Source organism: Aphelocoma coerulescens, chromosome 3 (genome assembly GCF_041296385.1).
Source record: "Aphelocoma coerulescens isolate FSJ_1873_10779 chromosome 3, UR_Acoe_1.0, whole genome shotgun sequence".
Taxonomy (NCBI): domain Eukaryota; kingdom Metazoa; phylum Chordata; class Aves; order Passeriformes; family Corvidae; genus Aphelocoma; species Aphelocoma coerulescens.
The window spans coordinates 23,228,516-23,490,354 of record NC_091016.1 but is presented as its reverse complement, the minus strand read 5'-3'; the positions used below and the strand labels follow the sequence as shown (position 1 = coordinate 23,490,354).

The window sequence follows — 261,839 nt, the reverse complement described above, 5'->3', positions numbered from 1 at the left end:
CCCAAAGACCCCCTTCCCGAGGCACAGGACGGTGCTCACTGTCCACACTCACTCACTGTCACGGGTGAGTAAGCCAACAGCCTGTAAGCTACACTGTGACTACCCTTGCTGATCAGCCAGCCTCTGCACACTGGCTGTCTTCTTCTGGAAGAAGACTGTCGTCTTCTTTACTGGAAATAAAGATGATTCTGACCCCACTTTGCAGCTGTGCTGACTCAGGGGTCCGGCAACATTCTCACATGTACTGAAACCTCTGTATGTCTACTGTGGCCATGAGGCTCTTGGAGCTGTACCTTTGTGCCACAAACATGACTCATTTCATATCTTTGGGGGTCTGGTGGCTTTTACAAAGCAGACACATTGAACAGAGTGTCAGCTAGAGCTGTGGGAGGCAAATGTCAGCATTTCCCCTGGTCCCATACGTGACTCTCAGCCATGCAGCTCAGAGTTCCTGCTGGCATGATTACCTGATCGATTGCTTAGGTGTCTCCTGGTGCCCGAACTCCAGGTCTGGCAGCCAGGGCTCACTGGCTTTTCACCCTGCTGCTTTACCAACAAATCTTTCCTGACCCTTCTCTCTTTAAGTCTCACGTCTTTCAACTACAGCAATATATTCCATTCCCAAAAAACACTGGGAAATATATTTGTCCGCTTTGCAGAAACAGCTGAGTTTGTTTATACAGCTGAGCCCATGTGTGAAGATGAGGAATTGAATTATTCACTGCATGTCTCAGACCGTGATGACTAAATTGGGATTTGTTTCTTTATCTTCCAGGCAGGAGGGGAAGTGGAGGCTGAGGAGGGGGAAAAGTCTAACAGAAAGAGGCCACACTGTGTCCCTCTGCTCCACTGCTGGGAGCCCTGTGGATGCTATAATTAACCACCAATAGCAGGCAGAAGCTGGGTGGTACCATGGGAATTACAACCTCACAAACCCTATTATTAAATAGTCATGCATGGTGCTTCCTCACTTACATCTCTCAGGGTTTGTTTACCTTTTTTAATAAAAAGGAACAATAACTCCCAGGCAATTTCCCCAAGATTTTAACACGTCTGTGTTAAACATCAGACTGGAACCTCTGGATTAAAAAACAAAAACACCCAAGGTTTTTATGCTGTTGGAAAGGTGTTGTGAAGAGAAAGGCCTGGTTGAGCACAGGCTGTGGAATGTGCTATGGCAGTCTGTGCTCCCCACAGTGACTTTGGGGTGCACATAGAGACATCTTTGTGGAGACCATCTGTCAGAATGGAAAAGATAGGGGACCTTTAAAAATCTGGCTTCTGTAGGACATCTCAAGCCGAATATGCACATACAGAAGTGTCTACATCATCCTAATGCCCTCTGGATGGTTTTGCATCTTAAATGAATCCTGGAAGGGGTTCCACTGGGTACCGTTAAACTAAGCAGTTTCTCACTCCTTCCCCAGTTTGCCCCACTACTCAGACTGAAATGGCCAGGGTACTGTGAGAGGAGAGGAGAAAACCCTGACACCATGTAGCTCCTTGCCTACTGTGCAAAGAACCTATTTCTGGAAGCTTGCTGTGCATCCTTCCAATTCTCCATCCTTATATAAGCAACTAGTCATTGGACAAAATGGATTAAAGTTTATTCTTTAGCAGAAAGACAAAGAGCCTGGAGACACATGCACTTAATTGTCTTACCTAGAGGTGAAGCAATCCTTCAGGGTTTGAATGAGGTGATTACCCGAGACAATGTTAAAAAAATTCCAAGACAATAGGAATCATTCAGAACAGGAATCAATCAATCAGCCAGATATTAATTTTCAACATATTCCCCTTCCCCCAATATTCCCTGCAAGTGGGATTCAAAAAAACTATGCAAGGAAAAGAAAGTTAAGAAGAGATCAGAAAGAGAAGAGAGAAGCTGAGGAACACCTTAGGAGAGCCAGAAAAGGACTGAGGCAGTTGACGCCATGGCTGATGATTGACAGGTGAAGGTTTTACAGAGCTCCTCTCCTTTCCTCAGAGCTTTGCTTCTGCCACCAGGCAACCACTCACTGTAGGACCCCTTGGAAAAGCTTGCCATGGTCAGCGCCAGTGTCTGGGTTGTCCCCAAGTTCTGCTCTCCAGCAGTAGAAGGTCCCCAATGGTCCAGAAGCTGCATGCCCTGCACCACTTATCCCAAGGCTATCCCACAGGCTTCTTTCAAAGATTACCTGAGGGGGCTATGGGACACCTTCCGTTGGACAAAAACTCATGGTACACACTGCATGTATAGAAATGCACGTGCCCCAGCATGGGAATCAGAGAAAATATGAATAAAGCTGGGTAAGAAAGGAGGAGAGAGGAACAAGAGAAACCAAACAGACCTATTCACATTTTACTAGCTGAAGTACAATAGTCAAGAAAGTATTTGTTTTCTTGCAGCATTAACAGATTAAAAAGTTTCACAAATCCTCACTACACTGGTGCTAATTCTGGAGTGATGGATTGGATCAAACAGGAAAATAGACATATTAAAGAAGCCTATTTGGTTCTGGGTTGCTTCCAGGAAGTCCCCGCAGAACATAATTACAAAATTTTACTCCTTCACTTCTGTAGGACTGAAGATATTTCCTCCTTGCTCTAGTCCGAGCACTAATAATTCCCACCCAAAACCATTTCACTTATTGATACAATAAATAAAGCTATTTTCTCTTCTCTTTTCTTCCCCATATACTGAGTATAAACCAGACTGGATTCTCAAAGCTACAAAATGCAACAAAATTTACAGATTGGCTTAATTACTTTATTAGCACACATCGTTTCTCTGTCCAGGATTCTTGGAGTTTTTTATTTTGTATTTTAATATATCTTGAAACTTTAATGAGTGTGAGGAAAAGACATACTCTGTGTTTCTTGCTTGGACTTACTTAGATTGCAGTAATCCCCATTTAATGTTTACACAAGAGCAGACGGGGAGGGCAACTGCTCTCCTGAGGAACACTGATACTTCCTGTGTCAGCACAAGTCCCATAGTACTGCTAAGATTCCTAGGGTCATTTTGTACTCCATGTTTAATTCATACACAAGGTCAGGAGAGACAGAAGTTAGCTAGACCTTTCCTTTCACTTTCCTTTTCCCTTCCCTCTCATTTGATGCTCCAGTCCAATTGACAAGTTACATCCATGAAACCGTCACCATCTGTTGGGAAACATTTCAGTGTTGCCTCCTGAGACAGGCACATAAAACATTTTTTGTGGGTCCCATCCATCTCACAACATCCTGGCACGACATACCATGGACAGAGGAAGCTTTATAAAACTCAAGGCTCATGCCAACAATGCAGACAGTCAGCAGCTCTGATTTCTCTGGCTTTTATTGCTCCTTTGCTAGATCCTCTCTGTTTCACAGTCTGCAAGGAGATTCCCCCAGGAAAGAAGACCTTGCACTCCCCCTCCTTCTCTTCTCTCTCTTCTCTCTTCTCTCTTCTCTCTTCTCTCTTCTCTCTTCTCTCTTCTCTTTCTCTTCTCTTCTCTTCTCTTCTCTTCTCTTCTCTTCTCTTCTCTTCTCTTCTCTTCTCTTCTCTTCTTTTCTCTTCTCTTCTCTTCTCGGTATGAACTTCACAGCAGTTTTGGGGCTCCATGTGTCACACTAACACACACACTGCTGCAAACAAGCTGCAGTGCCATGAAGAGAAAGCTAGAGGAAGAATGATGATGAGCTGGAAGGGGACACCTGGGAACATCTCATGAGTAGGCTTGTTCATCTGAGGGGAGTTCCATGGCATTACAGGTGCCTGCTGAACTCTCTGCCAAAACCAGGTCCCCTTCAGATGCCCCAGCAGTTCCCGGTGCTGATTCAGTCTGGGATGTACTGACTTGTCCCAGAAATCATATAAAGGAGTTCCAAAGTATTCACAGCAAAAGTACAATCCAGACTGCACCATTAAACTCCACAATTTCCTAGCAAAACCTTTTCTTTCCCCCCCACGTACAGCTGCTAAGCCCTGCTACAATACGTGATACATGTTGTTTGCTAAATGGTGTTTTTTTTCCCCCTCAAGAAAAAGGAATTAAAAGCTCTTTCATGTAAAAGACACAAACAACGCTGCCCAAGTCTGTTCACAGAGCTCAGAGTTTACAACAAGGACATTTCTAAGGAAGGCATTTCCTAAATTACCACTACATTACTGAGAGAGAGCCTTCAGCAGCAGCTACCGTTCCCTCCTATCCCTGAATCACGCTCCAGTTCCCCAGTGTGTGCCGTCCCTGCCCTCTTACAATACTCACTGGCAGTTGTACTACTACAATTGCCGGAGAAATGAGCAGTCTGGAACAATGAGGCATGTTTGTGATTCATTCCTTTGTGCTGTTCATCGACTTTCTCCCCCGTGCATCCATCAGTGGTTACATCACTCTCCTTTCCTCAGGCTCTACCTCCCTCCCAGGCTAATACCTTTGAATATAAAGCACTTCTTGAGTTAAACATTAGCTACAGACTAACTGGGGCTTGCTTTCTGACTGAATAATCAGCTTTAAAGTAAAAAGTTTTCTGCAGTCAGACGAGAAAGCTACAAAGGAGCTGCTTAGCAATCCTCTTGAAAGCAAGCTTTCAGTATTGGAAACCAAATTCTATTTTATCTATTTATACTTGTCACTAGTAGTTACTTGAAAGTTCTATCAGCTTCTGGCTTTAATGATGTATGAACTGCTACAAGCATTTCGGAACAGGGGAGCAGATCATAACAAAAACAAAGTTATTTTAGAGTGGGTACATATTTCCATGAAACCAGTGCAGAACAGGATTTCAAGAAATATTTACATGCGCATCTTGACCAGCTACTGAGATGACATTTGAGGTCACCTCCCATTTGTGCCAGGCTGAGTTAGCTTGAGTACCATGGCTGGGACAGAGCAACTCAGTGTTTCATCAGAAAGGCAGCTTTTACATCAAACATGGTCTTCTGGAGGCAGTCCATTGAGCACAAGCTGACGACAGAGAGAGTTATATGCAAAATCTGGAAGGCAGACATTACGTGTTTGATTACCCTACAGTGAAAGGTGAGGTCTGGCCCCTTGATGCCAGTGACCAAGCTTCAAAATCCTTCTCCAACCCAGCAGCAACAAAAGACAGGCTTTCAAAGCTGTTATTTGCAAGTTTTAGAGTCAAAAAAAGGCCACCCTGCCTTAGGAGTGAAATAAAGGACATCAGTTCTAGAGTGGTCTGTTGTCCACATTTATTCACAATCTATTAAGACTGCCTGGCAAATGCTTGTTTGCACAGCATGATCTTCTTCAAGGATCCAGTTCTAAGAACTGACACTTGGGAAGCAGTTTTGAGGACAGCTGCCTGGTGGGAAGCCAGCAAGGAGAACAAAGCAAATCTTTGGAAACTGAGGATGGTAAACTCTGTCACTGAAAAAAGAAAACACCTATCACTGGAGTAGGCTGTAGCCAGTGTCATAATCTCAGGGCACTGCTGAAGCTGCATTGGTCTCCCTGACCACCTGAGGATCAGAAAATATTAAAAAGAAATACAGTTTATCTTGCAGAGCCTGTCCCTTCCTATGTCACATGGTTGCAACACTAGGAAAAACACCAGCACATAGATTATTTTCCTTTAGTATCAAGGTGAGAAGAAGCGGCCCGCCATTCCCCAAGTATCTTTGAGACATGGGTGTGTGACACAGCCTCTCACCCCGTTTAGCACTGGGTCCATGTTGTATGGTGTGGAAGTTGTCATATTTGGAGGATAGGACTTGACTTGCACATGAAGTTTGTGGGCCTGCAAACAGAGAGGGTTTTCTGTGCCTTACTCCTGAACTGACTGGCTGATAGCATGGTGGTGTTGGATATCACAACTCCGTGACTCTTTCAAGCTCTGGCAATGAGTACCAATGCTTGGGATTACTGCAGCAAACTTATTCCTGTGCCTGAATGGGACCATGATCCACCAGAATCTTCCTGATGAAGTCCATCATGACCTTAGATCATTAGACACATGGGGAATGGATGTGACCCTGCCTTGCTGGCTGGGTGGCTTTGGTCACATTGCATGCTGGTAATTTGACACGAAGCAGGAGCTGTGCAGCACTTCTACCCAAAACCCACTTCTGTGGGCACGATAACAACCACTGCTATAGCAAACAGTGACAAAATCAAAATAGAAGAAAAACAGGGAGAGATTAAAGAACAAGACAGAAAAGAAAAATCATTTCCCATGCTTTTGTTTTTTCCCCCCTTCTGTTCCAAAGCCTTTGAACTTGCCAAGTGCAATACAGAGTTCAGATTTGCTGTTTTTCTGTCTTTGTTTCAGATGTCCTCTCTCAAGACTGATCTCAGCACCCAAAAAGAGAAACATGCATACCTCTGAGGCCCTGTGAGGCTGAGCACAATGAACAAACACTCCCTCACTCCATCTCTTCTCACTCCTGCCACTGTCTCTTTGAGATGGCGGTAGGCAGGTGTGGCACCTGCAGCTGCTCTTGTGCAGTGATGTGCCATAAACACCACCCAAAACCAAAGAGGAGGGAAAAACAGAGTGCTGAGGGGAAAGGTAAAGAAAATCTGCTTCTCCCCTTGCTTGTCCTCAGCAGTGCCACAGCTGGTGAGAACCTCCTAGGAGAATGACCACAGCTTTTAGCAGTACCAACAGGAAAATGCTGACGTGCCCTTTCACATCACAGCAAATCAATGGGAAAAGTATCCAGCTGAAATATTAAAACAAGTTCTGAAAAATTCAGGATGAAAAAGGACACAGGTCAGGCACAGAGTAATTCACAGGCACTGTTGATGAAGGCTGTATCCCCGTATTTCTCAAAGAATGTCCTAGATCCACTCAAACCAAGAGGGCTGCTCAAGTGGCAGCTGCATGCTGAGATCAGAGCATCTGCCCTGTAATAACCAGCAAGAATTTGGTGAAAATCCTCTAGGATGGTTATATAGCTAGAAAGCCTTTTGCTCCATAACCTCTGAATAATTCAACTACATTTGAGATGCTGTGCTCTTCTTCCAGTCTCCTCTCACAAAGCACTTGGGAGGCAAAAAGGTGAGGAGGGAGAGCAGCACGTGGAGAGTGCTGAGGACTTTGTGCTATCCCCAAGCAAACTGATTTTTCAAGGGGCTACACAGTTTGCTGTTTCACATTCCCCTCAGGTGAAGCTCTCCTCAAGGTGGATAGTGACACACGTCACAGAAGCTTTCTGAGATCATTTAGGAGTGAGTGAAAATGTCTCAGGAGACTTTTATACAGTTCATCAACTCGGTGAGCACAGTTTGTGTCTGACTACCTTCCCTCACTGAAACCAAGGCTGCTTGAATGGGCCAACACTGGAGGTTATGTAAAAGCTATTAAAAATGTTTGCAATGAGAAAGGCACAGTGGGATGATTTTTTTATTATTATTTTTTAAAGGTGGCAGTCACTCTGCCTTCTTTCACAGCAAATCAAATGTTAGAAACTCCTGCACAGATGGTCAGTTTTGATGCATTTTTTCTGTCCTAGAAACAGGATTTGTCCATCAAATTCTCATCTGCTCTCCCTGTTTCTGTGACTTTCATTTCTGTTCCCTGCAGTTCCCCTCCAGCACAGGCATTCAGGTGCCATTTCAAGATCTTTTTTCTTATGTGTCTGTCTCCTGAAGAGAAAGAGGTGGCATTGTACTGCTGAGTTCCACATTCCCAAAAAACACAGTCCTAGATGACCCTAAGAAACAAACTACTGGCAATTCTGGTTTTTACAAAAGCTGTGATCCCAAAGCAGAGGAGGGATCACACAACCCCAGTGCTTCAAGGCCATGAGGGCTGAGAGCAGGAATCACTACTGTCATCAAGTAGAGCTGACCAAACCTTTTCTGCTGTTACCAACTTCCTCCTGTCTTGCTCCAGGACACCCTGACCTTGGGAAGGAGAAATTCTGCTTCCTGAGCCTGTTCACCATTCCCATGTACTTTTATGCTGTGTGTCCCCTTGTGTTGAAGCACTTGCTTGTTTCCTTTGCTTTCTCATGCTTTGCAGTAACTAAGTTTCTGCTGCTGAACTTGTAGACAGTGTTTTCTTTGTAAAGCAAACCTGTCCTCTGATTGTGGAAGGTGAGGGTAGGTTGCCCTTTAGCCACAAATACAGTGCTGCTCCTGCCCTTCCAGCCACAACTAGGGCTCTTCAGAGCCTCCTTGCATACTGGGGGCTTCAATGCAGTCTTACATGTTAATTTTCCCCATTTAATCCATCTACGCATCCCACTGGGGACCCAGAGGGGCTCTTCTGAGGTGGGTGTGTCCATCAGGGTGTTGCTCTCCTCAGGCACTGGCCACAGATGGTGGGACAAGGAGCAGGGTGGGCCAGTTAAGTGCTTTGGTTTTGCTATAAGTAAGGCCAGACAAACCACTGATGTTTTTGTGGGTGTCAGGTCTTGTCTTGCAACCTAAGTCAAGTCTAGTGCACCTCTGTTTTCTATCAGAGTAGGTGCTGAAACAGGGAGTGTCCTGCTATGCTCTGCACTAGGGCTGAGGCTCAGCCCAGGGAAAGAGGGGTTAGTCAGGTGTGGCAGAACAACCAAACAAGGCTTGGGAAAAACGTAGACATATGGTGGGAATTGCTACCTGAGCAGTATGGATACTGTACACACTGACCTAAACACTGACCATGAAATAGGTCAGTTTGCCCACAGGGTTTTGTTTAAATTAGGCTTTAGGATGTTTTCCACCTAAAGTGACTAAGCAGGTGCTCACCTCCTCAGCTGGTGCTTTTTAAGCAGGCTGTTGAAATGGTGGCAGCCAGGCAAGGAGAGTAAAGGAAGGACATCACAGCCCCTGCTGATCCTTGCCCAGGCTGTCTTTCTGCACCTTGGCATTGGGTGCCTCCACCAGAGCAGTTTAGTGCCACAACACAGTCCCAGTAAGAGCCAACTCTGGTGTCCAATAGCAGCAAACCCCATTTGTTCCTTGTGCTCAGACACATGATCTCCCTTTCTCTGCTGTGGGTGTGAGTAGTGATTTAAGCAAAGCACTAAAAGAGAGGGGGGAAAAGCAGCATGGAAAAGCCTGAAGCATGCCTATGGAAGCAGTAGAGCATTGAGATAAAATTGATTTGATAGGTTCTGTAGCAGGGGTGAGACAGCACCTGGAATTTATGTGATCATTAAACTTCCACATGCAGTGGCCCTGTGAATCCAGAGCAGTGACACAAAGCCATCAACCCCCAGAAGCATCACTGCTGTTTATCAAACTCACAGTTTTACCCCAAAAGTGAGTAATGGGGCAGGGAAAGAAGTTCACATTGATTCTTGAGTGTAGACCACAGCAACAGCAGCCAATAATTTCATTGTTCACCAAATGTTACGCTTCATAAAAAAAAAAAAAAAGAAAATAAAACTGATCAGGCATGAAGGTGTTATTCAACCACTTTCAGAGTCCTCTGCATCTTCCAGTACAAATCCACTGATTCCCAAGTACAGCCAGATATGGCATGGCACCAGCTGGGCTGAGAGATTAGATGGGACAGGATGGACACCCCGTTATGCTTTGAGATTCCACTTGCAAGACAAACGGTGGTCAAACCCACAGGGAAATGTCTGACTTGGCCAAAGTCTGCCTTTGACAGTAAGGACTCCTTTTTAATCCAAATGTTTTATTTAAATGACATGCCACTGTTGTTTTATTTTACCCTAACTACATTAAAGTGCTCAGGGACTAAAGCCAGTTTTACCAAGTTTCTGAAAACACTGCATAGCTTTTTCTTGAAAGGAGATGGACTGAAACACACACATTTGCATTCCATCTGAGTGTCCCCAGTGTGCCTTTGGAAGTGAGGAGCTGAAGGTAGAAGTCCTTTCTAGATCCTCAAAATAACTCTCACCACCATGTGTAAAATGGCATGAACTATCAAGAAATGAAAGAAAGCTGGTGGAAGGGAACAGCTGAGCAGATAAAATCTGAGCAAAAATCCAAAGGGGATCTAGAGAGGGTTGGTGAGTAATCAGATAGATCCCAAAAGAATAATAGCTTCCAGGGAAGAAGCCTGAGAGGGTAACTAAAAAGCTCTGATTTACAGCTGTCATCTGTATTTTTCCAACATCCAGCAAGTACGAAACACAAAATTGAGAGATCAGGTTTGACAGTAGCTCTGTTTGTTGAGGTCACCCATTTGTCAAGATCAGCTGATGTATGTGTGGGTGAAACAAAACACCTTTGTTAGCAGGTGAGGAGGGAGAACTTCCCATGGGTGCATCCAATGTTAACAACCGTGTCCGCCTGCACTTAAAGTTACATCACTAGAGTACATATTTAGGAATTATCTCCAGGTGATTGCTGGGAAAAGTTGAGGTTATGATTTAGGAACCTGCATTTCTACCTAGTTTTGTTACATACAAATGTGTCTGAGCTTGACTGCCCTGCCTGATGGTGTGAAGACAAAAGGCCAAAATTTTTAGGTTTACCACCTCATGCCTATTTCTCCAGCATAGCCTCAGGCTCAGCTATTCCCAAGTGTTCTCACAGAATTGTGCTCCTGTGGGTGCTTTGACTGAGTTTTACTTTCTGTTCCAGATGCAGCAGTGACAAGGACAGGAAGGCAGGAGATCAGACTGCAACCTGACCATTCCCCTTCAGGAGGGGATACCAGGAACACAGGTTCCCCCCAACAAAGCCTGATGGAATGGCATCCACAGTCAGGCTGCTTCTCTGTCTTGGTATTCAAAGCTGAGGGGCAGGATGGTGTCAGAATGAAGAGACGTAAATTGAATCAGTTGCAAGGGCACAAGTGATCTGGTTTCAGTCATGATTTAAACTAGGAGGTCCTCAAAAAGCAAAAAGTTCAGCATTATGCATTTGCAGTTTAACAGTTCGGCTGTAGCCTGTTAACTTGCCATATAACTGCTGATGATTTGTTCATTATATTAGCTTAATTGCTGTAAGCCTAGTGTGTCTGAATCAATCAAATTTAAAACAATGGAATTATGTTTTTACATAATCACTTTTGACTAGAAAGCAAGCTGTGCAGAAGGAGGTTCCACATGATGTTCTCAGATATCTTTTCAAAGGAATGATAATTAATTCTGCACTACTGCTTCTGAAGGGAGAGAAGAAGATGGGAGAAGATAATGGGAGGCAGTGGTTGCATAATCCTTGCCCATTTGGTTTGCTGCAGCACGCTGATAATGAACAATTTGAAGGATAAAAGCTACTGTGAGCCCGAGCCCAAGAAAAGCTTAACACACACATCAGGACAAAATGCACATCTCCATTTTCTGTGCAGGAGCTGGATCATTTTTATCCTGATTCACAATGACAAGTCAGAGGCATTTACAATGGTTCTGTGAGGCTGAGTGCCAGCAAGCAGATTGCCTTGGAAAACATGTTTGAGTGCAGGGTGAAGACTGTTTGCCATGCACAGCAGACCAGAGCTGAATAATCAACTCAGCATGTCCAAACCCAGGTTTTCAATTCAGACTAGCCACCTTGACAAATTGACTTTTATTCCCAGTTCTGGCAATGGGTTTATCTAAACTAAAGGTCCTGATGAGGGAGTTGCTCTTTTCCTCGCTCATCCTTCCTCTCCCTGTGAAGTTTTCCTTGCAAGGTACAGAGGTCTTATTACCTCTGCTGAGGCCAAAATGCATCTGAGGGTATCTTGCTTTGCATTTAAAGGCACATGCCATGTTTGTTCTCTCTCTCCCTCTGAGCTCAGTCTTAGAAGTGGAAGGCAGTAGCAGCACACATAGAGGAGCACATCACTTGTCACTCACCAAGTGCATGTTAAGTTTCAGTAGAAAATTAAAATGTTTTGGAAATCCTCTGCTTTGCAAGATTTCTGAATTTTGGGGGTTCCTGAGCAAAGCAAGATATGCTCTTATTCAGGCAAAATGATAATTTGACAAGGCAAATGAAAGGCCTTTGATCAGTAGAAAATAAGATGTGACTCTAAGCTTTGTCCCAGCCTGGGAGTGGTTGGATACAAGATGCCAAAGAAGGCTTGGGGGACACTTCTATTCAGAATAACCTAAAACTTGTACTTTCAGATTGACTCCAGGCAGAAAGCAGTGGTTATAACTGCTTTGTTACAACTATGATATTTTTGATTTGATGTCTTTGATACTAATATGAAATAGAAGCTAGATGATGCTCCTAAGCCTTGAAAGAAGCTGAGGCTGAATCAAAGTCCCAGAGTGAGCTGTCTCCTGCTTTATCCAAGTTACTTCACTCCTTTCCAGTGGTGTTGCCATCCTTTCTGTCTTACCAGATGATATTGTACCAACACAGCACCAGCCTGCCTTAGCTACACAATGAGCAAACTCTAGAATGAACACACATGATACTCACCCAAATACCTGCCATTAATTCTAATACAACCCAATCATATTCTTAGATAGCTGGTTCTTGAATCATGGAGAGAAAGTGGTTGTTTCAACATATATGGAAAAATCTTGTGAATCTACATTGTGTAATATTGCAGTACTTGCCTATCTATTATTAGTTATAATTTATCCTTACCACAGAATCTGGACAATGAAATGCCTGTATTTTATCTTGTAGAAGGTTCCTCCACTTTAAAATAATTTTAAACAGAAAAATGAAACTACCTTAATTAAAAAAAAAATAATGAGTTGTAGAGGTGCTGGAAGTACTCTGAGCATGTCTGAAGCCCCTTGATGAAAAGCACTCCCATTCTCTGACCACAGCACCTTCAAAGAAGAATCTGTGTTGTTCTCACAGGACTCCAGAAAGTTGGAGCTAATGCCTTTAGTGACTGGGTAAGGCAACCTAACCAGCAAACTTTGATCTGGGAGCCATCTCAAAACTGTGCATTACTCTATCAGAAGAACAAAACCAGAGCTGCAGCGTGGGACCTTGCTGTGGCCAGCAGCAATGCGTGGAGAAGCTGAGGCAAAACTAACATTGATGCTGCCAGATCCATGTGTTACAAAACCTCACCCAGTGCATCGACAGCGAGCACCAGCACATCTCCAAAGACTCCACAGAAGGACTGTGTTATCTCAGCCTCCATTTTAAGGACAGGAACACAAGGAAATTATTTGCTTGAGCATAGTTAGGTGGCACCAGGAAGAAAAAAATTGTTCTGCATCTGTCCCATGCTGTCCTATAACATCCATAAATTCCTTATAATGCTGAAGGCATATTAGTGCCCCACAGAGGACCAGGATGCTGAGGACCCCACATTAGACCAGACCTAAGCTGGTTCTATCCTCTGGAGGGCTGCAACACTTTCCAGAGGTGCCAGTTCATGTCCTTTCAGGAGGGCTTTACCATTCCAGCAGTGGCACTGTGTAAGCAACATGCCTTGCTTGGGGCACCCACACTGAAAACTGGGGTCTTTAAATACCACAACAATGCAAAAGATACTCGCAGCACAGCAGCTGAAACAAAGAAGAGGTCTTGCAGTAGGAAGGGTGTTGCCAGTTCCTTTGTCAGAAGAAGATATTTTTATTGACCCCAGTAAAGATGACTGAATTTTGGGAAGAAATTACATCATTACAGCCAATTTATACTGTTACACCCGTTCATACCATTAAAATAGTAACAAAAGACAGAATGTCTTTCAACCCAGGCAATTAATTCATTTAACATCTGACACCACTGAAGTGTAGACAGAGCTCTGGTTACCCCAGCACAGATTTCTCCCATTGATTTTGCTACATGTCACTGTCAACCTAATAAGCAGAATAACAGCCACACACAGAGAAAACATTGTTTTTGACTAAGGAGTTCTGCCACTGGCTCCATATGGAAAGCACATGAAAAAATGAACTAGGGAGAAGTATGGTTATGGAAAATGAGCCATATTCCTGTTTTGTTTTCCCATTTCTCTTTCCCAAACTCCTAAGGGGGGTCATCTCTTTTTGGACTTTCCCAGGAACGCAGGAACCGCAAATGTAGAAATATATCATGTCCTTCAGTCAGTGGGGAGAGAATTAAGATGTCTCTGGGAGGAGCCCAGGGAATCCAATGGCAAACCCCAATATCAATCTGAATAAAATCACTCACGTCAGCTTTGAGGTATTTTAAAATGTAAATATTCTTTGTGCCTGCAGAGTCACAAGGATTGAAAGAGGCTGGGGTGAAATGACTCTCAAACACACTGCTGCAGGTCAGGAGAAAGGAATGGTATAGCAGCCCCAAGCATGGCCTGGATTTGGCCTGGGTTACGGCATTGGAAATTTGCTTTGCTAACCTCTTAAAACAGAAAAGCAGCCTTTCAAGTCCTGAGGTGTCACAACACCTTCCAGACAAGAGTCAGCTAAGAATCCAGTCTCGATGATTTGGGAATTTTCCTATCAGATTGAAGGGAAGAAAAATTGATGTCTCAAGTTGGCAAACTATACAGAAAGTCTTAGTTTGCTCTGTCCTTTGACATATTTTCAGCTTTTGGAACATAAAATATTAACAGTGATTAACGTGCAGCTGGCACAGGCCAAGGCAACTTGACATAATTCAGTACATTGCTATTAAGATATTCTCCAGGGACAAGTGGATTGAAGACAGCTGGCTTTGCAAATTTACACCAGATGTTGTCTCGGTACTATGGGGAAAATAAGATATTCATAAGTATTCTAGAATGCCCAGATCTATATAGAGTTGTGCCAAAACCTCATACAAAACAAAATCATTATTCAATACTTATTACTATTCTATTTATAAAGCTTCTGTCACTCCCTGGCAAAGAGAGGTAATGGCATTTGACTTGGAAGACAAATCACAAACCATGGAAAGTGGAAAGTGGATTGCAAATCATCAGCCTGAGCGTGTTGCAAGCTGGAAAGTGTTGGTCCAAACTATTCTGAGAATCCTTATGAATAACAAATACGTTTGAAAAAACCCAGATCATTTCATGCACAGCTCAACCAGAGAAAAACAGGCTAAATTTATGAGTATCACTCACAGTGGCCAAATTAATCAGCTCTGCAATATGCTGCAACGGCGACCAGAGGAAAGTATCAAGCATCAAGCATGAGTGAAATTTCAAGTGGCATTCCCCAGCAACAAACTGCAACTCCTTTAATTCAGTTTCAGGCTCGTTTTCTTTCCCACTGATGGACTGATGGAGATGAGTTGTCCCAGGTTGTTGGTATGAACACACAATACCTCTGGTGTTGGGTGGGCTCTCAAGAGCACATACTTTGCAAACAAATGGCCAACACTTGAAAATGTTGGCAGGATGTGACACAAAGGTCAGACCATTCTCAGAGATGAAAATGGTATTAGGACACCCATGATTTATGGCAGTGACTTTGGAGCTTCCATATCTCTTTTAGGTTGTTCTTGACAGGGGCACACTGACTCAGAGGAGCTGAGAGCTTTGGGTTGGAAAAGACAACGGATGTTTGGGGTTGGGCTTGGCAAACCTTGGCAAAGAGACTCAAGGAGAAGAGGTAAAACTGGTGAACTGGGAGAGGGAAACAGCTTGGGGTCTTCTTTTCACTCCTGTCCCTCATTGTCTTCACATGCACAATCTCTCAGACCTCTGCCCTCTCCCCACATAGCATCTTCCTGACCTGGATTCTTCTTTGCCAAATTTCTGCAAACTCTCTGGCTTTTGCATCACCAATTTCTGTCCTCCTCTGTCTAGATGATCTCAACCTTTTCCTGCTTTATTTGTGTGGGCAATGTCTACTAAGGCTCCTCACAATACTATTTTTTCTGTGACATCATCGCCTGGAAGCTCCAATCAAGGCATTGAATCTGCTAGAGTTCAAGAAGCGTTTGGACATCACTCTCAGGCACTTGGTGTGAGTTTTGGGGTTACCCCGTGCAGGAGCCAACTTTGATCCCTCTGGGTCCCTTTCAACTCAGGTTACTCTACCATTCTGCCCCTAAGGGACAGACACAGGAATTCAAACACCATGAGGAAAATATTTCAGAGCCTGTGGTGTCTTCCCTCAGACAAAGCAAACTGTGGCACACAACCCGACGGAGCCACAGTCAAGGTTAGCCTTGCTGAGACCATCTGGTTAGTTGTCTAAATGAAGATGTAGGTTTGGGCTCTTTTGTTTCAAATTGCATCATTCAAAAATGATCCACCAAGACTCACAAAAATATGCACAGTCAAATAACCCTGGGAAACAGAAAAAGAGACAGATGGAGAATCTGCCTGGGTAATTTTCTCCCCTGTGGCTACTGTGCTGTTTCTGCTAGAAAGGATGTGGAAGGAGGCAAAGTGAATAAATATAAACTGACTTTGTGGGATGCATAGATAACTGTAATATTTCTCTAAGTCCACATGAAAAACACCAGTGAAAAGAAAATGGATTAGCAAAAGACAGAAAAGAGACTTTATAGCTCACACAAACAACAAAGTGGAATTTTTTTTTTTTTTTTTTTTTTTTTTTTTGAATTCTGGTAAAGTTCCTTGTTCGGTTTTGCAAACAAGGAACACTTTCTGTCCTTTATTTACCATCTTTGAAGGGACCTTCCTCTACACTTGAAGGAAAGTTCATGAGAAAACATTTTACCAACAAGAAAGGAGTTCAGATGTAGCTTCAAAGAGGACCAGTGAGATTCTTTATGTTTGCCAAATGCCTGGCTGTGAGTAAACCTGGGGGCTGCTCTGTCTTGCTTTGCAGAGCTGGGAAGGTGCTGCTGAGGGGCTGAAGCACATTAGGATGCACAGCATCCATCAAATGACCTCTGAGCCACAGCATTACCTCCCAGCGCTACCCAGTGATGGACAGCAGCTCCATCAACACACCAGAACCAGAGAACTGAAATGAAACACTAATGGCCAGAACCAAGGTACCTCACAGTCATGGACAAGCCCCTTTCCGCCCTGTCCTCAGAGTCAGGCAGCAGAGGCCGGGGGATGTGGGCCAGGCAGGTGGCACAGGCGGGAGGTGGGCTGGGGAGCAGGCAGGGGCACGGGGCACGAGCGGCGCCCAGGGCGGTCAGTGAGTGCAGATGGCTGTGCCAGTGCCCGGCTGCCCGGTGGGTGCAGCGTGCCCTGCTTTCCTTGCAGTGACTTTCAGCAGGGGAATGTGGCAGCTGCTCACTCGTCTCCCCCAGGGATGTTTAGATCAGTCCTTTCTCCCTGCATCCCCCCTCTCCCCCCTCCTCAGGCACGGCTGCTGCCCACTGTCACCTCCACTGATTCCCAAAGGGGTGGTTCTGCCATCTGAATCATCTACTGCCTTTTCCCCAGTTCCCCCCAGCCAAGCCTGCATGTTCCCTGGTGCTTCTCTGGTCCTTTTGGGCAGCTACAGTGCCTTGACCTGGGTCAGACACAGAGCTGTGAGCACAGGGGCCAGCAGTGAGCTGTGACACAGTGTGTTCACAGCAGTGTGTAGGTTTGGACTTTTTTTTTTTGCTTGTTTGCTGGCTTGCCCCACCACTTGTTCCTCACACACTGCACTATGGAAAGGCTAGCCATAAAATCCTGAACATATTTTTCTTAGCATCTCCGGGTGCTTAGTCAAATGTCAAAAATATAACTATTTCAGAGAACTGGTTTCCTTTTATGTGCAGAAAGTGAAAGGCAGGGAAAGGGAATTCTGCCTATGTTAAGTATTTTCTTTGCCTTTGTTCACAAAGGGAAGGAATTAGGCACTTAACAATAAAACCTGTAAAATTCATTTTGAATGTTGTTTACAGTGGGGGCTTATTTTTAGGGCTTCTGTTCTTCCTCTCGCTGAATAGAAGGGAAATTGCCTAATTTAGTTTGGTTGCTCAGCTGGCCATATTAGTGCATCTCACTCAGAAGAGCATCCCCAAGAAAAATGGCATGTTTTTAATGCTCACTTATGTCAGTCTTTGCATTTCTGCTCAGTGTTGATTAGTGAAGTCACTCTAAAGACACGACTTATAAGCCATTCTCCTGCTCTCCATAAGAATGTTAGATATTTCTCAGCTGGTGAATTGCTGTACTTGTAGCTTGACCTCCAGATGTAAACATCTGCTCTGTCTACCCCTTGTAAGGGTAAAATCAGAACATTTTCTTAGATGCTCATTTTTGCCCTCCAGCTGCATCTGTCCCTAAAAGCCAGATATGCTGGTCTCTGAAATATTAACAAGTTCCTTTATGTGTTAGGTGAATCTGTGCTAAGATGTATTCTGTCTCTTGCTGGTACAGTCACAACTGACGGACCAGTGAGTGGTGGCAGTGGCCATTCCCATATTCTCAGCAATTGTCTTAGAAAAGCAGTAAGAAAAGTGATTTTGCAGAGCTCAGCAGTGTCAAGGAGACACTACAGTTAAACAGAGCACTTGGAAAACAAAAATATTTGTCTTTAAATGATCTCCATCCAGAAACATGATTATTGTCATATAGCAGTGGCTGGGGATGATTTTTCCAAAATGGACTGTTAAAGGCACAAGGTTTTGTCTTGGCAGGACTGAGGAGGATAGCTTGTGGGTCACATAAGAGAGCATGTGGTTACTGGCACAGCTCAAAGTTTTCCTGGTTTCATCATCTAGCAAAGGTCCAGCACAGACAAGCCCTTAGACTCTGTTTCAGTTCTGGGCCCCCAAAGGTACTCTGTGCAGATACTGTGACCTAGAGACGATAATGTGCTGGCAACCAGAACAGACTTGACTATTTTCAGCAGGTCATGTATTCAGCACAAAGCCATCCTTTCACATGTTTCATCTCTCAGCAATTACAACACTTCCCAATTGCCTCTGTTTCTCACCAACCTCAGATGTGCTTTCTCAAAGAATGAGACACTTTTTGAAAGCCTACCAAACCACGCTGGTGGAAAGCCTTGTCTGACAGCTCTTGCAGAGGAAGAAGTGAACAAAGTGAGCAGCACATTAAATATCTCTCTTCAAACAAATTATTTCAAACCCATTTCCTCCCTCCTCTAGCAGAGTTCTCATGCTGGTATGGGCACTGCCAGTCATGTACTGCTGTTGTTGCACAGGGCAAAGTCAGTGTGGAGAGCAGTCTGGCACCTTACTGAACATATAACCCTCCCCATCACTTACCTGACTTACCCTGGGGACAAATTCAGCCCTGACATGCATGACTGTTGTTTTCATTACAGTTGTTCTGCAGATAAGAGGGACGCAGAAATTAAAGGAAGAGGGCTCCAGAGCTGTCTTTCATCCTTCTGTAATCTGTTATTCCTACCACATTTGTCGTATTAGCCAGCAAGGCTCATTCTTCATCAGAAGAGGCTGTGCTAATTTGCCCCTCACACCCACTTTATTACTAAAATGTACCCAATCTGCAATTTACTCCCCCAGTTATAATCACAGCTGGAATTAGCACAAAGCCTTCCTAGGTGTTTCTTCTTCTGTGTTTTTGAAAGCTCCTTCTGAGCCGGGTTTGGCATATCCCAAGCAAGATCCTTCCAGTGAGACAGAGGATGACCCCCATGCTACCCTGGAGACACTGCACCACTTGAACAGCCCCAACCCCTGCTGATGGTGGGGAGGTTCAGTGCCCAACATGTGCTCATTGGGAAACAGGTTCCACTTGCCTAGAGAAAGCGTGTTAGCAGTAAGCAACAACAAGACAGAAACAAAGAGCATTAATTCCTCCATTTCTCTTTTCTAGTATATAGCAGGAAAACACTCTTGAAAAATAAAGATTGCTCAGTCTCTAAAACAATGGATGATACTTGCTAAACACATCTATGTAGCTCTGAAGTTTAATTTTACCATCTGGAGAAGGGAGGGATTCAGGTGTGATCTGGCTAAAATCAAGCCAGCATGTAGATTTGTGTATCAATTGCCCACAGCTGGTACTTACATGACCACTTACTTTGTTGCTCAAAAAGATTCCTTGCAGGTTATCAATAAATACAACGAGTTTGCAGTGTCAGTTTTGCATACCTGCTGCTATACTCCGGATAAACAACCCAGAAGACTTGTTCTGTGCTCAGGTCAGGGTGTCAGGTCAAACTCATTTCTCTCACATCATATATTTCAGTTCAAATTTTCAAGACTGATCTGGTATGACTTTCTGATATTTTTCCTGGGCAGAACTGTTGCAGCAATCAATGCACTTTCACGAAACCAGTTTGTGCATTCCTCTGGCACATCTCTGCTTCTCTAAGCAGCTGTGATCTCGCCCCCTAAGCTGCCTGAGATGGGAAATGCAGGGCTGGGCAGCACTGGGGATGTTCAAGCACTGTGCTGGGGTAGTAAGACACTGCCAGAGCAGGGGCAGGCAAGATCCACCTGCACATAACATGGAAAATCTTGCCTGTCTGGAATCCTCTGTCTATGCTTTTATGAGAAAAAACCCAAAAATTTGTCCAGTGTGGGGCCACAGCACTGAGGCAGACACAGGATCTTTCTAAAAAGATGAAGACATAAGAAAAGGAGAAAATAACTGTGTTTTGTCCCAGAATGAGACTTGCCATGAAAACTTTCAAATAGGAATATTTTCCCTAGCTTTCCTTACTGCCTTTGAAGCTTTCCATCGGGAGTGCTTCATTTTCCCACTCCAGCTACTGCTGCACAACCTCAGCATGCTGGTGCACTCCCATTGGCTCATAAATCTGATCATTTTCCCCTTGATGGGCCCTGACAGCCCTGTGGTGAGTGGTGTGAGGCTGATCTCCCACTGAGACCCGGTGCGTGTGCGATCCGCACTCCGCGTTACCTGCACATCTCCCGGCGCTGTCACACACAATAAGGATCTGCTGTAGGATGGCTGGAATTGTCAGGGAGAGGAGAACTGGGGCTCTCCAAGGCAAGGAAGAGGGGAGATGCCCCCTGGCAGGAGCAAAACACCTTACACCTTGCCTCCAGATGAGTTCGTTCTGTAGCCCTTGTGTTGCTACTCTGCAAATTTCGCTGCTGGGATTGTAGACGACAAGAAAACTTCTCCCCTTACCTACAGAAGTAGGAGTTGTCTGCAAGCATGGCTGCTCGGTGTTGGGTATATGATAAGCTAAAGACCTGGGCCTAACTAATAACAAAAACAATCCTGGAAAATTTCCATCTCCCTACAATTTGTCTTAAGTCAATCTAATAGAATCATAGAATTATTAAGGATGGAAAAGACCTCTAAGATCATCAAATCCAGCTGTCAACCTATTACCACTACTATGTTCACCACTAAACCACATCCTCAAGTCCCATATCCACATTTTTTTTGAGCACTCCCAGGCAGGGTGACTTCACCACTTTGCTGGGCAGCTTGTTCCAATGCTTGATAACTCCATCTGCAAAAAAACCTTCTTAATGTCCAATCTAAACATTCCCTGACACAACTTGTAGCCATTTCCTTTCATCCTGTCACTTGTCACCTGGGAGAGGAGACCGATGCCCACTTTCAAAGGCAAGTGTTTTGATGGTAGAAGATGCTGGCATTAAATGGACCATTCAAACTTTATTTTTCTCCTTTCTTGCATATTGGTTCTTATAAAATTTTCAGATACATCCTAGACTTTGCAAAGAACTTACTTTTTTTTTTCCTTGAACATATTGGCTGTAACAAAGGAGTGACATGGAGTTAAAACACAGATTCTTGTCAGGGAAGAGTTTATGCCAAACTGCTGAAGCCTGGCAGACTGTAAGTAAATGAATGAAGGGTTTCCCACTGCAAAGTATCTGGTAAATTTAACTGCGACAACAGCCCTAACGATAATGGTGCATGACTCCCATGAGAAAAACAACACAATTTGATTTAAATACACTTCACTCCCCTTTAAACACTCTGTTTACATTATAGAGATGTTATAAATGCACATGAAGTGAGGCAAGTAAGGTTTCTGGGGAGAGGGGAGATGGCGAGGCGGGGTGGGAAGACTTTAGATGCTTTCAAATCACCGGGAAACAAACAAAACCTTTAGGAAGTTGACCAGTGGGATTGCCAGATAACACTTCCTATAAGCCTTCTGGAAAAAATATATTTATGCAAAAGAGATACAAACTGTGAAATAGCAAATCTGCTTTAAATTTTCAAAAAGGTCTATTTGCTTGCAAATCTCTCGTCAGCTGCAGAGAAGATACCAGAAAAGGATAGGACTGAAAGTCAATTTGCTTGCAAATCCTACAGATAAAGACAGCACTGGGATACAATTGAAGAAATATGTACATCATTTTCTTCATTTAATCATTTGGAGCTTATGAAATTTTTCTGGACCATATCAGCAAGTTTGAGTTTTAAGAGGTACAGAAAAAATGGACTGTGTTTATTTGAACAAAGTTTAGATAGCGAGCTGTCTACACTTTGCCAAAATCGTGGTTCTGTGGAAGCAAAAATAAACTGTTTAATTTTGCTTCCAAAAAAAGAATGAAAGATAATAAACTCAAACTGCTGGAAACAAAAGTAGTCACAGTTGTTACAGCTTTTGAAACACTAAGCTTTGGCCTAAGTTATGTCCAAATCCCAACAACAACCAGCAACTTAATATTCATAATAGCTATGCAATTTTCCCCAAATTTCTTTTTTTCTGCTCTTCTTCCTGTATTTGTTAATAAAAGCTCACAGAAGCAGAAAACCATTACATTGGCTTTGCAGATCATATGCCAAGCAGACAATTGTGTATAAGAATTGTCTCTTCTCTACATGCAGATGAGTTACTTATTATAGAACACAAAAGATACAAATGTAAATTACGCACAGGCATTTTCATCAAGCATCTTAAAAAAAAAGAAAATGCGCTTCCAACAGCAAGATTAGCAGCTGGTGCAAATGCAGCTCCACATTTCCCTTTTCCTTCTGTCAGACCAAAGTCTGTCTTTGCTCTGGTCACAGTCTGCAGGGCCTCCCCACTCCGAAGCCCAGTAGCAGCTCCCCGATTTCTCACACGCCTCTCTCTCTCTGCCTGGAGATGTGAGGAGACACCAGCACTGCCATCTCCCACTCCCCTTCTCCAAGCCTTGTGTTTACACTCACTGCTGCCATGGCATGAGCAGGGACCTCTGGCAAGCAGCCTGCCCCCACGGGGCACCCATCTCTTGTCCCCTCACACACACCCATCTCACGCAGGTTTTTTCTGCTGCTGGCTCCCAAACACCTTCCCTGCACAGTGAATGATATCAGTTCTTATGATAAGACCAAGAGAGAGTTATCATTTGGCTTAATAATCCATGAGAACAGCTCTTGCCTTAGGGATCAGTGTGCCCACGAGTCAGAGCCTGCTTCAGGGGCCATGGCTGGGAAAGGGGGAAGCATTTCACACAAGGAGCAGCCTCTGAGAGGGGCACAGGTGAATGGAGTCACAGCCTGGCTTGAAGACCCTTTGCAGCACCTTCCTCTTCCCACAAGCTGCTCCCAGTCCAGGAGCCCTGCTGGATTGAACCTCAAAGTCCTTATGCCATTGACTGCAAGACAGAAACTAAATCTAACCATTCTTCCTTCAAGCCACAAAAGAAAAGCAACCAATCCTAAGAGATCCTGGAACAAGAAAAGAAAATGAGGGAACGGCACAAATTCCATGAAAACCCTAAGAGATGTGGCTGTTGCCTTTGTGTAAGAAGTGGGCAGATACTCAAGGGAATGGCTGCCAGCAAAAGGTCAGAGATGAAGAGGCAGAGCCATCCTCTCTGCTTCCCTTCAGCTGGCAGCCCTGTCCCATCCCCGCTGGCTCGGGCAGACCCTGGCCCATGCCTGGCTGCAGCTGTCAGGCTTCAACAGGGACCAGCACAGACCCTTCACTTCACAGTGACTTGTTTGCACCCCTGAGTGTACGTGTATGCTGCCATAATAGTCAGATTATCTGAAATGTTGTGTATGCTGCCATAACAGAGTTAGATTGTCTGAAATTTTGGGACTGCCTGAGCAAAATGAAGCTTTTTCCCCTCAGAAGTCTCCAGGACACTGGCAGCATCAGTTCCTGAGAACACTTGTGTCTGTGCTGCTAAACCAGCAAGGAATTCAACAAACCTAAGCAGTGGAGACTGGCATTTGGACTGATAGTGCTTCATTAAGCCATTCCCATTGGTTGTAAAACTACTCCAGGATGAACTTTAGCAGTCATGGCTCAGTGCGAGGAAGTGTGAAAAATTACTGCAGAATGAAAGCCCAGGAAGGGAAAGGCTGATTTATTCCTTCTGTGTGAAAGCACACACTCCAGTTGGGTATTTTAGAAGCATTCTATTTTTCACAGCTGTTACGGAGGTCAGTGCGGCCTGGAGAGACACCTGACTATTTATATGTCTTTGCTTCCCAACAGGAGAAGAACAAGGGTGTTACTGATGATAAATAGGGCAGCTTGCTTACTTTGCTGAATTTTACATCAGTAAAAACTTTACATTGCAAGTGCTGGATAGTCAGATAACTCCAGAATGGTTTTGTCTTTCCCAGTGGAAATCTCACTCAGGTGTGTGGGAGGGACAGGATTTTTTTCACTGGCTGCACACAGTTTCTTCCATTATCTTTTTCTCAAAGTAAAATAGGCTCTGCCCAACTCACAGGACTTCATGTACATGGCTGGTAAAAACAAGTCGTCCCTGTTCTGACATTCAGCACAGGGGATAGCAGGCCAAAGAGCTTTGCATCCTGAAGAAGCATAATCTACAGGAAAAACGGAACAGATTTGTGGCTTAGGCACTGGGTTAAGATGCAAGAGGGTTGAATTTCATTCCTGACCATTGGCATTGCCTCTGCCTTGCAGCAATTCCTTTACTCTTGGTATGCTCCAGCTGCCTGTCTGTAGGAGGCTGCCCTGACACCAGTCACAGAGATTCACTGTGATTTAGAGCCAGAGAAAAAGAGTGGCATGAAAAACTTCTGCAGCTTCCACTTGTTTTTGTGCTTACTCCCAAATGGAGTGAGCATTACTCATGGTAGAAGGTAGTAGACAGGTAGCAGGTAGGCAGTAGATTGAAAAAATATGTTTTCATCCCTGAAATATAAATCAGATATTGTTTAAGGAGCAGGATCCTAAGTTAACTGAAAATTTGGCCAAATGAGGATTTTTGGAAGAACATTCCCAAAGGCTGGGGTGCCGGCCTCTGGGGTTGCATATCTGGCAGATGTCACGCTTAATCTGTTTTGTCAAACACACAGCTCTAATCAGGCAGTGTTATAGGAAGGCCAAGCACAACCAGATCACAGAGGAATTACTGTCTCCAGAATGCTAATGGAAGATTAGCTCTTCAATTCAGCCTCTGAATTTTGAGGAACCTTTTGTTTTGTTTTTAAGTTAAACTAAGGGCAGAATAACAAGTAAAGCATGCAAATGAGGCACTGTCATGAGAAAATAATAATTTGTTTCACTGCAATAAGAAATCTCATTTACATAAAATGAGAAATAATTAAATTGGAGCTGAACTGTGTGCCCTATCAACTTAATTGAATCTGAGCTACACGTCTATGGCTGATTTACTGGGGCTCGTTCCTGGAAAGCATTTGTTATTAGTCATTTTTGCAGCAAAAAGATGAATCAACACTTCTCAACTGTGCAAGAGAAATAACTCCTGAAATAAACTCCTGCTGAGCACCGCAGATCAATACAAACAACAGTGATGGGCCTGTAGAGCTGTGGAGAGTTCAGTCAACAGGGAATTTAATACACTGGTGAAGAATATTGAGAAATATTGCTACAGCTATCCACTCTGATTCTTTTAGCAGGCCATATGACTTCACCACACTACTATCCTCCTTCCTAACTGCATGAATGAACAACATTAAACCCATTAAGAGCCCTTGGTCTTTCAGGACTCGAGTTTCCACTCCAAGAGTGTCCATCCAGCCGATTTCTCTTCAGAAAGTATTCCAGACCTTTCTGGCATTAAAGGTTGAATTTCTCTTGTTGTTTGCTTTTAGTTTAAATATTCCCTGACTGGATCGCCTCCTTTTCTTCCCCTGTTTAATTATACAAGCTGTTGACTAGGGAAAAAAAAAAAAGACCAGTAGCAACTTGGCTTTCACCCTTTTCTTAGAGAGGTCTAGTAGAGTGAAAACTCTGCTTCCTGGCTGTAAGGAACATCCCTAGAGCTTTACACTATTTTACAGGCCTTTCTGAAATCCCTCCAGTTAAGTGCAGACACCTTGACTACACAGCGTTTCCAGCTGTGACTTGATCTCACCTCTTTTGATACATGTGTCCCTTTCAAAGTGCCTGAGCGTTTAGGGAAGGTTTCCAGCATGTCCTCCTACATGGTAACAAGGTCCCTGGCCCTCCACAGCTGCTTGTGAATAGATATTTTTTCATTTATTGAGCTGAGAAGCTCTACCAATCCTTTCAATATCCCCATTTCCAACCAGCTGCACCTGGAAAACCGCCTTCTCCGTCTCTGCTTTACACGAGAATTCTTCTTTCATTAGTCACAACATTTCATCAACAAATCCTGATGAAAAATACTCAGACTGTGAGCTGTGCATGACCCAGCCCTCCCCACAACATCTGATGTACATCGGTCATCTGCATCACATAGTCTGGTTTCAAAGCTATGATGAGCCTGGGAGTTCAGGACTCACCCGACAGACTGGTTTAGGAGTGCCTGAAGAAAGTTTATCCTAAAAAAGGATGAAATCACTGATCTCATGCTTGCTGAAATACATTGCATGTATTTCAGCAAGCCTCACCAGCTGCAAACACACTGTTTGTTCTGACCTCGTGCTTCCAATGTGCTTCCAATGCATCTTTGGAACTCCGTGCCTCAACCTTCCACTTGCAGACCTCTGCTTCAGGTGTGGGCTCCTCTCCTGGCAGGTCAGGGCAGGAGAGACTGGAAGAGCAGAAGGAGCCACCTGCACAACTCAGTATCTGTTTGCCTAAGGAATTGGGGGAATCACAGATCTATACTTTATACAAATGAAAGCTCTTGTGCTACCGGCTTCTCGGCATATCTCAAACATGTGTTTGGAACTCAACAATAGCATGGAAAAATTGGTGGTGTGCTATCACCACCATGCAATAAATGCTTTATTACTCAAAAGACAATGCAAAGAAGTATATCTGATGTGCCTGGAGTACTTAAAGTTGGAGTACCCTGTAAAAACTAGAGAGGATGCCTGGGCAGACTGGGAAAGGGAGTGTTTCCCCAATCAGTACCAAATCCCAAAATTTCCTGACTGCAAGAACAATATATCCAAAAGTTCACAGGTGTTATTCAAAATCAGTTAAAATCACAGTCTAAGAGCACAAATATCAGTCTCATACCAACCAATGGACATCTTTATCTTGCTGATTAAATCTAGGCAGACCCTCAGGGTTATTGTGAGTGACTTCGTGCAAGTGGCCAACCTTGCTCCCCCAAAAGATTAAGGTCAGAAACAGATTTGTGAACTCTTGGCTGCTAATCTTAGGATTAATTTAATTCACCATCTAGAAAACATGGCACCATTAGGGAAATGAGCAACAGGTTCATATGTGACCAAACACATTTTTTTGTGGCAAGAGCTTTGAGGAAATCTTTCCTTTCATGAATTCCAGAGCAAGTTTAGCAATTCTGCATCAACTTGAATTCATTTTACTGAATTATTTACTGGAAAATATCTTTACATGTTTCCCTTGAAACGTGTAGCTTTCCTTAGTGAAACGTTCAGAATTTTTAATCTGAAATACATTTTTTTCAAAAGTTTCCTTTCCTTTTAGTTAAAACAAGAAAAAATATTTTTTAAAAGAACCTGTAAAGGACATATGACCTTTTCAAAATGAATTTCATGAGGATTCTCCAGTCTTTGCCCTCCTAACACTACCAAGAAACAGTTTAGATCCAAAATTCCAAGAGAAAAGAGTGGACAGCTCAGTCAAGTTCCAGTTGCTCCTTCTGGAGTCATCACCTCCATCACTACTAAACTTTCTGGCAAAATTTCTGGCAAAAAAAGAGCTCAAAGCATGTGAAAACTACATTGTGAAAAAGCAAAGAGAACAAAAGAAAAGGAAGAGGAGCTAGTGCAGAAATACAGTTCCCTATTGTTTGTCCTTTGTCATATAGCTCTCTCTGGAGAAAGAAGGAAAAGGTGTATATTCCTCATTCCTTAGCAAACAGATACTATAGAGGCCATGGCTTCAAAGAATATACATTTGCAGCGTTGTCTGGCCAGCTGTTTTCTGCAAATGAAATGACAAAATGTCCAAGAGCTACTTTCTCTTCATTAGTACTTCCCCAGATTCCATTTCTCATAAAACTTAATTTATTTAGGGAATAACATTTTTGACAGCTCTCTTCTCTGTTAAATGCAGTTGATAATGAGCATAGCTTCAGAAGTGATGGTGAAAAGGCAAGGATGAGAACTGGCAGGCAGCACTCTCAAACCTCATTTCCTATACCAGCATATTAGTTTAAAAGCTCATGAAAGAGTAATGACAAGTAAATTTGAGGTTGAAAGGAGCAAAAGGAAAAACAGAGGAAAAAAGGGTGGTAAGAAACATGGAAGGAAGACTGTGACTTTGCCTCTCCTCAGGGAGAAGAGTTCCTCTGGGAAATGTTAGTTTATTGGTGATGGCTTTACACAGAGGAAGATACTTTTTCTGGATTTTGCAAAGGAAGATGGATAGAAAACAACTTTTCCAGAAGCTGATGTGTACAACAGATGAAACACACTTGCAGTTTCTCTACCTGATCCCAACCCAAGCTGACCACAGCCTTGGGAAAACAAAAGCTTACTTTGGTTTTCCCCTGACTTGCTATTTGTCCTCTCCTGAAACACACCTTTCAGTGAGAGGACCTGTTTGCTCTTTGCATCTGAGAATCATTTCCTGCTCCTGTTGCATATTATGAGGTTCAGATGCTCCTGATCTTAATAATTTTTGGGGTTTCTTTACTTTGCTTTTTATACACTATTATGAAGACCCATTACAAAGGTCAAAGATCCCCTCTTCAAGGGACATCTCCCCTCCACCTGTGCTTGTTTCTGATCAGAGTGCATTGACAGAGAGCTGATTCTCTGCCTTAGTTGTACCTCCATGCAGCCCCTAAGAGAATGCTTTTAGGAGCATCGATGTTGTATGATGTGTAGAAGGGTTTTTTTCCTACCAGCTTTTAGGAAGTATCTGAAGAAGGTGACACCATTTTCTTCATTACTGACAGCAGCAGAGATGCCATTTTAACTTTAAAAGTAAGTCTTGGATGACGTATTGCCCACTTAAAGGGACCTCCTAAGAGAAAAATGCCTTGTAGGGCTGAGCTGTAGGTATTGCCCATCCTCCTCCTGATAGATACTTATTGACTGATTGATTGATTGATTGATTGATGAGAAATCAGGCTTGCTTTTCAGGGCTCAGCATTACCTCCTTCCAACCTTTTCTAGTTAACTACTAGCTTGAGCCAGGTGAGAAGATCTGCCAGACAGGCCATTTGGATTACTATGATGTTTTACAGGACATTTCTTGGTAATGAACAGGGACCTTCGAAAAGAGGCGTTTGGTCTTGGCTAGATCTAGTACAACCACAACTTTTACCTTGATACCTACAAAAGTTTTGGGAGAGGGGAGTAAGCAGGACCACAAGCAAAGACAAGAGATTGGGTACATTCATGGAACAGTTCTGGATACAGAACCACCCCATGACTCCTGCTTCTCATTTCACTGGTGCTATAGACCCTACAAGGCTCCTTATTCAGGTCCTCACCAAAACTGTCTCTTGCTCGTGGCACGGTCTGTCATATCACAACAGCCCTGTTATTGTTATCAGGGTATTTTTATCTTTCTAGGTCACAGGCATGTTGGAGGCTTGCTGACAGCAGATGACGATGGTGCACCGAATGCCAGGCTCCCAGGTGGGAGGTGCAGTGCCAGCAGTTCTGGGAACAGGTAACTCACCAGGGACTAAAGATGGCTCAGAACATATCCCCCCTTTTGTCTTTACCTTCTCCATTATAATACTTGGGAAAAGGGTTGTAGAGGGTCACCTTCATATTTGGAATGGAAACAGGCAGCCAAAAGACAGAGATTTTTGCTATTTCATTCCAAACAGTGAGTGCTTTGGGCATTTTGGCATCGTGGCTTTTTCAAGCAACAATTGGAATTACTTGCTTGGGAAATGTGTTATTCCAACCATGTGTTTCTGAAGGAAAAAATTACAATTAAGCCCAAAGATATAAGTTTTAAAGGGATTTTATTGCTCTGGGAACCTGTCTTTATTTAGAGTACTGGCTATTAGAAAATACTTGTTTTAAATGGGGAAGTAGAAAAACAAATTTGAGCGCATGTCCGTCCAATGAAAATATTGATTCTATAGGAGATGAAAGCCACCATCTTCAAAATATTAGCCTCCATTTTCTGAAGTCAGTGCATTTTTTAACATAATTGTGGCTCCAGATAGGCAGAAAATGTTTGTGCTCTAACCTGGAGGTAATCCTCTGCTTACTCCCACTCCTTAGCTGTATAACCTGCGTGTGGACACAAAAGGATTAACCTCTCAACCCACCCTCATGGACGTGCTGGGGGAAGAGAGCTGCATTCACACTGTAGTCTGCTTTGCAGTGAGGTCACAGTTTTGTAGGAAAGGCAAAACAGGTTGACAGGGCTCTCCCTGTCATCTCTCCTGGTTCACCCAGTTTGGTCAGCCCAGCACCAGCCAAAAACCGTGAACGAGTGCATTAATGCAGCACAGACTGGGCAAGATACATCACCCATCCCTTCAGCCATGCATCATTCACACATTTTTAGAGGTGAGTGAACGGAACAAACTTATGTTCTCCTTCTGCCACTTGGTTAAGCAGAATAAACACCATGTATTGCCTTGATGGAGAGAAAATACAGGCTGCTTTTGAAATCCACCCTGTGAGATGTAAGCAACAGTTAAGCCAAATGCATGGATCACATTGCACTCATTCGAACAAAAATGCAACTCATTTTTCCTCTGCTTATGCTGCTACCACTGGCTTCCTCAAGCCCTGCCATGGTGGTGGTGGGATCCAGGTGTCAGGAAGCCTCCCAGCAGGACACTGGTGGCACCTCTCCAGCTGTAGCAGAGGAACCTGGTTAAGGTTATATGTCCTTGGGGTATTCACACTTCTGGGAAATTGTGGAAGACATGGGTCTGACATACCCTCCACTTGCTGAACAAAACTTGTATGAGTTACCCCATTTGAACTCCCCTTTCCAGTGCAACTGCTCCACTGCAGGGACACACAGCAGCTCAATGACCACCACCACCACTGCCCACAACCTGAGGGAAACCTGGCAGCATCTCTGTTCTTGTTTTGCATCTAAATGATGTGTGTGGCAGCACCTCAACTCTTAAGAGCAGACCAGAATTTACCCTTTGTGTGCTTCTCTCCCAGAGCACTGACATAAACTGAGATTAATTTAAATGGACTCAATGAATTCACAGTGCTGAAGCTACAGTGAGTGAGCAAAGGGGCATAAGCTGCTCTGCCTGGGTACAGAATTTCATCCAGCAGGCTGGAATTACCAGCTTGAGTGTGGTCTGAGCTTCATCCCATGCATTCATGCCTGCTGTGGAAACACAGGCCAGAACCTTAAACCTACAGTGGCAGGTCTTCCTTTGCTCACTCACACCATTTCACTTGCCAGGGGTGTGAGACACCATTCTCCTTGCAACCACAGGTGAATTCAAAGCTCTTTCTGTACACCCTGGAGAGTTTGCACAGGCAGAGAGCACAGAGGCTGCTACAGTGACCAACACCTTGCATGGAGGAGCAAAGCAGTGGATGGCTGTTGTCCCTGCCTCAACCATGCTTTCATTCATTCAGAAAGGCTGAGCTACACTCTGTTCCTACAACTTGCTTCTTGTGTTCAGCCCTGCCTAAAACCTGGTTTTAGGACTAGCAACTTCATTCTTACTTTTCCCTCACTGGATTGTGATGAAAAACTTAAAAGGAAGCAAACCGAATAAAACAATCCCAAAGAGGGAATTATGTATACAGTGCACAAAGGCTCAAGACTAATTTTTATTACAAATGGGGTTTGTCATCTGGTTACACAGCAGATTATTCTGCTAGAGATATTTTCAGAAACAAATTGGTATGAAAGCAAGACTGGATTCTGGCAGTGCACAGTTTTGCAGAGACTTTCAGTGTGGACTTGGTACCTACAATAGAAGATGAATGGGACCTCAGTACCTACGGGCTTTTTTGACCTCTCTAGACCTCAAGTTCCCCATAAAACAGAAACTTCAAAACTCATTTATGTTTTCAAAAGGCTGTAGGAAAAGTGCCCTTGCTTTGTCTGATGGTTTACTTAATTCAGTATGCTCTTTTCAACAGCAAAGTGATCATCTTTCACAGCTAGAGCTGTTAGAACTAATTAATAGTCTTGCTTTCAAACGTGTGAAGAGCTATGTACGTGTCAGGTCCAAGATTAGGGATGATTATTTTAATGTATTGCCAAGAGCACCTGGTGCTTATGTCTGAAATGATCAATTGTTTATAGAACAGCCTAAAGGAGTGCTCAAAGTCTGTGGAAGAAGCTGGGCAGGTAGTTCAGGAGCCCCCACCACTGCCTGGCTCAGCTTTTGTACTCCCCTATCCACATCCACAGCAAAAGCCCCACCAGTGTTTCACTAAAGCTGCACTGGGAAATGGTGAGGATGGAAACAGCAGGGAAGAAGGCAGAGCAGTGGTTACTCCTGAGGAACTGCAGGGGGTCAGGAACAGGACAGGCACACATGGCCAGTGGATGTTTTGCAGCCAGGATTTGAGAGCACTCCCACCCCAGTCAGTACAGGGGCAGTGCTGAAGGGAATATGTTCACATTTGAAGTGCAATGTCACTTTAAAATTCCTTCACAAGAAGGTCAAATTAAATTATAGCTCTGGGGAAATCCCTGCATTTTAATTTACAAGGATACCCAGAGGAATGGAGGAAACAAATAGATAAATAGTAAAGAACTTATACCCAATTAAACACAATATTCTAAGATTTCCTTTTTGTTTGCTTGTAGTAAGGGCCTGGTTTAGATAAGATCTATGGCTCTGAACATCACTTAATCTCTTTTACTCTGAGCAGAAAACTAGAATCTTCCTACTGTAGGCTTTCTCCTGCAGCATAGTCAAGGGTTTCTCCAGGATGGATCTCCAGGATGTATTGCTTTTCTGCCCAAGCCAAAGCTGTGTTCATTCTTTCTCCATCAAAAATCTTTTTGCAAAATACTTCAGTAAAAGGTGGCCACACTCCGTTTGCACACAAGCTCCCTTAATTCCATATATGTTTCTCTTAATTCCACATATGTGAGAGCATTGGCTTGGCTGGGGAAAGCAAAAATAATGAAAAAACTCCTCACTAACCCCGTTCCCCCAGAAAAATGGGATAATTCAGGATAAAAGCCATTTGAATGTAAAGAATCACTGCAAAGGGGGAGAGGAAAGCCATTTCCCCAGACCAGGTCAGGCCAAGAGTTGGCAGTCTAAAACTGAAGGGAGAGAGAAAATGACCTATAAGGCCAAGCCCAATGCAGCATTACAAGGATGGCAGCAGGAGGCTGCATCAGAATTCAAAAGCACATAAGACAATTGATTTTCAAAGATGGTCTTAAAAAGCCAGTTCCAGGTTGTGGCAGTGTGTGACATTTTGGAGTTCCTTCCACATCCTTTCTTACACTTTCTGTAACAGCTGCACTGAAATCAGTCACACAGGCTAAGGATCAGGCCTGGAAAGCTAAAATAGCATTGCCCTAACTTCTCTAGATATACTGTGTAAAACCTCAGCCTAAGGCTTCACTTCAGGCTTTTGTTGTCCCTGTTATATGTTCTCCACCCCACACCAAAACCAAATTCTCACTCTAGCCTGAGGGCAGGTCCCACTTCTCTTTTATGTAAGCGACAGAACAAGCCAGCTGCACCAGTGAGCCAGCAAAACCCACTTAACACTTCCCATCACGATATCCACCTGCTGGCAGTTTCATGCCAGAACTGATAGCCTGCTATGACATTTTCCTAAACTGGAGTTTTCCCGCAGTAAAAATACTCCAGTGATGGCTCAGCATCACTTCCCTGCAGATCAAAGTATCAGCTCCAGCACTACTATACCAGCTGATATTTCAAAACGTTTCAAAGCAATCTCCTGGAAGCTGAGTACTAGAGAAATGTAGGGGTGATTTTTTCCTTTAGACTGGAAAATCCTTCAGGAGAGGCACTCCCAGGGGTGCTTGCACCTTGGTCTCTCTCTAACACCATCCATGGACCGGTTTTTGACCTCAAAAAGGAGATGTAAATGTTGCAGCTCTCCAAAAGCTTGAAAGAGGATTCTTCATCTCAACTTCCTCTCCCAGTCCTCCCTCTTCTATCCCCATAATTTAAAATAGACAAATAAATAAAAGTCTGAAACAGGGATCAGAGCTGAACTGTGCTGTTTTTTGCTGTTCCTCCTCCTTCATCCTAAGAGATGATGGGCATCTATTAATGGTGAGCCTCAGGGGAGTCAATCTCCCGGATGTAGGAATCTGATAGGTTCATGCCACTGCTGTGTGAAGAAGTACTTCCCCTTGCTTCATTACATCTGAATTCTGCAGAAAGGAAAATTTAACTGCAGCTCTGCACCCACACAGAGCAGCCATGTGGCCCAGTGTTCCAACAACTGCTGAAGGGGAAACAAGAGGCCCTGGATGTGGCCAGTGCTGTTCAAACTACGGGATGCTGCCTTCCAGCTCACATGGCCCAACTCTTCTGCCTGCATTTCTCATGCTGGCCACTGAAGAGTCATACAACAGATATCACTTCCTGTTTTGCTAGCTAAACACACAGCTGAGCGAGCTCAAGAAAACCCAGATCTCTTGTTTTACATCTTTGTTGCAAAATCACAACTGAACATTTAGTGCCTGGGATGAAGAATGGTATCTGCAGTATTCCATACCTCTCCAGAAGTTCCAGAGTAGTCCAGCAGCACTATTTAAGTGGGTTTAAAGACCCACCTAGGGAAATGTTGGCCATGCTGTATATGAAAACCACCATTACCCACAGCTGAATTACTAAGCAACACTTCTTCATTTTTTAAAGACTTACTACAGCAGGAGTTGAAGTGACAATGAATGAACTTGATATCTCACAACTGCAAACAGAAAAACCCTTCCACTGGCAGGATCTTCCCTAACAACACTGTTCCAAGCACATTAGTGAAAAACATCACAAAATTTTCTCCCTCAGTTCAGCTGTTACTTACACTTCCTTGTGTTACTTTTTCCCAGTAACCCCAACAGTGCATTGCTGCCAAGGCAGCTGAGTAGTGCCCTGGAACATAATTTAAGCCTGCAGAGGACTGCAAAAGGGTGTTGTAGAGAAGACAACTTGTTTTACAGCAGCCTGGCTGTTCCACAGAGGAACATCAAAATATTCACATTCTACATGAATAATTTATGCAGACAGACAGACATCTACACAATTATACTCAACATAGCTGTATTCCCTCACACACAGAAAGAACCTCAGAGCCAGGCAGGATTTATCATTTGAAGAATGAATACTCCCATGCTCGTCACCTTTGTAGGCACAAGCACAGCAGCTGCAGACTCACTGAGCCTCTACAGAGGGACCCATACATTCTTCCCTGACAGACTGAGATGTGGGGGGACTGGGACCAAACACCTGACAGTCTGTGTGTGATCTGCAGCCAGCACTCAATCACCACGTCAGCTCAGAAATCCTTTGCTACATTGCAATCATTTACTTTGAGTGGATGTGTGGCAGAGGGCACTGAAAGAGTTAATCTGAGTGCTGCTGTGCCCTAAAAAAAGCAACTCAATGTCTATTCTTGCTCAGCCCTCAGTAACTGTAGGGCTGTTGATCACAGTGTTTTAAGACCTGGTGATTACAAAAAATAAAACCTATTTGTCGACTTGCCAAGTAACACTGTTTGATCTAGAAATTCCTAAAAGACCACAAAATAAACCTCCATTCATGCTTTCTTTGCATACCACACCCATATTAGAATAATAGTTTTAGAGCACATTCAGGTCCAAAAAGGTAGCTCCTATTTTCTCCTAACTTTTATGATTTTAAATAACACAGGATATCCTATCTTCATAAATACTTTAGCCCCTTCTAGCTGAGGGAAATGCTGCAGCTCTTGCTCAATGAAACAAGCCATATGAGCAGGCAGAAAATGGTTTGGTTGGAGTTTCTCACAGATTGAAGGTCTCACTGGAGGTGTGAGAGGGAATGGAAGAATCCTTACAATGTCTCAATACAGGTGCAAGGTAAAATGGACATGAAAAATTGTGTAAAAATCTAATTTCTTATGGTTGAAATAACAGGAGACAGCACTGGAATATGCTCACTTGTTCCAGTGGCAGATCTGTGTGTTACACATCTGTTCAGTAAGTACCACAGAGGAGAGCAAGGTGCAGAACATTCATTATGTAAAGATCACCGGGAGCATGAAGGGGTTATTGGGGTATATTTTCAAGGTTGAACTCATACCTCTCATATCTTCTACTGTAAGGTAAAATTACATATCAAGCACTGTCAGGCTCTGTTTAGTTCTTAGTCTGCTTCAGCTTTTATTTTCACTCTGTGCAGCTTTTAACTGAGAGGTTTGCGCAAGCCCAGGTCCTTCAAATCCTCAGGCTGCACCAGGCACACTCATGCAGTCTTTCTTGTGTGCATTTGCCCTCTCAGAACCTCAGCTGCCAGCTCTGCACTCACTGACACAGGGTCCCATCACTCCTGTACTCTGCCAGCACTGCCACCAAAACCCACAGGATTGCCTCGAATGTAGCTGCAAAGAGCAGGATTCAGCTGTAAAGAGGAGGCATATGCCAGTGAGATAAATGGCTTGTCACATCTTCCACCAGACTGATCACTGGGCAAACACATCTACAGCACTATCCAGAGCAGGAACAGTCTGGTAGCAAATGAAGGACTGTCTCAAAAGAGCAGAGTAGAAAAGAAAAAGGAAATATTGGGAAAACTCTGCCTCTTTTATAGGGAATTAAAGGGAGAAAAAACATGTCTCCTCTTCATAAAATGGACAACCGGTGTGCATTTCAGATGTCACCCCAGTTTGACTGTCCATCCCATATCTTGCCTTTGCAGCAAGATCTATCACACACAGGTGCCACTTCACCCCCAGCTGATCCCAAGCGTCCAGGTGCCCTGAAATGTTGGACTCGCACAATGAATGTTGCTGATGTTGCTCTTTTACTCTTTTGGTCATCTATGACCTATTTTTAAGCCTCTCCAATAGCCAGCACTTCCAGCACCTTCTCCATGCAGGCTATTTTTAGAAAGCACACTTCATACTTACACTTACATCTGTCATCAGGAGATCTGTGGCCAACATCTTATTTATGTTACTGTACTTTCACACACTGTCAGACCTGCATTTCAGCTGAAGTTTGATGCTGTGTTGGAGGTCATGTCTTTGGTAGCATTTGGACAGGCAGTCTTCTAATGCAGGCTCTGAACAGCCAGCTCCCAGTGCACTGGCCAGGGAAGAAGTCACTGCTACTTTGCCACTCTCCCAGCACAAGGATGGGTGAAGGAAAAGACCAAGTGCTCTATTGCAACAGTGAAATGTGGTGGGAAGGGCTAGAGCAGCATGGTTAGGAGAACTAGAACTCAGCTTGGATAGCCTTAAAATGGCTAATGAGGAATGACCAGACATAAAGATTTTTATTTGTAATTAAAAGTGTATTTTTAAAAAAAAAATGTATTTTAAAAAAAAAAGTGTATTTAAAAAAAAAAAAAGCCCAGAACAAAAAGAGCAAGCCTAAGGGATGGTTACACAAAATTTGTCTTTAAGTAGAACATTTTCCCTTCTACAGAAAGTGCAGTTCTTCACAGAAGTATCACAAGAGGCAGAGGGGGTCACTCATCACAGCTGAGAAACACAAATCTGACTTTCCTTCAGGTAACGTTGGTGCAATGTGGCTATCCATTGTTATTTGTATAATTCAGAGAGGATCTGGACAACTCCCTTAATATTTTGCCTTGACACTGGTCTATAAGGCTAGAAATAGGCCCAACAGGTCATACAGAAAACCCAGAAGGGACTTGCATTTGCTTCAACCCTGTATGCAAGCAGCTGAGTGCTGGTTTGAGACAAAGAGGTGGCTCTGGGAATGAGTTACGTCCTTGTGAGGGAAAATAAGGGGTGCTGAGAGCAGTGCTGAGAGCAGATCTCTACCCTGAATACAGCCTCTGGCATGTCTGTCACAGCCATCACTTCCTTAGCCAGGAAAAGAAGCAGCAGCCCCAAGTTTCTCCCACAGTGAGACATGTTCCTCACACTGCAACCACCACGGTGACACTGCCTTACAGCCTTCTGAGGGCAGGAAATAATGGAGAGTGAGATCTGTGACTGCTGCCCCAAAAGCCATACACAGAAGCCAGAGGTATGTGAGTTACAGCTCTGATGGGAGCACTTGACACCCTTTGGGGTGAAGAGGAGATCCCGGTTTGAACACAATTACTTGTGTCAGGCTGACTCATCTCTTTGGGAAGGGCTGGCCACCACAAAACATCTCCCTCTACCCTCTGATTGTTAAGTGCATTTTTTCTTACTTGGATATCAGGAGAAGGTTGTTCATCCAGAGGGTGGTTGGGCACTGAACAGGCTCCCTAGGGCAGTGGTCACAGCACCAGCCTGACAGAGTTGAAGAAGAGTTTGGACAATGCTCTCAGGCACCTGGTGTGACTGCTGGGGTGTCCTGTGCAGGGCCCGGAGTTGGACTGTGATGATCCTTGAGGGTCCCTTCTAATTCTGAGGTTTCTATGATTCTTTGGTGAAACCCAAAGCATTTCCTAACAAAACTCTGACCTGGTCCACACCATCAGACAGAGAACAAGCAGGTCCTGGGACAAGCCTGGACCTGGGACAAGGCGTGCAGGCATGGGTTACCCAGTCCCAGAAGCCTCCTGTGACATGTGGGGTGCCTTGAGCTACATCTTCAGCTGCAGAGCAGACACAGCCATTAGCCCCATTTCCCAGGGAAGGAGACAGAGAATGACAGTAAGAACAGCCATTCTGGATCAGACCAAGCATGTATCCAGTTTTATTTGGTACCCCCTACATTTCTGTTTCTGGAAATTATAGGGCAGCAATAAACCCACAGGATTTTTAACCATGCTGATAATTTCAATTCCAATTAGCAGGCTTAGGAATCAGCACGGAAAGGACACCAGGAACTGCCTGTGAAAGACCAGTTTTGTTGCATCACCCAGGCTTTCAGAATAAGGTCTGTAAAAACATGCAGACAATGCCTGTTCATTTTATGCAGTTCTGTAACTTTGCTCTGTCCTGTGAATGGAAACAAGCAGACAGCATAACTCTAACCCACAGCATGTCAGCATACCATGGCCTGGTGCTGCTGCTGCCTGGTGAGTGGTGGATCTGGCTGAAGGAAGGCAGCAAGATTTACCTTTAAGCACTTAGCCCTTTTCCTGGTAGTTGTTGTTGAACCCTTACCTCCCCTCTGGATTATGGTTTATGGAAACTATCATGTGTAGGACCCCATAGCCTGAGACTTAGTGTGGGTTGCTGCACTCTTGGTAGGGAATTTAACAGCTGCAGGGTTCCACGACTATCTTCATGTAAATCATCCTGTGTAAAAATAAGGGTGTTTCAGCCAGTTTTTGGAAACAATGCAGCCCATTTCAGCCATGGCAATTGTTTGGATGGCTGGGAAGATTTCTTGTGCCAGGCTTGTGGGTGGAAATGTGGGCAGAGGTGGGATTACAGGGCATTGTTTCCACTGTTCCTGCCTGCCACAAAACCTCATAATGAACATCCCCCTGTGTGCGAAAGCCTGGCTGAGCAGCATCCCATGGGGATCTTGGTTCAATCTCTCTGTAATGCTGATTAAATACAGCAGGCACATGTGTTGGATCAAACCACCTCTCCTCTGTTCCAGTCAGCCAGTGTTTGTCAAAATCCATTCCCCCAGAACTCACAGGCAGGACTGGTACACAGCAATCCATGTCCTGCCTCCATTCTCATTTCTTGGTGTTCAGCCCCAGGACCAGCTTTTGACCATTTTCTAAAGGACAAAATGTTCAGCTAGCAGACCATGAAAAACAATGAGAATACCAGAGCTGAGCATAAGAACTGTGTTAAAGCTCATCAAAATTTTTGCCTATGCCCCTTTTCCATAGCATCCAGCCTGCAACAACTTCATCATCCCCAGACACATTTTGCAGGCAAGAGGAGTTCACATCATTGTAGCACCAGACAGGGCCCCATGAATTACTGCCCTTTTATGACATTTTATGATACAGTGTGAATGACATCACACCCCCAAGAAGCATCACATTTTCACTGATTCCTTTGTCTAATTTGAAAGGCCGAACTATAAGAATATTCTCCTGGAAAAATGTTATGGGAGAAAGGGGCAAAATCTGCCTGCCTGGTTCAAAGCCGATGTTTCCCTTTTTGAAACGGAATTGCATCATGCTAGAAAAATAGTCACCAGGGGATTCAAAGGCCAAGACACAGGGCTGCCAACTGGACACCATTTTGTGAATCCCATGAACACTTTACAAGGTGGGAAAAAGTTTTTGTCTTCTTTTGTTGTATGGAATTCCACAACTACATTACATCCCCAAATATCCATCAAGAGGCATCGAGGCTAAAAAGTCAAGCACTCAATCTTGTCTATTACAAGAATACTTTAATTACATTATGCCATACTACTTTTTTTCCCCCCAAGCCTCTGTTTTAGTCAATAAGATTTTTGAGGCAAACCTTCCTTTTCTCCTGCACACTGGATGTTCCATGTCCCTGGTCCCAAATGCTGTGACTGTTTGCCTGTGGGGCCCTGCATCAGGTCCCTTCAGTGGGATTTGCCAGGAGGTAGGGACCCAAAAAGGAGATCTCTACCCTTCAGCTGCCGAGGGGCTCAGTGGATCCTCCCAATACATTCAGCAAGCAGAGGATGCTGAGGCCCAGGTCCTCACACCAGGCTCTGCAGCTGCTTTCTGGCAGTGGAGGACAAAGTTTCAGCCCTATTTTAGACCCTGCACAGGACATGCTTTAGTGCTCAGGTCCTTCTGCCCTGTTCTTTCCTAGACCCTTCCTAGAGCAGGTTTCTTTACTCTCTGCCCCTCTTGCTGACTCTTCGCTTATCTTGGCTCTTTTTCCAGTCTCAGTTTTCCCCCAATGCACTTGGCTCCCTCCCAATCTCCTCCATTTTCTCTAAGTTCACCATTCCTGTGCCACTGTCCCCCTTCCCCAACAGCATCCTTGTCTCTGTGCTTTCCCCACCAGGTCCTCACCCCAGACTACCTCAACCATTTTTCTTAGAGGAAGCCTTTGCCTTCTCTTGAATTGACACTTATCCTATAGTTTTGGCTTATGAAAAGATAAACCAAAAAGTGTTGGCGTGGGGTACTTTTTTTTGAGAAGCTTTTCTTAGATAATGTAGCAGGCACAGGCAGCTGCAGCTGTCCCTCAGCCAGCACTGCATGAAATAGCCTTTCCTTCATCCTCAAAGGTTCACATGTGGGATAGCCTGGCTTCCCTTCAAGTCACTTCCAATAATAGGTGCAATGTATTCCCTTTCCCAGCGCTGTACCCACAACAGGAGAGCGGGATCCAAGTTCAGCTGTTCCCAGACCAGAGGGGCTCCCAGAGCACAACCACCATCACCAGAAGCACAAAAACCATTACCCAGAGCATGTGCTCTGCACCCCATACCCCAACCCACACAAGGTATGTGCTGCTGGGTGAATGCTGTGCGTTTGGGGAATCTGTCCCCACACACAAAACCTGAGCACTTTCTAACCTGTCTGTATGGCATATCTCACCCAAGAAACATGTGAGATATTGCCTTTCCAATCTACAACTTTTAAGCATCTCAGGTGCCACAAAGCAGCTGTGAAGGCATCTGGCTGCACCAAGCAAGCCCATACATCAGGTGTTTGTTCAGCTTCAGATCCACGGGCACAACATGAAAGAAGCCGCTGAGGATAAGAAGGATCTTATCGCTGCAGACAGCAGAGGATTTCCCTTTAGTGCCCAGATCACATCCTTTCCTCTCTCCCTCCACTTGGTTTCCCTGTGCAGGCAGAGAAAAAAAGACCTCAATTCTCCAAGCTCCAGTCTCACCTGCTTATGGATAAAACACAAAAGCAAATAAGCAAACTGTCCATGTGGGTTTTTTTCCCCAAGACTGATTTTATTTGGAGGTTTAACTCCCAAAGCCCCTAGTGTACTCTATGTAGGCTACTGTGTCTTGAGAAAAACTTTTTTCCTTTTGAGAAACTCCTGTAAACATCCACAAAGTGTCTCCACTGCAGTGCTCTCTTGTCAGTTTGTCCACAGACAACCTGATGGACTGTAGGTTGTTGATTGCCCTGTGACCTCTGTCTGTGATGCTGACTGTCATCTTGCCATTTCTTTGTGGTCTCCTGCATACCTTGAACCATTTTGTTTCAAACTCTGGAGTTTCTTGGAGATGAGGGTTCATCCACACAGCACCCAGTACTACCGTGCTCTGGGTAGGAAGCAGACAGTGGTGTTGCATCTTCTCCCCAGGTTTTGCAAGGAAAAACCCTCAGGGAACACTGCAACTTTTCACTGCTGCAAAAGTGACGCCTCTCCATCACTATAATTTGTCTTTTGTAGTCTGTTCCAGCTGGGAGCTCACTGGCACAGAGGAGCAGGAAACAAGCCACTGTCTAAACATCAGATGGTGCAGCAGAGACAGGAGAGAGAGCTCCACAGAGCAGCTCCCACCTCACCTGTGCTTTATTACCAGAGCAGTCTGCTGACACTGCACCTGCTGCTTCTAAAAAGTGGTAGAGGAAATCTTATCGTATCCCCAGCTATTACATTACCACCCACGTGGCATGGAGCAAAGAACTGCACAAAGCCCCCAGAGACAGATTGCTAGGTTATAAATAGGTGCAGGACCTACATAGCTGGAGTGACTTGTAGCTGCAGAGCAGGACTCCAAATTAATGACATTTATGAAGTTTCTGGCTGCAGCTGGTTTGATGGCTGGAAATAACTGGCTCTGCAGGGTGGGCAGCAGCAGCTTCCCTTTGAGCGCCGGCAGAGAAAGCAAGACAGCAACAGGCACATCCAGCCAAGGAAGCGTGGTGGGACACGTGCAAACCAAATGGAAGGCGTGAGGATGGGGGAAAGTTACTCTATGTAAAATGGTGCACTTTCAGGGAATGTTACACCCACAGCACACCTGCACCCAATGCCAAAGCCTGAACTGGTCATCCACAGAAAGATGTGCAAGGGAAAGACCCAAGAGCAATGGGGACAGAAAATGAAGGTGTTTGATCTATTTGCTCAATCTAATCCTCATCTCTTCTGCCTGTGCAAATTGTTCTGACGCCTCCTCATAAGTAATTTAATTTAAAAAGGGAGGGAAAAAAGTGATTTCCCCATAGTTTTAACCACGTTTACACCATAAAAACCCATGCCTTGCACTCAGGGTGCATGTTCCCTGAATCACTGCTCTGAGCCACTGCTCAGTACCCCACTTCAGACATTCCTGGGAGAAGCACATTTGTCACCCACTGTGTGATGGCTGGGCTGGGAGAGCCAAGACATCCTCTGTGCCTAGTGGGGTGTGTTGGACAGGAAGCCACCTACTCTCATCCACTGGTTTGTTTTCACATGAGGAGTCATTAGAGACTGGGCAACAATTGTATCCGCCAGATCTAAAAATAATTTTTTAAAATACCAATATTATCACATTTCAGAAGTTATAATCTGCCAAAATAGGGATTATTTTGTACCTGATGAGCAGCTCCCAGCATGCTGTCTGTGGGCACTGCGGCACACTAATTTTCCTTAGGCCTGTTTTTACCTGAAACAGTACACAGTGACTGAACTAGTTAAAAAAATACCCAACCACAACCAAAACCCCACTAAACTAACTTAAACCATCTTGTATTTGCTGTGAGACAGCAGCAAGCCAGCAGATGGCTATGACAGATTAGCCAAGGAGAGGCAATCTGGACTTTTCCAAACCTTATGTAATACAGCTTCATATTTTGGCTGAGGTTTTAACACCTTCCTAGCTCCAACAGTTTGCAGTAGCATTTTCCCTTCATGGGATGCATCCCTTGAAGCCAACTCTGACTGAGGGAAGCAGATTTATACTGACACAGCACTGGGAACTCTCAGATGGGATTCAGTCACATCGTGCTGTGGCCATATATATTTATCCTCCTGGCTGTAGTCCATATCTCTATATTCTTACCCTGAAACACTGGTTGTCTAAATAACATGGCAAGTATACTCTGGTTTCTAAGAAAGTCTTCCTTAGGCATTTAAATTTTACATATTACGTAGGAACTATAGATAGCTGGGCTGCACAGAGATTTCCCATAAGCCATGGATACCAGCACTGGAAATGGAGGATAAGGGTACTTGAGCTTCTCTAAAATTATGGGCTTTAGTGACTCACAAACAACCCATTGCAGGACCTTCATACCCCCTAAATATTTGTACTGCATTTTATGGACTCATAAGTCTTCTATCCTGCACATGGATCCTCATCCCTTTTCTTTACTACCCCAAATTCTTGAGTGAAAGTCCCTCCTTTAGCAGGAAGTGCCCTACATAGGACAGCATCGTAAAATAAAAAGAGTTCTTGGTGTCACATGTAGTCAAATATTAAAGAGGTTAAGAAACAAATCTCTCATCTCCAGGCTAGCAGAGACATTGTGCTTCTTTTCCTTTTCACAGCTCCCTTCCCAAAACCCAGCTTTTCTGGGGGTTTTTGGTTGGTTTGTTGGAGTTTTTTTAGCCTTTTAGCCCTCTTTCAGTATAAAATCCCTTCCTCTCCATAACCTTCCTTGCTCACAGTTAATCCTTTTAACATTCTCTGGATCCTCCCAGCACTACCCTTTCCCATTTCTCTTTCTACTGCAAATTCAGGAGCAAATACACAATCCTCACTCTTTCTCTCTCCTTTCCTTCTCCCTCCTGGCAGTCCCTGAAATGTTTTTCCTCTCAATGGATCTACTGCTTTCAGCTTCCCAAAACCTCTGCCACACATGGAATCATAGAATCCCAACGTGGTCTGGATTGAAACGGACCATAAAGATCATCCAGTTCCAAACAACTGCCATGGACAGGGATACCTTCCACCAGACCAGGCTGCTCAAAGCCCAATCTGGCCTTGAACATTTCCAGGGATGGGACATCCACAGCTTCGCTGGACAACCTGTTCCAGTGCCTCACCACCCTCCCAGTGCAGAATTTCTTCCTAATATCCAATCCAAACCTATTCTCTTTCAGTTTACAGCCATTCCCCCTTGTCCTAGCTCTACTTTTCCTTGTAGAAGGTCCCTCTCCAGCTCTCTTGCAGACCCTTTCAGGTACTGGAAGGTGCTCGAAGGTCTCCCCTGAACCTTCTCTTCCCCTGTCCACTCTGACCCACCTGCCCTTGCTTACTGAAAGCCATGACATTTTTATTGAGCATTTTGAGTTGCCAGCCAACCTGGGCAGTGTCTAGCAGGCTGTGTTAGAGGAGATGGAGCAGAGCTTGGCACTGGATGCAGTGAGGGTGCCTGGAGGAGCCGTGCAGTGGGGATGCTTGGCCAACCAGCCCGGGAGCTGGGCACACCAAGCCAAGAACCTCACTGGGCTCGTGGAGCCAACACGCAACTGGCCTCCAGAAAAGCTTAAATGCCTGGTGGAGAGCTGAAAGGCTAGAGCTTGCAGTGCTAATGGCAGGCCTAAAAATACTTCCCCCTGGGAATCCAGAGTCCACGGCATAATCATTAGGACTTCTAATTTCCAATGGAGTCATAAGGTGTTTTATCTATAAAAAACACCTGACCTCATGAAAGTTTTCAAAGAAATCTTCTGGCAGTTCCAGCTGTTACTAAAGTGCTTCAGATTAGGTTTCATACAGAATGTAAGAATAGAAATACACAAACAAGGCTCAGCCCTTCCCATGGAAATAGCACCTGCAGTGTCCTGTGATAAATGCTGTCCTTCAGCAGCCTGAGCTTCTCACTCAGTTCCTGCACATACAATTCAAACTGGGACTGGGGACTGCAGAAATACAACACAAAGCAGATTTTGGAAAAGTTAAGGTAGGGCAGGTAGAGTTTTGCATCCCAGCTTTCCCCGCAGCTGGTAACATTGGCAGCAACCAGGCACATTCCCCAGTGGACCCTTCCCTCCCTGTAGCTCTGGAGAGCATAATGAGGAGCTGAAGATACTGAAACCATTGAACATGCTATGTTGGAAAAATACATTTTATCCTGCTAAATCAAGCAGTGTTTTACACACTGGAGTTAGAAAACCTGGCCCTGTTTCCAGTTCTGCCACTCATCTGCTGTATAAAGTTGTGACTTGCTTTCCTCACTGGTGACATTTCTCTTCTCCCTGGAAAGCCCTTGAGTTCTGATAAGAGATGTGCAATGAGAGCTAGTGTGGTGCTAACTGGAACAAGTACCAGAAAGAAAGAAAGAAGAAAATATTTCTTCCATTACTATTTTGCTCTGTTGCTTTTAAGGCAACCTCATCTTCCAAGCCTTGAAAAAGATGCAAAAAGGCTGAAGCAAAATTGTTGCTTTAATCTGCAGCTAAAATATTTAGTGGTAAAAACCCACAGCTGTTTCAGGAATGATTGCTGCTAACATCTCAGTGAAATCTAAAGCAGTCCACCTCAAAAATACAAATTTATAATCATTTGGGCCTCAGGCAATGCAGTCTAGAAAATTTGTAGCAGGAGCTGACAGAAAATGTCATGCTGCTCTGTGTAGGGAGAACAACTAAAAATAAAGTAATATCAAAGCTGAGACTACTGCGTCATGCTCTTTGGACATTGTTTTGATCTTCCAGTGCACTGAAAGTAAGGCTCATAAATTATAGATGCTATTGGGAGCAGCATGTAAATACCACAAGACAGAAACAGGTTATTAGAGAGAAAGCAAGGAATAGAGAAAGATGGGAAAAAAATTGAGACAGCACGGGGAGACCAATAAAATCTGTTCTTGGCTACAACTGTGTATACAGAGAGGTTTTAATTGGAAGAAGTAGCTTTTTCTGTCAAATACAGCCCTGTGTTGTCATTGACATCCCACCAACAAATACAAATGCATGAGTCAATGCTCTGAAAAAAATACAGGGCAGATTAATGTGTCATTATCTCCTACAGACCTCCAAAATCATGCAAGTGATCAGAGAAGATCAGCTCTTGAAGCCTCCCTCTCTAACACAGCTTTCTCCTTCAGCATCGTGACCATCATTTCAGCACCAGGATCTTGTCTCAGAGGTGTCAAACTGCCACAACTAAAATACACCCATATTTTTTACATTATCAGCAACAGTTCCAACCATTTCCTGACTCAAAGAGGCTGTATCTTGGCTCAATCTAGCAGACAGCAAGGAGAAAATCAAACCAGAAGCCAAGCGGAGACACTTTGGTACTTGCGAGTGCTTTGACTCTTCATTTTGCACATCACAAATGGACAGCCCAAACTGCTGATCTAAATCTACTTCCTGCCATTTCACACAGCTAAAAATATTTGACAGTGACAGGAAAAAAAGACACATAAAATTATGAGCTATCATTATTTAATAGTATTTTACTAAGTAACCCAGTAATGAAGACTCCCCATTAAAAAAAAAAAAAAAAATCTAAACCCCCTTGGGTTCAAGAGGAGAAGTGAGCAACTGTACACTTGAAACAACATCAAAACCCCAAGCTGTAACACAAGTGCAGAAGTTGTTAGTTAATAATACAAATTTAAATCTGAAATAACAGATGATAAAAAAAAAGAAATTAACACTAAATAAAGGAGATTGGGTTTTTCTGAGGATGCTAAGAAAGGAGCTATCTGTAAAACTAAGAAAATACAGTAGTAGTTGATAGATATTTCTCTGCTACAGAAATAGGTAAGAGAGCACCAGCTCATATCATATGGTGATGAAATCTGGTATCATACGGTGATGAAATACCCTGTGTTATAAAAATAACAGGCGAAGGTTAATGAAAGCTAATGTGGATTCAAGTTTTAAAAATAGTTGTCCAAAGAGTTGTTTAGATCACTGAAGCTGAATCTTTGAACTTTTGAAGCTCCAGGAGAGGGCAAGAACAGGTATATTGTATCAGAAAGGCACAATTTTGACCAAGACGAGAGGATGGCTGTGTGGAACCGGAACAGAGGTCACAGTTTTTACTCTTCTGCTGTAACTTTCCTCCTGGACCAAAGAATGACAGCAACAGTGACCCATGTGGCGCTCACCAAGTGGCTCTGAACCTGGGCAGACACCAGATCTCCAGCAGGCAGTAAAGGATCACTTCCAAACACAAGTGGGTTTCTGTGGGATTCTGAACAAAAGGTCCTCACCCAGTGTTATTTACCACTTTTTGTCAGCTGCAGTACAAACAAAATCACTCTCAATCCAGGGTTACAAATGACAGAGAGATCTGAGGATCAGTAAGGCAGAAGGACAGGCAGTGACAGTTGTTGGCCTGAATTGCTGGTTAGCCAAGAACAAGCTCCTGCTCTGGGAAAGGTGGCTGAGTGGCTCTGTACCCCTGAGGGAGGGACCCAGGCCACGCTCACAAGGAACCAGCAACCACTAAAAAAGGCTTATGTTGATGGCAATTATCAATCCACTGTGGCTTACTGTGATCAGCATCATCAAAGCATGAAAACGGGAATATCAAGAAGCCAAACAACCTTTCATTTGGCTCTGTTGCAGCTACTGCTGTGCTGCATTCTGGTATCCACATGCCTAGAAAGCAGTCAGGAAACTGTGACAGGTTCAGTGGATAATGAAAGCAGTTAAAGATGGAGGGACATACAAAACTCAGTCTGGAGCACTTACGGGAAAAAAAAGTACAAATATTTTCTTCACAGTTTAATCACCAGTTTCCACAACTGCCATAACTAATGGCTCTTAGATTCAGCAAACAAAAATATAGTGGGAATCAGCTGATGAAAGATGAATCTAGGCCAATTGATCTTAGAAATAAAACACATAGCAAGAGTGGAATGACTGATCATTAGGATTATGTATCCCATACCTTGTGATGGATCTTCAATCAAGGAAAAAAACCTCATCATCTGAAAGCTACGCTCTAGATCAGCTTTGAAGTGGACTTTGTGTTATAGTTAAATCTGGGGAATTTTTCTGACTTTTGCAACACCAGAGCTGGTAATTACTTATATCTCTACATATTCTCCAAACAATTCTGTTTGTAAACCTAAAGCCTTAAAATGGAAATTGATATTGTTGCCCCAAATAGATACTTTTCATTCATTTTAAGGCTTCTGAGTTATCCCATGACCTCACAATAGCTCCATATGGATATATGTTTGTACATCTGTTATGCTGATTTCTGAAAGAGTAGTTTCTTGGAAGTAGAAGACATACACCTAAAAGCCAGGCTGTATATTAACCTGTCTCTAACCTGTGATATTCCTCAGCATGATGATGAAAAGAGCAGTTTGGTTTTAGAGCTTGAGAATATGCTGCAGATATTTATCAAACCTTATCCATAATCACAACTGTCCATAAGGGTGGTCATTCTAAGGAATGGCTGGATAAAATACCTTTCAGGAGGAAAAGGGCTCGCCACCAGCCTACTGCAGGTGGGCTGACTCTGAGAAAGGTAAATGGAAAAGGAAATGAGGATCATTTAGCAACTCCAGCCAGGCAGAGCCCAGATTCAGGTTAGAGACAAGAACCAGAAAACACATAAAAAGAAACAAAGTAGGTGAGCATCTATCCCCAAAAGTGCCACAAGGATGTTGACAAGACAGTGTTGTTTCACAGTTATGGATTTGTCCATGGCAAATTTGTCCATACTTCTGTCCTTGGCAGACCAAGTCCCAGCCACAGTCTACCCCTCTTTGGGTCTGGTTCTCTGCTGAAATAACTCAGCTGAGCATTTGTCCTTGGGTTGCTGCAAGAAAATAGGAGGAAATAGCTGCAAAAAAGCTACCATCTAATTGTAATCAGTAAAAAGAATAAAAATTGTCAGGATTATTACTTGCCTCTAAAGGGATAATTGGAGATCTTAAAAATCAAGGCTTGGCTGGCAGGAGGAATAAGCTAGAAAAGAAGACTCTAGCTGCTTTATTTGCATGGAGCAGGGTCTTCAAAGGCTGCCAGTTTAAGAGAGGTGTGTTCACTGATATGTACATGACTCACTGCTACCATGGGGCAGGTATGGACTGTGTGAATGTCAAGGGCAGACGTTTCATGTACACACTCGGCCTACTGCACAAAAGGCTCCTTGGACACTGCAAACAAAGGGGAAGAGTCAGGGGATAAGTAATCACTGATCTCGTCTTGCACTACTAATTCAAGAGCACACATTATGTTGGTTTTTCTTGATGAGGTGCCTCTATCTATTTTCTGTGCCCACATATGTTGTTTCTCCTTTTAGCAGGTTGAATGCCTGCCATTCAGTCACTGGGAGGGATTTGCCTGGATAGACCCAGCAGACATTTCTGTAGTCTGAAGAGGGAGAAGATCAGGATTCCAATCCCCATTTTATAGTTGTGCTTCTGCTATTTTCAGAGATGAGAAAGAGCTATTACTTTCTAAGATCATCACAAACAGAACTCTGTTCCAAATTTCTGTGGAGTCCTTCTCCCTGTTCTTGCTGCAAAATACGCACTGTATATCCTCTGATAGTTCAAGCGAATTAAGTCCCATTTTACAAATGGAAAATACAGCAGTCAGCAAAAAGGATGAAGCATGCATTTTTATATAAAGCTTCATTTAATGTCCTTTGAAACCAATGTAAAGCCCTGCATTGACGTCAGTGAGCTTTCAGTCAGACTCATACCAGTGTAAATGTAAATTCAAGCTTTCCAGTAGTAGAACTCATGCAATAAACCCCATTTTTGATGTACTGAACAGTGCAATCAGGCTCCCCTTTGATCATCCACAGCAATCTCCTTCTGGGGGTTTTAAAGCACGTTATGAAGGGAGGAAAGCATCATCAGCCTCAATTTACAAGTGAGAAAGAAGAGGCAGGAGGAAACAAAATGATTAGCAAGGCTGGCTACTACATCAGTACAGAAATGAGAATATAGCACACACTTCCTGACACCACACTGGGCTCTTATTAGATAAGTCACACTGATAAGAGGATCTAGTTTATTACTGATATATCAAACCATCCTTCCTCTTTATCTTCCTAGGCAGAGCTTTCTGCAGGAATGAGCTCCAAAAGCTTCCGACACAAATTCCAATTGATACGGAGGTTAAAAGCCCCACAACCAAGCAAAATGAACCAAGAAAAAGGGACCCTCCCCGAGTCATAAATAAAAATGAAATGGTGCACAGTCCTTGCAAAATAAAAAGGAATAATTCAGTTTCACAGTTGAAAACTTCCATATTGGTTTGGTCAGATTTAACACTTTGTGCTGGCCTTACACAGCACACAGGTTGATGAGGAGTAAAGTTTGATCTGTTTGTGTTAGGTGAAGCAAACACGTAATTATTCAGGTCTTTAAAAAATCAGATTCATTCAAATAAAGCCCTTATCTAATATTTTATGCACTATTTCCCCTGCTCAAAACCTACAGCACTGATGGTGATTTGCACATAGTTTGCTTTCCCTAGATTTCAATGGACAGCATGAAGATATCAGTATCAGATTGCTTGCCAGAGATCCTCATCACTTATGCAGAGAAAAGCCTGATTAATTAATCAGTCTTTATTTAAGTACAAAAGAGGAAAGGAAAGTGCAGATACACTCCAAAAGAGACTCTGTAAGGAAGTGTTGTTTTTAATATAAAAGATTGGCTCACAGTGCAAAGTCAGAAGGACTTAAACACCGCCTTCTATTTCTGTGAGCAGAGCAGTCGCAGTCAGGCGAGCTGGAGCCCACTGCGGCTCGTGCATCAGCAGCAAGCCTGTTTATGTAAGCTGCCAAGCAGTAGTGTACACAAAATCCCAGAGCACACAGTTTGTAAACAGGCAGGGAATGCTCTGGTGCCAGGGACACACACATCCTCCAGCTCCTCTGTGAGACGAGTGGAAATGCCATGCGCTGAACTACCTGAACTTGGAGTTCAGAGGCGCCTCCGCAAGTCAAATCCAAAGCTGCCAGATAAATGTTCCCTCGGATGTGCCCCTGCACATCGGTGTGACAGCCCCTGGCAGGTTCAGTTAGGCTCAAGTGCTTGGTATTACCTATGTCCTCCCCCTGCAGCACCACAGCTCCTGTCCTTCCCCATCTCCCAGGCCTGGGAGGAGAGCGGCTCCCTCATCACTGCAAGCTGCGCTCGAGGCCAGGATGAGTGAGGGGGTTTTCATGTCCTAATGAAATTAACCTCCTGCTTTAATTAATACCTCTCTTTTCTTATTTGGTGCACAGTGTTGTACCCTTTTTATAATCTCCCTTACTGGGGGATGGAGGGAGTACCCTATGCCCTCCTGTTATTTTCTCCTGCTGCCCCAGTTCTGCCGGAGGATACAGGGCATTGCCATGCTGTTCACTGCTCACCATGGCGTTTTTTAGCATTTGATAGCCAGATCCCAAAACAGCAGTGCATTTTTCCATGTTATAGGACATATAGCACATGGCCAAGCTACTGCTACTGTCCCCCTGTCCCCAGAAATCTGTTTCTCTAGGGTGCTGCTATGTTTAATCCTACAGTCCAGTCCCTTTCCTTAGCTATTTCCTATTCACCTAGATGACCACAAGAAACAGCTTTCCTCTGTGTCACAGGAAAACCTTCCTTTAGAGTTTTGATCTGTGGCCTTGCCCCAGAGGGGGTCTCAGATGGCTCAGAGACCTGGCTGACAGCTTCACTGGCATGAAACACATGAGGATCCTTTATGCAGATGGCCTATGAGATAACACTGTCTCTTTGGACCTAAGGAGGTCAAAATCTTAAACTATTTTAAAAGAGGCTGTTCAGACGCAGCTAGCAGACTAACAAAGCCTGGAGAGCAGGGCTATGTCCCTTTCTTGCTGGGTGCTGGTTGTGGGGCCTGTTCACACCTCACAGATGAACAGTTTTTTCGTGAAGACAAAAAATATGAGAGGCATCTGTATTTATTTGTAGCAGCACTTTCATAAGAACAGCCTGGAGCAATATTAGGATTGTGTCTCCACAGAATTTATTAATCATCCATAAAATACATACATTTCTCCCCTGGGACTCATTAAGAGCCTGGGGGTAGATGGGGCCGAGCGTGCCCTTCTTGGTGGTAGGTGGGAAAGGGAGCTTTGCCTACTGGAACGGCTTGGGAATCACTGCCAGAGCAGGCTGTGATTTAATGCTAGGAAAAACTGTATCCCCTCAGTAAATGTACTTGGACTAGATTTTATGTAAGCAAACTCAGAAAAACCTTACTCATTCTTATGTCACTAATCCAGGCACCTCATAATTTGCAGAGGGTGGGGGGAGGAGAGGAAAATCGACACACTGCTGCTTGCCAGCCAAAACACAGCACTGATTTCCCACTGCTCGGATCTCATTAATTTTCTGCAAGACAACAGCAGAGTATTTACTAATACCCAGGAAGCCACACACATCCCCCTGCAGGCATTTATTGCCTTTGCTCATCAATAAATGCTGTGTCTAACTGGACGTGTGCACGGGCAGATGGAGAGGCACAGCTTTTCATGACATGCCATGTTTTAATGGTCATAATGAAATGAAAGTATGCCAGTGGCTACTATTAGGGATGTCATCCCTCTAATTTCTGTGTTGTTGAAGCTCAAACATTTTACAGATCAGAATGTAGTGTCTTAATGTATCCTAGAGACAAGTCAGTCTTCCTCTGCATCCTTGTGCCTTCCCTGCTCTTGCCAAGTGAGCAGAGTCATTATCTCCTCCGCTTTTCCATCCTTCCCTCTACCCACAAACACTTCAGAGGCATTGAGTAATTCCGTCACTGATTCTCAGAGCTGCCTCTTTACCCGCTGTGAGAGCACCCTTCTGAATAAGAGCAAACAGTTTCAGAGTGTCTTTGAGGACATAAGCCAGTCTGAGTGCATGAAATGCAGGATGTCTTGATCAGCAGGAACACACATGGACTGAGCCCCACATGACCCAACACGCGTCAGACCAACAGAGCCTCACTCAGAGACTTGGAAAGCTTCGGCTTCACGAAGCAATGGATGTGTTTTATCGACCACTGGCAGGACCCAAAAGCCATCTCTGCATAAGCAGAAAATTAATCAGTTGCTGAAACCTTTCCCAGGAACCACATTACCCTCAGACATAATGGTCTCATCACTCTGGTTGCTGGCTTTGTGGTTCTCCTTAACAACTCCTGGTTCTCTCACTCCTCTTTCCCTAAGAATGCTGCTTTTTTCACACACAGGCATATAATTTTCAAGGCCAAATGCTGACATCCACTCTTTCCAAAGTTATTGCTCCACAATCACACCACTGTGTTATGAAAAAGGCCCAGCATCCACAAATCTGTCTCGTTCCTCCTTAGTCAGGCCCTACAAGCCTTTAGGAGCTCAGACAGCAAGAAGGAACTGAACAAACACATCCACCAAGCAAGCCAAAACAGAGATATTCACCAAAAAGTTTCTAAGTGTTCTCACTCTTGGAAACTTTGCTACCAATTGCTGAAATTAAAAGATAATATCCTGACCTTTCTGCCCCATTACTTAGTGTTTGGTCAGAAGGTCTCCCTGCCTCTTCAGCAGGGAGCAGCCATCACCCAAATTTTGCTTTAGTGACTTCCACACGGAGCTCCCTCCAGCCAGCATCTACCTCACCCACCCAGGGGTGGGAAATGCCTGTACCATCAGCCCTGACACATCCTGTTCACAGGAGCACTTTCACCAAGGATATTGGCACATGTGGAGCCAGAGGCACCCTCGGCATTCCAGCTGGAAACAGCACAGCTTGCTCGCCATGAAGAGCAGGATCTCCCCCCCTCAAGGAAAGGGGAAGGAGAAGGTGAGGACTCCTCACTCTCTGGTCATACCCTGTTGTAACCCTCCAGGAAAACCCAGTATAAGCTCAGGGGTGCTTCTCCCTGCATATTTACCTGTTTGGTCTCCACCAAGCAGGGGAAGATGGGGACTCGGGATCACGAGAACCTGAAGGAAGATGACGGATGCTCCCAGCTCTGCCTAGCCACAGCCAGAAACCCATGCTTTGGAAAAGAAAAAGTCAGTTTGGAGACCCTCCCGAGGAAACCAGCTCCCTGTTTTCTGGAATCAGGGAACTGGTGTATAACCAAAACCCCAAACCCAGCCCCATGAAAGTCACCCATCCTTCTCTGTCAGGAGTGTTTCACCACAGCTGCTGCTTTAGCCACTTCCAGCAATGAATGCATGAAAACTGACACCAAGTTTCATGAGCTTTAGCTGTGCTATGATTCACACTTTCCTGCAATTATTGTAATTTACTGATATTGTTATATTCTGATCCTATTACATCTAATTAGATAAGACATGGGCTTATGATGAGACTGTACCTCACACCATTCGATGACTATTTAGTTTTACGTCACCTCCAGTGTTTTAAGCATTTTAATTCCCATTTAATTTCATCTTTACTCCAAGTTCATACCACATTTCTAACAAAAGGCTGGATTGCTGTCTGCCTTTGGGGCTCCTGGTCTGTAGGCCTGGGGAACACAGCCCCCTGAGAGCAGAGGCAGCACAGGAGCCACATCTCACCGTTCTGGTGTTACCGAGGTTCAAGTCAGGAATGTCCTCAAACCTGGCAGGGGACAACAGGCTGAGGACATGGTGACACAGGCTTTGGTAACTCAGCATTGACACTTCATATGTGCATAAAACAGCATCTCATCTTCACTGAGCACCCCCCTTTGCGAGGCAAAGCATGGGGAATGTCAGGATCTCTTGGGAAGACCCAACATTATGTTAGGATGAACTAGAACATGGATCACAGTATCCGGTGCAGACATTTTCGGGCAAGGTACGGATGTCCCAGACTCAAGGCTGTTTCCGAGTCACTTTGTAAGCTCTGCATAACAATTCTATCCACCCATCATTTCCTCTGATGGGAATTTCCATTCACAACTGTCCACTTCCTCTCTTTCCAATCAGTTAGAAAATGTTATTTCTTGAGCAATCTCAGCCATAACCTATGATCCCATAACCAAGTCCCTGCTTTGTTATCAACAAGGGACAGATGAGGAGAGAGGATCATGGTTCTGCTTATTATCCAGAAAGCTACTCACTCTTTAAATGTCTTCAATTTGCTTCTTTTGAGGTATTTAATTCAGCTTTTCTCACCCCAAATTTTATGCCACTGAGAAGCACTATTCAGTCCTGCCTGGCAGCAATTACTATTGCCCCAGTTTGCTTCAGGATTTATGAAAAGGCTTCTGTAGATTCTGGCAGCATATTTGTTTGTTATTTTTATGGAATACTCATAGACTGCAAGTGATCACTGCAAGAGTGTTGCTGCTAAAGAACTTCCTTCAGGCTGGCAGTAGCTCAGTTTCCCTGCCCATGCATACAGACCAAGAACAGCAGTGCCTTTAAATTGAAACTGTGAAGACTGAGCTGCCAATCATTAAATTTCTTACACATTAAAAAAAGGAAAAAGCATATTTGAGTAGAGGACTGCAAGTTCCAGCCTCCAGCTGGGCTTTAGTGGTGCTGAAATCCATTCACTGCTGGCATATTTCTCATATGCCACAGGTATCTCTCAGTTTTGGGAAACTACCTAGCTGAACTGGATCTGAGAAGTGATCTGACAATAGAGATGGACTTACCCTGCCACCCTTCTGCTGGGCCACATGGTCAGCAGGAGATCCAGAGTTAACACCCCAACTCAACACCAAATCAGTTTCTCAAGGAGAAACTTAAAGACCATGCTGTCCATTAGGGAGGGAGGAGAGCACAGGAACAAGGTGCTTCAGAAAATGAATTTGTCAGGTCAGAGTAGCTTAGAAGTCAGGCATAAGGTTTACTTCTTTCTGATTAGAAGTTAATTTATTCTTTGGAATTTCAAAACCCAGCATTGCCATCAGGACTGTAGTGCAGTAAGTATATGAAAACCTCAAAACAGTTAAGGTAAAAAATGCTGCAAAGTATGTTAATAAAATAATTACATTGAATAATTATCCCCTTATTTGCATTCGAAAAGAAATCCTTTAAAGGCTTACTGAATAAGCCTGAAATAAAATTAGTCAATCATCCAGCTAGTCTGTGGTTAGGAGGACAGAAAACAGGCTGGCTAAGTGTTTGTGGAGGATTATTTCTGTGGCATCCAACCTCAGGATCAGGTAAGGAAAAGATGATGGAGGAAGAAAGCCAAGCAAGTGCAAAATCAACAGGATGAACTTCCAGTAGTGGGAAAAATACACTGTCAGTGGATTGAGGTGGGTCAAATTGTGGGCATGACTGAGGGTCACCACCATCCATGGAGTCAGGGACTAAAAGCAAGTGATAAAAAGCTGGTGCTAAACATGGTAAGGCTTAAAACTTGGATTTATAAGTAGCTATTTTCAAACAGACACACAGATTTTGGCTCGAACTGCCAATGTTAGTGAGTAATTTTGAAAGCATGGGTACAGAGAGGCAGATATATTTTGTAATAACTCCAACACTGTGATTTTGATAACTAGATTGGAATCTGAACTTTCACTGATTTATTTTCTGGGTTAAAGTGGGGCTGATAAGGAAGAAAAAAAGGACCACCTTTTCTGAGAAATACTGCATCCTGCCTGGAACAGGATAATCAAGTGGTTAAAACATAATACGGAGGGGAGGAGAAGGGGAAAAGGAAAAAGGGAAAAGGGAAAGATTCTTATCTCAGAGTTTCCATTTAAAGAACAGAGAACCTGGGGAGAGGAGCAAGAGGAACAAGGTGTGTGAAAAGAATCAAAACTTCCAGGTCCTTGATAGCTTCAGCTTCAGGCAGCATCCACAGGACTTTTGAGTTCAGCCATTTGAGAGGGTTTCACTTTGCAGAAGCTCAGAAACTTTGGGGACTTCAGTGCCAAGGCAGTAAAAAGGAAAATATGACATTTCAAAGTGGGTTTATCTTTAAAAATTTGCTCAAACTGCTAATTGCAAGGATGCTTTTGGGTAAATTAGATTGTTTAAATGCTGTGCTCACAGGTCTGTAAAAATTTTGCTAGCAACTTTCAAAAAATGCTACAAACCTCTACAAAATAATTTAGAGGAGTCAACCCTGGTATTGTCCATGAAGAACTGAAACTGTGCATACAAGGCACAAAATTCTGAAGTTTTCATTTTAATAAAGAAAAGTTGCTGAAAAGTTGTTTAAAATTACACCTTTTACCTCATTGGTGGAATTATCTGTATGAAATGTAACCAATGTCCTTGATACCTGTCCTGCAAGAAAGGTGCTGATGCTTTTATAAGAAGTAAGAGGTAAATTACCAACTAAATAATATATATCTCTGAATTACCAAAATATTAAAAGCCCTTTGAGGCATAATTTTCTTGCTTCTAACTCAACCTTTGATGTCAGGTTCTCCACAGGGTAATGGTCTTACCATAATTATGAACCATTTTGCCATTTTGTTCTTTCCGGCGCGTTTTGGGCTGATTTTCTCACAGTGTATTGTGGGTCTTTCTACCAGCTTTTACTGCTTGTTCTCCTTTATCACAGAGAAACCACCTTCCACGTGTTGCTTTCTTCCCTTCTCGACTATGTTAAACACCAAGCCTCCTTTAATTCAGCACCAACCATCCCTAGGGAATAGTTAAACCCCTTTGCTGCATCTCTGAATGTCCCTGCTCTAACAACAAGCATTCCCACCCTGACACCACATGCAGCACATCAAGTGTTTTCAGGGTGCATCCAGAGAAGCACCAAAGCAGGAGTGGAAATAGATGATCTTTAACATCCCTTCCAACCCAAATCTGTGGTTCCATGATTTGCTCCTTAGGCCACAGCTTATCCTGAACGACTTCCAAACTATCTTCTTCCATCCACATTTTCTGCAAGCAGAACTGAGCCCTGAGATGTAATTCCCTTCCCTCATCCTACAGAGGGAATGCTGAGGGTGAGAATTAAGGCCACACTTTAGCACATAAATGCCCTTCTGCCCAGAAAGAGGAGCAGAAACAAGAAACCCTTCCCTGACATAAGTGCAAGTTGAGATTCCCAGGCCAGGGAGACCAGCCCCAGCTGTAACCACTACCCTGCCTGGAGGGCAGCCCCAGCTCAGAACGTGTGTCAGGAGCTCACATCCCTCAGACTGTGAGCACAGCATTGCTACAACCACAGCAGCACCACTGGCTCCGTGCTTTGCTCTTGATATTGGCTTGGAGTGGACAGTGTCCAGGCCCCCCAGCTGGGCTGGACCCTCACAGGGATATCCAACCCTGAATGTCCAGCTCCAAACATGTCTCAGCTCAACAGTAAATGAGCAGTTCACTTGTCAAGACTACAAACACAAAACTCCCATAAGCCCTTCTCTTGCACTTTCAGGGTATCAAGTGAAGGATTTTCCCAGCAAAGACAGCTGAGTGCTTCCAGTCTAAGTGCTCCCCCAGAGGGGATCAGACAAGCGTTAGGAAGGAAGAAGAGCAATACCTGCATAGAGTTTGTTGTTAGAAACCGTCATCTAAAAGGGAAGCTTCACTTCCCTCACAGTCTGGCAGAATAAAGAGACTGAAGTAGTAGTTTGGGAAATCCTGAAACTCTGGGGAGCCTCTGTAAGTCAATATTATTTTTAAGATCTCTCATGAGCATGAAAATACATCGTTATTTTCTGTAAAGAGAGTTTTGCCTACACATTAAGACCCAATTCAGAGATTTGAGTCTTTTGCCACCAGAGAGACCTGGTAGAAAAAATACATTGCCAACATCCTCCAGGCAGGGCATAGCAGTCTTGCAAGTGCTGTCCACCACTTGACACAGGATTTTCCCCTTTTCCTTTCCCACCCACAGCCCCATGAAGTCTGGTTTAGCAGTAGTACGACTGCAGAGTCCATGCTGTGGGACGAATCGCCTGAAGACAATACCAACCCAACACAGGAGCCCCTTGTTGTGTTTTCCCTCCCACCATGGCCAGGCTGGACACTTCTATTGGGTTCCAACCACAAGTGACATCTTGGATTCCGCTGGAAGAGCAGCAGCCACATTTCAGGATGTCAGCACTCGTGACGTGGGCAGTGGAGGCAGGGGCTGTGCTCCGGTGCTCCTGCTGGTGACCCACACAAGCCCCTGGCGAGGCACCTCCACACCCTCAGGGGGCTTCAAAGACTGTGAAACAACCAAGTCAGGCAGACAAAGCTCCCCTCTCTCTCACATTTACTATTTGGGATTATTATCCACCGGGAAATATTGACATTCCTTTTCGGAAGAAACACAATCTTTTCAAAAACTACCTACATCGAGCCATTTAAGAGATGGTTCCTTCACAGATGACCAAAATGTTTTGAGGAAAGTCAAAGCACTTCTTTCGACCAACAATTTCATTTCATTTTTGATGTGCATTCAGAAGATGAAGCCCTTTTTTGGGGCGAGCAATTGAGCAGCTTCATCACTAAAAAGGTCAAAGTGACACACTCTGAACTTATCAAAAGGTTTCCTTTCAATTGTTTTCTAAACAAAAGCCTTAGGAGAATTATGCATTCTATGCAATGTCTTGCTGTTAATGAAATTAATAGTTTTCCTAATGAAATTTAAATTATTTTAATCTTCCTCATGAATAAAATCAAAACATCTTATTCCAAGCATTCTCACCAGTTCAAGTTAAAAGAGAACTACCTACAAGTACAATGGAAATAGATTAAATGAGCTTCAGATGTTCATAAAGGGGTGCTCAGCCTTGGCACCTACCCAGCATGGAAAATTTTAGCCTCAAATAGCTCAGGTTCAGACAAATTATGAGGAGCCGAAAGCTGAGCCTTCTCATGATAAGTGCAAGGAAGGCACAGTGAGACAGAGCCAGTAGGGTGATGACAAAGTGCTCAAGCACCCTCCCTGAGGAAGCAGAATTTAACCTTTATGGCAAAAGGGCTGCAGGGAAGACAAGAAGGACCTCAGGTGGGAAAAGCTGCCGATATCTGGGCATCCAGCCTTGTCTCCCAGCATTAGGATGCCAATTGGACCCAACCAGCTTTCAGGCAGCTGGCCCCAGGCCCACCCTGGGAAGCTAGGGATCCGACAGGTTCTCAGACCCTTGGATGGGCACACAATGACTCCACCGCCTTCTGTGGGTGTCTGATCTCAGCCCAGCTGTCCCCAGAGCCCAGAGCAGGGACTAAGGTGGACTTTTGGCCACACAGAACCTCCCTGTCTATCTGGTCACTCTTTCCATCTTTCTGAATCAGGCCAACATCATAAACAAATGGGTGAAGCAAAAGGAGTGGGGTTTGCTCCAACCCAGCTCCCAGGACCCATTTCTATGCCCGGTCAAGAGGTCCTGCTATGAACTGCAAAATCCCAAATCCCCAGCACTTGGCAGAGACCTGTCATTGTCCCTCAAATCCACGTGAGGGGGGACTCTCACTTCTGTGCCCAATTTTCCCTGTACATGCCATCCTTTGCTTCTCAACATCTCCCTTACTTTTCAGCAAGGTGGTTATATCTTTTTCACCCTTCAATCATTAAAAGCCTGGTTTGTTTTTTTTTTTCACCCTAAGGGTGAAAAAGGAAGCAAAGAGAAACACTGTTTCCAGCTGAAACACAAAGGAGAATTTCAGTAGGCAAACCATCTTTATTCTGTGGGTGTACACCACGTGCCTGGAATGCTGCTGGAGGCACCTGGCAGACAGAAACGTAGAACAGGAGAGGCTGAAGAAGCAAAAATACTAAACTTCCTTGGGATGTTAGGATGATCCAGAAATCCTTTTGCCCAGTTTCCCCATACATGACCTTTACTCTGACAGATTGCACTGAGCCATGGTTCCTCTGCTTCATCATGTTCAATGTGTGGTCATCCCAGCAAAAGGGGGACAAAGGTAGCAAGAGTTTATTTACTCAATTCCCCAATGGTTTTTCCAGCCACATCCAGCCCAGCCACCCCAGGAATTCAGCTGGGAGGGCATGAGGTTGAGCATACCCTGGGCTGGACAGCTTGCAAGATGCTCTTTGCAAGGTGGTGAGTGGAGAAGGGCTCAGCTCTGCAGGTGCCCACCTCGAGATGGGCTGGCACCAACCAAGCGGCTCCAGGCAGCTGCCAGCACTCAGCTGACCCATTCCCACCTCAGCAGTGGGCTGTAGCATGCTGCCCACTCTGCAGCCTTCACAGCCAACACAACAGGCACAGTTAAAATGAAGAAAAAGGATGAGGAAAAAGCTCCTAGCCTTCAACAGGCATAATGAGCCTGTCCCCAGAGCAAACCTCCTGCCTGCATAACACTTGGTGACCTGCACACCACACGGCTGCAGAAGACTAAATCCCCATTTAGCAGCCAAAGCAGTGGTGCCATCACACCTGTGCTTGCCCAGCTCTGCATGACCTTCCTCCCTCCTGCCACGCTGGGTGGGCAGAGCTCTGCATCCTGATGCAGTAACGTTTCCTGAGCCACTGTCACACCCCAGATTTCCCTTTCTGCTGTGTGTAGTTCCTGACTCCAGGCTCCTACCACGAGGATTTCAGGATGATTGCAACAGCAGTGAGCGCTGCTAAAGACTCAGGTGCAGTTTTCAAGAGGAGCTCACACATCTCTCTGGAGAAAATTTCTACAAGAACGGCTTAGACTGAAGTCACTGAGGACAGCAAGAAAACACAAACCTGGCTTGTCAACAGCACTCATTAAAGCCCCTGGGAGAGCTTTGTGCAGTTGTCCAACAGGAAAGGGGGAAAAGAGAAGGGAGAAACACAATAGCATGGGCCCTTTGCCCAAGAGTGCTCTCTGAATTGCATCCCCTGGCTCTAAAGCAGAGGCTGAGACAGTGTAAAGCCATGCCAGATCTGTTCAGTGGGGTGGGGGAGAGCAGCTCCCACCACACAGGTGCTTTTGCTGCACAGGCAGCAGCCCCACCACCCTCTCAGCCATGGGAGATGCCGGTGCAATGGTTCATCCCTCGCCAGCGGTGGTTGATGGTCAGACTCGGTCTTAGAGGACTTTTCCAACCTTAACAATTCCATGATTCTCTGAGTGTCTGCACTGCAGCACCTGCCAAAGCAGCACTCTTGCTCAGCCTAAGGTCAGGGTTGCACAGACATGTGTGTGCACCCTGGCAGCCTCCTGAAACGCCGCAGAACCCCTCACACCCTGGGTCATCTCTGCTGTGGATGGCCAGCCCAGCCAAGTGGAAGTCCCTTTGGGGCTGTGCTGGAAGCTGGTCTTTTCCAAATACGTCGAAAACAGAAGGCCAGGGCTGGATGCAGGTTTGCTGAGATCAGGGCTATTCTGGTGCAGACAGGCTATGTGCTGCTGATAGGGAGGATTAATGAGCCAGGCTGCTCACCCGTTGCAATTAGAAACAACACTACAACTATTTTGGTGCCATTTCTCTGCTGAGCACTTATCAGCCCCTTCTATATCTGCATGTGATCACGGCTTTGTTAAATATAGGAGAACAGCCATATGTACATGTTGCTCTGCCCCTGGAGCTAAGGTGTGGAGGACCACTTGCTAATGCTCATACAGCAGAGAAAGGGGTTTGGGTGATGGCACTAACAAACCTTCCGTGTCACTTTGTGGCAGCTAAAATCGCTCTGGCATTTTCAGTGCTCACAGGAAAGCTGGACACAATGAGCACCTAATTTGCTCCAGCTGCAAGGAGAAGGCCCTCAGTGTCTGAAGCTGTAGCTGATCACCACATTTATCAGCAACCAGATGAAGGTTTAAGAAATGGCGTTGTGACATTAGTCAAGGAAGAGGAATTCCACCTCCTGGGCTCTGTTTCTCACTCTGGCCTGTGACCATAGACATCACTCTCATCCACCCCAGCTGCAGAATGTGAGAGACAACACCTGTCTAAAGGACGATGTCTTGCCTCCTGCTTCCATGTTGTTATTTACAAGTGTGGGTGATACTTTGAGGCAGAGAGGACTTCCAAATAAACCGAATCCTCTCTTAAATGCAACATACTGTGTTTTCATACACATCCCACAGAGCTGTAAACTTTTTATCTGCCTAGATTCCCTGACAAAGGTTACATATTTGTGACTGTCCATCAAATCCTCATACTTCAAAATTCAGAGTAGGAACTGGACTCTTCAAACTTTCTAAGATTGTTACTGTTGCTACACACATGAGAGTTCAGCCAAGTCAGCTGGAAGGAGCAGCTCACCCAGGGCACCAGAGTTTTCCTCCCAGGTGCTGTCACAGACCCCAGCACAGAGGAGTTTCCCCATAGATAGCACTCCAGCAGGTCAACAGCTGGACTCCACACCCTGGCCCCATGGTCACCACAGCCCTCACCACTCAGGGAGCACAGCTGAAAACTGAGGAGGGTTTGGAGAAGAAGCATAAACCATCAGTGTGCCCCTCAGCACCTGCTTGCCTCACACTGGAAACCAGTCCCTACCAGCTGCTGTCAGTAACTGCAAAAGTTCGGTCCCAGGTGTTGAAGGGTTACAAGACAGAGCAAAGCATGGAGGCAGAGGCACAACACTGCATCAAAGCTGGATGCCTTGAAAAGAGCTTCCAAATGGATGCTAGCAGGGCAAAGCTTGGTTCAGAGCTGCCAGACCTTGTTCAGACCTCTGAAAACACAAACAGCTCCTCAGCCAGCTGCCAGTATCTCCGTTTTTCACACCAGCCTCCTTTTCCATCACCCCACTGGATTTTAACAACCAACCTGAATGTGCCCTCATTGAAGCTGCTGCCAACCCTCTGACTAGACATTTTGTACCTTCATGTGTCGTGGACCAGAGAGAGATCCTACAACCCAGCAGCCCTCTATCCAGAGTCCCTGCATCCCAGACAAACCTCTGCCCATCCTTATAGCAACTTACTGTGCTGCTCTACAATGTGATCTTCTTTCACTGCTCCACTGCGGTCTGCCAGAAGCGCAACTTGATATGAAACTCGCAAGTGCCAGACAGCTCCTTCATCTCTCCATGACAAATAAATCTTCAGGATAAACCCATGCTCTCCAATGTCACTTCTTATATATAGACAATCAAAGAAACTAAGGTACAAAAGTGTGAAGACAAGGCATACGAGTCAAATTATATTTAACCTCTGGTTTAGCGATTTATCTAACAGAAATAATTTGTTACATTTTTAATTTTACTCTCTGATTCAAATGAAGGTTTTTTCAAGAGTTTCTGTACTGTGCTGAACTCTTCACCTCCAAGATACAGCCATCCTTATCCTCAGGAATAAACCTTTAGGTCATTTTTCCTTGCCACTGAAATGAACCCAGCCCTGAAGCAGGAGCTCACAGGCTCTCTGCTCAGTCTGACAAATTCCTGGGCACAGCCCAGGAAGACACTGAACAGATGGGCATCTCACGGGGCAGGGTTTAAGCCAGACTGGATCCAGCCAAATTCAACAGGACCTCAGATATCTTCCAAGGCCAGGGAATGCATCTCTACATATCGCAGGATACTGACTCCATAAAGATGCCAAGAGCAGGGCAGTTCAGTCACTGAGTGAGCAGTAGGATTTGTGGCTGCTCCTTGGTAAGTTCTGCTACTTTTCCTCTCTCCAGCTCACAGCTCACCTGACAGGCTTCCCCACCCGGGTAGCACCAACTAGAGATGCTCAGCAGGTGACTGAAATACGCAGTTTTGCCACCCCAACAGTGCCCTTTGTTTATAGCAAGGAACTAGCTGCAAGCTGGAATTGCTGTAGGACATCTTGGGCTCTGGGCTCCCAAGAAGATTTGCTGCCTGATAACAACCAAATCAAACCAGGAGCCCATCAGGGTCATTGGAAACATTCATCCTGCTGCAATATGCCTTAAAAATTACTAACTTTAAGTTGCTTTCCTCCACCCAGAGGAATGACAAGACTGGAAAAGATGCAGAAGACAGCTAAAGCATGACAAGAAAACTCTTCCAGCTCATGCTCCACTGGGACAAGAGCCTAACAGAAGGAGGAGAGACAGCAGAGGAAAGGAACCCTAAGCAAAATGAGCACTGGACTGAGCAGAGAGATTAATACTGCACCCAGCAGTGGGAGGATGATGGGGGCTGGCAGCACCCAGGATCACTCCTGGGAACACAGCAGGACCTGAACTTTGTTTCCAGCAGCTGCACGCTCACTGGGAAAACAAATGGCTCTGATTATCAGCTACTGATCTCAGGCTGCCTCAAACCACTTGGAACCTGCTCATCAGTAACTCCTCTGTGGTACCTACAGGAATGGCAGACAAAGAGGCCACAGGAAAGCAGATACCTGCTAATCAGTCAGCCCTCAACTACTTATTATCATCTCTCTTTGATTCCCTCCTTCGCTCAGCCAAGAGATAGCAGGCTTTATTTTTGTCCTCCCTACTGAATCAGCATCTTCAGTTCCCAGAGGCTTTTTTGTTCTCCCTACTGAATCAGCATCTTCAGTTCCCAGAGGCCTTCCTGCTGCTGGTAGTACACATGCCGGGAGCCAGCTTCACCATGGCTAAACAGGACTGGAGGCCAAAACACTCCCCCCATCTGCCTTTTCCCACACCCCTTGTGGCTCAGTCTCGTCAGCTCCTGCCTGTGCTTTTGAACACACCTCCCGGCAAGGAGTCCCTGGCAGATCTTGTGACCAGAAGGCACCACTGCACTTCCCACATGACTGCTTCGGCTCAAAACACTCCGAGTCTGTATCTGTCAAGAGGGTAGGGGAGGGACCTTCCATCTGTCTTTTCCCAAAGGATGCTGCCACATCTGTGAAAGGTAAAGCCATAGGAAGCCTCAGAAAATCATCTGCCAAAACAAGAAGGGGGATTCAGTTATCCCCAGTGTGACCAAGAAGAAAAAAGTGTATGAGCTGCTTAGCATGGAAAGTTAAACAATCTCTTGGCTCTGGAAGTCCAACCCTAAAGTCAGGATAGCTTGCACGATGGATGAATCAAACAGTTCTAGCTTTAATAGAGCTTTAGAGCAGGTCTCACACACTGCTGCATCACCACTTGTAAAGAGAAAGCAAATTCCCAACCAGAAGCAGCACTTGCTCCCAACATGCTGCCTGCCTTGCTTTGCAAGGTGGACCTCAGGGACCCACTCACAGGACCTGGGTGATATTGTCAGAAACAAGAACTCAGGGGAGAAATGGAAAATGAATTATGAGGCAATCAATTTTACAGGACTGTGCCTATTTTCACACACCTCACACAGAAGCACAATGCTGATGCCAAGCAGGAAAAAGCAGGTCCTGATCTCACTGCCACCCATGTGTGAATAAAAGGCTACTGAGTGATTTTCCCATTTTTTTAACCATGCCTCATCTTGGAGTGGCTGAGGGGGTTTTTACAGCCAGCAGTAAGAGCAGGAGATGGGTGATCAAGCCTCAATTCTGTCCTTAAAGTCATAAAGAACCTTTCTGGTGTTCCTGTGCCACAGGAATAACAACACCTTTTTAAACCCCATCACAATTCTGGCCCCCATCCCTTCAGCCTTGCTCCCACCCAGAAGTGAGGGCAGATTTTTTTTTTTTTTCTGGCTAGGAGGAGGGAGTTCTCAGGCAGGGGCTTTTTACTGCCATGCAGGCACGTACTGTGCATCATACTGGGGAGCAGAAAAGGATGCAAAAGGTGCACACAGGCAGGACTCCTCAAACCCTCACTGAATCTCTCCTGCTCCTAGCATAAAGATGCTAAGTGATCATTTACTAGCTTCAGTAAATTCTGCCTTAATAAAAACCAGCATTTCCCTCCAACCTGCTCCCTGGTGAAGCAATTCCCAGGCTTTCCCAGCATTGCCTTCCATGAGACATAACCCTCCAGAGGTCCCCTCCCAGGGGGTGTCTCCAAGGAATGGTGTGCACAAAGGAGGGGTTTGATCATCTCATCTCCACCATCAACAAACACACAGCAAACTCCACTCACTCACAGCCTTGCACTGCTCTGCCCCATAATTTCCAAGACCATCACACTGGAGAATAAAATCAAGCATTGTTCCTCAGTGACAAGCACAGGCTGACAGGGTTCCTGCAGCAGAAACTCCAGCTCCACATCCATGCATGGAGCAGCAGCAGCCAAATTGCTGAGCCTGACTGAGGCAAACACATCAGATCCTCTGCTGTCAGTAACTCACTCAAGGCTGCAGGAGCGACTCATTGGCTCAAGTAAGAATTAAACACCAGTACTCACGTGGCTGCAAACTTCATCCTAATGCACTCAGCCTGTGGCAGCCAAGGCTGAACCAGAGAGGATGCTGAGTTGTGTTGGTGCAGCACAACCTTCCTCCCTCTCAAGATGCTCGACAGGAACAAGAAAAGCAGTAACATGAAAGACCAACTTTGAATCAAGTCCTCTTTCCCTTCACGCTGGGTTCCAGGTAGGCAGCTTGCATGCTCCCTTTGGTGAATAACCCATTTCCCCAGCAGAGCATCAGCACTATCACACAGTGTTTCTGGCCACAAACAGGCTGCAAGGACCAACTTTTCAGCCAGCCCTCAGCCCTGCTGCTGCTGCTTTTGGCCCTCTGGCAAGAAGGGTTTTCTAATCTCCTCCCTCCTACCAAACAAGGAGCACCTGCAGCTCATGGAGAACAGCTGGAAGAGGCTGGGCCCACACACAAGGAAAGCTGGGAGGGAAGAAGCAGAGCAGCTTTGCTAAGAGACCTCCTTCTTTCCCAAAGCACAAAGGCTCCCAACCAGCAAATGGCACCTTCTCTGTCCAGCCACCTTCTCCTTAGCTCCAGGAGCAGTCACAGTCCAAGAGGTTTTGCTGCCTGGGCAACACTCACTGACAAGGGTGTTTTCAATGAAAGGGCCAATAATAATCATAGAAAAGAAAATAAATTTTAAAAAATCAACTCCAGTAGAAAAATAATTTAATAAAGGGATAAGTTTCAAGAAAATATCTGTATAGTAACAACATTTTAAGTAAAATGTCCACAAAAATATACATGTCTAATGTGATTATACATTAAGTTTTCCAACAGGTCCTGTTTTACACTTGGTTCAGTCCATGTAGGTTTTTGTCTAGGAAAAGCCTTCACTGCTGTCAGACTTCCTGGGACAGATCGGTTTGCACAACAGAATCATATGAGAAATGTTTTCTAACTCATTTTAGGCTCATACAAATAAACTTTAGAGGTGGTAACAGTCCAGAACAGATCAGATTATACCATATAATTTTAAAAAAAGGGAATACAAACAAGGAAAGCAAAAGTCAGCTGCCCAAGGGACACTGTCAGGCAGAAACATCAGCCCTACAATACACACCACACAACACTGACACAGCTGGAAAAGGAGGGGCAAGAGGGAAGGGAAAATCGCAGGAGGATGATTCCCAGGAACTGTGGAACTGCTGAACAAGGGGGCTATAGAAAGACCAGGGAAAAGCACACGTGAGCAACGTATTTCTAAAAACTGGACATTTTTGTAACACAGAAGGTAAGTTAACTACAGGAATATGGAAGGGAATCAGTGGAGATTGTTTATTTCTTATATTTCCAAATGGCTACTGAGCTGTAGAAATAACAGGTCTGTTCCAAAGAGCCCTCACCAATAGTGCTAATTCAATCGTATCAGAGAGAAAAATCTGGTTACAGAGAGATGCAAAAGTACAGCAGAAAGTAAAGAAAACATGTTCCACCAGCAGAGGACAGGAACGCAACACTGAAGGGGAGATGCCAAACAAGAGAGATCAATTTTGTCAATGGCAGAGGTACAATGTCACAAAAAAACAAACTAAAGGGAACAAAACAAAAACCCCAACCCATAGAAAGAAAATGGAAAATGGCTAAAGAAATAAAAGGACACACACTTTCCAAAAGATTTTTTGTTTTATAATCAAATTTCTTTTACATAGACAACTGAAACACACCAATATTTTGTGCGAAAAATATTTTTAAATAAACTTTGCTCGTTCTAGATTTTTGTACATTCTGATATACATATGTAACAAGGTTTACGGCACTGTAACCAGGATCAAAATCATATAAAGGAACGAAATAATTGCTCTCATTTATCCTTTCTGAACCAAGCTGGCTGCTGTTGCACTATTAGACTTTAAAAATTATTATCTTATTATTAGTGGGCAGCCAACCCTTAATTGGTTTGAACACTCAAAACAAACCCCAAATTATTATTGCACAAGAAGCCAGTGAAGGCATATGGCATAGAATGATCGAAGTCCCTTACTGTTAAAACCTTACACCCCAAAATAGAAAAATAGAACTGGAACATGAAACACGCCAAATAAACTTTGTTTTCTTCTTTAGTTTGAGTCAGGAGTGCGAAAAGTGCCTTGCAGACTTTTAAGCTGCTCTGATTTCCTTTGCATTGGTGAGCATTTTGCCAGGTTATCTTTAGCAAAGCCTTTGCAGAACAAAGGCCCTTCTGTTTCAGGGAGGTTTTTTTTCTGCTTTGTTTTGGCTATTTGTGTTTTGTCTTCAACTTAGGTTTCTTCAGTCTATGAACCTGCACAGACTACTTAGCCATAAACTCTACAAGTAGCCAGAGAGGAGGGAAAAATGAAAATTAAAAGAAAAAAAGCCCAACATTTCTTCTTCTTCTTGTTTTTATTCTAAAAAGTACTCCTTTTGCTCTGAAGCCTCCCTGCTCTGCCGGCGTCTGAGAAGGAAATCACAACAGCATCCCAAACGCAGCAAAGTTCTCGGATCTTTTAAAAACCTTTCCTTACAAAAAAAGGTTTTTATTCACAAAAATTTTGCCACAAAACTCCCCTTTGAAAGCTAAAAAGAAAACCCCACAACCCACCCATCACTGCCCCAAATCAGGTGAAGAACAGGTTCTGCCCCCTCACAGCTCGGCTGTCACACGACAGTCTCGACACCGATCAGCTTTGGTGTGAGGATTCGCGGGGTGACTCCATTGTTCAGGTCTTCTTCGAACTCCAGTAACTGCCCCATAAAGTTAAGGTTGGGGGAAATGATTGGTCGTTTGCCTTTGACAAATTTATAGGCATCTGTCATGGTCATGCGTGTGTGCTTCATTAAGTACGCGATAACGATGGTGGCAGATCGGGAGACACCGGCCTGGCAGTGGATGAGGAGACCTTTTCCACACTGATGAGCTTCCTCTGCAAACGAGATAGACAGAAGAAAGTAAGACTTTTGCTAGTTTGTAAATTAGAACAAGCTCAGTGCAATTAAGAGTAACTTAATGTGAAAAGTCCCTTGATTTGATTACAAGCACAGCAGCGTCTCTTCCCCTTCCCCTCCAGCCCATCTTCCCCTGAGGTTTCTGAGCTACTGAATGTGAAATCCCCAGTCCAGTCTGACACTGAAAATCCTCACGTCCACTCTCATCTCTTTATTAGAGGAATCATGCATTGAGAGATGCTGCTGCACTGCCAGGGAGCATTTTGTGAGGAGGGCAAGGCCCATGATGAGGAATCTCGGGCTCCATTTCCACCTCAGTTGCAATACCACCACATCATGTCAGCATCTCAACCTCCCTGTCTTCCAAAGCAGGGCACCACTCTTTTAAAAAACAGGTATTTTCAGATCCAATTCAAAACAATACATCTGTTTCAAAGCCCTGTTCTCTGAAGCTTTACAAAACTGCTCTTGAAATGACCTTCAGTGGGGCTCTCTGCTGTGGTGCCTCTGCAAAAGCAGGAGCTGGATACACACACACCCCCTTCTCCACCAAGATCATCACTTAGAGGGAGGTACCCTGGGCAGCATTTAGGGGGGACAGAGTCCTTCTAACCACATGCTAACAGGACATGAGAGAGGAGAGTCACTACCATACCATCCTCATCTGCCACAGCTTGCTTTTAAACCAGGAGACAGAACTTTTAGGAAGTGACACTTCAAATGACTTCTTTTGTTTCAATCCACAGGAGTGTGAATTTAGTTTGCAGGTTTTGGCACCAATCCAACCCCACCAAGAGTACAATTCAACCCACCCCACATGTTCAACCTGTACTGTGAAAGCATAAATGAAGCCAACTTCCCTCTAGACATTTTTGCCAGTTAGTATTTCAGAAAGCTGAAACTCTCTAATGCATTTTGACACACATTCCCAGAGCATTTCTGATGATTTCACTTCCTATGGCTTTAGTCTTAGCTAAACCTAGGATTGGTTGTGGTTTTTTGAAGACATATTTAAAGAAACATAGGCCAACAATCTGCTGTTTAAACATTTCCAAATCTTCTCAAATGCAATTTAAAGTTTACCCTGAGGAAGGGAAAGCTCTGAGTGGTTACCTCCCCAGCTGGTTAAATTTGATATGGAGAAAAACTCTCAATGGAGAAATATTTGTTTATTAAAAACAAAGACAGACCCTCAAGCTGTAATTATTAAGGAAAGTAAAATGGGTTTTGAAACGCTTTCTAAACCTTTCCAGAGCAGAGCTGCTTTCTCTGCTCGTGCTAAGGTCACAAGCCAAACACTATCTTTCAGTGGTTTTGAGAACTCTAATCCTGCAGTTCATGATGATGAGGGGAACAGAGATCTCTCTCTTCTACGTCAGAAGGACCTCTGTGGAGCTTCCCAGTCTCTTTACCTAAGCTTAGCCTATTGCACCTCCCCATCTTGTTGAACTCAAAGTCTAAGATTTTAATGGATTTCTTGACGCAGCTTTTTTCCCAGAGGATCAAAGCAAGGTTTCCTCTGCCCTGCCCTTCACCTAAACAAGGATGTTCACCTTCCCAGGCACACAGCAAAGGGCAGCTTGGGGAGCTGACAGCACTACTGGTAGAGCTGGGGCTGGGTTAGCAACACAAGGGAAAATTTCAGTTTAAGTAGAGATCCTTTGATCCTTCACACTGTAGAAGACAAGCCCAAGGGCTCCCAGTGGTAAAACTCAAGGTTTAATCCTGCCCTCCAGCTAAACTGCAGCATTAGCAGTGATTTCTCTACTCACTTCACCAAAGCAGTGTGGCTACAGAGCACAGACATCAGCACACCACGACCCCCTGCCAGACACAGCCAGGCGAGGCTGAGGAGCCGTCTGCTCCAGAGCTGCCAGCCCTGCCTGGCACGCAGCAGGGGCAGATGGGCTCAGAACAACATGCTGAGCCTGGCCCTCCTGCCCTGGCACCCAGACCCACAGCTGGGGCCAAGTCCTTGCCGAGCCCGAGTGCACCTGAGTGCAGAGCCAGCACAAAGGAGGGCAGGGAGGAACATGGCTCTGCACCCACTCCAGTACGGGGTCAGCCAAGGACCTGCACTGCGGTGCAGCTCACAAGCACACTTCTTCCTTTGTCTAGCACTCCTCCACCGAGCCTGAAGTACTGGTAACAGGACTGGCTCAGCCTCAGCACAAGAAAAGGGAATATTATGTCAGCAATCCCCCCAGCCTATTTCAGAAAACATCTCAGGACACATACTTGTGCTGGGGAAGCACCTTTACTATGCCACAAAAGCAGTGTACACAAAGACAAGGGGTTTTATCAACAAAGGGGCAAGGGAAGGTCCTCAAAAGCTTTCAGTACCACATGCTGAAGTCCTCTCTGACTGGCCCCGCTTAAAGTGGCCATTTGGCTTTAGCCTAGCTGAGTGTGGCCCTAAACTTGGCTGAGGGCTGTGCTGTGTTGATCATAATGAGGTCCAGAACAATGCTGCTGGGTCACTTCTTCAGCAATCTCCACAACAAGCTGAATGTCTGTGGTGAACTCTCTCACACAGCCTAAAGGGTTTAGAGGCTTATTAATGCAAGTTTTCATCACTATCCACTCAACCACACGTACACTCCAAAGCTATAAATCTAATGGTGAAACAAGCCAAGTGTGAAAGTTTGGCAGTTTTCTCATTAAATTAGCAAAGACTGAGACACCGTTAAGAATAGTCACTATGAGAAACTGGCTGGAAGCCACTGTGTGGAAACTAGGAATGCAAAGGCATCAAAAAGAGAGGATGGCGAAAGTCTCAGTTTTGTGGGGTTTCCTGAATTTAGAAACCTGGAGGTAGGCGTTACAATCACTGGATAAAAATTGTAACCTTGGGCTACTTAACCAGATTTGCCAGAGATGAGAAAGGACAGAAATATGAGGTGCTCAGCATTTCTGACAACCCAAACAAAAAGAAACATGGCCTAAACCAGCCTTCGGAGTTGTTGGCAAAGCGTAAAGTCCACTCTGAATGGTTAGAACTGGTAAAAATAATAACAATAAAAAAAACCAAACTGGAGCATTTCCAGGCAAGGGTAATTACCAATGAACTCAAAAGCCTCTTCAAAATACTGCCTGAGATTCTGCTTGTTGCTGTCAGTGGCCGGGAGCCGCTTGTAGTTGAACATGCCTTTCTCGTAATGGTACAGGGGCAGGTGGGTGGTCACGTTGATGACGTAGCCGATGTTCATCCTCTGCATTTTCTCCAAGTCCTGAGCATCGTGCTCGTTTCCGAGGAAGAGGAAGGGCAGGATGGGGGTGAGCTCAGCATTCTCGATGTCTGGCGTGGTGGGGATGGACTGAGGTAGCACGGGGGGCACAGCGGAGGCGCCGCCCCCTCCTCCCCCCTCGGGGCACTCTTGCAGCTGGAGGGAGTTGTCGCAGAGGTTTTCGTGGTTCTGCTTGAAACCGCTGAGTCCTCCTGGGAAGAGAGACCAAGCAGATGGTTTGGTTAGATACCCCGAGGTTTCTTCAGAGCACACAGTGGGGCCACAAGGGCTGGAGCTGGCTCTACTGTTCCCACCGCCGCTGTAGCAGCGTCACTGGGCTGTCAACAGCAAGGGTGGCATGAATCAGCAGCAGGCATTGTCCTCCCCGTGTGTGGCGGACGGTGCCAAGGAATGGGCTCACAGACAAACAGCCTCTGTGCAACATCAGCCTGCTGGGCTGCCTCACCTATCAGCCTGTGCCACAAGGAAGGTGTTTTTCCAAGAAGGAAAACATCACCAAAGGCAGGGGCCAAGGGGCTATCAGCACACTAAAGCAGAGCAGCGAGCCAGCTAGGACAGTCTTAGCTTTACCTCCTGCTTGAGCATTCCCCACCCAACAGCCTGAGGAGGATGGGAGCAGCTCACCCCGGCATCGCTCCAGGGAACAGCTCGTACCCGTTTGTGCTCCCAAACAAAAGAAAACCACTCCTTGTAACCTCACAGTGACTGAGGTGCTTGCCTAACATGTGGCAAACAGCTCTCCTTTTGCTGCCCCGGCCACCTGAAAATATCTGGCAAGAGTTATTTTTAGGACATTAATATGGATGGGCAAATGGATCTGAGGGGGGAGGGAAAAGTCACTTTTTCAGCTCGTGCCTTCCCTGCTCTATTGCCAGCTTTTTCAAGCACCATTTCCCTTACCCCTCAATTTTTTTTTGTTGAGGAGGGTGGCTTGCAGAGCCGGAGCAAGCAAAGTGGACCTTCTTTCTACACCTCATTCTGCACTGACATCAGCGGCAGGCTCCCCACCTGCCCCGTTTCCATGGCGATCACACAGAGCACACAATGACATCAGCTGGCATGACATCAGCTCTTTGAGTGCAAACAATACACGAACTACTACTTTGTGCGAGGCCTTTGGTAGGAGGCGGCGGCGTTCCTGGGAGCCGCTGATGTAATGCTAACAGGTGGCTCCTCCGAAAGAAAAAGGCAGAAAGAGGAGAAATGCAGGGATGCATTCCCCCCCACCTCATGCACGTTGCTGTTGTACCAGGATACTTGAAGTCATGCTCAGCATCAAGACGAGCCAAGTGCTCAAGCTCAATTGCACTTTGTTAACTGCAAGCCAAAAAAAACCCAGGAGAGGGGAGGGGAGAGCTACCCTGAAGTTACTAGAAAGTGCCACACTAGCCAAAATAAATGCGGAGTGTCACCATCCCAATAATGCTATTTAAAGAGAAAAAAAAAAAAATAAATGAGAGGCTGTTTGTCTTTTCCATGCTCTTTCACAGTGATCTAGTGACGGTTTTAAAGTGAAGCAGAACATGCTGCCACTCAGGCACTGGATCAGACACAGCAAGGGTTTCAGTGCCTCCTGCTGAGTGCTGCAATTCAAATGTCCAATTCGAGTGTCCGTGACGTGCCTGCCCATGGGGTGGGACCTACCCAGGGCCATTTCAGTGCCCTGTGCTATATTCCATGAGCATGAGGCACCCAGACTAGGTTACAATCATCTGAGCCCCTCTAATGCAAGTGCCCTTTTCCACATCCAAACTCGTGTCCTTCACACACTGCTAGTAACAGAATTTCCCAGAAATCCTTGAAATGCCTACAAAGTGCAGAATATTTCCCCTGCCTCAAAAGTGTGCTTGTCTTCAGCTATTTCTGCTGTTTACGGGACACAGAGCAAACAGTTTTGCCTTAAAGATCTCTATTGTCAAAGTTGTTACAACAGGGGATCAGGATAGAAAGAAGAGCAAGGGCAAAAATCTGAGCTCAGCTGCACCACCTGGCCTCAACGGGTCTGAAAAGTTTTCTCAGTCCACCCAAGAAAACAAACAAGATGAAGGTCCCCAAACTGAAGATGTTTGAGGTCTCATCTAAACCAACAACCCCAGCCTATAGCCTAGGCTAAAGGCTAAACCTTAACCCATATTCCCATCTTTCTGAATGGACAAGCAACCCATTCAGCTTGAATATTGCAGTTTAAACAATAACCAGAGCATGCTGGGATTCCCAAGAAAATCCCTGAAAAAGTTGTTTTAGTGACCCCGGAGCCAACACTCATTGTCCACCTGTGCTGCAAACTTCTGGGAACAAGCAGCCCCAGGTGGAGGTAGGATCCCATTGGTTCATCACTCAGGTGGGGACACACTGATGGTGTGGCAGAAACCATCCTGCTTCACCAGCTGCTTTGTAAGACACAGCAGAGCATCAGGGCACAGGATGGGAAGGGACCCCAAACACACCATGTCGATGATGCCCAAACAAGTGGAGTAGCCAAACATAAAATACCTTCAGCCACGATTTTTTTTACAGACATTTGCCAGTGTCACCATTCCTAACGTCAGTTCACATCCCCCATTCTCCTTGTTCACATCCCCATGTGGGAGGAGAGTTAAAAAACCAGTTCAAGCAGTATTTAAAGCAACTCTCAGAGCAAATGCTCCTGGAAGAACACGTTACTGGTGAGAGGATTACTAACCTGAACTGGCTCAGAGATGTCAGCAAGGGAGGACTGGACAAGAACACTGGTACCCAGAAAGGATGCAGCAAGATGCAGTCATGGAGGGAAAGCTGAACCCTAAGCCAACAGCAGGAGCTTAGCTTGGATCTGTACTGCCATATGAGTCATGCAGGTCCCAAAACAGGACCCAGACACCTCCTGAGTGCTGTTCCACTCTCACCACACATGATCCTTGCACAAACTGATTTATGAGGCGCTAGGGTAATTTAAGCGGAGCTCATGCAAGCATAATGTTCAGGCTTTTCTAACGTTTGAGACTATCTCCCAAAACAGGTCCAAGCAAAGTTAATAATGATCAGTCAGAAAGAGAGGGATGGACTTTCCTATTGAAGGTAAATACAATGTAGAAGGTATTCAAATGCATTTGTATTCCCTTGTCAAGCAGCTGCTATTTCAGCATTTAAAGTCTTAATGAAGGAAAGGTAGAAGAGGTGGGAGAGAAGAGGCTGTACCCAGAGGGAAGGCCAACACAAAGCTCCTGCAGGCCTGGTCTAAGAGTTGATTCATTAAACTCAGTAAGGTGCAAGACCTATCACTGCTACTGACCACAACTCCAGATCACAAGGAAGCTTGAGGCATGGATGCAGAGATTCCACTCAGGGTTGTAATAAAAGCTGTTTTGTGGTTGACCCGGCCCAAACCTTTCCAAACCTGAGGAATGAAGGAAGCATTACAGAGGGCAGTAACAGCACTTGTGGCAAAGAAGCACAACTTAGCACTAGCACAGAAGCTGCATTTTAAAAGCAGATTTTCAGATGCCATTTGCAATATGGGAAAAGCCTTCATCAGATAGAGGCAACCTAAGTAGAGAGGCAATATCATCGATCCACCAAGAAAGCCCATGGGAATGCATGGCTGTGCTGTTGGAACCACAGCCACGGAGCCTGGACTCAGGAGTGTGGCCACCTTCAGTGACAAACCAAAATGCCAGCAGGCAGATGAGCCACCCATGTCCACTTCAACAGAATGTCCTCCCAGCACCAACTCTCCTGGCTTTGAACACTCCACAGAGCTGCAATAACCAAAGCACGGGGAAAGTGTGGGGAAGTATGCCCAGCCAGTGCGATGCAGCCCGTGCATGGGCACAGAGAACATCCCAAGTGCTTTTACTCTGTTCCAGAATGGCTGCTGGGCAGGCGTTCAGAGGGCTGAAGCTACCCAAACCAAAACAGAGATGGACATACAAAGACCCTCAGCACTCTGAGGAACCCGAGGTATTTCTTCCATGAGGAAATCAATCCATGAAGCAGAACCCTTGCTGGCAGATGGCCTTGCCTGGTATCCAGCAGAATACAACAGAACACCAAGGGCTCTTGCCCACTACTGATGCAAGACCTAGGTTGCAGAACCATTTTTGCAGTTGTAACTGCATGACATTTTTCAACATCCTGTCCTGCCAGAACAGTTAGTGAGTGACACCAGACTTTGGAGTGTCTGAGACCTCAAAACTCTTGGGAAGTTTAAAGTCAGCACCGTACATGCTCCAGCTATTCCCTCTCATTCATTCAAGTTCTCTGCAGCCATCTGCCCATAAGCATCTCACTTAATGCTCCTCAGACTTCCCCGCCAGGCAGCTCCCGGGCAGCAGCTGCACACAGATTTCCCAGCTCCAAAGCCACCCAGGAGCCCTGGGATCACACCAGCACAGCAAGACCAGGTGAGCAGCTGGACAGCAGCCAGAGCAGCTCCGAACAAATAAAAAAAGACAAGCAGCATGGTGCTGGCATAAAAGTCATGCTTAACACAGTGTCTGTCATTTGCCACCAGAAGAGGGAAAATATGATGCAAAACAGACACAAAAGATACAGCAGGAATGAGGCAGCCAGCTTTTTATGAAGAACTGTGGCCTTGCAATAGCATCATCTTCAAAGAAATCAAGAAGAACAAACCTTACCCTGCACAAATTTATGAAAGTGGGTTGGCTGGTTGGGGATTTGTTTGCTTGTTTTGTTTGGGGGAGGTTGTTTGTTTGTTCCATTGCAGCTTTTTAGTTTGGGGTTTTTGTTGTTTGTTCAAGAATGTTGCAAATTTAAAAGCACAAGGAGTACAGTGACACCTGCCTTCCTCTGTCTCTCCTTTGGCATCTCCTTCAGCCACCACTGCTGCTCTCTGGCTCTGTGACTATATGCAAACTAGGATGTAGGTTTACAATATGCTTTGGCATATTTGCAATATGTTTCCTATCTAGAAACAGGCTCTTACCCCACAGTTAAGGGAGAAAATGACCTTGTTCCCTCTCCAGGGGGAGAGCTTAGAGCGAGGCAGCTACAGTGAAATATCCCCACCACAATGCAACACCTTTGCATTACCTCATCGGTGTGGATATACTTTGTTCTGAGCGTGGCAGGTACTGGGTGTTCCCGCTCCCACTGCAAACAGGAACATACTTTTATACATGACAGACTGCAGATGTGGGAGCCACATTTAGACAGAGCACGTGGTCTCAGGGAGACAACCAGACCTTTTATACAGCTTTCAAAGCTGTCCAGGCGGATTTCTGGATCTGCTCATCCTCGATTACAATACCACACAGCCATCTCAGGAAAAAAAAAAAATAAAAAGAAAGAAAGAAAAAAAATGAAAAGCAACACACACACAAGCACAACAAGAGCAGAAATCCCAGGACACTGGGATGTATCAGCAGAAGAGATGTTTGATCTGTAACTTCCCCTCCTCTCGTGTTGCTGGGCTCTTGTGGGGTGCACAGCAGAGAATTTAGCGATACCACAGTTCTGGCCACCAGAAGCGTTACTCGCTCAGGAATGAAGCCAAGCTTTAAAACACCCACTCAGCATGTGCCCTGTCAGTACCACCACAGCAAACCCTGAGGCTGTGTTTGAGTGAGTTTAGGGCTGAAATGTCACCAAGAGCATTTGGGGCACAGGACGGAGACCCTCAGACAATTGGTGCGTATCTGTTTAAGACAACGCTTTGAATTTGTGCAAGTACAGCCTGTTCCCTTAAACCTGTGACCTCATTTATTTACATTACTGCAGAAAAGCACTGCCAGAAGCAACAGCTGATGACAGTCTCATGTATTTTTCCACTAAGACAACAATTAAACTGCTCCTGTGTTATTAATGAACAGATGACTTTGTGTCAAGTTGATTCAAAAGCACAGGATGCCTCAAGGTTAAGCAAACGTGACTCCAGCATGTAAAAATAGAAGCTAGGTATTGTCCAGATGGGCACCCAGTGCTCTCCCCCTTCCTGAGCCTCCTGGGCAGAAGAGCCCAGGTCCCATGGCCACCCCCCACCACGCTGCCACCAGTGCCTGGAGGTCCTGCTGCAGGGTGGCACAGTGGTGCTGAGCCACCAGCATTGAAATGCCACTGTTTGGGCTGCTCCTGTACCATGGGCCTTCTACCAAGGAAGATGCTGCTGTACAGGCTGAAGCAAAATTCTGACATTATAGGCCAAATCCACTCCCAGGGTATGGACAACCACCTAGACCATCCCTTCATACCACCAACATGGCTACAGCTGCAGGTGTAGGTCTGTTGAGCTCCAAGGGTACTGTCAGGGAGGGCATGGAGGCACTGGGGTTGCACCCATAGGGCACAGGAGCTAAGGCCACCTTGCAGTAGAAGATGCAGCCACCACACTTGCTCACAAATGCTGCTGGCATGACTTTAGCCACGGCAAAGATGGTTCCTGGTACGTCCTGGGGATTATGCTCTGTTCATCCTGAATCACTGAAAGACAGGATGCTCAGATCTCCTGACAAGACACACACTTTCCAAGTCCAAGCCAAGGGCTCTGCTTCCCACACTTCTTCTAGAGCAATGGGGCTAATCCAAGCAGATCATTGTAGGAGTGTTCCTACTCTCCAAGCAGATATCCTTCTCCTCACCACAGCTACAGCAGAGCAGTGCTCAAGGCTGCCCTCACTGCTGCAGAAACCTTGACATGGCTGGAAATACTGTGTTTGCCCACACAGCAGGAAGGGCAACTCCCTTCTATCCAGGGGGGTGTGGACCTGTTGGACCACACTCAGCCAGGTGACATTAGTGAACTTCTCACCTGTCTGTGGGATGTTCCAAGGAAACCCCGCCATGGGGCTTCCCTTTCACTCACACAGCATTCAGCACCAGCTGTGCTGCAGAAGATTAAGCTTTAAACAAACATAAAAAAGTAAAAGTAAACAGCACACACAAAGAACAGATTCCACCTCAATACACTCAATCTAATCTAGTCTCTCCCTCGAACTGAGCTGCCAACGGCACTTCAAAATAAAGGCAAAACTTTGCATTCCGAAGAACTTGCAAGGTCAGGTTTTTTCCATGTGGGAACTATCCCGAGAGGTCAGTTTGTACACGAATTCTGGCTTAAAGGAGTCACAAGCACATCCTTGACACAATGGCTTTGAGGTCCCTTTAGAAGTCAAGAGCATGACGCCGGATGAGGAGGAAAGGTTTCCCCTCAGCATCGAGGGACATGCGCACACATTTGCATGTTATCTCTAATTTTATCTCACTATGGTTCACACCCCTTGCCACAGCACATCCTCTCCCCACTGGCTTTTGAGGTCCTCAGCCTCATCTACTTTTATATTTTTCCTCTGACACCAGGCACAGCAAAGCTGGCTGTCCTAGGGACACATCCTAGGGAGGCAGGAGAGAGGTCATCCAAAGCCTCTTCCCATGCCAGGCTGTGCCAGAGCAGCTGGCTCTGCCCAGCTCCACTCTCAGCTCCTTCCATCCCACCACCACCCATTCTCAACCACACCATCACTCCCAGGAGCCTCTCACACCTCAACACATGACTTGCTTTTTTCCAGCTCTCACCCCTTCACTTTTCCTCTTCTCATGACTACTAGATCATCCAAATTCATTCCAATTAGAAAGAAACAAATCTTTTCTTGACCTGTCACTAAAAAAACCTTTCTTGGATTTCAGTTTAATTATCTTTTTTTCTTTATACCTTTTTGTCTTAAATTTTGGGTTTTTTTCTCAGACCCTGGACACCCATGCAAACCCACACATCACATCCATATCATCCCTTTACTTGCCAGCTTTTCCAAGAGATGCTACTAACCTTTGGACTACTCACCAGCATTCAAGACAGTGGTTCCAGCCTGTAACTGGAAATCTGTCCTATGCTATGAGAGTGCTGAGTCTGATTACTTCAAAATAAAAACTCAAGTATTCACAGAAAAACAAGCCAGCATCCTTCAAAGCACTGCTTTATCCTTGGGGAGCGGTCAGGAAGGTGAAAGAGGAAGGAGAAGGCCTGCTCTGAATTTCGGTACAAGGACTAAACGACACAAGAATGTAAATAGGAACAAGGCAAGAAACCCCACAACCCAAACACACCATGGTGACGACTCTGCAGCCACCGAGGGGGATTGGACTTACCCTCCCTGGAGAGCAAGCATTTATAGCAGAAACTCAAAATTAGTCACATTACAACTTCTCATGGCACAAGTATGTGTTCCCGTGGGGATGCAGGCTAACATGAAGTCCAATTAAATAATCACTGGAAATGTCAGTGTAAACCCTGAAGGAATACATACTTCTACTGTGAAATGCTCCCACTGGAAATCATATTAACAAAAAGGTCATCAAGAAATGCTAAAGCTATGTACAACGGAGGCAGGGGAAGTGAGGGGGGAGGGAACAGAAACTATTTTAATGCAATAAAATACCACAAATGGTTTTATATTGACAAAGAGCTATGGGTCTGTTTTCCCAGACAGAGGTAGAGCTGAGCAGATTTGCCCAGAACACCAAGTTTCATTTGTTTTCTAAACTATTACCAGTTGCCTCCCTGGCCATCACCACATGCCTCTCTCAAGCAAGTGGCCTGGAAAGAGCCAGCACATGAGCAGGATGCGGGGAGCTGTGGTTCAGCACATCTGAGGAGGGAGAAGGGTCCCAGCACTTTGTCAGACATCCATAATCCTGGATGTGTAGGAGTGGACCTTTCTGTTTAATCTGCGTGTTTTAGAGAACACTGACATTTTCATGCTTCAGCCATCCATTTATTCTCTTTCCCCTTTTAAGGGCAACCTCTCCAGGACAGCTTCTTTCTAACAACAGAGCAGGCTGCTTTGTTTCTCCTGAGGATAACACAGGCTCTTTTCCAGTCCAAACCACTGCTCCTCTACATCAGGAACACCAGCACCATGCATATTAATATGAAAGGAAAACAGGGTGCTGATATACCACACCACCATTTGGAAGTACCATCCATTCCTGATGAATTGAAACTCTTTTTAGACTGAAAAGTTTCTACCCTCCTAGCTAGAAATAATACTATCTGGCTCTGATTCCACATTTTCCAGCATGGTATTCCAAAGCACATGAAAGAAAAATGGAGAAAATAAAGGGTGCTGTCTTGACATATCCCAGTGCCACACAGTCCAAAATAAAAGCAGCAAACTACTGGAACTAGCATAGTGCATGCCAGTCCCCACTTTGACACAAGCTTCAGGGCAAGCTCTGATGGCACATAAATCCCAGTCCTAATGGTCAAGGAACCAAGGCTAGCCCCCAAAAACCCCATAGGGAAAGAGAAAGTTGATCCAGATTGCATCCATATTCTCCAGAGTCAAGGCAAGGAGGAAGCAGGGAGAGAGGAAGAAGAAAAAGGCACACTTACAGAATCCAGAGCTAAACAGCAAGGAAACAAGGAATATCTCCAGCCAGATGAAAATCAACCCTTGTGTCCAAATAAAATAACTCCTTGTCTCCACAGGTGAGTTAACACTAATATTGCCCAGGAAACATAAGAACTGTGTTATCCCTCAACAGAGATGTTGCTCTGCCTTGCTGGACTAACACCTATGAATTTAAGATTAATTTCATTTTAAACAACCAGAGTGGTTTTGTACCTAAAATATGCCAGCAAATTCTAAGCAGCAGCAAAAGTCTTATTCTTAGCTCTCATCAACTGGGCAGACAGATTCCCATTACCTTAACAGAGACCAAGAAGAATTAAGAGCCCATCACCAACCCAGTGCCAGTCAACTGCTCCAACAGCAGCTTTTGCTTTAAAACATTAGTGCTCAACTGCCTACATAAGGCTTAATATCACACTTTGGCATAATGAACAAATTCGACTGATATGACAGAAGCTTGCAAGTTATCTTCTATTTTCCAAGTCTCTTTAAGCCATTGTAAAAAAAATAAAATATATGATAATTCATGTGTGGACAAGGAGTAACATTTGTTCTTCTTTTTATTACCTTTAATTAGAAGCAGCTCTTCTCCGTTGCAGTGAATCAAGTGGGAATTAATCCAGGCATGCTGTAGACTTTTTAAAGCTAGGGCATAGTAAAAGAGTTGGAGCCAATGTGTTCACATCTCTATTATTATTCTCGTAATTTATTTTTTCCAACTTACTCCTTCAAAGCCCTGATCTTGGAAGCAGGGTGTTGCATAAACCACTTAACCCTGGCAGGAGCAGCGGCTCCCAAGCCCTCCCACCCAGCAGGAGATGACAGATTTACAGTTCCCTCCCGACCCCACTATCCCCAGACCCTCCAGTGGGGACAGCCCAGCGCAGGAACTCCCACTGAAGGAGCTGTGGGTGTAGTTGAGCTAGACAAGGGTGGCACTGCCCCAGGCAGCAGCAATCAGCAGCTCATTCTTTCAGGTCAGAGGGGCTAGGTGGCACCTAGACCTACAAGGTCCCAGTTGCTCCCTGCAGACTCACCAGTTTGGGTCTCTCTGCACACACTCTCCTGGGTCAGGCTCACTGAAACCATGTTCCAGGAGATCAGAAGCTTGTGCCCCTTCTGGATCTCATTCTTTTTACTGGGAAAAGAGCTGTCCTTCAAAAAGGAGGCAATCCCCTCACCCAAGCAAAGAAACACACAAAGGTGAACCTCGACTTTTTTTAAGCACAAGAAACACCTGGAGGCAAATCAGAGTCTACAATTTAGCAAAAATGCACTGTCAAGGAATGAGGGTGTTCCTCAGTCCATCTCCCACTTTCTGCAGCAGGCACCTGGGTTGCCCCAGGGCACCACTGTGACCGTGGATGAGCCTGGGTCAACCACACAACACCAATGGCAACAAGAGAGGTAAGCTCAATGTTACAAATGGTGCAAAGGACAGCAGAAAAAAGCCCAATCAGATGAAAATAACTTCTCTAAAGCCTCATGGAAAGTCTGTCATGCGGGCTTAGTCAGAGCTCCCCTGGCCATGAGACCGCCCTGCTGTCTAGGCCCAGAGTTATCCCTCTAGTCCAGTTACTCCCTTTTTGCACCACATGGTGGACCGACTTGCTTCTCCCATCTCTCCCCCTTTACTTCCAACCTCAAAACGCTGCTGCACCGTTCCAGAACTAGGTCAGAGACCACCTCCTGCTAGGACACAAGCACCTGAGGAATCAACATCTTTCAAAGCAGCAGAGGACACACCAAAAACAACCTTCAGAGTACTCCCGGATGTGAGGCTGCCTCCATCATAGATGTTAATTGAAGCAGAGAGTTTCCAGTTCTAAAAAATCACAAGGTGTCAAAACAAAACAACAAAACCCCCAAGCTTCACTACTGAACCACAGAGCATTGACCAACACACTGTGCAGAGAGCACGAGCAGTCCTGGACTTTCCAGCTACAGACACAGGTCCCCTGAATCCCTCTGTGCCTCCTGCCCACTGCAGTCCCCATTCTGCCTCCTCACAGGGCATCCTGATGGGCACAGCCAGGACTGGTGGCCAAACCCAAGGGTACTGGTGCACTTTTCAGCTTTCTCACAACCCTCAACATTCAATGGATCAAGAGCGGGTGAAAGGCCTGCCAGAGGAAGTTGAAGCAAACGCAGTGTTCAACACAGCACCTTGATCCAATCTCCTCTCAATGGGACTCTTTGCCAGCTTTAACTTTTAGGTGACGCAGGGAAAGGTGACATCCATGATATAAATACACTGCTCTTCTTTAAGCCACAGCTTACCAAACACCTTTGTGATAACCACTAATTAACTTTTACAGTACAGAGGTGTTTAAAAAACTGCTAAAGACAGATTCAGGTGAGAACTTAGAATCAAAGCTTCAGAAAAACAAGCGCTCACAGTAATTCAGGTCAGCCTTGCGATTTCTGTAGCCAGCACTCTCCCAGGCCCACCAGGGACTTCCCAACAAGGCCAAAGCACCACACATAATCTTATCTCACACACAGAAGAACAATGCATTAGGTTATCTTCAGATTACCACAATCTGTTTCTTTAAACAGCATGACTTCTCCCTGCAAGCTGATGCTGAATATTTGAGAGGCATTTCCCTCCTAGCTGCCGAAATTGCAAAACAGGGAAACGTAGAGATGTGTGCATGCTGCTCGTGTTTATGGCATTTCTTCACTTTTAAGTTGCTTAGCTGCTTGCATAAATAACAACCCCTAACTATAATGGGGCTTTTCACAGAGTACGGAGTTACAGCCTAAAGATAAGGGATGAGTCCCCACTTCAAATGCATCATAAAGCCAAGGCAATCTCATTAAAAACTTCTGTGCTCGTAAGCGTAGTAAAAACTTTGGAAGGCAAACCACCCATGCATACGTCTAAAATGAAAGTTTTAAAAATAGTCCATCTCTATTAGTTAAGAAGCAGACACCACTCAAACCTCAAACAAAGCTACCCTTCCACCCTGAGCTGCTCCAAAAGGTTGTGCTCACCTCAAGAATAAAAATCCAGAAGACAGACCAGCACACTGTCCTAGAAAGATTTCACTAGCAGAATTTCTCACCTCTGGTGGGGCAAGGGTAAGGGCAGCACATGAGGCATTCAGCTAATTATAACCCAACATCTACCTACCAGGAAAAGCACAGGGAATGTTACCCCAGTTTACACAAAACTGGAACCAGATTTTTCTTTACAAGCCTCAGAGAGGTTTACTTAATGTAAGTTTGCCTCTTAATTCCAAGGGTATGAGAAACTGGGGAGCCAAAAATAAGGGAAAAAAAAATTTCCTTCCTGTTCCTCCCTTTCCAAGGCAGTGTCATTGCTCTCTTCCCCACAAGGACAGTTAAAATGTGGTAGGCACCATTCAAGTCAGCATAGCAAACTCTCAGATGCCATAATCTGGGAGAAAATGCCACATTTACCACTACTGTTGAATAGGCAAAGTTTGGAGGTACCTCTCCTCTGCAGAAGTATGCCCTCAAAATATGGTAAAGACCATGGTCTCCAGCCACACCGTGGTCCCAATTTATCTATATACAAAAGCTACAGAAACATACAACCAATTTTCAAGTGCGACGGCCAAGAAGATTATTTATTTATTCCAGTAGAAAGATACTTTAAGCACCAGCAATCAGAGTCTGAACACTGATGGTGAAATCTCAGCCCTGACAGAGCCAGCAGAAGCTTTTCCCCCAGTGACTGATGGGGCCAGCTCTCCTCTGCAGCACACAGGGAACATACTTTATTTTTAAATGTTAAGTAACACATGCGAAACGTCCAGTGTTTTTAAAACTACACACTTCCCTATTACAGCCATGACCTAATACTTATTCAGTGGAGATCTCTGGTGGAAATAAGTGCCAGGCACATGTTTTGTTGGTCAGCTGGACTTGTTGACCATTACATCAAGTTTTACTTTCAAATACACTTGTGCAGTGTAATCCAATTAGGGTTTAAAGCAACACTGACACTGTTAAATTATATAATTAATGACAGTAATAATTAATGTATTTGTACAGATTATGACCAGGTCAGGTATTTCAAAGGCAGCTGATTACAGCATTTATATGAATATAGGAGCACATAAAGCAAGTAATTATTCCTTTTGTAAGCATCTCAGTCCCTCTGTAGTTGTTTCAACTTTCCTGATATGTGACTCTAGTGTGGTAAGAGATCTGAAACTATTCTTAGACCATGGCAGAAAGCATGAAGTGGTTTATTGGCAGGTCTTACACTCCCCACTATAATGAGAGCAAATCACTTCGCTTATTTCCCTGTTAGATGAGCAAAGAGAACACTGAAAGCCAGTGCATAAATAAGCTCCTCAGACTGTGAACAAGAACAGAGAAGGAACCAGTTTTTGTGGAGGAACCAGCCAGTTCCTCCCCATCTCCTCTACCAAAATCCAGCCATGAGTTTATACCACATAGTGGGAATTAAAAAAAAAAAAAAAAAAAAAAAAATTTTGCACCTCTGCTTTTGAATTCCATTGCTTCCTTGAAGTCAAACACAGACACCTTTACAAACTAAACACAAGAATTGAGCAGGTTCACAAGGCTCCTGCTGCTGGGTCTTGAAGGAAGAGGAAGAATGGCAGGATGGAGACAGTACCACCAGACCCTGGTCAGGGAGACAAAGGCAACTCCTCTTGTGTTAAAAGCTGTCAAGATGTGCTGGCACAGATGCTTCAATCTTTCCTTTTTGTTTCCTTTGTAGATTTAATTTAACTTGTGAAAAAAAAAATGCTGAACTCCAAGCCTAAATGTTTCAGTCAGGGAAAAAGAACAGTTTTCATCTGAATGCAAATGAATTTCCCACTTTCCATTTTTAGGTCCCAGTAGCAAACTCAAACACACAAGCCCCCAAGACTCCAGGACACTTTGCTACAAGCAGAGGTGCTCAGGGAAGGCAGAGATGCCTCACTGTTGGGTTTGCAGGAGGGAAAGGGGTACAACCTTACCAAGGAGGGCCAGGGCTGCTGACCCAGCCCAGGGTCACAGCACCACTCTCTCTCCCTCCCCAAATTTAGCTTTGACATTGGCCTCAAGCAGAAGGGACACGGCTCATATCACTGGTTTTCTCCCTCTCCCTTCAAATGCTAAGGAAAAAAAAAAATATAAATTTAAAAAAAAAGCATCCACAAAAAGTGAAAAAAAATCATCCTCTAGGTTTCAGCAAACATGGAATACCATAGTCTAGGGGTGTTGGGGGAAACATGACTTCTTTCTGTTCTGTTTATAAACAGGCTGAGCAGCAGCTTCAGTCCTGACAGCTCAGGCTGCTACAGCCCATGTAGCAGGACTGTGAAATACAGGATTCTTATGGGTTTATTTTTTTGTAAAAATAGAGGATTTATGCCTGTCTCAAGTGTTGCTGTGCCTTGTGGCAAAAGAAATAAGCAAATCTTTCTTTTCAAGAGCTTAAATCAAAATTATGCATGTGTTATGTTTATGACCAAAAAAACATTAAAGGAAGCAGCAAGAAGGATGGATAGAAATTGATAGAAAGGGAGGAACAGAGGTCTTAAAATCCTCCACACCACAGCATACACGAAACCCTCTCTTGTCACAGTGCTAGTTTATACACTGGCCTGCTACATTAAAAATAAACCAGACCACCTCTTTTTAACCCGCGCCTAATAAGGTGCGCCATACATACATTTATCTATAGATCACAGCCCTGTCTCGGAAAACAGCACCGGCTTTCTGTGCCGCTTAAAAAACCTGGGGCACCTCGAACCCGCACGCATGCGGGGCCAGGCGCTGCCAGCCAGAGCTGTAACTCAAGCCCCGGCTTCGGCGATGGGACTGAGCCCCCGACGTGAGCGCGGTGCCACGAAATCGGCAGCGGGGCCGCGGGCTGGCAGGCAGCACCAAACATGGAGAAGGTGGCACCGGATCAGGGGGACGGGAACTTGGACAGCCAGGCTAGCAACCAGTGTTTGCAAACACAACACCGGGGATCAGATGGGCCGGCAATAAATTAGGGCCGGGCAGCGGAGAGCAAGAGAAATCACTCAAAGGAACGAACGCGGGCAAAGAGGGCTCCCCGGCCACCCCCAGTTTCGTTCTAGTGCCTGAACCCAGCGATGGGGATGCGCCAGCTCCGGGGCGGCTGAAGCACGATGGAAAAAACGCTATCTGTCAAGTGAAACTAAATAACGAGTGCTTCCAGCGCCACTCCCCCAGCTCAGAAACTTAGCCACAGCCTTCCTAAATGCTGCTTTATCCCATGCTCAACTCCGTCTGACCCCAGCAGGAGCCCCACTTCAAAGAACGGGAGGAGAGTTACGGTGATGGGGGGAGCTCCTCACTACAGGCTCCCCGAGGTGAGGTCTGCTCCAGCCCAGCTCCTCACTATATCCAAAAAGCAAAGGATTCAGGCTGCCTTCTGGCACACTTCCAGATCTGTTGACAGGCCAGTTTGGGGGGGGGGATTTCCGCTAAGCAGGGCTTTGAGGTAACATTTCTCAGTGTCCGAAAACCAAAAATGGCCCAAGGACTCCCACAAACACTTGGTTAAACTCAGTGCAGCACACAGAGCTGGAAGGTGGGAGAAGGGGCTGCCACAACCTGCCCACGGGGCCCAAGAGCTCAGCGCTGCCCAATTACTGCTCTGCAGCTTCATCTCAGCCACAGTCTTACTCCAGGTACTGAAAAAGTACCAGTGTGAGGTTCAGAGAAGATGCAGCGTTTTCAGACAAACACAGAGAACACCTTCAGCACACCACTCCTCTAAGGATAGGAAGGCTTGCAGACTACAACCACATATCCAGCTGCAAAGGCTGTACAGAAGGATTACCACCAGAAATGCAGGACTCCAGTGGCAACCTCACTCTGTCAAGTGCCTCATCTCCCTCTTCCACAGATGAAGGGCATCACCATGACCCCAGAGACTCAATAAAAGCATACTGGGATCCTGTAGCAAGTATCAAAACAAGCCCAGCATGACCATACTCTTGCCAGGAGCAAAGAGACAGTTCAGTAATTTTAAGCTTCCACAAGATACACACACCGAAGTATCTCACAGGATCCTTAGGTCCTACAAAGCTATGGAAGTCAGCTGAGGAAAAGGGATAAAAGTACCAGCCCACTCCATTCTCCTGCCACACTGTGCAGGTTGGAAGTAGCCAGATGCACAGAAAAATTAAGTGAATTAAACACATACAGTGTGAGCTAAGCAGCAAATCCTTCCATAGCTTCCCAGTGCCACAGCCAGTCTCTGCCAACCATGCCTCCGAATGGCATAAACACACAGGGGAAAGGAAATTTAATCTAGAGGGCAGCATTGTTATAAATAGGATCTCGAGAATAAAGTGAAGAAAGGGAAGTGTCCTTGGATGATGCCTTAATTGGTGGGACTCATCTCCACCAAAGCACTAAGGGATAAACCAAATTCCATATTAAAACAGGAGCCTTTACAGGAAAGCCATATACATACATAAGCACACATACACATAAACACAACACTTTCAGACCACTTTTTAAACAAATAATCTCCCTCTGTCTATTATTCTGACCCCATATTACCAGAACAAGGCTTGACAGCTCCTCAAGTTTTGCTGACTGGTCCATGACACAATGCCTCAGACCAAGTGACCTCCCTCATCTTTCCTCCCCCCTCCTTCTACTCTCCTACTGTTCATCTCTAGGACCTATGAGTCCCATTTTACATGGACTAAAATAAGGCTGCTAAGTAAAGGTCAGTCTGACAAGCTAAAAGAGAAGTATCCCCTCCTGGACCTCTGCTCCTTGGGCTAAAAATACTCAGAATAAGCACTGGGGGAAATTCTTTGTCTGCACAGACGGACACCAGGAAGCACATTTCCTCCTCCTTCCACTTCCCACCCCTCCTGCTACTCAAGGACAACATTCAGAGGAAAGCAAGCATCTCCCTGCTACCAGCCCCATGATTTGTCCACGGAAGGCATTTGCTTTGCCATTGGTGACCTGAGGCACACAGGCCTTCGTAGAGATAAACAGATGTTTTCAAGGTCCAACCATCAGTGAAGCTGACAGCAGAGAGCACACACTGCAAAGCAAACCAACATACTATGTGTGGGACACGAGGAGGATTACCTTTTAGGACTAGGGGCTCCTTGCCTTCTCGCTTGAGTGACTCCAGCACTATGTGGAGTGGCTGGGAAGGCATTACTCTGCTTGGCTCATTGGTATTCTCATCATAAACTATGATTTCTTTGGAAAAGATTCTCTTGAAGGAGTCCTTGCCTTCCCGGCAGGAGATCAAGTCCAAGACCGTGATCTTGCCCTGCTGGAGCCTTCTCCGGCTGATCTTGTCAGAACAGTTAATGTGGACAGCCCCTTGAATGTGGCTCTTATTATACTCCATGAAGGGCCTGCAGTCAATGATGACAGGCCCTTGGTTCTGTTGGTGGCTCTTGCTGCATTTGGTCATCTTCTTGGCCAGATCATTGGGGTAGATGATTTTGATGCTGGCGAGTTGCTTGGCGCTGCCCGAGACGGGGCTCCCCACTCCGCCCAGCGGGCTCAGGCTGCCGGCGTTCTCATTGCTGTTGACCATTTGGTTGGCGGGGCAGGCAGGGGAGGCTCCGGCGTGGGTGCTGCTGGTGCTCGCTTGAGTTTGGGCCTGAGTGTCCTTGTCGTACGTTGCCACAGTGCAGCAACTGGCACTGCTGCATCCACAACTCAGGGAGCGTGCAGAGCCGTTGGATGAGGGCATATACGTGAGATTAGCAGTCTTTAGGGACACGACAGCTGCGCCGAGCAGACTGGAGTGGCTCTCACCAGCAGAAGCGGCAGATTCAAGGAAGCTAGAGTCTAAACACAGGTTGAGATCCTGAGGTCTCACTGGCCTCGAAAGTGCCACTACTACCCTGTCGTCTAAAGGAGATGGAGGCATGAGGAGGCTGAGCACTAGCAAGTTAAGAAGAACTCAAGATCACCCTGAAAAAGAAAAAGCAGAAGGGAAAGAAGGAAAAAGGTGATGAAAACAGATCATGGAATCACATAAACCTACAGATCCAACAACTTATTTTGCCAACACCCATTATCCCCAACCTAACAACCCCTTCTGACAGTCACCAGCTCACAGTAGTTGCTAAAAAGCCTTTCCAATCCTGCAGAGAATACCTGAGCTTTCTGCATGTACGCTCATGGCACACAGAATCCACACAAGCAGCCTGGACTGTGCAGTGGCACCCAGGAGGAGGCATTTAGCTACATGTAGATGGTGCTGAGCTATTCCGAAACCCCAGGCTGCAAGGCTCACCACTGATAATGACAGAAGCACATTCCCTCACCCGTTGCTCACTGAAAAGGAAGCAACTACTGGGCTGACTTTACTACAGGGAGGAACGCGTAAGAGCTGAATAGCTGAATGTGTCAGGGGCGATATGCAACTTTTCCAGCATGCTGGAATAAAATTAGCCTGTGAATAAATTTTCTGAGACAGTTACAAACTTGAACACGTAAGGCTAAACAAAAAATACCCAGAAGAAAATGGAAAAAATAGGTGCTGGAGATTCTTATAAGTGTGCACCTTACACTTCCTTCCCCCCGCTAGAGGTGAATCCAGCCCCAGTTAAGCCCCTAGCTCCAGGCTGGGGAAGGCTGTTGTTCTCCAGCAGTCCGTGAGGCAAGTTCCCCGCTCCCCACCACGTTTCACAGCTTCTACAAAGAGTGGTCCCCTCCCCCCCCAGCCAAGGTCACTGCCTGCCCAATCTTTGCCTTTCCATTCGCTAAGACGCAGGATTAGAACCCCCTAGTTCTACTCGGCAGACGAGGAAGACGACAAGAGCAAAACACCCAAACCTAGCCCTGACAGTGCGTCCCCTTCACCAGCAACTTTGGGAGCAGCCGCAGCTCTCTCTGAAAGACCCATCCCAGCACCAACTTCACCAACTCCAACAAGCCCCCGGAGCGGGGCGAGCGCTCGCAGCTCCCGTTTGCCGCCCCAGCCGACTCCGCACCGGGCCGGCTGGGAAGCGGCACGGAGATGCCCATCCCGAATAGGGGGTGGCCGGGGGGCACTGCCATCCCCAGCAGCCACCGCTTTACGGAGCGAACCCTCGGGCACCTCCGGAGCGCGGAACGGTGCCGCGACCCGCCCGGGGCACGGCGGAGGTGCCGCGGCCGGGCAGAGCGGGGCCAGCGGCGGCTCGCTCGGGAGGCTTTCCCAGCCCGCTCTTTTCCCAACCCTTCCTTCGCCCTACTTTAGGATAAGAACTAGGATAAGGGTGCCCTGAGCGTCTTCGCCTGACGCAGTTAAAAATTTTAAATAAACGAGGGAGACAACCCAGTTCGCCCAGCGAGTGGAAACAACGAAAAAGCCCACGAGAAGCGGGAAGCTGAAGTTTTGCCACCGAACGCAGGGAGCCGGGGCCGCCGCCAACCGCGCGGCGGGCCGGGCCGGCGCTCACCGTCGCGGCAGCCCCTGCGCGGACTCCCGCAGCCGCGGGCCCCCGCTCCGCGCTGTGCCCCGCACGGCTCGGCTCGGCTCGGCTCCCCCGCACTCACCGGCGCGTCGCGCTCCGGCCCGGTGCGCGCAGGTGGCGGCGGCCGCCGCGGGAGGTGCCGCTGGTGCCGGTGCGTGTCGCGCCCGCTGCCCCGCGCGCCGCCCGCCCCGCGCGCCGCGCGCCGCCCGCACCATCCTCGTTACTTTCTCTTTTGCTACCGCGTAAATGTACGGCCCGGCGGGGGCGGGGCCCGCGCCGACGGGCGGCAGCGCCGGCCAATCGGCGCGCGGGGGCCGGACGGGGGCGGGGCGGTGACGTCACCGGCAGCCAATGGGGAGGGCGCGGCGCCAGCCCCGCGCCCCGGGGCAGCGGCTGCTCCCCGCGGACGGGCGGAGGCGGCCCCGCGGCAGCGCCCCCCGCAGGACGGGGAGCGCGCGGGCGGCAGCGGCACCGGCAGCGGCACCGGCACCGACACCGGCAGCGACACCGGCAGCGGCACCGGCACCGACACCGACACCGGCAGCGGCACCCACAGCGACACCGGCAGCGACACCGGCAGCGACACCGGCAGTGTCCCGCGGCCGGCCCTGCGCCCGGAAAAGCCACCGACCGGCCCACGGCAACGGGGCAGCGACACCAGCTACGGGGGCCAGGGAGCGCATCAGCCCCGCTCCCGGAGCGCGGGGGCAGCGGGCAGTGCTGCCCGTCCGCCCCGGCCCCGCCGCAAGCGGCTCGGCAGCGCACGAGCGGCGCCAAACCGAGAGGATGCTGTTTAGGTGCTTCTCCAAGCAGTCCTCCCCTGTCACAAACAAGCCCGCATGAGGTACTTGGGAGGAGAAAAAACCGGCAATCACATCTCACCGTGGGTCAGGCCATCACGTATCAATCCAGCAAGGCAGAGACAGGGAAAGTGGCATCCCCAGCATGATGCATCCTACCACATCCTCCCTGACCATGGGAGCACTGGAGGGTTTCACCTACAACCCGGAATGCAAACCGTTTCAGTTAGAGGAGGAAGGGTGAAGTTGGAGCAGATACGAACAAGCCCACACTAAACACTTGGAAATAGAAAACCAGTAACTTCCCCACACAAAAGCAGTAAATCACCGGGAGGGCAGGAGATGTGCCCCACACTGCCCAGACACAGCCAGGCCTGGAGGTCCCTGCCTGCCTGACCCCCAGGTTAAAGATGGATCTAGTTTCTCCACATTATGGAAACTCAGATCAAATCCAGCTTCTGACACGTTGTCCATTAAAGATCCTGAATGTTCAGATTAGACTGGACTCTCCCAAAATAAAAAGGAAAGCAGCGCAGGCTGGAGGACAACATTTTAGGGATCTGTTACAAGAACAAGCATGAATCCCTTTCATCCTTTCTGTCAGAGGCTGACAGGGGGAAAATAATGAGCTCTCACCCTTGCTACCTGAGCACTACAAGGTGAGAATTGATTTTCAAGCCACATGGATCAGCTCATCACACACTAGGAGGGTACCTGGCAGCAGCATGGGATTTCTGCACCCCTTCCTTCCCCACTGTGCAATCTGTTTTCACATTTCCTGGTTTAGCAACCACATCTCATCATGTACCAGTCCATCACGTATCAATCCAGCAAGTCAGAGACAGGGAAAGTGGCATCTCCAGAACAAAGCATCCTCCCATGTCCTTCCTGACCATGGCAGTGCCAAAGCATTTCACCTACAACTGGGAATGCAAACCCTTTGAGCTACAGGAGGAAAGCTAAAGTTAGAGCTGGTAAGAAGCTGTCAGCATGATAACATTGAATCTAAATTGGCCCCCAAAGATTTTGGTTCTGGGATGTATGCGGATAATTAATTTTTCAACTGGGATTTTCAAGCTGTAACTACCAATCCAACTGGGTCTACTGCAAAAAAAAAAAATCATTTTAAATGCAGTAATATTATCATTCAGCAACTCAGAGCAAAAAAACTCTCATGAAAACAGAGAGCAAGATTTTACAAGCACTGAATACTTGATTTTTTTGATTAATAGTTCTAAGATAAACAGCAAGTGAAATCCTTTTCCTCACAGCCATTCTTTAAACAATCAGTTGCTTTCCCCTAAATGTTCCTTGTAGGACAGCAACTCATCCAGCACAAACTCAGGCTTTTGGTTTCCAGTGTTGTGATACCACACCTGGGCACCAGTTCCCCTGCATGCCAGGAAGGAAGGGGAAGTGGGGGAAGGCTCTCACTTGTAACAGCTTCTCCTCCAGCAATCTGCTCCTACTGAGACCAAAGGCAGGGAAAGACTTTGAGCAATTAAGACACAGAGTGGCTTGTTCCGGTTTGGCCAAATTTAGAAATATATCTTTGCTTCACCGAGCAAAGACCACAGTCTGGAGGCATTACCTCCTGAAGGCTTATAAAATATAAGTCCCCATTCTACCCAGCATAAATGCAACCCAGGCTTTAACACAGTGCTGTGCACTTGCTGCATGAACAGCTGCCCTCCCCCGCGAGAGAGCAAACAGCTTGATGGAGAAATGCACTGCTCTCAGACTCCACAAACACTGGTCAGTTCCCCAGAGGTGCCACTGTGAGACACCACTGTAGCATTTCCATGTTCTCTATTCTCCTTGTCCCTGGCTTGGTGAGGTTGGCACAAGGCTCACTGCAGAGGAGGGGTAGCTTGTGCTTCCCTCAAAACATTCTTTCAGGCCACTCTTGGGCTTGGGGAAGGGGCTCCCCACGGGCTTGTGTTCAATTCACTTTCTGAAATGGTCCTTCTAATGAGGGGAGCTGGAAAGTGTGTTCCTGTTTGTGCATGTCCCGAAGCTAGACAGCCCCTAAGGCAAATATTTGCTAGAAAACACTTGGAATCATGGGTTTAGCAACCTTTTACTTTCTGACCAAACTTGTCAGTACGGTACTATTGATGTGCACCACGGAAGTGTTTTGTGACTTGCTTATGGAGGAGCTCTCCTCACAGGAGAGCTGTGCAGAGCTTACTCACAGCAAGCAGTGCTCCCTTCTGAAGGATACTCAGCCTTTGCCAAGTTTTCTTACAACACAAAGAGAGGCCAAATGTTATCTTGTCTCATATTTTATATAACCTTTTATTTTTCTAAGAATGTCAACTCTAAGTTGCTATTCCACCCCAGTTTCAGAGGATTTCCGACACAACTTTTACTGACTTCATGCGTAATACATTTTATTAGCCTATGACATAAGATTGGTCTTTTTCCTGCTCTCAGAAACCACAGCCCGCTGTGATTTTTTTTTCTGAGCCTATTCAATGAACAGCTTTCTAAATGCTTTTGCTCTCTGTAATTCAACACCCAAAACAGACAAGACTTATCTATTCCCTAAAAACTAAACTCCTATTTTCAGAAAAGCACACAAGAATTCTTACTATGAGAGCTGGCAGATCTTAGTTAAATTCCCACTTCCAGCAGTAGCAGCACATGGGATTTTGACATTTATTTTCCTCAAATGCTTTTGCCACCATGGTGCACTTGCTCAAACATTTGAAGAAAACCACAAGCAGACAAAGAGAAATCATCTCAGAATTGAAGCAAATTCTCACAAACTCTCACAGTATACTAATTGCGTAAAATCCAATCAAACCCGTTCAACCTCGCAAAAAGGGTAAAGATTGCTAAAAACACATGCTGAATATTTAACAGATGTGAAAAAGAAGCCATAAAAATTCTCGCCAACAACACAGACACCCCTTAAGTGCTCTCAAACTAAATAGTTCCTTCTTATTGAAAGATTTCTTCCACATCAACCATTCTTCCACTCTACAATCAGGGACATTTTATCTTGTTTAGGATTAGAAAAACACCCAAAACATAATTACCTTCCTCAACACAGCCATGTACAGCACCTGCCCTGCACCTAAGCAGAGAAGAAGGTCTGCTGTCCTGTCCCCTGAACATTCAAATCTCTGGAGTCATGCATGAGGAAAGGATTTCACCTGTTGTACATAAGACTGCAGAATGGGGCACTCCAATGTTGGCTGCTCTCTGTGGTAGCATTATTCTGATTTTAGGAGCCCAGTAACAACCAAAGCCAGGAGTTCACAGTAACAGGCAGTGTGTAAAGATAACAAAGGACAGATGCCTGTCCCCCCAAGACTGTCATTTGAACAAAGCAATGCAAGTTCCCAGTTTTACCAGCAGAAACGGGAAGCAAGAGGCTGAGTGACTTCTCTAAAGTGACACAGCTTACACGGTGGAGAAGAAAATTGAGAAACCTGGGGAAAACAAAGGTGCTACCCAGCAGAATATTTCAACTGCAAACCTGTAGCTCGCACTACACATGAACTGGCTAAAAGAAAATGTCCTTGGGGGCCAGACTGAACTTCTGTGTGTTCACTACTTAAGTTTGCCCATTTGGTTTTTTAAGCACTTTTTGATTCTTGTTAGGTGTTAATACATTGCATGGCACCTTTGTTTGGCCTTGTTAGAAATGTCGGTTCACTACGCAGGCAAAGCTGAGAAACCACTGGATTTAGTTTCTCTTAGCCTTTTGCAAGGAAAGGATATCCCCTTTTTCCTTTCTTTTGGAAGCCTGTTTTAAAGGCACCTTAGTGAAATACAAGCTTCCCTCTTTAGTGATCGTCTGGTACGAGAGGAAACAACCTGTTTTAGACAAACAGTTCCTCTTCTAAGCAAGTGGGTGGGTTTAAAACTGTGCATAAAATGAATTTATAAGGAAAATGAGAGCCAGTAGTAAACAAAGATGCATCCTTGTACTCCTGCTTGCTTTTTATGGCTTATCCCCAGTGGGGAAGATGCTATAAAATGACCTAAGTGAGAAACTGAAACGCAACAGTTCTGGCACTGTAACTCCACATGGATGCTTTTGCTGCACAGTTACCAGCCTGTGTGGGTTTGGTAAGGCACAGGTGATGCCAGGTGTCCCTTCCCTGGGGCACACCACAGGACAATTAGGGCAAGGAGGTCATAGTGGTTAGCAGCATCCTTTAAACAAAGCAACAATGTAGGCAGTCAGACAGGTGAAGTCAGCCCACATCTGACCATGCCTGCTCCAGTTCAACTCTGGGTCACTGCTGTGGGACTGTGGTCAGATACTCGCCCCACAGCCCTTGCAGACATCCCTGCCTTCCTCCTGCTTGGTGGCAGATGACAGCTCAAGACCACCCTGCAAACACCTTGAGCTGCTGCAGATGGGATGGGTTAGTTTGATGAAGCAGGGGACAAGCCAACCTGGGGGAGTCTGCCTCCAGCACCCCCATCAGCATCCCTGGGACCCTTCTGCCAGCAGAGTGTGGGGATGGCTGCACATTGGGAGGAGTGGGAAGTGGTTCAACACCTTTAAGATGCTGGAGTGAGATGATATGTGCTCACAGACTTGTTTATACAATTTCATTAAACAAATGCAGCTACAGATTGACATTTTAATTCCTCTGTATGACATTTACCCAGGGCTTCAAAACAAACATATTTCCACTTACCTGGCTGTATATGCCACCTTTAAAGCAACAGAGGAATGATTAAATAGGAGTTTGCTTCAGTAAAGTCAGATAGTTTTTCAAAACTGCCTGGGTCCAAATTGCTCATTTTTATTTGAGCTTCTCTAATCATCTCTGGCTGCAGCCTGCCCAGGAATCTCAGCAGGACAGACAGAAATTATTATTTTTTTAAGAGTCCTTTTATCATTATGATTTTCCCATTTAAGCTGCATCTGTTTGGGTGATCAGGCAGTTACTGGTCTCCCCAGGGTATTTGTACCATAGAGAGCAGAAGAGACTCTGGTCGCAAGAAGTCTTCAGGTGTGTTCCTGCAGCCCCCACACCATCAGCATGAAGCAATGCCAGGAGCATGTCAGCAGGATATCTGTGCTGCCAAGGAGGGGACATGAAGGCCTGAGAGGAAAGGAATAAGAGTATGAAAAGAAAAAAGGGACTGCTTTCTGAATGTCTTTATTTATAAATTGCCTCCAGGCCGGACATGGTCTTGTTTCCTTTTCTTAGAGCTTGGGTGAGATTCCTCACTCTATTTCTCCTTAGAAGAGCCAAAGGGGAAGACACTGGTGATGAGGAGCAGAGCAAGAGGGCTGGAAAAAGTCCAGTTGGAGTCATTCCCACAACTCTGTTCAGCAGTTTGGGGTCATAAGGGCTAGTCCCTCCTGGCTTCAGAAAGAGATCAGGGAAGGTGAATTATTCAGATTGGCTCTGTTGGAAAATAAGTGCATGGACAGTCACTGCCCTGACAATCGCTGTGAGCTGAGAGTGCTGCAGAGCTATTGATGGCCAGCTGGGCCAAATTCCACTCCCTATCACACCCAACCCACCCGATCGATACCGTGAGAGCAAACACTGCCTTCCGTGCACAAGGTCTCCTTCCCAGAGGCAAATATCCGATTGTCCAGGCCTGGCAGCCTGGCAGCTGCAGGCAGACGTGCATGGGGCAGAGGAGGGCATGCTGCAGCTGACACACTGGGACAGGGCACTTCTGGGGGTCCTTTCAGGACTCCAGCTGAGAGATGCTGTAGGTGTGGTCCTGGGCAGACCTAAGCTTTCCTGCCCCTCTGCAAAGCCAGGTGACAAAGCCTTTGCTTCTCATGCCAGGGAGGATGGCTCCCTGCCGGCTAAAAGTGACAACTCTTACCTTTGGTGTGCTCTCCCTCCTGTTTTTTCTTTCATGGACCAATGTGGCTCCTCCCTCCTGAGCCACAACAGTGAGACTACTCTGTCTCGCATATTCTGCCTCTACCCCCAGAAACAAAAGGGGAAGCAGGACAGGAATATGACCTTTATGACTTATCTGCACTTGGAAGTGTTCACCACAACAGATCATCAGAGATGCTGGTTTCAACTGCCACTGTAGCTGCTTGAGCAACAGCCCTTTGGGAAGGGCAGCTCCTGGTTCTCATCCTCCAGAGCAACCTTTCACATCAGACCTTCCACCTGGACTACAGTTTTGGTCCTGCTTGCCTGCAAACACTAGCCAGGCTCTGAAGGTCAAGGGTGTGAAAAATTGCAATGCAAATGAAGCCCTTCTAGACAGCAGATTTGTGTCAATAGCAGAGCTGAGCTCTTACCAGCCTCACTTACTGACATGACCTGACTTTCGGGGGTCATGTCACAGCCCAGATAACTAGCATTAGCTGCCCTGACTTACAGGCAACTTTTTAACCCAGTGTTTTGTGCCTGATCAGCTCTGCTGCTGCTCCTCTCGCTGCCTGCCCTGTGCTGGCCCACTGAGACAGGAACCAGCAGAAGAGGCACAGATCCCCCTTCCTCTGCCTCTCCTCGCACCAGGCTCTGTGCCAAAACAGCAAAGGGGCACAGAGCAGAAGAGCCCCATGGGCAAACACCACCCATGCAGGGAAATCATCAGCTCCTCTCCTTTGCTCAAAGACCACCTGAGCCTCCACAGCTTCTCTCGGGGTATGAATGGCATGGCTCACTCACCTGATTAACCAGGTGGAAGGGCACTGGGCTCCCAGCCCTCCCATCAGCCCGGAGCAGATGAGGGGGTGGAGGACCACACAAGCAGGCTTCAAGGAACAGCACTTCAGTCAGTCGTCAGCAGCACTGCACTTTGGCATTTGCAGGTGTCTTGGAGACTAATCAAACTCTCACGAAACCACTCCAAATGTTTGTCCTAAGAGAACATCCTCACTCATTTGTTTGTGGTGGATGCTTTGTACTGTGAGTTGCTGCATTTAGATTAGCATTCAGTGCCACTTTCCACCTCACCCCGTTTCTGTCTGTATTAGACAGAGCTGTCAGCATCTCACCTTCAGTGAAAAGAGCATCAATATTCCTTGGCAGCAGGCAGGGGAGGCTCTATGCAAAGCCAAAGTTTTAACAGTTTAACTAATGTGCAGACTTGCAAACCTGGAAACTTGTTCTTGGCCAACTAGATGGCTCAGCTCAACTACCTTCCTCCTTCAGTGCAGCTGCTGCCAGAAGGGAAGGAGAACAGGTCCTCTTCTGACCAGCATACTCTCTGCATGGCTACACTGATGGGAACAACTCCTGAACCACACAGGCCCTCCCCATGGGCTAGAGAAACATTTCTTACAGTATATTTTCAAGCAACTCTTCTCTTCCAGCCTGGGCCTCAAGCAACTTCCCCTCCATGGGATAAATGGCTTCTTCCTCAGCTTGATTACAGCAATCCTAAAATTGGAACTGAGGAGCTAACAGGAAGAAAGAGCTGGGATCTTATTGAGATCAACGCTATTTCTGTCGTGTTGACTGAAATAGGCAGTTGACCTTGTTCTACTTATGACTACCTCAGTGCAAGCCGCAGCTTGATTTATCACCAGCATGGGGCAAGCAGGTACAGCAGAGAGTTCTCGGCACCTTCTGCCTGTCTCACAAATCCCACTTCTCCCACTACAGTCATGGGACCAGCGGTCATTCCCATGCAGCCAAAGCCAGGCAACAGGGAAAGTGGAGTTCATGTTAATGGGCTCCAGAATTTCAACTCACTAGTGAATGAGCAAAGTGCTCTGGGTCACAGGACGAGCTTTTCTCCCTCCTCCTCCACTTCCCTGAGGCAGTGAGCAATAATTACGCTCACCATTTTCCTCACGCTGATATGACAAACCAGTTTAACTGCAGAGGGTGCTTCCCTCGCCAGTCAATTGTACCAAAGGCTAGTGAGGCCCACTTGAGTTTACACAGCTTTCATTAAAGAAATTTTCCCTTTGAAAGGGATGAGATTTTAATCAAAACCATCTCCTGCCTCCAAAGAGCCTCCCTCCAACCAGAAAGCCACTCCTCACTTCCTTCTGCTCTTACAGCTGCCAGCTGAGTCCCACAACATGCCTCGGATCCCCTTAATTCTGGCCCAACAACCATGATTCTGGGGGCTGCCAAGACTTGCCAGAGTGGGTACAGGAGGCCAAGCCCCCGCTAATCCCTGCAGGTGAGGTGATGCAATGAGGGACACCAGCTCACATGTTGCTGCTGCAAAGTTCTTTCCTTGCTAGGTCACCACCACTTTTATCTTAGTGTGGTGCTCTGGCCTCGCTGAGCCTCTAATGTTGTTGCCCCAAGGGAACAGCATGTTCTCTCACCATGGTTTAGGTGCCCCTCTTCCTTTGTGGGGTCCATATGTACCAAAGCCACCCGGAGATGAGGGAAGGACACTGATGGTTGAAGAGGGTAAGAGAAGACTACAGATCAGTTTGGCTCTTGCCAGATGAGCCTGTCTCTGTGATTTGTGCTTGCAAGCAAACTTTAAGCAGGCAGATACACTCCTACCACATAAATTAGTGACAGCAGTGGGACAGTATAATCAACGCTTGCAATTGTTAAACATTTTATGGCAAAGCCTGCTCGGTTTACTCATGAAACTGAGGGACTTCCTAGGGGACTTTTACCCCTCTGAGTAGAAGGAAAATAACATGATGTAATCGAGGCAGAAGACGAAGCTGGCTTCCTTGTGCCCCCTTCTGAGAGTACAGAAAACAGTACTTGGCCATAAATACAGATCTTGTGCAAAATGCTTTTTCTCACTTAGCAGGGAGATTACCCAGCTTGGGTTAGGCTGACTGTTCCTAATAGGAAATTGCAGTGCCCTTTTCTTATATAGCAAGGTACTAAATATAAACCCAAGTTTCTTTAGGTTTAATACTAATGTCCCAGGCATTTCTCATGACTTCTGTTTTCCCACGCTGACGATCCTGCAGCTGATGGATTGTGAAACCATGGTGCAGGGACTCACACAAGAGATGTCAGCAGTGGAGATTACACACTATGGGCTTGCTTCCCCAGCCCACTGAGGATTAGCACCACACCTACCATGTACTTAGATACCTCCTTGAGAGATTAATGCATTGGTTGGACCAATAATCATTTTTCCCCCTGTTACTTATGGAAAGCAATTTGGCATGCAGTCAGCACCTGATCAGTCCTTTTTCTTAGCCCAGGCCAATTCTTGTCGTTCTCCTGACCTCTAATGAGCTCCTTCAGTCTTTTAAAGTATCCTATTCTCACTAGGCAGCCACATGGCTGCTCCTGAGTTGGCTGTAAAATCCCTGCAGGCACTGGTAGCTCTGGCTCCAGATCCCAGAAACACTTTTCCCTGCAGCAGGTGCAGGGTGTTGGAAAGACATCTCGTAGTGAGATGTTCGTGCCCCAGATTTGGGTTACACAGCTCTGCTGGTGTACCAGGGTCTCGTAGTGGGGTTGGTCAGCTCAGCCCTTGTTTCTATGCTCAGCAGCAAACAGCAGATGTCAGGAGCTGGATGGGCAAGCTTTAATCACAGCCCCTTCCCTGCCTCAAAGCAGCACCTCAACCAGTGCATGCCATACTCAGGCAGCAGTGGAACAGGCTGTCACTACCCTGAGGATCATCATCCTGCAATACCCTACTACTCCATCACTTCACCACGGTGGCCTTTTGCAGGTGATCTCTAACTCATGGCTCATCCTTTGAGATCTGCCTGGAATGAGTCACTACAGATGAAAACAGTGGTGGTGCCAGTCCTCCATGACTGAGGCAGCAGTGCCCATGCCAACCCCATGACAACAACCACACTGACCCCCAGGATTGCCTCCTTCCTCATCACTGAAAGGCAGTTTTGTGTGGAGTCATAGCAATGGATCTTGTCCATCCTGAGAGCATTGTCAGCACATTGACCAGTCCTCTGTGCTGCCTGCCTGAGACAAGGAAAAGAGGACCTGGTACTCTGCAATCCAGTCAGAGGGTGCCATACTCCAAAAGTGGCCCTACAGGCTCCCAAGTGACCATCTGAGAGATAAGATCCTGTCCAAAGTGAGGGATCATTGGTAGCTCAGATAACTGAGGTGACTTAATCCCAGACTGTTTAGGACATAAAAGGGTGAGAAGCAATCCCAGAAAGAAGAATCCAGGACAGCCCCAAGCCCCAAGACCAAACCATTAAGAGCATGCCAGGACACCCATCAGAATTCCAGTTCTATGTGAATCAACAACAACACGCAAAGATGGGCTCTGATGGCATAAACAGCGGCTGGTGTTTTGCACCCTTGTGTTCAAATTCTGCTCTTCCTCCTAAAACACTGATCAATTCTGCCTTTATAAACATTCTCAAAGAACACTGCTTCCCCTCCTTACTCTCCAAAATAAGGCCATTAATTATAGAGATATAATAATCAAGATACAGAAAACTTAGAGGACTTTGTATGTTATTTATGAGATGGTGACTCAGCCTTAAAATGCTGTGGAGGCCAGTGTAAGTAGCTGTAACCTAGCAGAAGAGAAAGGTTCTGATAGCAAAAGCAAGTAAAACAGTCACCTGTACACCAGGACAGAGCACTGTGCAAATATTTCTGGGCTGTGCTAATCATTCATGCTGCATCAGGCAAATTAAGCAGACTTCCTCGAAAATAAAAAGGATTTTTCCTAGCTGAGGGTGTACATTTACTATTAGTCTGATTAAAGTAGTTTTCATAATTTCCAGACTTATCCTATCTGGCCAGCAAGAAAGTAAAGAATAGATTTTTTTTTTTCCCCCCATCAGATGCAATGATACCATAGTGAACACTATCATTCCAGATATCATATGGGTCTGCTCCAAATCCCGTCACAGGACTTTGATTCAGGATTTTAGTCCTCTTCCTTTCTAGGCAGCCATGCCATCCAGATGAGGCCAAACCACCCAGATGAGGCACCCAACTGTCTCTGCCTAAATTAGACACCACCCCCACATCACTCCAGAGCTCTGAGTCACTCCCCCCCCACCCCGTCCACTGCTTACCCCTGGAGATCTAAGAGGAGATGCCAAAGTCAACAGTGCATGTAATTACTCAAGGTTTTAATCGAAGGAGTGTAAAAATAAAAAGTGATGATATTATGAAGTGAAAGATTCTTTCTTGGTGAGTGTTAATTAAGTCATGGTCACACAGGCCCTGTGGGAGCTGGGAGTAGATTATGGTCTTCAGGTGGGACAACAGACCCAGCCTGGTGTGCTGAGCCTGTGGCCATTATGAGGTTAATGTTCCCTAATGTGCAGTCACCACACCCACCCTCACAGAGGGGATTACACCCTGCATCTAGTGTAAGGTATCATAGAATGGTTTGGGTTGGAAGGGACATTAAAGATCATCCAGTTCCAATCCCCTGCTATGGGCAGGGACACCCAGGGACACCTTCCACTAGACCAGGTTGCTCAGAGCCCCATCCAACCTGGCCTTGAACACTTCCAGGGATAGGACATCCACAGGTTCTCTGGGCAACCTGTTCCAGTGCCTCACCACCCTCATGGTAAAGAATTTCTTCCTAGTATCTCATCTAAACCTACCCTCTCTCAGTTTGAAGCCATTCTCACTTGTCCAATCACTACACTTCCTGACAAAGAGTCCCTCTGTGGCTTCCCTACAGCCCCCCTTCAGATACTGGAAGGCTGCTAGGAGGTCTCCATGCAACCTTCTCTCCTCCAGACTGAACGGCCCCGACTTCTCAGCCTGAACATCCTGGTGGCCCTCCACATCCCATTCCCATTTTGCTTCACTGCTTGGCCAGAGAAAATCCACCCCATATGCAGTGATCAGGCACATCTGGTGTTTCAGAAACACCACAGAAAATCACTAAGGAAAAACAATTGTTCCAAGAGGTATTTCCAGAGGCATTGCAGCAGACAGATGCATTGACAACAGCAGCTACCAGATCTTTGTGTGTCTGTAGAGACACTACACATGTTCAAGATTTCTCTTCTCTATTCCTTTACTTCCTACAGTGCAGAATGACCTCTTCAGAAATAAGCACTCTAAAGGGACTTTTCCCCTTCTACACCAAAGATGTACTTCCCTGACCACATGGGAAGCCTCACAACACAACTACCAGCAGTAGCAACACTGCTCTGAGACTGTTGGGAGGACAGAAAGGGATGAGAACTGGATCTTCATTACCCTTTTAAGGTCACAGATCATCACCTAAACAGGTTCCAAAACAAAAAATATAAAGGGTTAAAACAGGGTTTGCATCACCTTCAAATAAAAAATATTCTTTCTGGCATTATGGCCAGACAGGGGCCAGCAAATGTCACAACCCAGCCCAGCTGAGTGTCCAGAAGCACCAGCATGCACAGCTGAGTCCACCAGTGTGTGCTTGTGTGCTGCTCTCACTGGCACACATGGAGAAACTCTGGGGTGCATTACACACTCAGCCATACAGCTGCCTGCACATTTCAAGGACAAAGCCCTGAGTCCATGCCTGGATAATTTTCCATGAAGGTCTGTGCCCCATACCTGCAAACTGTGTAAGTCTGTGCCTGCAGCTAATGGAAGGGGCAAGTCTATTTACTACTAATTTTGCCAAGAATGAGAGATCTTTGCTATAAAAATGTTCCTTCTTTCTATGTTCAATTTTAGAGATGAGCAACTCAATGTCAGGTTTTAGTTCTGAACTCATTTTAATGGTTGAACCATAAGCACTCGAGCAACAGAGTAATGGAAATCATCTCAAGCCTTATCTGCAGCAGCTCTGCCAGCTGCTGCTCTGATGCGGCTTCTGACTTCTGACTTTTTTTTTCTCTAAAGTCTTTGCCTGTTGCCTAGTTATCTGCAGGACAAGCAGAACAGCGACTGAGAAATGTGCAGTAAAATTGTTTGAGACCCATGGAGGCTCTGATAATGAATCACCAAAGCTTTCCCTGCCAGCGAACACATTTTTAATCCCAAGCACAGCCAGAGCACTGCTTCTCCTTTACCCTCATCCTTCCACTGCTCTCTCATCAGGGCATCGAGACCAGAAGAGAAGAGGGGTCCTGCAGTTCCCAGGAATCCCAGGTTTGTCCTGTTCTCCGGCTGGCCCCCTCCCAACTCTTGAATCACACCTTCATTCCCAGGCGGGCCTGGGATAGCACAGGGCACCTGGCAGGAATAAAATCTGCTCCTGATGAAGGTAGTAGTGATGTTCCCATCTTGAGGTTAAACAAAATCAGGACCCCTTTGTGTACTACTCACTGTGATAGTCTGACTACGCTGCTTATGATTAGCACTCATTGTAGATGCCCGGGGAGTGAGCAATGTCCTCTGTGTTAAACATGGAGCAAACACAAACAATTAGTGCTCAATACACAAATAAGGAATTGCTTCATTGGGCAAAGGATGTATGTAACTGCCACCACGGGCCATAAACAACAGGTCTCTTCATCTGTTCCATTTGTCACTGCAAATACAAGTCATCTCTCATCCACAACATGTCTTAAAAGACTGCATTGTATTACAGGATTATACATCCTTTCAAAATAGATGAAATAAAAGCTTAGGAGGACAGTGATCTTATGGATATTTCATTCATGACTAACGTTTTTCTGGCAAACTGTGTAAATAAAACTTCAGCTTGGGCTCAGGAGAGTGATGGGGGCTTCCAAGCATTCTGTCATCCTGGCTGGCTCAACGTCCTGCAGCCTGGCCTGCTGGGGAACACCAGGGACCTCGAGCCACTGCTCAGAGGATTAGGACATGTACGTTTCACTAAGATATTCCAAAGAAACACAGATATCAGGAGGAGCTTGGAAATCTTAGTTTAAACAGCAAACTTTGGTGTGAGGATCTCAGTGCACATTTGGGTAGAGAGTGGGGAAAAGGAGGAAGAGGAAAGGAAAAGGAGGTTGTTTTAATGTAATTGCTTGTTCAGCCCATTATAAAGAAAAGATTTTGCAAAACTCAAACCTAGCACAGTGTAGGATTTGGGAACATGCATGTGTAAGCAGCCAGGAGGCTTTGTTTTGATTTTTTTCCTTGATACTGCTGTCTTCATTGCTACAGCTGCTGAGGTCAGTATATAAAATGGAGACTGCAAGCAAAAAGGGGATAAATGCAACATTTCTCCTTGACAATGTCATGGCTTCAGACTTTTCAGCCATAAAACTTGGTGAGGTCTGAACAACTCTGACTATTAAATAGTTCTAATTTGCGTTGTCTGCATAGGCACATTTACACACACACAAAATGCTTTTGGCTGACTCCCTCCATGCTACACAAACAAATTTGTGTTATGGACAACCCCAGTGAGTGACTACTCCGTTATGAGCCTCTGACAGCAAAGAGATCCAGCAAAAGGTTGAATGGACCCCTCAGTGGACAACCAAGGAACAGCCACAAGATCCGAGCCTTGGCAACTGCTCCTGAAGGCGAGACTCCTCAGTGCTTCTGGTTCCTTCTAACAGAGCTGCTAGGAGCAGTCTCATCAGCCTTCCAAGTGTTTCGTTCACTCTCTTAATCCCTCTCTCCTGCCTCTTGACCTCAAGACTCTCTCTGAAAGGAATTTCCACGTGTTAATTATTCCTTGTGTAAAACAGAGTGTTATTACTCCACCACACATTCACTGCCTCTTAATTTTTCTGGATACTCCCACACTGCAAGAAGCACATAAAAATTTGGTGAGCTAACTTCCCCGATTCACGTGCTAGTTACTGAGTGAAAAGGGCTGTGACAATCTCAGGCAGTTTCAGTGAGCCATTCCCTAATCTTCAAGTTTGATCTTTCCCATTACAGGAACCTTCCTCCTCCTCTGTGACTTTAACCCCTGCTAATGAAGAAAAGTGGCTGGGAGAAGACTCACCCTGGGCCCTAAATGATGAGGTCACCCATTTTCATCAAGGGACAAATCTTCATCAAGGGACAATATTGCACAATTTGCAATCATTCACAGCAGTGATGACTAGAGTTGATCAGTCACGGCTAGACTTTAAGGGGAAAACATTCATTATCAAGCTATGGAAAAGGGAAACAGAAGGTGACTCATAAGCTTTAACCATTTAGAAATCAGAATTGTCACAGGGGTGGTAATTACACCAGGAAGGTGGTGAATACTTTCAGTGACTACCCTCCAACCTGCATGCAGCTCACACCCTGCCAGGTCACCACCACCTTGAAGAGAGATTTTCTTTTCAAAGATAATTATCCTTAACCCTTGCTGGGTGCAAGAAGAGAGGTTTTGCTGAAATGCCACCTCCAGTGGAGGGTATAACATGTACCCAAGGGTTTCGTGGTGCCACAGTTTATCAGCAGTCGGGTGGATGTGCCATAAAACACAATCATTCCCTATGGACACTGCATTCCCCCCTGAGATTCGAGAGATTTCAAGAACAAGGCTCCTGCTGGTACAATACTGCAGCTCCATAACCCCCTGAGCACATGCTATGCATAAACATAAATTCACAGGCAGGATATGGGGCTCTTGACTTTTCATCTCAGATCTACTTGACTAAACCAGCCAGTTTGTTTTTGTTTTCCTCTGAAGATACCTCTTTTTTGGCAGAAAAACAAAGGATTCCTAGGCTTTTTCTTTGCTGATGGACTTTTTCCCAGGTTTGCAGGCCTGCAGAGGCAAATGGATACCAGAAAGCTGTTCCCACCAAGGGCATAAAGCGGATATTCCAGTGTCAGAGGATCACAGTCACCAGCCAGTACTGCACACCCACCACACAGTCGGAAGACCAGGGACAGTATTTCTTGGGACAGCTGTGGGCAAGTGTTGGCAAATGTCTCAGACTGCTCCTTTCTGAACAGACATTGGGAGCAAAATACTACATTTAAATGCCTTTTTACCTCCCAGTTCCCTTAGTGCATCATTTTACATAGCCCCACGTCTTGGGGTAATTTTATGATAATACTGTATTCCCCTATCATCTGCTGATTGCCCAGACATGGGTCCCGCAGCTTTAAGATGGGTCCGAGGGAAGAGCGGGGGGGGAGCCGGAGAATCCTTCAGCGCGGTTTGCGTCCAAGGACTCTCACACACTCCCCCGCGCTCCCACTGCTGCAGGGCCAAGGGAGCACCTGCCTGCTTTTAGCTAGCTTCTCTCTCTGGTGACTCCTGTGGCTTCTTCTGGAGCTGTTGGGCCTAGCTGTGATCCAAGAACCACATCATCGGACCCTGTGGACCAGCAGGGAGGTTGTGAGGACGCCGCATCCCAGCCTCAGGCCTTGGGAGGGGATGAGCTAGCTACAGAGAGAGCTCTGAATCCACCAGCTTTCTCCCCAGAGAGGAGGTTTATCATCTGACATTACTCATTTTTTCTGTGCCCTACCAGCACTCTGCTTGTTAAATAAATAGGTTTTTTCACTTTCATCCAAGAAATTCCTTTCATATTGGTGGGGGAGGGAGTGCTGAAACCTGCCTTCTTACAAGGGGACGTTCATTACAGGACATTTCCTCCTAAACTTGTCTCAAACCGAGACACCCCATAGAGCATTAAATCCAATTCTATATGGTTGCATACAAAATAGGAAGCACCACCAACTGCCTGAAAGTTGATACTACAAGGAGAGATCCCATATACAGTATACTCATATATAATACCCATCCTCCCCAGTATTCATACTTTTCATAAATCAGTACATTAAAAATGACACTTTATGTTAGCATAAGATACCATGAACTGTGCTAGACTCATCCAATCCTGCTTAGTCACCACAAATATCCCATTTGAAAAACTGGTGTGAGTAATTCTGAGTGAAAATCAGAAAAAATGACTAACAAAGGCCAACAGTAACAATGAGGCCAATGTCCTCCATCATGTTGAGCAGAATGGCTGCAGTGACACCAAGGGAGTTTTGCCTTTTTAGGCCACTTGAGGCTCATGCCTTATTTACAAAGGGATAGTGGAAGCTATCGAGAAATCCCTTTAATAATCCCGAAGAAGGGCAGGTATTTTGCCATTGCTTCCAGACCCATTTGTAACAACCTGCCAGTTGAAGGCTTCACTCCATATAAGCACATCCCTCGAGCCATTCTGGTGGACCGAATGTTTAACATTTTGCTGCCTCAGAGAAGCAAGTGATGAACTCTGATATTGCTTCAGTGTCATGATACCTTGGCCCTGACCCCAGGGAAGAGTTTTCCCTCCCAGCTATTTCCACTGCCACGGATGGACCAGATCTGCAGCCAGCAGTGATGGGCATAACAGCATCACTGGCTTATCCAGGCTTGCCTGCTGAAGCTAACGACAGAGCCATTGCCTCCAGCTCATATGCAAAGTTAATATATGCTCAGGTTATGTGAATTCTGAGAAGAAAAGCCCTGGGAAATCATTACAAGGGTTATTCAATGGTGCATAAGTGGTGCCCAGCATTCAAGAATCTCTATTCCAGGTCTGGCAGTGAAATCAACACCCTGGCCCTACTGAAGATGCTGCAGATTTACCACTGGTCTCCAGCTGAATGGAAGAGCTGAACATCATGCAAGAGCAAGGCAGAAGGAAAATTTTCCCAAGTGTCATGCTGGGAGATAGCTGTGTCAAAAGCCTGGCTCTAATCCTGACTTTCAAGTGACTTTTGTTAGCCCTAAGGTGTGGCCTGTTACCATTCTCCTCCATGCTGGTGTGCCAGGAGAAGCAGTGACCTGCTGAATGAATGAGAGATAGAGGATGATGGCTGAACAGCCTTCTAAAATAACATATGATATGAACAAAATTGCCTACAAAGCTCAAGGATTTTCCCTGTGCGTTCTCATACCTCATGCACCAAACATGCAAGAGACGTGTGGCACTTGCATCACGCAGGCTCTTGCCACATCATCCCTCTTCTACTCAGAGCCGCAGCTGCAGTAAAACCTCTGCCACTCCCACACATCTCCCCGAAGTGCTCATGGTCATGAGATACCCTGTGCCTGAGCTGCCCTGGCCTGAACAGTCACCTCCATGAAAGTTCACCTGTGTAGGAGAACAACCTCTGAGTCCATCAGACCCCCCTGCACCCATCTACCGTCTGCTGAAGATCTGGCCCCTTTCTATCTACCCATATCAAGGTCTCTGTTTCCACACAGGCATTTCTACACCAGTACTTCAGTCTCCCTCTTAGCTAGTAACCACAAGGAAGCAAATCAAAATAAGAGGGCAATTAAAGGAAGAAAGCTATGGCAGAAGAGAAGAAAGAAAAACCCTCTGAATCCGAAACACTAATATTATCCTGCAGTGTCTTGTGATACATAGGCCATGAAACGCGTCCTACCCAAACACATGCAGTGAGGACTACTCAAGGCTTCCTCTTTGGATCATCCTCCTTGGAAAATTCCCAGTAGCTGCAGACAAACCTCGCCTCTGGAAATCCCCAGCTCACTGCACTACTGTCCTTTTTTGCCTATGCACAAAACCCCAGCTGAGCACTTTACTCTCCTATGCGGGTGCTGGGAGGCCAATCTTGCATGAACAACAGTTGGACAGGAGGCAGAGGTTATTTTTGGCTGCTCCGATAAGGAAAGAAGTCCAGGCTGAGAAAGGGAAGAATTAGACATGCCTCAGTTGGCATTTCCCCTACCAGGGGAAGGGGAAAGTTCAGCTGAAGAGACAGCAAATGGGAGAATCACACAGATTGGACCCGGCTCTTCCCCATGCTCCCCGCTCTGCTGCAGCCCAAACCAGGCAAAGGGGACATATCCTGACAACAGGGACCACACTAAGTGTTCCACTATGGAGAATGGCCTTATCCAGCACAGTGCTGGCAGGATTGTTCCCTCATCCCACTGGGCAGGCTGGAAGGAGCAGCCCAGCAGAACTGCATGGCCTGGAGTGACTGAGTCCCTCCTGGGTGACCAGAAAGCTGCAGCCACCAAGTGAGTGCTATGGTCATTCATGGACTGCAGCAGCTTTAAAAACTACCAGCAAACCTCAGGGATAGCTGCAGTGCCTTACAAGTACCCCTCTCTCCTGTGCCAAGGAGATCTTGGCACCAAAAAAAAAAAAAAGAGCTTGGCACAATAAACTGAGGGCTTCCCTTCAATGAAACCAATACTGGCAGGCACGATGAGCATGTCTGAGGGCAGACACAGGGCTGGCATCACACAGCACCGATGTGTTGGACCTCAGCAGCGAGGGGAGCTGACACCTCCCTGCACAAAGGGTCAAAACAATGTCACCTCATGCATGAAGAGGGGACCCACCATCTCCAGGGGTTACCTGGTGCAATCACCTGCTCACGGCAGGGCTTGCCTCAAAGATGCAGCTGACTTTGCAACCAGATCCCACCACTCAGCTTTTCTACAGTTTTAGTAATTGCAGAGGGGAAGAGGGGAAGAAGGGGGAAACAATTCCCAATCCAGCCATCAAGCTTCAGAGACTTCCAGGTAGTGGGTTCAGCACCCTGGAAGGGATGTGATGGAACGTTCATGCTGCACCAGCCATTTCCTGCTGAGTTGCTGCCAGTGCAGTCAGCGCCGCGAAAGCCACACCACCGCGGCATCGCAAATCTGGGTCAGCATCTTGAGGCACCTTGTGGAAACAAATGTTCCCTCCCTCCCTCCTTCCCTCCCTTCCTCTGTCCTGGCTCTGGCCAGGGTGTGCACTGGCATCATCTTTTCTTTGCATCCCCTCATCTGACGAGGACTTCCATCCACTACCCTTCACCCACGCAACACACCCACCCACTATTTTTTGGACGCGTTCCCAAATTCATTCCAAGCCCCCAGCAGCAGCAGAGCGGCCATTTTTAGCGGGCTAAACGCAAAGGAAAATTCACATGGAACAACATGCCTTGCAGCTGGCATCTCAAGTGAACAAAATCAGGGCGTGCTCCAGATTTGCTGCAACTGCCCTGAGAAAGGTTTTTCAAAAACCACTGTCGTGCGAGTGCTTCTGCTGTGCTGCGCTCATTAAAGTCTCCTCCTAATCTCCAGCGAATATTTCCTCAAGACCCTCAGCCCACGTCTTAAAATTGACATGAGACTGGAAGTCTCTGATAAAAGAGGACACTAGACAGAGGCAGCCAGAGATATCAAAGGTCAAAGTTGAAATACATTGCAGGTCCTGCTCATTTTTAGGTGCTTCCCATCAGTGCACCATACTTCCCCCTAAGTATTACAGACAGAAAACAAGTGCAGGCTGCACTATCCATGAGGCAAGGTCCAGTGCAGAGTGGAGACTCCACTGCAGCCGTGCCTCTCCTGCCGCAGCCTTGGGGAGGATGTGTCAGGGCACCCCAATGGATCCGCAGAGGCATTCCTGCTCCCTTCCCCAGGGTTGAGAGTCTCATGGCTCCATTGCAATGGAGCATTTTCTACAAATAACAGCATTTTCCTCACTCAAAGGTCTGATGGATCATTTATATCTAAACCATCTGAGAGTCAGCAAAAGGCTTGAAATCTTTCTTCTAAACTTTCAGTGGGCTCATAGTTTAATTTTCAGCTCACAGCCCTTTCCATCTCTTGTCTCCCTGCTCTGCATCAGAAACACCAGTTACACAGGCGACCACTTCCCTGCTGTTCCAAACTGCATCCTGCCCAACTGGGAAACACAAATGGCCATCCCTTTGATCCTGCTGGGCTAATTGAGGCTGGATAGGAACAGGATTGGGAAGGAATTCAAGGGAAAAATTGTATCTTGTTCCCCACTATCTCAGAGAAAATGTCCTTCAAAGTCAGCACTTCAGATGAAAAAGGGGGAAAAAAAGGGAGAGGCATTGAACAGACCTCCACTTAAATCAGGGTAGTGCATAAAAGTTCAGAGAAGTTTCTTAGCAAGGTAGCAGCAGACAGAGACCAAGAGCTGTACACAAAAAGTGGTTTTTTTATTCCCCTTGGGTTCAGGGATGTGGGCTGTACCATGGTTAGCAGCTCCATTCCCTGTTTCTCCATCTCATGAAAGCAAGTCCCAAAGAATCTGACTTGGGGTATTAGCTCCCAAGCAAAACCAATTCTTTAAGTTCATTAGGCACAGCCTAATCGAGGGTTTGGAGAAATTATTCCCTCCAAATGAAAATCTTTTCTACTGTTATATGAACTAAAACATCCTTTTAAGAAGTATTTAATTTTGTAGAAAATAGCATCAGAAAAAAAGGAAACCAAAACCTGCACTAAATTTCTGCACAGCCTGCAAAGCCTCATTTCCTATTTCCTAACAAAAATGCTACCATGAAACAGTCTCAAATTTTTAATACCCTGCAAAAGTGTTAACAGTTACTGGCCACGTGTAATTCAAAAGAATCACATCTGATAATTCTGAGTCATCAAAACTGTAGCGAAAATCCTGCAAGAGCGGGTGTTCTGCAAGACTATCATTATTCTGCCCCTTAAATAAGCCGTATTAACAGGAAGAATCGAGGTGGCCCCGCAATAGCCTGCTGCATGGAAGTTAATCAGAAGGAGCTAATTTCGGATCCAATGTTCCTGAAACATTTTTGCGGACTTGCTGGAAATTCTCTTGGAGCCATTTAAAAAAGGCTTTTTTTAAGCAGCCGCTTGTCAGTTTAACCCACGTCTGAGATTATTATTTGCCAAGCTGAGGAGTTGAGCCAGCTTGCACACAGCAGAGGGCTAGTGAAGTAGAGGGCTCTCATGCAAGGCAAGTCCAGATGAGACTTCCAAATCAATTTAAAAGGCCTGCCTGAATATAATTTCCTTCTTTACTTGGGGACTGCTAAAAGACAATCAACAGCTACATGGCCCTTTCTTTTGTTTTAGATGATTTGGGGGTGATGAAAAACATTGTTCTGAGCACAAAAATCCATCCAAGCAGAACATGTTTGAAACAATCCCAAGCACTAAAACTATTTTTATTAACAAGTTGCAGTAGCTCATTCTTCCTTTGTGCTTGTTGGATGACATTAGCAAGACAGTAGCTCATGGCAGGGCAGCAATCTAAGCACCACGAATGATTTAAAAACTTTCTCCTATTAGGAAAGCTGAGTAACTGTGTTACTCACAGCAAAAATTTTTAAAAGGCTTATAAGTGAATCAGTGAATAATATTCTCCTAAGCTTTTTGGTCTGGAAATTTAACTTTTCAGACACTGGTATCTGGCACAGGTCAGAGCAAGAAATTATGTAGTCTCAGAGACACATTCAACTCCAGCATTTCCAACTCTGTAATGATAAACCTAAAAAGTCCAATTTTTAAGTTTTTCTGTTAGCTAGAAATTATTTTAAAATAAATCAATTCCAAAGTGCAGAAATACCTCCCTTCTACAATATGAAGCGCTGTTGCCTTTGTTAGGTTTTAATGCTAACATTCCCTTCAACTTAAATCGACCAAGTGAAAAGCAATTGCTGGTTGAAACAAAATGCCTTCCTCTTGTCACATCAATCCAGTCTGGCACCACTCAGAACAAAGTGAAGATGCCCAAAGCAGCCATGTAACCCCTCCTGCTCCGCCCTGAATGCTGGTGGGAGCCCACAACATGTTATATTTTGACAGACTCCATTTTCCAATGCAAATGTGGTTTGGAGAAAAGCTCTGAGCCATCTCTGGGGAAAACGGCTCCAAAGGCTCCGTGCCGAGGCACACGAACACACAGGCTGAGCTGAGCACTCTCCTGTCAAAAAACAGCCAAAAATTCAGCACAAGGAGGCACAAAAGGCATTTCACCAGGGGTACAATGACCTCTTCCTTGCTTTTCATATCCTTGTGTAACAATTTCACACTCACATTGCAAGGGTTTTTTCTCCCCCCCTTCGCTGTGCTCTGGGCCGTGCGGATTCTACCACAACGTACACATTAAACAGTCACTGGCAGTACTCTATAATCACCCAGGAATGCAATGGGTGTCACATGGGGCTTTGCTCAATACAGCTGTTCACTGGCCCAGCTGAACAATAAACATTTGAAGTATGGCAAATGTTCTTTGAGGGAGAAGGTTTGTTATTAGTGTAAATACGAAAGGACTCTTGAAATGGCCCAACGACTTCAGCTTCACTTCAGGAGTGCCCAAAGTTATGAACCCTGACAATACAGAAGTTGAAAACCAAGATGTTATTTTCTTGTTATTCAAGCAGTGAGAATTCATTTAAAAATATCTTTATCACCTCAGGGGAGTCACAACCACAGAACCCAGAAGATTAAAGAAAATAAGCTTAAAATACCTTCCTCAAAGAGTCATGCATTTCTTTCCCAATTGTAAGAAGTGATGGGCAAACCTAAAAAGGTCCAGAGGTTTGGATACATCTCCAGAGCAGCTGATGCCTTCTTAAAATCTCCCTCGGGGAAGATTTCTGCTCACATTTAGAGGAATGAGGAAGCTGGTAAGATTTGAGCTCATGCCTTTGCGCTGCCAGAGTCCTTCACTACCTGCTACTACACAAATAATTGAGTTTCCAATTCCAACACCAATAGCAACAATGTTGGCCAAACCACAGAAGAGGTAAGAAGCTGTGAAGAGCCCATAGAAAGTTGTTCACATGGTATTTTCTGCGGGCAGAGGGTCCTGTGAGAGATTAAAACCAGAGAGTCACACAATAAAAGAAAATGCAAACTGGAGGCTTTCTCAGAGGGTGCAGTTTTCCCCATCAGAGATATTCTTCCTGTTATGCCAGACTACTCGTAGCTGACTACATTTGCACAGCAACCAGCCAGCAACTTTTTTTTTTTTTTTTTAATTTGCTTTGAATTACATGTTTTCTGGTGTCAGCTTTAGAGGTAGATAAAACCTAGCTGCAGCAACAGCTTTTAAATCAGCTATCATCTGTGCTTCAGTCAACAGAAACCTTTAATTAAAGCATTTAGTTACACGGGTTCTGGTTACCATATAACTAGCAACATCTTCAAATATTTGGATTGTAAACAACCTTCATAACTTGGAGACAGGCATCATCTTTCCTACTTCATGTTGAAGGCTTTGCAGGCATTTTGTAGAGGTCTGGCAACAGGGAATGACAGAAGGAAGTGCTGATAAGGCACTGCAGCTCAGCAATAAGGTAGTACAGGGAAAGTACAGTAGATCCATAATGGTTTGTGATCTCTTCTTTTCCTTGCTTTAGGAAAAAAACTCCAGGATCTTTGCATTTGTATTATCCCAGACCTGGATTTGATGGTGCAGCAAGGCATGAAGCTCACTGATGCTCTGGTTGAAAGTACAAAAGGATGCTGATTTTACAGTACTTACTAGCCAGCTGCTTTCAGTAGTACAGAGCTACTTCTTTATAAGTGATATTGTAAGCATCCTATTTAATCTTGCTTTTCACATCCAGGAGAAAGGACTTGCATATTAAAAAAGATCACTGGACATTAGAAGGATTTATGGAGGAAAAGAACAACTGAAGAGATTCCTATTAGCTAGATGAAAAACATTAGATGTGCTAAATCAGTAGGTATTCTGATTAGTATGCAATAAGTATCTGCTCAGTCTAAATAGGCTGAGCCTGCTAGAACACTCCACAGACCAGATGTAAAATGGTATTCAGACAGCCTAGTAAGTAACTTTAAATTCTTACTCAATTCAAAGCAATAGAATTTTGTATATCTGTACCTTTTTGTGAGTATCTATTGCAAATTATTTCTGCCCCATGTTTCTCTACCATCAATCAAGAAATAGTCAGTTGTCTATAATCCAATACTAAAATACGTGTCAAACAGGACCCCTCACAGAAGAACAGACAGCAGATGATTGTAGACATATGGCTGTCTTTAGAAATCCTGCCCTCATCCAAAATTATGAAATTGCTACATTTACCTATTCCAAACAGCACTTTGAAGTCTCTGGGTTTAGGTTTCACTTTAATAAAGCATTTCAGAAGACGAGAAGCATCTAAGTGTAAAGCCATGACCCAAACCAGAGTGTGTACCTGCCACCAATCCCTGGAGGAGCATACATTCATGAGATCCCTGCTGGATCACGAGCTCATCAAGTTCACCAGAAAGTCTCTGCATGATGACAGCTGCCCTAGAGGAACCTGCTAATATCCACCCTAAGCCTCAGCTGTAAACTAGATATCTCCTCCATCTTCCATATCTCTTGAAAGATGAGTCCAGCAGGCCCTCTCCTATCCTCATCAACTCTTAAAAATGACACTTTGGGGATGTCACCTCCTCCCCTAGCCTTTGAATATGAATTGTATTTTTATAGCAGCTAGCCTAGAAGGGGAGGTTCAGCTCTTTCCTCAGCCCACCTCATACCTTATCATGGGGCATTTAATTGCCAATTGCAGTCAGATTAGTAAGAGAGTTGGTGACGAACAAAACAGAGACAAGAACAGCTCTGCACCTCTCCCTCTGGAGCTCTGTCACCACACAGTAAAAAATCCACTGCTCATGGGACTAGACAGGAAGAGGGAGAAAACAAGCATGGAGAGAGCATCAGTCTGGAGCCTAGTCAGGCTGGACTGGTCCCTGCTTCTGAGGCTGTGTTTGGGTTTTAATCAATAAGCACTCAACTTTAAGTGTATAAACAGCCACTGAAGGAGCTCCAATCTGGGCCAATGCCTAAGAGAATGCTATTAAAATGCAACAGACATTGCCTCATTAAGAACCACGCAGCACAAAATGTCCTATTTTGCAGAGCTAAGCATGAGACACCTTGTCTTGTCTTGGAAGGTTTTTAAAGGGTTATGGTATCATACTCACTTCAGTGGGGAGGTTTTCACTGACTCACCAAAGTAGGATCAGGTCGTTATGGCAATAGATCTTGCTAAACACAGAGACACATCCCCGTGCTTACACTTCTGCATTGGGCCACAGGACAGGCAAATGCTGGGAATATTGTTATTCTTCTGGTGTCCCACAGCCACACGACCACTCCACTTAAAGCACTGCCCTTAGGCACTTCACATTTATTTGCTTGTGTGCTCCCTACAACAGGTGTATTTTTGTTTGGGTTTTTTTGTGGGCCGCACTTCTAAGTCCTTAATCTGCATTGGTTAAAGAAGCAAGAATGTATTGTGTGTTCAAAGCAGTGTAGATATAGCTAGGCAGGCCCCCTCCTCTAATTAAAACCACCCATTTACTTTTTGTGTACAGAGAAACATAACACAGCAGGAAACAACTGTCATATCAAATACCCCCTTATGGTAATTGTGGTTAAATACCGACTTTTTAATGGTAACATACTTATAGGAGTTTGGCAACAGATGCAAAAATAAGTAATCACTTTTTCTGGAGGGCTACCAAAATGGCAGGTTTCCCAAGTCAATCAGTTCTCCCAGGGACTGGGAATGTAGAAAGCAATTTAGTGCTGCAAGGAATATGACAATCTATTTATAATGGCACCGTGTGTGAGGCTGAGAGGAGAAACTGCAGCTGTTGTATAAGGATTATAAGTGACTGATTGTTTCTAACAAAATGTATTGCTGTATCAGAAGCAAGTACAAGTTTAGCTGCCTGGCTGATTTTCTTTCCCTTGTACAGGTGTGGTGCCAGCTTGAATGAAATCAGGCGCCAAGACTAAAAATGCCGCTTTGCGATCTCCCCCTTGACGCTTCTGGGAAGCCTTTGTCAACTCTCTCGGGGATTCACTGCATCAGAACCCATCCAGCCTTTGTTAAGTGAAGAGAAAGGCTAGCCCAGATTCAGAAGACCCCATGGGAGCATCATGAGGGATAGAGAGCATCCCTGAGTGTTAAATAATAGTCCTCCCTCTTCAGTTCTTGAAAAAGCTTTGCTTCCTGTTTCATATTTACTTCTTTTCCAGCCTCCATATGTATTTCTATGGGCTGTTAAATAACAGTCCCTCCATCCTAAGGGAAGGCTGCTTGCCAGTGCAGAAAACCAAATGATTCCTGCATTCTATGTACAGCACATTACACATGCCAGATGTTATAATGACTATTATGTTTAAGTTCAAGGGCACAAAAATCAGCAAACAGAAAAATTATCAGAGCACCCAGAGCCACCCACTTTGAAGAAACCATGACCCAGCAGCTGCCCCCCCCAGGACACTTGGGTTCATACTGTGCTTTTTACCCTGGTTTGAAAGGGCCAAGGACTACAGCAGCAGCAGTACAGGACTTCTTTAGCTATGTATGCAAGGCCCTACATCCTTTGTAAAAAACTGAAACAGAAAACAGGCTTAGCAAAACATGCTTTTATCAAGTAGGATGCTAAGCATGATCTTGCTGTTAGTATAAGCAAGGGGACTTTTTGCTCGTTGATGTGGTTAACCACAGTGCAGGGTGTAGTCCATCTCCGAAATCTGTGCTCATGCTTTCCTGAAGATAATCCAGGCCTGATGACTCTTTCCTACACTCTTATCTATTACATAGTCAGCTGAAATCTGGGAGACAGAGATATGTGAAACCTCCTGCATGTAAATCACTGTATTTTACACCCTTTATGCCCTTGGAGCACACATTTTCCATGGCTGTTTGGTGGAAAGAAACCTAGTCCTCAGTTTATGCATCCCACTACCCCAACTTCCTCAAAGCCAAATACCAGCAGATACTCAAGGAACCCTTGGGTCTCTTGATTATGGGGATGAAGGGCTAATAAAGGCACCCACACAATTAAGGTGTCCCCCACTGTTTTGCCTTTCCTCATCACCTCAGGATCATTCTCTGGCACACGAAGGTCTGATGCATATGCTCAGTCTGTGGCCAGAGTGGTCATTCCTGTGGGTTGTTTCCAGCTAGCATGCTACATCTTGGGTATGTGGCACCTCCATGTGGATTTTTGCCCATCTGGAAGAACCCCCTGAATACTTGGCAGGCCAGCTACAGTGTCAGCTAGTGACACCCAGAGATGCCACCACACCAGGTGGGGGTCACCCCAGCATTGAGACAAAGCCAAAGCAGACTGCAGCACATCACTAAGGAACAGATCACACACCTGGCTGCTGCAATCCAGCCACCAGCAGCCCTTCATTCCCACCTGGCTCTAGCATGGCAAGTCACCTACACACACAAACCCTGCACCTGGAGGAGGTGGGGTGGGGTTTTGTGCTGTTTGTAAAGAGGTTTATTGCTCTTTGAATCATACAGACAGCTGTGGCAATATGACTCTACCTGCTCTCCCAGCCCTGCCCAGTGGCACAGAGGGAAAATCACTTTTTGTTACATTCTAGATGGGCAGCTGGGGCTTGAGAATAAGATCTCTCTATAAATATGCACGGAGTTCTATCATTTCTACGGCACCTTTCATCAAGGATCTTAAAGCACTTTGAAATACCAACCATCACCAGACCCCTGTAAGGGCTGGGGTAGTGAAGGGAAACTGGGAGGGAGCTCTTACCATGCCTTGTTTCAGCAGGCTGGTGTAAGAACAAGCAACCACACAGGTAACCTGAGAAACGGTGTGTGGGGCTTCAGGGAATTTTTGCTTCTAGAAAGTTTCCATTTGCATGTTCAAAACTTTCTCTTTCAAAACATCAATTAGAAAATAATTAAATTATGTTCTGAGACAAAATCCTAGCCTTGGTACCTTCTGGAAACCTCAAGTGAGCTCCATAGTTCTGCTGCATGCACTAATGCTCTCCAGCCATTGCCCAGTTACGATAACATGAACATAGATGGTCTGAATAGAGCAAGCAGAGATAACAAGAAGCCAGTATAATTCTTCTTCACTCTTCAACACTGGAGCATAAATTAAAATTGAAACTAATTTCTGCCCTTAAAAGGCACCTTTTTATCCCTTCAAATTGGTGGAATGAGGCCTTACTACAATTAAAATTAGACCTAATAGGTTTTCGGTAACTAAATAAAAGACTTCAATATCACCTACCCTTTGGCCTCATCTAAACTGCAAGACTTTGCTATATCACCCCACCTCCATGCTCGAATTGGCCCATGTACGTAGGATTTTCTCTCCTTTCCCCTCTCAACAGCCTAGTTTCTGTGTGAAAGAAAACCAATCACAGAGGCCAAAGGCAGCTGCAGGATGCTCCAGACAGGTTCATGGGGCACCTGCAGAGCATTTCTGCTCCCCTCTTCAGCCAAGGCCCTCTGAGTGGTTGTGCCAGAGCAGAAGCTCAGCTTCTCCAGTCCATCACAGCATGTGGCAAGAAGGTATCACTCAAGGAGGATCAGAAGCAAGAGCACACAGCAGGTGGGGATTGCTATAAGCAATCAAGGTGAATCCTGCTGGTTCTGGGAATTAAGAGAGAGCCCCCAACCCCAAGCTCTGTGGTTCCCTCCCTAAATCCCATGCACCCCCACCCCTTCCCAAAGCCAAAGGGCAGAAAGAAGGCCACGTCTGAGAGTCCATCCTCTCTGGAAAACTTTCCTTTATAAGCTACTATCTTCTGGTACAGGATCATAGCAAAAACTTCTGGCACAGCATCCTCTTTCTCCTTAAATCCAAGAGCTTCATCCCATAAAATATCCCAGCTGCTCCTGAAAAGAGAGGCCAGCACATAGAACCAACTGTTCCATTGGGATGAGTGGGTACAATGGAAGTACAGAAATTTACGGCAGCAGACAGGGACCCCATGGATTCACATGTTCATGGCAGCTCAATGTATTGACAGCTGCCTTATGTAGTCATATCCTGCAGCTGCCCCTCAGCAGCAGCTAAACCAGGTAGAGAGGCAGAACAGCACTCCATCTTCTCCATCTTAAGAAACCTAGAAGCACTCTGATGAGGAATGCCCACACCGAGATGAAGGTTACTTCATTTTAGTAGCTGGATCTTGCACATATCTCTTCAACTGCAGTCTTTTTATTAGTCATATTTTCATAGGTGCCAAGACTAGCTACAAAGAACACTGTACAACTCAGGCATGGAAAAAGTTAGTTCTTTGTGGTATCACATTTTAGATGAAAAACCACTTCCTCTCTTCCACAGCAAAGCAAGAAAGCGTAGGCTTCGGTTTTATCAGTCATTGCATCTGTGCCTTCTTAACAAGTTTAAAGACTGTGAGCCAAAAATGTATCTTTCCCTCTTTGACATTCATGTAAATTTGAAACATGTATAGCTTCATTGGAGTTTACAATGGTAAAAATGATGAATACTGGAATTTTTTTTTTTTATTCAACAAGAACGAATTGTTTCACAGAATAAATGCTTTCTCTTGAGAAGGCTCAGAAGTTATTTCTCAAGCTATACCAACAAACCACATGGATTTTCAATGTATTTCTGCACGTGGATTCAGGATGGGTTTCAGATGAGTTATCCACTGTGGGATAACAGCATGGCTCTGTAGTGACAGGGGTGGCTGGGGAAAAGGAAGCACTCACTGTTGCTCACCACCCTTCTGGCTGATCCCTTCCAGTCACACCACAGTCTGCTTTGACCATTTAAGGAACAAACCTTTTCCCCTTCTGGCATTTGCTATTACTTCCACTTCTTGTTATTACAGCAGAAACCCACAAGTATCTATTTTAAGGTTATCTTTACACCCTGAATTTTTACGAGGAGAATAAAAAAGGTTGGCAGTGGGCAGATGCATTTTCTGTCCTTTATCTCATGCCTAGACATTCAGGTATCTTCAAGAGGGACATTACTTCTTTAGTGTCTTTCCTCAGCTAAGCTAATTCTCAGTGTATTTCTGTGGTCATCCATAACTTTTTTATCTGCCTGTCTGCTTAGCTAGCTGTCTGGTTTGATATTTCTAGTTTGCACTTAACCAGGCTGGATTATTCCCCCTTTGTCTTTCCCCATAGTCATATGCATCAATCAGAGCTTTTTTTTTATTCTTTTTGCAGCAGATAGGGAGGCAATATAGATGGAACCATGCTTACCCCTGCTTCCAAAGAAGGAATCAACACTGCACAAGAGGCTCGGGCTGTATCAACCTTAAGGTGTGGTAATAATTTGAAATAGAGTACAGGTCTATAACGTATTAAAAAAACCTCCAAGTAAAAACATCTTGTAGTTATGTAAGAAAAATGTTGACCTCTTAGTAGGAACTACAGTATGGCTCATAACAATATAGCCCTGTGAGCTAAAGGCCTGGTTTTTATTATAATCACTTAACCGATAAATAATTTCAGATGTAGAAAAGACAAAGTAATTCATACAGAAATTACACCCATTTTGGTAGCAGAACAGGAAACACTGGCCAGGTGACCTTTAAGGATGAGATTTTCACATTCCTAAGCTGTTAATAACTGGTGTAATTGTTAAGGGTATTTAATTCATTGGTTTTAATAAAGCATGACAATAGCTGATGAACATTGCAGCAGAATGTCACTGCTATCACTTTCCCTCTGGCACCTCAACTTCCCAGTGTTCAGAAAACAGTTTCAGCATTCCCATCTGAGTTTTTCAATAACAAATCTCAGCTCTCCAGTCAGTCTAGAATATTATATTACCAATCTTTTTCAGAAACACCATCATTCACACATCCTGCACCTCCTGACTAAGTAGAAGGCAAAACCATCCGTCACTGGAATTAGTCTCCCACACAGCTGTCACTTGTAAGAAACAGGGATCCAATGCTTCTTTCCCAATCTCCAGTCATTCCCATCTCGATAGCTGACACTGAACACATTGTTGGATGACCCCCTCCAACACTATTTGCCCCAGAATTTTGCCCTTGCAAGCCTGATACACCAGAATACTTGGCCTGTTTCTATGATTACAGAACAGTCTCTCTACCATGCTGCTGATTTTTCATACTCATGGTTGTATTTTGTAGCAATATTTTGTATGAAGTTATTTTATATAAAAGGTTGAGCTCTGGGGAAAGTTTAAGCTATACCCCTACAGGAATTACTGAGTTTGTTGACTGTGAGGAGAAAAAAAACCCCAAATTTTCAAACTTTTTAAAAACATTTTAAACAAGTACAACTAATTAGAGTCTGATCAAAGCCAAGTGAAGCCCTCTGGAGCAGCTGCATTCCCTATATTTGTGAAAATCAGGCCATTTAGATAGTTATTTAAATAAGGAGTATTGGAACTAAGCCAAAGCCCTTTGAAATCAATGCGACTTTTTAATGACTTCAATGCAATTTGTATCATAGCTTTAGAAAATAACCTATTTTATTTAATTCATTGTTGCTGCTAACTGCCACAATACGGATTGAGATATTTTTTCAGCTACAAAATCTACATAGGGTGAAAAAATTCACACAGAATTGTTAAAGCTAAAAGAAACCTCTTGAGATCATCTAGTCCAAGGCCCCAGTTCAAACAGGGCCAGATACAGCAGGTTGCCTGAGACCGTGTCCAGTTGGGTTTGGAATATCTTGAGGGATGGAGACTCCATAAACCTTCTGGGCAACCTGCTCCAGTGTTTAAGTACCCTCACAGCTAAAAAAGAAACCCAAGCATTTACTGCTTTCCCCTTGTCCACCAATGGAGTGATACCTTATAGAAGGCAAAGTGGTTGCTCAAGGGTGATTTCATCTTTATAAATCAATCCATGCTGACAGCTCCAAATGACCTTCTTGTCCCTTCATGTGTTAGGAAATGCCTTCCAGGAAGTTTTTCTCCTTCACCTTCCCAGGCATCAAGGTGAGGATGATCAGCCTTCAGTCCCTCAGATGTCCTTCCTGCCTTTCTTGATACAGAAGCTCCAAAGGGTCTTCAGGAACCTCTCCCAGTCAGAATGACCATTCAACATAGTCAAAGATAATCAGCAACGACATCAGCCAGCTCCCTCAGCTCTCAGGGGTGCATGTCCAGTGTGGTTCAGTGCTCCCTAGCCTGAGCCTCCTTCACTGAGGGCAAGCCCTCCTTGTTCCAGACTTTTCCTCTAGCCTCAGGGGCCTGGGATTCCCAAAGGCTAATTTACTGGTCAAGTCTGAAGCAAAGACAACATCTGCTGCCCTTTGCTCATTGTCCTACTTTTCAGGATGGTCCTTTCTTGAGCTTGGAGGAGGTGATCCTTGAATATGAGCCAGCTCTTCTGGACCCCTTGTCTCTCCAGGCCATGTCCTATGGGATTCTTCTAAGCAGGTCTCTTAGGTGGAAGTCTGCTATCCAGAAATCCAGGGCTTCTTGTTGCCCTGCTCCCTTCTCTCAGAGTCCTGAACTCCACCATCTCATAGTTCTGCAGCCAAGGCTGACTTTGACTTATATCCCAGTCCAGTTCTTCCTTGGATGCAGCAGGTCCAGGAAATCACCTTTCCCTGTTGGCTCCTTGACTACTTGTGCTGGAAAGGTTGTCATCAGGGCACTCCAGAAGCCTCCTAGATTGCTTGTGCCCTGCTGTATTATCCTTCCACCAGCTATCGTGTGGGTCCCCCATGAGGATGTGGGCCTGTGAACATGAGGCTTCTTTCATTTGCCTGAAGGCCTTATCTATTACTTCTTCCTAATCAGGAGGTCCATAGCAGATACCCATTACAACAGTACCCATATCAGACTGCCTACTCCTGGCCCACTCCAAGGTAAAAGGTGCCAAAAAGCTATTTACAAGTCTCCACAAGTAAGAAAGGACGATATTTTTGTAGTTGTTTCTACTTAAGAAAAACAAAACAAAACAAAAAAAACACCCCAAAAACCACAAACATGCAACTCCCCAACTGAGTGCACTCTTTCCCATTACAAAGGTACACTGGAGAAGTTCATAGTGCCAGGTCAGCCTTCAGTTTTGGAATGTCATGCCTGGCAGCACAAATGTGTGATTACACACTCAATGACTGCTTAACTCAAAGGGAAGGTTTTCTATCTGGCCTCCAATGAAAATGAACTTAACAGTGATGCTGCAGGCCTGAACTAGATCCCAACAAAACGTTCCACTTTAGAAGTGGGAGGAGTTTCGGAGAGGTACAGATAGATTGGGAAGGAGCTCTGGGGGCAGCATGTGCTGAGCTGTGAGAGCACAAGTGCTGGCAGAGCTGGTGATTTGAGAGTGAGTCTGGCACGTCCTGATGCATTGTTCCTGTTGTCCATGGCATGGTGCTGGAGGGTCCTGCACACACAGTGAGCCATGCATCCTCTGAGGCCAACAGGAAAACATGTCTGGCACTCCAGCCCTGAGAGCAACTACTCAGGAGTTGTAACCAGGATCTGCAGAAAGTCCAGACCACCAAGTCAGTCCAAAGTGACAGGGCAGTTCTGAGGTCAAACTGGAAAGTCGAGTCCAGAGGCAAAGATCTGACCCCAAATCAGTAGGGCACCTGGCCAGGTGCAACAGCAGGCTATGGAGGTACTCTCAAACAAAGGGAGTTGATGCCTCTAAGGGTAGGGAAGAAGTCCATGCTTACCTACCTGGAGAGGGGGAAGGTCAGGGCCATCCACCCAGAGGAGGAGGCAGGAAATCCAGAGATATCTGGATATAGCAGAGCCTTCCTATTTGTGAGGCATTTCGCAGAATAAAATCATGGAATCAGGCTGGAAAAGACCTTTGAGATCACCGAGTCCAACTATAAACCTAACACTGCCAAGTACACCAGTAAGCCATGTCCCTAAAAATATGTTTGCCACAAGGGAAAATTTTCTATTTTCCTTTAATTTTGACACAGTGAGATCCCTCTCAGGTCTTGTTTCTCTGCTACTCAGCCCCTCCTTTACTTCACAGGGCTATTTTTCTGTTGCTCTAATAATAGATCACCCCGTAATTCTCATGACTAACACATAATTCTTGATGCAATCCAGGCCCTACCTCTGCCTGTCTGGAGTTCAATCTTGACTGTCTAGCAATTGCTGAAAATGAAACTCAGACAGAAACTAAGCCATGCTTGACTGAGCATAGAATTTACTGTTCAACTCTCTGTTACTATTATATATGGCTCAGTTATCGTCTCCTTCCTCTTTCAGAAATCTGGATATGCACAATGATAAATATTACTGAGACCTCACAAGAAACAAGATCATCCTGTGCCCAAATCCAGTGCTCTTTAGTTGCTTGTTTCACTCCTGTATGAGAGTCCACCATTTTTTACAAATCTGAATTATTTCAAGTCCCAGTTGGCTTATTTCCCTAAATACTGTTGCCTTGGTTAAAGACCCACCATGATACCACTCTACAGATAATTTGAATATAGAGGTTTCTTTGGCATATTATCTGAGGCCTCAGTCTGTCCATTTGACAAGCATTTTTAAAGACTTAATAGTGGTTTTACTGCATCATTATTAGGACATTTGAGAGGTAAGAGCTCCTCTGCTTTCTCCAGCCAGGAGGAAGTGTGATTTGTGCAGTTCAGCAACTACACAATGACCTTTCAGCAGGTGGAAAAGAAAGGGCAAGTAGAAGGCTGCATCACAGCTGCATGCTTTTTATAAGGTCACATATATTACATAAAATCTGTCTACCCATTTACAGATAATGTATAGTATGAAATATCAATACATACATAAAAATTGCATTGATTCTCCCCTCACAAGCCCTCTTGTTTATGTAAAGATTTCACAGGGACATCTGTAATTTTGGAAAGTGCTTTAAGGCATTTCTGGCAAATATGCTGCAAATATGGAAATTGATTGATTGATTGACCTCATTGTGAGACTGATGTTAATAAAACTCACTGGCAAGTTATCAAGAGGCATAGAACAATGCCATCTCTGCCCTTTCCCCAAGAGGCAGAAGCACTTTCCCTGACTTTTTGCAGTAGCTCATCTGCAAGTCTCAAGGTCACGGTGGGTAGATCTCCATCACCCATTGCTGTCTATCCCTGACTGCCTTTCTGCCTGCTGTTTAACCAGCAGGGGTGGAAGCAGGCGATCAGACTGTGGAGGCTCACCAGCAAAAGCATGTCTGGTGTGCACTGAGGCTACACAAAATCAAGGTATGATCCCAGTGCTTTGCAAGTGGCACTTCCTGCTGTGACACTGACATGAGGCTGCTCAGCACCAGGCAACATCAGGCTCGGGATCACAGGGACAGCACTGCAACCCCTTAGGTGCCAGTATTCCCACATGAGAGCTTGGGTCTCATCTTCTACCAGCCTTCAAAGGAAACAGGACTCCAAAGACAGTGGACTGTTCCCTGATCTTTGGCCTTAGGCAAATATTTAATATATTTTTCTATTGCTCTATTTTCCAGTGTGCTGGCTATCGGATGTTGTAATGACAAGTAATGTCATGACAAGCTAGAATGGTGCCTTGGTCCTAGCTCCTCGTTGTCAGATCTAAAGACTAATGAAACAATTGATCATTTAAACCAGCTTATAAACTGTCGCTGCTGCCTCATATTTATTCTTCTGCTGAATCTACTAATCCGTGTGAACAATTTCTATGTATTTGTTTCCTAAAAGAGAGCCTCTCTTGTTACGAGGACACCCAGAGATGAGGATCCACTGCTGCCATTAGCATCTTTCCCAGTGAGTGATCAACACAGACCAGCAAAAACATTTTCTCAACTTTTGGTTGACCTCTGCCCTCATTCAATGGTTTGTATTATAGGCTTTTTCCCACTAAAATCAGTATCTGTTTAGATTCAATACCTGCTATATTCCACATTTATTTGGCTACTACATCATAACCAAGGCACCTCCTGATCTTATATTTTGACAAGTGTGATGAGTTCATCAAACTCTGGACAACTTTTTCTCCACACACAGGAATCATTCAAGAGGCATTTTTCTGACCATCTTTTCCCACTTTTTCTTTAAATGAGATCAATAGAACCAGACAGCCAATTTCACTGTTGTGCACACACAGGGATAAATGAGGAGCCTATAGAGAGCCTGTGGGTCAGGATTAGAGGAAGGACAGGGACAGGTGAGGGTCTACTACAGCTACCCAACCAAGAAGACCACAGGGATGAGGCCCTCTGTAGACAGATAGGAGCTGTCTCATGTTCACAGGTTCTGATCCTCATGGGAGATCTGAATGATCCTGACATCTGTTGGAGGGACAAAACCACAGGGCATAAGCAACCAGAAGGTTCCTGGAAAGCAATAATGACAACTACCTTCTCCAAGAGGTAGAGGAGCCAACAAGGAGAGGTTGGATGCTGGACCTTGTTCTTACCAGCAAGGAGGAACTAGTGGAGAATGTGAAGCTTAAAGGCAGTTTTGGCTGCAGTGTCCATGAAATTGTGGAGTTCAAGATCCTTAGGGCAGCAGTAATGGTGCACAGCAAGTGGGACCCTGGACTTCAGGAGAGCAGATTTTGGCCTCACCAAGGACCCTCTTGGTAGAATACCATGGGATAAACCCCAGGATGGAGGACAGGTTGGATGGAAAGTAGGTTGATATTCAAGGATTGCTTCCTCCAAGCTCAGGAGGAGCCCAAAAGAGAGAAAGTCAGAGAAAACTGGTGGGAGGGTGGATGAACAAGGAGCTCCTGGACAAATTCAAATGCAAAAAGGAAGCCTTCAGAGAGGGTGGAAGCAAGGACAGGCAGTTTTGGAGGAATACAAAGAAATTGTCCAAGCAATTAGGTTAGGAAAGCTAAAGCCCTGATAGAATCAAATCTGGCCAGGAACGTCAAAGGCAACAAGAAAAACTTCTGTAGGTACGTCAGTGATAAAAGAAAGCCAACTCCAAAAGAAAAAAGGCAACCTGGTTATCCAGGACATGGAGAGGGCTGAGGTAACAACTTTTTTGCCTCAGCCTTCACCAGCAAGTGCTCCAGCCCCACCAGCCAAGTGACAGAAGGCAAAGATGGGGACTGCAAGAACAAAGAGCCATCCACTGGAGGAGAAGATCAGGTTCAAGGGACCTTAGGATGGATGGAGGAAGGAACACTAGTCCATGGGGCCTGATGAGACAAAGCACAAGAAAGTTGTAAAGCTATGGGAATGAGTCCAGAGAAGGGTGACAAAGAAGCCCAGAGGTCTGGAGCACCTCTCCTGCCTGGAGCAGAGAAGGCTTCAGGGAGACCTTAGAGCACCTTCCAGTACCTAAAGGTGCCTACAAGAAAGCTGGAGAGGGACTTACAAGAGTGATAGGACAAGGGGGAATGGCTTTAAATTGAAAGAAAGCAGATTCAGGTGAGATATTAAGAAGAAACTCTTGACTGTGAAGGTGTGAGGCACGGGCACGGGTTGCCCAGAGAAGCTGTGGATGCCACATTCCTGGAAGTGTTCAAGGGCAGGTCAGAAGGGGCTCTGAGCAACCCCATGTAGTGAAAGATATCCCTACAAATGGCAGGGGGTTGGAACTAGGTGATCCTTGAGGTCCTTTCTATCTCAAACCATTCTATGATCATAAATCACCACTGCCCACTCTTTAATTTCCCTGTCTGTTTGCTCAAGAGCCTCATTTGACTTTCTGCCACATTATCAGATTGGAGCTTGCGTTCACTTACCCCTTAAATCCTTTTAAGGGTTGCTACTTTCCACAATATTATTAGTCATTCTGTAAGGTTTGTCTGCATTTCTCTGTGTTCATGACTTTGCAAATGGTTGCAAAAACATCCTTTGTTTCATCGGGGCACACTAAGAAGGTAATTCACACTGTTTGGTGTAGCTGAAAAATCCTTAGCATAATTCACCAGTACTAGTCAGGAAAAGAGTGTTGAACTGGAATACAGAGTTTCCATAACTGAAACATTTTGGGAAAATGGCTTGATTTCAACAAAGCTGTAATAGAAACCAGGCACAATATTGTGGAAATGGGAACCACAGGTCTTCGAGGAGTTTTCACCCCTACCTTCCTGCATGGGAAATGTAAAAAGTTGTGAATTTCATTTCAATTCAGAGTGTTCCAGCTGTAAGAATCTACAACAAATTTTGAAGTCCTGGTCCTCTGTGAAAAAGGATCATTTTTCTCCAGAGCTCCATCACTTGCCCCTCTACCAATCTTTGTGTCATCTGCAGCTTCTCCCCAGGAAACTGGAAAAGCCATTGTTTACATGGAAAGTAACATAAGGAATATCTCCAACATCTTTTTAATCTGCTTTGAATGTACTTTAGCAGCTGGCGACAAGGAGCTGAGCCAGCTCAAGAAGCTCAGCCAGCCCTGTGGACCATCAGCAAGTGATGATGCTTGTTTCCAGAGTGAGAAATCCTACACTGTTTCTGTTTACCCTTCTGGTTGTGCCTGCTCATTAAGATTCCTGAAAGTGGTGTCAGTGAGTTCTGTATTGGATTTCAGTGTAGCCAGTACGATAATACTTACATTATAGATCAGTCTATTGTTCAGTGATGCTTAGCATCAACCCTACCAGTATCTCGAGATTCAGGGAAGAAAACAGCAGCTGACTTTTTATTTTCAAATAAAATCCTAATCAGAGTCATTCCAAAATCTCCAAGCTTGAAGAAAGATGCTAATCAGGCATGTGTTTTGACACACATAACTGTATCACCTAGGGGATGACATAAGGATCAGACCAGGCCAGAATCACTAATCCCTCATCATTGCTTCCAGCAAAAGTGTATCCTGTGAGGCAGAAAAACTGATTTTGTAATTTGTTTTTAGGAGGTATTGTGGAACTCTTTTTCCTCTCCCTTTCCCTATTAGCATATTTCCTCCCTTTTACCACTTGATCAACCTGGAGCAGAAAACTTAATTTGCTAAGGAGTACTGATGAGAAGCCCTCCTCTACTCCACTTAAACAGACTAACATGAGCAGGAATCACTAGATGGTGATTGTTCAGGATGTGAGAACCCTAACAGACCCCATGGAGTTAGTTGTCACAAGCAGTAAGGCTGCCAGTTTGCAACACAGTCCTTCTCCAAATGAAACTGAGGCTCAGGATAACTACGGCTAAGCCACAGCTTTGTCACAGACCTACATATGCTGGTATCACTGCTCACTCTCAGTGAAGGATAGCAGAATTTCCAGGGTTATCTGTTTCAAATATTGGCTTTTGGAGCTTCTGGTGGCCTTTCACTACACATTTATGTACAAGTGCACAGTGGGGCCACCAGCAGATTCATGGATCTCATGGACACTCTGGTTCCCATTGCACTGAGAGAGCATTACAAAGGGAATCCGAAATCAGCCAAAGGCAAAAGGACCCTAAAAGGGTCCTTCCAATCAGGCCTGAATCAAGAAGATTAAAGAAACAAACATCTAAGAATGACAAGAAGGACACACTACCACTTCTAATCCCTTTTGATCTGACAAGAAAAATATGTAGAACAGCTGCATTTGTACACATATCTTAACCTCCTCTTTGAGCTCCAAAGAGTCTTTAACAAAGCCCTAGATGCATGTAAGTTTTTATTCTGCTTTAAACTTGAGTCACACACCTCAGCTCTGCCCACCTGGGAACACTGAATCAGTGCTCAAGTCCATGAGGAGCAGCCAGGACTCAAATCCTGAGCAAATGCTTCTTCAAGATACATGTTGTTTGTTCACATAAAACTTTGTCCTGAATGCCAAATTGCAGCCCTCTGCTCCCCTAAGTACTTCAACCAGTATGTTAAGCAGTGTTGCTCCCAGAGCTACCACCTGGGATGGTTTATGGACCTTCTTTGTTAGAGGAGGGAAGAACCTCACAAACACGTGCAGAAGGTGGGGATGTGGCAGAAGGGAGACAAATATTTGTAAGCAGTTTCATTCATCACCCAGGAAATACAAAACAGCAGGAGCAATGAAACAGGAGCTATGCCAATTCCCTCTTCACAAGTGTTTTCAAATAACACTTGTCTCACTCCTTGTCACCTCCCAGACCAGAAAGTAAGAGCATTAGCTCATCACTCCTTCACTTCAGCTGAATCCATGCTCTGCAATAACACTGCCACCTCTCATAAATTCCAAGACTGTGGGGCTTTTTAAATACTTAAACTTTAATCTCTTCCATTTCCCTTGAAAGACCAGCAGGAGGACTTGTCAGCAACTCACTGTGCAAGAAAGAAGTGGACTGTTAACACCAAAAGCACTTGCTGTGCAGCTACACTTCACATAAGATGCGAGCTCTGAATGTGAAAACGTGGCTCTGCCTTCTACATCAGAGAGCTTAAAACCAGCCACTCAACACATGACTGTGCAAAATGATGTCTGTAGTGTTCAGGTACCCAAGGCTCACTTCACAGAGCCAAGGATATTGGGTCCTAAAGGGATTAATAGGCTCAACAAGCTCTAACCCAGCAGCTGTGACCCTTGGGAGGGTACAAGGGCTGGGAATGTGAGCAGCAGTCAAACTCTTGTTCTCCCTAAGCAACCTCTCCTATTGTTGCTGTCAGAAACCAAATGCTGGGCTAGATGGCCAGCACAGATATTTTTGCAGGATAAAACAAAAAAATACCTTAGTCTTAACACAGAAATATCCAAATCTACAGCCACTCCCTTTTAAAACCTCTGGCCCAGATCTGCAGTGTTGTGTCTAAAGTGGTATTTGCTTAACTTGAGAAGAGAGAGGAAATCCCTAAATGTATTTCTAGCATTATTGCTCAGAAATTCATGAAGGAGAAATAAAGGACCCTGACGAATTATGACACATGCCACATGCCTCCCAAGTTCTATTGATTTAAGCCACAAGAACCTTGCTTCACTTCGACCTCTGATCCACATTTGCATTTATTGAGCAATACCTGGCAAAGCAGTGCCACGTGTGAGGTGTCAGCTACTCAACCCCTCCATGAAATCATCGGAGCAAATATGAAAAACAAAAAGTCACTCGACCAGTATGGCAGCTGCATGGTGAGAAAAGACCTGTGTGTGACTTGAAGAACAAGGTATGGGTTAAGGTGGAGGAGAAAAGAAAGGAAGAGAGACCTACAACACTTAAGGCTGGAGGAGAAGAGCACTTTGCTGCAAGTTTTTGCAAGTGAGCTACAGCGGTGGTCATGGCACAAACATGGGCAAAGCATTAGTTTAAGAATATTTGTGGATATTTACTCTCCATCGATGTTTTAAAGACTGGATTTGCAAAGGCCAAAGTATCCCTTTCCCTCCACTGCTGAAATCCAGAGAGGGCTTCTGCTATTGATGTCAGAAGGAACCACATAAGGCCAAAGCACATTATTTTCAAAAATCTCTCTGAAATATAGTCAACACAATCAAATAGTACAATTCCTACAGGCCTACTTATATTTACTAGGGAGTCAAACTAAATTTGCTATATGAGCCATGAAGTCATAAAAAGCAAAAAGCTATATAAAAAGAGAATAAGCCTGAGCTCTCAAGTTCAATACAAAATTTTACACCATTATTTTTAAATATGATGGCACTGCCATAAATATGTGATCTTCTGTCTTCAAGAGCAGTCACACTTGTATAAGGCTAGCATGGGAGCAACAGGAAGCATGGGTGCTGCCCTATCAAATGGCTCCAGAATCCCCGAAATCTGCTGGGGATCTATCCTTTCCCCTTTCTTCCCTGTAATATGATCAGAAAGGATGGAATCTTTTTAATTTGTTCATTTGTTTTGGGAGAAGAGTTGCCTGAGAAGACCTTATGAGAGGAATTTACTTCAGAGGCACATCTGCCCCCAGGAAACACCTCCCCGTTAAACCTGTTACCCACTAATGAACTGCCCAGGAGGAGAGGGCAGTGTTTGACTCACTGTAGGATTGGTGCTTTCACAGATACTCTCACAATCCCCCAAAAAAAGTGTAAGATTACAGACCCTGAGTTCACGGTATTTTCCATTGCCTTTTTTTTTTTTTTTAATGCAGACTATAAACAGATTTATACTACTTTTAGAAAAGGCAATGCTGCTGGGAAAGTGACAGAGTGACATATAGGAGATGAGCTCTGGAGGAGGAGGAGGAGGGCTGTGGGTTTTCCTCACCACCACACCCTGCCAGCCATGCCCCTGAGGGAGCCATCCTGGCAGCTCTGCTGGGAGCATGGCCATGACGGCCACAGGGACCACAGGTGAAAGGGGCCACAGGGCTGGCTACAGCAGGGTGAAAGAAATGTTGTGCCAAAAGGAGCCTCAAGGTCTCAGCAGCCAAGTCACCACCAGTCCCAACAGTGCTGCCTGTAGAGAGATCCCAGACATTTTACAAGGACACCAACTGGTTTCCTGAGCTTATCAGCCCAGGAGCAGAGTGGTGGCTCCCACAATTCCTCTCCTGCCTGGCTAGACAGGGTTGGTGTCACATTTTGGGTGAGTGGCCCAAAGCCTCCCTTTGAAGCTGCCTGCTGCAGCTACAACCTCGTCAATGTGGAAGTTTTGAAGAACCTTCTTCAGCCTCTGAATATCTGCTTCATTTTCCCTTTGAGATGAAAGAGCAGGCTTGAAGAGCAAGTGTGGGAGAGGACTATGGGTAACACATCAGTGACTTCAGCAGTCTTCAAGCTCAAGACTGATGCAAAGCCCCAGCAAATGAGTGAAAACATAAGTTACACTCAGACAGAGTGGGTACACAACCTTGTCAACATCTATGCACTTCTTTTTACGTCCCTTTTATTAAAGTATTTATATTTTCAGCTTAAGAACACAAATCTTTAGCAGATATGCCATTTGTGAGACACATCCCCAAGTAATTGACTTTCATGCTATAAATACAGCATCTCTCACCTACCACGCCTGTGATCACGAGCTGAAGAGAGCCTGCAGAGTGGGAAGATGGTCATTTGAATTTGTGAAACTCTCGTAGGATGCCTAACTGTAGCACTAATTTTGGCTCATAACTTTTTCCCACAGTAACATGTGTCCCTGTCAGACTCTTCCTTTAATCCATCCACAGGCACTTTAACGCCACAGGAGGGTTTCTGGCCAGTCCAGGACTCCTTCACTAGCTTTTAATGCTGCATGACAAACTGGCACCAATGTAAGAGATCAGAGGTCACCACGTCCCTTATCACAACACCACCCTTCCATGCCTTCTCACAGTGCCTTTGGCAGACATCACATATTCCCTTTGCTGTTTCCAACAGGGCAGGCATGAGTTATGGAGTAGTTCTTGGCCTGGCCACACAAAAGACAACAATGAAAGGAAGGAATACAATTTTGATTAAGAAAAAAATGTAATTTTTTTTTAGTTTTGATATTTTTCCAGCGTTGTTTGGGGTTGTTACATTTTTAACAGCAACAGATCCCAGGTACAATCCCCAGCATAAACACAGAATCACAGAATGGTTTTGGGTGAAAAGGACCGTAAAGACTGTCTAGTTCCAAGGGTTCCAAGAAAGGTGTGCAAGTCTAGGGACACCTCCCACTAGACCAGGCTGCTCAAAGCCCCATCCAACCTCGCCTTGAACACTTCCAGGGATGGGGCATCCACAGCTACTTTGGGCAACCTGTGCCAGTGCCTCACCACCCTTAGAGTCAAGAATTTCTTCCCAATACCTAATCTAAACCCACTGTCTTTCAGTTTAAAGCCATTCCCCCTTGTCCTATTCCTATCTGCCCTTATAAAAAGTCCCCCTCCAGCTTTCTCTAGGTACTGGAAGATGATATATGGTCTCTTTGGGTAGATTTTGGCAGGTTTTACAGCAGCTAAGAGCTGTGGGGCAGCTGGATGCTGGCAGCCTTCATGTACAATAGACATCTTTCTTCTTTCTGTTTTAATTTTTTTAAACAGGCCTGTTCTTGAGCAAGTTTGATCTGGCAATCAGTTCTAGTAACTAGGATTACTAGGATTACAACAGACTGAGTGGTTTGTGCCCCAGCCCACTCACGGCTTTCCACAAACCTCACAGTTTCCTTTTCACTGGAGTTTACTTATGGGGACTGCAAGTTCTCTACTAGAAAAGTGGGGGGTTTTCACCCCATCTTCCTCTGCATGACTGGGTTTAGCCATGTTTTGCATGAGCATGGTTTAATTTATACCAGATATGACAATTCATAAGGTTCCTCTATCACCAGCAAAAAATAGTAGGCCCCTGCTCCAAATCTCTTACACAGTAGAAAAAAAACTTAGTTATGAAAGAACTGGAGGGCAATAGGTTATGGCAGTGACAAAATATGAGCATTTAGCCATATGGTATTGCTAAACAAAATCCATTATGGAGTTTTTGCATTTGCTACCTCTGAATAATGATAACTGGAAGTATGTTGGAAAAGAAAGCACATGAAAATCACAACTTCCAAGAAAGAAATGTGCCATCACCAAACATGATTATCCAGCCAGCCAGCATCAGGGTCCAGGAAATTTTGTCAATCCAAAGTGCACATCCCCTCCAACCCTCCCATCTATTACTTCTCTCCAGAAACTTTGCTTTGTGCTTGATTGAGACTTTTTGAAAGAATATATCCAAACTTCTTCCACATGAGAGACAAAACACAAAAAATGCAGCATAAATGATAAAAAACCTCTTCCTCTCAGAAGAGAGGGACAGGTTGCATCTTCCTCTGGCTCACTGCTGAGCACTGACTAGAGAATTAGAAGCAAGAGGAGGCTGTAGGCCACCTACTCACTGGTAATTCTGTCCATTTGTGCAGTCCTTGGGGGGGATTTAGCAGCCCCAAGGGAGCTATGAACAGAGCCTGACATCCTTCAGCAAGTCATTACATGGGCACAGACCAGCAGTCAGGACAGTGCCAGCCCACCCCTGCGGAGGAGACCAGACAGCCTAAATAAAGAACTTATGATGAAGCTTTTTCCTTCTCCCACTCCTGACGGCATTAAAAGGACCAGAACAGAACATGATGCAGAGAAGCAAGCAATTTCATCCTAAAGTCAGATTATTTAATATTCCAAGTAGAAACATATAAAAAGATCCTTCTGGCAAAACTGGTTACTCAAGCCAGCCTTTCTTAGAAAATTCTTTAAAAGCTCATTTCTGTGCTTTGTCTCATTGTCCTCTGCCTGCCAAAAACAAAGTCTAACTTCCCAGTTTGGCCACTGTTTTGCATGTGATGTCATTTTTCAAGTGCCCTGCAGTGTGCTACAGTATTTGGACTATTCAGGCTGGGTTCAGCGTTTACCAGCACCATCACAATGTGCAGGGAACATTGTCCCAAAGCATCAGGCATCCTATCAGCACCACAGCAAAAAGGTCAAACATCCCATCCCAGCACTACCTGCTGAGCTCCCCAAATGCAGCTGGCAGGACATCAAGTCCCAAAACAAGGAAGACAACCTATGACTTTGTCCATGCAGCCCCACCAGAGGATGGGCAGTGCAGCCTCCCTGGGTGGCCCACAAACAAAGCCCCATGGCTATAGGTGCTTCTGATTTGGAGGACCCTGAGCAAGGGATCTACCTCTGTCCTGTCCAGGACACAGCAGCGCTGCAGGAACCTGATCCAAGGCTGGGATGAGCAACATCCAAGAGCTGCCCCCTCAGAGAGAAAAGCTGCAGTGGGCAAACAGTTAACAAAGGCTCTCTGATATTCTTTGTGTAAGCAAATTTACACCAGCATAAGCTTATAAGGTCTTCAGTGAAGCTAAATGATGAGAAAAAAAAATTCAGCACACCACCCTTTTCCTGAGAGACAGGAAGCAAGCACTGATGTGCTTTGTACATACCAGCCTAACAGAGAAGGTAGCACATGCGGAGTACCACAGTGGGCATCCAGTGAAGTCACTCCTTACTTCTTCCCCAGGTGGTGACGCATCTCAGAAGTCTCCAACCATGAAGCACAAAGCTAAATCAGGGATTAATTATACTGAGATAAGTAGCTGCAGTACCAGAGCTAAGATAGAGGACAGGATTTGAAAGAGAATCGTAGAATCATTCAGGTTGGAAAAGACCTCTAAGATCATCAAGTTCAACCATTAGCCCAGCACTACCAAGCCACCACTAAACCATGCCCCCAAGTGGCACATCTACACGTCTTTTAAAAACCTCCAGGGATGGTGACTCAACTTTCCATGAGAAAAATTTTCTCAATATCCAATCTAAACCTCTCCTGGCACAGCTTGAGACTGTTTCCTCTTGTCCTATTGCTCATTACCTGGCAGAAGAAACCATCCCCCACCTGGCTACAAGCTCCTTTTAGGCAGTTGTAGAAAGCAATAAAGTCCCCCTGAGCTTCCTTTTCTCCAGGCTAAACACCCCCAGCTCCCTCAGCTGCTCCTCATAGAACTTGTGCTCCAGACCCTTCCCCAGCTCCATTGCTCTTCTCTGGACTCTCTCCAGCACCTCAGTGTCTTTCCTGGAGGGAGGGGCCCAAAACTGAGCACAGTACTCAAGCCAGCAGCCTCACCACTGACTCCTTGAAAAGACTGTATTTAGCCTCCACCAATTTAGTATCATGTCTTAAGTACTACAATGCACTAATTATAAGAGAAGGTAGCACAGATGAATACTTTGAAAAACATTTAGGTCTTTCCCTCAGACCGATGCCTTTTTGAAATACTGCCAGTTTACCCACAGTATTTATCTGTCATTTTAAAAGGCAACATTTCCTAAAGCCATTCGAAACACACAGGTTGGCAGCAGCCTTGTTACTCTTTCTTCTTATACAAATTCAGCTGCTGTGCAAAACCCAAGGTTTTTCAGGTGCAGGCAAAACTACAGGCACCAGCTAACACACCAGTTGTCAGCACTGCAAAGCTCATCAACACAACTCTCACCTGAACATTTTGGGGAGAAGTTTATTTCATTTTAGTATTGAATTGACACAGCCTAGCACAAAGATCACCAGGCACTTGGCTACTCAGCTGTTGAGCCAAGGAGTTTTTCTCTCATAGCTGACCTGGCACTTTGGAAAGGGAGGAGGCACAGGCAGGAGGCCTGACCTGGGTGCTGTAAGCAGTGAGAAGGAAGGCTGCAAGGCTCTGTGCACAGTGACAAGTCAAAGTCAAGCCACAAGACATCCACATCACTTGGCATGCCAGGTGCCTGGACAGAAAATAACCACGGATCCATCTGGGATTCAGGAGACAGCTGCCACAGATCTGCCACATGACATCAGGGCACTTGGCTCATCCCATCATCTCTGAAGTACAGGGATACAATGTTTGCTCATCTTTGCCTGAAGAGCATCAGGCAGGGACCATCTCTGACCACATCTTTGACCAGCAGCAAGCCGGACAGCTAACGGGGGCTGGATGTGCACCCCTCAGAGCAGCTGTATCCCAAATCAACATGTCAGAACAAGGAGCCCTTTGGTATTAACCAAACCCCAGTCATTTTCATGCGGTTATCACTTTGAAAGCCACACAGGGAGCAAATTAAACAAGCTAATCCAGCCGGCGTCAAGCACTGCCAACACACATCAAGGAAGATGACGGCAGGCTTTGCCCTTGGCTTTCCTTCTGCAAGACAGGCAATGAGCTTTTTGTTTGTCCTCCTGTGGTAACAGGTATCAAATGTCAGGCAGGTGTCAAGTCTAGAGGGGGAAAAAAGAAATCCATCCCTCCAAGGTCAGGTAATCCATTGCTCTTTGTGCCTGCAGGGAACAGGCAGCCTTGCTCTCCCTGTGTTTATTCAGCCATAGGCTGAAGTAACAGCGACTGTGGTATTGCACAGCTGGAACACGGAGCTATTTTATGTTTGCAGCCACATTGTTGGTATAAGCAACTGACATGTACCTCACTTCTCTTCGTTGTGATTCATGCTCTGTGCTAATTAGACAGCACATGACAAATGCATCGTTATTAGCAGCAGCTGGAGAGCCAGTAAATCTTGCAGCACTTGAACAGAGGAGCTGTGCAGTGTGGCAGCATCCTCCAGGTGCTGAGACAGGGCTGATGAAGGATGCTGGATCCAGGCAAGGCATAAACACTTCTTACCAAGTACCCTTAAAGTGGTCTCAGCCCTTAGCAGTGAAAGACAACTACGTGCACAGCCAGCCACAGATAACACCAGACCCTTACCTAGCTGCTTCCCAGGTGCCAGACCTTTGGACAAGGGGAGCCTGGCTGAGGCCCTTTCTCAACCTGCAGTCATGGAGATTCTCTTTGCATGCTGGATATTTTGCTTCGCACCAGGAGCCTGCTCCAGACCTAACACCCCAAGCTACCAACACAACCTTTATTTCTAGCCTCAGCCTAACACCCTCACATCCTCAGTTTTCCCCTCTGGCTCTAGGGTATCATGGTGCAACGAAGCAGCCTGTGCCAATGTACATCACGGGAGGATAAAAGCAGTTCTTCAGCATACTAGAAAAAGGCAAAAGAAGCCAGAGTGATACCAAATATACAATCTTAGTTTAAAGGGCAGCCAAGAGTTAAAACTTCTGTGCATATGCTGTAAAGCTATTCTTTCCAGGGGGCAATTGCTCAACAGACTTTTAGAATCCTGTAGAGTTGCTGCTTTTCTCTACACAACATCTTTTTTTCTGTCTAAAAAAATACTATTGTCAGACTACATCATTCCTTCCTCTTTACTGTGATTTGTGATGATTTGGTGGAAGGATTCTTTAAGAATAAGTAGCAACTGATGCACTTTTACAGCAAAAGCCTGCATTTTTCATCATTGTTGTCATGGGTTTATTTATACAGAGCAATTCATGTAGAAAACCTCCCCCCAGCACTGGGCAATCCAGGGCACAGCCACACTGAAAGTCACAGCCCATAACTGCAAAGTAAGCCTGTACACAAAAAAACTCCCACAGAACCAAAGAGAAGAAAAAAAGAATAAAAACTAAAGACCTTCAGGGATTTTACATCCTCAAAGGCTTCTGGGAAGAGAAGATGCTCCTGAAGCTCAGGTGCTTGCAAAGAATGTGATGGTGGTGACACAGCATGTCTCTGGTAAAGAAAGTTAAAGCTTGGAAAAGCAGAAAGATATTGATGCCTTTTTTAACTAGAAGGTGGAGATTTTGGTCTTGTTGCTGACAAACATACCGTATACAGACACTCCCATTACATTTAGAGTTATTTCAAGTGTGAGAGGAACAAGCTCTTCATTTCAGGCCATCTTAAACCTCTGCAGGTTCCCATGAACATTTTGGCACTCTGACCATTTGCAAAAGCTTCTTTCTAATGTTATTCCCTCTGTATGATACCTACATGGGGCACTTCCATGTTTACTTTTTTGCTTGACCTTCAAACACCTGCCGAGTTTAATAGCACAGATGGAGACAGCAAACCCAGCAAGTGTTCCCTGGCACCTTAATCCAAAGAATGTGACTGAGTCGTCACTGCCTGCTCCTGGCTATGGTGATTGACCTCAGCAATGTCTCTTTCACCAGGCCACATCCTAGTCCTGAAGGAAGCCTTCCAAGTAAGTCAGCTGAACAAGCCCAACAGAGAGGCACAGAAATGGAGAAGGAGCCTTGGGATCAGCAGCACACGCTGCTGCTTCACTCCCAGCCCTACTGCAACATGTCCCCAAGAGCTCTCCATGTCCCACCTGCTGTGACAATGCTGGAGTAGCCACAGGATCCACCTGGCTGCCTGCCCCACCCAGCTGCAGGCTCGGGATACCTGTGCCCAGGCTGGTGCACCAGGGCCATGCAGGGTGGGGCAGGGCCTGGCCCTTGTGCCACACATCACAGCAGCACCTTTAGCCAACTCTTGTCCTTAGAGGCATTAGTTTTTCCCACACCCCACTCTTTCACCAGGTCTAATCACTTCACTTGACCTGCATTTCCTGTGGCTGGAAAAGGTCTGCCAGCTCCAGCCCCCTGCACCTTTTCTGAGGCTGAGCTTTTGTCAGTAGGGGTGCACATCATCAGCCTTGTCCTGACCTCCTCCAATCCTCACCCGCTACCTGACTGCTCACATCTCAACCTTCCCTGATCCCCTTCCCTTGCCCTCTACATCCCCACACTCTCACATTCCAGGGTTCTCCATGGACAGCTAACACATCTGTGGGGCCACACAGTGGTGATGGGGCTGCTGCTCTCCTGCACCATCAGACACACTGACTGACTCACTGTGGCTCCAAGCAAGCAGCTGGAGCAATGCTATGCAAGTATAGGATGGTCCATGGCTGAGTATCCCAGCCCTTTCTAGCTGTAAAATCAGCTTTCCATCATGAGTCATCGGATTATCTAGTACCAGGGAACGAGCTGAACTAGAGGTGACACCACCCCCAAGGACACAGAGATCAGTGTTTTGAGACACTGCATCTGCACCAAGCTGCTGGTGAGCATCTGAAGCCAGTCACTGTTTTCACAGAAAACAAACCATAATGCTGCTGGTGAACTTACAGCATCTTTCCACCCTGCATCCAGCCAGAAGGATGAGAACAAAGTCCTGTGATTCACCCTGAAACGCATCTCCAGGGCAACAGAGATGACTCCTGGGACAGAGACAGAAGAGGGCAAGTACAGATGTGGCAGAGGTGGCCAGGGCCCCAGGGTCTGAGCAAGTGCCACAGCAGCAAGCCCCAGGGAGCAGCCTCTGCTCCCAAGCCAGCTGTTCATGCTGGTTATGACCACCTCAGGCACACAGACAGCAGTGGGATGCTGCAGAGCAAGGAGCTTGCTGCTTTGGGGCAAGGAGGCCACGTCAGCACGCAGAACACTTACTGCCTTTGACAGACCTTCGAGCAGGAGGTCAGTCATCACGCTACAGGCAACACAGGATCAATTAGTCCAGCACAAATAACAATTTTGTTACCATTATCCCGTGACTCAGCGCTCTGCATTTTTCATTTAGTGCCATTACAAAAGAGCCAGCGCGAAAAGCGGGGCAGCCAGACGCGAGCCTCTCCAAAGGGACATTGGAGAAGTGTGCCAAGGAGCTGGTACCGCTGGCACAGCACGAGAGCCCTGTGACAGCTGGGAGAGGAATGACTACAAGTGATGTGTAGCAAAGCAGCGTAAATTCATGATGTGTGCAAGGGAAATCTCTCTGCATCTGCCAGCACAAAGCACGTCAGAGCTCAGACACAGAGATGAATCTCACATCCGCTGAAGTGAGTGGTTAAGACTCCCCAGGAGCAGGATGTGCTCCTTAATCTGTAGGTAAGCAGCAGGATCCTCACACAACTTGGTTGCTTGCTGACGTCATGAGAAGCCAAACTCCCTTGCTTGGAAAATGAAACAGAATGAGCAAGCTGCTAAGGGAGCTGGCTGATGAACAGCACACTTATGGGGTCAGGCAGCATTTTACATCACTGAAACAGCGTGCCCCATGTCACACGAGGGAAAGTGCATGTCTCTGGGTCTCTCACCCAGGGTCAGAGCTGCTCCACAGCATGTGGGTGGCATCCCCTGAGGTCAGCCACATTTGGTCACCCCAAGCAAAGGGGGACTTGGGTCATCCCTGTCCCCATACAGTGCAAAAGGCAACAAGTCTTTGCCATTAGACTGTGCTGGCTCAGGTAGCAGCCACCCCTGGCTTGGGCCAGGAGCAATGAGCTACAGTGTGTAGGGCCCCATTTATTCCAGCAAGCCTGCCCTCACCTTGGTGCTTCTGCAGGTCAGACATCCTGCCAACTCAGGCTTCCTTCTAACCTGTCAAAGTGTCAGCATTCTCAAAACTAAATCAGTAGCTGTCCCAGGTTGCTACAGGCATAATTAAAAGAAACTGATTGGCATTTTAATATCCTTTGCTGTTGAATCAGTAATGGGGTTTCTGAAAAGATGTCTTGGTCTTAAGCTTGAAAAGGTGAGCCCATCAGAGATCACATTGTGGCTCTGACCAGTGTTCAGACTCCTGATATAAACTAAAATTAATGCAGTTAAGTGTTAGGCTACAGCTTAACCGAGCCAGCGAGCATGTATGTTCTGTGCTCTAGTAGGGAGAAAGGGAAGCTCAGTAACTCCTACTTTCTTTCTGTACATAGAGAGTAGGCCAAATTCTGACCCTTTCTATATTGCCTTAAAGCCAACTGCTTCACTGTTAGTGGAAAGTGTCCAAGGGAAATTTACAGATGCACTAAGAAGTCCAAAACGGCCTGGAGGAGGGGAAATAACAGCTAAGCACCTTTAGAAAGGTACCTTCAGAGGGTCCTGACTGCACCACATGTCAGCATGACAGCCACTAGGTTCACCCCAGATAAGCAAATCCTGCCCTAGTGACAGATGGGGCGACGGGAGGCTGCAGCTCTGAGGCCTCCCAGATCCCAGGTCACAGAGCAGTGGCTGCTGGCATTGTTCTTGGCCCCACAAGGATTTCCCACAGAACAAACCTTTGCCCTCTCCTCCGGGACACCACCCAACTTCAGAATAAACCACCACAAGACACAACAGGGCCAAATTAAATCATGAGGACTGTACCTCCACTCCCTCCAAGGACCAGCAACATTCAGCAGAGCATATCAATAGCTTCATACCAAGGCAAGATCGGCTTCTCAAGACCAGCTACATTGAGGATCTATTAAATCAATCACAATCGAAACCTAGTCTGCCTTCAAGTGACTTCCAATTAGGATGCAGTAACATTATTAAAGGGCTCAGACAGGCAAATTAAAAAGCTACATTGAGGACGAATCACTTCCCAGAGGGCTAATTTTCATCATCCTCAGCAATAAAAGCCTCCAGAAGTTCATATTTCTGATTTTTAAAAAGCAAAAAAAACACCTCATCTAATTAAAAGACTTGCTAGCATTATGTCACTGTTGAGTTTTCCCCTTTTGGATACCTTTTTTTTCCTGCCCAACTGCCACCAAACCAAAAGGGTAAAATCACAAAAAATCTCCTTCTTCACATCTGAAGACCCACATTTCACCTGAAGCCTTGATAAAGAAAAAGACATGATGACTGGAAAAAATTAATTGCAGCTTTGTTGAAGAGTTTGTATTCTTAGCAGGGGAAAAAAAGAGAGGAAGCCTACTTGATCATTCAAAGAATCAGGAGCCAGCCTGAAACAGAGTGATGAGCTCGGATTAAGGAGGGCAGATTAGAAAGTGGAATTTTGCAAATCAGTTTCAAAAATTCAAGAGCAAAGAAGGCAAGATCCATTTATCTGTTTGTTGATCTGAGGAGTAACCACCTCAGTAACTCCTGAAACTCTGAAATACATTCAAAATGAACCAAAGGCAAAATCAGTAGTTTCCCATGCCTGGGAGGGGAACTTTTTATGTTTAAAAATATAGACTTAATTACTGAATTAATGAAGTTAACTACAAATTAATAATAGTTGTACTTCAATATAATATGTTTTGTATATATACACACACACACAAAAATTAGCTGCTCATCAACACTTGCCCAGCCTGAACATTTAACTAAGAGCCGGGGAAAGTCATGTTCTTCTATCACAACAGAGACTTCAGATATCAGAGACAGGTGGTGGAAAATTCATCTCCAAAAAACTCCAGGACGAAACATCCATCATCTTCCATGCTGGAGGTCAGGTGAAACCCTAGTGTAAGTCAGGAACGTCACAGCTTCTCATTTTCCTCTGACAAACACTTACTTGTACAAATCACCTCCAAACCAAGACTGTTACAGTCATGCAAAACAAGACATTTTTCAGTTTGGTGGAGGATCCAGAAAACAAAACCAAAACCAACAGCAACAGCTTTAGGAAAGGCCCCAACTTCCATGACTCCTGACCTAAAATGTCATTGCTCTCACCAATCCCCCCACCTCTCACACTCACTTGTCTTCAAGTTCAGCATTTGATTTCATTTATCTCCATTCCCATAAGACATGCCTCTTCTTTCCTTTTTTTTTTTCTTTTCTTAAAGTTCATGTTTGCAAGTAGTTCAACTCCTGAACAAAAAACAGAAACAAAGTCATCTGGCTGACCTGAAATTGCTTTCCACTACCCTCAATTTGTTTGGGTTGGATTATTTTTTGCCCTTGGGTTGTTGTGTTGGATTTTCCCCCTAATTTTTATTTAGCATTTTTTCTTTTTATGTATACATGGTGACACAAAAATGCTACCCAGCCATATTTTGGTCCCCATCCCTAGGGTGGCAGCAGGGTAAGTATATATATATATATACTATACACATATTCCCATACCAGGAGATACTCCACTGGCAGGACCCTCATCCCAGTTCTGTGAACTGCATCTGAAAGGAGAACATAGGAATCTCCACTTGGCACCTTTAACACCTTCCCCATCTACTTTTTATTGCAGCTTTTAAAACATTAGCTCTGTTGAAATGGCAGGACTGGATGTTAATTATCAGGAAGTGACAGAAAATATCAAAACAGAAAGGGCAATAAAACAGAATCAAGAGGTCTGGATCTGCTTTCCAACTGCAGCCTTGGCTGCTGTGTGACCATGGAGAAAGCCAGCTCCCTCTCCTCTGTGCTCCAGCCTCTCTATCTCCCTAGTGGGATGGAAATCATTGCCCATCTCTTAAGGGTCTTCCTTCACAATACATGCTCAGCTGAAGAAAAAAAGTTTGGACTGAAATCTTTTCCATAGCAAAGGAATTTCCCACTAAAAGGTTACTATTTCCAATTGGATTTGGTAATTAAGCAAACCTGTGCCTTGCATATGTCTTCTTTGTGACCGTGCACAAGAGCATGATTTGTTGGGTTTTTTTTGTTTGTTTGTTTTTTGTGGTTTTTGGTTTGTTTGTTTTTTGTTTTTTTTTTTTTTTTAATTTTTTTGTTGGGTTCTTTCTAAAAACACCTTATTTATCTTTGAGGCTGTGCAGGAGCCCAATCACAAGGTCACACTTTGCTGTGCGGCTTCTTCAGTTCTGTGTAATCCCAAGCCTCACTGTTAAACCAGAAAAGGGCCTTCAGGTTCTCACACTGGGCTGCAGAAAATGCCTACATGAAGTCATACAACACTCTTGTCAGCAGAATAACCAACAAGTGCAGCAGCTGCTAATTTCCTGCCTCCCTTTCTACTTTCACAGGCCAAACATGGCATGGGTGCAGGACAACTACAATTCCCAGCATGGCAGTAGCTGGTTTATTCCATTGCTTCCCAGGCTAACAACAAAGGTGGGTGCTGACTTATCTCAGCAGAGTATTTGGCTCCATAGCACAGGACTGAACAAAAACAATATTGTGGACTAAATTAGCACTGGTTTATCTCCACTGACAGCAAAAGACAACAAATTAATTTGGCAGTGTGAAACAGATGAAGGAGATATAAATGCCGAGGCAGACAGCACAGGATCATGTACTTTATCTGAGAGCTCTTATGTTTATGCCTCTAAAATGTGTGCCAAGTTCTTTCTTTCTCTAGAAGCACATATCTTTAGACTAAAATATGCCTTGAAGCCTAAAACTGCACCTGCAGGCACAAGGTCAAAAAGCATTTTTTTTGTGTAGAAGTATTTTTAAGCATCATCATATATGGGATTACCATACTTTCTATGAATAGCAAGTCTGGCAACTACACCTTCCCCACCTTGCTCCAGGCACCAGGTGTGGTTTGTGTTGGAGGTGAGATACCATATTGCACGTCACAGCTCCAACATCTGGTGTAAGCTGTGCTACAAAATGAGCCTGATGGCTTGGCTGCTTCTCCTTCACACATAGCCTGTAGGTAGCTCCCCAGCAGCTGCCACCTAAGACAGCTGTTTTTTCCTGTAGCATTTTGCTGATGGTGTTTATCCTGCCGTGCCTGGCACCCTGGAGCCGCGATCCTCAAACACAAGCAAAAACACTGCTCTAAGTTCAGTCGTAAGCAGACAACCCAAGGTCACAGAGGTTCTCCTACTTCTGTAGAAGTAAAAATTCATTTGTGAAGTCAAAGCATCCTCCATTCGTGTAAAACAAACCAGTGCAAGCCAGAAAAATTTTGAAGGTAAGTGGATCCCTATGTGAAAGGTAGATTTGGTGTCTACTCCCAAGCCCTGACAAATTTCCCACCTCAGCCTTTTCTTTCAAAACCTTTATTATTTCTCCTCCCCAAAGGGCATCATTCTCTTCCTGGCCAGCCTCACACAGCAGCAGTTTGTCACTCCCAGGTGCTCCCAGTGACTGCTTGCAGTGTTGTGGAGCTTTGATGCTGCAAGGGTGGGAAAGGCAGAAAAAAAGAGTTTTCTCAAGAAGCCCTCATTGCAGAGGCTTGACAAGATCTGGGGAGATGATGATGGGTGGCAGAAGAGGGGCAAAATTTCTGCAGCCAGGCAAATACTCTGGAGCAGAAGGAGCAAGTGCATATGATGACTCACTGCTGGGGTATCATACTTCTACAAGAGATGCCCCTTTCCAATTCACTGCCACTCACCAGCTTACCAAGACAGACCAAAGCTCTGATATTCCCAGGGAGTGGCACCAGCCAACAAGGATTTATCCTCTGTTTGGCACCTGCCTCAGGAAAACACTTAGGACAGCCAACACACACATTCTTGTCACACACAACTCTGCAGCTCCTAACTCTGTCCTGGTGCCCTTCTGAGCACCACATTCTCTTGCCAGCATTTGCAGAGAGGCAGGAGGGTGCAAAGCAGCTGAGGGTGGGGCAGAGCACAGGCAACAGCATTCATAAGGACACATCAGCAGAAGAAGCTGTGAACAGAGCCGGTTAAATTTGCAGCAGGGGCCTTGAGAACAAAGCAGCTGTGGTTAGGCAAAGTGTGCGTCACAAGCACGGCCCAGAGCCGGGCGCATCCCTTCTCATCTCCCGCCTGCTGCGTGCATTGCTCTGCTCACAGCACCCAGCACTTCCTACAGATCAGCTCCCTCGTGGGGCACTGAAGCAAGGTCAGATTTGGAGGAGAACCCAACCTCCAAGACTGCAGTCTAGAGCTGTGAAGAGAACTCACAAAAGCCACAGAGCCCAAAGTATCTGGTTTTCTCCTGGTGAGTGAAGAGTGCAGTGAGAGATCGGGGCTTTTTGTAGGCTTCTGCTCTCTCTAGCTTGTCACTGCTGTACTTCAGTGGCTCAGACACACACAGAGACCCTCTCCCCAACACACTCCAAAGAGAAATGGAAAATGACCAGCTAAAAGATGTATCCATTCCGACAATATGGGAGGCCAATAAAAGAACATAATTCAGACATGCATGGCATGGCAGTGGCTCAGCTCCTTCTCCAGCAGTTTGAGCAATGAGATACAGGTCAACCAAGCTTTAGCTCTGGCTGGCATCCCGTGCACTGGGAAGGGACAGTCACAAAGCCATGCAAAACTCCTATAGCAAAGAGCATCCACGCCTTTTCTTTCTTTCTTTGGTCACTAGGATCCTCCAAGGAGCCTCACCTGCAGCAGGCTGCCCAGACATCAGGTCTCAGCAGCCTCTCACTTCACAAACTGTGGGGAGAATAATTGGGAAAAACAGCCCCACAGCAGAGATGCTGTACTTGGGCCACAACTATCCTCTAAGGAGGGGGCAGGGGGAGAGGGGTGGTATACCAGTAGAGGCAATGAACCTGGGCATCCATTTCTTCCAGCTGCTACTGAAGCCAGGAAGAGGACAGTGAGTCCAGTTTCGCTGCAGCCCTGGAATGCTGTGCTCTGCCCAGTCCGCAGACAGGGATCTGCATGACCAGATTTGATTAGGTACTCTTGGCACCATCCTTGACTGCTGGGCTGAGCTCCCCTATCATAAGCAGCAGTAAATGAAATAGGAATTATGCAACATGAAGGGCTGAGAGATGGAATAGTGACTGGAATGGGAACAACTGCCCCTCAAACCAATGATTTGCAGACACACCACATCATTTACTATCATTTCCCTGCAACCTTTCTCCATGAGGAGAAACAGCATTATGGAGCAGGGCGCTCTGTCTTTGGCATACAACTAAAAGCTCCTGCAAGGAGTTGACTGCTTGGCTACAAGATGCTTTCACAACCACACCCCAGGAAATACAAGGCTCCCCTTCCAGTTCAAAGTCACCAAAGGATGCAAGTATTGCAATTTCTTCTAAGCCATTATGAAATTTTTCAGCCTGAGAGAAAAAAAAATCTTTTTTTTTTTTTTTAAAAAGTAATTTTTGGCTTTCTGTTCACCAGTACTAAATATCCACTCGAATTCACATCAAGCCTCACAAAGCAGCAGGAAGTCACAGTGCCTGTTGCTAGTGCAAAGTTACTTATTTCTCCCCTTTCCACACACCTCCTGGTCCGATTTGCTGCACCCCTCAACTTCCTCTCCAAATTTCTGGAGGGGTCAGGGAAGGCAAACACACTTACTCAAGGAACCTCCCCACGCGTTGCCTCAGCCAACAAACTGCCTGGGGAAACATTAAACTGAAATTTGGTATCTGCATTGCAGAAGATAAACACCTTGGCAAAGCAGGTCAAGCAATACTCAAGGACAAATCTCCACTTCAAGGGAGGTGAACTCAGAGAAGGACCAAGGGGAGTGTAAGCACAGGAAAAACACCAAAACACAAAGGACTAGAAGCAGAAAAAAAGATGGCATGAAAACTGAGAAACAGGATAACACAAAAGAAGCCTCAACCACAAATACATTCATACTGCAGAGGGACACCATGATCAGGGCTGGCTGTTGCCTCTCCAAAGTTTTCCATGAGTGTTGTAGAGGGACTTTAACCAACCATCAAATATGCAAAGGGCAGAACTGTGTTCAACACAAGCCTCTTCCTTTACAACTTCAGCTTTTTACTCACAGAAGCATCCTACTACACTTTCAACTTTTTGCTAAGCAACTTGCCACTTCCTAGCCTGCTTTTTGAAGTATTTTCAAGAGCCTTTTGGTGGGTGTTGCAGGGGCTTTTTGCCCCATAATATCCTGCTTCATTCACCCCACGCCACAGAGGGACCCACACAGGGAACCCACATGGGGAACTCACTCTGACTCATCCCCAGAGCACCATTCACCAGGTGGTTCAAGGCAAAAGTCATAATGCACATCCTGAAAGGGACACCTCTGATCCCTCTCACTGCACAGAGCATTCCAGAGCTGAGCTCTAGCTATGACAATTATGGATTTGAGCCTCAAAATTCTATGGCCACTGACAAAGCTGCTTCAGTTAGCCTGGTGTTTTTGTCACCTCCAAGCCACTTGACACCTGCGGCACCCATTTTATCAAAAGCCCAGGGTAAGGATGAGTGTAACTACAAATGGATAGCTTTCAGAATATGAGACAAAGACTGTGACTTAGGAGATAAACATCTCAGGCAAGAAAAAACACCAGTACAGCAATGAGACTGAAGAAGTTTACTTCCAGCTTTATGCTGTGATCTTAAATACAGTTGATAACTATGGCCTTAATGCAGAAAAAACTTTGCTGCTCAAATAAATGGAATAACAGAAAACACTTAGTATATATCACTGGCACTTAATACAATTAACTACAAAAAATGAAGTTATCAATTGCATTGTTTTAGTAGGTGTGCACATTCCTCAGAGACACAGCTAACTGGGGAGAGGAAGAGGGAATAGCAAGGACCTGGTCTGCACAGTCCCCCCACACTCATCTGTTGTTTCCACTGTGGTTTTGCTTTGCTCTCTAGCATGCTCTGTGTGAAACAACGTGACAGAAATGATTTACCAGCAAGCAAGACCTTATTGCTCTTTTATGAATGATCTCTCCCTCCTCTTAACCCCTTCACACAGTGGGGAGCCCAGGTTACTAAATACTCTGCCTGCTGTGGTTTGTCACCGTCTGCTGTCACCCTTCTTTTAAAGACACATTTTTCCACCCAGCAGAGAAACCACCCTCTTGTAATTTCTAGCATTAGTGCCTCATTACACAACACACCGAGGCACTGACTGAACACAAAGGACAGAGAGCCCTGGCACGAACTCAGTACTAGAGGATGGATCCACCACCCAGCCCTTTGCCCTTATTTTAAACTGTGAAGCATCTCATTTTGATTTAAGGTCAGGCTGTGTTTACAGCTGTTTTTCACCACACCAGGAAGGACAACCTGAGGCCAGAGATTTCTGGGCAGCTAATGACCTATGGAGTACAGATGGACAGCTGACAGACTCCCAGGTTAATCACTCAACAGCACTGATGCCAGGTCCCCATGGAGGGCAGCTCCTCAGCAGGCAGATGGGAGCAAGGTCCAGAGGGTAACAACACTGTACAGCACAGGACAGATCATTTTGGGAAAAGACTCTGTACACTCAGTTTATTTGATTCAATATTTTACAACCTAATTTGATTCCCCTTGACCAAAGGCAAACTCCCTCCTGCCAGCCATGGTTTGCCAGCCTGGCTGTTTCTAATCATGGTCTCCACTGGCACCATCCTTTATTTCGCCACCTGCCACCACCTGAAATGGGGATTGCAGGAGGTTTATGGTGGACAGATTCCTTGCTGATGAAGCCCACACTGAGCAAGGGAACTTCAACAACAGGAGGAGGATGTTTTATCTGAAACCAGAGGTTGATGCACACAGACCCTCTTCTCCAGGACTACTGCTCACCTACGAGCCCTGCCTTTTCTCAGTCCTGCCTGAAGGGCAGCCAGCATTCCCAAAGCCCGTGGGATGCTCCCTGTTCAAATCCACCCAGGGTTTCATACGTACTTGATCACCTCTGCTGCTGCCATGACCAAGGGACATCACTAAATGGCATCACCCATCCTCTACTACTCTAAGAGCAGCCGGAATCATCACAGGTGGCACCAAAGCCATTTGAATCCAACACCACAAACCCCATTCTCTATGTAAATAAGCTTTCCTGCCAAACTACTCTTAAAAAGCCACGACCAACAGACCTTAATTACCTTCTTTATGTTTTTTTTCCAGATTGTGTAGGGTGACAGACTTTGATCTACTACAATGTGCTCTTTATCATCTCTTTTCTGACTAAACCAAGGGAAAAAAAGATGTTACAATTAAAGTAAACCCATCTGAGAGCACAACATATCAGCACTTTGACCAGATTTCATTCCAATTTTGCAAAAATGCAACAAAGTCTTGAAAAGTAAATTTTCAGCACTTTGGAATGAAAAGTAGTCTATGCCAACACAAATATCCTTCTTATCAGCTCCTTTCCCAAGAAATAGTTTTATTTTTGGAAAAGAAAAAAAGCCTTAAGATTTTTTTTTTTTAGAATCTGACAGCAATTAAAACGACAACTGGATATAAAACAGTTCCCAGATCTGATTTCTCCATCTTCAAGATCCAGATACACTCCCCCCAAACAATAGTTTAAACCTTTTCTCAGATAAAGCTATTAAAACAGAAATCCTAATCTCCAGATGAAATTGAAGGTTTACAAAACACCAAAAGGAAAGTTTTACTGGAGACAAGTTGATTCTTTTAAATGAACGTGTAATTTCAAAGCAAAAAATAACAAAACCAGAAACCCTTTGCAAATGTTAACATGTTTTCAATTTTCCCATTTCTCTTTTGGGAAGAGAAGCAAGAACTACATGATGAATTGACCTGAGTGCTTGTGCTTTTCTGGCCTACATCTTCCTCCTCCAGACATAAGGACTTTCAGATGCAAAACACTCTCAAAAATCTGCGTTGTTCTAATTGAAAATTTGATCATAAGGCTACAAGCTTGTAATTCATAAATACAGATTTTTGGCAGACTCTATTGACTAGCTAAAGCTTCATTTGGTGTCAGAGCAAAAGGTTTAATCTTGCAAAAACAGTCAGATTTGAAAACATGGCAGTGTCTTCTGCTGTGGAAGACATCCCACTCTGTGGCCCATGAACCAGACTGGAGTAACTGCAGCCACCCCACACAAATGGCAGAGTGGAGGAGACATGTTATCATGGAATAACTGCCTGTCATAGTCCAGCTGTGCTATCAGCTCGTGGCATTTACCTCAAGCCTATAACAAATTCTCAGACTTCACCGACAGATACACTGATTTTGATCTCCAAAGACAGATGAAGCTAAAATTCATCCTCCAGCTAGGCAGGTGCTCGTGATTTGAGAGCAAGATAAAATGTCCACAATTTCCACGGCAGCTTATCCCAGTGGCCAGCTGCTTTCTTATCTCTCTGTGCCCATTTGTCCACTCTGTTTGCTGAATTTGGCTACCAGGTACTCGCCCCTATTCTACCTTTCCCTCACCGCTTTCCCCCAGTCACCATCCATCACTGTCTTCAGAACTGCCCTCCACCTCTGATGCCTTTGTCAGGGCTGGGTTCCTGGACTCACCACAAGAAGGCATCCTCTCTAACCCTCAGCTGAAATGTTAAAAGCTTGTTTGGGATTTTTTTTTTGGTTAAACTGCACACAGATCCATTGCATGTCTGTGCCCACTGCTCAGTGAGGACTTACAGTATCCAGGACCCAACAAGCCCTCCAAAGCATTCTAACAAAAATTCATCTAAACCTTAAGCTTTATCTGCAGAATCTTCCTCCTTGTCACACACTCATCACAGGGGCCAACACCAGCAGGTCCAGCTCCTCACTACAGAGGCCAGTGTATTTCTGCTGGGACTTCTGCAATGCAAAAGTACAAATGACCCTTGGATATCACCTCCCACCAGTACCCAATAGCACCTCAATATAATTTTTAGGTTTTGTTACTTCCCATATTTTCAATTCTTCCATGTTTTCACTGAGCCAGATTTCATGTTTGCCAGCAGTTTGTCTTGAACCCATCAAATATTTATAATCGAGTGAAATGCTCCCAGAAATACAAGCCCCAGCAGCTTCCTTTAAAAAAATAAAAGTTATGTGGGGGGGGGAAGGAAAGGCAAAAGGAATATTCAGCCTTCACTGAGCCAAAGGCAGAGCAAGATCAACCTTCATCAAACCTTCAAAAAAATCTACCAGTGACAGGACACAGTTCCAGTCAAGGAAACACTACATTTGGCATCCATGCCCAGACAGACTCCAGAGAACAAAGCCACAAGACCCAAATACCAGATTTAATCCACTGTACTGATAGCATTCAGATTATTTTTTTTTTTAATTTAAAATTTATTATTATTTAAATAAGGGTTGGATCATGGAGGAATCACAAACTTAGGACCCTCAGGGCAGCCTCCAGTGCCATCAGGGCCCCTCAGCTCTCACAGGTGGCAGCAAAAGCCTCTGGTTGGTACAGACAGCTTTTTAAAATTATTAGTAGCATCTCTCTCTAACAAACTTTAAAACCAAGCAATTACTAACCCCAGGAAAACCTGGCAGATTTGTCAACCCCAATCCTACACAGACTGTGTTGCTTACACTACACTCAAGGTGACTTTGGTTTGCTAATAAAACAAGAGAGAAGCATTACAGAGCAAGGAAAACAAGCAAAATCTGCTCAGCAGAAGTAAAAGTCCACAGTTCACACATAACACACTCAAATACATTAGTTTGCCACTGTTGAAAGAAAACAAAGCTCCAGATTTGGCTGCACATGTCCCAGCAGTTTACACTAAACACCTGAAATAGAGGCTCAGCAGGTGAAGCCTCTGCAGATGTAATTTTGTCCCTGAGCTTTCTAAGACATTAGCCACATATCCAGTTAAACATAATAGCAACAAACCTTAAGCCTTTAGAAACCATAATGGAAGGAGAAAATGGTTGGTAATAGGGCCTTGCATCACAAAGCCATCACACACAGTAACTGTTTCCACATCACACTGCCCGACAGAGGCCTTTCACCATGTTTTTTCTGCTGGGACAAAAGAGCATGGATGCACCAGCAGGTTTGAAAATGTCAAGATCATAACAAGCCCATAACATCAAAAAAAGTCTTACTTGCTGCCAGCAGTAACTTTCAGTCAGATCAGACTGCTCACTGCCCTTGGTTACAAGCTCCAACGCCGAGATGCTGCAAATAGTCAGGGCTGAGCAACCCACTGTTATCCAGCTCTGCTGGCCTAAAACACCTTGGTTTGCCACAGCTGTGACAGGGATGGGTAACGAGCCTTTATTTCCCTGCCAGCCCCATGTGGCTAGTGATTCCTGGGTTCAGGTGGCTGCTATTAAGCTGTAGATAGTGCCACTGCCTTCCAGCTCTTGGCTTGGTTATATGAACTCAGATCTACCAAGGGAATAACCCCCTCTATGGTGCATTCTAATAAATTTTGCTACAGCCTGTCTCACTTCATAAAGGAGATGCATCCAACACAAACAGTGGGATTCTGTTCTAGAAGAGCTCAGTGCTTGAGGAGAGAAGGGGGAAAAAAGGCTTAGAAATCAAAATCCAGTACTGCCAGTTAGAGAAGGCTGAACACAAGTACATAAAGCTGGATGTGGAGGCTGGTACTGTGATGAAATTAGCTGCTTTCCCCACAGAGTCTTACTGGTTTTCATGTACAATTTCCTTCAGGTACCAACACTGGCCTAGAAATTAAAAAGAAAAAAGGAAGGTCTCTCACTGCTATAGGTGGAGGAAGCAAAACTCAATGGCATTCTTTTACTCAGACTGCAAAAGCAATGTTCCTGTCCAACAGCACTGGCCAGCACCTCAGCCTGCACTGGCACAGCCAGCAGTGACCCTGCTCTGACACTGGCTGGTGCTCAGCGAGCCCTTCCAGCCTCACACATTTATTCTGTTTTGCTAAGCTGCTTTCATGCTCCTCCAAAGGAGGAAGCAGGCGGTGGGGCAGCCTGGCTGAGCTGCAGGGCTGCGAGAGGCAGGGATATGGGGGGAGCGCTACAGGGGGAGCAGGTGTCTCTCAAGATTCCACACAATCCCTCACCAGGGATCCCTAATCCTGTCAGAGGCAATTTGTTGTCAATTTTCCACAGTGCTCAAGTACCAATTTATCACGGGAAACACTTCCTCTCCAAAGCTTTAATTATTTCCATATAGGTTGGGTAAGTGTGAATGTGTGCAAGAGTAATTTAGAGGAAGGAGAGCTGGAGAAAGGGAAGAACAGTGCAGGGACCAGTCCAGATCATCTCCAACACAACACATGACTGCTCCTTATAGATCCTAATAGTGTTTCATGCCATTTGGTTTCTCCCACTCTAGGGGACTGCAGATTGTAAAGCTGCACTTCATCACAACAACATTAATTCCTCTACCTGTTCTTCTATCAAGGAGCCTCCTGTGCACAGAGAGGGGTTGGTCTCTTCTCCCTGGCAACCAGAGACAGAACAGGAGGACACATCTTAAGCTGCACCGGGGAAGGTTTAGGCTGGACATTGGGAGGAAGTTCTTCACAGAAAAAGTGACTGGGCATTGGAGAGGGCTGCCCAGGGAGCTGGTGGAGTCACCATCCCTGGAGGTGTTTAAGGAAAGCCTGGATGTGGCACTCAGTGCCATGGGCTGGTTAACATGGTGGTGTTGGGTCATAGGTTGGACACAATGAACTCAAAGGTCTTTTCCAGCCTAGTTAATTCTGTGATTCTGCGAATCTTGGCCCAATTGCCATGTCTCACACCACAGAGATTAACCATCCCTCTTCGCACTAATTCATCACACCAATCTGGCGACCTTGAGGTGTCTTGATTTGTAGAATCAATTCTTTCCAGAAGCCAGGTCACTAACACTGGGCAGCAGATTTACTGACCTATAGTATAGCTGCAAGAACTTTTACATACTGGCTCTTGCAGCAGAGTTACAATGTTTCAACTACTGTTGGGAAGACTTGAGAAATCCTTCCAGAAAAGAAACTTCTGATTTCATTGCCATCATTAAAACTTCCCATGCCCCTTCTTCATTACAATGTTTGGATGTTGTTTGTCACAGTAAGACTTGATTATATTCTTCCAGCTTCCAGCTTCAGGATGAATTTCTCCTCAAAACCAGAAACAGAGAAAAGGAGTCACACCAGAAGAGCCAGATGAGTTTCCTAACCACTGGGCTGGTGGATATTCTGGGTGGTCTCTTGCATTCTTCAGTGAAAATTACTTAAATGCTTGAGTGTTAAAACCAGATGTCATAACTTTGGAAAGTGTGGGAAAAAGAGAACCTCATTTCTCAACATGTTCTGCCTGGACTGCAAGTCCACCAGGAGCTCATGAGAGCATCTGAGGCTCAGCATTTGCAAAAATCAAGTTTCATCCTGGATTCCTAAGAAAAGCCCCAAACTGGACATGCACTTGGGGCAGACAGGCATGCCCTCCAAAGCACAGAAGATATCCAAGAGAACTTTGTTTCTGGAAATTCAGTATGGCTCTTACTTTTCTTACACAGCCCATACTAACTTAAAACTGGTTTTGTACTGACTTAGAGGGGTTTATCAGCCACTGCAGTAGAGCTGATAAAACTTCCTCTTTTATGGCATTGCTTCAAATCTGAACAAATTACTTTAAAGCTGGCTTCATTTCTGTATTGAGACAGTTGTAAAATTGTCTGGAGAAGAATGAACTTCCTACACACTAGTATGGTAAAATTTACCCTCTAGTAAATAACAAAATGATTGAAAACGACACAGAGTCACGGGTGGTCCAGCTGCCCCATTGCCTCATGTGGTCAACAGATCCAGTCTTTAGGAAGGATGACACCAGCGACAACATCCTAGAGGAATTCATTTTTGAACAAAGTGTTTTAATGAATGTCCAAACAGTGTTAGAAATGAGTGCAGGGCTTGTCTGCACTCTCCAGCTTCTCCATTAACAACCCCAGTACATTGTTAATCTGATGTTTTATCCTGCCTGGAGGCTGAGGAATATCTGAAATATTCTTGACTCCTCCCTGTTCAAAATAGAAAGCAGAGGCTCTCAGTTGCCACCCTGAAATTAGCAGAGGAATTTCTTTAATAAGCATAAGTAAATAATAATTTTCCTATGGAAAATTCAATATATGGAAAATCTAGACCACTCTGCCATGAAAGCAAAGAAGGAAGTAAACCCAAACCAAACCATTCACTGGAGATGCCTCATTAAAATAAGCAAAACCAAGATTATTATCAATAATAAATTATTTAGAAGGTTTCTAAGTAAGAGATTCCAGGGCTGGGCATGGATTCGCCTCCTTCATTACGAAAATCACTTGGAAAAACAGTGCTTCTTTCAACATCATTATCTTGAATTAGTTGTTGTGTCCACTTAAGACTCTTTCAATCACATTTTTCCTTCACTCAGGCTGAAAAAAACCAATTTTTCATAACCATCTTCAGGATTCTTCCTCCTCCTCAGAGCAACTCACCATTCCATGCTCCTGAAATGAAGCAAGCAATTGTTCAGCAATGTCGTGTCTCTCTCGGTAATGGTGATATAAATAAGGAGAAATAAACCCTGGGGCAAAAGATTCTATTAGTTGCTCTCATATCTTTACTGGCAGAATAACTGGCTGCACTGTAAGCCTGACCCTACTTGATTTTGCTATCTGTCACTTCTGTGGCAGGTTACGATTACTTTCTCCTTTCCCTTCTCTCTGTCCCCTGGTCCCACATTTTCCTTCCACCTGGGCTTCTGCCATCACCCCTTCCTACCAAAGTCTGGTACAATGCTGGCAAAATTCACTTCTTCCTTCACCTTGTCTCCTCTCTTACTGTACCATATAACAAAATACCATGGGATAAGGGATTTCAGGAGGGAGAGGCAACAGCCAGAATATCTGATGGCAAACGAAGTCACAATGGCATGGTGTGGCAAGGAGGGAGGAAGGAAGGACAGTGCCACTGAAGCAGAAGGATCAGCCAGGTGCCATGGGAAAGCTGAGCAACAGTGATGTGACTTAGCACAATGAGGGCACTTCCAGAGGGCAATTAAGCATTGTAAGAAGAAATAGCCTAGCCTACTTCCAAACTTCTCATCTCCTCCACTTGCACTCCTAACTATGATAGAGCTGGAATTGTTTTAACTTAGAGGTAGGTGAGAAAGAGGATTTTAGAGATGGAGTTGAGCAGCAGCCAAGTTCAGGGTGCCGTTTGCCTGCCAGACCCTGATAACAACAAGCTAAGCCTCTGAAGCACAGCTTCAGGGATCAGCTTGGCTGACATCACAGTCAAGGTCTGTGTGTGCAGTGGGACTCGTGGCATTGAGTTCCTTGCCTGCTTTTAATATCATTAGGACTTTCAGGGCAGGGAAGGTGTCTTTTTTGTGAGAAAAAAAAAATTTAAAATGCACAGGGGGTTGTTCCCCACAGCTGAAAACAGGAATCTGTGGGAGGAAACAGAGAAGAGGGTTTTGGTTCTAGTTCTGAAGGGCTTGTCAGGTTTCAGAGCTGCCAAGTGAGCAAATTGAACTCCCACGTCCCTACAACCTGAATGTGAGCAAAACTGGTTTTGAGATGGAAGGCTGATGAGGAAGGAGAAAGAGGCCGGATTAGCATCACTCCACTGAGCCCAGCAGAGAAGAACAGGAGTGGATACTGCTGTATTCTGTGACCTGTATTTTCACTGTCCTTTTATTTATTAACAGCCTGCCAAAAATAAATCTTGCAGAGCAGCAACATGGGCCCTTTGAAATTTGCCTGCATTTTGGACTCACCAGTACGGCACTCATGACACAAACACACTCCCAGAGACAGGATAGGAGGCAGGCAAATCGGGAACCCCCATGGTGTGGCCCATGCTTGAAATCTCCACAAGATAGCTGGGAAAAAGGAGAGGAGATACGTGGGAGCTGACTTTAACCCACAGAAGGGAGTCATTTAGTGGATTAAGCACAGCCTCTGCGAGAATGATATTTCTTGCCTGTACATTTTTCATTCCTCTCAAGGCAGACACACTCAATCCTTACTAAGATACATGAGCCAACACCCCTGTATTTACTCTCTGAAGCACCCAATGTGAGTGTATCAAGGCTCCTGGAATAGATAACAGCAGTTTGCACTCATCTGGATTTGCTCCAGAGTAAATCCAGAGTGAAAAGAACTGGATAAGCACAGTGATTCATGGGGTCCCAGGGCCTCAGGTTCACCCCTATGAGCAGGCTTGTGGCTCCACAGACAACAGGAGTGCTGTCAGTGAAGACTAAGGCCCTCTGTGCTGTAAATAGGCACCATTTACTCAGTTCTCCTTGTCCATGTAACTAAGCAGTAGCCTGCTGTCATACAGGAATATTCAGTATCTTTAATTAAGGTCTGCATCTTTTTAGAATAATGGGATCGATACCTGGCCCAGCTGTTGGGAGAAGGCAAAAGACCAAGCCCTGACCATGGCAGGAAGCCAGTCCCTCAAGACTGGCTTTGCAGGGACACCAAAGACAACACCCAGGAGCAGTGAACCAAAAATGAATGATTATCTAAAGTTATTCACTTCAGGGAGGCAGAAAGAAGGGAAAGGAAAGTTTGGGAAAATTTGAAAATTCAGGGGAAAGGAAAGAGAAAAGGAAAAGAAAGAAAAGAGGGAAGGGGAAGGGGAAGGGGAAGGGGAAGGGGAAGGGGAAGGGGAAGGGAAAGGGAAAGGGAAAGGGAAAGAAAAAGAAAACGTTTGTCTCTAATCACTTTCTGCCTTTCAGGTGCTCTGATCACCTCACACCTATGGGAAATGGGAAAGAAATATGGCCTTTTCTAGCAGTTCTGTACTTGTCTACATCAGACAACTCACAGACCCCTTGGCAGGGAAAATCCTTGTCAAGCTGGGACAATGTGTTACTCGTGTCACTATCCACAGCTCTCAGCCTTGTGCCTGCAGATCTCAGCCACACCTTGGCAGGCAATATGCCCTTGGGTGGGTAATACAGTTGGGGTTCCCTTAGGCTGAAACACAAAGTATAATTTTAGTACACTGCAAATGATCCATATACATTACCACTTCCTGTGGTGCTCCGACCCACTCAGGCAGGGAACAGTCACCAGAAGACTGCTGTAGCTGTGAGAGGTGGGTGGTAACACAATTAAGGTCTCTTTTAGTCCCAGGGAGTGAGGAGTGCCCACGTACACCTTCCAGATCGTTACAATAGCCTCATTTCCTTGATATTTCTTGTTGGTGAGGTCACATTGCTGTTATCCTCTGGTGTTGTCTGACTCAGGAACTGAGGAAGGAAATTACAAAGCAAAATTCAAATCAGGGGATTTTTTGAAGAACTTTAAGTAGCACATAATAAAAATGCTAATAATATGTTGCAATCCAGTTCTCCTCCAGTCAGATGGTTTTGCACCAAGAGGAAGCTGTTGCAGATGCCCTGCAAACTGGTTAGTGTAATATCTGGGCATGAGAGGACATCCCAGAACAAACTGTTCTGCTTTGACTTCCCTAGAGAACGATTAACACTGACAGCTCTTTCCTTTTAGGCTGGGAGGATTTAATAATTCAAACAGTGTTACTGCATTTTCATCTGTTCCTGGTCTTCCCTTTGATAGTCCTTGATGATGTGAGGTGTAGGAATCAGGGTGAAGAACAAACCCACACTGGTGGACAGACATGATCCCACTTTTTTAAACAGCTCCCAGTCCTCAATACATTGCTCTCTACTGCAGTAGCTGTGACGAGAGGCTGGTGACTGGTACGAGTGACCTTCAAGAGGATTAGCCAGAGCTGTGTGACTGCCAGTGAATAACTCCATTCATTTATTATGCGTGACGAACACTAAATCATTCTAGTAAGATTCTTTCCCATTCATTCGTTGCTTGAGAATGATTAGGAGCAAATAGCTCTTAGAAGCTTTTCCAGTGGTGCTGAGCAAAACACACATAGGGAGAGTCAAAAACTTTGTCCCGTTCACTTGTGGTCAGCTCCCATCAATGGAGCTGCTCAAATATTGGAGGAAATGGTGGGTCAGCGTGTATCTGTGTGATACACAGGTATCTTTACATCCTAAATCTTCTATCTTCTAGTCTCCTGACCCTGCCCATGCTGCTGCTGGAAACATTTGCCAGTTTTTTGTTCAGATGGAGCAATGGTTATTCTTTGAACCACAGAGTTTCTCTGTAAACTAACACAACTATGGGTAAAATGGAGCATTTCTCTTCTCCAGACAGCCAATGGATGACTGTTAGGATGACTCTACACCTGTCTATCACTGTGCACACCAACAACTTTTCAAAACTAGCAGGCTTAAGCTGCTGATTAAGACATGAAGCTGCCATTTCCACCCACCCAGAGGTGTAAATACCATACCAGAGTTAAAATGAAAGAAACCAGGGATGCTGAATCGAAGTGGAAAGCAACCTCCCGCGTCATGTCCCCATGTGTTGTTCCCCTTTCTCCTCACATATTTGAAATATTCCTGTGTCATGCTGACCAGCGTGTTGTGAATGCACCACAGGGCTGAAGCATGGCCAAACTGGATACTACCCAGTGTGTTCCAAGACTGCTGTACGGAATGCTGCCCTGATATGTGTGAGACCCCGGCTCGAGTCCCTGCCACCTGATTTGGAGCAGAAGCTGACCTTCACAGTCTAAGAGATCCCATGGATTGGCTGCAGAAGAGGTTAACCATGTCTTGAAGAGGCAGATGGCCTAGCAGCTCTCCTACCCGGCATAACTCAGGACACCTTGCTTATCTTACCTCTTTCCTATGACCTTGAGCAACTCTGTCTCCCCAGCTGTCCCCACTCAACTCGACCATTACTTCAATTTTACTTTTGAGGTAGTGACTGCGACCAGGTTTATCCCAAAGGGACTCCTCTCTCTATATAGGCATGACTGAAATTCAAATAATAGCAAATGGATTTCTCTTTATAACTACACTTCAAAGTCAAAAGAGGTCATGTGTACATGTACACAAATAGAAAACCGGTGGGGCTATTTGCTTCAGATAAGAATGCTGTATTTCACATTTTCCAGCAGCAAAATTGTTGGCTTTTTGCTCAACATCATATGACTCTAGAGCAGTGAGGACTCTACGCATCTCCACGTGGATTTCACAAAATAATTAACTGTTATTCAGCACAAAGAGAAAGTCACAAGATTGCAAAGAGCAGCGCTAAGAATGCAGCTCCATGGTGGAAGAAGAAGAGCAGCTCTCTCTGAGCTGATGATGAACTGCCCGTATAGCCAGAGCCCTGGCTGCAGCACTGTATCATTTTCTGTCTATTCACAGCTGCTCTTGGCCAGTAAGAACTGGAATGAAGCACGGGCTCTGGATTAGCTCATGCTCATGCAGAGCTAACAATTACCTTTGGTTTTGCCTGTTGCAGGGAACTCCAACTGCTTCTTCCCTGATCCAGACTCAGATTTTCCAACCCTCAAAAATGTTGTGTGCTCAGAGAAATAAATTTACAGTGGGAAGGAGTGGGTAAAAAACTTTTGTATTTTACTGGTCGGAGGGATTTCTTGGGGTAATGGCAATTTTCCGAACTTACATCTTTTCTCAATGTGACCTTACCATTCCTCCCTCTTTTCTCTGGAAATCTATGCTGCACATTTTTTTCCCAACAGCCATAACATTTATAAATTATTCACAAGATGTAGCCATAAGGAATGACTAATGTTTCATCTTGTAAAAAGGGCTTACAGCGCTATCCCTCCAAATTCACAGTGGATGTGGGGCTCCCAAGGCTTCCCCAGTACCATTGCCAGAGCTCCAAATGGCACTTCATCCTTTCCTAAAGACCACAGGGCCTCCATGAAGACTATTTTGCAAAGATAACCAGTAATAACCACAGGGTTTTCTGCTGGGTCTTCCCACACAGCACTAACTAGGAATTCCCACCGAAAATAATCAGACTTCTCATGTGAGTAATAATGTATTAATTTGAGAGAAAGATGACATGTACTCATTCAAACCAGGAGCAGCCAATAATTCAGCCTTCTAACTAAGGAGGCAGTTTGTTTGCTTCGCACAGTTTCCTGAGCAGACAGATCTCTCAGAGACTAACAACCGGTCTTATCTATGGCTCAGCACTGCAAAAGCACAAGAAAAATGCATTCCAGTCTGGAAACCAAAACAAATAAATCTGCCTTTATGAGCAGAATAACCACAAATGGTACATGATTGATTGATTACATGTCGTCATCCAACAAGCCCACAGCTAATGAAGCATAATGCTGAATAGATGAACATGAAATGAACACCATTAAATAGCCTATAATAAACATTTTTCTAGACTCTTTTAAAAGCCAAAAAATCACTGTAATATTTAATACCTAGACAGCTACAACACAGCTAATGAACTCTCAAAAACTTCATCACAAATGTTGCAGTAAAAAGAAAAAAAAACTACTTTGGTCATCCACAATGGAAAGCTGTACAAGACCATCCCACCCTGGCTATGTCAGAAACTCCCTCCTGAGGCAGGGAGAGCAGTGGAGCCACCAGTGAACGCCAGCCTTCTCTCAGGTGGTTTCCACCTCACTGGGGACAACACAAACAGCCATTTCCAGGTGGCTGAAGTAAATGGCTCAGCTGGCAAACGATCCACTTCAAAACCTGGCAGAGTCAAACACAGCAGTAGAGAACACAGTGCAGGGAGGAGACGGGAACTCTGAACACGTGGTGTTAACTGGGCTGTGGAGGTTGAGCCACCATGGATTCTGGAAGCACCTGGTCTGTGCCAAGCCATGTGGGTTTACTTCAGCTGGAAATCCAAGTGTCAACTGTCTGCTGTCCTCACTAGCATTCTGCATGCTACTTCTGCTCTGCATTATCTACAATGATCATTTTCATGGATTATTTCCCCTTACTGGGACAAAAATAACATTTCCTCAATGCTAGCCAAATGTTTTTCAAACCCAAGACATGAAATCACAAATTTTTGAAGGCAGGTAAATGATCAAGTCTGAAAAAACACTATCTTTTTTTAAGCAGTGACAGACTCCCAGAATCAAGATAACACTGAAGCAAGAGCACCCATGGGCATATTACAGGAGTGAAAAAGAAAAATCAAAGTATTTTCTTCTTCTGCGGCATCTCACATCCTGATGTATCACAGCACTTTACAAGGCAGTGATCTTTCCAATGTATCTACAGGCTTTGCAAATACTATGCCAGTCTGAGAGCTGGAAAAGCTGAGGAATGAAAAAAGGGTGTTTCTGCCTATAGAAATGAGTTCTCTCAACCACCATGGGTCAATATGTTATTTAGAGTCCTGAAATGGAAAGGATGAAGTAATGTTCACCAGAACTATAATCTTCCACAGGTAAGGTAAAAATGCTTCCAACAGCTGAGCTTTATGATAGTTCTAAGGAATGATGGTACTCCCACAAAACACATTTGCAGGATTAGGCATTTCAGGGAGAGGCAACTCTTATGTTTTCCTTTCAGAAATGTTCCCAATGTTTTTGTTGTTGTATATGCTGGATTGACTATTTTTGCAGGTGCTCGAACAGCAAGTATCTCCCTTGACTCTCCCAACTTTTGAAAATCTCAGTAATAATTATAAAGGATTGAATGGAGAAAGGAAGCTATTTTTCTTTCTCTAGCCAGTGAGAATCTCAACAGGTATCCATGGCATATGGTCCCTGCAGGAAATGGGCAGTTGAGCCTTTAAAGACTCCAGCTTGCCAACCTCCTTTTGTACCTCCAACTTCTTCCCACTGCATCACCAGAAGACAAATATCCACCTTCACCCCTCTGAAATTAGCTAGTGTAGAAGGAAGTAAATTAACACATGAAAACTTGGGCATATCATTGACAGCAATCCATTCATCCCCCTCCAGTAGCTGCTCTTAAAAAGCCCAGTGGTGTCAAAGAAATAAGTGTTTCCAGAGGTTCCCTGTTCCTACTAGGTTTCATGGGCCGTGCTGACATCAACATTTCTGATGGCATGGCACCATCAGACCTGATAAAACTTATTCCTGTGGAGAGTCTTGTCTATCATAGAACAGTGGAGGCTAGAAAAATATTTCTGTTCCCCTAGAGTTTCTTTACATTGCAATTTTGATAGGAGCAGTCAGTCAGTGCGTTCTTTCCATCATTACCTTAATAAAAGAATACAAGAGCATTATCTCTCAGTAACTGTGCTGACTCTGTAATAGTGGGTTGTGATGGCTCAGTGTGATGGGAAGTTACTCTAGAAATCCTGCATGACCTTTCATGCTCCTGGTATAAGGAGCACCCTCCCTGTTCACCTCTGTTTATGCCAATCACATCATATGGCAGCATTTCCACCAGAGAGGACAGCTAGGAAAGAAGAAAGGCACACAGAAAGAGAGGAAGGAAAAGTGTGTTTCCATACATATTATTTCTGTTCTTCCAAGGATGACAGTCCTGAGATTCAGAAACAGAGTGAAAAACTACATTTCTACTAAAATTTACAATACCTATTTGCCACAGCCCACTGAAATAATTTCAGCTGCGTTTTTAAGTGTAGGAGTCAGGTTAAAATACTTTCGCTGGACTGGCTTTATTAGGAGCTTATGAATTAAAATTGAGAAAGAATGCTTTAGTAGAGGTTTTCTGGCATCAAAGAACTAGCTGCAATAAGCTTTCTTGGACTAAGCTGAATTATTAATGTTGATTATGTAAGAGTACCATTCACCTTTCAAACGCTGAGGGTAATTAAGAATCACTCAACAGAATAGCTGGGGAGAAATCACTCAAACAACTTTCTTATGCAGCTCCCTTGAAAGAAAAAGAAAATTAAAACCCCGAAAGAAAGGCTGCTCTGCCAATATGCATGCTTTCAGCAGATTTCAAAGGCAAAAAAAGAAGAAGAAAAAAGAATTATTTTCTCACAAATTACATTTGTAGTTAAACATTTGCTTTTGAGATGGGATGTGTTTTCAGCAGCACAGCATTAGAAAGGAAATGGAGACGTTGCTCTGAATGTTTAACGATACACTGAGCTGCTCTCTTTTAATGAAATCTCATTTCACTACCATCATTCTGCTGAGAAAGATGTGTTGAATAATGCCAGAGAGCCACCGAGCCAGCGCCTCGGTATTACATCATCGCTATTAAATATTCCTCTTTGTGCATTCACGGCATGCTTCCACACATTTGATGCATGAGAAGTGAAAATGGCAGTGAGCTAAAGCACCTCAGTGTTCCCTTCAGCATTAATCAAGCTTCCAGGATGTTAAATGCCTGCAGGGTTACATCCCTGACCCAGCCACAGCACTGCCACGGAACTTTATCTCATGCAGGCAGGAGGTATCACTGAGTACCTGATGCGGGCAGCTCACGCAGCACCGTCACGCACAGGGCTGATTTTAGGTGTGCTCTCTTCCCAGACTATGTTTCTCCTAACCTCTGAAGGATGAAAAAGTACAGCAATAGAATGTATGGATTAAAGAACTGTTTGTCTCTAAAACCCCCAAACGAGCAGTGCCCCAGATAGAAGAGAAACCAGGGCCTGACTCCACACCTGCTGCTGAAGCTGAGCCTGCCCCACCAGTGGAGCTGGTAGAGCCAGTTGTGCTTGTTCCTGGGATGGGACAAGCCCCCAGAAGCCAGACCCACGCCCTCTACTCACAGTCTTCCATCTTCCTGTTTCTTCCCAGCCCTTGTGCCTTTCTCCCCTCAGTACCCAACTATCCTTTCCCTTCAGAATTATCTTAGCTCAGCTGAGCCCCAACAGCCTCCCTCTGATTCCCAACATCTCATTCCCTTTCAGTTCAGTCCCTCTGGGACTGTTTTGAACATCAGAACACATTAACCAGCTGCATGCAAACACTCAAGTCACCCCACGGATGAAGAGAAACTGAAAGGAGTAAAACCTTTGAAGAATTTGTGGACAGTATGTAGTGCCCTGCTTCCCTGTGCACCAGAGGGAATCTGTTGCCAAAAGCTACTTTTAGGGGGTTTTGCTGTTTCTTGGCATCAGTGTTTCATAGCTGTTTCTGCTACTTTTCCTGATGTGTCTGTTCTTACTCTTCTCTCTCTCCTTCAAGCACACCCCAGACCAAAACCTAGCAAAGTCTTCTTCCTGGAAGGCAAGGACCAAAACCTAGCAAAGCCTTCTTCCTGGAAGGCAAGGTCTTTGGGTTTGTTTCGGGTACCGTTCCGTGCATCTTTCTGCTTTGGGGCCTCTGCATCTGCCTCCTGCTACAGAAAGTTTGCAATTTCTTTCACCACAGGGCAAAGGCTGGCTCACTATAGAATTATTTAGATTGGAGAGCATCTTTAAGACCCTGGAATCACTGTTAACCCAGCACTGCCAAGCCCAACACTAAACTATGGCTCCAGGTGCTACCTAGTGGGGAATAAGTCTCCCAGATACCTCCAGATTAAGGGTACAGCAGTAATAGAAAGCCTGGAGGAGGCAGGGGAAGAAGAATGAGAGGGGCCTTGTTCCAGGCTTTTAGGAAAATCTTTATTTAGATTTTTAAGGAAAGTTTGTTTCAAGTTTTTTAATTTAGACATTCTTTAGGAAAAAGGAACAAGGTGTGATTTATTTGGACACTCTCCTGTTTCCCTCGCCTTGACAAAATTCTGCTTCCTCAGGCAATTGTTTCTGCCAGGAAAAACAGACCACTGAGCTCAGGGTCTTCAAACAGGGTGAAACTTGACTGTGGCTGCTGTTGCTGCCAGTCATGCCTTGGCAGAAGGGTTACACACACAGTAACTGATCCCTCAGGACTTCATCTGCTGGCTCCCTCACCAGCAGAACAGCCAAACACATAATACACACTTGCCATGTGATACTTTAACAAACCTTTTACTGTCTACATCTTCATAGGCTTCATCTCAGCCACCTGGGTTCATATCTGTGAGACGGACAAGTTACACCAGCTCCCCTGCACCAAATGTGTGATTTCTCTGCAAATCAGTGGCATCTGAGCAATGTCACACTGTCCTTTGCCCTACAATACAAAGGTATTCCTGTTTCCTTTGCAGGACAAAAAAGCACACCTGCACTTACCAGGCTGATGTCACCCTAGAGGGACAGACCAGATCTTGGGGCAAAACTCTGGACCTAAACTTCAGTCACACTGGAGAAACAGGCCTCATTCCAATCCTGATTCAGGGATTCTTCCATGTCTTAAATGGGGCAAAATGAAATCCCCATTCAAACTATTTCTAAATGCTGAGGCAGTTCATTCTCCCTCTGGTTTGAAAGAAGGGAGTTCAGGAGAAGTTTTGGGGGACCAGGAGAAGCAGCTTGTTCTCAGATTTGAGGGAGAAGAAAGGTATTGCTTGTCCACAGAAAAAGCAAGCAAGCAAACAAGTGACCCAGTCTTTAGTTCAGAAGATCACATAGACTGTGAGGTTAATAAAAAGAAAGCACAAGAGCAGGGTTCCACAGGGACACCAAGGCTGGCAGTCAGTGCTGTAACAGGCCTGGAAAGTCTGTCTGTCCTCTCTGCAGCCCCAACCACCTTAAGCAGATGTGCAGCACACAGAAAGCAGCAGCTTGGTTATCAGGCAGCTAAGCCAATCCCACATAGCCAGAATATACAGCTCAGCCCGAGCTCCTTGTTAACTTGAATTTGGTTGCAAGACCAAGGACACATGACCTACTTGATGACAATGCTACTCTCACAGTGGTGTCCTTGTGATTTGATTAGCTTACCCGAGCAGATAATAAATAGGGGACCTGCTAAGCAAGTACATGCATACAGAAAATAACTTCATGCTCAGTAACATCAGGGATGGCTCTGCCAGGTGAGCAATGCCTTTGCTGTGGAAACTGACTGTATACCATTTATAGGAAAAACATTTAAGAGAAGTTCTCCCAGCATTTACAGCAAAGGATTGCCTACAGGGAGCAAGTTGCACTTTCCTTAGTGTGCCACACAAATGCATTGCCTTCCTCAGGGAAACACTTCTGCATCAAGCAGAAGAAAAGTGATCAGGAGGGGCACAGCTCCAGGTGTGAGCTCAACCAGGGCAGGTTGGAAATGCCCTGCCCCTCTTATAAAACCAGCCTTCAAGTCCTTCACATCCTCCCCTCCATGAACTGGAAATTGCAACTGTGCAGGGGAAGGGTAATTTGGGCCCTTAGTTCATCAGTTTATCTGTGAACATTTTCCACAAATTCATTTTAAAATGTTGCTCTATGTAGAATCATAGGATCATATCACAGAATCATAGAATGGCTTGAGTTGGAAGGGATCTTAAAGATCATCCAGTTCCAACCCTTGCCAGGTGCAAGGACTGCTTACACTAGATCAGGTGCCTCAGAGAGCCATCCAACCTGTCTTTGAACACTTCCAGGGATGGGGCATCCACAGCTTCTCTGGGCAACCCATGGCAGTGCCTCATCACCTCACAGCAAAGAACTAATACAGATGGGAACATATATCTCTGGCCCAACCCACCCTCAAAATATTGTTGAAACCCCTTTTTGGCCCCAGATGCTCAGCATGGTGAAGAGGAGTGCAGGGAGCAGCTCTGAGTACCACCCAGGCTCTGGGGGCCGAGGCAAGGCTGGAAGCCCTGGTGCCAGTTCCAGATGGCAGAAGCAGGACTGCCTGAGGCTGGGCTCCAAACAGCACAACCCTGTGATTTCTCTGTGGGTCAGCTTTTTTCCAAAGAGGATGAGTTAATCAGAGTCCCCATATTCACCTTGCCTAAGCAGTCAGAGAAGCCAGTCTGGAGTATGGGATATCTAATTTCTCATTTCTCTGCAAAGGACATGCACACGTATCCGATTGTGACCAGTATGTACATATAGCTAGAGCTGATCCAAACCTGCCTCAGCAGGCAAGAACTTACAGAGCATTTTTACCAAGACTGTAGAAAAATATGATTGCACTTTGCAAAACATATGTTAATCTGTTCCATTTTACCTTGGGCAGGCCAATGGTATGCGTTTCATCTTGATAAGGAAACCCTGATCTCATCTGGGACATTGCTTTTCTAATGTATCCCTAGTAATGATGATGACAAATCTAGTCAACAAATAATTGGCATTATTGGGTGAGTGTAGCACTTGATGTCCTTAGATCTTTCTATAGATAGACATAAATGCTGTAGATGAATCAGACTGCACTGATCATTCACAGTTCACTGTTACCCTTTTCAGGGTCAGTACTTTTCCTGTCTTCAGCTCCTCCTTGTGTACAACCACAATATGTTCTAAAAATCAACTGCTGGCTGTGAAACTTCCAAGTTGAAACTGTTTAGCCTCCCTTGCTAAAAAAAATAGCACCGGTGTTTCCATGGTTTGTTGCAAACTCTTTGTGAATCTTAAGAAACAAATGGTACCCAAATTGATGTATTTCTTGTTTTTCTGTTCCAAGTTCAGATACAGACTTACCTTCCCACAGAAGGTAAATCCGAAGTGCAAGCAGTATGCTCCCGAGTGGTTATTAATAAATTTAATCAGCAATAATTGTCCAAAATAGATGCTCACAAAGATCAGATTACTTTTGGCTTCATCTCCCTGCCTAAGAATGCTCTTTTATAACAGGCGGTTGCAGTGCAAATGACAGTGGTTTTCTACAGTTGCTGTCCAAGACATACCTGGTAAGTCAATGCTACTGGTTAGGTGAGGGAATGTCCACATGCTTTGCACTGCTGGGCAATCTAATCAATGCAGAATTGCCTCACTACACAAGTCTGCATCTCAGTAAGTATTAGTAAGAATGCCAACACACTCCCTTCTCTCATTCACTCACTCAGAATGGCTTTCGAGAAAAAGATTCTGCTACCTTTGCAGGCAAGAGTGGATTTAGGCTTGTCCTTGAAATAACTAAGAAGGTAAATAAACTCCAACATTCTTTCACTTTTTTTGCCTGAGTTTGGGAAACAAAAGATTTAAATGCTTCCTTCTGGAGCATGGTGTCTTTGCCTCCACTCCCTCCACTCCTGGCTCAGCCCTTTGGCTGACTGCACCCTTGTGTGCTGCAGCTTGTTCTGGGCATTCATCTGAGACCTCTGCACTTCTGCCTGTACCTATTCCCATTCACTGTCTTTCTTCTCCCTTGTCTCCCAGGGAGGATTCACCCTCTAAAAGCTTTAGAGGGAGAGAGCAAAGTCTCTGCTTTGCAGCCCCATCACCCAGGAGTCAGCAGCAGGTTGACCACAACTGCTGCACCACTTCATCTTCCAGGTTTTAAGCTCTCATCTCGTCCCAGGAAGGAATTGGATTGATAGGGTCTGATGGCCAAGCAGCTTTCCCACTTTCAATCACAGTCCCTGGTGGCAAAGAAGCGTCAGTGAATATGAGGCAGGTAAGGAGTGAAGGAGTGAAACAATTAAAGCAGATTATGGATAAAGGGGGCTGGATTAATGTGTAGAAGCTCACAAAGCTCTTGTATAAGGGGAACCAGACCTATTAGTCCCTCTCCTTCTTCATGGCATTTTACCTCCGGAAAATCAATAAGAAAGTTGATCCTGGAAATATGAAACAGGTTCACTACAAAACGAAAAATTTGCACGTGTCAGTGAAGCTTTGCAAGCAAGAAGAAACAAATGCTTATAATTCCTAAAAACCAAGATAAAACACAGATCATCGGCCTGCAAAAAGTAAAGGGAACACAGTAACACACACTCTTCAAAGTGCAACCATATTTTTCCTCAATGCCTCTGAGGGAAGGATGCATTGTTTGATTTCTGATTTCAGTATCTAAGGATCCCTTCAACCAAGAGCTTGATCAGTCTGGAAGGAGAGCACTAAATGAGTATCTGCCTTCACCATCACAGTTACAAGATGGACAATCATCTGTTTCCTGCAATAGAAATAAAATATTTTCCACCATTGACTCCCACCTAGCTTTCAGAGCCTAAAATTAATAGGGAAATTTCCAGGAGTTCCAAAACTCTTCCCATGGCAATTTAGGGCAGCTCAGATGCATTAATTTACTCAGAACCTGACAGTGCCTTTCCTGGCACCTTTTCCCATCCTCAATCTTCCAATGCAGCCTGTTCTTATCAGAACTTCTCATGGTGGAGAAGCAGAAACCACGAAAAGCAAAGTCTCGCTGACTTTGTTACATCACCTTGCTGACACAGTGGCATTTTCAACACCTCTAATGAAACTTCTGCCAGTGTGGCTTCCCTGCAACCATCCAACAAGTACGTGCTTCTGCTTATCAGCTCACTAAAATGAGCTAATCCCACAGTTCCACACAAAAACCTGGTGTTCAATACCTTTGGGTTGTGCCTCTATCTGTTTTCAGGATGGGTTATTGCCCCTTTGCCCAGGTGAGTGAGACACCATTTGAAACCATAAGTAGTCTGAGTGAGTAAATGACCTACCAGGAGCAGTTGGCACAGTGTGAGCCTCCAAACATGGAATATTAAACCCTCATTGGATTATGTGGATGTTACAAAGCTTCCACAGGTTAAAGGAAAGTCTTGTTATCCTTTAAAACCCATCACTTGAGCAGGATCTGGAGCCCACAAGACAATCTCTGTGGAAGAGCACCCATCAGTTGTCATTAATGTTTCTGACAGCTTAAAAGACACAGAAGTGACAGGCACTGAATAAAAGCATTTCTAAATACATATCTTCTGCTTTAGTCAAGATTTATTGCAGAGATTATACATGATTGCTCCAGTTTTCCTTTAGAGAACCATCACTATGAATCAGCATCCAGGAGCCCCCTTCATACCCAGTGTTTAGATTGCAAGAGTTAATAATTGAATGAAATCATTTCTATATTTAAGACGGGAGCACATAAATCTTCAGACAGATAGTGGACAGGGTGAGTCACTGTGCTATTTCTCCTCCTTCCCTAACCCCTCTCCCTTCTTTTTCTTGGTTCATATACTCAGTTACTCACAGCCTATAGCTGGTGAAAGGAAAAACGCCATGGAAAATAAGGGGATTTGCTCCTGTTTATCTTCCTCCATTGGAATAACGACTGCCTAAGTGAAAAATAAAGCTGAGGATGGAAAGGAGCCTGAATCCCAGTTTGCTTGGAGGGCATGACCCAGCTGAATCTTCAAAACTCTGTGCTGGAAGATGACTGCCAATGTACACAAGAAACAGGAGGAGGATGACCTTGTACCTTCACAGTCTGCTTTCTCCCATGCCACAGGAAAAAGTGACTATAAATATAGTTTCAAAGAGTGCAACCTATTGGTTGTACAAGTTGTTTTCTGGATACAGAGACATACTGAGATGTCAGATCTCCTTTTCTGTCTAACTCACATCTGCAATTTTATTTGCACCACAGTATGCTAGAGAAACCTGAAAATATAGACACTTTTTAACAGAACTAACACCTCAACATTTCTTTTCTTTGTTCTTCTCGCCATATAAACTTCAAATAATTCTACACAAAACATTTAAGATGGCCCATTAACACAAAGAACGCAATTTACTTTAGTGAATTTTCAATAAGGCCTGGTCAATGAAACACAATATTACTGTTAACTTACATAAAATACATTTTTCAATACTATTATAGAGGATTGATTCCATAGTCACAACTATATGTCGCCCCAAACTTGTACTTTATATCTTTCATTGGCCTGTTTTCTTGGGATCCCAAGCCTGGGCCATGCTGAAGACAATTTTATGTTTCAAGGATAAAATTCTTCTAATTGATATTCTCACTCAGGTCTGTTCAAAACAGTGGAACAATTAGCTTCATATACCAGTTGTGCTCACTGGACATAACTCACCTTTACACTTTAGCTCAACACATTTTCCTTTCATTCCAGCTCTCATTCTAAAAGTGATAAATTCACTCTTTATAGGATGCTTAATAATTTATCTATGCTGTCTGAAATTGGTATGATAATTTTTATTCCCTCTAAAATCTTCACCACAGTAAAAGCCAGAGCAGTCCTGATTTTGGACTATCATTGCCTGAACATATATTGGTAGAAAGAGTAAATGGATCATGAGTAATCATGTGTTAATTGTTTCAGAAATCAATATGCTCTACTGGAATATCCCCAAGCAAAGACTGTCCTTTGCTGTGTCAAACCACAGATATTTTGTGCTTGCTTGCTTTTTCCCCAGCTCTGAGTACACCACAGACTTGTATTCCATTTGTGGTTATAATCACAGTGTCCTGAAAGCTTAGATGCAATAAATATTGGGGTAAATGGACCCACTGGCACTGGAAGAGTTTGTGTATTAGTCTGACAAATCAGATACATTAGCTCCAGACATGGGAATTAATTATTTTTAAACAGTGCTTTTTTAACTGCAGGAGACTGAAAGCCTTACTTCTCCAGCCAGCTGTTACAGCACTCCCCAGGCAGTGCTGCACACACTACCTGCTGGTGGGGGGGGGTTATTTCTGTTGTACTGTTCTTCTCCACTGCAAAGGCACTTGCCATTTTAAGTTCAAGCAGAACAAAAGCAAATGCCAACATTTTGGGGCTCTGAAACAGCCTGTCCCCTTGTACCTTCACCAGAAGAGGTAATTTTCTCCAGTCAGTATGTAATGTATGCCTGGTTTAAGACTCAGCCAGACACTGAATTAAACTGACTTATTTTAAGTCACAATGATGACATAATCAGCATCCCTGGGTTATTTCTTGCTCCTCCTTGAAGGCCAAATGTTTTTTCCTTCCAAAGTCTGTGTCACCTTTGAAATCATTTACTTTTCCTAGTGTTTCTTCACAGAACAATTCGCTAGACACAAACTCAAACTCAAACACAAAAGTTCGCTCAGTTTTTTCCTCTCCCCCCTCTCAGGCTCAGTTTAAGGGCACAGAAAGGCACAAAATTAATTTCTGGGCACAGAGCAATGATAGGGGGTACACATCATAAAGTCACCCCAAGACAACTCCTCATCAAAATAATCTCAGGAAAGCTGTTGGTCCCTTTGGCCACAGATGGCACATACTTCCAGGTCCAAGCATTTGCTTTGGAGGTCACATTACAGAACAGTTACTCAGGTATTGCTCCCCTCTCCTGGACACCAGGCTTTTGGATAACTTTCATTTTGCTGTTCTTCCAATGGAATAATCAAGGCCATCTCCTGGAAGCGATGCACCTGCCCATGGCTGTTGTAGGACACGAACATCATCTGGTTTCCTACGCTTGCCAGCTGGCCAGGAGGAGATCGTCTCACCGCTGAAAGAAACCACAAAGTTCCATGCTCCCCGTGGCACACACAGCTCCTGTTCTGCCATGCTGTGTCCATAGCTACACCAAATCACTTCATCACAGTGGGCAGCTGAGCAAATGACAGCCACCCCAGGGGCTTTGTCTGACAGCCGCTTCACTCGTGCACTTGACCAAATTACAAAGACTTCCTGGCCATTACTGGGACAAGCCAAAGCAAGGGCTCATATCAAATTATTTTAATCTACATGTACAGGAATAAAAACTATGTGATCTGCTGTTAAGCACAGGAGAACATTTATCATGCCATAACTGTAAATGCCATGTTGGTTTTGTATCACTGTGCCTCTCATTATTGGAGCAAATGAGGCTCGGGTGACATCGGCTGCCACATTCCAGCTGCTTTTTGAAGCGCCTCCACCTGTTGTTTTGCCCTTCTTGGACCACAAGCAGTTACATTTAATGAATCCTTGTCATACCAGAGGAAGATCATTGTTGAACAGCTTCTGTCACACAGACAATGTTCTCAGGATTTACATAATTTTCACTCAACAGCTCCCAGGGTTGGGCTGCAAGAAGCCTGCCCTCCCCGGGGTTCCTATGTGGCAACCAAAAATGAGTAAATAAATAGAAGAGGAAGAGAAGAGAAACCCGGCTTTCTCAGTGTCCAAAATAACACCAAGAATGCATCCTGAATTACTCCACCCTCTACCCTCAAGTGGAAGAGGAAGAGCCACGCTCTCTCTCCCTCCCCTACCCGAAACTGTTGCTCCCTCGCCTACCCGAAACATTTGCTCCATACTTCCTGGCTATAGCTCTCAGGAAAGTGCTTTCTGTCCTTGGAAGAAAACCAGTGACCACAGGCATTGCCCCACAGGGTGTTAGATGCTGCAGCCTGCCCTTCAGGTCACTGCTCTCCGATGCAGAGCAGGATGGCACCTCCCTGGAGCTGTTCTCCAGAGTACATGCAGGGGCACAGCAATGGCCATCTCCCTGTATGTCACTTGTACAGGAATGTGTCAAGGACTCCTTGGCCAAAAGGATTTGTCTTCAAAGATATGGGTCTTTGAAGGTGAGACATCACCTTTGGAGAACAGTTATAAAAAAATAAGTTTTGCAACATCTCATTGTGTTTTACCCATTTCTTCCTCCATCTGCCCCAGCTGTAACACATTTCTGTTTCTCTTTCACCTCTCTGGCTATTGTTTTGTTACCACATCTGTCATTGCAGCTTTTGACAGATGCTCCTGCAATCTTCTTGCTGTAGAGTCCCATTAACTTCAACAATAACTTCAATAAATAACTTACTTCCCTTATGATGTGCAAAAGCTTGTCTTTGGTCATTTTCTTTTTTGCTTAAATCTGTCATTAGAATTTATTGCAAAACATCTGGACATTCCCTCGTCTCACTTTTTTCCTGCATGGCTCTGCTTTACTTCTACTTTGCACTGTAGCTCTTCTGTACTTTTTATTTATTTATTTGCAACTTCAGTTAAATGTCTGTTTGGTTTTCCAACAAAACAAATGTCATAAATTCATAGAAATGTCATTTGGAGGGGAATTTTGGTGGCTTCTAGCCCAGTCCAACAACTGAAGCAACACTACCACCAGCACTAGAGCAGGCCACCCAGAGCTTTGTCCAGTCATGCCATGAAAATTCTCCAGAGGCTTTCCACATCATCTTGGCTAATGGGGTGCAGCGCTGCACATCCCTCCTGGCCTCCTCATCCCTCTGGGGGGGAAACAGATACCCCACAGCAGAAATGGGGCTGGTACAAGAGGGTCATCACTGGCAGTTGGGGAATTTTGCAGCCATTCAGCTGGTTGTTTGTACTTCAGCTGATCACAGGCCCACCAGGAGTCAAGGAGAAGGAAAAGAGAAGTTTGGGAAAGATACATACGCAAGTGTCTTCTGGACCCAAGCATGCACCCCCCCCAAAATACTGCACTCCTTAGAAGCTATGAGGAGAAAAATGGACAAAGCCCAGGCAGGCAAGCCAAACTCTGCAGTGGGACAGGACTCAGGAACAGCACTGCAAACCAAGAGGGTTGTGTACTTTTTCACATGGCCAGAACAAGAAAAACAATTTCCCATATATAATAGCAGAAGGTATGGATATGTTTCTACACATTAATGCTCAGACTGGTGATCCACAGAAGACATGCACCATTCCAATGGAGCCAGTTAGGAAAAAAATTCCCTGGGAAAAGATTTGGCCCCATTGAAGTGTTTACACGAACCATGCAACTGTTTTGATCAATAGCCAAGAGAATCATGTTGAAAAGGGAGACACAAATTTACTCCAAAAGGTGGAATGTCTCTTTTACTAAAGGAGATGGATATTGCTAACCTTAAGAACTCAAACTTAAAGTGATTTCAAAACATTATGTGAATCCCCAATACATCTCAGCCTCCCTGTTTTGAACCACTGTCATGTAATTGAAACTACATTAGTTTAATGTGAATCATTCTCAATTTATGCTGATGTAAATAAGAGCTGTTCAGATATAACAGATAAAGAATTAAGCTATACACTGGAGAAGGATGGGATAAGTCATCTTCTAATCTAGAAAATGGAGATAGGTTGATTAACATCCTTTTATGAAAAACATTTTAGCCTGCTGGAGCAGCCCAGGTCAGATTAAGCTTACAGAGACAAACTGCCTGCTGAGATGCAATCCAGATGAAAGATGTTCTTCATATATTTCTTTCTGGTTCTGGCCTAAAATTCAGAGGCTCTAAAGCAGGTTTCATAAAAATGAGTTGTGCTGGGAAAATAAGAATGAAAAGACTGTTTGGAAGCTTCCAAACATGGACAAATTGATTAAGCATTCTTGCCTGGTAGTGGTCCACACATTAATTATTTCAGTGGTGCTTTATGGAGTTTTTAAAGCTGTTATATAACTACAGTTACTATTATGGATAGTGGGATCTACAAACAAATCTAAAGGAAAAGGGTCACTTGAATCCCGTGACATTAATCTGGGCTGGGGCACGAATGCCTTTTGCTTCTTGGGATTCCCCAACCACTGCTACCAGATAAAACGGGAAACACTTTCTACAGCTAAGCCCTCATGACTGCCATCATCCCTTCCCCTCTGTTCATCCTTAAAACATCACTGGAAGTGCTTTTGGTGTGAGTAACAAAGCACAGTGGATTCTAAACTCAAAATAATAGGATGTGATTTACCACGAAACGCAGACAACTTCAGCTAACACTTACAAATTGCTTTCAAAGGCTTGGATTTCAGAGACTGGGGAAATTCATGCCAGGAGGTGCAGAGCAGAGCTTCCACTGGGGTTTCCTCCTGTAAGACTCTTGTTTGCACACAGAGGGCTGCTCTGTGAACCAAACCAACACACCAGAGAGTGTGGGATTTGCTTCCCCACTGTACCAGTGCTCCAAAGGGACTCACTACTGTCAGCTCAGCTGGGGAACAGCTCTGGCTCAGGGCTGTGGTGAAACACACTGCCTGGGGCTGTGTACTCTCAGTTTGGACGGTATTGTGGTACTGCTGAATCAAAGCTGGAGAAGCAGATACTCTTCTTCCACATCATTCAACTGACAGCTGGCTTTGGAGGGACTGCTCAAAGACAATTCCTGGTCATTTTCCAGAAGACAGTTCACTCCAAAGGCTGCTTCCCCAACAGCAAGATGGATGATGTGATATCAGCAATCATCTTTTTCCTTACAGTGTACTTCAAAATACCCCCAGAAAGCCTGGAACCTTCAGGCACTCCCAGCATTCCTCATGCCACATCCACCTCATCCACCTCCCATTTGCTGCTGGAAGCACACCACTCCGAGTGGGGGGACAGGACATGCAGTATTTCAGGCTATTTAACCTGGACACACACACACAGAATGATAATTATGACCCAGGGTCACACAGGCAGAAACTAACCTTGGAGATGGCATGATCTCCACCCAGCATTTTCCAGAGTTTTGTGGTAGTTTCATGTGTTCTTGAAATTTGTTTCCACTTTGATTTAAAATAGCCACTAAACAGAAAAGCCCAGCATTTTGAAATTTCCAACATAGAATAAATCATAATCCTGAAGTCATCTGTGACCTGCTGCTCCACAGCCAAAAGCTCTGGAGATGGGTGTCTCTGGCCTGGGAAACTGGTGGACTGAGAGCCTGCAGCCCTGATGGGAGATGGTAGACACCCACTTAGTTTTTCCAGCACCACTTTCTGTGATGGACCATTTTGTGGAAAGTTTTTATTCTAATTAATTACCCTTCTTAATGTGAAAATAAAGCAAAAGTGATGCCAATCTTCTGCATCAATTCCAGTGCTGAAAGAAATTGCAAGCCTCAAACTATCAGTTTGTCTTTGAATAGTATCACCACTGAAAAACAAACAAGCAAAAAAAGCCACCCTACTGGTAAGATTACCTTGTTACAGAGTGAGGGATATCCCCCCATGGTATGTGTGGGGTTTATAAGGCAGAACAATTAGAGCCACTCTGCCACTGTATGGTGAGAAATACTTGTTACTTGTGCCATTACCAAGAGCTCAGACCAGGGAGAAAGAGAATTTTAAAAAAAAATCTGCTTCAGGCCTTATTAGTAGTTTTTCTTTTGAATTCCTTCCACTATGTTACTGCTAATTCCATTATTTTTTATGAACTACATTATTTTCAAAATGTCCATTCCTCAAAACAACACAAAGCATCTTCCCTTTCAGGCACCACAAATTCACTTATTCCCACAAGTCCCTCCCCTCAGACAAGCAGCTGAATGTCCCAGTTCTGCCAAAGCCAAGGAACGGGCCAAGCAAAATATGGCAGAGGTGCCAAGGAGGAGAAATTTGCCGAGTGCCCTCAGGAAACCCAGAACAGGTGGATGCAGCATGCCCAGATGAGACCATGCTGAAAGGACATCATGGAGACATGGCAGCAGAACAGGTGGTGCTGGAAGCCAGGCCAAAGCACAGTCCCATTTTATCTTAAAGGGGAACAAAAGTGTCTCTCTCTCAACGGGCCCTTAGGACTTTTGTCTCCCTTGCAAGTGATAAAGGAGAACTGTAAACCTGCAGAAGTTAGACACAGTTTAAAAGGGCCCAAAATGACAGAGGATGTATCAGTATAAAGGTCAGTTTAGACAGAAAAATATTATTCTCAATTTAGCTGCGAAGTTTTCCACTCAAAAAGCACAGCATAAAGCCTCCCACCTAACCTTTCTCTACTCAAAAATGGGGTTGGAGTCCTTTGTCTGCAAGCCAAGCAAAACAAACTCCAAGAGCTGACTTTTTTCATAAATCATGACAGCGTCACTCTGCAGAAAAGAAAAGCAGCTTGGGAATTTCAGGGCTCACCAAAACAATTGCGTCCAGGGCTCAGTCCTGGAGAGAGACACAAAAGCTCCACAAACAGAGGTGATGAGGGATTCCCAGCCATTAATCTTTGACAATAAAGCATCATCTTTGAAATGAGAAGCAATTGCAGCCACTCTCTCAGGTTCACCTGAGCTCTTAAACTGTAAACTGCATAGATCAATCTTATGAGGAATGCAGAAGGTAGTGTCTGATTTCAGTTTTATACACGCTTTATACAGGGTTGACCAGATAAGTCAAAATGTCTAATTTCTACAGTGAACTTCATACTGTTTCTGTACAGCAAGTGGGTATTTCCAGTGAGTTGATGGACACAGCCACAGCAATAGCAGTTTTCTTAGTTTATGAAAGATTTGACAAAATGGGATTTCAGCTCCAAGTAGAAGTCTGGCAGTGTTTCAAAAGATGTTGAAGAAATTTAAGAGAACCATACTTAAGATTAAACAAGTTTTCATTCCAGACACTTAAAAGTATTTTTAATATCTGAGTTGCACTGAAGAATATTGCAAACCAAGACATTTCAGACAAAAAAAATCCAAGTGTTTTATTTTGAAACTCTAGAGGGATTTTCTTTCCTTGAAACTTACAAAAGTGTTTTCTAAACAAAACACCCAAAGCATTTATAAAATGCACATATCATTACTGAATCTGCTCTTCACCTTTTCTTCTCCAGAAACTTCCTTAGAACTTTGACTCCTACGACGTCTGAGTGCCTCACTACAAAGAACACTCGGCATCCCTCTTTTACAGAAGGAGGAAATGAAAGAGTTACATGGAAGTAATTTCCTCAAGATCAACCAGCAAAACAGATAATAGCACCTAGTCTGCCCCATGTTAAGAGGCATTAGACTCCACTGATCAAAACATTTTGCCTTGCAATACGCAAAGCTTCGTGAAAGTCTCTGTATTTTCTTTTGTTATTTGATGATCTTCATGTTGTGTGCGAGTAGAGAGCAGGCAGATAGACTGGGAGTCTGTGTACTGGACATCTTAGTGGCTAAGGATTTCCAGAGGATTCTACAACCCAAGCAAGTCCAGGAAATAAAGAGAAGTTGAGACCTAGGCACCTAAATTTATTTTCTAGAACTTTCTGAAAAGCAGGCAGAGCAGGCTCCAAACCCTTTACAAACATCACTGTGAAGATGTGAGGGATTGGAGGTGTTTTGGAACATTTAACTATGTCCACGTGCTTCAAGTAGGAGCTTGAAAACATGGCCACAAAGATCTTCCTGCAAATACCTGTCCCATTTGTGTAAAATCTGAGACTATGGACACAAGGGCTGAAATCAGTGCCAGTGACTTTTATGACTGGTTTCCTCTCACCACTATTTTTGTGATTTTTCTTTTTTTAACATAGCTATTAAAAAAAGAAAAAAAAAAAAGGCAGTAAAATAAGCGAACTGAATCCATAAGTCTGGGGTGTTTAAGCACTTCTGAAGGTTTGTGGCACAGTTCACACAGGATTGGTTCAGTTCCCCCATTGTTTGGCTGCAATTTTTAGGAGAAGTTTCATGGGGTGAGTGCAGACTTAAGGGCTGGGCTTAATCACAAGGCTCCAGCAGGAGCAGGGCTGATGTAAAGCACCAGCCAGGGAGCGAGGCCAGGAGCTGCCAGCTGAATTTGCTGGAACAGCCATGGAACAGAAACAAGCCATGATGAAAACAGCTGAATTCTTTTTTTTTTTTTTTAATTTGAGCTCATTTTCAGACTGTTTCAAAAAACTATTCCCTGCTCATTCCATTACAAAATGTGAAGTTTACTCCAGAATGACTCACTCTGTCACCAAGGGAGAAGGTATGATCTGCCACATGTGTCAGAAAAGGCCTATGAGGTCATTTTCATTCTCTCAACATATGAAAACTATTATTTCCTCACATAATGAAAATACAAGGATGTAGGTGGCTATCCCCAGATGGACACAAAAATGAAAAAAGCTCCGGTGGATTGCTAATCAGGTTTTGAAAAACACAAATGCATTTCTATCATAGCGAATATTTCCGTGTATGGGAAGTAGGTTTTTCTCATCCTCAGCATCCACATAACACTTGGCAATGACAGCATAAGCCAGAATTCATATGTGAGTGTAGCTCATTTCTGATGCTCACATTTCATGATGAGCTGAGCTACCCAGGAAATTCAGGTGCCATAAAGGATAAGTATCCACACAGAGCATATCTTTTGCTTCCTCCGTAGTTTCATTACTCTTTGGTACACTTCCAGATCATATGAAATACAATCTCACCAAGTTTTCTGGACCCTCAGCATTTGAATTAAGCACTCACAGATGTTCCCTTTGCTCTCCCTTAAGCACGATGGATCCCCTCACTGCAGGCTCTCCGCTGAGGTACAGTTGTTGTCTCACTTTGAAAGGAATTTCAGAAAACATTTCAGTTCATCTGTGGAATTTTCCATCTGAGTGTTGTTATTTACTTACATTGTCACCACGCACCAGAGGCCAGCCACTTGCAAGGGCCCTACTCTAAAGGTACTGATGAAACTTATAGGTTCCCACTACAAGTTTCCCGGAGGACTGTGACAAAGCAGAACCCAGAATTTTTTATTTTTAATTACCTCAAGCTAAAAAGAGGAAGGGAAAAAGGAAGTCTTAAAGGAAAGAAACCAGGAATGAAGGTTTGTCTGGTGAATCAGTAGGGTCAGTTCTGTAACTCTGCTGCCTGTGAAAGTATACTGAGACAGACAGCTGAGGATCCACACAGCTGAATTCTCAGTTTGATGAATTTTTCAAGCAGCATTTCACAACATCCAGATTGCGAGCATCTCTTTCCCAAGATGGGAAAAGATGTCTTGATTTTGGTCTTCAGAAACACACACAGTTGAACAAACAAGGTGAATATTTCACGTGTGCTGAGACTTGCCTTGAGTGGAAGGTCGTATACCCAGAAAGGGCTTGGTGGGCAGAGGCAGACCCCACCTCGCCTTGCTACTGAGGTGGCACACCCACACTGCAATCCCCCTGGCATTTGCACTCCAGCACTGAAGGGCTTCTTGTCCTTTGGAGGGCTGCTGGGGCTCTGATGGCCCCTGTAAAACCCTCAGGGTTGAGTTCAAACTAGCCCTTGGTAAAGCAGGAGAAATTCCACTATTTCACCAGCTCACACCAGATAAGAGTTACACAGGTCACAAGGCTGGGTGGCCACCATTAGACCCATATGCTGAGAAATGTTGAGTCATTCTGGAAAGTGTGTGCTGCTGCACAGAAACCCATGCAGAAATAAGCTCATGGCTTGTGTACATACACCAGCCTGCCTTAAAGGGCGAGCAGGATCAGAGACACAGCTGGGAGAGGAGCCCATCCTCAGCAGCAGGGCTCAATTTCACAGCACTGGGCAATCAGCTCGTTTGCTCTCCACTCCAGCACTGATTGAGGTGACACAGCTGGTAGAGCCCAGGTCTTGTGCCCACTGTATAGCACAGGCTTTGCTGCTCTCCTGGGTTAAAGAATCCCACTGGGAGACACAAGCAGGACCCAAACGGAACAGAGCCTCTCCACAACAGGAACCCAGCACAATCACTGGAGAGGCACAGCTGCCCAGGCAACCATCATCATCATCATCATCATCATCATCATCATCATCATCATCATCCTACCACCTGCCCAGGCCAGAGCTGTGCAACAACTCCTTTACCACCCTGAATCTAAATCCAATTCCATGCTCAAGGAAGCAGCAGAGAACACCACCAGAAGCCAGTGCTACAGGCCAGAACTCTTCTCTTGCATCTCAGAGCAGCTGCACACCCCTCCAGCTCCCAGTCTCAGTGCAAAGTGTCTGCAAAGCCTGCCATGAGAGCAACCAGAGTCTTCTCCACCAGCTGGGACCTTGCACAGCAGCTCAGTGCCAGGGACACAGAAAAGGGTGTCCTTCAGCTTTCCTCAGCAACAACAGCAGTGATGTCCACACAGCTATGGGAAACAGCAGAGGAATACAACTCCTGGGCTGGTTTTCATTCACATTTCCCTTCTCTCTTGCAGATGGGTTTGAACTTTGACTTCAAACCTACACCTTCAAGTGCTCTGAAGGGTGACAGCACACCAGGCAGCACCCAGGAGTGGCCAGAGCATGGTTGGCATGGAGCATGGGCTCAGTGACTATAGCAGCAGAGTCACAACAAGATGTGCTACTTGTGGGGATTTGGGGATGCAGGTAATCAGCCAGATGTAAGAAAGTTTTGCAGAGGCAGCAAAAGACATGTCACCCCTGCAGGGTTTTAAAAAAATTTTAGCCACCTGTTCCAAATGGGAAAGTGTTCCTAGAGGAAATATTTTTCAGAAGAGATTAAAAAGACTTTGGCAACTCAACCTATTTTCTTCCAGTTCTTGGATATTTACTAGCTTACTAACATTTTCCCCACCCCTGAGAATTCACGCGGCCAAGGCAGAAAGCCAATGCAAATCCTCAATCTGACTCTTCCAACTGAAAAATGTAATGAAAAGAGGAACTTTTGGGGGGTAAACTCAACTCATCTGCAATGGTGGCTTTTATTCAAAATGGGCCTGAGCCAAGTTTCCTTGCTCTCTCCTCCCTCCTTTCAGGACTGTGCTGTCATGGGAGCCTGGGACTCCACAGAGTTTCTGCAGAAGGCCTGTTTTAGGAGGTGAAGCACCTCGTAGGTGCAGCTTCCCCTTGCCTCAAGTGGTGATCAAACAGGAGCCTCAGGGGCCCAATTGCCCTTGTTCTCGTGCCCGTTCTCTGTGCACTGACGTCAAATGTGCTGCAAATTTGTGCTGGCATAAATAGCAAGGGAGAAGAATCAATTCCTGTTCAGCCAAACGCAGGTCACTTCCATCCCCTGGCCAAAAGTACTCTCAGGATAGCATACAATTTGGTCCATTGATTTTAATATATTGGCATTTCCTCCCTCTTATTGTGTGAACACATTGTTTACAATTTCAGTAAGCCACTTTGGAAAACACTCTTATAAATCAGGATACATAAAAGCTTGTCCTGTTTGCCTCCAGTATCAGACATTGCTAGTGTGGGAGGTAGGTCAACTGGGGATACAAATCACCCCACCTCATGCCTTCTTCACTATTTCCTTAGTGTTTCAGTTGGGTTTCTGAAATTCCTTAGTGCTCCTGGACTGTAAACCTGTTGAGCATTACACCAATCACCCAAGAGGAGTCTTGTTCCGTGGAGATATTTTAATGTATTAGTTCATTTACAGTAGCCATCAGTACCCCTTTAAGGTGGCCACCGCTCACACACTGAATCTCTTGGCAGAGAGAATCTCTTGTTCATTTGCTGTTTGCATGTTACTTTAAACCAAGGAGTAAAGGGATGATCTGGATCCAGTGTGAATTCCGGATTGGTTTGGCTCTGTTGCAAAGGGTAAGCACGGAGCTTCTCTTCAATTAGCAGGAGAGGAGGCAAAGCTGGAATTGCTCTATGAATTGCCTATAGTATTTGACGAGACAGCAGAGGATACGGCTGTGCTTTCCAGAGCAAAATGAGTCACCTGTTGTCTGCAGGAGCTCATGCCAAGAATGGTCAGATCTGAGCTCAAGGGAGTGCTTTCCAGAGGACTTCAGCCAACAGCTGTTTCCCTTCAGCTGGATTGTGCTGAGAATCTAGCCTCAAGTTAAAGCATGAAAAGAAAAAGTGGTACTAGATGCCAAAAGAAGTGTGAAGGCCAAATTTCTCGATAAAATGGAAACATGGATTGCTGGAATTATCTACCCTACTTTTCTGCTCACACACTATTCCCAGCTTAGCATGGTGACCCTGTCAGGCAACCAATCAACCAATGGAGAGAACTGGAAAGTTCCTGCTTCCTCAGGAACAGATCAGAGGATGAGTCTCTTTAATACATGTGTTCAACCTGATCCAGACATTTAAGCAGATAATTGTTCAAGCAGTGTTAAAGTCCAGGAATCATTTGGGAGAGGCAATTTCAATAGTGGCCAGTGAGACGGCTAAATTAAGGATGAGGGTGTGTTAGATCAGTGTTCTGCTCCATCACAGACTACCTCTAGGCATACTGCTTGTTGCTGACCTCCTCACAGTATTATAGATGCCTGACCAGCCCATCCAATTTTGGTGGGAGCTTGGTTCTCTGAATCTTCATGGATCTGGAGTTTGGTCAGTTTAGTCATATTTTTGTGAAATTGTGAAAAATGCTTTCTTCCTCCGTATATGAATTACTGTGAGAATAGCTGAGGAGCACAGAGCTCCTCCCCACTTAAGGCCTCAGCAGTGAACTCCCTTCCTTGCACAGCCCTGCAGCAATTTTAGCACCCATGATAAAATCCCAACCAGAGCCCACACTGTGCTCTGCAAATGGCAAGTCACTGCAGACAAACAGCACTTGAAACCCTTTCTGTCACCACCTCACAAACATAAGCTACTTTTATGCAGGATCTTAAAGGAAAAAGCTAATCTTTTCCACTGCAATTATCACCAGAAGCCTTCAGATGGTCACTGTAGGATGCAAAAGTAATTTTGCCTAGCAGCTCTAACACTTGGCCAGATTCTGCAGAGATTACAGCGATCGAGTGCCTGTCAGGGCAGCTTTCTCTTACTCCCTGCCCCTGCTCTTTCCAGAGGCATGCATGACTACCTCACCTATCATGCTTTTTAACATCTTCACCTCTTTGGTTTATATCTCATTTCAAGAAGCCTCCTCAACCTGCCTCCCAGAGACTGGTGATTCCCAGCATGGACAGACAGCAAAAAGCAACTATAAAATGTTCATTTCTGTGTGAAGACTGAAAACTATTGAAAAAGCTCAATTCTTTAAAAAAATTACCACTGATTCAAAAGAAAGACATCTTTTCAATAGACTTTAAAAGCAGGAAGGATCACTGATCAAGTCTGACTCCTAGTAAAATACAGGTCAGTGATTTCATCCAGTGAAGCCAGTGTCCTGCCCATGCATGCAAAATGAGCCTCCCAATTAGTACTGGTTAGAGCCTTCCAGTGCAGTATCAGGAAATGTTATTTCATTGGAAGTGAAATGTGTCAGCTTCAATTACCATTTCATTTTGAAAAAAGTATCAGTCTACAGATTACCAGGACAGGCCAAATGTAAAATTTTCCTTTTCCCTTTTGTGATGGCCTTTTGTGTAATTTCTTGGAAGAATATAGAAGCATAAAAAATAAAATATTTTGATGAATACTTAGCTTTCACATGAAAATTAAATAAGTATGTTTACTCTTCAGAAAAAATGGAAAACCTCATTCTCACAGGCAGTAATGGGATTAGCAGATATATGGCAACATTCATGTTCCCTTTTATGCAGTAACACCATGTTTACACCCACATGAGTAAAGGCAGTAAGGACAAAAGCCAGTTATGAGTCCCTCAAAATCTCTCAGAAAGAAACCCTTTGGCTAAAACACGTGTGTGATGTTCAGCCAGAAAAATATTTTCTTCCCTGTATTCATATGCCCTGCATTCATACTGATGGGAAAGAAATGTCATTCTTGAGACATTAAAAAAACTACTTAATCATTGAAAGCTCTAATGAATTTTCACACCCTATGTCACAAAGCCTTGCTTACAAACATCAAATGATCTTCTAATTATTGAAACCTTCTTTAATTCAAGTTGCTTTGAGGCTTTCCCAGAGTGCTCACAGTTTCTTTCTAAAGAAATTCCAAACTACAACACAGCTGACTAAATGAACCTGCATGTGCTACCCTTGCTTTTGGCTGTCTGGGACAATCATAAGGAAGCTTCACAGTGCAGCGCATTTTCAGGCATAATACCTACCTAAGATTTTCTCCTTTATCCATTTTCTCATTTCCCTCCTCACAGTTTATATCACTACAATTTCCCCCCTAGAAAGTTCAAAAAATTTTAATTTAAAGAGGAGAAAGATAAGGACTGGGGGGGAAGTCACTATATTTGCATGGTCTTCCCTACCCATCATAACATCTTCCCATACCCATCATAACCCCATAAACAATATAAATAATTAAAAATCAAAACAAACCCAAACAAGCTTAGGCATTAGGACTACAAGGGAAGGGTGGGGGAAATGTACGATTTTGAACTGGGTTCCAATTCTGAAACCAGTTCTGTGCATTAGGTGTCAATTTTAACACTTTCCTGCTGCGTATCAATTCAAAGTTCTCATTTTCTCACTTTCAGCCCTAGTGAGCCTGTCCTTCCTGAACAGTTACTTTCTAGGAAGCTGAGCTCAAGCATAAGGAGGCTCTCCAACAGTGACACCACACCGAGGCAAGTGCTGCTGATGGTCCCAAGGACAAAGCACACGGAGCACTGAAGGGACTCGCGCATTGCTGAGTGCGCTCCATTTTGAAACATGCTCGCTCTTGCTATGAGCCCAAATTTCCATCACTACAGTGTCCTTCAATATTTCTATATTTCAGGTGGTTAGTACCGTATCAGGAGACAGGATAATCTGAACAACCAGCAGTGTATTGCTCAGATGGGTGAAGCAACCTGTAGGGCATACAGGGTCCTGGTGGAACAGACCACAGCAAGATGGATCCCCAACCCTGCACAAACCAAAGCTGAACCAGCTCTGTAGACATCTATCTATGGTACTGGCACTGCCTGGAAGCAATTGTGTACCACCCTATGGAGATATCAGTGGACTGGATGCCTTTTACACACCCTGAAAGTCTCAGCATGAAGAGATAAGTCTATAGACATAAATAAAAGCCCAAAGCTTCTTTGTCTGAAAGAGTAATTATCTGTCTGACTTCAGAATTTATGCTGTTACTTATTACTAGAGTATCTGAGAACAATCCAGTTTAAGTCAGAGGGAAAAGAAAAATCTCTAGTGGTGGTACTTTTTGAACCTCCCTACTTAAAAGCTGAACAAACATGTACCTTGCATCCATAAATATTTTTTATTTCATCTGAGAGCAGGCAACTGTGCTTTGTTAATGTTTGCAAGGACATTAAGGTCACACAGGTCAAAACCTGTACTTGTATTAAACTGAAGTAGCAATGATAAATCATCAACTAATTTGACAGTACAGGGAACAAGCCACAGAGGGCCTACAAATGCACAATGCACCGGTTTTAAACGTTCATTTCTGTTGCCACGTTTGCAGCTGCCAGAGATGCACTAAGTTCACCTTGATGTTGCAAGGAAAGAAAGCAGAAAGTCCTTACAAATGGTTATGAGGGCAATAAGAAAGGGCAAACAATGAACTATGTCAGAAAAAGGCAGTATTGCCACATCTGAATTCAGTGGTAACCACTGAAAACCACCCTGGGCTACCTGTGGCCATTGACCTAGAAAAGCAGGGAATTATAAAAAGGGGGCAGGCTGACACCTTCACCTGGAATGGGGCCCCCCTGAATTTTGTTTGAGAGTCTCTCTAGATTTAAGATACCTACATCTTAATTTCCAATCCATCTACAAAGAGATCTCTAAGCATCCCTGATACAGAGAGCTTAGAAATTTAGCAACTCATACCCTACTGCACCAAGCACAGCTGTTATCAGCACCAAATACAGCTCTTATCAGCACCAAGAGTCAAACCACTTGTTGTCCCACCCTCCACCTTCATTCAGCATGTCCACCTAAGAGGAGTGACCACGGAAGGACAACTCTGGCAGAGGCAAGCATCAAACTGAAGACATCAAGCACTTACCACAAGGAGACATAAGCGCAATTTTCGGTGATCCCTCATGCATTTTGCAGAGAATGCTTTACTGTGGGGGTCCTTGGAAACTCAGAATGGAATAGGACAATTTTTTCTCCTGCTTGAGCTTCCCTGTGAGTTGCTTAGAAGCGGAAACACCTCCTATCCAGGAAAACCTGTTCCAGCCAGTGCAAAATGGATCATTTTGTTAAACTGAATGTTTTCTGCTTTCCTGGCCACTTGCCACCATGGCAAATGCAGTGAGAGATAGGAAACTCCTCAGACTTGTGGGAATGACATCTCTAAAGTTAACTCAGGGACTTTTCTAAAAAATATAGAGCCTTGTTCTGCTCTCAGTTACATCTGTGTAACCCATTTGACATTTCTTCTATAGTCGCCTCTAACACAGGGAGGCAGCTAATGAGCTCATTAAGTGCTGGACTCTGACTTGGCACCAAAAAAGAAGTAAACAAATTGAATATTAGACAGTCTACTATACCAGATGAGATCCTGAGACAAGATCTGTATTGAACACAGCCTTTGAGAAGAGAAGGGAAATTTCCTCAGGTTCTGGGGTGGAAAATCCTTTGCATATTCTCTTGTGCTGAGTTTTGTAGGCTGATCTTCTACCAGGCAGACACACTGTAACTCCAGAGATAGTGCAGGAACTTCAGAGAGGCTGCATTCATGTAAAGACAAATGGGTGAATTAGATATAATCATTTTCAGCCTTTTTCACATAAGAAATGTGGGCTTGTCTGCAAGTGTCAGGCTCATGAGTGTGGTCAGGAAGCTGACAGAAAAAAATACATATCTTTTATATATATGTATATATATATATATATATGTTTGTGAATTACTTAAGGCATGACACAAGGACCTGCTGAAATCAATGCAAAGATCCAAGCCAGCCCTCAAGGAGGCCCAACCAAGAGATTAAAATGAAGATGCAATAAAGTGTATGGCTTCTACTTAAATCAGCCCCACCTGGTTGAGGTTGAGATGCTGTGGGTGATCAGGTGAGGAAGCTTACATCATCTCCACATCTGACTGACAGATTAAACATTTCTGAGAACTGACTCAAGACTTTTCACTGAGCAACTTCTTTTTGACAGCCATACTACTACATTTACACTCCACCAACGTGGGTAGTGAAGCAATAATCTGACATGCCAACTCCACTGGAGTCACTCAGAAACAGAATGAGAGTGTTGGCTCAGCCTCGTTGGGATACATAGTATTAACTTTTTTGTGAGCATTACTGTCATCAGTGATTAATTGGAATAATGAGCCATAACAGTGAGCTAGCAGAGGATCCTAAAGATGAAAGGTATATCATACCACAGAAAGAAAACCACTAGCCCTTACAAAAGACATTCACTGTCTCTAGGGAAAATAGAAGTAGTACAATTAGAGGCATCTAGTAGACATTATCCCCTCCCAGAATATAGTTTTGGAGTATGAAAAAGTGACATTTCACCCAGAGATTATGAAACGTTCAGTTCTGACACAGTGAAGATCATTTTCAGCAGCCTTGATCTGGCACTGCATTTAATATGACATAGGGACTTAAGGGCACTTAAACACTATCTGTGGGGTACATGAACAGAAATTTAGTCACACTCACATACTCAGACAAGAGCATGTAGAAGTATGACCCCTCTTGCTCTGCTTCCTCTGTCCAAAGAGAAAACAACAGGAGCACATGCCTGCTGCACAAGTTTCTCTTTAGTCTCTCTTCTTCATAAGTGATGTTATATTTATACCCAATTGTTACAACCAAAAGAATAAATAAAACATCTAAAATATACACAAACAATCTTGTTCCCCAGCAGCATGGGATGTTCAAATGCACTCAGAAACACAGACATCAAATTCATAACTTTCCTTTACAGTTGGGCTGCATAATTCCTCTAAGGCCCAACCATAAAATTCCCTTCCTTCTCTGAGCCCTGCTGAATTCCTGTGTTTCACAAGGGAATCATGTCTTTTGTGGAAAAAAATATTTCCTTCTGCTGCTTCTACATTTGCTGTTTTCAAATCTCTGGGTGTTTGAGGAGGAAAGATAAATAAGAGCATGCGATTTATTTTCCTTAGCTAGACAGAAAGTGTGGTCTGAATGAAAGATTAGGGCTCCAGATACTCTTCAAAATCATCAGTCACTGCTTTCAATGGACGTGCAGCTCTTTTTAAAAAGAACTGTTTCCACAAAGTCCTTTAGCTGAGGCCAAACTTTGAAAGCTTAACCTTAATTGTGAGCATCTTCCCAAAACTTCCCCTTACCCTTTAGAGTGGGTTTGACACTCTCCAGCCCCCTCACCTGCCCTCTTTGCTGACTTCAGCTGCTGGGTGTAACAGTTTTTCAGCAACACCTGGTGCTGGCCAGAGAGAACACATAGAGTCTGCTGGCACTCCTTAGGGAAGGCTTGCAAAGGCAGAAGTGAGTGTCCCAGTCACTCTCCATGAGTGTTGATAGTAGCTTTACATCAACCCACACTTTTCTGTTTCTGGCAGTACTGTCTGCATCTATCAATTAAAATTGCTGAGTTTTGTGCCAGAAGTCCAAGCCTGGGAGGAAGACCCTGAGAGGTACCAAAGATAAGGAAATCTTGAAAGCTGAGTGCTACCTACCTTCTCTTTATCTAATTGTATCAAGAAAGATTTCATAAAGAGAGCCTGACTCACTTCTCACACTTGTTAATTAAACTTTGTTTCAGCAGTAATTCAGTGTTAATACTCCTCCTTTACAAAGATTTTTGTTAAGTAAAGGCCTTTGTAAGAAAACTTACTGACAATAGAGAATACCATCCAGGATCAGACTGAGTAGCATTTTGACATATAAAACAGAATAGCTAAAACCAAGGGTGGTTTCTTCTGCGATCAGCCCAAAGCCTGGCAAATTAACACATACCTGGTCCTGAGAAATTTAGGTCAGATGATGGGTTTGGGCTCCTGAGGAGGCCATAGACTGCAGCCTTTGTCTTCTCCACCTCCAGCAGCTGCCAGCTCCAATCTTTGATAGGATTCTTATGGATGGCCTCATGCTTGCCTTATGAGGAATAGAACACAGAAAGTCCCAGGTTAACCCCAGAGTGAAATAAGAATTATAATCCAAAATATTGATATGAGATGGAGAAGCATTTCCTATAGGGTCCTGGGTAAGACACAGGACTATTTTAAGCAGCCAAGTGTTGAGGAGACAGAAAGGACACAATGGCTGTGCCATTGAAAGGTTGTTTATCTGCTGTCCCCCTGGCCATGTGGCTTCAATGGCCTGTGCTCACACAAAAAATGCCACACCTCTTCCTCCCATCTTTTCAACAGCCCAGTCCTGCCTGAGCCCCCATGGCAGGACATCCTCCAGAGAAAGGGATTTGCTCAGATTTAGAGTCAGCCTGACCTAGAACAGCTCATGAGATCATGGGTTTGGTTCTTGCAGAGACTCCTGCCCTTTGCTTTTCCATGGGAGAAGCACAGATGCACATTCAGGCAATCCCAGTGAGCCATGGATCCCAGGAGGAGTATTACACCAGCACGGTCTGCCCCTGACTGAGGCTGAGCACAGCATCAGAGCAACAGATGTGATGTCAGGTATGCTGCTGCCATAATTAATCAGTTGCAATTATTGTTCAGATACCTTCACATCTCATTTGGCCAGCAGCACCAAGAGCGTGAATGGGCTCCCTTAGCACACAGTCAGCATGATTTTATTGTTATAGATGAGATAAAGCACAATGAAGCAAGGGAGAATTTGCAAGGAAGAGCCTGAGACTTGGAGAGAATTAGAGTTTTGTACCCAGCTTTACCACAGGCCCCCATCTGTGACTTGGAGTGAATTACCTCATTTTTATCCTGTACAATGGGATTCTTCCTTCTCTTTGCTACTCTTAACAGTTTAGGGAAGAGTCTCTGACAGTGTGCAGGCATCTAACAGCCAGCACACAGGCACCTTAACCAATTAAAGGCTTTGAAATGTCTCTGTAAGAAAAAAATCTGCTTTGATAGATGAATTATGTTGTTCTGTCTCATAAACACATTTGCTTGCACAACATTAATCGAGTTTTTACTTAAATATTTTATACAAAAAATATCATGTTAGCATCCTAGGAACTAGAAAGATCTACTGTGTAAGCACCCATATTTGTGAACCAAGTAGAGAGAGACTGAGCACATCCTTCTTAAGGACCTCTCTTTTAGTTACCTCCTATAGTGAGCCATGGGGATCAGATGTTGGGTCAGTGTAGGAAAACCTGCAGCAACTGAGCCTCTCTTCAGAGAACAATAGATATCACTCAAATGTTTTGCCAGTGTTAAACCCAAGAAGGCCCTACAGTCTCATCTGAATCAGAGGATTGGTCCCTCACAAAGGCTGTCTTTACCAGCGTGTTCTACTAAAATGCAGACTTCTGAGCTTCTGAGCTGCTGATTTTTCCAGCAGCAAAATCTTAAAGTCTGTCCTTAACTATCAAGACAACCTTATCTTCATGATGTTTGGGTTTTGGAAAGAGACAAACAGACTTGCTCTCACTGTGTGCTGCTCCAGCCCACCACCACTCCAGCACTGCTGAATGTGTGAGTTCTGACTCAGGAGAACATTTTCAGTTGAGCCATGCCCAGGGGTTCTCTATGAAATAAAACCCTGTAACTCCAAATAACTCTTTGTTAACTTCAAAGCCCTGGCAAGAGCTTTGGAGCTCACAAGACACACTAAGAGCTGTCAGCTGGGACTACCAGGCTGACAAAGAAGCCTCCTGGCCATGCTTACCATATAAACAAGAAAGGTCAGATCATTCTCCTGTGCAATATGACACTGATACTGCTTCCCCATGGGGTAACTATTTGGTTACATGGACTGGCACAACCCAACCCCTGCACAGGGGAGTGACAGAGCTGTACACACCAGACTCTTCTTTTGTAGATCCTGCAAAGCAAAGCCTGATTGATGGTGTGGCTTTCTAGTGACAGTGCACAGAAAATACCTCTGGCCATGCCCTTCCCTGAAAAGGTGAACACAGCCCTTCACCCCCCTGAGAGAGCAGTCAACACCTTGGGGCCCTGGCTCAGCTAAACCAGAAGCTGGCAAAAGCTCAGGCAGAGAAGAAAAGTGACTGTGAGCTGCTCCTTCAAGGCTGATGTCTCACAAGGACATTTTGCAACAGAATGAGGACAACCAAAAAGACTCTGCCTCATCCTTTGCCATTGCCTGCCTTCTCCACTGCTGCTCCACCCCATCCTGCACTCCTCCTCTCTGCAAGGAGGTGGGACCCATCTCAACTATGGCTTCTGAAGGCAGGGATCATGTTTGGTCTACCTTTAAACACATTACTCCCAGGCCCAGCAACATTAACCCTCTGCTAGTGCAGTTTGCTGGGAGAGTTCAGGTGAGAGTGGGATCCATAGGGAATGAGTCACATAGAGGTGAGGTGAGCCAGCAGACCTGTAACAACACCAGGTCTCCAGATCATCAGAGGGAAAAAATGTGGAGTACATATTGCAAAATGTGCCTCTCACAGACATAGAGTCACTGATAAACAATCCTCAAACATTGTTGTTCAAATAACACTTGAATCATTCTCTGACTCAGTGATCAATGAGCGACAGAAAGAACAAGTTAGCTAAGACAGGAGAAAATGTTAAAGCAGTGAGCCAAGTGTGGCATTCCCAGCTTAGCCTTTGGTGAGCTGGGTCAGAAGATTACTGAAAAAGTCAGTGTTCTGAATAAACCCCCTACAAAGCTATAATAGTGGAGCTTACATTGGAAAATGTTCATCAGCTGCTTTGCAGTCAATGGCAATTCTTAAAGTGGGACAGCATTTATAGCTCTGTGCAGTTTCTCCTAATCTTCACGTGTTTCTCTGGCACTTTTCCATTTTCTTGCTCTTGATTAAAGAGCACTGAGAATCTCTCTCAAAAAATAGCTATCAGGATCAGATTACATCCACTCCAAAAGCAAGAAAAATAATAAGAAAATTAGGAGAAAAAAACTTAAATATTGCTTTTAGGGGTTTGCTTGATGAACTCTTTCTTCAATGAGTTAAAAGTGAAATAAAAAGAAGTTGCTGTCCCATGGAGAAATCCACAGAACTGCTGGCTCAGAGCAGTGGCTTCCCATTTGCCCGATAGAAAAAATGAGTTTTTCAGTAAATGACTAAACAGATATGTATGTCCATGACAGGAATTACCCATTTCTGTAGTTGCCCAAAACAGTCAAGGCATGACCATACAGTTTTTTCATTTTACAGAAGTAGTCTTAGTCAAACTGTTTCACCACAGGCAAGCAAAGTCAGCAAGGGTTTTAATTGTAAAAAGACCAACAGAAGCATGCACCTCCCCCCCCAACCAAACCCAGCACAAGTTTAAACAACCCTCCTGAGGGACCTAGGTGTACTTCTCTTGAGCAAAACAAAAGCTGCTGATCTTTGGAAACACTGAATAGAGCCACTCCCATTTACATCTTAAGAGGTTACAAGGATTAAAAACTATTTGTATGATTAAAAGGGCTGCAAGGCCGTGTTTTGTATGTTTGGCCAAAGTAGCACCAGAAGTCAGTGGCAAAGCAGGAATTTAACCTCTGAGCACCTCTCCAGCACTCTAATCCCCCAGCAACCTCCCCTCCCTGCCTGACGAAACCGGGGCAAAGTCCAGAAGATACACGAGGGGATTGTGCTGTCCAGGTGAGCCCAGACGCGCCACCAGCCACTGCTGACGTGGTCCGTGGTGATGTGAAAGAGGACAGTGTGCTCATGCCTAGAGTCCTTCCCCAGCCGGCAAGGACTGTCTCCAAGGCACCTGCGGAGAGCACAAGGTACCCAACAAGGCCTTCACCCAGGCAGCCCAAGGAAATAACAAACTCCATTTTACAGTGAGAGATTTTTATTTGCCCTGGAGTATTGTAAACTGATAGAGATGCTTATCTCTCCTCACAACACCAGCCTGAAGGAAAGAAATAGAGTGCCTGTGAAAAGGGCCACCCTTTCAGAAAAGGGTTACTTTTGACAAGGGACAGAGAAGAAGAAATTGGGAGCACCTGAGGCTTTGAAAACCACACAGGTTGACAAGACCTAGTGAGGAAGGTGGTCCTGGGGTGAAACCCCCTGCCAGGGCTCAGGAGACAGGGGTCTCCCAGCTGCAGCAGCAGCCTCTCTGAGGTGAGAGGAGTGGAAGGGGTATTCATTTCTCCCTCTCTCACTTTCCCCCCATGCACACACCAGAGGTGAGGTGAGGATAAGCTGATGAACACACACAGGGTGCTTCAGTGCTGCAGGGATAAGCACCAGAAAGGTCTCGCAGACACAAGAGAAGCAGGATGCCAGCAGCAGCTGCCAGACCTGAGCATGCATCCAGACCCCGGCAAGAGCTCCCCATGGCTTTTAAAGGACCTGTTCTCTTAGGGCTGATTTGTTTATTCCCAACCCAATATGTTATCTTTACATCGCAAAGTTTATTTCTGAACATGTCAACACACTTGTGAAAAGGTCAGACACATGAGGGCATGCACCCGTGGTGGTGCACAGGGAGGCACAGACACAGCTGCATTCCTGGAAATCACTATTCGAAGGGTTTTCACAGCAAAGTCTGACACAGCAGCTGGGTTGGCAGACACACGTAGGCAAGCCACCATCCTCCCCCTTTTGTTATCCCTCCCATTTCTTTTCTGTGCTTTGCATGAAAATCTGAGGGTTGCTTCTAAGTATAGGTTTTGCTGGCTTTGTTTGAAAGCTTGCCATAGCTCTCAGACATGATAACACCAGCAGGGTGCTAGCTGAACTATATTTATCAATGTATTTCATAAAGGAAAAACTTGAGTGGTTTCGAGAAGTTGAGGTCTTTTCTTTTCTTTCTTTCTTTCTTTCTTTCCCTTGCAGTAGACAGCTTAGTTGTCACCCTGACAAGTAGGATATCATTAAAAGAGGAGACCCAAGATCTGTTTATGGGCAACAATGCTTTGGATAAGCAGTTCATGTTTAAATGAGACTTGAGAACCATGGTTATTTAGTTTTTTCTCTCCTTTTTTTTATTTTTAAATAAATAAAGAAGAAATTCCTTTGGTTCCTCCCATCCCTCAGCCTGCAGCTCACAGGTTTATCCACTGACTGCGACACCCCAGCAAAGCCAGCTGATGGCTGGGGATTGCTGTCCGCTCACACCAGGAGCACTGACAGTGCCCAATCCACATCTTTAAACGAGGGACTGCAAAATAGGGCTGCTTAAAATAGCAAGTCAGTGAAAACAGCCTTTAAAACGATAAAACGAGTGGTACCCTTTTCCAGATGGAAAACATACCCCAGGGAGGCCACAGGTCCTGCTGGGCACCTCGAGGTGGTCCACAGCCTGGTGCCTGCTCCTCACCTCACAAGCTCCTGCACGGAAGGGGACATCTCTTTTTCAGAGCTTGGTCGCCACCTTCCCAGCCTGACTGAGAAAAGAAGTGTGGAGGGCAACAGAGGGATTCCCAATGCCACCATTTCCCTCGTTAATGCACAGTTCTGCCCCACTCCAAGTGTCTGGGGTGGCAGTAGCAGGAGAGGCTGAAGGGGAGCAGCATTGGGATAGCTCTGCTTGGGCCTTTAGGCACAGAAGCATGACCTTGCCCCCACCCCAGAAAAGCAGGGCAAAATTAACACCCCAAGTCTTCCCTACCACACCTCTACTTGGCAGCCATGTCCCACCAGGAGGGCAGGGCTGGAAACGACAGGAAAAGCTCTCCCTGGGAGAGGTGACAGATAAGAGAGTGCTGAAATGCAGGCATCCAACTTGTCTGGTACGTCAGCATGTCAGGGCTACAGCACTGATGAAATGTCTGCAAACGGGCTGGTGAGAGGAGCTGCCTTTGGCACTTGGCACTGGGGCACTGGTGCCTTATCCAGAGCTTCCAAACACTTCCTAGCAAGGGATAATCGAGGGTGTCCGTGCTTGCTCCCCACAGAGTGCAGGACACCCTGCCCTGGGCCTGCCACTGAGCTCCCCCATGAGCTGCTCTGCCTCAGGCAACCACTCTGGGCACTGCCCATTCCTCTCCAGGTATTTTGATGAATGCTTAACATCAGATTCAGCAAATGTCCAAGGATATAAATCCCAATTACTTGAAGGCAACAAGTCACAAGAATAAACATTTGTGTCATCAAGCCTTGGAATTTTTTGTTCCATGTGATAACAAAATTGACCCCATCCATTTAAAGGATCAATGTAGAAACAGTAGAAAGTTAGGAACATTTTTTCACAACAATATTCTGATTCACTCTGTAGGAAAAGGTTCAAATATTTGATAAATCACAGACTAACCACTGAGCCATCTGTGGAAAATTTTAAAGATATACTCATGAAAATATTCACGGTTATTCAGAAACATATCATTCACAATTTCAAACCATTTACAAACTGCACACAGATTGATTAACTTAAGAGAGCAGGGTCTGAATGACACACAGCACTGTGTGGGCAGGAAAACATTCCACAGCTCTTCACCTTGAGGTTGATGTTGGTGCATTAACCAATAATTTTTCTACTTGCCACCTCTCACTCATGAGGGCAGGCTGCACTGGCCCACCTGGCTGCCTCTGCCATCCCAGCCACACCACCAGCAATGAATGCTCCCGGGGAAAAGCACATGCTGGGACACAAGATGCTTCACAAATGCCAGACACTTGGCCTGATGCTCATTGAGCTTGTGCTCTGTGTGAGGATGGAGAAGTGGTCCCTGGATGCATGGTGAGACATGATAACAACAGCAAAAGTATAAACTGATCCCAAATCACTTAGTCACATTACATGCCTCCAAATTATTCCTTTAAGTTGAAACACTTCATTAGGAAATCACAAGGAAGACGCCTTAAACCTAATGAATCTCCACTTGAAATCAAAGTTGACAAACTGATTAAAAATACCTACATGCTTTTCTTTATACACAGCTAAAATTACTCTTGGCTTCAATGCAACTATTCACCTGTCATAAAATCATTTGGGGGGCCACAGATTTGTTCTGCTGAATGTTATTTAACCAGCATTATGTTCCACCCCCCAAATGACCGCCTTTAAAAATGAGAAAAAATTATTTCTGTATAATTTTATCCCCCTAGAGTATAGGCATTTGATAAATACATATTGCCTTTCTATGGTCAATGACAGCTCACCCCCTTTTAAAGTAATCCCTATTCCCCAGCCCTCTGTTTCTAAGTATAGAATGTTTAAAGAGTGAGACTTGATGTTTGCAATCATTTCAGACTTATCTTTGGCAAACAAGGAATTGACTCCAGTATAATACCCAAAAGGAATAGATCTGTCCTTCCAAAATCCACATTCAGCCTGGCTGCCATTGTACTAAGAAATTCAGGTCCAAATCACATGGCAGCTGTCTTAAAAACTGCAATTTAACCTTGAGTTCACTCTCAGTTTATCTTTTAGAGGATCCTCTAGAATTAGTACCAGAAATGTTTTTACACCAAAAAGAAACAGAAGTAACCATAAGGTAAATTGTTCTTCTCCACAACAAGAAAACCTGGAAACCGCAGCATTCTGAGAGCTGAGGGGTTGTGAGGGAGGCTGAGTATATACATCTATAGAGACCTAGCTATAGGATCTAATTATTTGTATCTGTCTCAGAATAAATCCCTCTCTACTACTGCTCAACTGCATGACTACGCAGACACCATTTTACTTTTTTGTGCCTCTCTCTCACCAAATGAAGCTTGCTTACATCCAAATTGATATTATTTGGGATTAATTCAGCAGCATATTTGAGACTATTTACAAGACACTATAAGTGAAGAGAGCCCCTGCTCAAACAAGCTCTCTACATCCATCCCTCCGGAGACAATGGGTAGGTGGGAAAAACAAAAGGGGCATGGAAGGGATGGATGGAACCACAATAAAATGACAAAGCTGCAGCAAATGTTACAGCGCATCATTAAAATTAAATGATGAACAGATCTTAGCCTCAGAGGGTGTCATTAAGCTCCACCCAGTTTAATGGATACCGTTGTTTCCATAGCAACAAATTATTTTCAATAAAAACTTAAAACCTCAAACCCAATAAAGTCAGGCAAAGATGGGACACACACAAAATATGGAATGGGACTATTAAAGTTTTATCACTGCTTGTCTGGCATAACCTGCACAATTCACCCATGTTTCTGCCACTCCTATTTACTGTGCTCATGGCTGTAGAATTCTGCAGCCTCCTCACAGTTCGGCAACTCCTCTATTGATTTGTCTCTTGAAAACACAGCAAGGGGAAATGTGAAAGTGCTAAAGCACAGAGGCACTGCCTCTCCCCTTGCAAGACAGCGCTGCACGGAAGAGCAACCTCAAGCTAAGTAGGATTGTAGGATGTGCCTCCTTTTTCAGGTCATTTTGTACTGCTTCAGTGTCTGCACTTGTTGGTCTTGGCCCAACAGAACAGTCACCAGCAGGGATCTCAGACACTTGGTGGGTGATGCTAAGATGCTGTCACCTGTGAAGTTTGCTGCAAGCACTGGAGCAGCAGAGCCAGGAAGGTCCAGGGCATCTGTTTCTGTGCTTTCAGCAGTACAAACAGAAGATTCGCCACAGGGTATTGGCAATTCAGCCTGCTGAGCATCGTCAGCATTCACATCACAACAACCTCTTGGTGGGAACAAGAGGCCTGCAGTGGCATATAAAGTGTGTCCTACACATCAGGTAAGGCCCTCTTCAAGGTGTGCAAAAGCCAATCCCTCTGGCAATGCTCTGCCTCAGCAAGAATTGGTTTGCTCACTTTTAAACATGAGGGCACCAGGAAATTTTGAGCTTAGATTTGTTAGATTGCTCTGAAAGCTGCCTTGAAGACATGGGCTCACAACACTTGGGATAAATCCATTGCCTCTTAGGTCTATGAAAGGAAAGATTCAGAATTTCATCCCCAGACTTTTTGCAAAGCACAGCCCTCAGAATAACAGAGTAATAGGACTTTCATCACTACAGCCCAACCCAATGCCACCCTTATCCTCAGCAATCCCACAGGGTAGGTCTTCAAGCCACACTGATGCCCTAAGTTCATTTAAAACTCATTTAGATCTAGCATTCTCATTTCAGAACATGTTAGAGTTGGAGCCAGAAGGGTACTGAAGACTCATCGCCCCTAGCAAAGGCAGTGTGACGGAATTTGAGTGTATTCAGTGCTTGGTAGGATCAGCCCTCAGTGCATCGGTGTTGCAGGCAGGAAAAATTATAAAGTCTACAAAAGTAAATGGCTCAGGGCCTAGAAGCAGCCTGGAGAAGTGGAATGTAACTGGTTAGGCTGGTAAAGTATCCCCTGTTACACTTTTGACTTGTGTAACTATTTCTCTCAAACATGATCTCTTAGAACACCCCCAAAAAGCAGTCTGTCCGCAGCCTTGATATTCTAGCTGTTAAAAACATAAAAACATTTACAACATGGGCATGAGGCTTTCCCTCATAGTCCCTCGGCAGCCAGTGCTGCTCCTGGAGGCAGTCAGCTCACAAATGTGCTGCAAGGCCTTAGGGTCTTTCCAAGATCTCCTAGAGTCATCTACTGGAAAAGCTGATGCCATTCTTCTGAGCTCCCGCAGACAAGCGCTCCACCATGACCTAAATTTGGGCTCCAAATAAAATTAGAGTCAGACAAATAACAGATAATTTGGGAAAACTGGAAAAAACCCTGAAAACTGAAGAAAAAAGAAAAACCTGAAAATTCAGTCAGGTTTTTCTTTCTGTTTAAAATATTTGGTTTGGTGAGACTTTGGTCTGTTTTCTGGTTATGGGAGCCTGTTGTTTATTTATCAACTTGAGGATGGTGGGGAGCAATGCTCATTTTATAAAAATGACCCTGGTCTCTGCTGATACTGTTCTGTGATCATGCACATGGGAAATGATAGTTGTATGTCCCACTTTTCTTAGACAGAAAAACCACTACGGACTTCAGGAAGGAAATGTAATTTTTTTAATGACCTGATTTAATAGATAAATGTTTCTTGAGAACCTCATTAAAAAAATAGAAACAGCAGCAGGTCAAAGAAGCCATCTGCAAAATAAATATAACAGGTCAGATCCTTCAAATACCATGAAATAGATGCAACTTCTGTAATTTCAGAAGACCGACCCTGCATTTGCAAGAGCCCCAGGGCAGAGTCCTGCCTGCCTCTCGTGTGATCCATACAAGCTTCCTGCTGATTTCCCTGTGACTGCAAAATACCAAGCCAGGTGGAATCTGGGCCTTCTGTATTTGCCTGGAAGGGAGAGTAGTTCTTGTAAACCTGCCTAGTGAGCGACAGCTGCTGGACTGTGATCATCCAACCATCAGCCAGAGATAAATCTGTTACTCTCTGAAGCATGGGACAAACTCGCCCTGCTTTTTGGGAGGATAGAAGGAGTTTCCCTTTCACCAGACAAGGCTGTCACCCAACACAATCTGTGCACTGCTTGTCCCCTTTGTCAGGACTGGCCATCATTGGGTGCTGAGATACACTGAGCCCATGAGCAGCTCAAATGGGGCTCCTCTTCATCTCGGAAGCACTAAGGACCATGCTGGAGCTGTGATGCAGAGACCTGGAAGGCCTGAAAGTACACTTTGCCAGAAAGGCTGAGACGGGACAAGTACTGAATCCCTTCATCTTTTCAGTGTCCTTCCTCACAGTATCACCAGTTAGCAACAGCCCTCCTCCTGCTGCCAGTGTAGCTGTAGAAATGCCCTTGTTGCCACTCATACCCTTCACCAATTCTAACTCCAGACTAGGCTTGGGCCTGCCTGTTTTCATCCCTGCAATCCCAGGAGAGGCTTCTATACGCTTCTAGATTTCTGCTCCATGTCCTGTCCCCTTTTCCAACTCTTCCTAGTTCTATTTTGTTCACTAAATTGAGTGAAGGGTTCCCTGTTAAGCCAAGGTGACCTCCTGCCACACCAACTCATCTTGCACATAAAGCGACTGACCCATGCATCCCCGGCAGCCCAAAACAGACTGCCCTACTGGTGGTTTTCCTGGGAATGCTTCTCCACTGGTTTAAAGCCCTCCTTGTGTCTGTGCTAAGGAGCAATCTCTGCTTGTGTTTGCTCCCACAGGAGAAAGGCTGTCCCTCCAAGCAGGGAGAGTTTGAGCTTCTCTGTGAGCTATTCTCTCTTAAAAATCGTATCAATGGAGCAGTCCCACAGACAGAACACAGCCTCAGCTTTGAGACTCCTCCATCCCTAGGTGTGGAAAAAGCTCTCCTTCCTTCCTTGCCAGAGGACTGGTAAAATCTGCCCTTAATTCATTTACAGGACAGGCAGCACAGTTATGTTCTGTTGAACCATATCACGGAATCACAGAGTACCGATTGGAAGGGGACCTCAGTGATCATCTGGTGCAACCTTTCCTGGCAAAAGCACAGTCTAGACAAGACGACCCAGCACCCTGTCCAGCTGAACAAGTGTCTGACTTTGGGGAATCCACCACTTCCCTGGGGAGATTGTTATAAAGGCTGATTGTTCTCACTGTGAAAAATTTTCCTCTTGTGTCTAAATGGAATCTCCCCAGGAGTAACTTGTATCCATTACCCCATATCTTTTCCATGTGACCCCTTGTAAAAAGAGAGTCTCCATATTCTTTGTAGCCACTCTTTAAATACTGGAATAACAGAGCAACAGAGACACCTGTGAGTTGTCACTGAGGTCCTTTGCCCCAGCTGAGCTGATGGATCACAGCAATTGTAGCAAGCAAAAATGAAATAGCTATAGCTAAATCCTCCCTGATCCTATTCATTGTGCTTCTAAAAGTGCTTACAAATTGTGTCAAAAAACAGACGCCCGAGGTCAAATAAGTGGCCCTGGCTTGTCGCTGTACACAAGGCTTTGACATAAACCCCATGTAAGAGATCAAAAGGGCAGAGCTGTGCCCTGTGAGGGCACTTCTGCAGCGCTGGTGCAGTGACTCAGCTGGCAGAGGTGGCCTGCAGCACTGCTCTGCTGCGATGCCTGAATCTCAGCTCTGCTGGCTGCAGTCAGGGCTTCAGCTGTGGATGCAGCAGACCTCAAAAACACTTGACAGAACAGACAGGCTCTTTTCCCTACGAGGAGTGAGCTGACCTGCAAGGAGGGGAACAGCTATCAGCTGGTTTTATCTTGACCTGGTTTGATCTCATCAGAACCACAAGGATAATTTAGAAAGAAATATGTATCAGCAAGCCTAGAAGATGGAATATGTATAGCCAAGGATGCAGGAAGGCTATGAAGGGTGATTTTTCTTTAGTCCCTCTGTTATATGATCAATGTAAGTGTTTTCCTAAGTGTTTGAAGAAGTGTATGTTACATGTTTTTCCATATGGATAAATGATTAACACAGAACATTGCAACTGCATTAAGCTGTAAACAGAGCTTTAGCACAAACAATGGAAAATATAATGGTCATCATTAAAAAGTGAACATTTGCCAGAAAAAGTACCACGCTATGGCATATGAAAAGACCACAGTTACTTCCTGCTCTGAGTATAAATGGAAAATGTGGTGTCTCAGATACCAATCAGCTGGTAACTGTTAGCGAATGTTGACTTTTCTATGGTATCCCAAACTGAATCTAAGCATTTTTGAGGTCCAGCCATTGCTATTTTCCAACCCACAACAGACTGCACTTCACTGGTGCATGAAACGATCCCTCTGCCATGTACAGTAAGTCGTGCAACCCTTTGACAGAGCACAGAGAGGGTCACTGTGTGCAAGCACCACTGCCCTCTGATGAGTGTAATCCGAACTGCTCCCAGAAGCACCTAATCCCCTCCCGCCCTGCATTCAGCCAAACTCCCCCGTTCCAGGATGCTCTCGAGGCCAGCAGAGCTGTGCTCTTTCCCATGTGTGCCATCAGCTGCCAAGCAGCCTCTCTGTGAGACAACTAGAGCTGCTTGGAAAAGTTGGGCTGGAAAGCTTTTGATGAAAAACGGAAATTGTTTCCCAGTGAAATGTTTTCAACAAAATGTTCTATTTCCTCGTTAACTATAGAAGTGGTTGGAAATTTCCATTTAAAAATCTTTCCAATGGAAACCAGATTTCCCCCCCCACACACACACCCACTCCTTCCTATCCTGCATCACCTTCCCCTTCCAAGTAAAAAAATATCAGTGGAGAACAAACATAATTTTTTAGTAAGGTCTTCTGAGGACCACCAAATTTTTCAGTGGTTGTGGATTAATCCTTAAAATAGCACGCTACATTCTAGATCTTGGTTGTTTCGGTCGTTTCCAGTTCCATTAGAAGATACCAATGTTTGATTCATTGAGGAAGACAAAATCATCCCACATTATTTCTCAGTCGTTGCCCTCCAAGTCCACTCCCAGTTCTGGTGACACACAAGTTTCTTTAAGTTTTGCCCACAATGCAGTGCATCAGTTTCATGCCTCTGATCCCATGTGAATTCGTCTTTATTATTTGTATTACTGTTAATTTGTTCTTAATGTACTGATTTTTCACCAGTTGCACTGAAACCCTCAGCATCATTTCAGATGAAGATCTCCAAAACCACCCCACTAGCTTAACGCTCCTTCAAATTGCAGGTTGTTAAAAATATAAACAGATTTGGCTGTATGCACTCATTTCTTTCCCAAATGCATTTTATGCCTAGACTTTCCAACAAGCAAAAGGGCCGTGACATCTCCCTCTCCCTGAACACCCTAGTGAGCCATGTTAAAATTAATCACTTTTTAAGAGGTACATGCACACTCCTGAGGATAGGATCATAACTGGATTTTTTTTGTTGGCTCAGTGGCAAATGCAGAACTGCTCTTAAGAGGAGGGGGAAGAAAGAGACACAGTTTTATACTTACTCAGAGGATATGAGAGGTGCCAAGAGCAACATAATAGGAATACAACCTATTATACCACATATGGTCTCACTTATCTGTTATTCATGTAAGAATTCCACATCTTTTGCAAAGAGCAAATAAGAATTTGAGAGCAAATGAACGTGTATTATACTTGAGGAACTGAAAAATTCACTCTGTTTGAGCAAGCCAGTGTTGAATATGGAAATCAGACCTGACACAACCTTCTAGCAGCAGTTAAAACAGGATTTAAATGTGAAACTTTCCCAATGGCCTTCTCTTATTGTTTCTGCTTCTATCAATCCTTTTATGCAGAGAATTTAATAGAGACTGGCACCCTCTCTGAGAATTTTTTGACCAACGTGGGTAATACCAGAGTAGAGCCCTGCTTAAAAAACAACAGCGTGATTTACACATCCTCTTGAAAGTCTGTCAATTGCCTTCCAGATTGGCATACACATTTTCAGTTCTGCAGGATCAAAAACCTCTAATAGTGCATTCTATACATTTGCCAAAATGACCTTTAAAGGGAAAACAGTCTCAAGGAGAGACAGCAAAATCCAGATCCTGCTCCGTTGCCATTCCCAATCCCCCAGCTTTCAAACTCTGACTTGCAATCAATTTATCATTACTTTACTCAGCACTGCCCACCAGTCATCTCATGCAAACCATCCATGTGCTGGCTTTAACTTGGAAGAAATAAAAAGCAGCATGAGTAAAACCCTGGCAAGTTTGCACATTGAAGAATTTAAGCTTAATCCCAGTTCCTGTTTCCTTTCCACAGGCTCATGGCTGTGTTCAGCTGAACCAGTCACAAAAGCCAGATTTCCAATGTCCTCCAGGGATGGGCCTGCTGAGAACCTTCTCCCACTCCCCCATGAAGTTCTGGACATGTAACTCCACAAACAGTTCCCTGAGCTGAAAAGCATTGATTTAAGACTAAGTTGTGATTCAGGATGAATGAGGGTGGTGGCTTCCAGCTCCATACAATCATGGAAAGATCATTCCTCCCTTTGTGCCATGGAAGTACAAAGCATTACTTTTGTCTTGTTTGACCAACTTGCTCTCTCGAGGCACTTTAAATACAGGAGACAGCTTGTTTAGTTTCTGTGTTCACTTGGCACTATCACTTTATCTAACAGTACTTCCTACTTAGATACTTAAGGAACTTAACACTTAAATTTAATGAAAATTTATTCGTTCATGTCCGTGATGTTTTCACATACTTAAGACTCCTTTTGCTTGTGATTTATTTCTTTTAAGTAATACATACAGAGAGTAAAAACCTCATTAATGTACAAAAGAACTGGAAATAATGGGTGTTTGCAATCTGCTACTGAAGACATCCATTTCTAAGTGTCCTGCTGTGACCCATTCCCTTTTAATAGAACAAGTTGCTTTTGGATGGGTGCCTAATGTAAACATATTCCTGCACTGAATAAACAAATGAGTAGATAGTTACTTCCAGATCTTCAATTCTTTATAATCCTCAAGGAATAAAGTGAGCAGAACATGGTCCAAGAAATACAGGCTGCTCTGATCTTTAGAGCTCTGGTTAATAGGAGCTTATTTGCATCCCCAGTTATGGTTGTGTATTTGTTTTCTTGGCATTCATATCTACTGTTAATACTCATTGATCAACACAATAAAGCAATGAAAACTTTCCTTAATGTCACTCCCACTTCTTTTTGTTTCATCGTTAGAAAAAATACAAGAGGACAAATGAAGCAATTAATGTATTTAAAAATATACACATTTATGTAAGATTATTTAGTAAAGGGCTTTTATGCAGTGTACATGGTGGAGTTAATGAGCTCCTGTCTAGTTTGTGGAGCAGGTACAGCCTGCAGGCCACACCACAGCAGAGGTGGACTGCACCACTCCACTCAGCCTGGGCTTTCTTCTGAAGAAAATATGCCCTGGGACAGAGGAAAGACCAAAGCCTCTGGGACAGTTAAAGAGTCCACACAGACTGACTGTCTCAAAAAGTTTGGATAATTTTAATGAAGGCAGAATAATCCTATGGGGTTGTATTTTTGCTTCACTGAAGTCAGCTGTCAAACTTTCACAGCATCAGAGAAGCTATGATTTCACCTCTGAGCTGCTGGAAGGTGATGTGGCCCCAAGATATTGAGTAACACCCAGCTCCTGGGTTGCAGACCCTGTTTCCAGCTCTTCCCAGTTTTGTTACCCTCAGCAGGTTTCTTAATGACTCTACTTCTTCATTTGTAACTTGGGGGGCAGTAATTAGCTTTTATAAAATCCTTTCAATTTGATGGATGGATAAAGTAATGGAGAACATGACACTGTAACTCAGCCTGAGTTTTGGAGCCCTTTTCTGTAAGCCTAACATATAATCTAACCTGAAACATCTGAATCTTACATGATGCTACATCCACCCATGAGTTTGGCTGGTGATTTTCTTCTGAACCTGGCAGGGGCTGATAGGGTTGAAATGCTACAGAATGTCTTCATCTAACCAAAAACCTGCAAGACTTCTGATGATATTCCTAGAGCAAAAAGAGCTCTTTGGCTTTCCTTGACAGCTCCCAACATTGTAAGTGAAGTTTGTAATCTTTGAAAGACCCCTTCATCACTCTGAAAAAAATCCATTCAGCAAAAAGTGCTGTTAAAGCCTCTCCTGTCACCAGCAGGACTTCTTACAGGAAATATGGTGGCCATAAAACACCACTGAGTTCCTCAGCATCGCATTTGGGTGTTACATGCTCTCATGTAACAGGCAGCTAAGGACACTTAGAGGGCAAGATCATTGCTAAAAAGGGAAGGGAATTGAGGCAATCGTTCCAAGGCGATATGGAGAACAAAATTTGCCAGGCCTGGGTAAATTGTGTTTGCCATGGAACCCTGCTTCTTGGGGGGAAAAGCTGTTAAAACACTTAATTTAAAATATCTTGCCTCAGTTCAGTTACCAGATGTTTTACATGGAAACAAAACCACGTCTACTAACACAGAACTAATGTCAGGGAGCTGAATGGCTCTGCACTAAAGACATGGTTGTACAATTACTCCCTCCTGTACAATTACACCCTCCTCATGCCTTTTTTTTAAGTTCATTTGTTTAGCCCTTTTATCCCTAGCCAGAATCGACATAATTAATAGGACTGCTGGCCACTAGCCTGGCAGAAGAGATCACAGCTTGAACTTGGCTGGTTTGCTTCTACACAGCTTGGTCTTTCATGACAAAAGATGTGCAAACAAGAAGAAACATTCCTAGTGCAATGTCCAGAAAACTGGTGGGGCTTGACAACATGGCACCTCAGAACATCCCAGCCAATCTGTTGTCCTGTGTGCAAATCAATTAAGGTTAGCAGGTGCTAAAAAATTTCGGTACGATATGCCAGATCCCATGGAGCCTTTGATTACGCCCCCCATACTGACCTTAGCATGCTCTTTAATTAAAGCCAGATATAAACTTTGGTTGTTATCATTGTTAGTAACAGAAGCCCTCACTGACTTTGCTATAATGTCCCACAGCACTACAAGGAGTCTCTATTCTGAGTTGAGAATGATGTAGCCCTTTTGTTACAGTTGCCTATAACAAAAAAAAATCCAAACCACCTGACTCAGTGAAACAGGTCCTCTTTTAGAGGGCAAGGGAAATGAGAGGAGCCTAGCAACAAAGTCCTAGGGCCTGGCTGGAAATGCTGGATACACTTATCTGTTGCACCTGCATTTGGGAGGGTGGTGAGAACTGGCCTGAACACAGCTCACACTCACCACATGTAGTAATTCAGTATCACACAGATGTGCCAGCAGGTGAGACTAATGACTGTCAGACTATGTCTTCTCTGAATTCTGGAAGATGATTATTTGTCTACAGCAACTTTCTCAGTGCCTCCATTACCTGTCTCAGGTACGACAGCAAAACACAGCCTTGATAACTTGAGATATTTCAGGTACCTGGCTAAAGTAACTGGGGATCTTTAGCCTGTGCTGTAACATGGATCCAAATGGGCCTTTAAATGCATATTACCCCATTATTCTTCAGCCCTCTTCTCTTCCTGCCTGGAAGACTTTGGGCAGTTTCCCCAATATCCCAGGAGCTCCTTCTGAATGGAGTTCCAATGAGTCCAAAACAGAGGCTTCAAGTAATTTAGATCTGGGGTAGCTTCACTTTTTAAAGACACAGGAGCTGAAGTTCAGCAAGATTAAAACATCTGCCCTTGTTGAGGTACCTTCCACATTGCTGGAAGCAGGGTCAGTTCCTGGCTGTGCTACAACCATCTACAATGAGGAACTTTGTGGAAAGCTGTATTGATTTCTGGTGATGTTCTCTGAGCCCCTGAAAGAAGGCCATGATAATCTGGTGCTCACTTAAGGGTCTCAAATCTATGTCTCCTGCAAAATTTACAGCCAGGAGTGAAAACACACAGCAGACATTAAGACAGGGCACTCTTCTTGTACAGGCCCTGTGCTACCAGGGTATTTCCTACCCTAAATAAAAATCATGATGGCAGTTGCTTCATGAATGAACAGCAGCAAGAATGAGCAAATGTTGGATAAATTGCTTTGAACTGAAACAGCTTCTTGCTTGGAAGGGATTTCAGTAGCTTTGGAAATAACTAGTCTTGTATGGATGGGCCTCAATCTCCCTCTGTATCTTATTACCACCCTTCAAGATGATTTCATGCAACAGACAAATGGCAGGTCCCTCAAAAGTGTGCCTTGGAAATGAGGAGGGAACTACCACATTCTTATTGTGAGTTTTAGATGTTTCCAAAAGCAACTAGAACAGACAGAATAAAGGAGAAGGCAAAACATGACAGCAAAGTAGAGCTGCTTCTGTTCTGCTGTCCCTAATTCACTGTATTCTTCATTGGCACGTACCCATGTGTCTGCAGCCCAAGGGTTGTTCTTTAACTCCCAGGATTGCTGCCATTTTCCATTCTGCCAGCCAAATGAGCACTGTGTGAATTCTGTCTCAGCAAGTGGACTCAATAAGTCCTTTTATTCTTCTCTGACCCTGCTAAAATGGTTGTTAAAGCTACCCACCATTTGTTCCCTGTGAGTATTTCACACTTTGGTTTCTCATGGCTCCTGCAGCTTTCCCTTCTTTCTTCCCTGTGAAGCCAAAGCAAGACTCTTCCCCTCTGCAACCCCACTATCTATTCCCTACTGAAGATCTTTCCCTTTTGATCACTTCTGTTATTCACATCCACTCAGCCAGCTCTAGAGCAACAGATTTGGGGGCAGTGTGTTCCCTCCCCCTCCACTGCAGAGATCATTGCCTGCCTAATTGAAGGGGATGATGTCATGCTGGCTGCTCTTTTTAAGGCAAATAAAAAGACATCCTGTCCCTCTGGATGCTGCTTTTGAAGCTCAAACCTAGCTGGAATCAAGAAATGGGTTAAAATCCAACAATGTGCTCATACTATACCCAAATCTACCGCTAAATCTTTTTAAAATGACACCAACCTACCGACCTGCTGTACAGGCCACACTCGGGACCCCACGGAAATCACCTCGCTTGCTTGTCAGGCTGTCACAGGTTGGACAAGGCACAGAGTCCTGTGTTTGCTTCGTGGCTTTGCCCTGGCTCACCCTCTGTGTGTCCTTCAGCAATGCTGTGCCTTGGCTTAATCATCACTAAACTGAAGACAGTGTGTACCTGCCTCACAAGGAGATGAGCTCACCTGCAAACCTCTGATGAAACTGCAGCACTAGCAAGTACAAAGTAACTTATTAGGGCTGGAAAACACAAATAAGTGCTCATGAGAAACAGGAGCCAAGTCCTCTGATTCATTACTAAGAGGTAAATTCAGAACCAAGAGGTAATTTGATTTAGGCTGATTTAACCCTGATTTCTTGTTTAATTCACCTGAGTATTTTTACTACAAGATTTAGGATTTTTTTTTTCTCTCTCTTATCATCTGTTCTGTGGAATCAAAGGAAATTTATCTCAACTCAGAGTATTAAAAATATACCATCAGAAGACAAAAGACTGGAATGAAAATGTATTGTTTCATTTCAGTGAAGCAGAACAAAGCACAAAGTCACTTAAATATTTAATAAAATCACAGAATTTGGATCACATTATTCATTCAAAGCAACTGTTTCTGATGTGCTTTTTCTTGAGTGCTGAGAAGTAAGGCTTTGTTGGCAAACATTGTCATCTTATTTCATTTAATGGAGTGCCTTGCTTTCCTTTTCCCAGCAGGACAAGTGAAGGCAAGGGGTGTGTGCTGCTGCTCACATAAATTTCTTTCACTACACATTATCTGAGGTGTCTGCTCCACACTTCACCTCTAGTACAATTTGTGTCACAGAGAAAGAAAGACATAAAATACCCAGTGTGAAATCCTCCATTACATTGTTCTGTTTTACCTCCACTGAAGCTGACAATGTTTTAAAAGAGAGCCAAGCCTTCAGAAACCAACACAGGAAATGTGGACCACTACTTCAGGACACCAAAAGTCGTGGCTATCTGCAGACCCCATCTCAGCTGGACCTTTTATGTCAAAATTCTGGAAAAATGTTTCATCAATCCTCCCTCAAAAGTGTTGAGATAGGGAAGTGAGGAAATCAATAGAACCACTCTGCAAACACCACACCTAGAATTATTACAACTATTGCAGCCACCACAGATGTGTTACTGATGCCACTGAAATACTCAGAGAAGAAATAGGTGGAAGGAAAAAACTGACTCTTCAAACTCACAATGCAGCAGAGCTTGGAAAACAATCCCCAGATTCCATTAGTCACTTCCTAGCATCATGTATCCCAAGCAACTCGACGAGTGTTTTATACAACACAGTCTATGTGGATATGTGCTGCAAGCATTTAGGACTAGAGGTGACTTCATCCACACAAGGCACCTGATCTCATGCAAGCCCCAGGACTCCAGGTGAACGGTCCAGAGCACAGCATGTTGAAGTGAAGGAGTTCACAGCTCCCCCCACAGCTGATTTACTATTGTAGAGATCGAGGGAGAACTAGGGAGAGAGATGGAAAAATACCAGGAGCTACAAGCTGTCCAATATTTACTTTGGAAACAAGTTCAACACATTAACTGTGAAACTGGGCAATGTCTGACATCTTCCTCCATGTGGTTGCTAAAGAGAGAGTGACCTATAAATTAGATCCAGTCCAAAGCCTGCCATGAGGTTTGAGGAGTTACACGTAACTGAGCCCCAACTCTTGCTCACTGGGGGAATATCATCTTCTCAGAGAAAAGCAAAGCCACTCTTCCTGAGGGTGGTTACAATATGAATGAACTTTTGTCTCCATTTCAGGTCAGTTTTCCTGTGGCATATATTAAAAAATGCAGCCTTTATAACGAAGTGGCCCTTCTGTTCCCCAGGTTGTGTGGTACCTGCTTTGGAAATAGCATACATATGTAAAATGTGAGTGGTGCAGGTCTGGCATTTCCTAAATAACATCCTTAGGAGGGTTTCCTCACTATCCCTCTCCTCTCACTGGGCTGTTGCTCAGCTATCATTAAAAAGAGATATCAAACTAGTAGGAAGCTGCTACCTTTCTCCATGGCTAACACTGGGGACTTCAGCAGTGCAGTGCAGTCCTGCAGACATCTGGCAGGTGGTGTGTTCTTACTGAGACAACTGGGAGAGCAGCACACAAACACATGCTTAGGACCGTGCCCATTTAGAACAAGAAATTGGAGTTGAGCTGTGTTCATGTCTTCCCACTTTTCTGAACCCACAAGAGAGGGAGAGAAAAAAGCAGCAGGGGAAAAAGACAACATTTAGCCAAATAGTGGGTATTATCTCCCATTTAAAAATAACCAAACAATGGATTTACACAAGGAACTAATTGAAATAAAGTATGACTTGCTTCTGAACAAGGAGACAAAAATGCAGTTGTAGCAATAAAGGCTGCAAAGCATTGTCTCACAGGCAAAGAAGGCCAAGAGCCCTGCACTTCACGAGATGTGCCTAAGCTTTCCAGCTGTGGAGGAACAGGACAAGTCATGTGCTCACATCAGGGAGCAGTGTTCAGCACTGCAGCTGTGAATCTGGGTGACACCCACCTTTCTGCCTCACAGCTGTAAAAGACAGACAAACCCAACCACTGTCTGCTTAGCATGTCAGGCAGGAAAAAAAGCAAGTCTCTTCTCTAGATGCTGTCCTGAGATGCAGAGCTCTTTGCATCAGATAATAATATGGACAGACCTCGACACCACGCTTTTGAAACTATGTTTCCAGAGCTCTTCTATACTGTTTACTCAGCATTTTGCATTGCTGGAGGGGGGGTGGGGGCAGAAATTAGTTATGTTTTTTTCTAATTTTGATGCTTTTCTTCAAATTTCCTGGAGTGATCAAAACCCCTTAGCTTGCTGCACTGCAATTTTCTCGTCATGAAGTGGTATTACCCGAGCTGGGTAAAGCCCAGGTTTAGGCATGAAGTAGCAAAATTCCAAGTGAAAATCCAGATTTCTTCAGCAGAGAATTAGCCCCAGAGATTCCTTTCATTGTTATTTAATCATTAGATTGCAGTAGCAGACAAAATCCCCATGAAACAACCCCAGTGGTACTAGGCACCATACACCGAGCTAAAAAAAGAACTTGCCTCCCTCAAGAGTTTGCAATTTAATATAAAAAGCAGGTGTGCCATATAAGCAGCCAGGAAGAAGAAGGTAATTGTGGCACAGAATCTCTAAGTGGATTCAAACTGACTTTTAAAGCACAGGACATAAGTCAATGCATCTCTGCAGTCCCTCTCACTCACACATTGCCCAGTGGCACACAAACAGGCTGTGACTGCAAGGCACTGCTACCATGGGCTCTCCCATCCATCCATCCATCCATCCATCCATCCATCCATCCATCCATCCATCCATCCATCCATCCATCCATCCCAGGGCTCACAGCACAGCTCAGGGCTGTCCTGGGAGGCATCCTGGGAGGCACTGCTTACTAAGACTGTCTCTGCTGAAACCTATACAATAACATAAATAATAGAAATTCATGTCAAAGGAAAGGAAAATACCCAAAGTCCTATGATTTCATATTTCTGCTTTTCACCTTACAGGCCTCAGTCAGATCTCTCTGCTCTTTCTCTTGCAACATAAATATGAAAGTTGCCTGGACTCTGCTATGAAAAAATCTCAGTGATAGAGCATCATGTAAACTAACGTGGGTGTCTCAAGTTGAAAGCAAAAATCAGACCAGCAGTAAGAAAAGCAGTATGACAAAAATGTGCTTTTTTGCCTAACTTGGTTCCAATTAATGCTGTAAAGCCAATACACTATCCAGGAATAACCTGAATTGTTCACACTGACAAGATTACACTGTCCAGCTGTGAACAGCAGGGCCATGCCTTACCTTTGTGACCACTTGGTACAGTCATAACACAGGTGATTTACCGTGTCCTGTGGCACTTTCTGCCAGCCAGCAATCCAAGACAGGCAGTGAACAGCTCTTATTTCTATTTGTTTTCATCTCAATTTATTAAAGCTTTGAAACTTTATGATTGTATTAAACATGAATGTCAATAATAGGAAATAGAGAAAATAACATCAGGACCTGGAATGTGCACGAATCCAGCATGTTGGACAAAGATTTCTACAGTTTTGGATCCAAACTAAACATTTCAACATTCCTAATAGTTTAAGTTTCCCATCAACTATAATTGAATCATTTCAGAGCCTCCTATGAAATGGGCTCTGGTGTTCTGGAAGCCCCAAGAGCGTCACTATCATATGATGTACAACAACAGCTAAGGTGAACACAGACAAATGACAGCCAGACCTAAATCAAAATTTCATTTCACAGCCTCCTGGTGGAGAATCAAAACATCTGTTTCTCCTCAGATTGCCAGGACTTTGCAGAAGCCATCACTTCCACAAGAGACTGCCGAGGATGTTCTGCCTTTGCTGTTTTTCACTGCAGTGTTTATTGTTATATAAACTTTCTACATGAGTGTACAAACCAGCTTTGATGACAATGGCTTCTGGTCCAAAGAGTAATTTTCTCCATACTCACTTGAGCAAAGAATAGCACAAAGTCTAGACAATTCACTTGAGTTGCAGTGATGCCTTAGAATTTTGGCTTTTATATTTTTCAGATCCTGTACTGCTTTAGTGTGTAACTCTAAAATTCCATAGCCTGCTAGCTACTGTTCTCCCATTCTGGTTAGACATAACAAATCCTCTCTAGGCCTGAGACTCAGGGACACCTTGTTGTCCCAGGCCCTGAAATATGTAAACATCCCTCTAAAGGGGGGGAACAAACTTGGGGTAATGACATCGTTACCTGAAACTGTAATTGGAAGATTAACCCCGATATGCAAATGGACCAAACTTATAAAAGTATGGAAAACTGGTGACCAGTCGTCCATTTGAGGTGTAGCCCTAGGGCTCTGTCTGCCCAAAGTGTACCTTCTTGAAGGCCCTTCAATATATACCCACTTTTATCCTCTCAGTTTCCTCCAGCCTCTGTGTTTAGGTAGCTCCAACAAGGTATCAGCAGAAATATGGCATTCAAGTACTTGTTTTGTCCAACTTCCTCTAGTGACTTCCAGGTAGGCCCTCAGTTCCATGATCTGAAGCATCCTTTGATCAGCATGCTACAGGATATTCAAGGTATTGAAAGATCTCCTGATGAAGATACGCTCCTGTCCATAAATAATCTTATTGCAGCAGAGACTTGTGTCACAGTTAGGCTGTGGTCTCAGCTCAGCTGAGGGTGATAAAAATTCTCGCCCCCTTTCCCCATCCCTCTGTCTGGCATGTCTTTCCACAGGGACTTCAAATGCATGTTTGGCTGACTGAAAGCTGATGAGTGAAGAATGAACAGAATATTCAGGAAATTACACCTTCCAGACAGGATACTTCCTCACATCATCTTTGTTTCTTTCCTTTAGTTAAATCTGCAGCTTAGGTTGTCTGCTCTGTTGACAGGGAAATAATATTCAGGAGGGTAGCTGTGTATTGCTCATTTTCATGCTGAGCATAAATGCCTCACCCAGTAAACCAAATAACTCATTTAATACGAAACAATATAGCTGATAAAGAGGATCCAAGGGAGATACTGAAAAACAGAATTGATGAAATTTTCTGGCTACTGTAGTAGAAATAATGTACAAGTTTTTCATTAAAGTGTAATTTATTGTCTTCAACGATGTGGGGAAGGGGATGCTAAATTGGTTCCTGGGATGAGAAATCAGCTGCCTCCAACATTGTGCTCTCTACATACAAACAAACCAGCCCATGCTGTAATGCCTCTTTCTGCTCAGGCAGCATTTGGTGGTTGGGTTTTAGGGAGCTGGGTTTTATGATGCAGTCAGAAATCCTTTCACAAAGTGTCCTCTCAGTCAGAGACCACCTTACATATGGGGTCCACCATCCTCCACAGCATGTGTCTTGTGAGAGAGAAAGTGGGGTCAGCCTAAAGGCCTGGTGAGAGCCAACTTACTCCATTTGTTGGGAGCTTCATAAAAGCAGCTCCATTAAACCCCCAACCTCCCTGGGGTGTCACCCCTCTGCACAGCAAGAAAGAACAGGATCGATCGGGAGGTGTTTTACACCCACTTTGCACTGGTGAAAATCAATAGACAGCAAGCACTGACTGAAGCTGCTTCACCAGCACTCTGCTTCTTCCCGAAACATAAAAGGATTTGTAACCCATACAGCTGCTTGTGCTTAGCTGCAGCAGCTTTGTGCTGCCAAAACAGCAAAAGGCTGCCAGAGGATATTCAAGAATGAGTGTGATCTAAGCTATAATGACTTTAGACTTCTTCTTCAGTGCAGTTCTTATTTAAAGGAATAAAACTTTCCCTGGTGTCATATTTAGGTGTGGCCTGCTGGCTGCCCTCTGCCAGGGGTCTGGCAGGCTTAGTGTGACTGGGCCACAGAACTGGGCAGAGGGGATTTTGTGCCTGCCCTGCTGGGTGTTGGTGCCCATGCCACACTCACTGATGCCAGATCTGCCCATCTTCCACCACATTCATGTCCCATCTCACACAAGTGGACATACCCAGGGCTATTTTCACTTGCCTGACTAAACTCAGTGTCATTGGGCTGTTCCAGAGCATCTGAGACTTCCCCACAGATCTAGCAAATACAGCCCAAGATCCATGAGAGGGGTCCACCCCTCTGGAGAGACAGCTAGAGGCCAGGTGCCACCCTGCAGATCCTCAAATGACACTAAACACACCGTGCTAAACAACCCTCACTGTCTTGCTGCAAGTGGCAAATATTTTTATTGAAAGCCTGTAAGGATTTTTTGAAAGTACATGTTATTCTGGGGTTTTGTTATAGAAATCAAAGGTCAAAAGAATTCATCATGCACAGACAGGAGAAAATGCATGACAGTTCATGGGGAGTTTGCCCAGAACCACAGCCCACCTTCTTGACAAAATTTAGAAGAGCATTCCCAACTGAGAACACATCTGAACTCATAACACCAGTGGAGCAGCTCCAAGGACTGCCTTCCTCCCAGCCCTCTGGTGTGTAGCTTAGGCCCAAGCCATCTCCAGGGTTAAAACATGATCCTGTTCAAGAGCTGATGGAAAGCCAGGCAACTGAAATGCAATTGCAGGAGCTGCTGGGTCACTGAGGGCAGCACCACTCTCCACCAGACCAGTGGTTTTGTTCCCACTGCCCCACACCAAGCAATGCAACCACAATGTGATGAGGGCATGACATGAAATCAAGTTGTCATTATAAGAATGATGGAAATCCTCCATTCATTTTGTGGATGGTAAAAAGACTTTAACAAAAATGCTGCCACTAAGCACCAGCGAGAAACCCGCACTCAGAGCAGCAAACTGGGAGTCTGTACAAAGGAGGTCAGGAGCTGCATAGCAGCTCTTAAAAAAATGTTTTCTCTACCAAGCAAAGTCCCCTCTGCTGTCAAAGATGCTAGACAGCAGGGAAAACACCGTGGTAAATCACATCCTGAGAATCTCAGAGCATAAACTTCCTTTTGATTTTTGTGTTTTAAACTATCACTACACAGCTATCTCTTTTTTTTTTTTTTTGTCTTCCTGTCTTTGCAGCAGAACATACAATACAGGAGGGTAATTTCTTTTCCCTGAAAACACAGACTTAGGAAGAGCTCATTTTAGCATGAGGCTGTTATCTGTTTAAGTTTGCATTTCTTTGTTCCTTCTATGCTGTTTTATTACCTCCTTCTATCAGCTGTATCCAATGGCTTCTTAAATTCTGCCTCCAGCCACAAGGAATGTAAGCAAGTATAGCTGATGTAAAATGACATCCATGCCTTCATTCACTGAGCAGTGATTGTCTGCTGAGTACTTGCAGGGAAAGTCTTTCCCTTTTTTTTCTCCCCAATACAAATCCCAAGGCAGCTGAGGTTACACAACCAGCTTCATACTTAGTTTAAAATATGTCTCAATTTATTCGCCATCTGCAGCACTCACCATTAAATGAGACAGCCACAAACAGGAAAACTCACAACAACGATAAATAATCAGGACTCAAATAAGGACTCTAGTTTGAGGCAAGAATCTACATTGCTCAAAATGCTCCAATTGGTGCCAGCTCAATGAATGGGACAATCACATCACAAACCACTTGTCTGGGGCACATGGCCCACTTTCCAAAGTCACTGATAACGTTTTCTGGCTCAGGAAATTCCTGACCTGCAAATCATTAGAGAGTAGAAGAAGCATCATCAGACGCTTTCCCTTTTCTTTTACTCTTCCTGAGGCATCTGCTTTTGCACCAGTGCCAGAGAACAGATGTGGAGGTAGGGGGGCTTCTGACCTGACCCGCTGTGCACGACAATTGCTGTGGTCTCAGGCACAAATCCACGGGGCTGGGAGCAAGGTATGGGATGTGCTATAGAAAACAAGAGGCAGAGGGCAGTTCAATGGATGTCCTCAACTTCCCTCACAGAATCTTTTGTGTCCAAATTACTGTGAACTATTTCATTTACTTACTTTCCTACTCATGCAGGAAGAAATATGTTGGGAAGAGTTCTGACTGGAAAAAAAAGAAGCAAATCAAATAAATTAGATTCCACATTTAGATCTGAACATGACCAAGTCAGAGTCTACCCTGGTATTGTTCACAGAATAAAGCACTCCCCACAATGTCTAAATGCATTACAGAAGGCAGCCATGAGTGATACCACTGAAAAGAAATGCTGGACTCATAGAAATTGGAGCCCTCAGCTCTGAGAGCCTGTAAACCCAAACACATCTATATCCCATGACGAAAATTACAGGACAAGTGGTATTTATTTATTTGCATAGTGAAGACCAGGCAACTTGTGTCTCCTAAGATTTCCACCAAAGTATGTTGATTGCCTTTGGGATTTCGATTTGCAGAGGGTTTTATGATTACATTTCAAGGCACATTATATGCTCTGGAGAGGCACTATAATTTCTTTATTTTCTTTGTAAGGCCTCAGGAGGATTCCTAGATTTTTGAAATTAGAGATGGAAAGATTTATCTTCCCCTCTTATGAAACCCCCACCAGGACAGGACTCACTTCTAAAGTGTACTGCCAAGGACTTGCCTAGTCTGGAATGACAAAATTTGTATCTGGAGGCAACTCCAAAATTTTAAGGGTCTCACACTTATTGACCAGTCATCAACATGACTGGTCCTATCATCAGCTTCTGTTTATTAATCCTCCTTTTTTTAAAACTCTCATCCCTCCCCATTATTCTAGGAAAACTGCTTAACTTCAGAAAAGTTTGTAAAATAAGTCACTTTTATGGTAAAGCTGGACAGCCTTTTGCTCAGTGGTACCTTATTTTCTAAATAAATTCCTATTGAGGTCATTAGGGATCTCTGTAGAGTAAAATCAGCAGGCTTTGTCCTTCAGAGCTCTCATGCAAGAAGAATAAATCAGAAAGCAGTGGAGCAGAATCTGTTCTTGTACCATTGTCTGCTTTTTTTTCCTTGTTATTATTTTCTTTGAAACCTCTCACGCTTGATTAAAGAAATTTCTCCTCAGTTTTCTCTTCTGTTTTTATTATGCTTTTAGATAAAAAGCCTTTGCACGGCAGGAAGAAGAGCAACAATTTGCCAACTCAAGCTGCATTTACCATCTGGTACACAAGAACTTAGCAGACTGCCTGTTCCATCAATGCAATAATATTGTGTTGTTTTAAATGACCCCACGCTCTGATTTGAAGATAAGAAAGTTGGACTCAAGATGACAGATAGGGACATTCACCTCCTGTAATAACCTGCATTTCCTCAGCCACTGTCACCAATTACCACAGCACTGATCACAGACTGATAACAAAAGTCTGTTACAGTTTCAGAAAAACAGCTTTCTCTGCTTTTTCCTATTCGTGCCTTCTTTATTCGGCTGTAGACGGCTGTAGTGTCAGATGCAGACAAGCTGCTCTGAGAGAGACCACAGAGTCCCATTTCCCCAGAGAAAGGAGAGCAGAGCAATGCTCTGCTCACATCACTAAAGCCAAAATTTCCAAAGGAACCAGCAGTTCTGAGGGATAAGTGTTAGACACCTTAAATAAGTCTTATTTCCCAAAGGAAGTTATTCAACATACTGCAATAAATGATAGTGGGATTTTTGAAGCCTGGCTGGTCAATGATTGCCACTGACATTAGACCTCTACAGCTGTGCAGCAAGAGAAATAAAACATAGATTTCCTAGGAAGAGCACTACAGTCTCAAGACCTTAGTATGAAATGAAAGGAGCACAGCTTCTCACCCTCTTGATGTCCAGCTGGGGGATTTAATCAGCAGTGGCAAAGAGGAAAACTCAGTGATAACACACATAATTCCTGTATCTGGCACTCTTTCCTGCCCGTGTACGCACCTCTGCTTCTCCCTCCAGTGGTTCATTACTGTAAGCCACTGCTTTCTTCTCTTCCAACTCCACAGTTACTCATCAGCTTTTGCTGCAGTGAACAGGGAGTGTATTGTACCCTGTGGTGTAGTCAAAAATCAGCTTCTAATTTCAGGGACAAGGATGAAAAATTGAACATGAAGGAACTGCTACTTTCATGCATAAACTATGTGCCTACTCTATTACCTACTACTGTATCAGCTGGCACCAAGTGATAACACCGACAGCCACCAGCCACCGGCTACTGATCTTCCCCATAGTCAGTAGGAGCCTAAATAATGAAAACACAGTATTTGGGGCTCAGGCAGAAAGACATTAACACAGTGTTCCCTGCAAAGTAATACTTGGATTCGCTGGAGTTGTACACAGAAGTGTCATCCTTTAATAGACAGAGGAAACATGGGAATAATCAGATGATCATAATTTTTGGAGACTAAAAAAAGCCTGTTAAGCCTTACCCCCTGCCAGGGCATATTACAAGTAAAACTCCCCATCCCAGTCTCTGCAGTTACCAAATGACACAACAGGCAAGAAAGGTGGGCTGCTTCCCAGGTGTTCACAGCTCCCATCACACATGATGGTGAGGGAAGGAATACAGCAGGGGATTAAGAGGCAATCAACCTCAGCCATCCCCAGTCAGAACATTTCTATGGAATATAGGCATGTCCCTTGCACAGCATGAAACATATATTAACCAGTCATATTTTTGCCACATGATAAGGAGAAATTATAATGGTTATATGTCAAGGACATTTTTATCCCCAGCTGTCATGATAATCCCTTCCACTATAATACATTTACTAAGAAAAGTAATAAGTAAAAGCTATAAGGAAGGAAGGATACTGTCTGTAAGCAGGAGTAATGAATTTTGAGCCAGATATTAAATCTTGGCTCACATCCACAGGATAACCAACTTCACAAGCACCTGTGTGATGAAGCAATGGAGCCCACAATATAAGAGAGGTGTTCACAATACACCCATTGATGACAACAAAGATAAGATCCACAGTGAGATATCTGCACAGCTTTGATATGAAAATAGCCATAAGTAGGATGTGGTCCAGGAAAGCTCTGGAGAAAGAACTCTTCAGCAACAATGGCAGCAAATAAGCTGAAACATCACAGCTTTTAAATATTGCATAACAAATTGTTATGTAATTCCTACTAGAGTTTCTAAATATTATGAGTTATTGTGCCATGTATATTTTATAATGTCAATGTTTTAATTAAAATTGGATCTCATTTATGGCTCGGAGGAGTCTGCAGCTTCATTGAGACTTCTCAGGATTCAGCCACTGCATTATCAGTCAGGAGAGATGGTGCAGACCCATGGAAGGAGTTGTACTCCCAGAGCAGAGCTGATCTAACTGACCACTGTCAAACAGGGCTGCAGCTTTCTTAGCTCTCCTGTCTGGGAAAGGGATGCAACGTCCTTTTATTACTCTGTCTCTCTGGAGAATAGATGAAGGGAATAACTCCAGTACTGACCTTGACTTAAAGGCCTGGAAGAAAGCTTTTTATGGTTATTTGAAAGAGTGCCACAGACTTCATTCTGCTTTGTAACAGTTCCTAACAGAAAAACTGATCATACCATAGCAAAATGCAGGGCAAAAAGATATTAAAATATGTCATTTAACTATTACTGCTCCTGCTAGAAATGCTAGGACTAGCTGGGATCCTCATCGTCTAAATCCTTCCACCTTGAAGAGTGACTGAATAGTGCAACACCCTAAAGCTATTAAAATTCCTTTGTTCCTAGCCTTGTTACTATGAAATGGTTATTAGAGAAATGTCATTAGGGAGAAAGAGATGTTGCTCAGTTTTCTGGAACAGGAAACAGGAACTTATTCAGAAGATAAATTCACATTATTATCTCTTCCATTTTTCTCTAGTGTGTTTACTGATGTTCTGCCCACAGGAGAAGCCAATCTTTCTTGATGAAAGAATAAGCTGTTTGGAAACAAAAAAAGCAGATCAAAGAGGAAAGCAGCTCAGTGATGGAGGATGTCAGCTAGAGGAGGGGGTGAAAGCTAATGTACTGCTGATTGAAGAAGTCAGTTTTGTTCAACTCCATATGCACAAGATAAAAAGCAGGACTCACTTTCCCGTATCTGTTCCATTCACAAATTGTCCAAAGTGGTAATTTTTTCAGCCCACCTATGGAAGCAGTATCTTCATCTATAAGACATGCATTAACCTCTACAACAGAAAAGGCATCACACAAGCAAGCAGGAAAGGATTTGCCTAGAAAAATGGATGGTTAGAACCCCTCAGCATCACAGACACTGATTTTGAGGCTACAGCTCAAAAAGAATACTGGATTCTTTGTAAATCTTTGTTCTCAAACCCCAAAAGTTTTCACAGCAGTATTTGTTGGCCTCTTCACCAAGAGACCCTATGAATTGTTTCATGAGGCCAATCCTTGCTCCTAATCTCACCTCTGAACTCAACCTCAGCACAGGGACACTTCCCATTTTCAAACCTCCCTGGAAACCTCACTTTGCCAGACTTCCTCAGGGAACCTAGTTGAGCTGTATTTAAAAACACATATATATTTCTTCCTATCCTTTCCCAGGCGTTCTCAAAGCTCCACAGAGCAGGGCCATTTTGTTTATAATAAACCAGGCACCTGGCAAGGCATTCTGGGCACCTCAATAAAAGATGAAGAATGAGGCAATGCTGTTTATGCTCAGTGTCTCAGTCCCACTTGGCTTAGCCATTTAGCATCTTATGTTAATTACTGGTGGGCCCACTAAACCTAAGTACAAGTCGCACACCATTGGCTTTTAGAGCTCCAAATACGGATTTTGGATACAGATCTGGATCAACTCACTGCAGTTGGCCAAACAGCATCACTTCAATTACCCCTGAGCAGCAAAAGGAGAAGAAACTAACATGTGGATGCAGATATGAATTTTGACCCTCCCCCAGATTCTTCTAAAACCTCCTAGAAACAGAGAAATCAGAACATAAAGTTGCAGGTTTGCTCATTTTGGTGTTCACAGTCACGATACCAAACAAAGCCTGTTGGAAACCTGGCAAGGAGATTCTTTCTGCAGATATGCTCCTAAACTGGAGGCTGCCACATCTTGATCATAATTGTCAGACTCAGTCACGTAACTGAAACTTATTCTTTTCCCTTGAACTCCCAAGACCCTGTAATAGAAACCCTCCTGACGGTAACAATAGTGTTTGGCTTGACCTCCCACCACAAAAGTTAGTGGAGCAGACGAAGAGATTCATAAAAATTGGTGTCACAAATGCTAAATTAAATGCAGAAGAAAAAGATGCATCACAATTAATGGTTTATCTGTGTTCACATGCAGTGGCAGAGTCAGCTAAATTCATGTGTCCTCACCTGAAGTAAGCTGTTCTAGTCATCACCTTATCATGACAAACAAGGTAATTATTGGTGTACAGGTGCCTGTGCAGCCACCTACAATAAACAGTGATGCCAAAATGAAATGGACTGCATGAGTAACCAACCCCAAACCCACACTACCTACATTGGCTGGGAATAAAATTGCCCTGTCTTCCTAGTAACATCCATTGAGATTTGACACAGGACAGTGTCTGGTTATGCAACCCTTCTACTCAGGGCTGCTACTGAAATATTATTTCACATCATTCACTCCTGCTATGTGGCCTGGAACTAATTGTCTGGAAGAGGCTGGATTAATTTTTTTTCCTAGGGAGAGAGCACTCCTTTTAAAAGAGTGGTAGCACTAGCTTTAGCCTATGTGTAAAAGAGGGTTATATAAAACTGAGTATTGGTGCATGTGTTTTCAAGGGATGGCCTTCAGACTTCTTTGGGATTCAAGTGGTCCCCCATGGACCTGCTGTGAATCTAAACAGAGCAGTGTTGCACTACTGCAATGCATGATGTGGAATAAGGGTGACACTGAAACAACTTCTGCAACAGCCAAAGAAAGAGAGAGGGGGCAAAGGAGAAGGGCATTGTAATACCTGCTTAGCCTTCTAAAAAATTGGCATCCTCCTCAGGGGCATTCTGACTTATGCTAGCTATTAAGCTTAATATAGCAGATTCCAGCTATCCCAGCCTGGGATTTATGGGAGATTGTTTTATGAGGCAGAGTAAAACTTTGTCTTTGGCTCATGCAATTATAAAGCAACATATTGATTAGTAGTGGAAGAATGAATAACCCAGGGAAATCTTAATAGTCCAGTAATCCCCAATTCTTAACTTTCTACCCTTCTCCTACCTTGCATAGCAAAAGCAATTAGCCTCATGCTTATCTCTGTTTCATACTCACCTGAGGACAGGAGGCTTGGACAGATAGGGACTATCTAACCCAGAGCCTGTTTTCACCAGAACACTGACTAGAAACCTTTTTGTAGCAAACTCTTGCAGCCAGAGTACTTTGCAGTTTGTCAGCCTGTCCCTGGTGAGGTTACGCTCTGTCCCAAGGTGCACAGCAGCATGGACAGGGCCACCACTGAATTCCACACACCCACTGGAGACAAGCTCAGCATCAAAACCTGGGTATGGGGGGACTGGAGGAGAGAGCTATGCTGCAGGTGGCACAGCCTGTCACAGAGGAATGCAGAAGAGGGCTCCTCATCTGTCAGCCATCCTTCCGATCTCGCATATACACTGAAAACTATTCCCAACAGGACTGTGCTCTCTACCCTGCAAATTCGCAGATGAACCACTGCATGGAAGACACACAAGTATCCCCTTGTTCTCCTTGGGCCACTTTGTTCCACCTGCTCCTGATGCTTTGAACAGTTCTCTTGAAGGCTGAGGGAAAGGGAAAGCTGGAGAGAAACAGCAGCAGGAAGACAGGGAAGGCAAACCCCAGTGTGACCTTTCACTCCCAGCCAGCCAAGAAGCTGCTTCTGCTCCAGAGGGGACACCCACAGCATGGGCAGTCCTGCCCTGCTCCAAGTGGGACATGCAGGCAGACCAGAAGAGAAGTGAGGGGGTGATTCCCTGCTGTGGCCTGAGCCCACTTTCATTTGCAGACCAGTGCATGGCATCACCCCTTTAGAATTTCCACTGCTGTGATCCCTCCCGTCGAACACCGTTCGATCAGATTAACGAGCAGCAGCCCTGCTCCCCACTGAATGCCAGCATTAACTGGAACACAATAGGAGCACAGGCCTAAGCCCATTTTTTTTGCAGATAGCAAACCTGTCAGCGGAGCAGGAGTGTTGATGTCATCTTCTGACTCAGTGACAGTGCCTGTTCCTGGGGTCACCCAGCATTCCAACACCATCAGCATCCCCTCTCCAAATCTCATCTATTATTTGCTCATTGTGGTTAGATTTTGCCTGGAGGAAGAAAGGAGTGACAGGCTGACATCACCTGCTTATTAATAGATGGGTAGAGAAGAATAATCTCCTATAAAGGCTTGGGGGAGGATGTTCTCTCAGGGTGTGCTCGGAAGGGTGGTGTGTTCATGAGCAATACAAGCTCATAACCTTTTAAGGGAAGCAGCTGTCTGCCCAGTGGCTGCTTCTGAACCCTTGAACTGCGACTTGCTGGTCCTTCAAGGGCATGGCCAACCCCCCACTAGAAAAAAACAGTGGTGGGGACAACTGGCAGCAGGCAGGGTCCTGTGTGGAGCAAAGTCATTTGTCTCTGCAAAGGAGATTAACAAGGTACTTCAGGGACAAGCTGAGACTCTGTGGCCCTACAGAGCCATGGCTCCCACCGCAGATCCCACAGCCATCAGTGACACCAGGTAAGGGATCAGCAAGAATCTGCCCATCCAGCCCTCGCTGCCAACGGATCTCAACCTCTGGACTGAGGCCTACAGCTGGAGTGGGTAAAAAATGTGAAACATCTCATTCAATCAGTAAATCTCCCCCCTCTGCTTGCATTTTTCCTGGTAACAAACAGTTAGAAATGTTATCAAAGGCATTTGTTATTGGAAACTGTTTGTGTTAGAAAAAAACACAGACCCTTGGGAAAGAATTATTTACTGCAGTTAGGAATGATAACTCCAGGTCATATGGGATGGGGGTTTTTGTGATGTTTAAAGACTTGTGTGTGACTCTTGGCATTATGCTTCCACAGCAAGATCACAGGACTGCAAGTTTAAAATTCATTTCTCCTGGGTCAACTGCTGCATTAAGCTCAAATGCATCTTTCCAGGAGACTTTCTGTCAAAGAGGCTACTAACAGAAAGTAAACTTGGAATAAATGGAGTCCAAGCAAATTCATTACAAAATATAAATGCACATTCTTACTTTTTTTTTTTTGTTTCTCCCAGGCTGATAGAAGGAGCTGTCAAACATGTTTGATTTAGCCAAAACAGACATATTAATACCTACTCATATTTCTAAGCCTTCTTTCACATAACTCCTACATATTATTCCCATTTACCCACTTCCAAGCCATGGAGGCTCCAGCACAGAGTCTCCTCTCAGCAGCAGTACTTCAAGATGAGAGATTTGTTTGTTTCTCTCAGAAAAGGCAGAATATTATGATATTCCCTCCCACATGAACAGATCGATTTACCCACTCTTGGCTGCACCTACTGTCCCTCATAAATTACCAGCAGAAAAATTAAGCAGAGGGGAAAGGCAGCCTGAACATTACATTTCAAGAGTAAAGGTTTTCCCAGCCAGATAGTACTGACACTGCCAGGGACATGCTGGTGGCCCTGACACAGAGCAGAGCAGCTCCTTTAGGGTGAGCACACTCTCTAAGCACAGCACTAAAACCTGAGGCACTGAGCAGCACCAAACTGGCAGATTTTCAGCTTCTTTCTATCATAATAATATCAATAATTATAATAATAATAATAATAGTAATAATAATAGTAAACCAATCATAAATTGATTGGTTTAGTGAGGAGAAACCCTGTTAATAAGAAAAGGGCTTTTTTTGTGTGTTTCTTCTTCTTTTTTAGATGGATGGTAACTGCTGAGGATGCATTTGCAGAACATCAAGTGCAGCACGTCCATGTTGCCTCCCTCCCACTCCTGACTGCAAAGGTGAGAACTGAACAGGAGTCACTGCTGCAGTGACTTGTTCAGTGACACGAGTGTCCTGCTCCACATTCATCTCGGGTATTCACACTGGCAAGCCTGCCACTGCCTCTGGCTGCCGGTCTGGCTCATGATTCAGACCACTGAAGTCTTATAGAACATCATTTTCTTCTTGCTGTCTGATTAATTTGCTTGCTTTCATCTATTTTCAAATAAACTCTTAGAATCCTCCCTGGGATTTCTATCAGCCAGTGCAGGAGGGAGGATGCCTCTTCCCAATGCGACGTGCTCTGACCTTCACAGCACTGCCACGCCAAGAGAGCTGGGCCATGTCCGTGCTTTGGAATGCAGAATTGCAAAGAAGTGACGGTGCCACCCAACAGCTCTGCCATCCTTCCTGCAGGCTCCACTCACACCTTGTGCAGTTGAGGAGGACAAGAGCCATGCTAGATTATGCTGTACCCAGAAATGAATGAAAGTTCTCTCTCTCCGTTGCAGAGAGACTTTTTACACTCCCCAAAAATGAGAACTGGTTCTTTCTTCCTTGGTCCACATACCTACAAACCTCTTTGTTCAGTCATAAAATCATGAAAGCTTTTCAGCTACAGTGTCTCTGTCTGAGCTGCAGTGAAAAAGAATCAAAATTTAGCAACCAGAGGAGATCAGGCTTGCATGGATGCACTTGCACATCAAGTATGCCAAAAATGCACATTTTTCTTTATCATCCTTCCTCCTGCTGCAACCTGCACACACACTTGGAAATACTGAGGTCGGCATTCCATGCCACAAGATGGAACAGGATCTAAGTGACCAGGTTTTCCTCCCATTCCCCATTGTTTACAGCCTAATGAGGGAGACTGGGAACCCAGGAGGAAAACACAACAAATGGTCACTGTTACTGTTTGTACACCACGTTCCTCACAGAGTTACCAGCATTTTATGAAACCCAAGCTCAGAACGAATAGTAAAGAAAATAGCAAAGTAAGTTTATTTCACCTTTTTCATACTATTGGAATAATACTGTTTACCCCACACTGATAGCATCCAAGGGTGACAGAGATTCAGATTTGCAGACTTTGGAGACTTTGCATCTAAAATTACACTCAGATCTGAGCCAAGGCCAAATCCAGAAAATCAGTCTGATTCAGATTCCAGTGATAAAATCTCTGCCCTTTGCTTTCTTGTGAATTTTTAAAGGGTGCAAAGCCTACATAAAATGTAGCTGGTTTTCACAGCTTTATTTTTGAAGTTTGGTACGTTTCATTCCAATTCAAAAGAAGCAGCGAGTGATAAGCTGTCTGTTGCTTTCCCTTTTCCTCAAGAATGACTCGATTTGAATTCAGCAGTAGATACACTAACCACTATTTGTGTGGACAATCCCTGTAACTCATTGAAATTCCTGACCTGAACGTCACAGCTCATGTCTCTTACAACAGCATACACCTAAGCCCAGGGTTTGAACAGCTGCTGCTGTGGAGGACTTGGATCAAGAATTATACTCAGACTTTACTGTCCAGACCCACCTTTTGTCAGCATTACTCAGTTTGAAATTCAGGATGTTGTCCTACTCAGTGGTGGTACTGCTGTTCTATGGGATAAAGGATTTCCTGAAGGTTTTTGGTACCTGGATATGTGGAAGAAGTAGGCATTCTTAACTGGAGACAAGCTTGGCCAGACAAAAGGGAAGATAAAAACATTTCTTCTAAAGCACTGTCCTTCACAATCCCAGTCTGGCCAGCTGTCTTTCCCAGCACACATGCATTTAGCAGTGGACTCCACTGCACAGTGATGGTGTGAACATCCCATTAGAACGCAGTAAAAAATCCAAAGATGTGGTCAGCAGCCACAGCAAGCCACTCTTCTGCTGTTACCAAGGATGGGGAGGCTACAAAATTCAGATCTAGATTTGGGTTGTGAGTATTAAGCAACTTCTGCCTAACTCCCAAGTCACATGTCTCATCTAATGGATGTATTATTGCTTTACAAGTGAGTTGTCCTCATGGAATTTGCCATCAAATGGGCACCAAGCTATGCCATTCCTATTTACTGTGCTCAGGAACTGTTTACACAATACTTCATACACAAACATTTATTCAAAGGAGCTTTGAAATCGGCCAGAGGCCAAACACTTGCAGATGGGTTTTATAAGACAGGATAGCTCAGTGCCTGGCTGGACACAGTTCTGCCCACAAACACAGCCTCGTTGAGATTCCAGTTCTGCATCTAAGACACAAAATGTCACACACCAGAAGAAAAAGATGCACTGACAAGTGTGCTCAGAGCCATCCCTGCCTCTCAGTAAACCTGCTCCCCTACCCATTCCCCAGCTTACTTATTACTAAGGTGCTTCATTCTTAAGGAAAATGGAAAATTGTCAAATATAAATTTCCATTTACTTGGCGCATTGCCCCTGAAAAACAAAGATCTAAGGTGCATATTCAACAGAATTTAAACTGAGCATTAAATTGGATGTAGAGCTCAGTCTGGTCCTGCAAAGCAATGCTCCATTTGCCTGCAGGATTTTCTATTTCTGTGCTGCTCAGGATAACAACAGATGGGACCCCTAATTCAAAGGAAAATCTCGAGGCTAGAGACAACAAAACTGGACCAGAATGTATAAAGCAAGATTGTTGCAGATGTGTGGGGAAATGTGTATTTTCAGCTGGGAGAAAAAAAAAAAATAACTATGGAGTGCAGATGGCAGGGGAGGGTACTCTGGATTGCTAAAAACATCTCAAGATCTCACTGTATTTGTGTCCCTCAAAACCCATGTCACTGGTTTCACTGAGGAAAGCCAAATTGAGTAGGAAGGCAAAAGAGGAATCTTATCTACAAGACTGGAATTGTGTATGAAAATTTGCCACCAGCTCAGAGAAAGAAACTTCCCTTCTGTGCTACTGATAGGGCAGGTTGGGTATTTTCTTCCAATGCCTTCTGAATGCAAATGATGTTGGGTTTTTTAATTATTATTATTTTAACCAGAAAACCAAAATGAAAGCTTTTGTTCCAGGTCTTGTTGACCCAATTGAAACAGTTCAGCTGACCTATTTGAAAACACTTCTTTTTAGGTCAATTTTTTATTAATCTCTGTCTGCCTCAGACACCACATTGTCTCAGAAAAGTGATGTCTCATGTTCTTTCTTTCTTTTTTCCCTTACCTCTTCCTTTCCCTACATTCTCTGCTTGGATTCAATCTGAGAAGATGCTGTGGGATATCATCCCCACTAAACCATTGCTGTGTACCATGGAGATAAATCCAGCCACAAATTAGAAGGGAAGCCTAAGGCACTACAATTGATCCATCGGATGTGGTCAAATCAAGCTGAAACAAAATGCTTTGACTTTCAGAATGAACCATTTGGAACATGTGATAAATTAATGATAAATTTCAGTATCTGCTTTTTGTCGAGCCACTAGACCAAAAGCAACTACTGAAGCATCCATTTTCCACAGGACTTGAATTCCAGCTAATGAAAAAGCTGTGCATGACTATCCCAGTGACCTGCCATCCATGACCTCTTGGCTGCTTCTCCATCACTTGCCCTGGCTGGCTGCAGTGCACTCTCCTAGTGCTTCAGCTGCTCTGCTCAAGCCTGCCTTGGATTTGGAACCAGTGGAAGAGTAGCACTGTGACCAAGCTGGAAGCCTCTCTGAATACTGCTTGTTGTTCCCACACCAAAATAACCTGGAGCAAAATGCCCATTCCCACTCTAGTACAGTTGAGCTGTTTGTAGCTAAAACAGCTTTTAGGTCCTGGCATTGACTTCCTCAGAGCTATTGCACAAGCTCAGCCTCACCATGTCTGTCCAGAAGGTGCAGGGGCTGCACCCAGCACCAGCTGCACACTGGAAGGGATAGGCCTGCAGGAGTGCAGTGCTCCATCTCCAGCTAACACAGCCTCAGCAGAGCACAGCCAGCATGCAGAGTGCCAGGTCAGCTCTGGCCCTGGGACCCCAGTGAGCTGCTCACTTGGAGGGGGAGGCACATCCCGAGAAAGGGCCAACCCTTCCTGCCAATTGTCACCAATAGCCACGGGCAGCTGGCAGGCAGGAGGGCATACTCCAATATGCAGAGTGGGGCAATTCCAGTGCAGAGCCAGGAATTCAGTGCTGTACTGACAAAGCCTCCTAGTTCATCCTGAACAGGATGAGAGCAACACCAAGGGGCACGAAGGCAGAAGGATTTTTGCCGTGAAAGTGCTGAGGAACATGGCCAGCAGCAGGGCAGCAGTCAAATTCATGCCTCACTGCTGCTGTGCTCTCCTGCAGCCATTTTAACCTGGGCAGGACAGAAGAACCTAGGAACACTCATGACATCAGTGTCATCCCAGAACTCGTCCTTCTGCAAAATTAATATTTCTGCCACAGGCTTCCAACATGGCCTTACAAGCAACACTAAGAAACAGCACTTTTCTAATGCTATAAACACATCCACCTTCTCCAGCACTCAAAATGCTTCTCTTCTTCTCCATGCCTCGGTTCCCCCTCTGTATGCTTCTGCCTGCTCTGGACACTACTTAGGGAAGGGAAGGAGTGTCGCTCAGTAATGTCAGAAAAAGGGTTATCACAGTGTTGTAAGCACTCCTTAGAATTCTAGTTCTGTATATTTTCATTGTATGAATATTTGCTTGTACAGCATCTGTTCAGCTGCAAATTAGCAGAGAAGCAAGATGCCCCAGGAGTTGTATTAAAGGGTTTTTTCTTTTCTTGACTGACTTGGATCTGTTCCTTCACTGCTTATAGATGTGCTTCACATTCACGCTATAAGCACAATAATCTCATGCTAACAAAAGACAGCTGCCACCTGGATTTTTTTACTTCAAAGTGCATACAAGCTATATCTAAAACTATGTGCTGTGCAATCAAAGTGACAGTCAAAATATTACTTACATATTTTGATGTCCCCTAATCGCAGTGAAATGCCCATTGAACAGCTCCCTCCTGCACACCGCGGGCTGGTGACCACAGCAAGTTTGCAGCACCCTCTGGAGGTGAATCCTGGGCTTTTGGGGGAAAAGGAAACCATCAGCACTGCTCTTGCACGATTTTTGGAAGGCTTTTAGGGAATGTGTTGCAAAGCATGAGGAGTCGCTGATGTCTGGGTTCCCACTGGCATTTGCAGCCAACAGGATGTGCGGGGAGCACTGGGTTCTCCTCAGCACAGGCAATAAAATGAAGAAATCCACACAGAGATTCCTTTGCTTGCCTGTAAGTCGTTCTCCAGCCCTTACACACAGGCAGTTCGGTGGTTAGAGGCACAGAATTTGGACCTCCAGCTGAAATCCTGAGCTGTGTAATCAGGACAATCACCCAGGAGAAAACATTTGAAAAGTCAGGAGCCCTTTGGAATCAGCACCACAATATGCTGCTCATACTTGCTGTATATTTCATCCATGCTGTAATGAAATTCCTACATGAGGTCATTATCTCTGTTCCATTTTCCATTTTTAAGGAAAATTTTAATTTCTAGGTGCTGTGTGGTACTGGAAGAGAAGCACTGAAATGTTAGGAAAAATACAAAACTCCTCCTATAGGATCCTTTTTTCATCTTAAAGGGGTTTGGCCCAGAAAATATCTCAATAAAAGCACCAGAACTGCTTCATCTCAGACTTGGAATATTTCAAAATACTTCCAGCCTGGATAGTATCCCTAGCCCTCACAAATAAAAGGAATAAGAAAGAGATTCAAGCATACTTTAGATACCACTAAAATTTCCTAAGGATATCTGCCAGCATCCCAAATTAAAAACCTTTCAAGTCTAAAAAGAAACATAACCAAAACCAAGGAGAATAGGAACAAAAGTAGTTCAAAAGCTGGTATTATTTTGATTCTTTTGTCTGGCTAAGAGAGCACCGCAAGCAGAATGCCTGATCCCTCCCTCCTTAGAATTTCAGATGAGAGATCCTGCAGTTCACAACCTCAGATCAGCCCCATTACTAGAGATGAACATTTAATTGTAAGCAGAAAACTGACCTTTTGCCAGGAGCATCATGTTTCTGGAGTTTGGAGCTAGAACTAGGAATTGTATTACAGTCTTTGGAAAATTGTATGAGAAAAGCTCATTTATAACCTCTGTGTTCTCTGATACCTCCATGGCTTATGAAGCACAATTCTTAGCTTACTGTACATCCCACATTTTCCTAATTGCCATCAGACAAGGAGATAAATGGTTGATCACAGCAGCAATTAACTAGGATAACCCATTATAAAATGCCCCCACTATTGCAGTGTTTTATTTATAAAACCATAATAGTGCTCCCTTTTTTCTGGGACCATCATGTCTCTGTCTATGTGTGTCCTGTTCAGTCCTTTAGACTCCCAATGCGTACCTGGCACAAGAAGTACAGGAACTTAGGCAGTGCCTCCAGATGTCAACACAGGTAACAGTGAATGCTTCAGAAAACTGTCTCTATGCATTAGTAGAGAATGGAAAAGGGAGAAAGTAACAGGGGAGAATGAAAGAGAAACACTTTCCATTTATCAGCCACTACTATTCAGCTTTCCCTCCCCGAGGGGTCGTAACATCAATAATCTCAGGCAAGCGAGGGATCCAGAAACATTTTCAGTTAAATAATTCATGCCTCTTCCTATTCTGATGCAAGAAATGGGAGATAGCTGGTAATAACAGAAAGACATCAACTTCAAAGTGTGCACATGAACCTTCCCCCTGCCTGAGCACACAGGTAAGACACAGAGCTTAGCATGTGCCTTAAACCAAGGCCCAGATGGTAACACAAACAGCACCTCGTTCACTAGCAAAGATTCAATGAGACACCAGCACAGTCTTCACAGATAGAAATACGAGGCAGCAGCCCTTGACAGCTGAGAAACATTTTTATCTCCTAGCCCAGACACACTTTAAAAGGGAAAAAAAGCAGAAAGAGGATTTCCAGGGGTCTCATGTCCACGGCCTCCAATTCACTTCTGGGCTGTTCAGGATGCACTCAGACCTACAAGGCAGAGATCACTATGGCAGGAATCACCAGCTTCCTCAAAGGACTGGATCCAGATTCTGTGACCTAGAGGAGCACAACTACAGGGAAAAGTCTGCCTCAGAGAACTTTACTGTGTTTAACACAACAGATTTTGGCCCAAAAACAGTGACATGCTCTTAAGTGGACCAGGCTTACGGACTGCCATGTTTCAAGAACCTGGAAGGAGAAGGAAATGGTGCTTTCAAAAAGAAAAAGGTTTTTCTGCTATCTGCTTCCCGTGGGAGATAAGTACTACATTGTGGAGAAGGAGGAAAGTTGCCAGGAAAGAAGCAGGACATGAGCATGTTTTCCAAAGCCACACTGAACAGACCTGTTATATTTCACAGAGACTAAAACTTAGCAAATGCTCATGCCCATAAAAAATTGTATTAGGCAGTAAGTAACATGTAAGGACAGGAAACAACATTTCTCCATTGTTTTACAGGGATTTTAAATCTTGACATGCATTACAAGATTCCTTTAACCCTGCAGTGCCACAGTGCCTGGGATGATCAGGTGGCAGGTAGGAACTGGGTTAGATGAGATGGCAAAGAAGAGTAAGAGCAGTAATTTCATAAAAATGTGGAATTAAAATTGCATTTAATGTTGATTACGGGGTATGCAGGCACAGCACAAATAGGGCTGATGAGAGGGAGGTGCACATTAACGGGTTTCAAAGGCTACTAAAACCAGCCAAAGCAGGGAAGGACACTGTGGGGTGTGGTAAACAGCAGGCTGGTTTGTCAGCTTGTTTTACAGATATCCTGGGAAACAGCAGATATTCTACAACCACAGAACAAGCCATGAAATTAGCCCCAGCATGCCACAAGGCAATGAAGTGACTGTGGAGGGCAGAGTGTCAAGAAAAAACAAAGCTTCAGAAACATTTCTGAAAGCAAACATACTTATCTCCATAGCAGTAGAAGAGAAAAGAAGCAGAGGTCCTGTGCACAGCACATGCTCAGGTTGGAGAGGTTTCTACCCCCAGAGTGGACCTAAAATGAAATGCACACTGCATAACTGAAAGCACATAAATCAGTATCAGTGTTTTTCAATATAGCAAATTACACTGGCTTTATAACCCATGAAGAACAATTATGGATCTAGAAAAGACATTATGATTAGAGAAATAATGGAAAGTGGAACAGAGTTTTAGTTCCAGGTGATTGACAAGTTGCCAAGGATAAAATGGTCCCAAAAGAAAACATATCCTATGTTTAGAACAACTGCATGCCCACTGCAGCAAGGCTCAGGTGGAAGGGCATGAATAATTGGGGACACTACAGTTCCTCTTGTTTCTGGAAGCAATTCATTTGAATTATTCTGCTTGTTAAGGGGAAAGAACAAGTCACTTGAAAATAGCCAGCCTGTCATGTGACTGAGATAACCAGGGAACAGCATCCTGTTGTTTAATCAATTTACACTAAATGCTTCACCCACAGCTGGCTACTAATAAACAAATTAATAAAGTCACCGAAAGCTGAGCCACCACATCTTTGTGAATTGCTCTGTGCTGCCAGACTAAAAGCTGGAGGATGCAAGAGCTACTCTTGCATCTGAGCTCTGGCTTTGTGACTGTTCTCTCCTGTCAGTGCTAAAAGCAGCAGGTATCTGCACTGAAAAAGGTATGGGGAAGCTGAGGATAAAATGTTGCTGTCCTGGTGAGAGCACAGGCTAGAACAAGTCCCTGTATCTTTCTGGAGTGTCACAGAAGATGGGTGCCACAGAGGAGGGAATATTGATGGATAGACTGTTAGACAGACTGGAGTTACTGGTATAACTGGCACTTGGAAAGACTGGTAAGAGGGGGCTCTGGCTAAGCTGAAATAAGAGTAAGAATTACATCAATGCATCCCTTTTCTTAACAAAATCATCAAGACACATCCTCTGCTTCTGAGGACACGTACCAGAAATGCCACTACAACCAACACAAGGGCAAGTAGTTCCTGCTGGCTGAAGTGGGCATGCTGAAGAGGAGATGGAGTAATGAAGGTATTATCCCGTTCTGTTTGTGGCTGCTAGAAGGCTCCAGGCAGGAGGTACAGGAACTCACTGGCATGAATCTGAATTGCCTGTGACTCTCCCTTGAGGTACTCTGCTACCTTTCATGCAGTACAATAGGCTTTAAGGACAATCTAGGCTGAAGATTCAAACAAAACTCCCTAGGCAAACATTACACTCAAGAGCTTTCTTGTGCATTCCCAGAGCATTTTAATGAAATGTCTGACTACAGCTTGGAGTTCTTGGAGCAAACCATTACACAAAAAAGTTTGACCAAATATATTTTGGCTTCTGAAGTCCTTCTTGTGTTCACAGCTGAGCCCCAGGCTTAAGTGATGAGTATGTCCATCCTTACAACGGATGCTGTGGTTTTCAACAGGCCTTCCTTCTTCATGCCAAGGGGGAAAACAGCATCATTTGTGAGGACTAATGGCTGGGTTAAAAATTACCAAGGTTAAGTATAGGAGAAGACCTTAGAGTCTCTTCTTTAGTACTATACAGCATCAGGAAACTATTCCTGACAATGCCATCCATTATGCAAAGCAGTGGAAAGGGCTGGAAGTGGAAGAGACTGCAGATAGTGCTGGCCTGGTAGGGACTGCTGACAGCCTGTGCAGAGAAACCCCTTCTACCAGTCTCCTCCTTTAAAACACAAGTCTGACTATCTTTTGAGGCATAGTGAAATATTTTGTATATACAGGGCCAAGTTTCTCTTTACTATAAGTGCAATAAATGGTTTCTTTCTTGTTCCTAGCAGTAAATGGGTTTGTCAGAAAAAGCGCTGATGGCCAGAACCTTCTGGTCACCTGAGGATAAATGAGAACAGAAGGGACCCTAAACACATACAGGCAAGTAGGGGCACAAGTTGGACTGACCTGGGATTCCCTGATCTCTGTCCCATATTCAGTCCTGAATCCACATTGCCTCGACAGTTTTAAATATATTGGGGGAAGGTTCGACTCTGCACTGTGGTATGGATCTCCTGAGAGATGGTTTGTGGTCCTACAAGCCTGGAAAGCAGCTGCTACAGACTGGTCACTTGCCATCACAGACTGCAGGCTCAGTTCATTTCTCCCTCACTCAGAACAGCATTCCCTATACCATCAGAAAAAGGTGTACATCACAGTCATCTTTCTACCTGTCCTCCCTTTTGTGCTGTCCTGATATTGTGTTCCCCCACTAACTGCACCCCCCTCAGGAATCACACCCAGCTGCAGCAGTGCTGGCATCTGTGCTCCTTGGCCAGAGGAGTTTGTAGGGAAGAGCAGAGTTGCCTCCTTAACCTTCTAGAGGCTTATAGCTCACAACACTTCAATCACACACAGTCAAGGAGACCAAGATCTCATGCTGGTTCTGGGCTCAGACACCTGCAAGGTAAACAGAGAATTCTGCCAGAGGTTTCCAAAAGAGACAGAGTCTTTGCTGCCAACACACACAAAGATATTGGGATGCCCAGAAGAAAATACTGAAAAAACCCAGTTGCCCTTTAGAAGCCTGTTTTTTTTCCAAGACAGGAACAACCAAGAGTGCTCCACTTCAGATAATACAGACATCCCACATGTTTCAATGCCAGCTCTGCCCCAGCTAATTTCCTGATGGGGAAATGAGGGCTGGCATGGATTACTCAGTCCCAACTCTTTCCCAGTATCTTTTACATACATAATGAGCTACGTAAATGGTGTGTACTTTCAGAGAGCAAAATAAAGGAAACAAAATTACTGAGTATTTCAAGAAGCTGGATTATGGACTGGGTTTACATCCATCTAGTCAAAGAAAGGAAACTTTCTGTGTTGCTGAGAGTAATTCAAGTAACTGGGTTTTCCATCTCTATTATTTTTCATTTCTTTCTTCTGCATTTCCTGTAGATGTAAAATAATAACCATGTATTTGAGACGTTACTTGAAGCTTTTAATTTATGTTATTGATATGACCTCCCAGATTTAAAAACTGTAAGAAAATATTTGGGTGATGATAAATCACGTGCCAAGACTCAATCCAGCTCAAATGGAATATATTCATTTTCCCCAGCCAACAAATGGGAAGTTGTTCTGACTTCCAGAGTAATCATGAAAGTCAAGCAACCTCTAGTTACTGGAAATGATGCACTGGCCCTAAATGCATGCACGTGCATGATCGTATGAGAATTTTGATACACTAGTCAGACAGACACTCATTCCATCTTTCTTTATGATCACAAAACCTCTGAAAGAGAAGTTTAAGAAAGGCATCAATAAAAACTGCTAAAAAATACTTAGCCTTAATTCTGTACTAGTTAAAAGACTGGCTATGCTCACTGAGTGCAACAGACCAAGAGTATTATATTTGACACATAACTTTTAACCTCCGCTGCACTAAAGAATTTCAGGGAGCAGGTCCATCAGTACAGTAGATTTATCTCCTTTAAACAGGGCAGACTGCCCATTTTTATCCCCTTGAATTGTGCTTTCAGTCACAAGTGTTATATAAGGATGAGTATTAATTACTGAGTGGAAAAAGTCCTAAAAAAGGAATCCAAATGCAAGTGTTACCAAGCATTCAAGTGAGACAGTATATTTACAAGCAGTCTCTAATGAGGAGAGGCACTCCTTCAAATAATTTAATCCTGGTTCTGAGGGAATCCAATGTTCAGAATTCACACCTTTCAAAAAAGGGAGATAAAATTAATTTCTTTCTGGTTTAGGTGAGTGTGAGGTCTGTTGTTCATAATCCCCTAGCCATTCCACAGAATCTGAACAGAGATGGATGATAGCACAGAGCTGAGCTGGGAATGCAGAAGATGAGCAGGAATTTATTTTTTTAAATATGAAAAAGGGAGAATTCAGATTTAGGGCCTTGGGTCATTCTCAAACAAAGACAGAAAATCCTGAAATATGCCAGATACTGGCAGGGTCACAAATTCTAAGCAGCTTAAGATAAATCCAGTTTACTAACATTTTTTAAAAGTAGATAAAAGCTAATTCCCAGCTAGGAAATTAATCACCAAATTTATATTGAGAAAGCACTTCTGTGTTGCTTTTTGCTTGACTGGGTTTTCTGTATCTTACAGCACAAAGTCTGAGGTTTCTACTGTTTGCCCTCACTTCTTATGTGTGCATTAGTAGCTGAGCTTGCACTAGAAATCCATTACCCTGTAGCTGAAGAATTCAAGGGAGAAAACACTTTATTTCCTCCCATCTTTAATATCTTTAATGCTATTTCATGCCATCTATTTTATGTTATGTCTAGAGGTCTGGGTAATAGAAATGGCTCATGTATCCCATGCTTAGGAAAAAAGCATGCTTGCTCTGGGTGGATAACCTGAACCATAGCAAAGCTATCTGACCCTTGCACTAAACTATAAACAGAAATTTCTCTGCACACCCTGTTAGTGTTGGGTGGTCTTTGTACAGGGATAAGTTTTATAGACTCAGCTTTGAATCTGAAAATACACTAGATCAAGTGGTGCTTTGGGAGGAGCCTGGTAGTTTCAGAAAGCTTTTACAGACTTCCCAAGTGACTGAGCAGTAATTAAGATACAGCCTCACTCCCGTAAAACCTGTCTCTTTTTTCCTAGTAATGCATCTACTCCACAACAGTCAAATCCTGTGGGGTCCTTCCTTGGCAAGCACAGCTCTGAGCAAGGGCATGGTGAAAGATGAGTTGGCTCCATCCCTCTCGTGGCCAAGCTTACAGGAAGAAGTAAAGGTGTGGAAAGTTTTCTAGAGATGCTTTGTAATAGCATTTCCCTTCAATATGTCCACAGGGGATAATAAGAAGGGGGATGGGGGGGGGAGTGGGGGAGGCTTTGCCTCCCTGCTCAGGTCCTCCAAGCTAGGGGAGCTAATGGGATATACAGAGGGCTAAAGCCAGCTAGGTCAGTAGCTATGGGGGTTTTTGTCAGCTTTATTCAACCAGGGACAAGTTTCACACCAGAGTTCATAAGGAATGACCCACACAACTGCAAACATCACCACTTTCTCTGCCAAATGCAAAACCAAAACTGCTTCTTGAAGATAAACATACAATGCTGTGTTTACATAATGAATTCTAAGTGCTCCTTTTCATATGTTTGAGGAAGAAGAGGAAGCCAAGCCACTGATCACCTGATATGTTACTCCCACACAATTTAATGTCCTACTGCCAGGCACTCAGACACCATAGTGATGAGTGAAAGCCAAAGGCCAACATGAAACACAAGAGAAGAGATCTATTTATTTATGCAATGGTGACTTCATTGTTTTCTCATTGGAGGAACCTTTTTTTTAGTATTAACCATCTAAATATTCACTCAGGATCCAAGGGGCACAACATGAACACAAAGCTGACATAAGCCCTTAAAGACTTCAAGTGCTGCTGCAGCAAACAGAGAGGGGACAATAAATCCAGTTCTGCAGACCTTCAGAAGGAGCTGGGTCATTCTGCTACAACAGTGCTTACAAGGGGCAGCATTATGCTATCTGGAAGGAGGGAAGTCTGTTTTGTTTAATGATCCCAGACTTAAGCATGCAGATAGAACAGTCTTTCCAAACTTTCCTACCAAATCCAGATTTTCTAAACTACAAGTCAATACTATTTCCTTATATCAGCTACTGTTCATGAAAACAAACCACAAAAAATTTCCTAACTGACCAAGCCATTTTCACAGCTTGCAGAAATGCTCAGTCTCCAAGAGCCATGGTTTACAGTCAGGACAGCGAGTTTATTTACACATTGTGTATGTAACAGCAATTGCCTCACAACTCAGCAGGTCACCATGAGGGGAGGTGGCTTTAGCAAGCCCTCTTTCTACAAATCAAATCTCAGTGTTAGAGCATTTTAAGGCACAACTGTTTTTATCAGTATAATTAGAATGGACCAGGTCCATTCTGCATATTTGCAACCACACTGAAATACCTTCACACTTAAACTTGCTCATAGGCTCCAGAGGGATTATCTGCTGAAGTCAGGTTCCTTTTACAAGCTTCCCTGATTTTGCTTGGCCACATCAAGCTAGAGCCAGAGTTACAGGGAAGGTTTCCCAAAAATACTGAGTTTTGGGGAATACGAGAGGCACTGCACAGTAGAACACCCATCAGGCTAATGCAAGACAGTCACATAAACACAGCCTAGAGATTGTAAAGGTTATAAAAAGGCAAAATAGATGTTTGCTCACTACCTATCCATGCCAAACAGCTCACTAACTTTTAAGACTAGTGAGTCTTTTAAGTACTTCATTCACTGGACCATCTTACATTTCTGGCCTCTCTGAAGCACCCTAGACACAGCTGCAAGAAAAAAACCTCTCATGTATAGGACTGATAGACAAGTTTAGAAATAACCCCTCTGCATGAGATGGGTGGATGCCAGTACTGCTCTGCAGTCCCCTCAGAGGACATCCAAACAACCATGCTGAGGTCAGCTGGATTTGAAGGCCTTTTCTTGACTTGCTCCAATAGTTACTTCACTGTAAAAACAAGTTAACACAGAAGAATTCATGCACAATTTCAGGAAGCCACTCCATCCCTTTCTGTCCACCCCAGACATGTTGAGACAAGGCATGTTTATGGCAGGAAGGTACAACAACAGGATTAGTGACACAGCAAAGTCAAGAGCATCAAACCAGTCTCATCTCACAGAATCATAGAATGGTTTGGGTTGGAAGGGACCTTAAAAATCATCTAGTTACAAATCCTCTGCCAAGGGCAGGGGCACCTTGCATACAAGCAACACAGGTTGCTCAAAGCCCCAACCAGCTTGACCTAATCTCAGTCTCATCTGTTTCCTTACCCTCATTCTTTTCACTTGTTGCTCTGTATTTCCTCTCCTTTAGGTTAGTCTTCACTCCTTGCCTTGAAAGGTAGCTCCTGTTCCTTTCTCTCTTCCCTCCATGCCATCCATTCACCAACCAGCTTCCCAGCTCTGCTTCTGCAGCACTCCTTGGCACTGCCCTCCATGCTTTGGTGCACAGGAAGAAGTTATCATGCTTGAACACTCATAGAAATAATATTCTACATGTCTGTAAATGCAACAAATATCCCTTCTCACGCCTGCCAGGCAGGCAGTAAATATACCAATCACCACCCTCCTGACCCCCATCAGGTGTAAACTGGTGTAGCTCAATTGACTCCAGTGTTGCTGCCCCATTCCCAGCAAGTGGAGGTCATTACTCAGAGCTCCAAGAGGGAAGCAGGTTGGCTTCCACATGGCCACCCACAAAGACAGGATTTGAGTGACAGCATTTGATTCCCGGAGTCCAATGCACATTTCTTTCAATAACCCCATCCAGATTTGTTTTATGTCAGCTGGGAAGCCGGCTCCAAGGTTTTCTTTTGCGCTGGATAACAGCCATAAGAATCCACTTGACTTTAATTATGGGGTGTTTCACATGTCCTGCACGCTGAGGCCATATGTACTTGTAAGGGCTTACAGAGTTCTCAACAAAAACACTTCTGCACATGGTAACTTTGGGCCTCTGATTTTGGGCTGCATAGCAGCAACTCCCCCCTTTTGCCAGGCCTCCAACTTGCTGCTGTTTTGCTTCCATTGCCTGTGGGATATGGTGTTACTGCCAGCTTGCTGGCACAGGCTGGAGTGCTTCAAGTTCAGCTGAACAGCTGTTGACTCATACATGAAATATCAATCCTAGGTCTGGAAAAGCAAAATGCTCTCGTGGAAGGGCTTTTTATTAAGGACAGAGAGTGCCACTCCAAGGAGCTGCACCAGTTCCCTGACCACAGCCTTATGGCCCTGTTAGGTTGCCCATCATCAGATCTAAGGCTCCTAATTGTTCCCCCAAGCTTAGATACTGCATGGCAACAGGTACTTAGGTCAGGCAGCTGTAGTTCCTGAGTTACATCACAGCAAAGACTGGCCTACAATACCCTGACATATTTCTTCAGTGATAGTACAACAAGATCTGCTTGAAACTCAAGTTAATGATTTGCCATCTTAATACTTCTCTGTCAGCTTTAGCATAGATGGTTAAGTAACTTATGTAGCATCATAAAACATCAGAAACACATCCAGAAATTAAAACTGAAGCAAACTGCTCATCTCTGCTATAACACACTGGACTGAAGATGGCCTTAGCTTTCCTTGCAACAGTTTTCTGATGTACCCATAACCTGAGCCCCTTCCCCTCTCCTTAAAGCCGTGAGCAGTAAATGAGAGAGTCTTCTGGCCCACCTTTGTCAGCAGCTTAACCAACAAGGTATAACTATTTCATTACCAAATCCAGACTTTCAGATCCCAATAGACATTGCACTTAACCAGGAGCTGATACACTGAGAAATCCATCCATGGTTTCCACTCACTCATTAAGGGAGCAATAAAACAGCTGTATTCAATTACTTAAACTGTTGAACAGTGAGGCAGAAGGAAGTGACTTACACCCATATTTAGAAACATGAAGTCTGCTCAACAGATCAATTAGGGAGATGAATTTACAGCTGACAATATCATCACAACAGGGATTATTTACCTCCTATTAACAGCTCAGAAGCTCTAGCATGCCAAAGTATGAGGCAGAGTTTTCTTTCTAACTTCTCCACTGACTGACATTCATTCAGCAAATCAATCCAACTCTTTGCCAACCCATCCAGCTGTTTGACACAACTGTGAGCCCCCCCTCATTAGAGGTGACTCTGCCAAGATATATTGCAGTCAGAACCAGGAGTTTGGAATTGCCATTCCCTCTTGCAGAGAAAGGAAGAAGTCTTTGGACAAAAGCAAACAGCGTAGCCATATGCTTAAACCAGTGCAAAGAGCTTCCACTAAACACAAGATTTCATGAAAAAAAGGCATTATAACAAAAGGGTCTATCTACTCCACACAGTTTCAAAGATCAGAAGTCATTCCACACTGCTTTATTGATTACTTAGAACCAGACTGATATATTTAACGAAAAATCAATGGGAAAAATAAAGGACTGCCTATCTGACTCAGAGGAAGAATTTCATTCCTGGGATAAGAGATCCTAATGAGGCATTTCAGTATTCAAAGGGAGCTATTAGCAGTGAAGGAATGAAGTGGTTGTGTAACAAAATGATGAGCACAGAGTGCAGATGGAGGAAATGGTGTTTTGTAAATTCAGAATCCGGGATTTTTTTTAAAATCTTTAAATACTTCATACAGATATGCTGTCTGCAATATTTAGCATGATTTAGGGTCTCATTCGTGGCCATTTTTTTCCCCAGATGGGGCACCTGCAAAAATATGCTTGAAGCCAGTAGAAGCACTTGCACACAATTACAGCTCACTTATTCATATGGGCATGCCCAGTACTTCCTCTTGTAAGAGTCAACACTTTTGAGACTCCAGTGCTTCCCCCAGCAAAATAAACAGCAGAAAGAGCCAGTGGACTGACACAACTATTATTTGTAGCTCCATCTGGACAAGAAATACTACCTGGTGCTCATGCTCTTAGCCTGAGGGTGAGGATCAGGATAGGGACTGAGCAGGGCAGAAGTCTGTCCTACCAGCAAACTCCAGTTGGTTGCAGATTTGCAGGGCTTTACCCGAATGGAGAGAGCTTGGTGTCCACCTGACTGTAGGTGAGGCATGAGTGAGGCAGCCTCGCTGCCACTTCCAGCTCTGCCACATCCACGTCTTACTAATCCAACCAAAACCAGGGCACACGTCCATCTTCTGCTCTATCCACCTCAACTCCTGAGCAACAGACCTGCAAGAACACAGCACTCTCTGTAAATACAAGCCAGGCTGAGTTTTGCTGGGAAGCAGTTAAACAGGGAGGGAATAGCCTTGGCATACCAACTGCTAAAGCTTGGAAAACACACCTTGTCAGGCTCAGATCTCCACACTTACTTGGGCAACCAACCAACTTCAAGCAATGTATGGTCTAGGCATAGTTACTCTAAAGGTCTAGACACAGGAATCACACTCTTCTTCCACATCATGGGGGTAAAAAGCTCCCCCAGACCCTCCCCAGCCCTCCACTGCAGACTGTGGCCACTGCTCCAGTTCACCCCTCCACTCTGCTTTGTGCTTTTATTACAACATCAGCATATTTACCACAGATCCTTATTTTACATTGTCTTCAGCATCTTTCTACTTGATGATTTCTATAGGATTTGCAGCTATTCAAACACTTTTGCAGGAATTCAACACAAACCATTTTTTCCTGGACAGTAGAACATAGCCTTTATGGTCAAGAAAACTGGAAGTCTGTCCAGTCTTTATCTCCTTCATTATAGAAAGCCCACTAGATCTTAGCTACTAGTTTTTAAGGCTTAGAGCCAGACCCAATGCCAAATTAAAATACTAAACTTCTTATTAAATTAATTAAAACTCTGTGGGTGGCACTGTGTGGATGACTGAAACATCTGGGTTAATAAGTCTCCCTGATCAGTATGGAAAAAATGGTTGCTAGAACAGGTAGAGAAGACAGGATGTAGGGAGGGGACAGGCTGCTGGAAGAGACAGAAGGCAATTAAGAAATATCCCTTGAGCTATAAAAAGGAGGCAGCAGAATTTTTGTGTTTTAGAATCAGGATCAGACTTTGGCGTTTTCCTTTAGGATGGTACTGAGAGATCTGAAGCAGAAAAATGGTTTTGGGAAATGAAAAAACAACAACCCACACACACGAAAAAAAAAAACCAAAACCAAAAAACCATAACAAACAAACAAAAACAATAAAAATAAATAAAAAAATAAAAATCCAAACCCAAACAATAAAAGAACACCAAATAAACAACAAAAAATACAACAAAAAACCGTACTATACCAACTTCTCCCACCAAAACAGCTCAGCAAACCCCACACACTTCTCTTCTTTGCAACTAGGCATTTGTGCCCCTTTGCAGATGCCTGGCAGTTTATTGCATGGCCCAGTGGATGCCCTGTGTGGAGTGCTGGATGACAAATCACATCTTGAGATCAGGCTGTGTGAATTTAAATTATTCTGTTGGGAGGACAGTGATTACAACTGCTGTGTGACTGCGTTTATTGTTTGGGCTCAGCTTGGCTCTGCTTGGAGTTTTTTTGATCTGCAGAAATTTTGCTTCTGGTGATGATTTACTCTGATTTTTCTCTTTTTAATCATAGCTATGCAAATGCTGCATGGTTATGGAGTAAGAGAAAAGTCCTTTCAAAGAAAAATAGCTGGTTAAAAGACAAAAAAGGAAGGGTAAGCATTCACAGCAGAGAGAGATCATCAGCTGATTTCCTCAGAGAACTGTGCTGAGATTCAATTCATTCATAAATAAATGGCAAAAGGTGAGAAAGTTTTCTGCTGATAAAAAAATTATTCAAGACAGTAAGAATGAGGGCAGCCTAGGCAGAATTGCTAAGGAGCCATGCAAGATTTGTTGATAGGACAATATGAGAAAGAATGACAATTTAGGTAATACAGCACATAGAAGAAAAACAATCTTAACTTCACATGGAAAATGATGGACTCAAACCTGGCAATTATCATCCAGGAACAATATTTTAGCATATCCTAATGCTAGTTCCATTAAAACATCAACTCAACAGGAGTTGAAATAGCAAAAATAAAATCGAAGAAAATAAAATACATATTACCAAGAACAAATGAACAACACAGGAAACCTAATTATGTGATTGTATGAATCTATGTCTCTTCTGCATCTTCAATATAGCCTGTGGTTCTTGTCCCCTTATCTGAGAAAGGCTGTTTTACAACCAAAAACATTCAGAGAAAGGCAACTACAATGACCACAGCTACAGAACGATTTCCACACATGGAAGGATTTTCCTGTGTTCCCTTTGGTTTGGAAAGGGGTCATTTTAGTGGAAGTAGGACACTGATCCACTAATCAAAAGTGGCAAGGATCAGACAGACAGGCATCAATTACCCACCATCTGTGCTAATAAAAAATTTAAGGCCATAAAATGAAAGGAGAAGGGAGCCAGGCTCAAGGTAAGGTAAAGGAGATGGCTCTTCATGCACCAGGTGGCCGGCGTGTGGAAAGCCTTGCCAAGGAAGGTCATTGTTGCAAACAGTTTAGAGGAGTCCAAGAAAAGACCAGACACTTAATTGAGACATGTACTGAAGAGGAAAAGGATGTGAAAAAATAAAAAAGTCAGCAGAAAATCTTACATATGCCTGTCCTTCAACCATCTGCCAGTGGGTGCTGTTGGCAGAGGATGCTGGAGCAGGTGACCCTTGCTCTGAAGCTGTATGGCTCTGCTGTCTTGCATCTCTACCCTTTTGTCCTGTACTCTTGCTGGGTAACACAGTACACTCAGGCTGTTTGCTTTGGGATGGATCAAATTTCCTATTTTTATACACGTTAATGAATAAAAATTGAATTGTTTTCAAAAGCTCATCTTCCCCCACTGTGAGGGCTGCAGCACAGGCCCAGGAGGGACTTTACCTCATCCTTGAAATGTCTGGCAAACCATTTTGTACAGAGCTGACGATAATGAATCCAGCAGCTCATTTTCCTGAGAAACAGGAGCTCACCATTCCTTTGTCCAGTAGGAAATTCATGGATAAAATGTTCAGCTTTGCAAGAGAACCGGACTTCAAATGAAAGGATTTCTACTTGGATATAAAAGCCATCTGAGTCAATAAGCATGAAGCTTTTTAACTCTTCCACTGCAGGTATCCATGAAGAAGCTTTACCTCACCCTCTAGAACTTTCTAGGTAGAAGAATCACCCATTCTCCTTCCTCAGGGATATGAATAGTCTTTACTTGTGAGGAAGCTGCCACACAGATTTTCAAGGCTAAGTAACATGAAAACGATGCACGGAGCAGAGTCAGTGCCAGTTTTCCAACTCTCTGTTTGAGGGTGAAAGGGCTGCTATTGGAAAGAAATTAATGACTGAACAGCAGTGAGGCAACTTTCAGAAGAGTTCTGCAATGCAAAATTAAAGCAAAAATGTTGGCAGAGCTTCACTTGGATAGGGCTCTATCAGAATACATCAAATAAAATATGTCTTACCTTCTCCTTCAAGCTCTGACTCTGCCTGGCCTGACAGGGAGTTAGTGAGATATTTCTATCTGCTGACTTATATATTACTGAAACAGTCTTGTTATAGTTTTTGAAATGTTGTTCACAGTTCTGGACATTTTCTGACTTAAATTCAGTGACAGTTCTGCAAAACCATTCAGAACCAAATGGCCATAATATGTTCTGCAGACATACAAAATACCCTGAGGAGAGAGTTAATGGGAATGAACATAATAAGGCTTTTCGAGGAGAGTGAGATGGGGTATATATTTTATCTCAGCAGATTTTAACTAACTCTCTGAAGATTCTTTATGTGGGAAAAGTTTTTCTGTTTAAGTGAAAGTCTAGTTGGATTTGAAAGGACATTCTAATTTTGTTCTCCTCCTCTAAGAAGAGTATTGATAGATTTGTTCTCTGCTATTTTGTGGGATTTTTTTGATCTCTCCTGCCCTAGCAGAGATCCTCTTGATGCTGGATAATCTTCACTAGGCAAAGGCTACTGCAGAAAAGAGGGACTAGAGTATTTAGATTTTAAGCAAAGATTAGGATGGCCTTCTTTTCAGGTCTCTGTTTCTGTTTCCACAACACCACTCTTTTCATTTGTACAGTTAGACATCACTAAAAACCTGATTGTCAGGGAAACAAGTGGAATATATCTCCAAATGAAGGGTCCCAGGAAAGGGACAACTGTCAAAATACAGTAGCACATCTACCCACAACATGAATCCAGCAGAGTCTTCCAACACAGGGAAGATCAAGGAATCCTCAATGTTATTTTACAAAAACCAAGACCAAGTCTTCCTTTTTAGGAGCACTATGGTCTCAGATCTGCTTAGACCAGTGCTGAAATAACACCCTTCTGAAGTTTAGCAAGTCTTTATCACCAAATCCTCTGAGACATTTAAAAGGCATCCTCAAAACACTCCTCTTTTCTCCCTTTATATGGAAGACAAGAACAAGTGTGCAGGTGTGAGAATGCCACAGGGATCCAGAGCACTCCACCACATTACTGTGGCCATGCAGGAGTTACACCGAGCAGGGCCACTGGGAATTCTTGCTTAAGACAACTTGGATGTCTCTTTTTAAGCTCATTTGTAGGATGGACTGCAGAAACTTTCAGTATCTCCTTTATGTCTTGCATTTTTTATCAGTCTTTTCATAGATGTGCCCATAGCCTGACTTCAAATTCAGGGAAATTCAGGACTTTCAGAAGTGTTGCCTCTGTGTTTTACCTGCTCCTCTACCTGCAGTGCATCAGATCAGCTCTATTGTTCATGGCCATCATCGTTCAAGTGGTAGCCACGCTGTTTTAGGTTGCATGGTTTTAGGTTCATGCTCCAAATACTTCTTGCACCACTACACTTTGGGAAAAGCTGACAAGAAACAAGAAGCTGCAGGTTTCAGTCTTGGATGTGTGATCTGCCCAGTGGATTTCACTGGGTTTTTTTCAGGCATGTAACATTATAAAAGTATACACTTTTTAATTCAGTCGATTTCAACATCCTGACCCCAGGTGGATTCCAGAGTGAAAATACTGAAGTTCAAAGGAAGTATTTGGCTTAGAAATGTTCTGAGCAGGCAGCAAGGGGAACACTCAGTGCTGCAAATACAGGAGGGAAACAGAGAGAAAATCCATTCTCTGAACTGGCCTATGTACTCTGGGGTCTGACTGTACCCAAGGAAATCCCTCCTTTGACCAGTGGATCACTTTGACACTACTAGACAAAGGATATTATATTCCAAGTCTTATACTCCATAGGGTTCTGGAAGGGCAACCTCCTTTCATTTTTCATGTCCATGACTCACAATATAAGGCAATCCCAGCTGTTAAACAAACCTCACCATGCAAAGCTTACCATGCTGAGATCTTCTCTCAGCATGTTCTTGTCCCTGCCACACTAGCTGGCACACAGAAACTTAGATACAGAAAGTGTGGGAGGAAGGGAAAAAACTCTTCTAGAATTCTTTCCAGTTATACACTAGAGAGAATACATGCAAACTTTAGCTTTGTGCAAGAACTTCATCTCAGAAGAAGCAGCATCCTGAGCCTTGCTCCAAGTGTGTTTTAACCAGCTCCAATTAAATTGCTGGGAGTTTATCACCCACTGAACTCTGTGCTTCAGGCAAAACCTCTCATGAGACTGCAGAGTAATTCCAATACATGACTAATATATTGCAAAACTCCTTTATGGATCTTTTCACTGTCATGGCTATCTATGTCTTGAACTGTGAAAAGTTGCTGTATTTTTTCTGTGATCAGCTATCAGTCAGGTGGATGAGAGACAAAACTTATCAGCACCTTAACACAAATAATTTCTAAAATTTTGCAGATGGTTGTGAAGAATTTGAACCTACTCACACATCTATTCTAGACCACTTGAAAAAGTGGGTGATGGGATGACTTTCCTCCTCCATCCATGATGGGGGACTGCAGCAGTACAATAGGATTACTTTGCTCCAAAGGAGCTGTTTCCTACCTTTCACATTCCAAGCCTCTCAAATGGTTTCACAGCTCAGTGTGATAGATAAAGAACTCATCATTTGAAAATAGTTTATAAAGACAATTTTTATCTTAGGAATAAACCTTAGAAATTCAATGTTAGATTTGTAGTTTCAATTGTTAAATTTCTTTTAGGACTTCCCAGTAATTTTAGTATTTTCCACATGACTTTTTTCATTTTTCAGAGCACAGTTATTATGCATCATAGTAACAAACTGATGATTAATTGTACAGGGAGGGGAAGTGAAGGAGAAGGAGAAGAGGAAGGGGAGGGGAAAGGCGAAGGGGAGAGCAAATGGGAAGGGGGAGAAGAAGAGAAAGAGAAAGGGGAAGGGAGGCCCCAATGGGTCATTTAATCCCGTTCCTGAAACCACACTGTGACTGTAGCAGTGAAGTGTCTCAGATAATACCTCCTCAGCAATGCTCTAGGAAAAGAAACCAGACCATATGCAAAAACTATTTCAACACACTTCCTTAAATTAGGTTCTACACATGCTGAACATATTTCCAGCTCTATCCTTCTGCAGTAGTGGCACAGGTGGGATTCACCTGAGCCCACAGTCCCCTTCTGCACAGGGAGTTTCCCTCTCAGCCCAGGCTAAAGGCAGCACAGCTGCAAGTTCTGGCAAGTACAGTGCAATCAGTGAAAGCAGGCAACCAGTGGGAAGTTTGTTTGTCCTTTATCATTAATTAAAGGAAGATACTAGAATAAGTGATAGGATAAAAAAAAATGCAGAATTTAAAAAACCATCAGGATTGAAGATGACAATGTTAATAGGAATGAAGCAAATGATCTTAGCCCAGAATTGCTGTTTCCTTCACTGACTGTAAGCTTTTAGCTTATAAGCCCTTCTCCAGCTGCCTGGTAACAGAATAGCAGACTCCAGGTACTGCAGCTTGCCTTGCCATGATCAAGCTGGGGGCCCTGCCAGGCAGCTTGGTGCAGTAATAGAACAGCCTGACTGCACCTGTGGAAACAACACAACTGCCCAGCCATGTGCTGCAGCTGCAAGCAGAGAATTTACACCAATGGGTCAGGCCAAGAATAAGTTAGAAGCAGGGCTTGTTCCTACTGTTGTTTTATGGCCACTTTGATCAATTAATTTAATGGTCATAGAGAGGACTCCTCTATCAGCCTCTCAACCCTATCAATTTCACTCTTTCTGATGAAGCTTTTCACCTTTTTACTATTTTGGCAGCTGTTGAAAACTACAAGGTGCTGATGAGAAGGAGAGAGAGGTGCCAGACCCACACTAACTACCCCATCTGCTTCCTGCAAGCAAGGTGAATGAGCAGCACCTACAGTATTTTCAGCATGGAATATTTATCACTTGATTGGCGCTATCACAGAGGCAACCTGAAAGGTTTCCTGCATCTGAAAGTGCAGTATAATCATTCCCAGAGTACAGTGGCAGGTGTTGAATGCCAAAGAAGTGCAAAACTGGGCTCCACGCTCGCAAGGCATCTGCTACTTTTGCAAAGCACAGACACAGCTCTTCAGGTTTCGTTTTGCACTGATACATTGGCATTTCTCCCTTCTTATTTATGAGTTGAGTTTCTCCTCATATAGGGTGCCACAGAAGGAAAAATTACACCAGGTCTTTTAATAAAAAGTCCAGAAAAATAAGGCAAGTCAAATTCAGAGTCCTTGATGAAGAGATTGAACTCTGCTCTAAGCCTGCATAGGTGTTTTAGAATCCAGACCTTTCATTCACATCCACAAAGCTCTCCCTGACTTTAAACTTCATTTGAGCAGCTGACAGAGTTCAGAGGAGAAGGGGGAGGCAAACTTTGGAACATAAGATTAAAGGACTTACATTTGGTTTCCCAAATGACTCAGTCAAGCTCTTTACTCCACATTCACATGAAGGCCTGGACAAAAGCAAACGATGAATATTTTTGAGAAGCTGACCATCAGATTAGTTAGGAAGCTCTGTACAGAATAAAAAAGGTTTGAGCTGCAAAGTTCAACTCTATGTCCATGTACAACCCTTTCCTAGAGTTCAGCAACACCCAGTTTCAGGACCAGGCACTTGCCGTTTCTTCCCATCAAAAGAAGTTCCATCCTTTCAATTTCAAACTGAGTCTGGTACACAAATTAAAGGATTATCATATTTTGTGTTTTTATTTAGACATAACCACAGCTCTGAGGAAAAAATAACATTCTTCCCTTAGCAAAACTATTCCAAATCTGTATTAAAGACAGCAAAGAAACTATTTTGGTTAACATTTAATGGTTTCTTCAAGATACAGGGACTGCTAAAGTAATTGCATTTTATTTTATTGCAGCAGCAAAGGAGGAGTAATGCAGGGACTGTAAATATCCACCTTTAGCAAACCTGCCCAACATAAGCAAGTGCTGCATCAGATTGCTTTAACGAGAGTGTAATGTATGAATCAAGAGAAGTCATTGTGTGGTGTTTGAACCTCATTTGCAGTGTTAGATCCACTTTATGACACCACATTTCATTCTGACAGTAAAAAATAACTGAGGAGGAACAAAACATGGTGGAAGGGTGGTTTTATTATGGCTTTTATGTTGCCTGCCACGCTGTGAGCTCCCTGGACAAACACTTTTGTACTCCCAAACACACAGGACACCTTATCCTTGCAGTGCAGGGCTCAGTGAACAGCTCTGCTACAAGCCACGAGAATTATTGGAACAGGTAAAAATTCCCAGTGGCCCTGTAAATTTCTGCAGATATGATGATTTTGACACCTGGGCCCAAAATTCTTCTAGACAATGAGCTCATGGGTAGCACTGAGCACTGTCACAAGGCACGTGAGAGTCATCTTTATTTACTTCCCAGAGCACAGAAAGAGGAATCAGAAATTTGCAAGAGTATTTTTCAGACGTCATATTTGAAAAGTAATCAAGTGTGATGCAAGTCATGCTGAACAAAAAGCCACTCCAATAGCAATACACTCTCCATTGCTTTTAACTTCACTGGAGTCTCACAGAATTTAGCAATAATCAAATTGTTTAAAAGTGATCAGTCAACAGAATTTCCAAAGCATTTTGATTACAAAACACTCACCTGCAATTTGTCGGGGAGACCTGAAAAAAATGGCAACTAAAAGCAGCATTACTGTGGATCCCATAATTTTGAAATTGTCCCATCCATCAAACCATAAAATAAGACACAGAGCAGGAGAGACAGTTACATCAATACATTCACAGCATTGTCTGAAGAATGGGAGAAGAATGTCAGCACTTGTCAAGTTGGATATAACAGCCATGAGAAACACAGATAAAAACAGAGTGGAAAACCAAATGAGTACTAACATGGGGAAAGTGTCCAGTGCCTTTTACCTTGCAGCTCTTTATGATGGTATAAAAACAGGGGGAGAGGTTACACTGGCACTGGCACGGCTCTGATAGCCAGCTAGGAGTACACTTGTTTTAGACCAGAGTGAAGGCCAAGCGAGCTGAGTGTGCCTTCAGATCTGAGAAGGAAGACAGAAGAATTGGTATCTGGATTTTCTGTGATGTATCTGAATGTCTTTCAAAGTTTCCCCTCCTCATTTTTAGGTTTTCATTAATTCCTGATGACCCAGCTTTAACGTGTCAGATTACAGAATGTCAATTTTGCCTTGGTTTGAAGATTCGTATCACACCTTCGAAAAATCATATTACACCTCTGTTTCCCATACTGCATCGATTGTTTGTAACCCAGTATTTGGTGCTGAGGCCAATATCTGCAGCAGGATGTTTTCCTGACTGAAACAAGGATTTTATCCATAATGCAGGCAGGATTAAAAACCTGCAAGGAACAGCAGGTATTCTTTGCATGTCCACAGAAATGCTTGTAAGAAGTACTCAGCACCAAATAAAGAAATTACAATAAAATACACTATTTAGGAAGTTGATGGTTGTTTTTTAAAAACACTATGTGTTCATATGTGAATTATAAAACATGTTAAGGGAGTATAAGTAGAATCCAGAGACACAGATGCTAATCCATACACAATCCAGGATACATAGTGTAGAAACAAAAATGCTGCTAGCAAGGATTTTCTTGCTATTTTCTAAGTCCGTGAGAGACTTTTCTCTCTCACAGAAGAGGTAGCAGGGAATGTAAACAACCCAGACACCTGCAACCTTGAAAAGTCTTGTTTATGGTATAGTAGAAAAATATTTTGACAATGGATGTTTTAGGATTTTAGCCAATCACCCCCAAGGGGTGGCTGGTCCTTTGTCCAATTAGGCTATGAAGAAAAAAGTCTATAAAAGAGTTTGCAAAATAATTAAATAAATCAGTCTTGTTGCACAATTCCTGCCTGCTGGATCTTCTCTCCTCCTCCTCCCTATGGCTGCGGGACACGGTGCTATACTGTAGGAACCAGGCCTGCGGTAATAACATGGTGAAGTCTTCTGCATTTCTAGATGGGGAATTTAGGTATTAAATGGCAGATGCCAGTCAAGAAATTACATGTCTGCAAGTTCACTTGAGGTGAAGAATTTTGCCAGAGACTGCTCTCACTTGAAGGCAGCAAGCAGGTACTATCTGCTTGGTCTCTGAATTCAAAGGGAAAAGACAGTTAAACGAGTTCCTTCAGCTCTCTGAAATGGCTCAAATTAATTAATGGTTCGACTTGCTTCTGGTGCATGATAAGATGCATGCAGTGAGGGATGAATTAAATGAGAAAAATGCAAAGGACTAATTATAACACTGTGCTGAAAAACAGCAAAGGAAGAGATTATCTAAGCACCACAATCATCTGACAGACATACATTTTTTTCTCTCTTATTAACAGAAAACCCAAACACTGTGATTTGTCAAGTGGTACAAATGAGCATCATAATGCTTCTCAGACAGCCTTTTGGCCATTAAAGAATGGATAGTTGAAATCTAAGAGAATTAAAGTTTGTTGGGAAAGAACTCACTTATCACTAGTACACTATGTCCCAAATACCAATGTCTAACCTGCTCCAGAAACGTAAGTCATGTTGTTATCCCCAAAAGCAAGATAGGGCACACACCCCAAAAAATCACTTGGCCCAGGTCACCCA

General features: G+C 44.5%; 1 protein-coding gene across 5 annotated transcripts; it reads right to left on the bottom strand.

Annotated features, from left to right (window-relative positions):
- Positions 1–69,344: 69,344 nt before the first annotated feature.
- Positions 69,345–248,423, bottom strand: DUSP10 (dual specificity phosphatase 10). Of its 5 annotated transcripts, none has more exons than XM_069009486.1 (6): positions 248,174–248,423; positions 196,875–197,012; positions 194,464–194,643; positions 91,322–92,167; positions 73,706–74,083; positions 69,345–70,622 (listed from the first exon to the last, which is right to left on the bottom strand). In XM_069009486.1, exons 4-6 carry the CDS (start codon positions 92,121–92,123, stop codon positions 70,357–70,359), a joined length of 1,446 nt encoding a protein of 481 aa, XP_068865587.1. In that variant the 5' UTR covers positions 92,124–92,167; positions 194,464–194,643; positions 196,875–197,012; positions 248,174–248,423; the 3' UTR covers positions 69,345–70,356. The 5 variants fall into 5 exon arrangements, with proteins under 5 accessions (XP_068865587.1, XP_068865588.1, XP_068865585.1 ...); XM_069009487.1 differs by lacking the exon at positions 248,174–248,423 and adding an exon at positions 216,166–216,259; XM_069009484.1 differs by lacking the exons at positions 194,464–194,643; positions 196,875–197,012; positions 248,174–248,423 and adding exons at positions 140,338–140,456; positions 158,154–158,287.
- Between the last annotated feature and the right edge of the window lie 13,416 nt (positions 248,424–261,839).

Excerpts from the sequence above, each read along its gene's own strand:
- DUSP10 (XM_069009486.1), bottom strand. The coding sequence starts at position 92,123 with ATGCCTCCATCTCCTTTAGACGACAGGGTAGTAGTGGCACTTTCGAGG. Across the intron at positions 74,084-91,321 it reads GGAGCCCCTAGTCCTAAAAG|GAGGACTCAGCGGTTTCAAG; the intron begins GTAATCCTCCTC and ends CTCTCTTCCCAG. Across the intron at positions 70,623-73,705 it reads AGAGGCTTTTGAGTTCATTG|AGGAAGCTCATCAGTGTGGA; the intron begins GTAATTACCCTT and ends TCTCGTTTGCAG.